This window comes from Mobula hypostoma, chromosome X1, assembly GCF_963921235.1.
Source record: "Mobula hypostoma chromosome X1, sMobHyp1.1, whole genome shotgun sequence".
NCBI classification, from domain to species: Eukaryota; Metazoa; Chordata; class Chondrichthyes; order Myliobatiformes; family Myliobatidae; genus Mobula; species Mobula hypostoma.
The window spans coordinates 18,653,838-18,867,991 of NC_086128.1; the positions used below are offsets into that span (position 1 = coordinate 18,653,838).

At 43.1% G+C, this 214,154-nt stretch overlaps 1 protein-coding gene across 3 annotated transcripts; it reads right to left on the reverse strand.

Annotated features, from left to right (window-relative positions):
- Nucleotides 1–43,343: 43,343 nt before the first annotated feature.
- On the reverse strand, nucleotides 43,344–212,812 carry LOC134340478 (aryl hydrocarbon receptor-like). 3 transcript variants are annotated; one of them, XM_063037788.1, is made up of 12 exons: nucleotides 212,612–212,812; nucleotides 169,633–169,820; nucleotides 126,226–126,344; nucleotides 123,525–123,614; nucleotides 122,258–122,381; nucleotides 114,053–114,180; nucleotides 112,321–112,523; nucleotides 110,945–111,054; nucleotides 104,830–104,971; nucleotides 101,039–102,476; nucleotides 47,346–47,440; nucleotides 43,344–43,427 (listed from the first exon to the last, which is right to left on the reverse strand). In XM_063037788.1, the coding sequence occupies exons 1-12, from the start codon at nucleotides 212,746–212,748 to the stop codon at nucleotides 43,418–43,420; spliced, it is 2,784 nt and encodes a 927-aa protein (XP_062893858.1). In that variant the 5' UTR covers nucleotides 212,749–212,812; the 3' UTR covers nucleotides 43,344–43,417. The 3 variants fall into 3 exon arrangements, with proteins under 3 accessions (XP_062893858.1, XP_062893857.1, XP_062893859.1); XM_063037787.1 differs by lacking the exons at nucleotides 43,344–43,427; nucleotides 47,346–47,440 and adding an exon at nucleotides 70,977–71,757; XM_063037789.1 differs by lacking the exons at nucleotides 43,344–43,427; nucleotides 47,346–47,440 and adding an exon at nucleotides 75,505–87,108.
- Nucleotides 212,813–214,154: the final 1,342 nt, after the last annotated feature.

Below are 214,154 nucleotides of genomic sequence, written 5' to 3' on the forward strand. Positions count from 1 at the left end.
AAGAAAATTAAATCACCTAGAAACATTTAAGTCATTAAACATATAATACCAAATAATTTTAAAAATCTAATTTTACCTTATTCTTAACTTAGACCCTATTGTATCCACCGCTACCACTGTCACTGGCAGTGCATTCCACACACCCACCACTCTCTGTGTGAAAAACTTACCACTGACATCCTCTTTATACTTACTTCCAAGCACCTTAAACAATGCCCCCTTGTGTCAGCCATTTCAGCCCTGGGAAAAAGTCTCTGGCTATCCACACGATCAATGCCTCTCATCGTCTTATATACCTCTATCAGGTCAACTCTCATCCTCCGTTGCTCCAAGGAGAAAAGGCCAAGTTCACTCAACTCAGGTCCAGGATCACAGCGCAGTGTCAAGCAAGAACCTATTGCAGGTTTGGAAGATCCAAATTCAGATAGAAGTAAGGTTGAGAGCTTCAAGTTCCTAAGAATAAGCATCACCAATAGCCTACCTGGCCCAACAATGGCCAAGAAAACTCACCAGTACATTTACTTCCTCAGGAAATTCATCATGCTTCCTTTGACCCTCACCAATTTTTATAGATGCACCATACATAGCATCTTATCTGAATGTTCCACCAGCTTGTCATGGCAACCGCTCTGCCCATGACCATAAGAAACTGTAAACAGTTGTGGATACAGCTCAGCACATCATTGAATGTAGCCTCCCCTCCACGGACTGTGTCTACACTTCTCACTGCCTCAGTAGAGCAGCCAGCAAAATCAAAGACTGCACCCATCCTGGACGTTCTCTTCAACCCCTCCCATCAGGCAGAAGATACAAAAGCTTGAAAGCACGTACCACCAGGCACAATCCTACTGTTATAAAACTATTGATGGTTGGTCCCCTCATACAATAAGAAGGACTCTTGACTTCACAATCATGGCCTTGCACCTTCTGTTATCAGCCTGCGCTGCACTTTCTGTGTAACTGCAACACTTTATTCTGCATTCTGTTATTGCTTTTCCTTGTATTACCTGAATGATGTAATGAAATGATCTGTATGGATGGCATGCAAGACAAAGTTTTCACTGTATCTCATTACAGCTGAAAATCATAAACCAATTTCCATGCAAAATGCCTGTACTTGTTGACAATTTCTGGCCAAATGTGACAATCATTGTTTGAATTAGGAAGGCACTGTTCAGATGAAATTGCTGCAGTTTCAATTTGCCGAGTTGAAATTTCAAAGAGCACTCTTTCTTTCATATAATTCATTATAGTGCAGGTTTACTCCAAGTTCCAGCATTGCTGAACTTCAGGGACCTTTCAAAGAGCTAATGGCTTCTATTGTTAAATGCTAAACCTTTGCCCTGGGATAAAATACAACATCTGGTGAGGATAAACACAAAAAGGTTTACCAGTTTTGACCAGGAAGATGAGGAACAGAAGTGGTAATTATTCTCAACATCCACCAGATACGTTGATGATGCTGGAGGAAGAGTACTCTTTGACCCTGTGCAGATGACCATTAAGCGAGTCACTGTAACTTGTTTGAACAACAGTACCTCCGGACCATCATGCAAGCAATTTTCCAGTCTCAATGTAAAGACCTGTCTTTTTCTTTGAAGTTGACAGCAAATGGAGCAAAAGAAGGGAATCCTGAGTAAGAGACACAATTTTGTACACAGCCAACAATTTATATAGCACCTTCAATCTTGCATTGTCAGTCTCTCACTTGACACCAAGCCATATGAAGTAGGAATTTGAACTATATGGGGGCACTAGAAGCAATAACACAAGACATTAACCCATGCAGATAAAGTGACAACAGCAGTATATATTGGCTGCCTCCAGTTAGTCAATGGGGAATACTATTTAGTCGTTCAACATTTTGCAGTAACACTTCTACAAGCTTGTCAACAGACTTCCTGGTAAAGGACAATGAAAGGGGCACATAGGTTCCACATTATGACTTTGAGTGGTATCAGCACATCCATAGATTGGTCCTTGCTAGAAGTGCTCCCATGGCTACAGAAACATGCCAAACTAAACAGCTTCTGTGCTAGTGTATATGTAGATAATGGGGCTTGCTCCAGGGACCCAAAGGAGAAAGCCTCCGTGGGTAATGGCAAAGTAATCCAAGGCCTAGAAAGGTCAGATACCTCATTGAGAGATGAGGCTTGACCAAGAGGTGAAAGTGTGGGATCTTTACAGACACTGATCACACAGGGTTAATGATATTAGAAATGTTTGATCAGGAGCTCACGAGCTCAATACCAATAAACATACCTCTACACTGGATGAAATGCTGTAACTTGATCGCCATTTCTTTTATACAATTGTGGAGAGTGTGTGGACTACATTGGTGAGGTGAACTGGCCCCTCTCCCACTTTCAAGTGGAAGACTGATCAAGATTTTATAGTCATACAGCACAGAAATGGGCCCTTTGGCCTAAGTGTCCACACAGATCAAGATTCCCATCAAAGTCTCCCTCTCCCTCTTATACCCTCTCTCTAAACTAGTCCTATTTGCCCACATTCACTTCTACTTGACCTAAAGAGTGGAAAGTACAGGTGATGTGATCACCTACCTATAGTAATGATATCAATAATCTTGAAAGAGTGAAACAAAAACCTATAAGGATCTTGTCGAGACTTGAGGACATAAATTATCGGGAAAATTTGATTAGGCTAGGACTTTATTTATTCCCTGGAGCACAAGAGAATGAGGGGAGATTTTAGACATATACAGAATTATGAGGGGTATAAATGGGTTGAATGCATGCAAGCTTTTTCCCCTCAGGTTGGTTGAAACTATGTTTAGGGTGAAAAGTGAAATATTCAAGGTGAATCTGAGGGGGGAGATTCATCACCCAAAGAACGGTGTGTGAGTGGAATGAGCTGCCAGCAGAAGTGATAGATGCTGGTTCAATTGTAACATTTAAGAGAAGCTTGGATAGGTACATCGATAGGAGGATATGGTCTGGGTGGAGGTAGACAGGACTGGGCAGAAGATAAGTTCAGCATGAACTGGATGGGCTGGTGAGCCTGTTTCCATGACTATGACTCCAACTGAATCCACCAAACCGTCTCCTGACAGCAAGCACCCTAACTCCTGACTTCAGCAGAGCAAACTAACAGGAGAATTACAGATAAGAGTGGTTGAATGTCCAGTGTTAATGCATTAATGCAGGAGTGTCCAGAGGGTGCTCATATTGATGTATTCTTTCAAATAAGCCAGGTATTTCAGTTTTTATTTATGTACTTATTGAGATACAGCACAGAATAGGCCCCTTTTGGCCCACCAAGGCACGCCACCCAGCAATCCCCTGATTCAATCCTAGCCCAATCACAGGACAATTTATAATGACCAATTAACCTACCAACCGGGATGTTTTTGGACTATGGGAGGAAACCCACGCAGTCAAGGGAAGAACATACAAGCTCCTTACATGTAGTGGTAGGAATTCGATCTAGGTTGCCTGCACTGCCAAGTGTTGGAGGGATATGATCCAGGTTCAGGTAGATGGAACTAGATAGATCATCAGCATGGAGTAGATGGACCAAACAGCCTGCTTCTGTACTGTGGTACCCTATGACTCTATGACTCCATGGTCCATCATGTAACATGAATAAGGGAACTGGGGCAGATAACCAAATTTTGGTTAAAGGGGTAGGGAGAGAATTTCAATTTGGTCTTAAGTGGGACAAAAGTGAGGTAGGGAGAGTATTCCAGAACTTATACAACTATATTATTGAAATTTCCATTCATATTTCTGCAAATTTTTAAAATTACTTTTGAGATTTTTTTTTCATTTCAACTGCTTCAAAGGTTCAAAGGTTCATTTATTATCAAAGTATGTATCCATATATAAGTCTGAGATTTGTCTTCTCCAGATAGCCACAAAACAAGGAAAGAACATGAAAGTCATTCAGAGAGAAACATCAGACCCACCCCCCGCTCAGAAGAGAACGGCATCCCAATCATCAACCCCCAAAACCCCTTCCCCCACACAACACGGAACAAGGCCATCAGAGCCCCTCCCCTCGCACAACAAAACAGAAAGGAACAGGCTATTGTGGACCGATGAATTAAAATTTGCTAGACTAACTGGAAGTCAAATATTGGCATAACTGGAGGAGCACGGCGAGTTAAATCACACATTTCCAATAACGACTCTGTGCAAAATCTGGGAGAACCAGATGGCATCTCCATTTAAACTGCCAAGTCCTGCGATCAGCACTAAAATGAAGGTAGAGCATCTGATGAGAGTGCTTTTGGATATACCCATGTAGATCAGAATCAGAATCTGGTTTAATACCTCTGGCACATGTTGAGAAATTTGTTGTTTTGTGGCAGCAGTATAGTGCAATACATAAAAGATTATTATAGGCTACAAAAAGCAATACAAAAATCAATACATAGTGCAAAATCCTCCCGGGAGGGGGGAGAAGATGGTGGCGCAACGACAACACGTGCAGCCACTTCGGTGATGAATATCTGTCATTTGTCAAGTAGGGGACCGTGCACAATCCTAATTTGATGGAGACAGACGTGAGAGCACAGCAGACATCTGGAAAACTTCTGAAATGTCTGCTTTGCTGCTGCTGCTACTGTGTGGTAACCGGAATCTCTGGAGCTGAAGGCCTCGAAATCCTCGGCTTTGCGTGTTTCAGCGGCCAGGGAGAGGTCGAAGGCGCTCGGCAGAGGATGGCGCTTGGGAGGCTGTAACAGAGAGGCTGGTCGGAAGCTCGCAGTTTTCGGACGGATAGACTCAGGGTCGGCTGCTTCCAAGGTATCGGCAAGTTGACGGTGCCTGGAGGTTTATGGCAGGGAGTTTCTCCCTTTTGCCGCCGCTATTGGGGACTTGGGAGTTGATCGACTCGGGGACTTTGAGACTTTATTTACCGTGCCCAAGGTTTGTCCTTCATCAAATCATGGTATTGCTTTGCACTGCTGTAACTATATGTTATAATTATGTGGTTCTGTCAGTGTTAGTCTTTGGTCTGTCCTGTTTTTCTGTGATATCACTCTGGAGAAACATTGTATCATTTCTCAATGCATGTATGCGTTTCTAAAAGACAATAAAAAGAGGACTGAGTGTTCTGATAATCTAAAAAAAAGAAAGCAAAATATGTGGTAATGTTGATGTTCACAGACTGTTCAGAAATCCGATGGTGGAGGGGAAGAAGCTGTCCCTAAGAGGTTGAGTGTGTATCTTCAGGCTCCTGTACCTGCTCCTTGATGACAAAAATGAGAGGGGGCATGTGCTGTTTGGTGAGGGTCCTAAATGGTGGATACCACCTTCTTGAGGCATCGCATTTTGAAGGTGTTCTCGATGGTGGGGAGGGAAGTGCCCATGGTGGAGCTGGACGAGTCCGTGAAGCTCTGTAGCTTTTTATGATCCTGTGCATTGGCGCCTCCAAACCAGAGGACAATGCAACCAGTTAGAATGCCTTCCACAGTATATCTTATAAATTTGCTAAAGTCTTTGGTGACATACTAAATGGCCTTACATTTTTTTAAGAAGTATAACCGCTGGTGTGCCTTCTTTGTGATTGCATCAATATGTTGGGCCCAGGATAGAACCTCTGAGGTGCTGATGCCCAGGAACTTGAAGTTGTTCACCCTTTCCACTGCTAACCCCTCGATGAGAACTGATGTGTGTTTTTCTGATCTCCCCCTTCTGCAGTCCACAATCAATTCCTTGATCTTACTGATGCTGAGTGCAAGGTTTCTGCTGTGACACCACTCAGCCAGCCGATCTATCTCACTACCGTACAGCTCCCTGTCACTATCTGAGACTCAACCAACAACAGTGGTGTCACCAGCAAATTTATAGCTGGCGTTTGAACTGTCGCTAACTACACTGTTATGAGTGTAGAGAGAATAGAGCAAAGGGAGATAGAAAAGGCATGTCAAAAGAGCAATGTTATGATAATCATGGAGGACTTCAATATGCAGATAGACTGGGAAAATCAGGCGAGGGTGTCAGGGGGCAGAAGTGAGTGTAGCTATTATTACTAAGGAGGAGGTTCTTGGGAAACTGAAAGATCTGAAGGTCGATAAGTCACCTGGACCAGATAGTCTACACCCCAGAGTTCTGAAAGATGTGGCTCAAGAGATTGTGGAGACATTAGTAGTGATCTTTCAAGAATCACTAGATTCTGGAATGGTTCCACAGGACTGGAAAATTACAAATGTCACTCCACTCTTTAAGGAGGGGGGAGGCAAAAGACAAGAAATTATAGGCCAGTAGCTTGAATTCAATGGTTGGGAAGATGTTGGAGTCTATTATCAAGGATGAGGTTTCAGGGTACTTGGAGGCACATGATAAAATAGGCCAACATCAGCACGGTTTTCTAAAGGAGAAATCTTGCCTGACAAATCCGTTGGAATTATTTAAGGAAGTACAGTAACTGGCAGGATAGACAAAGGAGACTCAGTGTATGTTGTTTACATCGATTTTTAGAAGGCCTTTGACAAGGTGCCACATGTGGGGCTGCTAAACAAGATAAGAGCCCATGGTATTGCAGGAAAGATACTTGCATGGGTAGAAGATAGGCTGACTGACAGGAGGCAAAGAGTGAGAATAAAGGGAGCCTTTTCTGGTTGGTTGTCAGTGACAACTGGTATTCTGCAGGGTTTGGTATTGGGACTGCTTCTTCTCACATCATATGTCAATGATTTGGATGACAGAATTGATTGCTTTGTGGTCAAGTCTGTGGATGATACAAAAATAGGTGGAGGGGCAGGTAGTGTTGAGGAAGTGGAGAGTTTGCAGATGAAGTTAGACAGATTAGGAGAATGGCCAAAGAAGTGTAAGATATAGTGCAGGGAAGTGTAGGTCATGCACTTTGGTAGAAGGAATAAAGGTGTAGAATATTTTCTAAATGGGGAGAAAATTCAAAAATCAGAGGTGAAAGGGACTGTGAGTCCTCGTGCAGGATTCCTTGAAGTTTAATTTGCAGGTTGAGTCAGTGGCAAGGAAGGCAAATGCAAAGTTAGCATTCATTTCGAAAGGACTATAATATAAAAGCAAGAATGTAATGTTGACGCTTTATAAGGTATAGGTCAGATCACATTTGGAGATTGCGAGTCGTTTTGGGCCTCTTATCTAAGAAAGAATGTATTGACTTTGAAGAGAGTCCCGAAGAGGATCATGAGAATGATCCCAGGAATGAAAGGGTTAATATGTGAGGAGCGTTTGATGACTTGAACTTGTTCTCGCTGGAGTTTAGAAGAGTGAGTGAGGATCTCTTTGAAACCTATTGAATATTGAAAGGCGTAGAGGGAGTGTATATGGAGAGAATGTTTCTTATAGTGGGGGAGTCTAGCCCCAGAATAGAAGGACACCCCTTTAGAACAGAGATGAGGAGGAATTCCTTTAGCCAAAGGGTGGTGAGTCTGGGGAATGCAATGCCACGGATGACTATGGCAGCCAAGTCAGTGGAAGTTTATAGGTTCTTAATTAACATGGGCATCAAAGGTTATGGAGAGAGGGCAGGAGAGTGGGGTTGAGAGGGGTGATAAGTCAACCATGGTGGAATGGTCGAGCCTACTCAATGGGTCAAATGGCATAATTCTGCTCCTATGTCTCGTGGTCTTATGATCTCTTTAAGGTTGAGTACAATCTCTGAACATCTGTACATTAGGGAACCTGCATAGGAGGCAAATCCCTAGGATAAGTGAATGATGTCTACTCTCCTTGAGCAGAGAGTCTGTGTGACCTCCCTAACGTAGCAGTGAGCAGTGAACTGTGGGACGTGGCAGGTATCAGTAGCAGCAGCAGCCTGCAAAAGTCTTGGGGTTAGGAAGCTCAGAGTAACCATGACCCTGACCTTTGTAGACCACACAGTCAGGGCAGAGTGAGGGGTTGTATATGGGGTCACAGCAGGTCAGAGATCTCAGCAAGGAGACTGACTACAGACTGAGTGTCAGCCCTTTAAATGGGTGGTGTATGAGTAAATCTACACTGCCACTTGATAAATAGTTTTATTATTGTCACATACCGAATGACAGTGAAAAACTTGTCTTGCTTACCATTCATACGGCTCAATTCATTTGGTTGAAGGTAAAACAATAACAGAAAGAAGAATAAAGTGTAACAGCTACAGAGAAAGTGCAGTGTGGGTGGACAATAAGGTGCAAGACCATAACGAGGTAGTTAGTGAGGTCAAAAGTCCACCTTAGCATTCTAGGGAACCATTCAATAGTATTATAACAGTGGATTAATAAGACATTGATGATTTAACAGTCTGCCTTTTATTTTTCATCCTTCTTCTCTTCAAATTTCAACTCCTTCTGCCTCTCTCTTTTCCTTAGCCAAGGATTGTTCAAGGACTGTTAGGAAAACATTCAATACTCTTATAACTGTGGGATAGACGATCTCCTTGAGTGTGGTGGTACATGGTTTCAGATTTCTGTACCTCTGCCCAGTGGGAGGGAGAGAAAAGAGAATATCTGGGTGAGCAGAGTCTTGGATGATGCTGGCTGCTTTACTGAGGCAGTGAGAAGTATAGTGTTACATACCTCAAGGAGATCTTGTGACTTTCTTGTGAGAATGATGTAATGGTCTTTTGGAGGTCACCTGATGTAATTTTCCTGCCGATGTGAGGTCATGTGATGACATGTTCACCACGGATATAAAAGCGAAGACCCTTGGTGACGCAGTTAGCTTTCCAGCTAGAACGTTAGTCCGAGACTCCATTCCGTTGCGTATTTGCTTTATGATGCAGTTTCATTTTTAAAACGGAGTTTTATGTTCTATTGTAAGGTACAATAGTGCTGGACTGGCAGTTTACCCATCTCTGCCAGATTTATTGATGTACCTTTTCAGTAGTATTGGAGAGTGAAGACTTCATCGAAGTACAGGATATGAAGGATTAAGAGAAGTTGGTATCGTTTGGCAGTTTAAGAAAGGATCGCGCTTATTGAGTCTTCGTTGAAGAAGTAGCGACCTGCATCGAAGATAACTCTTGCCAAAAGAGCAAGGAAGTTCATGCAAGGTGCTCTCTAGAAATAAAGGCCAGTTGTTTTAAGCCGTTTATTTCCTTCATCGTGAATCCTTTGGACAGAACTAGCAGGAAAATTGCGTCTATGAAGAAATCCTTCTCCAGAGGAGTCTCTCCCAATTGAATGTATAAATCTGTTGGACTTTTGAATTTACCATTTTAAGAACTGTATTTGACTTTATCGCTTTAAGAACCAGTACCGGGTGGCGATTTGTTGAACGGCCGCATAGCAGTTAACTTCTGGTTAAGGTTTTCGGTTGTTTTATTGTTTATCTGTGTTTAATAAATGTTTGGTTGTTTTTATATAACCTGACTCGGTTGATATTCATTGTTGCCAGTTACGTAACAATAGTCAGAGTCCATGGAGGGGAGGCTCATTTCCATAACGTATCCACAACTCTCTGCAGTGCTGGTTGGTAGGTGGGTTGCTGTAAATTGGCTCAGTGTGTTGCGGAGTGGTAGAATCGGGAGAGTATTGATGGAAACATGAGGAGAATAAGTTACCAGGGAATAAAATGAGGCAGCGAGAAATGTAGACAGAGTCTATGGATGGGAAGCTGGTTTCTGTGATGTGCTGAGCTGTGTCCACAATTCTGCAGTTTCTTGCAGTCATGGGCAGAACAGTTGTCATACCGAGCTGTGATGCAGCAATAAAAATTGGTGAGGGTCAACAGGGACGTGCCAAATTTCTTGAGCTTCCTGAGGAAATAGAGGTACTGGTGAACTTCCTGTGACAGCAACAATGAATTTAATGAGTTGCACTACTTGCTGTTGGCATCGCTTGGGAGAGTTTTATGCCAGGAAAAGAAAGACACAAAAATGGCAAATAAAAATCCTGCCGTAAATTCTGGAGTCGGATTGCTCAATGAACTCATTTTGCCCAAATCAGAATATACAAAATTGATTTATATCAAATTTAACTGATTTCCAACTGCACAATATGTTCTGGGACGCCCAAGTCCATACCTCCCTGAAAATGGCCACACAAGTAGATACAGTGGAAAAGAAGGCATATGGCTCATTTGCCTTTATCGGCCAGGACGATGAGTATAAAAGTCAGGAAGTCATATTGCACCTTTATAAGACTTTGATTAGGTCACACTAGGACTGTTATGTGCAGTTCCGGTCACGTCATTACAGTGAGGAATTTGGAGAGGGTGCAGGAGAGGTTTACCAGAATGTCTCCTGGATTAGAGGGAACGAGCCACAAGGAGAAATTGGACAAACCTCGGATATTTCCTCTGGAGCATCGGAGGCTGAGAGGAGACCTAATAGAAGCTTATAAGATTTTGAGGGTCAGTATCTTTTCCCAGGGTAGAAATGTCAAATACTAGAGAACATATATTTAAAGTGAGAGGGGTAAAGTTTAAAGGAGCTGTGCAGAACAAGCTTCTTTTACACTGAAAGTGGTGGGCGCCTAGGATGCACTGCAAGAGCACTGGTAGAAGCAGATAGGATAGTGGCAATAAATAGACTTTTAGACAGACACGTGAGCATGCAGGAATTAAATGGATGCCCTTACACTTCCTCCCTTACCACCATTCAGGGCCCCAAACAATCCTTCCAGGTGAGGCGACACTTCACCTGTGAGTCGGCTGGGGTGATATACTGCGTCCGGTGCTCCCGATGTGGCCTTTTATATATTGGCGAGACCCGACGCAGACTGGGAGATTGTTTTGCTGAACACCTACGCTCTGTCCGCCAGAGAAAGCAGGATCTCCCAGTGGCCACGCATTTTAATTCCACATCCCATTCCCATTCCGACATGTCTATCCACGGCCTCCTCTACTGTAAAGATGAAGCCACACTCAGGTTGGAGGAACAACACCTTATATTCCGTCTGGGTAGCCTCCAACCTGATGGCATGAACATTGACTTCTCTAACTTCCGCTAATGCCCCGCCTCCCCCTCATACCCCATCTGTTACTTATTTTTATACACACATTCTTTCTCTCACTCTCCTTTTTCTCCCTCTGTCCCTCTGAATATACCCCTTGCCCATCCTCTGGGTCACCCCCCCCCCGTCTTTCTTCCCGGACCTCCTGTCCCATGATCCTCTTGTATCCCTTTTGCCAATCACCTGTCCAGCTCTTGGCTCCATCCCTCCCCCTCCTGTCTTCTCCTATCATTTTGGATCTCCCCCTCCCCCTCCAACTTTCAAATCCCTTACTCACTCTTCCTTCAGTTAGTCCTGACGAAGGGTCTCGGCCTGAAATGTCGACTGCACCTCTTCCTACAGATGCTGCCTGGCCTGCTGCGTTCACCAGCAACTTTGATGTGTGTTGCAGGAATTAAATGGATATGGATCACATACAGGCAGAAGAGATGTAACTCAGCAATATGTTTGGCACGGATATTGTGGGCTGAAGGGCTACTGTGCTATTTCTGTTTCTTTCTTGCTGTGAATACAGTATCTTCATCAGTTGTTGTTCGTCCATCGTTGACGTCGATGAGGACCTCAACACCATTATGATGGTGTTGAGACTAGCGCGTGATTTGGATTTAAGTGAGGGAGAGTTGCGCAGCGTCAGCCTCACTCTCTCTTCCCAATTCCCATCTGGATCCAGTGGCAAGACAGAGTCTAGATGGCTGGAGATGGGACTAGGCGCAGTGGATGACCAGGACGTCTTCTGTGTCTTGTCCTGCTCTACACGTTCCACGACGCTTGCAGAGACCGCCTTCTTGACCGTTGGACCTTCCATTGGTCTCGTCCGCTCAGTCCGCTGGAGTCTGTCTTCACATGCTGGAATAGACCACTCCCTATCTCACCGAGGGTTTGAGACCCGTCGGCTACCCTCACCTGGTTTAGCCGGCTTGTCGAAGCCGTTGCCCGGGGTGTGGCCGCTGTTGCATGCAAACAGCTACGGGGAGCCACAGGTGAGAGCTGAGTGCCAGGTGGGGACCAAAGGTGGACTAACCGCCTTGAAAAGGATGCGACATGTTCCCCCACCAAAGGTGCTACCCCTCCCTGACACCCCATACACCCCACAGTAACTTCATACTTACTACCCCTAATGACACTGGGTTGTTACCTCTGAGCTGAACCCCCAAACCTGGAGGACTGGCGGGCCACTACTAAACTGGTCTCTACCCTTTGACCTGTTTGGCATGGGTGACCCCATCAAGAGCCAAAGCATAAAGCCCTGACTCCAGCCAGCATTGCTCTCCGGGTCATTGAGGCACACAAGCCTCCAAACCCTACCACAAGGTTGTGGGCCTCTTGGAGGGACATCTTCATGAAATGACATAAAGGATTTGTAATTTTAAAACTATTAGATATGAGTACTGCATGCTGACCCTGCCAGTGTGTGTGTTCCATGAACAAATGAAGCAAAACTCTTGGCATCTACTGGTTTTGTAGAACTTATGTAACAGCTATTTTACTGTGAAAGTGGTTTAGCTGTGCTCTGCAAACTCCCGTCTCTGTGAGCAAGAGGTTCAGGAGAAAAGCCTCCCTCAAACCTCCAACATGCTGTTGCCACCCCACCAGCTGCTCAAATCAGCCCCCCTTTTTTTTCCAATCATAACCATATGGACCATATAACAATTACAGCACGGAAACAGGCCATCTCGGCCCTTCTAGTCCGTGCCGAACTCTTACTCTCACCTAGTCCCACCGACCTGCACTCAACCCATAACCCTCCATTCCTTTCCTGTCCATATAGCTATCGAATTTAACTTTAAACGGCAACATCAAACCTGCCTCAACTACTTCTGCTGGAAGCTCGTTCCACACAGCTACCATTCTCTGAGTAAAGAAATTCCCCCTCGTGTTACCCCTAAACTTTTGCCCTTTAACTCTCAACTCATGTCCTCTTGTTTGAATCTCCCCCACTCTCAATGGAAAAAGCCTATCCACGTCAACTCTATCAATCCCCCTCATAATTTTAAATACCTCTATCAAGTCCCCCCTCAATCTTCTATGCTCCAAAGAATAAAGACGTAAGTCTTTATCATAAGAAATAGAAGCAAGAGTGGGCCAGACGTTGGTCCAACTTTCTGCTTGGCAAAGCAAAAGCCAGCAGAAAATGGGGTACGTGAGGGGAGTGATGATTAAATTTGATTACCCCCCCCCCGCCACTTGTTGACACCTAAATAAAGTCAGTGTCACATGGAAAATATTTCACCAAGTATCATTTATGAAGGGTACTGCTCCTCCAACATGTTCTACAGTCAAAATTGAATGAGTACTAGTGCCATAATGCAGTACAAATCAAATGCACACTCTGAAAGCTCTGAAGAAAATTCATTACTTCGTGAATGAGTGCCCTCTAATGCATTGACTCCATGGCATTTAGAAAATTATAATCTTTTACAAATTTTAGCTGTTTAACAACTTCACAGCCAGACAGCGCCATGAAAACAGTGTGTGTCTGCACGCCATCAATAGTAATTTAATTCTGACATCAAATAAGATAATAATTTTGGAGTCATAACTGTAGCACACATATACTTTTGTGTGTTCCTAGTTTAGTTCAGTCCCAGTTCTATTTGCTTTATCTGACGTAGTGTGAAATACAGAGGTCATTCAGCCCATTAAGTCACACTAGTTCCCAATAGAGCAATCTTGTCAGTCTCATTCCCTGTCTCCTTATTTTCCCTGCAGTGCTTCAGCTTATTCCCTCTCACATGCTTCCCCTATCCACCACATTCCACTACCTACCACACACTAGGGGCACTTACAGCTACCAATTAACCAACTGACCCGCGCTGCAGAGAGTTGAGGACGCAGCTCAGCACATCACAGAAACCAGCCTCGCCTGCATTTCTTTGGGATGGGGGAGGAAATCGGAACACACAGACCGGCATAGGGAGAGAGTGTAAGCTCCAAACAGTCAGCACTGGAGGTTGCTAACAGGAGCTCTACCTGCTACACGGAACCACCCTTTCCATCAAAAGCGAGGATGGACTGTTCCATTTGATGCTCTCCAGATGGCGAAGCACCCTGTTTTCTCTCTCCTTGCATGCAGCTCTTCTCAAATGCTTGATGTATACCAGTTTAAAACCAGGTCTGTTGTTGCATTCAGTGTCAGTAGAGACTGGAGAGAGTTCATTCCAAAATGATGGGTAGAAATCAGCTTCAACTCATTTCACGCACTTGGCTGTCACTGTGTTTGGAACACTCACTCACCAAAAGGCAAAGGGCCAAAGTCCAACCTGGGGCTTCAAGGACATGATTCCACTAAATATTCTAATGAAATGGTGCCAGGAAAATAGATCATGTGGGACCACTAAGGCCTCTTAATATCCTGATTAATAATACTGACACTGGGAGAGTAGAAGCATATAGTACAAATCCCACTCCCTTCTTCTTCTTCTTGTTTTACGGCAGTTGGCACCCAGCTTAATGGTGCATTACCACCACCTTCTGCTCTGGACTGTGCAATAGACTTACATTCCAAATTCCTTCACCCAATCATACACACACACACACACACACACACATACACACATACCCCAACCTACATTTTATCCTCCCATCTTTGGCCATCCGAGTACCCTATTCCTGCTTATTCATCATATCCTATAAAAAACCCTTGTACCCCTTAAGAAAGCTAAAAATACCCTGACCTGTGCTCTCTCACCCATGCCCAGCTACCCTTTTAATGTGAATTCCTGCACCCCCAATTCCCTTAGATTGATTATCATCATCTCTCTCTGTATACCATACTTCCTGCAACTCAGAACTACATGTTCTACTGACTCCTCTTCCTGACATTCCTCACACAATCCTGTCTGGTGTTTCCCTATCATTTTCAATGTCTTGTTTAATGTACAGTGCCCCAGCCTTAACCTAGTTCACACAGTCTCCTCTCTTCTGTATCCACCCTAGTACCTGCAACACTCTTTTGTATTTGATATAAGTGCCTCCCTTTCCCCTATCTGTCCCATCTGTCTCTTCTAGTCCTGACTGTGATTTCCGTCCACCCTAATCCCATTCATTCACATTTGCCCCATATCCCTCTAAATCTTTCCTACTTATGTACCTGTCCAAACACCTTTTAAATGTCATGACTGTACCTGTCTCTTCCACGTCCTTTGGCAGCTCGTTCCAGATATTCACTACCCTCTATGTGAAACACTTGCCTCTCGTCCCTTTCAAATCGTTTCCCTCTCCCCTTAAAGTAAACAGTTACAATAATAAGTCATACTTATGAATTGGACTTTTCTTAATATGGTTATTTTTTGGAAATTGTGGAGAAATGAACAAATGTTAACAATTAGGTGATTTTTGAAATGAAATCATGTGGTTTCCATGGTAACGTCAAACAGCCCTCAACAAACATGTCCAATGACCTGGTCTTTGACCTTTCCTTTCAAGTACCTCATTCGTTTTAGGATTTTTTGCCACTAAAGTTTCAATGTTGACCGTACTGTAGATGCTTAGTCCTTGAAAACCTGAGGGAAATCTGAGGTTTTCAGAATCACAAAATTGGTTAGCAGCTTTTGAGAATGTAGAAATAAACATGCCATCACAAGTTTTAAACTGAATACACAACACAGAACATTTATTTTAAATTCTGCTCCCTCCTCATTGCAACAGCTAGAAGAGGCACAGTGATACAATTGCTATAGAGACCCAGGTTTAACAATGACTTCCAATGCTGTTTGTGTAGAGCTCACACCTTCCCCCTGTGACTATGGATTTCCCCCCAGTGCTCTGGTTTCCTCCCACATCCCAAACACTTAGAGTAGCTTGGCAAATTGGTTTATTATTGTCACATGTAATGAGGAACAGGGGATCAATTGTGTTGTCATAGTAATAACAGTATTTTTATTTTATTTTTACTTATTGAGATACAGCGTGGAATAGGCTCTTCAATCCACACTGCCCGGCAACCCTTGATTTAACCCGAGCCTAATCATGGGACAATTTACAATGACCAATGAACCTACTAACTGGTACGTCTTTGGACTGTGAGAGAAAACTGGAGCACCCGGAGGAAACCCATGCGGTCACGGGGAGAACGTACAAACTCCTTACAGGCATTGGTGGGAATTGAACCCGGGTCACTGGTGCAATAAAGTGTTGTGCTAACCACTATGCTACCATGCCGTGAAACTGTAGTGTGTTTTATGTGGTCTTGATAACAATACATTGAGGCAGTACAGGGTAAAACAATAACAGAATGCAGAATAAAGTACTACAGTCACAGAGAAAATGCAGTGTGGGTAGACAATAAAGTGCAAAGGCCACAATGAGGTAGATTTTGGGGCCAAGTGTCCATTGGTAAATTTAACAAATTTGACAACATATGCTGGTGATATTAAATCTGATTCTGATCTTATCATATTAAAGGGCCTGTACCATATGAAGAAAGAAGAAAGCCCTTAACTCCAGGTGGAGTCATCGGGACGCCGTCCTGACGGCGTTTTTTTTAGCAGGCTTTCTTATTTTTACAAGGCCGAGTTGCCAGCTCGACGCTCAACCCAGCACTGATGGAAAGAGTGCAAGGGAGCCAGCTGGATTCAAACTCGGGAGCCACCAGCCGGCTATTATTATTATTATTATTATTATTATGTTACTTTGTTATAATTTGATATTATTAAGTTACTAAGTAAACAATTGGTAGGTGTTTGTATGTTAAGGGTACACACATTTGTTTAGTGTAGTGCCCACGGTTAAAAAAAAACAGTTGATTCACTATTAAAATAAAAGGGGAGGAGTGTACCATATAGCCTACTGTATAATATGGGACTAGTTTATGTTGTAGCAACACGTCGTTGCATGCGCTATTAGGCGTGGATTGATTGGTACGTGTATGTTCAGTTCGGTTTCAGTCAGTAAAGAACCCTGTTAGCTTAGCTCCCATCTTCAGCGTTTTTATGTATAGCTTTGTTATAGTGTGGGCACGTGGCCAAGTGATTAAGGCATTGGACTAGCTACCTGAAGGTTGTGAGTTCGAGCCCCAGCCGAGGTAGCGTGTTGTGTCCTTGAGCAAGGCACTTAATCACACATTGCTCTGCAACGACACTGGTACCAAGCTGTATGGGTCCTAGTGCCCTTCCCTTGGACAACATTGGTGTCGTGGAGAGGGGAGACTTGCAGCATGGGCAACTGCTGATCTTCCATACAACCTTGCCCAGGCCTGCGCCCTGGAGAGTGAAGACTTCCCAGGCGCAGATCCATGGTCTCGCAAGACTAACGGATGCCTTTAAATTTTAATTTGTTATGTAACCCGGCATACACAACAGGGCCGTTCAATAGTCTTATAACAGCGGGATAGAAGCTGTCCTTGAGCCCAGTGGTGCGTGCTTTAGACTTTTGTATCTTCTGCCCAAAGGGAGGGTGAGAAGAAGGAATGTCTGGGGTGGGTGGGATCTTTGATTTTGCTGGCTGCTTTACTGAGGCAGTGAGAAGTGTAGAAGAGTCCACTTAGGGGAGGTTGGTTTCCACAATGTCCACAACTCTCTGCAGTGAGGGTCGGCAGACTAATTGGTCGAATCTGGGGGATGTTGATGGGAGCATGAGAAGAATAGGTTACTAGGGAATAAAATAAGTTAGGGTAACATTAATATAAATAGATGGTTGATGGTCAGTGAGGAACCAGTTATCAGAAGAGCCAATTTCTAAATATTATTCTGAGGAAGTAAACCGAGAGGTTGTGGAATTGAAATTAATGATTTTCCTTTGAAATTTGACTTTGGTGTCAATATGAAACAAACAATATCAGATGGCTGGTTCTGAGCTCATCTCACATTGGAGACTACAAAACTATAAGTATCAGCTGCATCTCTGAAGGACAGCTAGTTCTCTATACCTCTCGATTTTATGTCCAATGTGCATATTCAGCTTTTGTTCTTTTCTTGGAAATCAGTGCTCCCCTCCCTCAGATTTCCACCACATCCTGTATGAGGAAGTGCTTTCAGACTTGGGATTTCTTATACACAGGAGTAAAAATATCCAAAAATGTGAAACCTTATTCAAAGAATGGTCTGATATGTCTGTATGTAGACAAAGCCCTACAACAGGGGTTCCCAGCCTTTTTTGTACCATTAACTGAGGGATCTATGGACCCCCGATTAGTAAGTCTTGTTCTACAGGAAACCCATCAATAAAGCCAGTTACAGAACTTACTGGGTGCAGTATAACAGTCCATGAAGTACCCTGAGGTGCTTTGACATGCTCAAGATGCTATATAAATGTAGATTACTGTTGTTTTGCTCCTGAAGAAGCTATCTGTTCATGAACCTTAACATATAACTGTTGTCAACACACTAGTGAGTGGAGTTCTATCCTGCCAGAGGAACTGGACGCTGTCTGTGTTCAACATTCAGTCCCTGACCTGAAACACCCCCCTGTCAAGTCTCTGGCCCCTGGGTTGGAGAAGCTGCCCCATTTTGTCTGCTCTAATATTTGTCTCAAGCTTTAGTTTTCAGCCATGCCTGACCAATACCACTGTTCCTGCACTGACACCACTCAGCATTTCAAAAGCCCACCCAAAACCACTTATAAACTAAAACATAAGGAAATTTATCGGGGAATTGTTTCAAGACAGTGATCTAATCTGAGGGTTCAAAACAGTCGTAAAACCACTCCCAGTTTATGGCGGTGTCTGATCGATGACATCGCAGTTTGGAACTCATCCTGAGAGAGCTATTATTCAGCCTTCCTTTATATGTACCGTCCTCCCCCTTGCAATCCCACTAACTCTCAGAGAACGACTATACCACACATACTGCAGTTCTGCAGAGACTCAACCAACGGGCGCTCAGCATGTTGTGATATCAATCATTTATTCCTGAAGTAAATTACAACGAAGTGCACAAATTTGCAAATCCATTTATATACAGGTATGCACACGCAAACACATGCTCACACACACTCGTGCAGCTCATACACAGTGCCCACTCTATCCAGCAGAAAGCCACTGGAAGTCCATCAGGACCAGATTGTAACTTAAAGTAATTTTTTTATGTATTGGAGTGTACTGCTGCCGCAAAACAACAAATTTCATGGCATATGATAATAAACCTGATTTGGACTTGACTGTTGATGTTTGCCCTGCCTCTGAAGGCAAGGGGGTATACGGGAGCCAAAAGACCCACACTCAACACCTTAGAAACAGTTTCTTCCCCTTCACCATCCGATTTCTGAACATTACTTTGCTCTTCCTCTATTTATGCATTTTTATTGTAACATAGTAGTTATCACACGTCAGTGAGAGTAAACCTGACTCTGATTATGATTCTGATTTTGTTGTAGTTGTCCGCTCCCGAAACTCCCTTCCCGCCCTGAGGGTTTCAGACTAGAGTGGGCAGGAGAGTCTGGGGCCAGCTCTGGACAGGAGCTGCGGCTTTTTTGATGAGCTGTGGTCAGCTCTCTGGGACTGCCTGGGCCCCGACCTGTCAGAAGCACACAGCACTGTGCTTCTGACTGGCTGCAGGCTCAAATTCATGAGGAAGGGCATCATCACTCTCACGTACAAGCAGATGGGGTAAAGGAATTGGACACCAGCCTCACTATGGAATGTAGATTACAAAATACTGTCAGAATCAGCTTTATTATCACCAACATATATCATGATATTTGTTTTTTTTTTGTCAGCTGTACAGTACAAGACATTAAAAAAATTACTGCAAGTTACAAAATATAAGTAGATAAACAGTGCAATGAGGAATGGCAAGATAGTGTTCATGGATTAATGGACTGTGCAGAAATCTGATAGCGGAGGAGAAGAAACTGTTCCTAAAACGTTGATGTGTGTCTTCAGGCTCCTGTATCTCATCCCTGATGGTAGTAATGAGAAGAGAGCACGTCCCGGATGGAGAGGGTCCTTTGTGATGGGTGTCACCTTTTTGAGGCGTCGCATTGTGAAGATGCCCTCGATGGTAGAGAGGGTTGTGCCCTCGATGAAGTGGCTGAGTCCACAACTCTCTGAAGCCTTTTTTGATCCCGTGCATTGGAGCCTCTGTAGCAAGCAGTGATGTAACCAGTCAGAATGCTCTCCACTGTACATCTGTAGAAACTTGCTTGAGTCTTTCTTGGCATAGCCTATCTTCTCAAACTCCTAATTAAGCATAGCCGTTGGCGTGTCTTCTGATGATTGCATCAATGTGTTCCCACCAACTGGGGTGACACGGTAGTATCACAAGTACAAGAGAATCTGCAGATGCTGGAAATCCAAAGCAACACACACGAAACGCTGGAGGAACTCAGCAGGCCGGGCAGCATCTATGGAAAAGAGTACAGTCAACGTTTCGGGCCGAGACCCTTCAGCCGGACTGGAAAGGAAGATGAGAAGTCAGGGTTAGAAAGTGAGGGGAGGGAGGAAGAAGTACTAGGTGATAGGTGAAACTGGGAGGGAGGAGGGGTGAAGTAAAGAGCTGGGAAGTTGATTGGTGAAAGAGATAAAGGGCTGTGGAAGGGGGAATCTGACAGGAGAGGGCAGAAGATCATGGAAGAAAGGGAAGAGAGAGGAGCACCAGAGGGAGGTAATAGGCATAAGGAGATAAGCTGAGAGAGGGAAACAGGAATGGAGATTGGTGAAGGAGAGGAGGGGTGGTAGTAGTGGGACTCGACCCTCCCTACTGATCGCCCTCCTGGTTCTTATCCTTGCAAGCGGAATAAGTGCCCCACCTGCCCCTACACCTTTTCAGAGGTGAAACATAGATTAGGAATGAGGGAGAGGCGCTCCATCTCCATGCTGGGCAAGAACCTGGTCACCGGGTGTGAGGTGCTATACGTGGTGAAGGTGTGGCCCACACCTTCCTCCTCTATCATGGCAGCCACCCAAGCTAAGTTCTAATTCATCTAGAAATCCAAAATAGGTTGTGTCGACAGGGCTGTACGTGTCTCCAGAGAAAGTAGGGGGGGGGGAGGAAGAAACATACCCAACATCATCCTCATCCCGACGGCCCCCTCTGCGTGTGGCCGCATCAAGCTGTGTGTCGACCTGACTGTGCAAACACCAGGTGACATGTTGAGGTTCTATCTGTCCTCAGTTTTGCAAAGGACAGACTAGAACACCCCATTCATTTAGACCTTTCCGAACCATCTATCCCTCATAGAGAAGTTTCTGTAGAAAAATTCATTTGAACTCATGTCCATTAGGGAGAAGGGTATGGTGGATCCTATAGGATGGTTCCAAAATCAGACTGTCAACATCACTTTGTAGTACGTCACCTCACCGGTTCCCTCCAAGACCTCATTTGGCTGGCGGTGATGGAAACCCTCCACATCAGACCCTTCCCGCACAGTCCATCAGAATGAGATATTCCACAGCATCAAGGCCAGGAGGTCAGAATTGAAAGCATTAACCTGCACTGAATATTAATGCAAAGTAAATAAAACAAGCAGTGTTAGCAGTGTCTATTCCCTCGAACAGGAATACTCTCTTTAAGTGTACAATTGACTGGTTGGAGATGGCCCTTGTCTAAGAATGCCAGATGCAAGGACCCCAGGAGATTTCAGAGCCACATCACAATCCATGAGCCCTTGAACACCATCTCACTATTCCTCTTTTGCACTATTATTTACTTAGTTATATTGGAATTTAGAGTAATTTGTTCTGCCTGCCCTGTACTGCTGCCACAAAACAACAAATTTCACGACATACAGTAAGTCAGCGTCAGTAAACCTGATTTCGATTCTGAAGTAACTGCATTAAAACACCAAAAATTTTCAAAATGTTCCAAGTATGATAACTAACTTTTTGAGGGACCCACAGAGAATCCTTGATCAAGTTTATTTGGAAAGGCAAGCAAGATTAACCGAAAATGTAACTCGCCTCCGTAAAGAAGTCAAGGAGATCAAGAGCTGTGAGGTTTTGCATCAAGAGGCAAAATTAAAGAGGTGGTGTCAAATGGGAACTTAGCTTGGTCACAGATGAAGCCCAGCTCTGGATTGTATTATAGAAATGATTTACCAGTCACTGTGGAGGAGCATAAGTTCAGTCAGATCTTAACGGAGGTGAAAGGTTACAGATGTAAGGAATGATTTAAGAAGCTAGGAGTTATTCCATTGAGGCAAGTAAGGTCCAAGAGAGACCTGATAGTGATCTTCAAGATTATGATGGGTTATAAAAGGGTAAATAGTGATAGATTATATGCACTGGTTAGGGATGCAGTAACAGGAGACCCCTATCACCAGCTGCTTCACAGAGGAAAGATAATCTAGATTAAGTTACTCTTCTTGTGTCTCTTCTGATATCCAGCTTGAAGCACTGAACTGGGAGTGATTCATGTCTGGCCCCCTATTAATCATTCCAGCTACAATTAGTGTCAAATAAAAGAACGAAGTCAGAGAGCATCAAAGGAAAAGCACATCACATCAGCAGCCAAGCCTGCCGCTAATTTCCAAGTCTGGTCTGAAACTGACAAGTCTCAGCAGTGTCTAACAAATCAGAATTTGCACCAATGATTTATTTTTGACACAAGCTGGCAGCAAGCAAGTTGCGTTATCCTGGAGTTTCCAAATCTTAACAGGCAGTCTCTTGGCCAGTGATACTCCACTAGGGTGAGTTGGTCTTTGGTCAACACATTTGACCAGAATTTGACCAGTTAATGTCAGAGTCACTCATGCAATCTCCATTTCTCCTCAGTGGTTTTGTTTCTATGTCTGCCTCTTTCTCCTTGACTAACTACTCCACACTTGCTTTGAATACTTCAGTTATTAAGACCTTGGTGATGAAGGAAACCTGGTTGTTTCCCAAATGGTCAAGGTAGACATAGCTGGGTAACAGGCAGTTGGCTTGCTTGCCCATTGGCTGAGGGAAGATGGCTTGCCTGAAGGCTGAACTTATGGCGGGAGATTGGAGGGAGGGCGGATGGAGGAATCGTCAAGGGGTGAACCCAGAACACACAAACCATGAGGTGTCTCTCTGTCAGGTGAGAGGAGGTTGTTGCCTAGCAATAATAGCAAAATAGTTTCTTAATACACAGTTTGGCCTGGATCTTGATCCCAGTCCATCCTGATATCTTGTCACTTGTTAAATTAACATATCCCATCTGTAAAATCTTCTTAGCATTTTTTTTGATAACAGTGCAGTATACAAAAGTTTATTCAAATGACTGTAATATCACAGCAACACACCATTATACAATATACAGGATTTCATAAGATACACTATTTACAATTTCAAATTGAAATATGCGTACCACTATCCACAACACACTCACGTCCCTGAGTGTCCCAGCATTCCCGGAAATCCACCATTGTATCCATGGATACAATGTGCTCCATCTCCAAGGACACACAAGCAGTGCCGGATTAACCTAGTAACAAAAGTAGAATATGCTACGGGCCCTGCATTTTTGAGGGCTCCGCACTAAATGCTTGCAAGCTGCAGTCTAGTGAAATCGGCATCTCGGCAACACTTCTGTTTTCATGTCGGGGGAGCTGCATGCTGCATGGTACGTGTGTGCAGGCGTGTGTTGGCTCCTTGCTGCGTCGTGGTGACCTTTGTGCGATCTCCCATGCTCCCAAGCTGCTGTAGCGTGCGCTGTTACGCTGCTGGGGGTTCGCCGCCGCGGAGAGCCTGCGACAAGGGATATGAGACTCAACAGTTTTATGTGACCCAGTTCATGATTCCTCATTCTTTTCCTGATTTTAGGTAGTCCGAACCAGCTCAGGAACATACAAGATCGGATTAGACTGTGAGTTTCAACCTGTATTTCCCAATTGAAATGAGTTTCAGTAAGCAACTGAACAGATAATTTTCAGAACACCATTCCTAGTTGGTTGTTGTGCATGTGATCCACATGTGCTCATAGCCACAACAGTCACATAAATTTGTTATTGTTCACTAGTCTTTGTTGATACCGCTACTTAGCTTTTGTAACATAAACTATTTGTCTTTAAATGCATATTTCATTATTTTTTTTTTCCATTGCAGATAGCAATGAGCAATAGAGCAGAGATATTGGACGTCATTATGCTTCTGGAAGTGCAAAACGTAAAGCGAAGGAAGAAAAAGACAGAAGAGACCAACTTGTGATATCAAAAACAGATAAGTTGACAGAATATTTTGATGTTCGTGGAGATGGTGATGGTGCTATAACAGCTGAAGCTGGAAATATAGGAACAACTAGTACTAGGGCGGCAGAAGGCATGACACAGCAACAGCCAGCATCCATGGAATGCGAAAGAACAAGTGAAAAGAACAAGTACTCTAATGATATTGGTGAACGGCCAAACAATCTAGATGATTGTGATTATGAATATTGGATAGCCAAGGGAAGTGATGAATGTCAACATGCTGAGAGTGACTTCTCTTCATCCATGCAATTGTATGACAATGAAAAGAAACCTTGGCACTGTCAGAAGTCTTATTTTACAACCTACAAACAAGCAACATGTAAGAAATTGTTTATGCTATTCAGAAAGCAAAGGAAGCCTATTCTGTTTCCCATGCAAGGTTATGACTTCAGGATGTTCATCAAAGTTTAGTGAAGAGGCGTTTAATGACTGGAAAAATGCAAGCAATCTATTCCGTTGACATGAAGAAAGTTCCTCATATAGACAAGCTTTAATTTCACTGCCAATGCGCAAAAACAAAGCTAAACGTGTCGATTCCCACCTTGTGAAAGAAATGGAGACTGAACAAAAGTTCGCATACTTCTAGAGCGAATAATTGCCAAGTTGTAAAGTTTTTAGCAGAACAAGGCCTTTCATTTCGTGGTAGTGATGAAACTGTTGGCTCTCCTCATAATGGAAATTACTTGGGGTTGTTAAAATTACTGGCCAAGTTTGACCCTTTTCTGGCAGAGCATATAAATGCTCATGCGAACCAAGGAAGGGGACATAAATCATACCTATCTAAAACAACATGTGAGGAATTCATCAATCTGATTGGATCCAGCATACTGGATCACATTAGCAGTGAAGTGAAGAAATACAAGCATTATTCTGTTTCATTGGATTCTACTCCAGATATATCTAACGTGGACCAGCTAACTTTGACTGTGCGCTATGTTTTGCTGTCTGGACCAGCTGAAAGATTTGTGAACTTTTTGGATATGGAAGGTGCTGAACAGCTCGCTCAAAGTTTACTTGACTTAGAGGAAAATGACATTGATATAAAAGACTGCCGTGGTCAAAGTTATGACAATGCCAGCAATGTGAGTAGCAAGTATAGTGGCTTACAAGCACGAATTAAAGAGCTGAATGAGTTTGCGGATTACGTTCCATGTTTTGCACATTCACTAAATTTGGTTGGAAAATGTGCTGCTGAATGTTGTCAAGGAGCATTAGTTTTCTTTCAATTCGTAGAAAGCCTGTACACATTTTTTTCTGCTTCTGCTTATCGGTGGGATCTCCTTTCTGCTGCATTATCTGATGGTGGTGCTCATTTGCCCATTGTGAAAAGAATGTCAGGTACCAGGTGGTCAGCTCGTGCAGATGCAACAAAATCACTTTCACACAGCTTTTCTGCAATAAAACATGTCTTGGATGACATTTCAAATAACAATGATCAGAAGGCAGAGTGTCGACAAGTCTCGTGGACTACATTCAACCATGTAGCTAAGATAGACTGGCAAATGACACTTCAAGGATTGACGGTGGATATGCAATGGCAGGCATTTAAAGGTTGCATGGATGAACTACAACAATTGTTCATCCCAGTTTGGCAAAAGAATAAATCAAGGAAGGTAGTGCACCCGTGGCTGACAAGAGAAATTAGGGATAGTATCAATTCCAAAGAAGTAGCATACAAATTAGCCAGAGAAAGTGGCTCACCTGAGGACTGGGAGAAATTCAGAGTTCAGCAGAGGAGGACAAAGGGCTTAATTAGGAAGGGGAAAAAAGATTATGAGAGAAAACTGGCAGAGAACATAAAAACGGACTGTAAAAGCTTTTATAGATATGTAAAAAGGAAAAGACTGATAAAGACAAATGTAGGTCCCCTGCAAACAGAAACAGGTGAATTGATTATGGGGAGCAAGGACATGGCAGACCAATTGAATAATTACTTTGGTTCTGTCTTCACTAAGGAGGACATAAATAATCTTCCAGAAATAGTAAGGGACAGAGGGTCCAGTGAGATGGAGGAACTGAGCGAAATACATGTTAGTAGGGAAGTGGTGTTAGGTAAATTGAAGGGATTGAAGGCAGATAAATCCCCAGGGCCAGATGGTCTGCATCCCAGAGTGCTTAAGGAAGTGGCCCAAGAAATAGTGGATGCATTAGTGATAATTTTTCAAAACTCGTTAGATTCTGGACTAGTTCCTGAGGATTGGAGGGTGGCTAATGTAACCCCACTTTTTAAAAAAGGAGGGAGAGAGAAACCGGGGAATTATAGGCCGGTTAGCCTAACGTCGGTGGTGGGGAAACTGCTGGAGTCAGTTATCAAGGATGTGATAACAGCACATTTGGAAAGCGGTGAAATGATCGGACAAAGTCAGCATGGATTTGTGAAAGGAAAATCATGTCTGACGAATCTCATAGAATTTTTTGAGGATGTAACTAGTAGAGTGGATAGGGGAGAACCAGTGGATGTGGTATATTTGGATTTTCAAAAGGCTTTTGACAAGGTCCCACATAGGAGATTAGTGTGCAAACTTAAAGCACACGGTATTGGGGGTAAGGTATTGGTGTGGGTGGAGAATTGGTTAGCAGACAGGAAGCAAAGAGTGGGAATAAACGGGACCTTTTCAGAATGGCAGGCGGTGACTAGTGGGGTACCGCAAGGCTCAGTGCTGGGACCCCAGTTGTTTACAATATATATTAATGACTTGGATGAGGGAATTAAATGCAGCATCTCCAAGTTTGCGGATGACACGAAGCTGGGTGGCAGTGTTAGCAGTGAGGAGGATGCTAAGAGGATGCAGGGTGACTTGGATAGGTTGGGTGAGTGGGCAAACTCATGGCAGATGCAATTTAATGTGGATAAATGTGAAGTTATCCACTTTGGTGGCAAAAATAGGAAAACAGATTATTATCTGAATGGTGGCCGATTAGGAAAAGGGGAGGTGCAACGAGACCTGGGTGTCATTATACACCAGTCATTGAAAGTGGGCATGCAGGTACAGCAGGCGGTGAAAAAGGCGAACGGTATGCTGGCATTTATAGCGAGAGGATTCGAGTACAGGAGCAGGGAGGTACTACTGCAGTTGTACAAGGCCTTGGTGAGACCACACCTGGAGTATTGTGTGCAGTTTTGGTCCCCTAATCTGAGGAAAGACATCTTTGCCATAGAGGGAGTACAAAGAAGGTTCACCAGATTGATTCCTGGGATGGCAGGTCTTTCATATGAAGAAAGACTGGATGAACTGGGCTTGTACTCGTTGGAATTTAGAAGATTGAGGGGGGATCTGATTGAAACGTATAAGATCCTAAAGGGATTGGACAGGCTAGATGCAGGAAGATTGTTCCCGATGTTGGGGAGGTCTAGAACGAGGGGTCACAGTTTGAGGATAGAGGGGAAGCCTTTTAGGACCGAGGTTAGGAAAAACTTCTTCACACAGAGAGTGGTGAATCTGTGGAATTCTCTGCCACAGCAAACTGTTGAGGCCAGTTCATTAGCTATGTTTAAAAGGAAGTTAGATATGGCCCTTGTGGCTACAGGGGTCAGGGGGTATGGAGGGAAGGCTGGGTTCTGAGTTGGATGATCAGCCATGATCATAATAAATGGCGGTGCAGGCTCGAAGGGCCGAATGGCCTACTCCTGCACCTATTTTCTATGTTTCTATGTTTCTATGATGAAGTTGGAAACAGGAATAATGGTCATATTGTGGGATCAAGTATTACAACGTTCTCAAATGACCAGTGTTCCTTTGCAATCTTCTGGCCAAGACTTGAACACAGCTTGTGCATTCTATGAATCCTTGCATGGATATATTCAAGATATGTGGTCTACTTTTTCAGACAATGAGCAAAAAGCCAAGGATCTGACTAAGTGTGAAGATTATCAACAGCAAACTCGAAGAAAACACAAGCAAAATTGCGCATATGATGATTTCAGTGCTTCCAGCACTCTTGATCCACTTGTTTAATCTCAAACGCCTGCTCAGAAGTTTAAAAGCCGAACATTTCTTGCCATTATTGACAGCTGGCTTTCTGCCCTGTCAAAAAGGCAGAAAGCTTATCTAAAGGTCAATGGTGTTTTTGAATTCCTTCATCAGTTACAGTCGTTTACACCTGAAGAGATCGTAAAGAGGTCATCAAATCTTATTAAATCATACCCGGAAGATCTGGAAGAAAGTCTTAATGAAGAATTTGTGCAGTTTACTGAACTGTTGAAGACTGATCTTGCTTCTCATATTGGCGTCAAACAAGACCTTGTAGAGTTACAGTTGTACCGTTTGATAACTGACAATTCTTTGGAGTCATGTTCTCCAAATGTAGAAAGTGCCTTGCGCATCTATTTGTCACTCATTGTTACCAACTGCTGTGGAGAAAGCTCATTTTCAAAACTGAAAAGGATTAAAAATGAACTAAGGAGCACCATGGGTCAGAACAGATTGAACAATCTCACTCTAATGAGCTTTGAACATGAACTTCTGCGTGAAATAGACATTTCCAGTATCATCAACAAATTTCCTCATGCTAAATCTAGAAAATCTAACTTTTAAATTGTATTTTTGTTACTTTTGACATTTGAAATTGATACCTACATCTAAGTAATACTATTACTGAAGTGTCAGACATTTGTCGCATTATCTGGCTGTATAGAAAATGAAAAAACTGAATTATTTTACTGTGCAAGTAAATAATTTATGTTTTAATACTTATGTGCATTTTTTAAATTTTGGGCCCCTTTATAACATATGCTACAGGCCCCGCACTAGCTTAATCCGGCCTTGCACACAAGCACGGACATGATTCCGGAAGAGGGCAGGTAATCAGCCAGGAGAGAACCCTAGATTGCTCTCTGCCTGGACCTGTGAATGGCTGGCTTGACCAGGACCAGGAGCAAACAGGCCAAACAATCCCCCAACCAACCCGTACCAGGTGACTGAAGACCAGGAGTGTGGGACTGGAGTGCACCTCCGACTAAACCAAGGTGTAACAATATTCTGCAAGTTAATTTTAGCAAGTTAAAGGAATGGCTGCATAAAAATAATACTCCAGAGAGAGGCAAGCATTACAAATGACCAAAGCTGGTTCTGAATAGAAACTCTGGCCTAGAATTTCTGTGTGTAAGTTATATCGGTAATGTGTGGGGTGGGTCTCCTGCAGTTCTATCGTACTTGAGACCCAAGGCGTTGTACGCAACTAGACAGTACCTGCACAAGCCCACACAAAAGCAAGGTCAGTTGTGCATTCAGGGGCAAAGTGTGCCAGTGAATGGGGTGGGGTAGACTGAAGGCATATGGGGGCATGTGTTGGAGGGCAGGAGGTCAAAGCCTGGGCAAAAGCAGCAACAAGGTGGAAGTGGGATGAAGTGAACGTCGAGAAAGAATTCTTAGTAAGCAACTACCTGCAAGAAGGTTCATGCTTCCTTTAAGGCTGGCCCCTTATAGCGAACACAGAGGCAGGCCTCCGCTGTCTTGTTGAGAACCCTTTTCTGTGTGAATGGCTCTCTCTGTGTTCAGGCCTTGGATATACAGATTAGTATGGCACGGATCTATCTAAAAGGGCCGAGATGGCCTGTTTCCGTGCTATAATTGTTATATGGGTCGCAGGAAAACAGACGCTGCACACCATTTAACTTCACTGTCTGCACCTTTACTTGTCATAGGTATAATGTCTTAAATGCAGAGCAAACTTCCTGCTTACTCCAGATACACATGAACAACACAGAATAAGCGTGCCCTGCTTCTAATCTACATACATGCATAGAGACACACAAATATGCACATATATGCACACACTCGGGGTTGTATATGGTGACATAAAGTTGAATTTACTTTGAGCTTTGAACTTTAAACACACACATTCACCACACAAGCAGACACACACGCACACATCATATCAACAAGCCCCTCATAGACACATCTAAAATCATACACAATAACATCACTATGACATACACACAGTTATGAAGAGTCACATGCATTTATATAATCTCTCTCACACACCTTACCCAAACACACAGAGTGTGTCACTAATACACATTACACGGGACAGGAATACACGGTTATTGTTGTTGACAGATCGTCTCACACACATAATCTTGCATAGGTGTATAGCGTATGCAGACACAGTCATACACTCTACAGATATTTACTTCAAAGCTAACTGGACAACCACCCTCCGCAACTTCCCCATCTCCAAAGAGGTCCTACCACTAAGCATGTCATTACCTCCCCCTCCTCTCTGCTTTCCATAGGGATCGCTCCCTTTATACTTCCTTTGTCTATTTGGCACTTCCCACTAATCTCCCTCTCTGCAAGCAGCCAAAGTACTACACCTGCCCATTCACCTCCCCCTTCACCTCCACTCAGGGCCCCAAACAGTCCTTCCAGGTGAGGCAACACTTCACCTGTGAATCTGCTGGGATTGCCTATTGTGTCCGGTGCTCCCGATGCAGCCTCCTCTACATTGGCGAGACCCGTTGTACATTGGGGGACCGTTTTGATGAACACCTCCACTCCATCCACCAAAAGCAGAACTTCCTGGTGGCCAAACATTTTAATTTCAGTTCCCGTTCGTGTTCCGACATCATGGTCCATGGCCTCCTCTTGTGCCAAGATGAGGCCACCTTCAGGGTGGAGAAGCCACACCTTATATTCCCTCTGGGTAGCCTCCAACCTGATAACATGAGTATTGATTTCTCCTTCCAGTAATTTTTTCTCCTCCCCCCTCTCCTCTTCCTCTATTCCCCACTCTGGCCATTTACCTCTTCTCATCTGCCTAATAATTTCCTCCCGAGTACCCCCCCCTTTCCTTTCTCCTATCCGATCAAATTTCTTCTTCTTCAGCCCTTTACCTATCCCACCCACCTGGCCTCACCTATCACCTGCTCTCTATTCTCCTTCCTCTCCCCCCACCTTTTTATTCTGTCATCTTCCCCCTTCCCTTCCAGTCCTGAAGAAGATTATTGGCCTGAAACATTGACTGTTTATTCATTTCCACTGATGTTGCCTGACCTGTTGAGTTCCCCCAGCATTTTGTGTGCGTTGGTTTGGATTTCCAGCATTCGCAGACTTTCTCGTGGTTATGAATTAATATTGCAAGTAGTTTACAACTAAGAGACTGTTTACAAGGTGGCAGTTACTAAGAGTTAACAGTATGCAGCACAGTTAAACTATCTGTCAACACCACGCAAAGTTAATTGTTCCCCAAGCAACTTCTGCAATGGCAAAAGTTTAAGGAGATGAGACCATGGATTGAACTTCACCGATGATCAGTCAATGTGAACAATATTTCAACAAATCTGCATGACCCCAAAGGGTCAGGAGGCTGGAAATGTCGAAGTGCGACCTGCAGCACAGACAATCGTCACTTAGGCCACATATGCTGCAAATCGAAGCTGTAGCATCCTTCTCCAAAAGTGACCGTCAGTTGCGGGTCAACTTCAGGCAGTGGTGATCATTACCAAGAGATGGCCTCTGATCTGACGTTGAAACGGACTCTGCAGCAAACTAGTGTCACAACACAAGCAAATTAAGCAGCAGTCCTCATCGGAATAAAGCATCACTGATCCACCTCATATTATGAACCTGAATAAATCCAAATCTTGAATTTCTCTTAGAAACCAAACATAGATCATAGAACAGTACAACACAGGGACAGACCTTTCAGCCCACAATGTTGTGCCAAACTAATTAAATGGCAACTAAATTAATCCCTTCTGCCTGCACAATATCCATACCCCTCCATTCTCTGCTTATTTCTCTGCCTATCCAACTACTCGACAGTATCTGCCTCCACTACAAACCCCGGCAACACATTCTAGGCACCCACCACTCTCTGTGTAAAAACATGCCCTGCATATCTCTCCTGAACTTACCCCTCTCACCTTAAATGCATGCCCACTAGTATTAGACATTTTGACCCTGAGAGAAAAGTACTAGCTGTCTACCCTCTCTATGCCTCTCATAAACTTATAAACTCCTATCAGGTCTCTGCTCAGCCTTTGCTGCTCCGGAGAAAACAGCCCAGATTTGTCCAACCTCTCCTTATAGCACATGCCCTCCAATCCAGGCAGCACCCTGGTAAACCTCTTCTGCACCCTCTCCAAAGCCTCCACATCCTTGTAACAGGGTGGCCAGAACTGAATGCAATACTCCAATGTGGCCTCATAAGTTTTACAAAGATACAACAGAATGTCCCAACTCTTGAACTCAATGAAAGCAACAATGCCATATGCTTTTTTAACCACCCTGTGCATCCACTTTTAGGGAGCTGTGCACATAGACCCCCAAGATCCCTTTCTATGTCAACACTGTTAAGAGCCCCAACCGGGCAGTTGAGTGGCGCAGAGAGAGAAGGCCCTGAGCTTCCCACTCATCAGATCACCCGCTGTCTTCAGCCCCCTCTCTCATTAATTACACTAGGCGCTAATAGGCTATCAGAAGATTCGAGGTATTGGAAGGAGGCAGTGAATAGAAACCACACACTTCTGGAAATAAGGTTTTGTTTATAAGAAAAAAACAATATGTACAGAATATTTACATGAGCAAGAACAATTCAAAATTCAAACATCCTGTTTAGATTCCAAATCTTAGATTGTAAACATTGTGCAGGTCTAGCTTAGAGAATATGGTTGCTCCCTGAAGATGTACCAATGTAGAGACGAGCAGGGGAAGAGGGCAGCATTCTTCACTATGTTACTGTTGAGAAGCTGATAATCAACGCAGGAATGGAGCTTGCCATCCTTCTTTCTCTCACTAAAAAAAGAAGCCCAGCCCTGCTGGAGAAGTTGATGGGTGGATAAACCCCAAGGCCAATGCCTCCCTCATGTATTCTTCCATGGCCACCATTTCAGAATGAGAGAGGGGAAAAAGCTGGCACTGAGGAGGTCTACAAGTAAGAGATCAATGGCACAGTCGTATGACTGGTGTGGAGGCAGGGAGGTGGACCTCTTCTTACTGAAGACCTCAAGAAGGTCAGCTGGAACACTGGACAGGTCTATACTAGCAGTTGGCTCTGGAGGGGATAAGCTGACAGGAGCTTGAGCTGGACCCAAACAGGTATGCAGGCCTGTCAGTCTCCACAATTGGAGCGCACCAGCGACAGGTCATGTAAATCAATAAGCTAGGAGAGATGTTTCTATGGTTGCTCTCTAACACAAGTTGGAGGGGTACTGTGGAAGGTAGATCTTGCCAATGCCCAGAGGTTAACCACCTTGATAGCAATATTCTCTCTCAACTGGTGAGTCGGAACTCTCCATCTTTGAGCCACAGAGATACCCATGAGGTTTCTGTCTATCCTGGAGTTAGTAAACGCCTGAAGCTCATGTGTCTGAGATCCCCACGACAAGGAAGCTGGGAGCAATACTCGATTAGAGGGAAATACTTGCAGGGAGACTCGACCCATCAGAACTCCACTTCCTGCTGATGGGTCTCCTCTTTCACTGGGTGCTTGCGATGATGCCCAGAAGTGTACTGGAGAACTGTTGTGGAGGCAGCAACCTTTTCTACTGCACCAATCTCACTCCCCTTGAAATACATGCAGACCACCCCCCACAACCTGCATGGGCTCCTCTGCAGATTGTGTACTGGGTGATGAGAGAGGGGGCAGAAGACAGCTGGTGATCTGATGAGTGGGCTCAGGGTCTTCTCTCTCTGCGCCACTCAGCTGCCCAGTTGTCTTTTCGAATGGCCAGATTTATCAGATCATCTGGGCTCACACTGCGATTTCATGATGGACCTCTGTGCTCAGCCCACACTGGAAGTCAGTGGTGAGAGATCTCTCATTGCACCCTGTCTGAACTGGAAGAATGCAGAACTTTACTGCATAGTCTGTCACTGACCCGGTCCCTCGGTGCAGGCTCAGATGTCTGTGTGCAGCCTCTTAACAACACTGGAAGGTCAAGCACTCTCTTGAACTCGACTGCAAATTGCCGGAAAGACTGGCTCGCGGGTGAACCTTGTTGTCATCGGAGTTGAAGAGGTTGAGTGGGGCTCCATCTAAGAAATTCACCAGGTAAGCCAGTTTACGTGCACCATCACTCGACTGACCTGGCTGGGACTGGAATGTCAGCTCACACTGGGTAATACCGTTTCTGCAGCCAGTGGGGCCACTGGAGTATCTACCTGGTGGGTAGTTACTCACTCAGGTGTGCAAGCAGCCAAGGAAATCAGACGTTAGAGGCTGAGGCTGGTGAGACTGTAATAAAGGAGGATGAGATGCTGGAAGTGGACCTGTCCTGGCAGAGAGCTGCTAAGTAGCAGTAATGGCTGCCACCTGATTCTGGCTGTCTGTTGTGATTCGCTGAACCATTGCTGCAAGTGCTGACACCTCTTCTTCCAGTTTGGACTGGGTCCGCCGCTCTGAGAGTAGTTGTCACACTGCGAGAGCCACTTCTGCCAACCCAGCCTCCACTGACCTTAACTTGTCCCCAACCTGACCAATTTATTAATTTACATTGAGTGCTCAAGCTACAGTGTAGGACCATGTTCACAAAATAACAGAGAAATAAGAGTGTTTATTGTGCACCATTGCACATGAGGGATCATTTTTGTTTGCCAGTTTGTACTCTTTCCCCTCCCCCCATCTTCTTAATCTGGCTTCTTTCCCCCTTCCTTTACTGTCCTGGTGAAAGGTCTTGGCTTGAAACGTCAACTGTTGATTTCCCTCTTGAGATCCTGCTTGACCTCCATTATTTTGTGTGTTGCTCCAGATTTCCAGCAAAATCTCTTGTGTCGCTGACTGAAAAACATTTAACAGTACAAACTTTAAATTTTAATAAATTTACTTGATTATTTGGTTATTTCTCTGACCAGCAGAAGTGGATAGGGAGGAAGCTTGGAGAAGAGACACAATTTCAAGCTGGAGCACAGGGTCCTGAAACACACAAACTGCCCTTAATACGAGTTTTAAATGACTTTTCTAAATTGCAATCTATTCTGCATGGTTTCTATAAGTTACCCTCAACAATTTCTCCATCGGCACCTCCCACTTCCTTCAAACCAAAGGTGTAACCATGGGTACTCGCATGGGTCCCAGCTATGACTGCCTTTTTGTCGGCTACGTGGAACAGTTCATGCTCCAAGCCTACACTGGTGTCACTCCACAACTTTTCCTACACTACATCGACGACTGCATTGGTCCTGCTTCCTGCACCCATGCTGAGCTCATCGACTTCATCAACTTTGCCTCCAACTTCCACCCTGCCCTCAAATTTACTTGGTCCATTTCTGACATCTCCCTCCTCTTTCTCATTCTCTCTGTCTTTTTCTGTGGAGACAGTCTATCTAATGATATTTTTTATCAACCCACTGACACTCACAGCTATCTGGACTATACTTCTTCCCACCCTGTCACTTGTAAAAGTGCCATTCCCTGTTCTCAGTTCCTCCTTCACCCTTGCATCTGCTCTCAGAATGAGGTTTTTCATCCCGGAGATGTCCTCCTTCTCCAAAAAAAAGGGCCTTCCTTTCCTCCGCCATCAATGTTGCCCTTACTTGCATCTCTTCCATCACCCCATCCTGTCACTGCCACACCAGGTCCTCTTGTCCTCACCTACCACCTCACTCGCCTCCACATCCAGCACATAATTTTCCATGACTTCCACCATCTCCAATGGGATCTCACCCCAAGCACATCTTTCCCTCCCCCCACTTTCTGCAGGGATTGCTCCCTATGTGACTTCCTTCTCCATTCATCCCTCCCCACTGATCTCCCTCCTGGCATTTATCCTTGAAAGTGGAACAAGTGCCATACCAGTTCTTACACCTCCTCCCTCACTGCCATTCAGGGCCCCAAACAGTCCTTCCAGACGAGGCAGCACTTCACCTGCAAGTCTGTTGGGGTCATCTACTGTATCCGGTGCTCCCAGTGTGGCCGCCTGTATATCGGTGAGACCTGGTGTAGTTTGAGAGACCACTTTGCCAAGCACCTTTGCTCCATCCACCAGGAAAAAGTGGGATTTCCCAGTGACCACCCACTTCAATTCTATTTCCCATTCCCATTTCAACATATCAATAATGGCCCCCTCTACTGTGGCGATGAGGTCACACTCAGGTTCGAGGAGCAACACCTTATATTCCGTCTAGGTAGCCTCCAACCTGATGGCATGAACGATTTCTCGAATTTCTGTTAATTGCTCCCCTCCTCTCTTTCACCATTCCCATTCCTGTTTTCTTCTCACATCGTCTCCTCTTACCTGCCCATCACGTCCCTCTGGTGCTCCTCCCCCTTCCCTTTCTTCCCTAGCCTTCTGTCCTCACCTATCGGATTCTCCTTTTCCAGCCTTTTATCTTTTCACCAATCAACTTCCCAGCTCTTTACTTCACCCCCACCCCCTCGGTTTCACCTATCACCTGCCACATTGTACTTCCTCCCTCCCTCCACCAATCTTGGTATCATCTGCAAAATTTACTAATCAATCTCTCTGTATTTGCATTCAGATAAGCAACCTGTAAGTAATTTTGACCTCAAGATCCTTTCATAAACCATGTTTCATTCAGTTCTGTAAATAAATTTTGTGTGGCTAAGGTAAGTACATAAATGAAGGTGGAAATAGCTGTTCTTTCACTAGCTTAGCCCTTATCGAACATTGCCCAATAGATGTTAAATAAACCCAAAGTTGAAAGCTAAATCATTGCCATTTAAAATTTTCTATTTCATGATGTGTTAAGTGCTAATTGCTGCCAAATAACCTCTCTGATGCTGGAAATTTAATATTACATCTGAGTAGTCAGATTCCTTCAGAATCTCTTTCTTTTTATCCATGGGTCTCCAAGACAGAGAGTTCAAAGGACTTATGATTCTCTGACTGAAGGAATTTCTCCTCACTCAGTCCTAAATGGACAAACCCTTTGTCCTGACGTTGTGGTAATTGGTATTGGTTTATTCTGTCACATGGATGTGACGGGTACGGACGGATATGGTCCAGGTGCAGGTCGATGGGATTAGGCAAGTTAATGGTCTGCCGCAGAATGATGGGCCAAAGGGCCTGTTTCTGTGCTGTAGAGTTCTGTGACTCTGTGTGCTAAGAATCAGTGAAAAGCTTTTGTTTTGCATGCTATCCATACAGATTGCTGCAAAACATAAGTATCTCGAGGTAATACAAGAGAAAAAGAAATAAGAGAATGTAGAATGGAGTGTTACAGAGAAAGGGCAGTGCAAGTAGCCAGTACTGTACAAGGGCTATAAGTCGGTAGATTGTGAGATCCTCACTAATTTTTATAGATGCACCGTAGAAAGCATTCTTCTAGGGTGCATCACAACCTGGTGTGGAAGTTCTCCTGTCCAAGACCGGAAGAAGCTGCAGAAGATGGTGAACACGGCGCAGCACATCACACAAACCAATCTTCTGTCCTTGGACTCACTTTACACCGCACGCTGTTGGAGCAGTGCTGCCAGGATAATCAAGGACACGACCCACCCAGCCAACAGACTTTTCGTCCCTCTTCCCTCCGGGAGAAGACTCAGGAGCTTGAAGACTCGTACGGCCAGATTTGGGAACAGCTTCTTTCCAACTGTGATAAGACTGCTGAACGGATCCTGACCCGGATCTGGGCCGTACCCTCCAAACATCCGGACCTGCCTCTCAGTTTTTTTGTACTACCTTACTTTCCCTTTTCTATTTTCTATTTATGATTTATAATTTAAATTTTTAATATTTACTATCGAGTTGTAATCCAGGGAGTGCGATGCGCAGAATCAAATATCGCTGTGATGATTGTACGTTCTAGTATCAAACAATAAAGTAAAGATCAAGAGTTCAGCTTTATCACACGAAGTGTCCATGCAATAGTCTTATAACAGAGGAACAGAATCTATCCTTGACCCTGTTAGTATGCATGTTCAGGCTTTTGTATCTTCTGCCTGATGGGAGGGGAAAGAAGGGAGAATTCCGGGAGGGAGGCATTTTGGTTATATAGGTCATTTTCCCAAGACAGTGGGAAGTGTAGACATAGTCCATGCAGGCTGCCTTCCATAATGTACTGAGCTGTGTCCACAACTCCGCAATTTCTTGTGATCTCAGGCAGAACAGCTGCCATTACTAAGCCACGATGCATCTGGATAGGATGCCTACTATGTAAAACTGTGCCCCTAGTTCTAGATTCCCCAGCCAAATGAGTTGCCTCTCAGGATCATACTCAGCACCTTGTATGTCCTACGTCATTGTTGTTCATTCTTTCAAACTCCATAAAAAGGCCTATTTTTTCTGCCAATTTTCCACCCTACACCTCGCTCTACCTCCACCAAATGCTGGTGTCTCAGTCCTTTGGGTATTGTCCACATACATATCCAGAGGGTATGAGCTATTTGACCATAGACGGCATCACAGGTAGGTTGAATGCACTGGCTGACATGCACTTCTGGGCACTCAATGAAAAGTGGATGGTGAATCCACAACGAGCAGTCAGAATTGGGAATCCTGGCTGCTTATTCTCCTCTCGAGCCGCATAAGGAGAATTTTACCATCACAAGCTCTGTCTCTTGCACATTATCCAGTGAGATTTCCTGTCAAGAGCACACATCAGCAATCTTTGAAATAGTCCTTTGCATGGCGGATATATAAATGTTAATGAGGCAAGTGCACACACATTTGGGTCTGTCTGAAGTTGATTAAAACTTTACCACTTAAGTCTGCAAAGTGCCTAGAAATGAAGCAGTGACAAGATTAAACACCGCAGTTGCCCGGGCCAAGAGCTGGACACAACACAGACCTCCTTTGGCATATATATTACCCTACTGGTTGGCTTCAAATACATCAAAATCATATTTATATTGACCTACATGTGTCTTATCATTATAGGCATCTCCAAGTGAGATTGTTAAATTGAAGAACAGCTTTTTAAACTACATTAAACTGCAGACAAGATTCAGACTGAACTTTGTCTTGCGAGGAAGCCTCGACAGTCATTAGGCAGAAAAATTCAGCATCTGGCATGGATTTGTCTGGATAACATTTCCTCTTTTACACTTTAACATCTGACGGTTAACACGTATGCTTTGTGTTTATCTAATCTTCAGTAAAAACATTTTACTTTATGAGATGCAACTTGCTCATCCTCCTTGAGTACAGGTCACTCATATGTCAGCTGTAACAATATATCTATTTTAGCGCATATTACATGCGAGACATTCCCTTGATTCCAGTCAGTGCCTGAATCAAGGCTGTAATTTATGTCTTTAATACAATTCAGATTTTAACCTTGGGATCTTTCATATTGTCTCCTCCCTTACACTGACTGCAACCAAGACACAGCTCTGTCAATCTCTGCTTTGCTGACCTAAACCTGTCTGCCTGCATTGCACTTTCTCTCTAACTGTGACACCATATTCTGCACACTTAATGTTTTCGCGTGTACAGCTTCGATGTACGATGTGATAAAACTATCTGTATGGATGATAGGTGTGAAAATAATAGTAAGCCAATGACCAAACTCAACTACATAGTATTGCAGTGCCAGTGTTTAAAAGTCCATCCCCAACTCCCACCAAACTGAGGAGGGGGCTAGGATTTAATCATTAGTGGGTCTGGAGTCACACATAGGCTAGACTAGATAAGGACAATGGATTCCCTTCCCTGAAGGACATGAGTGAGGTAGATGCGTTTTTCAAAACAAATATTTCCAGTCATTTTATAGTTGCCATTAAGGAAACTAAACTTTTTTTTTGTTTGAGATGTACAGTGTTTAATTATCTGAATGTAAACTTCTCAACTGCAACAGTGGAATTCCATGTCTGTAATTCCTGGGCACTGCTGGATGGTGAACACAGCTCAGCGCATCGGAGGAACCAGTCTCCCTTCCATGGACTCTGTCTACACCTCCCACTGCCTCAGTAAAGCAGCCTGCATAATCAAAGACTCTACCCACTCCTCACATTCTCTCTTACCACCACCCCCCGCTTCAGTGGGCTGTAGATACAAAAGCCTGGAAGCACCGACCACCAGGATGAAGGAAGCTTCTACCCTGTTCTTATAAGACCATTGCTTAGACCTCTTGTACGAGAAGATGGACCCTTGACCTCATTATGACCTTGTACCTTATTGTCTCCCTGCACTGCACTTTCAGTAACTGTAACACTCTATTCTGCATTCTGTTATTGTTTTACCTTGATGTCCTGATGTGATGAAATTATCTCTATGGATGGCATGCAAAACCAAGTTTTTCACTGTACAGTACATGTGACAATAATAAATCAATTTATCAAACCTGAATTTCCTGTATGTTCACTTCCATGTACAGCTGGCTAGTCCAGACATGTGGACAAAAGTTAACATCTCTCTGCTGCTTCTCTCCAGTATCCACACAAATCACATTGGCTTCTATTCCCCACTCTTGAATTCTTTGCTGCACTACCCCTAACACCAATCTGAAAATTCATTACACGTCCTTTCTGACTACCCTACCAAAAATGCTTGATCTCTATGCCTAACAGTACCCTCACCAGAGGAACTGTAGAGGGTCAAGAAGACAAGTCACCAGCATCTTCTCAAAGGCAAATAGGGATGGGTAATGAATGCTTCTTGACCAATGTGCTGAACCCACCACATCCTTCCTGCCCTCTCACGTCAACTACCACTGATCATGCTAAGATACCATCATTTGTTACCCCTTTCCACATTTTCCTTTGGAACATCCATTCATTTTTACCCAGTTCTGGCCTTCCAATAACTGTACAGTAATGTGCCCTTGCCTGTAACCTGGCTGATGGAAGACACCACTCTGCTCACCACAAGCTCCCCACCTGCAACATCTTTCAATATTCCATGTTCTGTGGGTAAGGCACTAGGCTAGCATTCATTGATCCAAATGTGGAATTTAAAGTCAAGTAGTTCTATAAATCTAGAACAGAATCTAGTCTTGATAATGGTGACAGTAAAGCTATCAGATTGTCATAAATGTCCATCTGGCTCACATGGTCTGGTGTACATGTGACACCAGCTCCACCAATGGGATTGACTCTTGGCTAGCAATAAACAATGGACAATAACGTGGCAGCACTGTATGGATTCTGTGAATGGAAAAAAAAAATCTGTGGTCCCAAAATTTCCAGTGATATAATGGCCTTATCTTGAAGTCACACTTGGGACTACCCCTTGAATCAGCTGACATCTTTTCTCTTCCATTAACCAGATCCCCTCAGCCCTCCATTTTGGGCCCCGTTTCTAAGGAAGGATGTGATGGCAGTGGAGAGGATCCAGAGGAGATTCACAAAAATGATCACAGGAATGAAAGGCTTAATGTATAAGGAGCGTTTGATGACAGTGGGCCTGTACCCGATGGAGTTCACAAGGATGAAGGAGGAACTTACTGAAACCTATCAAATACTGAAAGGCCTGGATAGAGTGGACATGCAAAGGATGTCTCCATTAGCAGCAGAATGTAGGATTTGAGAATGCAGCATCAGAATAGAGTTATGTTCCTTTATGACTGAGATGAGGAGGAATTTCTTCAGCTGAAGGTAGTACATCTGTGGAATTCATTGCCATGGAGGGCTGTGGAGGCTAGCTCATTGGGTGCACTGAAGGCATAATTCATTGGTTTTTGATGGGTTAGGGTGTTAATGTTTACGGGGAGAAGGTGGGAGGATGGGGTTGAGAGAAAAAAAATGAAGATTGAATGGTGGAGCAGACTTGATTGTCCAAATGGCTTAATTCTGTTCCTACACATGTCGTCTTATGATGTGATGATCTCTCCTTATACTTTGGTGCAAACCTGTGCCTCACACCACATTTCCCATTGAACAATTTCACTAATCTCCATCAACTCTGTACTAATTGACCTTTGGAAGATTCTAATTTCCATTTGGAATCACCTTACCCTCTCCTAGATGGCAGTGTGTTCAATTGCAGTGGCTTCTATGGGGTCAACCAAAGGTGTCATTGTCCTTTTTAAATGTAGTTTTTTTTTACAATTGCAGGGCCCCGCTGGGCATTAAGGGCTGAAACTACTGCAGGTCTACTCCATCAGCGAGTTGCTCACTGGCAGAGAAACTAACGGAGCTGGACTTGGTGCAGATCGTGCTGCGGCCTGTCTGTGCTTCCTAAATTTCACTTCACCCAAGTCAGTAACATTCAATGCTTCCTCTGGAGCAACAGAGGCTGAGATTGGAGACTCAATGTGAGGCATAGACAGTCAGAATCTTTTCCCCAGGGTGGAAATATCAAATACTGGAGTCTAATAGCTTTCAGCTGACGGGCTGATAGTTTAAAGGAGATGTGTGAGGCAAGTTTTTTTTAAAAACAACGGAGTGGTGGGTGACTTCAGTGACATCAGTCACTGAAAGCAAGCATGCAAGTACAGCAGGCAGTGAAGAAAGCTAATGGCATGCTGGCCTTCATAACAAGGGGAATTGAGTATCAGAGCAAAGGGGTCCTTCTGAAGCTGTACAGGGCCCTGGTGAGACCACACCTGGAGTACTGTGTGCAGTTTTGGTCTCCGAATTTGAGGAAGGACATTCTTGCTATTGAGGGAGTGCAGCGTAGGTTCACAAGGTTAATTCCCGGGATGGCGGGACTGTCATATGTCGAAAGATTGGAGCGACTGGGCTTGTATACTCTGGAATTTAGAAGGTTGAGAGGGGATCTTATTGAAACATATAAGATTATTAAGGGATTGGACACGCTGTAGGTAGGAAGCATGTTCCCACTGATGGGTGAGTCCAGAACCAGAGGCCACAGTTTAAAAATTAGGGGTAGACCATTTAGAACGGAGTCGAGGAAAAACTTTTTCACCCAGAGAGTGGTGGGTATATGGAATGCTCTGCCCCAGAAGGCTGTAGAGGCCAAGTCTCTGGATGCTTTCAAAAAAGAGATGGATAGAGCTCTTAAAGATAGCGGAATCAAAGGTTATGGGGATAAGGCAGGAACTGGATACTGATTGTGGATGATCAGCCATGATCACAGTGAATGGTGGTGCTGGCTCGAAGGGCCGAATGGCCTACTCCTGCACCTATTGTTTATTGACTGGAACGGACTGCCAGGGGAAGGTGGTGGAAGAAGGTATGATAGTGGAGTTTGAGAGGCATTTAGACGGGCACATGAGCAGACAGGGAATGGAGGTGTACACACAATGTGCAAACATAAGGGATTAGTTTAATTTGGCATCATGTTTAGCACAGATGGTATAGGCTGAAGGGCCTGTTCCTGTGCTGTACTGCTCTATGTTGTACGTGCTACTCTCAAAGCTAATTTAGAATTACCCACAATCAGCACTCAGAACACTGAGAAGCTGCCCAAACATCAAGATGTATACAAGAGATGACAGTGCAAGTCAGCAAAGCTTCCATTTTCTTAGTCTGACACTCAATTTTCCAGAAGCAATTTAAGTTCCCAGATACATAATACATCCATTCTTCCATTCCAGTAATGACCATTAGCTAACTCATCATGACGACTGCTGTGAAAAATGCACTCTTTGTAACGAACACTCACTTGGCCTTTCGAAGTCAGTGTACGCCCAGTAAGTCCACTCAGCACCATCTAAACAAAAAGATCCCCAGTATTACTTGAAACAAGTAAAACAATGAGTTCTGAATTAGTGTTCAACAGCTAAAAAGGCAACAATACTTTTTCAATCAATAGAGTAAATCTGCTAAAAATAGCAAGATTGCTCTCCCCAATGTTTGATCCTGCTGCTTCATAGACATTTCACTGACACCGTTACTTTCAAAGGAGTAGGGGGACTAGATATGAGAGCAAGTCTAGTAAGAAGGATGCACATGCATTCACAATTCTCCTACTCCTTGGCAATTGTCTGAATGACATATCATAGAATGTCCTAGGGGCTTTGCAGGAGAAGGAGATGGCAGGTGCTTGTCTCATGGCTCCCTGAGCAGTCATTTGGCAGAATTGCTCATCACCAGAACTCAAACAAGCAGTAAGACCTTGCTTGGCTGGCAGTGGGAGAGTTCCTCCCCATCAGATCCTTCTTGTGCAGTTGGAGCTATACTCTGAAAATGTCACCTAATCAGATTTTAACAAAGCAATTGCGGATTACGTAATCGGTAACCAATAGAAATGGCACATATACCCACACACACACGCACACATGCAAACGTACTAACCACAGGACACATAAAAGATGAACAATGTAGATCACCAACATTTCATTCGGAGTTGCACTGATGATGTTGCCTAGCTGGGTAACGAAACGTCTGCAAACTAACAAGCCAGCTCGGCGAGCTACTCAACAACAATTATACTCTCACCGTGGTTGAGTGCAGATGAGACGATCGTCTCTCTACTTTTGTTTCCCAAGCTTCCCACTTCCAGAAGATACAAAAGCTTGTAAACAAGCTCAAGGGCAATTTTTCCTCCTGTTGTTATACTATTGAATAGACCATAGAAAGAATCCTTTCTGGATGCATCATGGCTCAGTATTGCAATTGCTCTAACTGTACACAGTTCATAGCAGGACCTTTTAAAAGTGTTGATGTACAGACGGATCTTAGGGTCCAAGTCCAAAGCTCCCTGAAAGTGACCACAAAAGTCAATAAGGAGATAAAGAAGGCGCACAGTATGCTTGAAATTATTAGTTGAGGCGCTGAGTTCAAGAGCCGGGAAGTTATTTGCAACTTTATAAAACTCTTTAGGCTGCATCTGGATACCACAAGTCCATAAGACAAAGGAGTAGAAGTAGGCTATTCGGCCCATCAAGTCTACTTTGCCATTAGATCATGGCTGATTCAGAACATAGAACAGTACAGCACAGAAGTCATCATACATATTGGTACCAATGACATAGGTAGGAAAAGGGAAGAGGTCCTGAGAGAGAATATAATGAGTTATGTAGAAAGCTGATAAGCAGTACCTCCAGGGTAATAATCTCTGGATTGCCGCCTGTGCTACATGCCAGTGAGGGTAAGAATAGGATGATTTGGCAGATGAATGTGTGACTGAGGAATTGGTGCAGGGGGCTGGGTTTCAGATTTCTGGATCATTGGGATCTCAATCATTCCCGAGAAAACAATGTAAGTTTGTACAAACTCTCATTATAGCACATGTCCTCTGATACTGGAAGCATCCTGATAAACCCCCTTCTGCACCCTCTCCAAAGCCTCGATGCCCTTCCTATAATGAGACAACCAGAACCGTAGGCAATACTCCAGATGCAGCCGAACTAGACTTTTATAAAGCTGCAACATACAGTAACTTTTGAATTCAGTGCCTCGATTAATAAAGGCAAGCATGCCATATGCCTTCTTAAACACCCTATCAATCTGCGTAGCCACTTTCAGAGCGCTGTGAACTTGGACCTCAAGATCCCTCTGCTCGTCAACACTGTTAAGAGTCTTGCCCTAAACAGTGTACTGTCTCTCTGCATTTGACCTACCAAGATGCAACACTTCACATTTCACCGGGTTAAACTCTATCTGCCATTTCTCCAGCCACATCTGCCATTGATCTACACCCAGTGGTATTCTTTGCCAGTCTTCTACGCAATCCACAACACCACCAATCTTCAATGGAACAACATTAGCTACTTACCGGACCTTCAGGACCTTGCCTTTGGCTAGAGAGGATGAGAAGATATTGGTCAAGACCCCAACAATCTCATCTCTTACCTCCCTCAAAAACCTGGAGTATATCCCATCAAACTCTGGAATAGATCCTGAGGACTGGAAAATTGTAAATGTCACTCAACTCTTTAAGAAGGGAGGAAGGCAGAAGAAAGGAAAGTATAGGCCAGTTAGCCTGACTTCAGTGGTTGGAAAAATGTTGAGGTCTATCATCAAGGATAAGATTTTGGGGTACTTGGAGGCACATGATAAAATAGGCCAAAGTCAGCATGGTTTTCTAAAGGGGAAATCTTGCCTGACAACTCTGTTAGAAATCTTTGAGGAAGTAACAGGTAGTATAGATAAAGGAGAGTCAGTGGTTATTGTTTATTTGGATTTTCTGAAGGCCTTTGACAAGATGCCGCACATGAGGCTGCCTAACAAGATAAGAGTCCATGGTATTACGGGAAAGGTACTAGCATGGATAGAAGATTGGCTGACTGGCAGGAGCCAAAGAGTGGGAATAAAAGGGGCCTTTTCTGGTTGGCTACTGGTAACTAGTGGTGTTCTGTAGGGTTCGGTGTTGGGATCACTTCTTTTTGATTGTCAAATATCAATGATTTGGATGAAGGAATTGATGACTTTGTGGCCAGGTTTTGCGGATGATACAAAGGTACGTGAAGGGGCAGGTAGTGCAGAGGAAGCAGGGTGTCTGAAGAAGGACTTAGACAGATTGGGGGAATGGGCAATGAAGTGGCAGATGGAATATAATGTAGGGAAATGTATGGTCATGCACTTTGGCAGAAGGAATAAAGATGTGGACTATTATCTAAATGGGGAGAAAAATCAAAATCAGAGGTGCAGAGGGACCTGGGAGTCCCCGTGCAGGATTCCCTAAAGATTAACTTGCAGATTGAGTTAGCAGTAAGGAATGCAAATGCAATGTTAGAATTCATTTCAAGAGGACTAGAATATAAAAGCAAAGATATGATGCTGAGACTTGAAAAGGAACGGTTAGACCACACTTGTAGTATTGTGCGCCCCTTATCTGAGAAAAGATGTGCTGGCATTGGAGAGGGTCTAAAGAAGGTTCATGAGAAAGATCACAGGAGTTAAAGGGTTAACATATGAGGAGCGTTTGATAGCTCTGGGCCTGTACTCACTGGAGTTTAGAAGAATGAAGGGGGATTTCATTGAAATCCATCAAATATTGAAAGCCCTAGATAGAGTGGATGCGGAGAGGATGTTTCCTATAGCGGAGAGTCTAGGACCAGAGGGCACAGATTCAGAATTGAGGGGTGTCCAATAGAACAGAGATGAGGAAAAATTTATTTAGCCAGGTGGTGGTGAATCTGTGGAATTCTTTTCTTTTCAAATCTTTTTATTATTATTATCCAAAATTAACAAGAGTACATCGAAGTAGGCAACACTTACAATGTTCAGGCCAGGTCATTGGGTATATTTATGGCGGAGGTTGACAGGTCCTTGATGAATCAGGGTATTCAAGGTTATGTGGAGAAGGCAGCAGAATGAGGTTGAGAGGGATAATAAATCAGCCATGATGGAATGACAGAGACTTGATGGGCTGAATGGACTAATTCTGCTCCTATGCATTTTGGACTTATTCCTCTTAATGCTCTTTAAAAGACCCAACATTACCTCCTTTACCTTGAAATGCCCTAGCATATTAATACTCTGAGCAGTGATCTCCCTATCCTCCATCTTCTTCTCCTTAGTAAATACTGATGTAAGATAGTCATTTAGAACCTCACCTACATCCTCCACATCTAAACAAATGTTCCCCGCTTTATCCCTGAATGGTCCTACCCTCTCCCAAGTTGTCCTTATGCACTTGATGTACCATACGGATCAAATGCCTTGAGATTATCGCTAAACCTACTTGCCAAGGATTTTCATGGCCCCTCCTGGCTGTCCTAATTCTCTTCTCGAGTTCTTTTCTGCTTTCTTTATAATCCTCCAGGGTTCTGTTTGATTCTAGCGTGACAAAAGAACCAGTTATCAGAAGATTGATGCCGATAAGAAGACAATGGGGGAACATGCAAGGTGCTAATAAGAGAGAGACGAGAGAGATTACCGAAAGGAGACACGGTTCTGAGTACTGTCAGAGACCGGTGGCTTTGAACCCTGAACTGTTTGAAGTTTGATGGACAGGCGATACCCCAGCAGGGGGATAAAAAGGGACAGGTTCACTAAGGCAACAGACACACGACTCCACGAGGTAACGAGACCCTGGAAGTGGTGTGCCCCCCCCACCCACAAGTTGGTGGGAGTTTTGGAGGTCTGGTCGCGGGACCAACCATAGACGCACAGGGTAGAAAGGTACGGGTCAGCGGGAACCTGGTGTGTGTGTCCGCCCTTGCCTGGGTGCCGGGTTCACCGCAGAAGAACGATCGTATCTGGAATGGAGGGGTCACAGTTGGTGACCTCAGAAGTCATTACAAAGGGTTCGCCCGAAAGCTAACTGCGAGGAATATCGAAGGTCTGTTTGGAATCCGATTTGCATATTCATTCGTTCTCTCTCTCTCTTCTCCCCGCCCAATGGCACAACAGTGATTACTGTGAACTGAACTGAACTCAATTGAACTGAACTTTGCGTCACTGGAAACTGATCATTTACCCCTAGACTGCGATAGAGCTTGATTGATCCTATTATCCTAGTTCTGTGTACACGTATGTTTTATCATTGCTAAACTGTTGCATTTATATCCTTTTGATTAGAGTACTGTGTTGCCTATTTCTTTAATAGAACTTTCTTAGTTCCAATAATCCAGACTCCAACTAAGTGGTCCATTTCTGCTGGTTTGGCAACCCAGTTACGGGGTACGTAACACTAGCTTCCTAAGCTTTACATATTTTTCCTTTTTCTTCTCTCAACCCCATTCTCCTGCCTTTTCTCCGTAACCATTGATGCCCTTACTAATCATGAACATATCAAATTCCACTTTAAATATACCCAGTGACTTGCCCTCCATAGCCATCTGTGGTGGTGAATTCAACAGATTCACCACCCTCTGGCTAAAGAAATTCCTTCTCACCATCTCTGTTCTAAAGGGAAATCTTTGTGTCTGATGATGTGTTCACTGGTCCTAGACTCCCCCACTATAGGAAACCTCCTCTCCACATCCACTCTTTCCAGGACTTTCAATAAGATCCCCCCTCCCCTCTCATTCTTCTAAACTCCAGTGAGTACAGGCCCAGAGCCATCGAATGCTCCTCATATGTTAACCCTTTGGTTCCCACAATCATTCTCGTAAACGTCCTCTGGACCATTTATAATGCTAGCACATCCTTTCTTAGGTACAGAGACCAAAACTGCTAACAAGATTCCAAATACAATCTGACCATTCCCTTTCAAGCCTCAGCATTACATCCTTGTGTTTATATTTTAGTCCTCACAAAATGAATGCTAATATTGTGTTTGCCTTCCTCACCACCGACTCAACCTGCAAATTAACCTTTAAGGAATCCTGCATGAGGACTCCCATGTCCCTTTACACCTCTGGCTTCTGAACTTGCTCCCTGTTTAGAAAGTAGTTGACACTTTTATTCCTTCCTCACTTCCCTATATTGTATTCCATCTGCCATCTCTTTGCCTATTCTCCTTATCTGTCCAAGTTCTTCTGCAGACTCCCTGCTTCCTCAACACTACCTGTCCCTACACCTATCTTTGTATTGTCTGTAAATATGGACCACAAAACCATCCAGATCATTAACATATAATGTGATAAGGGTGGACCCAACACCAACCCCTGTGGAACACCACTAACCACCAGCAGCCAATGAGAAAAGGCCCCCTTTATTCCCATTCTTTGCCTACTGCCAGTCAGCCAATCTTCTGCCCATGCTAATATCATTAGGTAATACCATGGGCTCTTGTCTTGTTTAGCAGCTTCATGTGCAGCACCCTGTCAAAGGCCTTCTGAAAATCCAAGTAAACAACAGCCACTGACTTTCCTTTGTCTATCCTGACTGTTATTTCCTTAAAGAATTCCAAAAGATTTGTCAGGCAAAATTTCCCCTTCAGAAAACCATGCTGAACTTCAGCCCATTTTATAATGTGCCTCCAAATATTCCAAAACCTTATCCTTAATAATGGACTCTTACATCTTGTCAACTATTAAATTCAGGCTAACCGGCCTATAATTTTCTGTCTTTTGCCTCCCTCCCTTCTTGAGGAGTGGAGTAACATTTGCAATTTTCCGGTCCTCCAGAACCATTCTAGAATTCAATGATTCAAGAAGGATCACTACTAATACCTCCACAACCTCTTCAGCTACCTCTTTCAGAAATCTGGGGTGTTGTCCATCTAGTCCAAGTGACTTATCTACCTTCAGACCTCCTAGTAATAGCAATTACATTCACTTCTGCCCACTGACACATTCACATTTCCGATATACTGCTAGTGTCTTCCACAGTGAAGACTGACATAAAATACTTATTCAGATCATCTGCATTTCTTTGTTTCCCATTACTACCCCTCCAGCATTATTTCCAGTGGTCCAATGTCCACTCTTGCCCCTCTTTTATGCTTCATATATCTGAAAAATCTTTTGGTATCCTTTTTAATATTGTCTAACTTACCTTCATGTTTCATCTTTTCTTTCTATTACTTTTTTAGTTGCTCTCTGTTGGCTTTTAAAAAGCTTCCCAATCCTCTAGCTTCCCACAAATTTTTACTATATTATATGCCTTCCCTGTTGCTTTTATGCTGTCTTTGACTTCCCTTGTTAGCCAATCCTCTCTTTAGAATGCTTCTTCTATAGAATAACCCGATCCTATATCTTCTGAATTACTCCCAGCAACTCCAAGCCATTGCTATTTTACTGTCATCCTTGCTAGTGACCCCTTCCAATCAACTTTGACTTGCTCCTACCTCATGCCTTTGTAGTTCACTTTACTCCACTGTAACACTGATACATCTGATTTTAGCTTCTTCCTCTCAAATTCCGGGGTAAATTCTATCATTTATGATCACTGTCCCCTAAGGATTCCTCTACCTTAAGCTCCCTAATGAAATCTGGTTCATTACATAATATCCAGTCTAGAATTGCCCTTTCCCTTGTGGGCACATCCACAAGTTGCTCTAAAAAGCCATCTTGTAGGTGTTCTATAAATTCCTTCTCTTGGGATCCAACCTGATTTCCCCATCTACTTGCATATTGAAATCCCCCATGACTATCACAACATTGCCCTTTTTACATGCCTTTTCTCCCATTGTAATTTGTACCCGACATTGTGGCTACTATTCAGAGGCTTGAATATAACCCCCATCAGGATATTTTTCCCTTGCAGTCCCTTAACTCCCCTGAGTACGCTGCACCTTCTGATCCTATGTCACTTCTTTGTTGGTAAAAAAATGAAATTAAATTCTTAGCTCCACCCCCCACTACACCAGGGGTGGAGCTTAAGAGAAGATGGCGCTAAACGGCGACCCCTTTGCTTGCATCTTCGGAAACAGCTCTATTTCTATCTTTGATATCTCTATTTTTCCCTTTCCGGTTTCTTTTGAAGACCCTGATCTGGAGTTACACACTGACTTCAGTTCTTTGTGGGAATGGGATCTGCTCTCAGAGGTTTCACAACTGGCCATTCTTCGATATGCCAAGGATGTGGCCTAAGAGCTCAGTTTGTCTTCGGGGTTTTGGGATTCCGTGGCTCTGGAGGCGGGCAGACTCGAGGTTGATGTGTCGTGGGAGCACATGGAAGATCAAAAGCAGTGAGCTGGCTGCTGGCTGTGTGCCCAGGGACCTAAGATCTTTGGGCACAGAGCTCGGAAAAAGCAACACAACAGACTTTTAACACCATAGATCAGTGAGTTGTTTGTTATGTCTCCCCTCTCGCTGTGAAATGGGGACATCTCTTTTTCCCTTATTAGGGAGAGAGGGGGGAGTCTGTAGTATGTCGAATTATCGGGTAGATTTTGGGGTACTATAAGTCTGTGTTTTTATTGATGCTTTGCTGCACGTTTGAATGCTCAGTGGGGGGCACCAATGTTCTTTTGCTGGTGGGGGGGGGTCGTTGCTTTGCTGCTGCTTACTCGTGGGAGGGGGAGCTGGGGGGGGTTTTGGGGTTCTAACATTTAACTGTCATTCATTCTTTGGGGCACTCCTCTGTTTTCATGGATGGTTGCAAAGAAAAAGAATTTCAGGATGTATATTGCATACATTTCTCTGACATTAAATGTACCTTTGAAATTTTTGAATCCATCTCTGCCTACCTGTCCATCCTTTCGATACAATGTCTACTGCTCTACCTTTATCAATTTGTTTTATCATTTGCTCATACATCTAGTTTCTAAAAATCCTTTCCAATAGTTTGTTTTTACCTTGTACTACTTCTAAATTCTTACATTGAGAAATGATCTTTATGGATGACATGCAAAACAAAGTTTTTCACCGTACCTTGGTGCACATGACAATAATAAACCAATTTACCAACTTACCAAACGTATCGAACTAGGGAACTGTTCAATAGCCTTATAACAGAGGGACATAACCTGTCCTTGAGCCTGGTGGCATGTATTTTCAGGTTTTTATACCTTCTGCATGATTGAAAGGGGCCTATTTAGATGAGCACTCCACCAGTATGTCATCTAAATAAGCACCACCCAAAATCAATGAAACAAAAGGGTCATTTGTCTAATTTTCTTTTTGAGGTCTTGGCAGTCCATAAAATCATTTTTCTTAGGTAGATCATCACACTGAGTATAACTTATAACTTATTATAAAGCCAGATTAACACTGTGATATAGGTTTCATAGCAGCATCTTTGTTCCAAATATAAATCACAATATGACTGCAATACCATTTATTCTTTTGCACTCCAGTAATGGGTGTGCTGAGATCATTAATCATTTCAACAATCCAGTGCTCAAGAGAATGATGGCAACTCATCTCAACAATCATGAAGTGCTTTAAGTGGCTGTTAATGGATCACATAAAATCCCACCTTCCAACTACATTGAACCCTTTCCAGTTCACCAACTGCTCAAACCGGCTCACTGATGATTCCATTAGCCTCAGCCCTCCGCTCTATCTGGTCCCACCTAGAAAACAATGCCTCATACGCCAGGATGTTGTTCATCAACTTGGCATTTAGCACGATCATCCCTCAGAGGCTGTTGGGTAAACTGTCCTCGATGGGATTCAACACTCCTCTCTGTAATTGGATCTTGGACTTCCTGATGGAAAGACCCAGTTAGTCTGAATTGGCAGCACTGGTGCCCCACAGGGTGTTTGCTCAGTCCACTGCTATTCACGTTGATGACTCACGACAGCCCAGATCCAGCTTAAACTACCTCATCAAGTTCACTGATGAATCAACAGTGGTTGGCCTCATCAGCAACAATGATGAGTCAGTCTGGAGAGAGGAGATAGAGAGGCTTGTCAAACGGTGTGAGAACAACAACCTGAGTCTCAACATGGACAAGACAAAAGAGATGATTGTAGACTTCAGGTCAACCACTCTCCATTGCTCATCAATGGCTCTGCCATGGTGAGAGTAAAAAGCACAAAGTTCCTTGGTGTGCACATAACGGATGATCTAACCTGGACTCACAACATCTCCTCATTAGTCAAGAAGGCACAGCGTTGTCCACGCTTTCTGAGGAGAATGAGGCATGCAAACCTCCCCATCCCCATTCTAACAACTTTGTATAGGAGCACCATCAAGAGGGTCCTGTCTGGCTGCATCATCGTGTGGTACAGAAGCTGCAAAACATTGGACCGCAAGGCCCTACAGAGGACAATACAATCTGCCGAGGGGAACACCGGAGTTTCCCCCACCCCTATTTGTGACACTTACCAGGAGCATTGTACATGAAGATCCTGATGTATTGTTGAGGATCCCGATCACCCATCCCACAATCTCTTTGACCCTCTACCATCAGGAAGGAGGTACAGGAGCATCAGGACTGGGGCTGCCAGACTGGGTAACAGATTCTTCCCTCAGGCTGTGAGACTGATGAATACCCTGCTATCACCACCAAGGTCTGATCACTAGGACAGCGAGCTGTTTACTGTACTGTCTACTGTTTACCTGTGCTGCACACTACATGCATTTTGAATTGCATTTTATTAATTTAGTTGTTAATATTTTGTTTTATGTACAGTACATGATGTATGTCTTGTGGGTGCGCCGTGAACTGGAGGAAAATTGTTTCATTTGATTTTATATATGTACCGTCAGTTGACAATACACTTGAACTTGATGAAAAACCCATACAAGAATGAATCTTTCTTTTTAAATCTTTTTATTAATTTTTCAAAGTTATAAACAAAATAACAATGTTGATACAGAGAGATTGGAATAATCTTATTGTTAATAAGCATATACAGAAAAGATCTCAGATAACACAGGTATAATAGACTTCCAAACTCATGATGTAATTAATCATAGAGAAAAAAGAAATAGAAAGAAAAAAATACAAAGAAAACCCCCAAAAAGAAACAAAAGAAAAAGAACTAAATACTAAACCCAAAAAAGCAAACGGAACAAAACAAGGCTAGACCATTATCTTAAATCGAACACGTTCAATAATATCATCAACTCCGCTCCTCTATTCATATATTTTAAGTTAATAAGAAGGATTCGGAAAGGTCAAATTACATCATATGAAAATGTTGAATAAATGGTTTCCAAGTCTCTTCAAATTTAACCGAAGGATCAAAAATATCACTTCTAATTTTTTCTAAATTTAAACATAATATAATTTGGGAAAACCATTGGAATGTAGTAGGAGGATTGGTCTCCTTAAGAATGAATCTTTAAGCTACTAGTCAATCGGTACCATGTGTCTGCTCACCTGGAGAAATTTGCCTCAATGTACTGCACTGATTGCAGACAAATTTAGGCAATTGGTAAAATGAACGATTAATCCTTATCTGAATCAGACTCTACTTCTACAGTCAAGAGCTTCAACTTGTAAATAGTCTGAATTTTAAATGAGACACATTAAGAATAAGAAGGAGGTAATATATATAAGATGCAGTTAGATAGGTTTTTACATAGTAGGGGAATTAAGGCTTATGGGGAAAAGGCAGGTAGATGGAGCTGAGTTTACGGACAGATCAGCCATGATCTTATTGAATGGCAGGGCAGGCTCAATGGGCCGGATGGCCTACTCCTGCTTCTTATGTTCTTATTTTAAATCTGACCATCATGTCAGAACGTAGGGCATGTTAGAGTTCGGTGATTACACTCTGTACTCTTTGTAAATATTTAAAACTGGAATATGCAGCATGTGGAAATTATTGAGGGATTCAGGGACTATTCTTATTCCTACTTTTCAAGCATAAATTCATTCCCCTGCAACCAACATTGTTCAGAATACTGCATTGAACATACACTCAGTGGCCATCTCCTATACCTAATAACATGGCCACTGAGTGTACATTCATGGCTTTCTGCTTCTGCAGCACATCCAACTGAGTTCTTTTTTCCAACAGTTGCTTTCTCTTTGCCACTCTCCCATAAAGCTGTGACGGGTGAAGCACCCAGGCAACAGTTGTTGTATACACAGCTTCTCCCATCTCAGCCACTGAAGCTTGTAACTCCTCCAGAGTTGTCATAGGTCTCTTGGTGGCCTCCCTCACTAGCCTCTTCTTGCACGGTCACTTAGTTTTTGAGGATGGCCTGCTCTAGGCTTTTAAATATCTGTGCCATATTCTTTCCATTTCTTGATGATTGACTTAACTGTACTCCAAAGGATATTCAGTGACTTGTAAATTTTCTTGTATCCATCTCTTGACTTGTGCTTTTCAATAACCTTTCTGTGGAGTTGCTTGGAGTGTTCTTTTGCCTTCATGGTGTAGTTTTTGCCAGGATACTGACTCACCAGCAGTTGGACCTTCCAGATACAGGTGTATCAATTGAAACACCTTGACTGCACACAGTACTCTCCATTTAACTCCTTATGTGATTTCTAAAACCAATTGGCTGCACCAGTGATGATTTGGTGTGTCATATTAAAGGAGGTGAATACTTGCTATCAATTAATTTTGTGTGTTATATTTGTAATTAATTTAGATCACTTTTTAGAGATCAGTTATTTTGTGTTTAATAATTGTAATAAATTTAGACCAATTTGTAGAAATTTGTTTTCACTTCGACACAAAAGAGTCATTTTCTATTGATCAATGTCAAAAAAGCCAAATTAAATCCATTGTGATTCAATGTTGTAAAATAATAAAACATGAAAACTTCCAAGGAGGGGATGGTGAATTTTTTTTTTACAGGCACTGTATATACTTACTATAATTAATGAATTAATTTTTTTCTATATTTATTGCATTGTACCACAACACTGAATCACAGTGGATGTAATTTAGCATTTTTGACACTGATCAACAGAAAAGACTCTTTCATGTCAGAGTGAAAACAAGTTTCTAGAAATTGGTCTAAATTAATTACAAATATAAAACTCAAAATAATTGATTGCATTAGTATTCAACCCCTTCAAGTCAGTATTTAGTAATGCACCTTTGGCAGCAATTACAGCCTCGAGTCTGTGTAGATAGGTCTTGATCAGCTTTGCACATCTGAACACTGTAATTATTCCCCATTCCCCTTTACAAAACTGCTTAAGCTCTGTCAGCTTGCATGGCAATCGTGAGTGAATCTTGAGGTTTTTGGTTTTCAGGCTCCTGTACATCTTGCCTGATGGCAGCATCTAGAAGTGAAAAAAGCTTGGATGTTGTGGTGGGGTGGGAAATCAAAGTACACATACATAGGCACAAGTCTAGAAACATTGACAGTTCTTCAAACTTCTTTATAAACTAGTTAAATGTTTAATTCCTTATCTCAGGTACATTTCATAGCAATAAATTCAAATAAAATATATTTACTTTTGTAAACAATCAAATTTTTTCAATTTACACTGTTTCCCTTCACTTATGTGAATGAGATGAGTTCACAATTTTTAAAGTTTTTTTTGTCTAATGTCAACTTGTAGAAATTGAAGAATTATCTCTATGTATCATTGTTGTGGACGGCTTAAGCATGTGTGTTTACTAACTCAATGGTATTCTATCGATGCTGTATAAATATCACTAACTTCAAAAAAGCGTGATGGCTTCCAGCTCCACTGATGCTGATATTGGGGTGATTGCCTGCTAGGTGGCGCTATTACCCCATGCGACGTGTTTTCCATCTGCACCACACTGAGAATTACAGCACAAGAAAACCTGCAAGTGCAGGAAATCCAAGCAACACACATACAAAATGCTGGAGGAACTCAGCAAGTCAGGCAGCATCAATGAAAACAAGAAAACAACCGACGTTTTGGGCTGAACCTCTTTGTCAGGACTGAAAAAAATGATGAGAAGGTGGTTGGGGGTGAGGGGAGGGGAGGGGAGGAAGAAATACAAGGTCGGAGGTGACATGTGAGGGGTGAAGTAAAGATCTGGGAAGTCGATTGGCGAAAGAGATAAAGGGTTGGAAAAGGGGGAATCTGAAAGGAGAGGGTAAAAGAACATGGAAGAAAGAAAAGAGGGAGCAGCACCAGAGGGAGGTGATGGGGAGGTAAGGAGATAAGGTGAGAGATGGAAATGGGAATGGGGAATGGGGAATGGGGAATGGGGGGTGGTGGTGGTGGGGGGGGGGGGTGGGTGGAAATTACCAGAAGTTCAAGAAATTGATATTCATGCCATCAGGTTGGAGACTACCCAGATGGAATATAAGGTGTTATTCCTCCAACCTGGGTGTGGCCTCGTCGTGGCACAAGAGGAGGCCATGGACTGACATGTTGGAATAGGAATGGGAAATCGAATTTAAATGGGTGGCCATCAGGAGATTTCACTTTTTCTGGCAGACAGAGCATAGGTCCCACTTCTTCAGCGAAGTGGTCTCCCAATCTACGTCAGGTCTCACTTATATACAGGAGGCTACACCAGGAGCACTGAACACAGTATATCACCCCAAAAGACTCATAGGTGAAGTGTCACCTCACCTGGAAGGACTCTTTGGAGCCCTGAATGGTAGTGAGGGTGGAGGTCTAGTGGCAGATGTAGCACTTATTCTGCTTGCAAGGATGGGTACCAGGAGGGAGATCAGTGGGGAGGGACAAATGGAGAAGGGAGTTGGGTAGGGAGTGATGCCTGCGGAAAGTGGCAGGGAGGGGGGAAAAGAGGTGCTTGCTGGTGGGATCCCATAGGAAATGGCGGACGTTCCGAAGAATTATGTGCTGCACGTGGAGGCTGGTAGGGTGATAGGTGAGGACAAGGAACCCCATCCCTGGTGGGGTGGCGGGAGGATGGGGTGAGGGCAGATGTGCGTCTAACGGAAGAGATACGGATAGTGCAGTGTTGATGGTGGAGGAAGGAAAGCCTCTTTCTTTGAAGAGGGAGGACATCTTATTAGCTCTGGAAATTCTACTTCCCATTCCTATTCCAACATGTCAGTCCATGGCCTCTTCTACTGCCATGATAAGGCCACACTCAGGTTGGAGTAGCAATACCTTATATTCCGTTTGGGTAGCCTCCAACATGATAACATGGACTTTGATTACTTGAACTTCTGGTTATTGCCCCCCCCCCCCATCCCACTTCACCATTACCCATTCACATTTCCCTTTCTCACCTTATCTCCTTACCTGCCCATCACCTCCCTCTTCCCTTTCTTCCATGTTCTTCTACCCTTCCGTATCATATTCCCCTTCTCCAGCACTTTATCTCTTTCACCAATCAACCTCCCAGATCTTTACTTCACCCCTTCCCCCTCTCCCAGTTTCATCTATCATGTACTTCTTCATTCCACACCCCCCCCAACTCCTTCCTACTCTGACTTCTCATCTTTTTTTTCTCTAGTCCTGTAGAAGTGTCTCGACGCGAAACGTTGACTGTACTCTTTTCCATTGATGCTGCTCAGACTGCTGAGTTCCTCCAGCATTTTGTGTGTGTTGCTAAGTATTACGGGCAGATTGTCTGAAAAGTGTTTGTACAGGGACAATATGACAAATGTTGCTCTTGTGACCAGTGAGAGCCTTTTTTAAATGCTCTAAAACTCACAGCAGGACGTAAGCCTGCCTTTCAAAAACACAAGATTCCTGCATGTATATCTGCAAATGATTATACCCCTCCATAGATGCTACCCGACTTGCTGAGTTCCTCCAGCATTTTGTATGTATCCTGCATTTTCATTTTGGTTGGAGAGGAAGCACCAGCAGCATCAGAGAGTTGGGAGAAGCCTCTACTAAGATTGAAGCAACCCCTCTTTTTTTCTGGTTGAAAGATGTACAGAAATGGCCACACATGGCACTAGAGCAAACTGTGCTATAAAAGGAAAAAATGTAAATGTTTAAAATATGAATTTAACAAACTTGTCTTTGAATTAATCCCATATTTCACATCCTGGGCCTGTTATATTTTAACAGGAGAGCTATTTCTATTGGAGCTTTTCTCCCACTATTGGAACTGCAGGACTGGATGTGGATGAAGCATAGTGGAAGGTGACAATTACTAACTTCAGATACGCAGCTTCCCCTCTGCCTCATTTCTCTCTCATCCTGGCCTATGGAGCTGCTCCTACACCCACCCCTGCCCTCATCACCCTGTACTTTGCTCCTCCCCCATGCACTCCTCCCACTGGGTCCTCTCCCCCACCCACTCCATCTGTCCATCACCCACACACTCCTCCCACTGGGTCCCCTCCCCCACCCCCACCCACTCCATCTGTCCATCACCCACATACCCCACACACTGGGTCCCCTCCCCCACCCACTCCATCTGTCCATCACCCACACATCCCTCCCACTGGGTCCCTTCTCCCACCCACTCCATCCCTCCGTCACCCACACATCCCTCCCACTGGGTCCCCTCCCCCCCCTCCCCCACCCCCACCCACTCCATCCGTCCGTCACCCACACACCCCTCCCACTGGGTCCCCTCCCCTCCCCTCCCCCACCCACTCCATCTGTCCGTCACCCACACACCCCTCCCACTAGGTCCCCTCCCCTCCCCTCCCCTCCCCCACCCACTCCATCCGTCCGTCACCCACACACCCCTCCCACTGGGTCCCCTCCCCTCCCCCACCCACTCCATCCGTCCGTCACCCACACTCCCCTCCCCCACCCACTCCATCCATCACCCACACCCCCCTCCCACTGGGTCCCCTCCCCTCCCCTCCCCTCCCCTCCCCTCCCACCCACTCCATCCGCCCGTCACCCACACACCCCTCCCACTGGGTCCCCTCCCCTCCCCTCCCCTCCCCTCCCCCACCCACTCCATCCATCCGTCACCCACACACCCCTCCCACTGGGTCCCCTCCCCTCCCCTCCCCTCCCCTCCCCTCCCCCACCCACTCCATCCGTCCGTCACCCACACACCCCTCCCACTGGGTCCCCTCCCCTCCCCCACCCACTCCATCCGTCACCCACACCCCCCTCCCACTGGGTCCCCTCCCCTCCCCTCCCCCCCCACACACTCCATCCGTCCGTCACCCACACACCCCTCCCACTCGGTCCCCTCCCCCACCCACTCCATCCGTCCGTCACCCACACACTCCTCCCACTGGGTCCCCTCCCCCACCCCCTCCATCTGTCCGTCACCCACACACTCCTCCCACTGGGTCCCCTCCCCCACCCCCACCCCCTCCATCTGTCTGTCACCCACACACCCCTCCCACTCGGTCCCCTCCCCCACGCACTCCATCTGTCCATCACCCACACACCCCTCCCACTGGGTCCCCTCCCCCACCCACTCCATCTGTCCGTCACCTACACATCCCTCCCACTGGGTCCCCTCCCCCACGCACTCCATCTGTCCATCACCCACACACCCCTCCCACTGGGTCCCCTCCCCCACCCACTCCATCTGTCCGTCACCTACACATCCCTCCCACTGGGTCCCTTCCCCCACCCACTCCATCTGTCCGTCACCCACACACTCCTCCCACTGGGTCCCTTCCTCCCTACTGTTCCCATCTGCCCTGCTCACCTCCACTATTTGATTCGATGTTCCACCTTCCTCTCTTAACAGATCCCAGTATTTGCAGCCTATTGTCACCTCCACCTCTCACCTCTCAGCCTTGGTCACTATCTCCACTCTCCCCTCTGCCGATCGCCCCTCCTCATCTGGATCCACCTGTCACTTGCCAGCTTTTATCCCACCCATTCGCCTTATCTCATCTCCCCTCTACTCTTTCAGTCCTGATGAATGGACTCAACCTGAAATGTCGATTGTCCATTTCCCTCCACAGATGCTTCTGATCTTTTGAGGACCTCCAGCTTCTTGTCAGTTGCACCAGATTCTGGCATCTATAGCTCCTTGTACCTCACACAAGAACTCCACTTTTCTAACCAAAATCTGATGAAGCTTCCAGATGTGGTTCCTGCCTTTTGGAAGTTGGCAGGATACAAATTGCCAAGCACTACAAACATTGAAACAACTGTCTAAGGCTGAGTGGTACAACTAAACCCACCAGCTACTGGTAAACCAGGACACAGCAACAATGCCAGTCTACTGCCCAAAGTTGTTGTCGAACAACCACTCAGGAAAGCTTACTCACACACCACCATCACATACTCTGCACTCCAAAACAGCCAGAAGACACTACAGCACAGAAACAGGCCCTTCAGCCCATTTAGTCCATGCCAACCTGTTTGTTCTGCACCATCCCATCCACCTGAACCTTGACCATATTACCCTCTGTGTGAAGAAACTTCTCCCCATCTCAACCCTGGTTGGCCTACCGTGTATCTTCAGGCTGTGACACCTGGTTCTGGACTTGCCCACCATTGGGCCAGCCCACTCCTGTCAGGGTTTTAAAGGTTTCAACGTGATCCCCTCTCATTTTATCAAACTCTAGTACATACAAGCAGTGGTTCCAAACTCTCTTTGTAGATCGGCCCTGCCATCCCGGGAATTAATCTGGTGAATCTTCACTTGACCTCTGGGATCAAGAGACCAAAACTCGGCACACTGCTCAGGGTGTTGTCCCACCAGTGCATATGACAACAACCCGCTTCCCACCCTGGCTTGCTGCTGTACTCAAATCCTCTCACAGAATGTCACCATACCATTAGCTGCCTTAACCACCTGCTATACCTTCATTGGCCAGTGTACAAGGACACCCAGGCCTCACTGCACCTTCCCTTTACCCACTCCCTTGCCATCTGCATTCCTGTTTTCAGTAAAAAGTAGGTAACCTCACATTTATCCACATCAGTCTATACTTACCATGTCCTCTCCAACCCATCCCAATCACCCTGGAACCTTTCTGCATCCTCCCCACAACTCACACTCCCACCCAGCTTTGTGTCATCCACATGTTACATTTAAATCCCTATCCAACTCACTAATATATATTGTGAGTAGCTGGGGTTTGAGTGCAGAAGCCTCCGTTACCCCTCTGGTCAGCGCCTGCCACTGGGAAGAGAACCATTTATTCTGATTCTTTGTTCTCTGTCTGCTCAGTGGTCTGTCTAAGACCATAAGAGCTGAGCTAGGCCATTCGGTCCATCAGTCTGCATCAGTAGTTTCCCTCGCAACCCCATTTTCCTGCCTTCTCCCCAAAATCTTTGACACCCTTACTAATCAAGAACCTATCCACCTCCCAATGACTCACCCCGCACAGCTGTCTATGGCAATGAATTCAACAGATTCACCACCCTCTGACTGCAGAAATTCCTCCTCATCTCTGTTCTAAAGGGATGTCCTATTCTGACGCTGTGTCCTCTGGTCCTAGACACTCTTACTATTAGAAATCTCCTCTCCATAACCACTCTATCAGTATTCGATAAGTTTCAATAAGATTCTCCCCTCATTGTTCGAATTCCAGTGAGAACAGGCCAGAGTCATCAAACCCTTAGATGTTAACCTTTTCATTCCCAGGATCATTGTAGTAAACCTCCTCTAGACCCCTTCCAATGCTTGCACATCTTTTCTTAGACAAACAAGAGAAAATCTGCAGATGCTGGAAATCCAAGCAACACATAAAATGCTGGAGGAACTCAGCAGGCCAGGCAGCATCTATGGAAAAAAGTACAATCGACATTTTGGGCTGAGACCCTTTTGCAGGACTGGAGAAAAAAAAAAGATGAGAAGTAGATTTAAAAAGGTGGGTGGGGGGAGGGGAGAGAAAACCACTAGGTGATAGGTAAAACCTGGGAGGGGTGGAAGGAGGGATGAGGTAAAGAAATGGTGAAGTTGATTGGTGAGATGAGGTGAGAGAGGAAAAAGGGGATGGGAAATGGAGAAGTGAGGGTGGAGTGGGGGAGTATTACCAGAAGTTTGAGAAGTCAATGTTCATGCCATCAGGTTGGAGGCTACCCAAACGGAATATAAGGTGTTGTTCCTCCAAATTAAGCGTGGCTTCATCGCGACAGTGGAGGAGGCCATAGATGGATATATCGGAATGGGAATGGGAAGTGGAATTACAATGGATGGTCACTGGGAGATCCCGCTTGTTCTGGCAGACAGAAGATGGATGCTCGGCAAAGTGGTCTTCCAATCTACGTCAGGTCTCACCGCTATACAGGAGGCCACACCAGGAGCACCAAACACAGTAGATGACCCTAACAGACTGGAAGGTGAAGTGTCGCCTCACCTGGAAGAACTGTTTGAGGCCCTGAAAGGTAGTGAGGGAGGAGGTGTAGGGGCAGGAGTGGCAGTTGTTCTGCTTGCAAGGATGAGTGCCAGGAGACAGATCAGTGGGGAGGGATGAATAAACAAGGGAGTCATGTAGGGAGCGATCCCTGCGGAAAGCAGAAAGTCAGGGGGAGGGAAAGATGTGCTTGGTGGTGGAAGTTTCGGAGAATTATGCGCTGGACATGGAGGCTGGCGGGGTGGGAGGTGAGGACAAGAGGAACCCAATCCCTGGTAGGGTGGCAGGAGGATGGGGTAAGAGTAGACATGCGTGAAATGGAAAAGATCCTTTCTTAGATATGGGTCTTAGTCCAGTTACCCCCATCCCACCTACATTAATTTTGCACACTATTCTCATATGTGGGACCTTGTTGAGAGCATTCTGAAATTCCAATTGCCCCACATCAACTGGTTCGCTCTCTCTCATTCCCTCCACTTGATACATTTTCAGAAGATTCCAGTGAATTTGACAAGTATGGCTTCTCTTTCATAATTCCACACTGGCTTTGTTCAATCTTGTTACTGTTTTCCAAGTGCTTTGCTATTCTGTCCTTAAATAATGGACTCCTGCATTTTCTCACTACCCAGGAAGCGAACTGGTCTCTGATTCTCCCAAGGAGGTTCTGGTGAGCCACGTTCCTGGACACCAGTTCCTTTTGTTTCAATCTCGGTTTATGCTAGTTCGACCAACTGGATAGCTGTGCACTCTCCAGGACTACCCTTCACCATGCTTTTTGATATTCAGTACACAGTGAACTCGGTGCATGTGGAAACAGTCGAGTCTCACTTCCTTTTGTCGAGTCAATAAAAGCCAGGTTTGGGGCCTTTATTTCTGCCTCTTGCAGCTGCCATGCTGACAATAAGTGGCCTACTGTTGACCCTTCTGTATCACGATCACATTGAGACTCAGGATATACTTGCTCAGCCGGTATCTAGACTATTCAGTAAAACCATGAGAAGTTTATTTTGTAATACTCTGTCACTTTGGTCTCTTTTAATCTTGCAATGTGTCACAATGCTGAAACCTCATGTCCTGCAGCACAAAAGTTTTCCTTCAGCATAGGCAACCATGCCTCTCCCTTATTTTATATCTTTCTATATTGCCACTTGACATAGAAAGAGGTCATTCTGCCCATAAAGTCAATGGTGGCTTACAGTACAATTCCACTCCCCCACACACTGATTCTCCCTGTAATGTATTCCCATCAACTACCCCCAGATTCTACCACTCACTTACACACTAGGGGCAATTTCCAGTGCCCAATCAACGCACACATCTTTGCGATATGGGAGAGAATCAGAGCACCCAGGGGGAAACGTTATGGGAGGGAACATGCAAATATTTCCAAATCTTTATCCCATTTTAAAATTTCTCATTTACTCTACAGCGTGCCTCACCCTTGTAATTCTGAACATTTGGCACCTGATGGGCCAAGTGGCTTCCTTTTGCACTGTCAGTGACTTTATTAAGATCTCTTAAGCAAAATAATCCTGGGATTAGGAGGAAATAATCATATAAAGCAAGTACTGTTAATCCCACACATTAGCTGCACTGATATCACCTCACAAAGATGCTCTTTTAGCTTCACCGATCCATTGGTCATTCACTTTATAAAATTAAGAACAAAAAGCCACATTGCAGAGCATAGAAAGGACTGGTACCAAAGAGAGTTGGTAAAAAGTATCAAGTGACAATTTGGGGGCACTAAGTTTAGACTTAGAAGTAATTAGTTATATTTACCAGAGAAGAATGTTCATTTGAGCTGGTCATCCACAGATTACAGCAGGAGTCATTATTAGAGTCATAGAGAAGACAGCACAGAAACAGGCCCATCAGCTCATCTAGTCCATGCCGAAACACTTAAACATTTACCCCAATGACCTGCACTGGGACCATAGCCTTCCATATCCCTACTATCCATGTACCTATCCAAACTTGTCTTAAACATTGAAATCGAGCTCGCATGCACCGCTTTTGCTGGCAGCTCATTCCACACTCTCATGACTCTCTGAGTGAAGATTCCCCTCATGTTCCTCCTAAACCTCGTCTTTCACCCTTAACCCATGATCTCTGGTTGTAGTCCCACCCAACCTCAGTGGAAAAAGCCTGCTTGCATTTACTCCTATCTATACCCCTCAAAATTTTGTAACCTCTATCAAATCTCCTCTCAATCTTCTACGTTCTAAAGAATACAGTCCTAAACTATTCAATCTTTCCTTATAACTCAGGTCTTCCAGACCCGGCAACATCCTTGTAAATTTTCTCTGCACTCTTTCAACCTTGTTTCCATCTTTCCTGTGGGTAGGTGGCCAAAACTGGACACAATATTCAAATTAAGCCTCACCAATGTCTTATAAAACATATCATCTTCTATGTGGCTTTTTGTTCTTAATTTTATGAAGTGACTGACCAATGGATCAGTGAAGCTAACAGAGCATCTCTGTGATATGTTTATGAAGGCCAATGTGCCAAAAGCTTTCTTTACGACCCTATTTACCTGCGACGCCACTTTCAATGAATCATGTACCTGTATCCCTAGCTCCCTTTGTTCTACTAGACTCCTCAGTGCCCTACCATTCTCTGTGTAAGACCGACCCTGGTTGGTCCTACTGAAGTGCAAAACCTCACTTGTCTGCATTAATTTCCACCTGCCAGTTTTTAGCCCATTTTTCCAGCAGATGCAGATCCCTCTGCAAGCCATGATAGTCGCCTTCACTGTCCATTACACCCCCAAACTTGGTGTCATCCACAAATTTGCTGATCCGGTTAACCACATTATCATCTAGATCATTGAAGAAGGTGACAATCAACAGAGGACCCAGCACTGATCCCTGTGAAATTCCACCAGTCACAGGTCTTCAGTCAGAGAGGCAACCATCTACTCCCATTCTCTGGCTTCTCCCACAAAGCCAATGTCTAATCCAATTTACCATCTCATCTTGAATGCCGAACAACAGAACCTTGTTGACCAGCCTCCTACGTGGGAGCTTGTCAAATGTATTACTAAATTCCATATAGACAACATCCACTGTCTTGCCTTCATCCACTTTCCCAGTATCGTCTTAGAAAAACTCTATAAGTTTGGTTAGACATGATCAACCGCACACAAAGCTATGCTGACTATCCTCAATCAGCCCATGTCTATCCAAATAGTTATATATCCAGTCCCTTAGAATACTTTCCAATAACTGATACAAACTCATTGGCCCATAATTACCCGGTTTCTGTTTAGAGACTTTCTTAAACAGCTGAACAACATTTACTATCCTCCAATCCTCTGGTACCTCTCCTGTCGCTAAAGATGTTTTATACTCTGGAATTTAGAAGGCTGAGAGGGGATCTTATTGAAACATATAAGCTTATTAAGGGATTGGACATGCTGGAGGCATGAAGCATATTCCCGCTGATGGGTGAGTCCAGAACCAGAGGCCACAGTTGAAGAATAAGGGGTAGGCCATTTAGAGCGGAGTTGAGGAAAAACTTTTTCACCCAGAGAGTGGTGGATGTATGGAATGCTCTGCCCCAGAAGGCTGTGGAGGCCAAGTCTCTGGATGCTTTCAAGAAAGAGATGGATAGAGCTCTTAAAGATAGTGGAATCAAAGGTTATGGGGATAAGGCAGGAACTGGATACTGATTGTGGATGATCAGCCATGATCACAGTGAATGGCAGTGCTGGCTCAAAGGGCCGAATGGCCTACTCATGCACCTATTGTCTATAAATATCTCAGTAAGAGCCCCGGAAATTTCTGCACTTGCCTCCCCTAGGGTCTGAAGGAACATCATTGAAACCCAAAATGTTCACAAGTAGAAAATACAGTCCCAAATGCAGTTCCCACCTGATAGAAATTCCTGCAGTCTCCCCAGTGCTTGTCTGGCTCTTCCTGACTCAGAAGTTTGCCAGCTGAGGAGGACCTGTGTGGAGATCCATCTCGTGCAAATTCTTCTTGAACCTATCGGTAAACTAATCCCCAACCCTCCCACCTCCATATCGTTGCACCCCAACACAATAACATACATAGTCCCCACTCTCTATCAACATTCCCCCTTCTCCCTTCTCCACCAAATGTTGAGTTTTGATGCCCCCACCCTACCCCACTGCCACTCCCTCAATCAGAAGAATGGAAAAGCAAGAAGGACATTTTTATCCAGTCTATTGCAAACAAGGGAAGTCAAAGCTAATATAAAAACAAAAGAGGCATACAACAAAGCAAAAACTAGCAGGAAGATAGAGGATTGGGAAGCATTTAAAAACCAACAGAGAGCAAATAAAAGAAACATTAGAAGGGAAAAGATGTAAGCAAGCTTGCAAACAATAGCAAAGTATATAGTAAAACTTTTTCAAGTACGTAGAAAATAAAACAGAGACGAGAATGGATATAGCACTGCTGGAAAATGAGGCCGGAGAAATAATAACGGAGAACAAAGAGATGGCAGATGAACTAAATGGGTATTTTGCATCAATCTTCACTGTGAAAGACACCAGCAGTGTGCCAGATGTTGTGGTGTGTGAAGGAAGAGAACTGAGTGCAGCTACTATTATGACTATCGCCCGGTAGCACTCACATCTACAGTGATAAAATGCTTTGAGAGGTTGGTCATGACTAGACTGAACACCAGTCTCAGCAAGGACCTGGACCCATTGCAGTTTGCTTATCGCCACAATAGGCCAACAGCAGATGCAATCTCAATGGTTCTTCACACGGCTTTAGACCACCTGGACAACACAAACACCCATGTCAGGATGCTGTTCATCGACTATAGCTCAGCATCTAATACCATCATTCCCACAATCCTGATTGTGAAGTTGCAGAACCTGGGCCTCTGTACCTCCCTCTGCAACTGGATTCTCGACATATCCTCCTTGCTGACAATCAACACTGGCACACCCCAGGAGTGTGTGTTTAGTCCACTGCTCTACTCTCTATATACACATGACTGTGTGGCTAGGCATAGCTCAAATACCATCTATAAATTTGCTGACAGTACAACCATTGTTGGTAGAATCTCAGGGTGGTGACGAGAGCGCGTACAGGAGCGAGATATGCCAACTAGTGGAATGGTGTCACAGCAACAACCTGGCACTTAACATCAGTAAGACGAAAGAGCTGATTGCGGACTTCAGGAAGGGTAAGACGAAGGAACACATACCAATCCTCATAGAGGGATCAGAAGTGGAGAGAGTGAGCAGTTTCAAGTTCCTGTCTGTCAGGATCTCTGAGGATCTAACCTTGTCCCAACATATTGATACAGTTATAAAGGCGGCAAGACAGTGGCTATACTTCATTAGGAGTCTGAAGAGATTTGGTATGTCAACAAATACACTCAAAAACTTCTATAGTTGTACCGTGGAGAGCATTCTGACAGGATGCATCACTGTCTGGTATGGAGGGGGTGGGCTACTGCACAGGACTGAAAGAAGCTGCAGAGGATTGTAAATTTAGTCGGCTCTATTTTGGGTACTAGCCTACAAAAAGTACCCAGGACACCTTCAAGGAGCGGTGTCTCAGAAAGGCAGTGTCCATTATTAGGGGCATCCAGCACACAGGGCATGCCCTTTTCTCACTGTTACCATCAGGTAGGAGGTACAGAAGCCTAAAGGCACACACTCAGCAATTCAGGAACAGCTTCTTTCCGTCTGCCATCAGATTCCTAAATGGATATTGAACCCTTGGACACTACCTCACTTTTTAAATATATATTATTTGTTTCTGCACGATTTTTAATCTATTCAATATACGTATAGTGTAATTGATTTACTTATTTATTATCATTTAATTTTTTTTCTTCTATATTATGTATTGCATTGAACTGCTGCTGCTAAGTTAACAAATTTCACAACACATGCCGGTGATAATAAACCTGATTCTGATTCTGTCACAGGGGAGAAGCTGAAAGGCCTACAGGTACATAAGTCACCCGGACCAGATGAACTGCACGCTAGGGTTCTGAAAGAGGTAGCAGTAGAGATTGTGGTGGCATTAGAAATGATCTTTCAAAAATCATTGGACTCTGGCATGATGCCAGAGGACTGGAAAATTGCAAACATTACTCCACCCTTTAAGGAGGAAGGCAGCAGAAAGGAAATTATAGACCAGTTAGCCTGACCTCAGTGGTTGGGAAGATGTTGGAGTCAATTGTTAATGATGAGGTTATGGAGTGACACAGGACAAGATAGGACAAAGTCAGCATGGTTTCCTTAAGAGAATCTTGCCTGACGAACCTGTTGGAATTCCTTGAGGAGACTGGGGATTCTTTGAGGTTTCTTTGGGGATGCGGTGGATGTTGTATATTTGGACTTTCAGAAGGCGTTTGACAAGGTGCCACATATGAAGCTGCTTATCATGTTAAGAGCCCGTGGTATTACAGGAAAGTTACTGGCATGGTTAGAGCATTGGCTGATTGGTAGGAGGCAGCAAGTGGGAATAAAAGCATCCTTTTCTGGTTGGCTGCCAGTGACTAGTGGTGTTCCGCAGGGGTCAGTGATGGGACCACTTCTTTTTATGCTGTATATCAATTATTTAGATGATACAGATGACATGAAGATTGGTGGAGGAGTAGGTAGTGTTGTGGAAACAGATTGGCTGCAGAAGGGCTTATACAGATTAGGAGAATGGGCAAGAAAGTGGCAAATGAAATACGATGTTGGAAAATGCATGGTCATGCACTTTGGTAGTAGAAATAAATGTGCTGACTATTTTCTAAATGGGGAGAAAATCCAGGAATCTGAGATGCAGAGGAACTTGGGAGTGCTTGTGCAGAACACCCTAAAGGTTACCTTGCAGGTCGAGTCAGTGGTGAGGAAGACAAATACAATATTAGCATTTATTTCAAGAGGTCTAGAATACAAGAGCAGGGATGTGATGCTGAGGCTTTATAAGGCACTGGTGAGCCTTCACCTTGAGTATTGTGAACAGTTTTGGGCTCCTCATCTATGAAAATATGTGCTGGCATTGGAAAGTGTCCAGAGGTGGTTCACAAGGATGATTCCGGGATTGAACTAGTTATCATATGATGAACTTTTGATGAATCTGGGTCTGTACTCGTCGGAATTTAGAAGGATGAGGGGGGGGATCTCATTGAAACCTATTGAATGTTGAAATGCCAAGACAGAGAAACGTAAAAAGGATGTTTCCCATGGTGGGGGAGTTTAGGACAAGAGAGCACAGCCTCAAGATAGAGGGGAGTCCATTTAAAACAGAGATGCGGAGAATTTCTTTAGCCAGAGGGTGGTGAATTTGTGGAATTTGTTACCCCAGGCAGCTGTGGAGGTCAGATCGTTGAGTGTATTTAAGGCAGAGATTGATATGTTCTTGATTGGACCCTGCATCAAATGTTACAGGGAGAAGGCCAGGAACTGGGGTTGAGGAGGGGAAAAAAGGATCAGCCATGATTGAATGGCAGCGCCATCTCGATGGGCCAAATGGCCTAATTCTGATCCTACAGCTATGGTCTTATGGTCTAATAAATTTGGGCCGCAGTCACAACTAAAGCTTCACACCGCTAATGAGTGCAGTAGGTTTTCTGGGCAGATGTACCTCAATTCGAGACTGGCATAGGACTTGTAGGATTTAATGGGAAAAAGGACATTCAGTGTGAGCTGATCTTAAATTGAAACAGAATTTATTTTCAATACAAAAATACACTCATAAATCAGAGGAGTTTTATATAAATTATTTGAAAATACATTTTTTTCTTAAGCACTCTGCTCTCACTTCTTTGGCCTTTACATTGCCTTATTTGAATTATTATTTAATTCAATTGTTTCTTGTATTAAGTGAACAGACTTGAATTACTGGAAGCAGCTATATTTGCTAAATCTGCAGACTTTCCTAGCATACTCCAAGTTTACTGCAAATATTCATTTTAAGTATTCATCCACAATGCAATGAGGTGAGACGTTCATTCCTTGCTAATTAACATCTATCGTAACTGGAAACTCATTTTGGCATGGAATATTTCACTAAAACTATAATAAAGATACTCTGCTAAAACTGGTGTGTGTTTTTACTATACATAACATATTATTACAAGTTTAGGCCATACCTCTCTCTTGGGTACAGTGATGCACTCCACTCCCATAAATAATCTGAACATCTTTAACTCAAGGGTGTGCCAGTGTTGGCAAATATCCCCTATGTATAACTGGAAGCTCTAATGATAAAATTCCACTGAGATTTAAGCTAGATATTCATGTCTTTTCTCACTTGCCTTTTTAAAAATTTAGAATAACCCTAATACCACTATCCTTGATACAAATCAGAAGCTTTTCTTCAAACCAAATACCTACAGAGAGCAAAATTATAATTACTCATTCAATTATTGTGTGTTTATGCATAATAATAAAAAAACACCCTCACAATTAATGAAAAATTGTCCTTAGCTTATAAAAGTCAATTCTAATTATAGTCCTCTATGTTAATTTTCCGGGCTGTGCAAAATCTTGGTTTTGGAGCTTTCTGTCTCTTCATTTTTGGCCACTGAATTATAGGAAAGATGTCAACAAAATTGAGAGAGTACAGAGAAGATTTACTAGAATGTTACCTGGGTTTCATCTCCTAAGTTACAGAGAAAGGTTGAACAAGTTGGGTCTTTATTCTTTGGAGCGTAGAAGGTTGAGGGGGGACTTGATAGAGGTGTTTAAAATTATGGGGATTGATAGAGTTGACGTGGATAGGCTTTTTCCATTGAGAATCATTTCCGATTCCTAGCATCTGCAGTAAAAGAATGAGATTACACATACATAGTTCATATTTAGTGCCAGATGTTAACTGGACATCATTAATGACTGTTAAAAAGAGTACTTGTACTACTGAATAGCCGAGGCAGATGCAGAGCCGTCCGCAATGCAAAAGCAGTGTCCCAAGATGTGCCAACGATGAGGCTGTCAGTGATATATAATTTCAACAAACTCAGAAGGCAACATCTGCCCTTCACCTAAAGCTATAGCGCATTTGCAACTAAATGACATTTCTCACAATTAGTCTTAGCTTTATTCTGGCCCATGATCACTGAAATACAGTATATTCTGTTTAATGTCATATATCACAGTGATTACAAATACAGTGGATTCCAGTTAATTGGGCCAACAGTTAATCGGAGCAGCCACTTATTTGGGACAACTCAAAGAACAAAAACGAATCAAGAAAATAGCTGGGATTTCTTTCATTTATATAGGACACTGTGCCAGTTAATTGGGGCAGGAGATTGTTGGCGAACATTTTCTAAACTGCGACAGTCTCATGCATGTTTGGTGGGCGTTAGACACTGCACCATGCTCAGAGCGAACAGTTTTTAAAATAGCGGCACTTGCATGTTTGTGTTCAAAAAGCAGTGATTTTTTTTGTCATTGATAGCTGGTGAGAAATAAGCAGTACAACAATTCAGAACTGTTTTTGCTCACTGTGGTTTCGAGCATTCAGGCTTGGAAATGCAGAAACAGCCGAGAGTGAAAATGAAATGATTTTGTGACTTCAACAAGTTAGGTACTACGAAGAATGTGAATGTATCAACAATCATCTTGAATGTTACAATTAAAATGAAGATTTGGAGGATGGAATCATCAAAAGCATTGTTTGAAGGCAGTCTGCTATTTGCACTAGGTGTCTACGCTGATTTTGTTCAGTCAACCAAAAGAACGCGGCTGCATACACTGGATTAATTCCTCAGTAATAATAACACAAACTAACACACAGCTTTATAGTATTGTAGTAGCACTGGTAGTGTTTTTTTCTGTATTTTTTAAAAATATGTAATTTGTTTCTCAGTTAAACGGTAGTTTATCTCTTTTTATACCTTATTAACTATTTCCATGAAACTTTGGCTAATTGGACCAAGGTGCACTGATCCTATTGTGTTCCAATGAACTGAATCCAGTGTATAAATGCTGGAAGTAAAAACCATGGACAAATGTGATTACACTTGCATGAGCCAAGGAGTGCCATCTTCGTAATAAAATTGATTCCCTATCCACAAATACTGCCTGACCAGCTGAGTGTTTACAGGAAGTTGTTTTATTTCAGGTTTTCATAAACTTCTGCTTCCACTAGATCTTGCTTTTATAGTTTCCTATTGAATAATCTCTGTGGTGTCCTTTGCAAAGAGAACAAGGAACTTCATGCGTTGCAAGCTAACCCCTGCTTTGTTCAAGTTGAAATTTGGCAAAATACAAGTTATATATTTCTATCCATATTAAATTAAAATGCAAAACGGTTTTCTTATTAAAATAGAAAAATCAATGTTGGTATTTTTGCTCTGTCAGTTAAATCAATTTATGGCATCAACGTGGTCCATTTCCACTGGCTAAAATTTAGAACACAAAATGTTACTACGTAGCTATTGAGTAGTCACAACTGCCACTTGCAACCTTGTTAGATAGCTTTTCTGTTCAATGTCAGAGGGATATAGAGGGATGTAAAGCAATAGTCAGTTGGACCTATGTTCAAAGAGTAATAATACTATTCAATACAAAGAAATTTAATTCATTTGGCAGCTTCAAAGAATTATATTTGAAAGGGTCACACATCTCAGTGAACTGACACACTAGGTATTATTTATTGGGTTTTTATGTCTGTTCGTACTCTTATTGTCATAGTAATCTAGCCGCATTCTGGCTTGCTGCTCAGTTGTGTGCAAGCTGCAAAGTGACTGTCTGTCACCAAAGCTCCCTGAGAAAAGTCATTCATCATGAATGTACTCCAAATTCTGTATATAAATGCAGCATCTAATTTGTGCGGAGGAAGTTCTTGCAAATAATGATAGGATAGATGGTGAGTTAACCTGCATTGGCAGCATGGGTTGCAGGAAAAAAAATCTAGTGCATTAAGAACTTATCTCAGTTCTCCTTTGATTTTACATTAACATATGGGTAGAGGGGGTTTGGTTTACTACCCTATGGAAAGATGACATATTTGACAGTGCAAAGTTCCCCGAGTATAGCTCTGGAATGTCAGTCAGTTACGAGCTGAAATCTCTAAAGTAAGGCTGTGCGGGCAACATTACAACTTAGATAACTTCTATATCTACAGCACATGCAACAATGCAGCACAATTGAGTGATGCTCCCTGGTCACTTCTACAACGTTCTTCTGAGTATTTCCCTCCAAGCAGTAGATACTTTGCCAAATATTATTCACTCACATAACCAACAGTATCCTATCGCACTTTACGAGGTAGAACCAAAGCAAAAATCTGCAGATAATGGAAATTTTCATTAAAAACAACAAATGCTACAAATCCTTAGCAGAACAGACAGCACATCATGGCCTTCAAACATTTATTGCTTTTCTCCCCCTGGATGCTGCCTGACTGAGTATTGCAAGCACTTTCTGTGGTTATTTCAGGTTTTTTGGAATAAGTTGCTCCCTTCAGGGGAAATTCAGTTTGTTCACACCACAGTAGATTGAAATACTGAGCCTTACTTATAGTGTTCATCTGTTTGTTGGATGCTGAATAGGCCATCAGCAGCATTACTGCTGCTGCATTCTGGGTAGGTGCTCAATTGCACATCAGCTACAAAGGAAGTCCTTCAAGAAGGTTCATGTAGTCAGATATCATAGGTGCGCCAAATGCAACAAATGCTTGTGTCATGTAACCCATGTTTAGTGTATCAGGAATAAGTCAGCCTCCAGTCTTTGCTTTCCCTAATGCAGAAAGGTAGAAACATTTGTTTGGCACTGAACATTCTGAGTACTTTGCAGTTTTTGGAATCCTTTTGCAACATACTGCGGTTTATTCCTAGAGCCTTGTTCAGTTCTTCATCTGTATCACAGGACATAATTAATTTACTGAGCACTTAAACATTCTGTTAATCAAGATACAAAGGAGGAAGGATTGGTAGCACATGGAATCTGGGTCAGGGTACTGACAGTGGAAAACAGATAAATGGCCCAGATGCACATATGAATAGGATGCATGTTGGGACAGGCATGATTATGGAATCTCCAAGACCAAGAAGATCGCTATTATCATAATATCTTTCAGCATCTTAGCTGCAACCTATGAAATCCATTAGCTCATACTGCTAAAAGAATTCCATTGAAATATTAAACTATCTTTTATCTTTTCAGATGCAGCAAGACTAGATATATCTTTCCAATATTCTTTGCATATAATGAAGAATTGGAGTTAATACAAACAAAGAACCTCAGTTACAACAAAACTGTTGAGCCTGAAGCCTTTACTTCTCTACCATTTACATAAGAACATAGGAAATAGAAGCAGGAGTAGGCCATCCGGCCCACCAAGCCTGCCCTGCCATTCAATAAGATCATGGCTGATCTGTCCGTAAACTCAGCTCCATCTACCTGTCTTTTCCCCATAACCCTTAATTCCCTTACTATGTAAAAACCTATCTAACTGTATCTTAAATATATTTAGTGAAGAAGCCTCAACTGCTTCCCTGGGCAGAGTGTTCCACAGATTCACCACTCTCTGGGAAAGACAGTTTCTCCTCATCTCCGCCCTAAATCTTCTCCCCTGAACCTTGAGGCAATGTCCCCTAGTTCTAGTCTCACCTACCAATGGAAACAACTTTCCTACTTTTATCTTATCTATCCCTTTCAAAATTTTGTATGTTTCTATAAGATCCCCTCATTCTTCTGAACTCCAGAGAGTATAGTCCCAGGCGACTCAATCTCACCTCATAGGTTAACCCCTTCATCCCTGGAATCAACCTGGTGAACCTCCTCTGCACTGCCTCCAGAGCCAGTACATCCTTCCTCAAGTATAGAGACCAGAACTGCACACAGTACTCCAGGTGCAGCCTCACCAGTACCCTGTATAGTTGCAGCATGACCTCCCTGCGCTTGAATTCAATCCCTCTAGCAATGAAGGCCAACATTCCCTTTGACTTCTTAATAACCTGTTGTACCTGCAAGTCAACTTTTTGCGATTCATGAACAAGCACTCCCAAGTCCCTCTGCATAACAGCATGCTGCAATCTTTCACCATTTAAATAATAATCTGCTCTTCTATTATTCCTTCCAAAGTGGATGATCTCGCATTTACCAACGTTGTATTCCATCTGCCAGACCTCGGCCCATTCACTTAACCTATCTATATAACCATATAACAATTGCTGCACGGAAACAGGCCAACTCAGCCCTTCTAGTCCGTGCCGAACTCTTACTCTCACCTAGTCCCACCGACCTGCACTCGGTCCATAACCCTCCATTCCCTTCCTGTCCATATATCTATCCAACTTAACTTTAAACGACAACATCGAACCTGCCTCAACCACTTCTGCTGGAAGCTCGTTCCACACAGCTACCACTCTCAGTATAAAAGTTCCCCCTCATGTTACCCGTAAACTTTTGCCCTTTAACTCTCAACTCATGTCCTCGTTTGAATCTCCCCCACTCTCAATGGAAAAAGCCTATCCACGTCAACTCTATCAATCCCCCTCATAATTTTAAACACCTCTATCAAGTCCCCTCTCAACCTATCTATATCCCTCTGCAGACTCTCCACATCCTCCGTACAATTTGCTTTTCCACTCAGTTTAGTGTCATCAGCAAACTTTGCTATGCTACACTCAGTCCCCTCTTCCAAATCATCAATGTAAATGGTAAATTGCAAGAGGCATCACCTGGTCCCACAACATTCCAGAACAATACGACTGAAATTGGCAAGTTGACCTCCCATACCTGTAACCTGTACCATAAGGGTAGCAAAGGGGGTGATGTCCTATGTAGCCACCTCCCTTGGTAGTAACTGCATGGGAACTTCACCCCCTTAAGTATAATTGCTATCCTTGAATCAAAATCCACAGGAGACACACAAATTCTGCTTGGAGATGGTCACTGCCCAGCATTTGTGCTGTATATATGTTACTCACCACATTTATCAGCAGAGGCTTGAAGGATGTCCAAGTCTTACTTCATGCAGGCATGGGTTGTTTCATTTTCTAAAGACTTGTGAATAGAATTGTGCATTATACAATCACTAGCAAACATTCCTACTTCTGACTTGACAAAGAGAAGCTCCCTTTAGGGAATGAATTTTTGTCACTGAACAACCTCCATAATTAGCACAGACAAATGAAATAACTCTTTTCAGTTGCTCATTTTGCTATCTGTAAGGCAGTCAAAAATAATTCTTACAGTGAAGCGGCCTACTAGCGACACAAGGTAAATTCCGGCCTCTGCCACTTCAAGTGTATATGCCATCATGTGAAAGATGATCAAAGAGCAAGACGAATGCAGGGTGCTATGATCAAAGTACTCTCATCAACAAAGGCCATTCCTCTTCCTTGAGACTTAATTTGGATGACAGAATCAATGGCTTTGTGGCCAAGTTTGCAGATGATACAAAGATAGGTGGAAGGGCAGGTAGTTTTAAGGAAGCAGGGAGTCTGCAGAAGGACCTGGACAGTTTGGGAGAATGGGCGAAGTGGCAGATGGAATATAGTGCAGAAAAGTGTATGGTCATGCATTTTGCTAGAAGGAATAAAGACACAGACTATTTTCTAAATGGGGAAATAATTCAAAAATCAGAGTAGCAAAGGGACTTCAAGTTCAAGTTTAATTGTCATTCAACCATATATGAATAGCCATAAATACAGCCAAATAAAACAAAATTACTCCAGGGCCTACGTGCAAAACACAGTACCAACAGTCACACATAGCACAAGGCATATACAGTACTTTGAAAAAGAATTTAGCTCCCCAACTATTTTCACATTTTTGTGGTCCCATTTTCTAAATTTAAAATATATTGAAGTAGGATCTTGAGCTAATCTACAAAACATTGTGATCATGTCGAATCAAAATAAAAATTCCAAAACCCGCGGACAATTTACTGAAAATTAAAAACCAAAAAATTGTGAGGCTGAAAAAGTATTTATCCCCTTTGTAATTACTATGCTAACTTTCCTCAAGTGCAGTACTATGTATTATTTTACCAACTCACACAATTTGTTGATGTAGAAAATCAGAGAATCACCTGTATTTACATAATTCATAAGAATAAATGCCTCCTCTCTCTGTAAAGTCCAACAGTATGGTAGATTTTCAACAGACCAAACCAAAATGAAGACAAAAGAGCATTCAAGACAAGTCAGAGAAATGATAATAGAGAAGCACAAACATAGGAAGCATCTCAAAGACATTGAACATACTTCAGAGCTTAAAATGGTCCATTGTGAAAAAGTGGAAAAAAACTATGAAACCACAGCCACATTACCTAGATCAAGCCATTCCTCTAAACTTGGTCGCTGGAAAAGAATGGCACTTGTAAGAGAGGCTACTGTGGTGCTAACAGTCACTCTGAGTGAGCTGAAGAAGCCAGTGGCTGTAACTGGAGATGAAATTTATGGCTCCACAATCGCTAAGACTTTGCACAAAAAGGATATTTATGGAGGTGTGGCAAGGAAGAAACCCCAAGCTAAAAAAAAAAGCACACAGTATCCTTGCAAAGCGTCACTTGGAAGATACTGTAAAGATGTGGAAGAAGGTCTTGTGGTTAGATGAGACTAAAGTGGAACTTTTTGGCCTAATTACTGAGCAAAATGTGTTATAAATCTAATTCTGCGCATCAGCCAGGTAACACCATGTCTACTGTAAAGGATGGTGGAGGTAGCATCATGCTATGGGGATGCTTTTCAGGAGCAGGGACTGGAAATCTGGTCAGGATTGATGGGAAGATGAATGCTGCTAAATACAGAGAGATCCTAGATAAAAACTTGATAGCATCTGCCAGAAAGCTTAAACTTTCAGCAGGACAACGAGCCAAAGCACACTGCCAGAGTGGCTTCAAATGAAGAAAACTGATGTCCTTGAGTGGTCCAGTCAGAGTCCTGACCTCAACCCAATCAAACATCTCTGACAAAGCCTCAAGATTGCTGCCAAATAACCTGGCACAACGTGAGCAAGTTTTGCAAAGAGGAATGGGCAAATCTTACTCCATCATGTGCAAAGCTAATAGAGACTTATCCAAAAAGACTACTGGCTGTAACAGCTGTGAGAGATGGTTCAACCAAGTACTGAGCAAAGGGGGATGAATACTTTTGAACTGCTGACATTTGTTTTTGAACTTTTAGTTTTCCATGCTTTACAGTTTTCCCTTTTTATGGACTCCACTGTGGGGGAAAAAGGAGCATGCGACGCACAGATAAAAATTCTCAGTTACATTGATCAAATTTCCTGGTTTATGTGAACAAAGGATTAGGGTCTGAATACTTTTACAAAGCATTGTACAAGATAGCAAGCACCTATGATAGCAGTAAAATACAGTCACACAATATGTCTTGTCTTCCGCTGAGCAAACACTGCAGGGCAGCATGGACGCCTCACCACACTACCACTGAGACTCCAGTGGAACGCTCGATTTTGATGCCTCCCCCGGGTGGCTACAAACATGTGACACTATGGCTTGAGGCGTAGTCCTTGCTATGACTGAGGCCATGCAGCTTCCTCACCATCCACCCCCACTGTTCGCCAATAACCAATGAACCCAACTTGCAGCATTCCACGCCACCAATGGCCAACAAAGTCTTGCGACTACAAGAAAAGCAACTAAGACAGTCATTCGCTGCTATAGACTGCAGACCTCCTTTGTGCACTGACACCTCTCTGTCACAGGCAGCATCACCATCAGCACCAGGTCGAGCTCCTTAAGTTTCTTCGCCAACAAGGAACTTGCTTATGGGATACACCTGGAGTACTCCAAGTTCTTAATATCCAGCAGCGCCTTGCGATTGTGAAAAATACACTTACAAAAGACAATAACACCTTTGGTTGACCCAGTAGAAGCCGCTGAGTCCAAACATGTCGTCATCTTACCAGCTGCCCTTGTACAGGATTCCCTAAAGATTAACCTGAAGGTCAGGGCGTCAAATGCTATAGAGAGAGGGCAGGAGAATGGGGTTGAGAGGGATAATAAATCAGTCATGATGGAATAGTGAAGCAGGCTGGATGGGCCGAATAGCCTAATTCTACTCCTATGTCTTATAGTCTTAATGCGTGCTACAGAAATAAAATAGGACACAAAAGCTCATAAACATTGTTAAAGAGCAGTTAAATCTTTTTTATTGTTGTGAAAGTAAACTATTTGCATGCATATATATAAAATGAACAATACACAATCAGTCAACATGGTCATCTTTTATTTCTTGAGTGATAGTCTTTGATAAGCCTGTATTAAAAAATTGCCATCCCTTTGTCATCTTTTTCAGAAACAGAGAGGAATGAGGCTATTCACTGCATTGTATTCTTTGCTGGAGCAATCCAAAACTAACCCAATGTCCTGCACTTCCACCAAAGTCCTGGAACTTCCTTTAGCTACCTTTTTCCTTAAAAGGTGCAATAATCTCCCCACCAAGACCACAGACAACTTCAGCACTATGCTCATGCTGTTTAGATACAAGTTAGTTCTCTTCCGAAATCCCCATCAAACACCACCTGGTCAACTCCAGTAAACTTATGGAAGATTTTGAATTCATACCCAATCAAATGGTTGGAACCAAAAATCCAATACTTTGATTGGACAGTTGAACTTCAGGTGGAAATACAAGGCCATTCAGCCCCTTGAGATTGCTCCATGTGCCATAACCCACTATCCCAATTCCACCTTGCTGCACTGCCCCAATTTCCTCTCATCCCTCCTGCTTTCAATATAATTTTCAATATAAATGGTTGAGTATTCACAGCCTTTTAGGGTAAAGAGTTCAAAAAATTCATAACCATTTAAGTTAAACAATCTTTACCCGATTTCAGTCTTAAAAGACTTGCTCATTATCCTGAGCTGGCAAGCCGGAGATCTGGACTTCCCAACAAGCCCCTGCACCTACCCTATTACACCTTAAAGAATGTTACCATGTTTCAATTTTATTCTAGATTCTAAGAAATATACATGATATACTCTATCTCAGTAGTCAGTCTGGTGATTCATTGCTGAACTCACTACTGAAGTGAATACAAAGGAGGAGACAAAAACCTGTGTCCATTACTCCAGGTTTATAAATGGGATGCCCTCTGCTCCTTGCTTAATCTGCAATTTAATAAAGTGAGCCCAAGTGAACACAAGTAAAGCTCAGGGGAGTCTGTATGATTCAAATGTCTTGATGATTAGGCAGAAACTTTGCTCTCAAGTTGTCTGCTGTGTATTATCCTTTGCACAATAAATAACTATCACATTGTGGAATCATTAATCAAAGACAGAAAGATTAAACACCAATTAAAGTGACTTGTCATTATACATGCATTTAATATCTTTCTATTAAAATTTCCATCTCCTACCTTCATGAGAATTAATCCATTTATTTCACATGTACTAATATCTCCACTATAACAACAAGTAGGAGGAACGCAGTAAGGTGAAGCAATTGTGTGGAGTTGTCACGTAGCAGTTTCCAGGTTGACAAAGAAGATGCCTGGATTTCTGCCCTCAAAATATTTTTTAAAAGAATCACAATATTTAGGCATAACTACATTGAAATTGGCAGAGTGAAGAACAATATAGCCAATATACATCTGCTGCACTGGGTATCCATAATCAGACATTAATCCATCATTTTCAAAAAAAGTAACAGTTTGAACAAGCAGCAACAATTGATAATCTCACATTCTCTATATGAAAAAAATCATAGAAGCACAAAATTGTACTGTGCAATCTCACTGCATTTGAGATTTACTATTTGAGTGCCATGCTTATCAGCACTGCTAGTCAGTTCCATTTGATTAATTCTTTTCCCTGCTCTTTCTCTTAAATTAATATTTTGAAATCTCATTATCATTACATTGACTGGCATAATCACTGTTGTGTTTAATATGGATTTATGGAAAAGTTACTGATACAAACATGGAAATTGGTAAATTTTACTAAGTTTTGACAGATGTACTAAGACCAGAAGAAGTCTGATTACCTTCAGATGCTGTACAGAATCAGATGATTATTATGATAATGCCTGGTCTCAGTACTGGGAACAGGAGTGGATGGGTTGACTCAGGTGAAAGATTAGTGAAACCAGCGAGATAGTAAGCAAACATTACACAGAAAAAGTGAGTGATTTGAAGAAGATTGACAGCATTGTAAAAAAGTAAATAAATCAGGGTGTTCACGGCTGGTATGTATTTATTCCTAGCATTTACAGGGTGGCTGTTCTGGTTGCACACATCTGCACTTCAAGCCAATGGAGAGTATAAGAAACTAGATGACAGACTGGATATTGGTAATAATACTTAATTTTAGAAGTTTACTTTGTTTACTAAGCCTGTCACTAAAGAACCAGCTCTTTTTCTTGGTTTAGGTTAGGTGACACTTGCACGATACGCTTTTGTGGATCAAGCTCACCACCATGTTGACAGGCCTTTCTCATCTTCCCCATCTTCCCCGACACAGCCACCTCTTCCTCAAAGGTTTCCCACAATTCCTCATGCTCTTTTGATTCTGCAGTTGTTTGCAGCAGCTGGAAGCTTGGTACCAAAACAGTGAGAACTAAAGGACGTGCGGGGCTGGTAACCTCTGCTCTGTGGCTCAAGAAAATCTGGTAAGGGGGAGAAAGACTGCGCTGCATACATTTTCCTTTCTGCTGCTTTGCTTTGCTTTTTTGCCTTTGCTGCACTGCGCCAAAGAAAATGCAATCCTATACAATGCCGCTGACCAGCGCAAATCTGATTGTCAACTGCCATTTTCCTTTGCGCTTCTGCACTGCTATCACTTTGGGAATATTGCTTTAACATGGCAATTGTTCCTTTTTTTGAGCTGAAAGATGTCATCAGGTCTTGGAATCAGGTCAAGAGAATTAAGGCTGAAATGACCTAAAAGACCTTGTGCTACAAGGGATGAAGTGCTGTAACAAAAGTCAGGAGCTGATGATGGACAAGAGTTGACATTGGAGATGATCATGAAATTAACTCCAGCTACTCAGCGTCATCAATGGGAATGGCAAGCATCAAGAAAATTCACTTCATGGTGACGTCTGCCACTGAACACTGCCAGATGAAAAGACAAAGGCCAGTACTACTTTCTAAGCTATCACCTGTGGAGCAAAGTTGTATTGTGAAATCCCTGGGGGATGAATGAACCATTTAAGGGAAAATTACTTTTATCATTAGGGACTCCAAATGAAGTGGTAAATCTCAGCCATACCAAGACTTTTTCTTCTTTCAAGTATTTTTACTATTAGCCCCCTGACATATATTCTTTGGCTGCCTTAGGAAGGAAACCTACCAGTTTAAGATTTTAACTCTCAATTTGCTTAACAAAGACATGTGCTAACCTTTCAGTGTGGAACACAAAACAGAAATAGATGAAGACGAAGTACCAGTGATCTCAAAGACCAATGAGCAGCAGTCATAGATGGCTGCTTGAGCTGATGGCTTTCATTTCTTTCTGAAGCTTTTGTTTTATGCTTTGACTGTTATTTAGTGTTGATATAAAAAAAACCTTATCTTTCTGCTTGTCTGCTCCTTGTGTAGGTTTGTGCTGGGGCTACCGTCTTCTACCACCATGCCCATCTAGTCATTCTTCACATCTGAGTCCATGCAGTAAGTACCAATGGACTGTACATCCATAGATGCATCAAAGTCAAGAGCATTCCAAGTCAATTTTAGACTCTGAGGCAAATTTAGGCCTCTTATCAACAACCAAATCTGTCTCCATTCCACATTGGGAGAAAGTTTACAACGAGAAAAGTGGCCATCTTTTGCAAGGATCTTTGTCTTGGGAAAAAAATATTAGTTCAGTCCATTCTAATCAGATGGACACCTCTGCGTAACTTTTCAGAAAACAACAATTTCATAGAACATAGAATAGTACAGCACAGTACAGGCCCTTCGGCCTACAATGTTGTGCCGACCCTCAAACCCTGCCTCCCATATAACCCCCCCACCTTAAATTCCTCCATATACCTGTCTAGTAGTCTCTTAAACTTCACCAGTGTATCTGCCTCTACCACTGACTCAGGCAGTGCATTCCACACACCAACCACTCTCTGAGTTAAAAACCTTCCTCTAATATCCCCCTTGAACTTCCCACCCCTTACCTTAAAGCCATGTCCTCTTGTATTGAGCAGTAGTGCCCTGGGGAAGAGGCGCTGGCTATCCACTCTATCTATTCCTCTTATTATCTTGTACACCTCTATCAAGCTGATGCTTCATCTCATCTGTACTTAAAGACTAGTTTAACTAGCTAAAGTTCCAATCTGCATTCTGCACTCTCCAAAGTGATAGGTCTGCAGTGCAAAGGTCAACCTTCAGAAGATTTACAACAGGACTAGCAAACAACTAAACCTACAATTGAATTTTTAAGGCGAAGGTGAGATTTTGCTTCAGTTAAAGCTCACATTTAATCCCCGTGTGAAGAATGGAACAGACCTGTCATCAAAGACAATTCATTATAATTGGGGCAAAATGCCAACCAGAGAAAGAAATGAAAGCAGTGCTATTAATGGGAATTAATTCCTTTTGGTGCTTACTCCCAATGATTTGCTGCACCAACATACAAGATTTTCAATCCAACCACAGACCTTGTTGAACATGGATTAATGCTTGACACATATTAAGATAACAAAAGTTGCATAACAAAGGTTGATAATCAAGACAATAAATACATGCTAAACTTGTTTTTATGTTCATTTTATGGATTGGTTTGGGTTTAATATACGAAAGCGTAAAATCTCCAATCGGCCCATGCAAGACCAGTCACCCAAACCTAGGCAAAAAATGTTACTTTTCCCAATGGGAATGGAAGTCATAGTCAACAAGACCCTCAATGATCCAGACAGTTGCTAGCGAGCATTTAATGAACAGCATTCTCCTGAGGCCTGAGAGTGAGGCATGTTTTTGGTGGCGAGAGTGGGTGGGTGTGGGTCCTCCTTTTCTGTTTAAGAACGCAGGAGTCAAGTGAGGAGAAAATAGGTTTAATATGTAGTTGGGAGAGGTAGGGACTGTAATTATTTTTCTGTAGGAATGTTATTCAGTTAAGAGAAATAGACTGCCAAATATTAATTAGCCAATAATTTAAGATCAGTAGCTCTTTATTTACCTAATTTTGTACCAGTTAAATTATCCAAATGTGGCCGCAATATTCCAGCACAAATTCTTAGACTTAGTATGAGATTAGTCACAGGTTCATATTATGGTTAACAACAGAAGTTTTTCTTTGTGCCAGAATACAGATTACAACAGGTCAAGTTATTCGCAAGGGCCTTGAATGTCAAAGCCCATTTCACATCTCCATTTAGAAATGTTTCAGAATCATTTTCATGGACAAGATTTGGAGAATCAAATCCTATCAGAAGCTGAATAATTACACAGATTGGAAAAACACTGGAAAATGGCAGGATAACAAAATGAGTGTAAAAGGACTCCTACCACATCTACTTTAAAAGTGTTCTTGGACAAATGCTTTTGTTAGGTTCTTTTGACACTCAGAAGTTTTTTCTCCCCACACTTATTGTCTTCAACTCAGCAACCATCCATAGCTACTGTATTTTGGCTGCTTGGATCGAGTTCAAAGACAATAAACCCAGTCATAATCAGAAGATTAATTACTGGTGAGGCTTGTGGCCATTCAATTCCCTTTCTCTATGCCTGATTTTCATTTTATCCTAGCTATTTCTCCCTTGCTCCTCCACCTTACTTATCACTCTCTGTGTTTTCTCAATTCCACCCTTCATCTAAAAAAAAATTCACAATTTTTTTGGAGCTACAGGACAAAAATATTACTTTAACTGAATCCAATTTATTAATATACTGCACCTTCATGTTTAATCCCTTATTAATTTATGTTTAAATACTTTCAACCTCACTGCATTTTATACTCTTTTAAAAGGTTTTTGGCAGTATTTACTTGAGGTCAATCAGGGCCAGCGTGGTTCCCAGGAATAGATTCAGTTATCCAACTGAGTGGATCCCTCCAAAGAGGGATAGGGAGGAAGGGATTAAGCAGCACACTCTCAAGTGGGGTGATATATATGATGTACAAGGCACTTGAAGTTGTATGACCCTTCTTTGTCATTGTTCATAAGGCAACAGTGGTCTGTGTGCTTGCTTAAAAGTTGGGAAGTTCACTGGCCCACCTGGTTTTCCAAAGGAACTTCTTTGTACTATTAAACTTACAGAGCAAGTAAGGCAAGGATAGCCTCACACAGTGCATGTGCCTTGCTTTCTGCTCCCACACACTTCTCTATGTATGTTAACAGGCATCCATTTGAAAGTCTTTTCAAAACTGGTTGAGCAATGTTCTTCTAACTCAGAAAAGAGTTTAAGATACAAGCCGGCATTGCTTTGAAATAGAGGATCAGAGTTTCTTTTCAAAGCTGTGCTTTTTGTTTTCAAAAGAAAATAGTGCTTATTATGTAAGGAACCCTCTTGTAGGTATTTCAACAGACTGCACTATTGTTATAAGGCCTATTACAGTTCGATTCCCCAATACACAACGCATTTCAAAAAATAAAGCAACAACTTAAGTCTCAAAGACCAGAACATCTTAAAAACACCTCCAACTTGAAGTTGCTTTTAAAGATTGGTCCAGAATGATTTGTTTCTACTGCCCTGAACCCAATGCTTGTACTTTTAAAAATAAAACATCTGCCGGTCACAAGGTGTAACTTACTTTTCTGTATGCAAAAGTTAAAAACAGCAAGATGTACTCAAGAGTTGAATTTCTCAATTAAAGAAAGGCTGTCCTCTAAAACATCATCCACTAAAACAAACATTTCATGACAATCTTTCTTAAAGCTGCAATAATAAATTCACTTTCAGTCATGTTGTGTTACTATGGTTACCTCCAAAGCCCTGTCACTTCCTGTTGCTCTTGTTCCAATAGCCACCCAAGTTGAGGACTATTCATAGTGCTCATTTTAACTAAATTGAGCCTCCACTTGAGAAAATCTTCTGAAGGAAAATCTAAGAAGCCACCCTTATGATAAGAATCAGATATGTCCAGAGGAGTCTTCACTGCTTGCCAAGACGTTGGGATCACAAGTTTATATCTGGAACAAAAAGTGTCAGATCCTTTCACGGAAAGCATGATGGTCCATTACTGTACAGAGCCATTCCCAAAAATAGGAGTACTGTTCACAGTGGGGTGAAAGCCTAGAATACCATTGGAATCTTCTGTCATCTATGAAAGAAAATTGGACAGATGTTATCACAGGCACTTCTATACACCTGCCTCCTACCTTGCCCCACTCTCTTTGGAAGATTACTCAGTGGCAAGCAGGGAAATGAATATCAGATACACATAAATGCTTGCAATGCTTCCTTCTTTCTCCATACAGCAGGAAGCTGGCCAATTAGGGATGGTCAATAGATCAGTGAACTGTAGGCTTGTATATTCTGGATGATTTGTATTCTGTATCTGTGAGAAATAGGGAGTCCTACCCATTATCATTGGTCAGAAGTGTTATCAGTCATCTGGAGAGCAGTCAATGCAAACCTGGGAGAGGCATCCTGTCTCCTTCATTAGCTCCACCTCAGCAATCTGTTTTCCTGACCCTTTGCTTTGAGGTATCAGGCAGGATTTTACAGCAGGATAGGAACTGAAAACAATGATAAGGGCTTTAAAACAGAGATATCATCAAACTGGGGGCCAAAGGAAGCCAGCAGTCACAATGGTCAAGGGCCAAGGATGAACAAGATTGTGTTGGTATCAGGGACCTGGATGAGTTCTTAAAGAGTTCAGAAAATGGGTTCCAAATAGAAGAGCTGTATCTAGGGAGAACAAAAGCATGTATGAGGGTTTCAGTGACAAATGAAACCATAGGCAGATTAGTTGGAAGAAATTTATATTCATCCAGTGCTGGACGTCTGACAAGCAGACTGACAGTTTGGTGGCAATAGAAGGTTGGAGAGAAATGATGGTGAGACAGACTGGATGTCACCAGCTTACACATGGAAACCCAAAGACATGTTTTCAAGGTGACATTGCTGAAAGGAGGTGGTGAAGAACAGATACTCGGGGACACCAGGGTAATAGTGGAGACACAGAAAGAGAAGCCATTGGAGGCCATAACTTGCAAGAGGTGGTGTGGTCAATCAAGTGAAAGGCTGAAGCATTTATGTGATAATGATCACATTTCCTCATTACTATTACATTACTTTTTGTGGCAAATGGCCGTATTTAAATACACTACTGTGTTTCTTATATTACATAAGTGGCTTCACTTGAAAAATCCTTTATTGTTTTGGACACTGAAAGGGAAATGAAAGGCACCACAGAAATGCAAGTATTTCTTTCTTTTCCAAACTGCAATCATATTTGCAAAACACCCAGTTGTGCTTGCATTTTGATTTCAATATTTATTTCAATTAAAATCAGATACAGTCAGCCCTCCTTATCCACGAGGGATTGGTTTCGGAACCCCTTGCGGATACCAAAAACCGCGGATGCTCAAGTCCCTTATTCAACCTGTCTAAAAGCGGTGGATCTCAGGACCCAGCGGAACCCCGGACCTTATTTAACCTGTCTCAGTGCGGTGGACATTAGGACCGGCGGCGCAGTTCTGAATCCGCAGTGTTTCTGTTCACAAAAATAATCACAATCGCGATTTAAAATAAAGTGGAAATAATAAAGCGATCGGAAGGAGGTGAAACGCCATCAGTCATTGGAAAAGCGTTATGCTACAGTCAGTCAACGATTGGAACAATTTTAAAGGATAAAGTGAGAAAGGCCCTGCCCCGATGAAAGCTACAGTTATTACTAAGCAATGCAGTGGTTTAATTATTGTGTTTTGAGGTTTTGGGTTTTTGATCCTTCACATCAACCCAGCACCGATAGAGAGCGCGCTCGGGAGCGGTCTGTCACTGGATCGAACTCGGGAATTTCCATTCCCGAGCCCGGCGCTGAAACATACGTTTCTTAAGTGTTTTATATGCATAGAAAGGTAAAATATATACTATATACTAAGATAAACGTTTGACTAACTGACGCTAAATAATACCGGATGTACCTGTTCCGACTTACTTAGTAAGAGAACTTGCGTTTTTTTCCCGATCCCGATCCATGATAACCTACACACATCCTCCCGTATACTTTAAATCATCTCTAGATTACTTATACCTAATACAATGTAAATGCTATGTAAAATAGTTGTTATATTGTATTGCTTGGGGAATAATGACAAGAAAAAAAAAATCTGTACATGTTCAAACAACAAGTGCTGGAAGAGCACTTCCAGGTTTTCTCGATTCGCGGTTGGTTGAATTTGCGCATGCGGAACTCGTGGATAAGGAGGGCTGACTGTACTGGCTGGCAATGCAGTGGCAAGCAGATAATTGTGTCAGAGTACTGGACAAGTCCCTACAAGCGCTGAGAGGTATTAAGGTCAGTGTTTCTCTTCTCTCAAGCCCATGACGGAAAACACAAAGAGATCCTCAGCACGGTGAATTAAAAGAACTTAATATTACGCATTTGCAGAAATGTCTGCAAGCTCTTCACGTACAATTGGCTGCTAGGAAGTTTAGTGCTTCATTATGTAAACAAACTTGACAGCCACTTCATGCAGAGTAAAATCAAACAAACAGCAACAAGGTAAATGAACAGTGTATCTGTTTTTGGCAAAGTAGAGTTTTCTCCAAAAAAGGCAAGAAAGACATTAGCTCCAACAATGCAGCACTCTCTCAGTAACAGGCAGAAGCTCGATACTTAATGTTTTCAGACTGGGACTCAAAACTTACAACCTTCTGACTCAGGGGATGAGAGAAGTCCCAGCTGGAACTCAGATTGAAATAACTCTTATTTTAAAGGAACCATTAACCCATTTACAACTGACCTTTATTAAATCAAGTTCTATGGAAATGACAATGTGTTCTGCCCGAACAATCTCTTTTCCATGTGTGACTTATCTCCCTCACAGCCCTAGACCCTAGTGGTGTACTTTTCCTGTCATAGGCAGTTCGATGGATTTGAAGAATGAGCAAGATGCAGGCCATTCAGCCCCTTGAGCTTGTTCTGCCATTCAAATAAATCGTGACAGATCTTTGACCTCAGCATCACTTTCCAGCTTTATTCACAGATTTCATTCGGGAGCTCAAGATAAAGGAACCCTTAGGAGACAATGATCATAATGTGATAGAATTCACCCTGCAGTTTGAGAAAGAATCAGAATCAGGTTTATTATCACCGGCATGTGATGTGAAATTTGTTAACTTAGCAGCAGCAGCAGCAGTTCAATGCAATACATAATCTAGAAGAGAGAAAAAATAAAATAAAAACAATTATCAGTAAATCAATTACAGTATATGTGTATTGAATAGGTTTAAATAAAAACATGCAAAAAACAGAAACACTGTATATTAAAAAAAGTGAGGTGGTGTCCAAGTGTTCAATGTCCATTCAGGAATCAGATGGCAGAGGGGAAGAAGCTGTTCCTGAATCACTGAGTGTGTGCCTTCAGGCTTCTGTATCTCCTACCTGATGGTAACAGTGAGAAAAGGGCATGCCCTGGGTGCTGGAGGTCCTTAATAATGGACGCTGCCTTTCTGAGACACCACTCCCTAAAGATGTCCTGGGTACATTTGTAGGCTATTGCCCAAGATGGAGCTGACTAGATTTACAACCTTCTGCAGCTTCTTTCGGTCCTGTGCAGTAGCCCCTCCATACCAGACAGTGATGCTGCCTGTCAGAATGCTCTCCATGGTACATCTATAGAAGTTTTTGAGTGTATTTGTTGACATGCCAAATCTCTTCAAACTCCTAATAAAGTATAGCTGCTGTCTTGCCTTCTTTATAACTACATCGATATGTTGGGGCCAGGTTAGATCCTCAGAGATCTTGACACCCAGGAACTTGAAACTGCTCACTCTCTCCACTTCTGATCCCTCTATGAGGATTGGTATGTGTTCCTTCGTCTTACCCTGCCTGAAGTCCACAGTCAGCTCTTTCGTCTTACTGACATTGAGTGCCAGGTTGTTACTGCAGCACCATTCCACTAGTTGGCATATCTCACTCCTGTACGCCCTCTCGTCACCACCTGTATCGTCAGCAAGTATATAGATGATATTTGAGCTATGCTTAGCCATACAGTCATGTGTAGATACAGAGTAGAGCAGTGGACTAAGCACACACCCCTGGGGTGCACCAGTGTTGAACGTCTGTGAGGAGGATATGTTATCACCAATCCGCACAGACTGTGGTCTTCCGGTTCGGAAGTCGAGGATCCAATTGCAGAGGGAGGTACAGATGCCCAGGTTCTGAAAGTTCTCAATCAGGATTGTGGGAATGATGGTATTAAATGCTGAGCTATAGACAATGAACAGCATCCTGACATAGGTGTTTGTGTTGTCAGGGTGGTCTAAAGCCGTGTGGAGAGCCATTGAGATTGAGAAAGAGAAGCTATAGTTTAGATATATCATTATTACAGTGGAGTAAAGGGAATTACAGAGGCATGAGATAGGAGATGGCCAAAGATGACAGGAAGGGAACACGAGCAGGGATGATGGCAGAACGGCAATGGCTGGAGTTTCTGGAAGCAATTCAGAAAGCACAGGATAGATACATGTAAAAGAAGTATTCTGAAGGCATGAAGACGCAACTGTGGCCAACAAGGGAAGTAAGAAACAATATAAAAGGAAAGATAGAGGGAATAGAATACATCAAAAATTAGTGGGAAGTTAGTGGACTGGGAAGCTTTTAAAAACCAACAGAAGGCAAGTAAAACAAGTCATTAAGAGAAAAAAAATGAAATATGAAGGTAAGTTAGCCAAAAATATTAAAGAGGATACAACATGCTTTTTCAGATATATAAAGAGTCAAAAAGAGGCGAGAGTGGATATCAGACTACTGTAAAGTAATGTTGGAAAAGTAGTAATGAGGGATAAAGAAATGGAGGGCGAACTTAATAAGTACTTTGCTTCAGTATTCACTGTGGCAGACACCAGCAGTATGCCAGAGTGTCAGGTGGCAGAAGTGAGTGTCATTGCTATTAATAAGGAGAAGGTGCTTAGGAAGCTGAAAGGTCTGAAGGTAGTTGAAGAAATCGTGAAGGCATTAGTGATGATCTTTCAAGAATCACTTAATTCTGGAATGGTCTGGAGGACTGGAAAATTGCAAATGTCAATCCAGTCTTTAAGAAGAGAGGAAGGCAGAAGAAAGGAAATAATAATCCAGTTAGCCTGACTTCAGTGGTTGGGAAATTGTTGGAATCCTTTGTTAAGGATGAGGTTTCAGCGTAATTGGAGGCAGATGATAAGACAGACAAATGTCAGCATGGTTTCCTTAGGGAAAATCTTGCCTGACAAATCTGTTGGAATTCTTTGAGGAATAGGCAGGATGGATAAAGAAGAGTTGCTAACTTGGATTTTCAAAAGGCCTTTGACAAGGTGCCACACGTGAGGCTGCAAGCAAGATAAGAGTCCATGGTATTACAGGAAAGATACTAGCATGGATAGAAGATTGACTGACTGGCAGAAGGCAGAGTGGGAGTGAGTGGGAATAAGGGAGCCTTTTCTGATTGGCTGCTGGTGACTAGTGGTGTTCTGCAGGGGTCAGTGTTGGGACCACTTCTTTTTACGTTATACAGCAATGATTTGGATGATGGTATTGCTGGTTTTGTGACCAAGTTTGCGGATGATACAAAGGTAGGTGGAGGGGCAGCTAGTACTAAGGAAGCAGGGAGTCTGCAGGAGGATTTAGACAGATTAGGAAAATGGACAATGAAGTGGCAGATGGAATATAGTGTCGGTAAGTGTATGGTCATGCACTTTGGTAGGAGGATCAAAAGCATAGACTATTTTCTAAATGGGGAAAAAATTCAAAAATCAGAGGTACAAAGGGACTTGGAAGTGCTTGTTTAGGATTCCCTAGAGGTTAACTTGCAGGTTGTGTCAGTGGTAAGGAAGCAAATACAATGTTAGCATTCAATTCTCGAGAACTAGAATATAAGAACTAGAATATAAAAACAAGGATGTAATGCTGAGGCTTCATAAGGCATTGGTCAAACCACACTTGGAGTATTGTGAGCAGTTTGGGCACCTTTTCTGTGAAAAGATGTGCTGACATTGGAGAGGGTCCAGAGAAGGTTCACGAGAATGATTTTAGGAATGAAAGGGTTAACATATGATGGCTTTGAGCCTGTACTCACTGGAGTTTAATAGAATGGGAGGGGATCTCATTGAAACCTATTGTATGTTGAAATGCTACGAAAGAGTGGATATGCACAGAATGTTTCCTATAGTGGGGGAAGTCTAGGATCAGAGGGCAGAGGGACATCTATTTAGAACAGAGATGAGGAGGAATTTCTATAGCCAAAGGGTAGTGAATCTGTTAAATTCATTTTTACATACAGCTGTGGATGCCTAGTTATTGGGTCTATTTAAAGAGGAGGTTGATAAGCTCTTGACTAGTCAAGACGTCAAAGGTTACAGGGAGAAGGCAGGAGAATGGAGATGAGAGAGATAGGAAATCAGGCATGATTGAATGACAGAGCAGATTCGATAGGCTGAATGGCCTAATGCTGCTCCTACAGCATGTCTTATGGTCAAAGTCTCGATTTCTGTTTTATGCAGAAATCTACAATACAACATAGAAGCTCATTCATGGGATCACCATGTCCATGCCAACCATCAAATACCCAATCATGCTACTGCCATTACTAACACTTAGCCCATAGGCTTCTATGCCTTGGTGACTTATGTACTCACCTTGAAACCCTGTGACGGCAATTTTGAATGAACACAATGACAAAGCCCCTATAGCCATCTGGGGTACAGAATTCCAAAGATTCACCACCCTCTGATTAAAAAATCCCCTCTTTCTCTTGGACCAAAGCTCTACCCATTATAGTCAAACTGTGACGTAGTCCTAGTCACTTCAGTCAGGGGAGCCATCTTCCCTGAATCCAGACTGCCAGGTCTTTCAAGAATCTTGTAAGTTTTAATGAAATCTCCTCCCATTCCTCCAAATGTTAAAGAATACAGTCCAGTTTGCTCTCTCATTCCTCGTACTGTAAACCCACCATTTCTGAAATCAATCCAGTAGCTATTTGTTGTACTTCTCTCTAAACCAATACATTCTTCCTTATGTAAGCAGACCAAAATCGTGCAGAATGTCCCAGTTGTGATCTCACCACAGCCTAGACAATTGTAGTAAGACTTCCTTATTCCTATATTCAAACCGTCTTGTAATAAAGGGTTACAAGCCATTTATTTCACCTGTTGTTAGCTTTCTGTATTTTGAGTACAAGCACACCAAGGCCTTCCTGAACATCAATATTACTTATTTTCTCACCATTTAACAAATGCTTTGCTTTTCTATTATGTGCCCCAAAGTGCTTGATTTAACATATTTCCACATTGTCTCCCATCTGCCATCTTCTCACTCACTCAGCTTGCCCACATCCTTAAAGCCCTTTACATCCTCCTCTATACTGACAACTCTGTCTAGTTTATTATCAAAGTTACAAATATGACACTGGGTCCCCTTAGTAAAATTGTTGGTATGGCCTGTGAACTAGTAGGGCCCAAGCACCTATCCTTGCAGACCCCACAGGTCACAATCTAACAACCTGAGAATAATTTGCTTATTCTCACTTTGTTTTCTGACCACTAATTAGTTTTCAACTAACATGAGTACAGTACTGGAATGAGTACAGACCCCACTAGAGTACCTAGGAAGGCTCTGAAAACTTATCCCAACCAACAGGTGGGTGTATTCAAAGACATTTTCAACCACTCACTGTTATGGTTGGAAGTTCCCACCTGTTTCAAAAGGGCAACAATTATATCAGTGCCCAACAAGAGTAGTGCAAACTGCCTTAACGACTGTCATCCAGTAGCACTCACACCATGATGATGAAATGCTTTGAGAGGTCGGTCATGGCTAGAATGAACTCCTGCCTCAGTAAGGACCTGGACCCACTACAATTTGCCTATCACCACAATAGGTCTACAGCAGACACAATCTCAATGGCTCTTCACATGGCCTTAGATCTCCTGGATAATACAAACACCCATGTCAGGATACTGTTTGTTGACTATAGCTCAGCATTTAATACCATCAGTCTGACAGGGCTGATCAAAAAGCTACAGAACCAGGGCTTCTGTACGTCAAGGTAATAATAACTCCTCCTCGCTGACTATCAACACTGGCGCACCTCAGGGGTGTGTGCTTAGCCCACTGCTCTACTCTGTCTACACCCATGACTCTGTCGCTAGGCACAGCTCAAATGCCATCTATAAATATTCAGAGGATACAACCTTTGTTGGCAGAATCTCAGATGGACATGAGAGGATGTCCAGGAGCGAGATATACCAGGTAGTTGAGCAGTATCACAGCAACAACCTGGCACTCAATGTCAGTAAGACCAAAGAGTTGATTATGGACTTCAGGAAGGGTAAGACGGGGGAACATGAACCAATCCTCACAGATGGATTAGAGGTGAAGAGAGGGAGCAACTTCAAGTTCCTGGGTGTCAAGATCTCTGAGGATCTAACCTGGTCCCAGCATATCAGTGCAGTTACAGAGAAAGCAAGATAGTAGCTATATTTCATTAGGAGTCTGAGGAGATTTAAGTTGTTATCAAAAACACTGGAAAACCTCTAGTTGTACCGCAGAGAGTATTCTGACAGGCTGCATCACTGTCTGGTATGTGGGGAGGGGGAGGGGGGCTACTGCATAGGATTCTAAGAAACTACAGAGAGTTGTAGAATTAGTCAGCTCCATCATGGGTACTAACCTCTGTAATATCCGGGACATCTTCAAGGAACAGAAAGGTTCTTTAGAAAGGTGGCATCCATTATTAAGGACCCTCATCACCCAGGACATGCCCTCTTCTCACTGTTACCATCAGGAAGGAGGCACAGAGGCCTGAAGGCACACATTCAGCGATTCAGGAACAGCTTCTTCCCCTGTCATCTGATTTCTAAATGGACATTGAACCCATAAACACTGCTCACTTTTTTCCCCTCTGATTTTGCACTATTTTAAATTGAACTATTTGATATACATATACAGTGCCTATAAAAACAACTCACCACCCCCCCATTGGAAGTTTTCATATGTTATTGTATTACAATATTGAATCACAGGGGATTTAATTTGGCTATTTTTTGACACTGATCAACAGATAAAGACTCTTTTGTGTCAAAGTTAAAACAGATCTCTACAAAGTGATCTAAATTAATTACACATACAAAACACAAAATAATTGACTGCATTAGTATTCAGCCCCTTCAGTCAGTACTTAGCAGCAATTACAGCCTTGAGTCTGTGCAGATAGGTCTCTATCAGCTTTGCACATCTGGACACTGCAATTTTCCCCCATTCTTCTTTACAAAACTGCTCAAGCTCTGTCAGATTGCAAGGGGCTCATGAGTGAACAGTCCTTTTCAAGTCCAGCCACAAATTCTCAATTGGATTGAGGTCTGGACTGAGTTGGCCACTCGAAGACATTAACTTTGTCGTTTTTTAAGCCATTCGTGTGTAGCTTTGGCTTTATGCTTGGGGTCACTGTCTTGCTGGGAAACAAATCTTCTCCCAAGTCACAGTTCTCTTGCAGATTGCATGAGGTTTTTCTCCAGGATTAACCTGTATTTTGCTGCATTCATTTTACCCTCTACATTCATAAGCCTTCCAGGGCCTGCTACAGTGAAGCATCCCCACAGCATGATGCAGCCACCACTATGCTTCACGGTAGGGATGGTATGTTTTTGATGATGTTGGTGTTTGGCTTATGCCAAACAAACATAGCATTTAGTCTCGCAACACACATCAAAGTTGCTGGTGAACGCAGCAGGCCAGGCAGCATCTGTAGGAAGAGGTGCAGTCGACGTTTCAGGCCGAGACCCTTCGTCAGGGTTTAGTCTGATGGCCAAAAGGCCTAATTTTGGTTTCATCAGACCATAGAACCTTCTTCCAGCTGACTTCAGAGTCTCTCACATGCTTCTGGCAAACTCTAACTGAGATTTCATGTTAGTTTTTTTTCCCAACAATGGCTTTCTCTTTGCCACTCTCCCATAATGCTGCAACTGATGAAGCACCCGGGCAACAGTTGTTGTATGTGCAGTCTCTCCCATCTCAACCACTGAAGCTTGTAACTCCTCCAGAGTTCATAGGTCTCTTGGTGGCCTCCCTCACTAGCCTCTTCTTGGTCACTCAGTTTTTGAGGATGGCCTGCTCTAGGCTTTTAAATATCTGTGCCATATTCTTTCCATTTCTTGATGATTAACTTAACTGTACTCCAAAGGATATTCAGTGACTTGGAAATTTTCTTGTATCCATCTCCTGACTTGTGCTTTTCAATAACCTTTACACAGATTTGCTTAGTGTTGTTTTGCCTTCATCATATAGTTTTTGCCAGGATACTGATTCACCAGCAGTTGGACCTTCCAGATACAGGTGTATGTTTACTTCAATCATTTGAAACACCTTGACTGCACATGGTAATCTCCATTTAACTCATTATGTGACTTCTCAAACCAATTGGCTGCACCAGTGATTACTTGGTGTGTCATGTTAAAGGGGTGAATACTTATGCAATCAATTATTTTGTGTTTTATATTTGTAATTAATTTAGATCACTTTGTACAGATCTGTTTCACTTTGACACAAAAGAGTCCTTATCTGTTGATCAGTGTCAAAAAAAAAGCCAAATTAAATCCACTGATTCAATGTAGTAAAACAATAAAACATGAAAACTTCCAGGGGAGGGGGGGTGGGGGGTGCATAATTTTTATAGACACTGTATATACTTACTGTAATCAATTTATTTTTTTCTATATTTATCACGTATTTCATTGTATTGCTGCTGCTAAGTTAACAAATTTCATGACATACACCATTGATATTAAATCTGGTTCTGATTCTGAATTCCATCTGTTCTAACCTTGCTAGCCAAACAAATGTCTTGAACCTTGCTGAAGATCATCCAAAAATCTGAATATTTCATATACCCTGGTTCCTCCATATCTACCATACCCATTTACACCATCAAAGAACTCCATCAAATGAGTCTTTCATAAATCCATATCAACTCTCACCAGCATGTTCACTTGTGACAGGTCCACCAAGGACTCCCAACCAGAATTAAAATTATCCAAACACCAGTTACAGCAGCATATTGTCTAAGATGCCTTCTTTATGGGGGGAAAAAAGTTTTGTGGGAATATCACGAGTTTCAACATCTCAATGACAATTCTTCCTTACCTCAATTAAAATACCCAAAGCAGACATCTAGGTTGCAAGATTTGTCCAATAAAAATCTGTCCATCTCTGTGCAGCCTTCATGTATTCGTTGCTGTTGTTATCCAAACATCTACCACCAAGCAGCAGAGTGAATTCTACATTTTATACACCAGTGCACTAAAAGCTATTCCCTAATTTCACTTCCAAGAGGACTTCCACTAATTTTAAGCGAGCATCTCCTTGCACTGCAGTTCTGGATTACTGATCATTTTGAAATCCTTTAATTATTTCAAAGAGTTTGATTTGGTCCACCACCTCCAACTGTATGAGATCAAGGGAATACAAACCATATTTACACAACTTGTCATCGTGCATTTAACCTTTTGAGCCCCAACACCTTTCTGATTGTTCTTCATGTGTACCCTCATATATGTCTTTGAGAATTCTTATTATTCATTCACGAGGTGTGGATATCACTGTAAAGGCCAGGAAATATTGACTATTCCCAGCAATGCTGCAATTGGACCGTAACTTTTGATTCACTGTACAGTACAGGAGGATCTTTTCCAAGGGCTAAGTTGAAAGGCCCTGTGTTTCAAAATGTGTGACAGACAATCAGTCTACACAGTTGCATCTCATTGCTTTGTCTCCCACCAAATCGGGCCATAATGTTTTACAAGAGGAAGTTACGTTGTTCTAGGTGAAAGCTACTGACAGACTGCATATTGAAAGGGGAAATGCAGTATATCTTACAGAACAAGAATGAGGAAGTAAAAAATTATTTCTTCAGAATAGGCACCACAATTGGTTACCACAATCTTCAGCATAATAATAAATTCCTAGTTCATTGTCTTTTTTTTTACAAAATCAACAAGCAGATTTTGCAAAAGTTTCCATTTTGAGATGAAGTGGATTGGGTTAATAGGCCAACACTTATTAGCAATTCTCTTTAGCACTAATTTATTTCATCACTATACTCAGTGAAGAGTTCATGCTTGCCTCTGATGTGTTAACTCTTTCCTTAAGAATTGCCTCATTTAGTGTTCCTCACCCAAGCATCACTCTTCCACCACCTAAAACATCAGCAAGGGACTCCTACCTCTCTGAGCAATTGAGGTCTCCTAACTCCTTCCTGGCACAAAGGATTCATGATCATTCAAGGTAGCTTACCACAACATAACCACTGTCCAAACAAACCCATGGAGACTGAGAGGTAGTAGCTGGATGAAGTTGATAGGCGCTGGTCAATCTCAAAAATCTTAAAGTGTTGGAAAAATGTTTCATCAGGACAAGAGTGGACCATTTACCCTTCCATTCTGCCAATCAACTCAGGGCTGACCCAATATTAACTCCATTTATTTGGCAATATCTTTGATATCCTTGCCCAATATAAATCTATCAGTCACAATCCTAAACGTTTCAGTTACCTGAACATCCAGTGAATTGTATATTTTCAAAAGAATGTGGAACTGCTTTGAATATACAAATATAAATACATGCCAACAAACTAGCAATCTCAATGGCTCTCCACACGGCTTTAGACCACCTAGACAACACAAACACCTACGTCAGGATGCTGTTCATTGACTATAGCTCAGCTTTTAGTACCATCATTCCCACAATCCTGATTGAAAAGTTGCAGAACCTGGGCCTCTGTACCTCCCTCTGCAATTGGATCCTCGACTTCCTAACCAGAAGACCACAATCTATGCGGATTGGTGATAACATCTCCTCCTCGCTGATGATCAACACTGGTGCACCTCAGGGGTGTGTGCTTAGCCCACAGCTCTACTCTCTCTATACCCATGACTCTGTGGCTAGGCATAGCTCAAATACCATCTATAAATTTGCTGACGATACAACCATTGTTGGTAGAATCTCAGGTGGTGACAAGAGGACGTACAGGAGTGAGATATGCCAACTAGTGGAGTGGTGCCACAGCAACAACCTGGCACTCAACATCAGTAAGACGAAAGAGCTGATTGTGGACTTCAGGAAGGGTAAGATGAAGGAACACATACCAATCCTCATAGAGGGATCAGAAGTGGAGAGAGTGAGCAGCTTCAAGTTCCTTGGTGTCGACATTTCTGAGGATCTAATCAGGTCCCAACATATCGGTGTGGTTATGAAGGCGGCAAGGCAGCGGCTATATTTTATTAGGAGTTTGAAGAGATTTGGCATGTCAACAAATACACTCAAAAACTTCTATAGTTGTACCATGGAGAGCATTCTGACAGGCTGCATCACTGTCTGGTATGGAGGGGCTACTGCACAGGACCAAAAGAAGCTGCAGAAGGTTGTAAATCTAGTCAGCTCCACCTTGGGCACTAGCCTACAAAGTACCCAGGACATCTTTAGGGAGCGGTGTCTCAGAAAGGCAACGTCCATTATTAAGGACCTCCAGCACCCAGAGTATGCCCTTTTCTCACTGTTACCATCAGGTAGGAGGTACAAAAGCCTGAAGGCACACACTCAGCGATTCAGGAACAGCTTCTTCCCCTCTGCCATCCGATTCCTAAATGGACATTGAAGCTTTGGACACTACCTCACTTTTTAAAATACAGTATTTCTGTTTTTTGCACATTTTTAAAAATCTATTCAACATACATAATTGATTTACTTGTTTATTTTTGTTTTATTTAATTTATTATTTTTTTCTCTCTCTGCTAGATTACGTATTGCATTGAACTGCTACTGCTAAGTTAACAAATTTCACGTCACATGCCGGTGATAATAAACCTGATTCTGATTAATGAGTATAAAATGCTCTGTCTCTGTAGGGTTCTCAGGGCACAGAATTAGCCTTATTACCTCATCTTTCTCCAGTGTGGACTGCATCTGGACCTGCTCCAGATCTGACAATGAAAAGCAAAGAAGAAACATCGGATAAGAACATTAGTGCGAGGTAACCAAGTTAAAATCTCAGGCCTACCTTGTACAAATCAACGGCACACCAGCTATTTTGTTCCTCGGGGTGTAAGTGAGAGTATTTGTTCACATTAGACAATGGGACTGTCGGTGTCGGGTGAAATGCAGGAAGGTTCGTACTCTTCCCACTCACATGAGATGCTGTGGAGCTGAAATGTGGAAATGCCATCCCATTTGGTTGGTTTGCTCCCAGGAACCAGCCTGCTTGATTGTAACTCTCATATCCATGACTAGCTACTGCAGTGCTTGGATGACTGAAATCAAATCTGCTCTGTTGAGAAGAGGCAACACAGGGAGGTGCACTGGATGGTGAATGAAATAGGGATGTGTTTTGCTGCAGGTTAACTCTACAGCTCTGTGCAGCTCTCAAGTATCCGTTGCTGTTGCTGCAGTTCATTGTGGCAGCTGGGTTTAGTCCAGTGACTGAGGACGGACTTGAATTGTTGGACTGCTGTGGATAATGGTATGACTGCTGGTTGTTATACTGCATTGACAGTTGCTGACCGGGTGGCTGCAAGTGCTGCTGCAAATGAGGGTCCTGTCTCACAGCCGGCTGCTTATGAAGGCCGTACTGCTGGATGCATTGTTGCTGCATGGGACCAGAGGTCTGTGCATACTGCTGCTGCAGAGAATGAGGCCAATGCTGTTGAAGCAAGTCCTGCTGTGGCATGCTGTGTGTTCGGCTACAAGGTTGCATTGCTTCTTGGGGCAAGTAACTTGCCTTGCAAGACTGTTGAGGAATTGATGGCACGTTCTGTTGCAAGTGCAATGGTGCCATCGGAGGCGGTCTGTTGGCTTGTCTCTGTGACATCCCCAAGCATTCAGGCAGTTGATCCCCTGTACCTAAATTCTCTTGCAATCCAGATTGTTGGTGTGAACTCTCCTTCTTCTTTAGTGATTCATGGACATAAGACAAAACCTGGTCATTTGTCAGCACGTCACTGAGGGGGCATTCCATGTCCATGCTCAATGTGCTCTCTACCCAGTGCATGAGCTCCAAGTCTTCTGGTGCCAAGCTCTCCAGTACATCAGGGAGGCCATTGTCGCTTTGGAGCATGTCATCCAATGTGGACAATAGGTCATCTTCTTGCTTGATGCTGGGGTCCTCCTCTTTTACATTCTTCTCTCCATTTGGGAGACATGGTGCATTGACTGTTGATCCACTGGCAACTGCTCTGCCAATTCGACTTAAGGAGTACTTGGGCTCCACTGCTGGGTGCCTGATGTACACTGCTTTGTCTTGGCTCATCATGGCTCCAAGGATTGAGTTCGGATCCATGCATCCATTCTTTACCACACTGGAATTACCATTCTCAGACGGATATGGGTTGGTGACCTCAAATAGAGGAGAAACGCTATCATACAAGACAGCCTCCCCAACTGAGAATGGAAATTGGAATGGCATTGTGCGTTTCTTAAAGTGATCAATCCCTTCTTTATCCCTGTGGAAAAATAATTAAATTCTTTAATGGAGACTTTGACAAGCTGTTTAATAAGAAGCACATATAAGCAAGAGTTACTGTGGGAGAAGCACACAGGCAAGACACATGTGAGATCAACATGACAGAAAAGTTCACAATCAACTAACTCAGAGTCATAAAACAGGGAAACAGGGCTTTTGGCCCACTGAGTCCATGCTAGCCATTAGCTATTGATTTACATTGATCCCATTTTATTTTCCCCACATTCCTTTCAGCTCCACCCAGACTCTATCCCTCACCTACACATCAAGGTCAATTGATGGTTGCCAGTTAATCTACTGGCCTGCATGTCTTTTGATGTTACAGGAAACTACAGCCACCTGTAGAAAACCCATGCGATCATAGGAAAAACATGCAAGCTCCATTAAGACTCAAGGTCAGGATCGAATCAGGTTGCTGTCACCATGAGCCCAGGTTACACCATTGTGCTGTTAGTATTACAGTAGTTCTTTTCATTTTTCTGCCCCCCTCAGAGTGCAACTAATCCTGATCCCTAATTTTTTTAAATCCAAAATAAACTTTATCCATAATAAAAAAAATTTACAAGAATCAACTGTGCAACGTCTTTTCATCCGTATATTTGTTAACAATGTGTAGTCCTAAATTGCATTTTAAGAACACTAGCACTGTTGCCACTCATGTTGCTTCCTGGGGTGGTACACTACTACAACGACTGAGGGGCTTTCGCAGCGACCAGGCCCCACCCTGTCCAGGAGTGGAAGAACTCTACGATGTGGTCCACTGCGAGCCCTTGTGGTGGTTTCACTGAGCTTCAGTCCATCCCTCAGTACACACTCTCGCAGCTTGGAATGCGTCAGTTGGCAACATTCCTCGACAGACTGATCCTTAATTGCCTTGGGACTAAATAGCTTGCTGGCATTTCGGAGGGTGGTTCATTGCCTGCCACTTTGCTGTCGGTCAGCAGTCTCATTTCAGCCAGACTGGGTACTGATTAAAATCTCTTTCCTTGAAGGACATAGTGAACCGGAGCTTTTCCAAACAGAATGTAACTATCATAACTACTACTAGCTTTTCACTTCAGATTATCTCAGTAACTAAATTTAAGTTACCCATCTGCCAGGGTGAGATTTGGACTCATGACTCTAGAAAATGGGACTGGTAACTCGATTTGTTGCCATACACCAACCAGTAATGTTGAATACAGATAGTTCTATTACATGGACAAAATAATAAAATAGAGACCAGTTGAAATAGGAAGAAAAGATTTTTTTAAAAAAATGTTATCTCTCTTCACCCTGAAATAAATGTTTGCATTATTTCACAGCTAATTTTTCTAATCAGTTCAAAATTTTAACTGAACAGTATATTTATACTGTTTGTGATTTTTATAAATGGCTTTGATCAGGAAGTGGAAGGGCAACAGATTACTAAGTTTGCACGTGACATGAAAGCTGATGGCGTGGATAGCGTAGAAGGTTAGTGTAGGTTACAAGAGACCATTTACAGGATACAGAGATTGGCTGAGAAGAGGGAGACAGAGTTCAATCTGGAAAGATATAAAATATACACTTTGGAAGGTCAAACTTGAAGGTGGAATACAGGGTTATTAGCAAGATTCTTAGCAGTGTGGAGGAAAAGTGGGACCGTGGGTCCACAACCATAGATTCCTGAAAGTTGCCATGCACATTCATAGGCTTGTTAAGAAGACGCATGGTGTGTTGGCCTTCAGTAGTCAGGGGACTGAGTTCAAGAACTGTGAGATAGTGCTACAGCTCTATAAAACTCCGGCTAGACCACACTTGGAATATTTTGTTCAGTTCTGGTTGCCTCATAATCAGAAGGGTGTGTAAGCTTTGGAGAGCATGAAGAGGAGATTTACCAAGATGATGCCTGGATTAGAGAGCATGTCTTATGATGAAAGGTTGAGTGAGACAATACTTCTCTCTTTGGTGTGAAGGAGGATGAGAGGTGACTTGATAGAGGTGTACAAGATGATAAGAGGCACAGGTAGAGTGGACAGCCAGTGCCTTTTTCCCCAGGGTGACAATGGTTAATACAAAAGGGCAAAATTTTAAGGTGATTGACGGAAAGTAAAGGGATGTTAGAGATAGGTTTTTTTTTAATAAACACAGAGACTGTTAAGGGTGTGGTATGCACTGCCAGGGGTGGCGATGGAGGTGGGAAATTTAAGAGACTTAGATGGGCACATGGATGTCTAAAGAATAGCGGGTTCTGTAGGAGGGAAGAGTTAGGTTGATCTTGGAGTAGGTTAAAAGGATGGCACAACATCGTGGGTCGAAGGACCTGTATTGTGCTGTAATGTTCTGTGTAGTATATACAAGTAAATACATACGTTAAGAGTCTCTGCTTTGCTATGATGCAATCGGGCTGCCCATTTTTATAGACCAGTCGGGCATTTGCCTGAACCCAGATCCAGATGTTCTGTTTTGTCAGTAGCCTGAAGATGGTCAATCCACTCTCTCCTGTCTTCATCACTGGGGAAGAATAGAAGTGAATGGTCAGAAACAGCAAAGCCCAGGCACTGCAGTTTGGTATGGAGTGTGGAAACAGAAAGAAAATTAAGAAACAAATCACAGGGGAATAAAGATGTACATTTCTATACAGGTGTCCCCCGCTTTTCGAACGTTCACTTTATGAAACCTCACTGTTACGAAAGACCTACATTAGTACCCTGTTTTCGCTTTCAGAAGGTGTTTTCACTGTTACGAAGAAAGGCAGCGCGCGCCCCGAGCAGCCGCTCTCCCTCGGATTCGGAACGGCATTGCTTAAACACAAGCCTGTGAGCAGCCGTTAGCAAGATGAGTTCTAAGGTGTCGGAAAAGCCTGGAAGAGTAAGGGTGTTACACTTAGCGTAAAACTAGACATAATTAAGCATTTCCATCATGGTGAACGAAGTAAGGACAAAGTAAGTTTGGCTTGTGGAAGCTGACGAAGATGATGTTGAAGAGGTTTTGGCATCCCATGACCAAGAACTGATAGATGAAGAGCTGATGCAATTGGAAGAGGAAAGGATAACAATCAAAACAATTAAAAGGAATAGAGAGGGCGGAAAAAGGGGAGGAGGGGTGGCATTACTGGTCAGGGATACTATTACAGCTACAGAAAGGGTGGGTAATGTAGCAGGATCCTCTTTTGAGTCAATATGGGTGGAAGTCAGGAACAGGAAGAGAGTAGTTACTCTACTGGGGGTATTCTATAGGCCCCCTGGTAGCAGCAGAGATACAGAGGAGCAGATTGGGAGGCAGATTTTGGAAAGGTGCAAAAATAACAGGGTTGTTATCATAGGTGACTTTAACTTCCCTAATATTGATTGACACCTGATTAGTTCCAAGGGTTTAGATGGTGCAGAGTTTGTTAAGTGTGTCCAGGATGGATTCCTATCACAGTATGTGGACAGGCTGACCAGGGGGAATGCCATTCTAGATCTAGTACTAGGTAACGAACCGGGTCAGGTCACAGATCTCTCAGTGGGTGAGCATCTGGGGGACAGTGACCACCGCTCCCTGGCCTTTAGCATTATCATGGAAAAGGATAGAATCAGACAGGACAGGACAATTTTTAATTGGGAAAAGGCAAATTATGAGGCTATAAGGCTAGAACTTGTGGGTGTGAATTGGGATGATGTTTTTTGCAGGGAAATGTACTATGGACATGTGGTCGATGTTTATTGATCTCTTGCGGGATGTTAGGGATAAATTTGTCCCATTGAGGAAGATAAAGAATGGTAGGGTGAAGGAACAATGGGTGACAAGTGAGGTGGAAAATCTAGTCAGGTGGAAGGCGGCAGCATACATGAGGTTTAGGAAGCAAGGATCAGATGAGTCTATTGAGGAATATAGGGAAGCAAGAAAGGAGCTTAAGAAGGGGCTGAGAAGAGCAAGAAGGAGGCATGAGAAGGCCTTGGTGAGTAGGGTAAAGGAAAACCCCAAGGCATTCTTCAATTATGTGAAGAAAAAAAGGATGCCAGGAGTGAAGGTAGGACCGATTAGAAATAAAGGTGGGAAGATGTACCTGGAGGCTGTGGAAGTGAGTGAGGTCCTCAATGAATACTTCTCTTCGGTATTCACCAATGAGAGGGAACTTGATGATGGTGAGGACAATATGAGTGAGATTGATGTTCTGGAGTAAGTTGATATTAAGGGAGAGGAGGTGTTGAAGTTGTTAAAGTACATTAGGATGGATCAGTCCCCGGAACCTGATGGAATATTCCCCAGGCTGCTCCATGAGGTGAGGGAAGAGATTGCTGAGCCTCTAGCTAGGATCTTTATGTCATCGTTGTCCACGGGAATGGTACCAGAGGATTGGAGGGAGGCGAATGTTGTCCCCTTGTTCAAAAAAGGTAGTAGGGATAGTCTGGGTAATTATAGACCAGTGAGCCTTACGTCTGTGGTGGGAAAGCTGTTGGAAAAGTTTCTTAGAGATAGGATCTATGGGCATTTAGGGAATCATGGTCTGATCAGGGACAGTCAGCATGGCTTTGTGAAGGGCAGATTGTGTCTAACAAGCCTGATAGAGTTCTTTGAGGAGGTGACCAAGCATATAGATGAGGGTAGTGCAGTGGATGTGATCTATATGGATTTTAGTAAGGCATTTGACAAGGTTCCACACGGTAGTCTTATTCAGAAAGTCAGAAGGCATGGGAGCCAGGGAAGTTTGGCCAGGTGGATTCAGAATTGGCTTGCCTGCAGAAGGCAGAGGGTTGTGGTGGAGGGAGTACATTCAGATTGGAGAGTTGTGACTAGTGGTGTCCCACAAGGATCTGTTCTGGGACCTCTACTTTTCGTGATTTTTATTAACGACCTGGATCTGGGGGTAGAAGGGTGGGTTGGCAAGTTTGCAGATGACACAAAGGTTGGTGGTGTTGTAGATAGTGTAGAGGATTGTTGAAGATTGCAGAGAGACATTGATAGGATGCAGAAGTGGGCTGAGAAGTGGCAGATGGAGTTCAACCCAGAGAAGTGTGAGGTGGTACACTTTGGAAGGACAAACTCCAAGGCAGAGTACAAAGTAAATGGCAGGATACTTGGTAGTGTGGAGGAGCAGAGGGATCTGGGGGTACATGTCCACAGATCCCTATAAGTTGCCTCACAGGTAGATAGGGTAGTTAAGAAAGCTTATGGGGTGTTAGCTTTCATAAGCTGTAACGATGCAGCTCTATAAAACTCTGGTTAGGCCACACTTGGAGTATTGTGTCCAGTTCTGGTCACCTCACTATAGGAAGGACGTGGAAGCATTGGAAAGGGTACAGAGGAGATTTACCAGGATGCTGCCTAGTTCAGAAAGTATGCATTATGATCAGAGATTAAGGGAGCTAGGACTTTACTCTTTGGAGAGAAGGAGGATGAGAGGAGACATGATAGAGGTGTACAAGATAATAAGAGGAATAGATAGAGTGGATAGCCAATGCCTCTTCCCCAGGGCACCACTGCTCAATACAAGAGGACATGGCCTTAAGGTAAGGGGTGGGAAGTTCAAGGGGGATATTAGAGGAAGGTTTTTTACTCAGAGAGTGGTTGGTGTGTGGAATGCACTGCCTGGGTCAATGGTGGAGGCAGATACACTCGTGAAGTTTAAGAGACTACTAGACAGGTACATGGAGGAATTTAAGGTGGGGCTTTATATGGGAGGCAGGGTTTGAGGGTCAGCATAACAATGTGGGCCAAAGGGCCTGTACTGTGCTGTACTATTCTATGTTCTATGTTTTTAAACCGAATGCAGTAGCGAAAGTGAAGCAACTGCGTGAGATTTTCGCTGCACTGATAAAGTACGACTTTCATTTTGAAAGGGTACGTAGGTTTAGGGGATATTTGCAGGATGGTTTGAGTGCTTATAAACAACTGTATGATAGAAAAATGCGCGAGGCTCAGCAGTCAAGCAAGCCTTCCACATCAGCCACAGCAGACGACGAACCTCGACCTTCGACATCGAAGCAGGCAGTCATAGGAGAAGATGAGCTGCCTGCCCTAATGGAAACAGACGATGATGAGATGACACTCCAGTGTCCCACCACCCCAACCCCCAGGCCGTGGACAGATACCGATTTGCGGAGAATGCAGTGGTAGCCGGGAGGCACACAGCATATCTTTAAGAAAAAAGCCGAATTAACATGCTAATTAATTAGGTGCCGCCTAGCACGTAATTGTCCGCCCAGATCAGAGGTGATGCAATCAGCAATCGCCTCTGATCTGGGCCGACAATTACGTGCTGGGCAGCACCTAATTAATTAGCATGTTTATTTCTGCTTTTTTCTTAAAGATGTGCTGTGTGCCTCCCGGCTACTTCTGTGTTCTTCGCGGCAATGTATCGGGTCGGCGGCCCGGAGGGTGGTGGCCACTGCACCACCCAGCCTGCAACGACTCAGTCTAACACACTGAGTGTGCTTGGCGCTGTTTTCCCGATTCCGGTAAGTGATACTACACTGTACATACATTATTTCTACTTTATATAGGCTGTGTATTTTTACGTGTTATTTGGTAGATTTGGCAGCTTCATAGTTTAAAGGTTACTGGAGAGAGTGTTTATGCCAACAGCGCTTGCGTGAGATTTTCTGCTGAGAGCATCTGCGTGAGATTTTCGGTACGGAGATCTGTGCAGGCAATCGTTATAGAGAAGTATTTCTACTTTATATAGGCTGTGTATTTATCGTATCATTCCTGCTTTTACTATATGTTAGTGTTATTTTAGGTTTTATGTGTTATTTGGCATGATTTGGTAGGTTATTTTTGGGTCTGCGAACACTCACAAAATTTTCCCATATAAATAAATGGTAATTGCTTCTTTGCTTTACGACATTTCGGCTTATGAACCATTTCATAGGAACGCTCTACCTTCGGATGGTGGGGGAAACCGTGCTGCTGCTCATGACCTCTGGTTGTGCCCTCCAGCCAAAGCAGCCCTTTGGAACTGTGGTCATAGTGGCAGCGTCAGAAATAACATAGTCATAGTCATACTTTATTGATCCCGGAGGAAACTGGTTTTCGTTACAGTTGCACCATAAATAATAAATAGTAATAGAACCATAAATAGTTAAATAGTAATATGTAAATTATGCCAGTAAATTATGAAATAAGTCCAGGACCAGCCTATTGGCTCAGGGTGTCTGACCCTCCAAGGGAGGAGTTGTAAAGTTTGATGGCCACAGGCAGGAATGACTTCCTATGATGCTTAGTGTTGCATCTCAGTGGAATGAGTCTCTGGCTGAATGTACTCCTGTGCCCACCCAGTACATTATGTAATGGATGGGAGACATTGGCCAAGATGGCATGCAACTTGGACAGCATCCTCTTTTCAGACACCACCGTCAGAGAGTCCAGTTCCATCCCCACAACATCACTGGCCTTACGAATGAGTTTGTTGATTCTGTTGGTGTCTGCTACCCTCAGCCTGCTGCCCCAGCACACAACAGCAAACATGGTAGCACTGGCCACCACAGACTCGTAGAACATCCTCAGCATCATCCGGCAGATGTTAAAGGACCTCAGTCTCCTCAGGAAATAGAGACGGCTCTGACCCTTCTAGCATACAGCCTCAGTGTTCTTTGACCAGTCCAGTTTATTGTCAATTCGTATTCCAAGGTATTTGTAATCCTCCACCATGTCCACACTGACCCCCCTGGATGGAAACAGGGGTCACCAGTACCTTAGCTCTCCTCAGGTCTACCACCAGCTCCTTAGTCTTTTTCACATTAAGCTGCAGATAATTCTGCTCACACCATGTGACAAAGTTTCCTACCGTAGCCCTGTACTCAGCCTCATCTCCCTTGCTGATGCATCCAACTATGGCAGAGTCATCCGAAAACTTCTGAAGATCACAAGACTCCGTGCAGTAGTTGAAGTCCGAGGTGTAAATGAGCAATATGTACGTGGCAAGATCTCACAAACAGCGATGTGACAATGTCTGCTTTTTAAAATCAATTTTGGTAGCCTTGGCTGAGAAATATATATTAGCCAGGATATCAGGTGAACTCCAACTTACCTCCTTGGGGCTGAGGGTGGAGAGGGGGGAGAGGAATAAATAGGTGACGGCGGAACAGGGAGAAGGAGAGAGGGTGAATTAGGAATGAAGGAATTAGTACTGAAGATCTGGTATCAAGAAAAGATCTTCCTAATGTTAAAACTATCTGCTCGTCATCTTTGTTTCTTTTTAAGCTCAAACATGGTTATCTCTCAAGGTTTGATTTATTTCCTCTTCCCTTCATTCCTGTGAGTTTAGATTAAGATCAGAGTTATATAAAATGTGGTCACAACATTTTCGTATTGACATCTGTTGTATCTGACTTATGAGTAAACGGGGCCCCTGCTATTCAAGGCACCATAAATAACATTGTTGTTGCAGTGTTGGTGTGTGGGATGTGGGGGGGGGGGTGAGGTGGTGTTTGCAGGAAGCACAATTCAAGACAAGCAATGCTCAACAATGATTTTGTCTACAGTACCAGAAACGCTACTTACACCGAACATGGCTGTCAGCACAGTAAAGCATGTCGTGTGCGTGGACAAAATGGTACCCAGAACCTCTCATGCACAGCTCCAGCTCTGAATAACCCAGCACAATCCTAGCCCTGCAAAAACATATAAAGAAATCAGAAAGGGTGAATATTCTCAATTAGTTACATGCTGGTCAGTGACATTTTGCAATCAAAAAGAGAGGATAAGTCCGTTACTGAAAACCCACTGAGCATTTCCAGCACCACATCGGATTATTATTAACCCTGGAAAGAGGAAAATACTTCAATTAATGTGATGGACTCTGCCAACAGAAGAGAAAAAGAAGCCAAAAGACAATTTCTTGAGCCAGTAGCTAGCTTGTTACAGCTAAACACTGATTATTCCAAGACATTTTGCTTGTATATTACATGGATATAATATACAAGTGCAACATTCAAGAACAAGGTTGCAAAGGTGAGCTCCATTTCTCTTCAGACATTGCTGCTCTCATGATCACCTGTAAAGTCAATTTTGACCATAAAACATATGGCCTAATTCTGCTCTTTCCCCATCAAGTCTGTTCTGCCATTCGACCATGACTGTTATTTTATCCCTCTCAACCCCATTCTCCTGCCTTCTCTACATAATGTTTGATGCTCTTACCAATCAAGAAACAATCAACCTCCACTTTAAAAAAAAATCCACTGACTTGCCTTCTGCAGCTGTCTGTGGCAATGAATTGCAAAGATTCACCACAATCTGGCTAAAGTTGTTCCTCCTCACCTCTGTTCTAAAGGGACATCCTTCTATTCTGAGGCTGTGCCCTCTGGTCCTAGACTCCTCCACTATAGGAAACATCATCTCCACATCCACTAGGCCTTTCAATATTCAATAGGTTTCTACACCATTAAACGTTCCTCATATGATAACCCATTTTCAGGATCATTTTCATGAACCTGCTCTGGACTCTTTCCAATGCCAGCACATCTTTACTTCAATAAGAGGACCAAAACGGCTCACAATATTCCAAGTGCAGTCTGAGCAGTGCCTTATAAAGCCTCAGTGTTACATCCTTGCTTTTATATTCTAGTCCTCTCAAAATGAATGTTAACACTGCATTTTCCTTCCTCACTACCCACTCAACTTGCAAGTTAACCTTTAGGGAATTGTGCACTAGGACTCCCAAGTCTTTTCGCACATCCCAATTTCTGAATTTGCTCCCCATTTAGAAAATATTCTGCACCTTTATTCTTTCTACCAAAGTGCATGACCATATACTTCTCTACACTGTAATTTGCCTGCAATGTAATCACACAAACTCTACCCATCCCTCATGCCATTAAAAATACTGACAATTTAGGCCAATGAAGTGGCTCTTTAAGATCCACAAAGGTACCTACTTCGCATCACAGGCAAGAGGTGAAAAGTCGAGCTTGTGTTTGGTCTGAAATAGAGCACTCTTGGTCCGGATTTCAAGGATTGAAGGCACTTGGAGAGGGGTTGCAATGGCAAACAGTGCCAGCTGAGGTGGGAGCAGGGAGCCATCTTCTGCCCGCTTGTTCTGTCCATGGAGATACTTCAATCTGCCCTCAATGCTTAGAGCCTAAACATCATTTAGAGGAAGAAACAATGACTTTAATTAAGCCAGTATTACTTCAAAGAGAAAAAGATACAACTCAAGCAGGGAAGCATTGGTTCATTCAATGTTGGTCATTTATTCAATCATTCTGTCAGTTTTCTGCGCAAGTGATTGTAGTCCTTTAAAGATTTAACAATCAAAAATCTCTCCAACCTTTGACAATTGTTTTATGAAAAGCCATGAATCATCCGAACAGAGTTAACTGGGTGATTATCCCACTGTCATTTGCTATGGACCCAGCCTCAGCTTCCTACTTCTGTACACTTACTCCTACAAGCACACTCAACTCACTTCTTCCAAATATCATATCATCCTCATTAGTACTTTTACTGTAGCATTAAAGTGGACAATGTTGGCAGTCCCAGCAATGTCCACATCCTGTGAATGAATAAATAAAAATCATCTGGCAAGCATTTGCTACTGGCACCCGTCATAGTGGCATACAAAGAGTTGCGCATTTACAATCTGACTCAAGATCAAGGATATACTGGAGCAAACAATTTGGGGATTGAAGGTTTTAATGACAATGATCCTGTGTGTATTCTAGCTCAAAAATATCAGTCATTCTAAAATAGGTACACATTCAGCTTTTGACAATGAGCTTGATTCTAAACTCACAGGCACACCCAGTGTCATAACTGGAGCAGGGCACATGCACAGACACAGTTGGGATACAGGTACACATTGAGCAGTGAGTGCAACAGCTGGAGCAGAGACTCATGCTATGTCATGCTGGAACACAGAAAAATAATTGTATCACAGCTAGAACATAGACTCATGTAATGTTATGGCTGCAACACAGACATACACCATATCACAGCTGGAACACAGACATGCACTGCGTCACAGCTGGAACATAGGTGCACTGTGTTACAGCTAGAACACAGACGTGCCATGTCATAGCTGGAGTATAAATACATGCAATCCCACAGCTGGAGCACGGTACAAAGAACACATTGCATACAATTGCAACAGTTTGCAAAGGAAAGTATATGGTGGGCCTCTAACTTGCTATTGTCAAAACAACTTCACATAAACAATTTTTGATAGTCTATGTATATGGTTCAGATATTCTCTTTAAAGCCTTGCCAATGTTTCCCACAAAAATATCAAAATTGCCAGTCACAGCAGGCACAGATGGAGAGAGCATAGTTCCAATAGGAAAGTAAAATGACTAAGATAGAGCAACACACATCAAAGTTGCTGGTGAACGCAGCAGGCCAGGCAGCATCTCTAGGAAAAGGTACAGTCGACGTTTTGGGCCGAGACCCCTCGTCAGGACCAGCAACTTTGATGTGTGTTGCTTGAATTTCCAGCATCTGCAGAATTCCTCGTGTTTGCATGACTAAGATAGAGTTTTGCCTTGGGCCATCTAGAAGCACTAAAGTTGCCCCATGGGTTACAGAAGACGCATGCTTCTTTAAGTCACTTGCATGCACCCCAATTACTGAATAACCCTTCATTTAAGATACACGCCTTGAACTCTTTCTTACCACATAGCCAGAAGAGCTGCTGAGGAGAGATCGCATCTTACACACAAACTTCCTCTCTAGGAAGGTGGAGTTTTCCGGTGGGAGTTGCTGTGGGTCATATCTGGTGACAATTTCACGCCTTGTGCTACCTGGATACACGGAGGAAAAAAGGCATCTTTAATCACTTTGAAAAGGGAGATTACAAAAGCTGGACAGCAAAGGTGGATTCATCAGCACGCAGGTGTTTCTAGTTGGAAAGCTCCAGCAGAAGACCACATTACTGTGACTTAATAATTATGCAAGTCTCCTCCATACTAGTAGCCTCACTGCAACTCCTGTCTCTGTGGAAGAAGTTAGAACTTTTACTGCTCTATCCCCATTTCCCTTAAGCCCGTTAAGGCACAGCAGCCTGAAGATCCACACTGAACATTTTGGGAACAGCTTCTTCTCCTCCACTGTCAGATTTCTGAACAGTCCATGAACCCATGAACACCACCTCAATATTTTGTTTGCTTTTTCAGTGATTTGTTTCTATTATACACATATACACATATATATACATATATACACACACACACAGCAATTTTATGTATTGTACTGCTGCCACAAAACAACAAATTTCGCAACATATATCAGTGATAAACTTGATTCCGATTCTGAAATCTATCCATCTCTGTTTTCACTGAACTTAGTAACTTGACCTTCACAGCTCTCTGAAGTAGAAAATTCCAAATAACTACCATTGCATGCACAGAAATTTTCCTCTGCCTTACAGTCCTAAATAGCCTACCACTTATCATGAGACTGTGCGCCCCTACTTCTGGACTCCTCGGCCAGGGGAAACATCCTCCCTGGATCCATTCTGTTGAACCCAGCAAATACAGTCCATTCTAGTTAACTGGGTTACATCGGGACTAGTACATTTTGGCCCAATTAGACAACTGACCCAATTAGCTGAAGTTTCAAAAAAAAAGATAAAAGGGTATAAAAGAGATAAACTACTGTTTAAATGAGTAACAGATTATGCATTTAAATGAAATAAAGAACAAATTAGAACATAACCAACACCACTCACCATCATTATGTGTCATATGACGTGGGCAATCATGGTCCTTGACCATGACTGTTCTTGGCAAATTTTTCTACAGAAGTGGCTTGCCATTGTCTTCTTCTGGGCCGTGTCTTTACAAGACAGGTGACCCTAGCCATGATCAATACTCTTCAGAGATTGTCTGCCTGGCATCAGTGGTCACATAACCAGGTCTTGTGATATGCACCAGATACTCATACAACCATCCACCACCTCCTGCCATGGCTTTATGTGACTTTGATCAGCGGCTAAGGTGGTGCTACACCTTGGCCAAGGGTGACCTGTTGGTTAGCGAAGGGAAGGAGCTCCTTACACCTCCTTTGGTAGAGACGCATCTTCACCCCACCATCTAAACTAATACTACTACAGTACAATAAAACTGTATACCAGTTCCTAATAGTTATCGACCGAGGAATTCATGTTCTTTTGATCCACTGTAAATGAATAAAATCAGGGCAGATACCTAGTGCAGATAATGGACTGCCTTTATACAATGGTATAGATGATTGCATCCTCCAAATCTTCCTTTTCATTATAGCATTCAAGATAATCGTCAATACCTTCAAATTCTTTGTAGTTCCTAACTTGAAGTAATGAAATAGTTTCATTTTTCACTCCCAGGTGTTTCTAGATCTCCAAGCCTGAATGCTTGAAATCACAGTGAGCAAAACAGTTCTATATTGTCTTATGCTTATTTCTTGCCAACTATCAGTGACAAAAATCACTGCATTTTGAACACAAATACGCAACTAACACTATTTTAAAAACTGTTCCCTCTAAGTCCATCTTACCATCTGCTGGTAAGATGGTGCCGTGCTCAGACGCAGTGGCTTCCACAGGGCCAACCAAAGGTGTCTTCTTTAAACTTACTTTTTACAATTGCAAGACCCCACTGGACATTAAGAACTTAAAATGCTGCGGGTCTAGCCCATCAGCAAGTTGCTTCTTGGTGGAGAAACTGAAGGAGTTGGACAATGCAAATCATGCTGCCTGTATCAGAGAGGTGTCAGTGCATGAAGGAGGTGTGCAGTCTAACAGCGAATGCTGCAAGTCAATTCACTGATTTATTGGCGAATAGCAAGGGCAGACGGCGGATGGCGGAGAACTGCGTGGCCTCAGTCGTAGTGAGGACAAGGCCTCAGCTGTGGTGTCGCCTGTTTACAGCCTCCCAGGGGAAAGAGATATTGCAGTCTTGTGTGCTCCACTGGACCGCCAGGAGCGGTGTGGCACAGCGTCCAGGCTGAACTTGGTACTGCACCCCCCCCAGTGTTCACTCGGCAGAACACAAGCCATATTGGGTTCGACTGCCGACTGCTGCAATATTCATGGACTCAGGGACTATGTATTTTGTGTGACTGTATTTTACTGCTATCTTATATGTGCCCTGTGCTGTCTGTGACCGTTGGTATTGTGCTTTGCATTTTGGCCCTAGAGTAACGCGGTTTCATTTGACTGTATTCATGTCTGGTTGAATGACAATTAAACTTGAACTTGAAGCACAGTGTAGTGTCTAACAGCCACACAAGTGCATACGATTGACGCTAGTCAGAAACTGTTCGGCAACAGGCTCCTGTCCCAATTAAGTGGCATGGTGTCCCAGGTAAACAAAGAGAAACCCAGGTGTTTTCTCAACTAGTTTTTGTTCTTTAAGAGTTGTCCCAAATAAGTGGCTGGCCCGACTAACCAACAGCACAATTAACTGGAATCTACTGTATTTACAAGCTTGAACAAGATATATAACTGATTCTATGATCTCAGTAAAGTATAAAATTCTGAAGGGGATTGACAAAATAGATGCTGATTCAATGCTTCCTCTGACTGGGACGATAAAATCAAAAAAAGGAGCCACCAATCAAGGACTGTTGAGAAGAACATTCCTCACAATCTTTGGGATTCTACAGTACATCTATAAGGGCAGTGGAGGCTCGGTCACTGAGTATATTAAAGATGTAGTTGATTGATTTTTTGAATGTTAAGGGAATCAAGATGCGATTTGTTAATGTGAGTGGGGTGGGGGAAAATTCAGAGGAGCTGTGCAGGGCAAATTTTTACACAGAGTAAGGTAGGAACGCGAAACACACTGCCTGGTGTAGTGGTGGAAGCAGATACAATAGTGGCATTTAAGAGTCATTTATATTGATGTGTGAATATTCAGAGAAAGGAGGGATACGTAGAGGCAGAAGAGATTTAGTTAAATTTGAGGTGATATGGGGTGATATACTGCGTCCGGTGCTCCCGATGTGGCCTTTTATATATTGGTGAGACCCGACGCAGACTGGGAGACCGCTTTGCTGAACATCTACGCTCTGTCCGCCAGAGAAAGCAGGATCTCCCAGTGGCCACACATTTTAATTCCACATCCCATTCCCATTCTGACATGTCTATCCACGGCCTCCTCTACTGTAAAGATGAAGCCACACTCAGGTTGGAGGAACAACACCTTATATTCCGTCTGGGTAGCCTCCAACCTGATGGCATGAACATCGACTTCTCTAACTTCCGCTAGGCCCCACCTCCCCCTCGTACCCCATCTGTTACTCTTTTTAATGCACACATTCTTTCTCTCACTCTCCTTTTTCTCCCTCTGTCCCTCTGAATATACCTCTTGCCCATCCTCTGGGTCCCCCACCCCTCCTTGTCTTTCTTCCCGGACCTCCTGTCCCATGATCCTCTCATATCCCTTTTGCCAATCACCTGTCCAGCTCTCGGCTCCATCCCTCCCCCTCCTGTCTTCTCCTATCATTTTGGATCTCCCCCTTCCCCTCCCCCTTTCAAATCCCTTACTCACTCTTCCTTCAGTTAGTCCTGACGAAGGGTCTCGGCCTGAAACGTCGACTGCACCTCTTCCTAGAGATGCTGCCTGGCCTGCTGCGTTCACCAGCAACTTTGATGTATGTTGTTAGTTAAATTTGACATCATGCTTGGCACAGTCATGGTGGACTAAAAGGCTTCTTCCTGTGCTGTACTGTTCTAGGTTCTAGCAGCTGTGCTACTCACTTGATAGAACTATTTCTGTTGGAATAATGATTGGAGGGAACAATGGAAAAATAGAATACTATTGAAATGGAAAGACAACAGATTACAGTGGTTCAAAAGGACTTGGGAATTCTTAAGGTGGAGGACAAAATTAGGTACATACAGTTGGTAATTAGGGAGACAAATGGAATTCAGGCCTATTTTGCAAAAATAATTCAAAAGTGGAGCTTTGGCACAGCTTTAGTCTCTGTCTGGGTCTCTGGAACTCTATGGCAGTGGCCTCAAATTCTCTCCAAGGATTGAGAGTCTTAGGACTTCTCTACCCCTAGAAAGCTGAAGAGAATGAGTCATGAAGTATATTAAATCTGATATTAAAAGATTTTCAATCCATTAGAGAGACAAGATTTATGGAGAACAGGTAAGAAAGTGGAGCTGAGGCCAATACACGGTCACCTATGGCCTTATTGAATAATGGAATAGTTTCAAGGAGCCAAATCGCCTACTCCTACTCCTTTCTGTTATGTTTAAAAAAAAAATCGCTCAGCCCAAAGGCATAAACAATCTGCTGCAGTGATCTCAGCACCATGCTGTATAACTCTTGCCCCTAAATCCCTTTATCTCATAACCTCCCCCTGATCCTGCAAGAATTTCAAGACTGGAACAAACTATCACACAGAGGCAACCAGCAGGATCATCTTTAAAGAGACAAAAGATATTTTCACAATGGAGAAAGGAGGCAAGGTGTTAAGAGGCTCTCATGAAACAGTTACAGAATTTTATATTCTGTAAGTTCTATAGAGTTCCTCATGAACTTCCCCTTCATATGTGCCCTTAAGGCAACCCTACTGGAAATACCGCAGGTCTGCTTTCCAGCTCTGTGAAGCACTGCTGAACATTCTCTAACTTTTAAAGTCTAAGTGCAATTTGTTCTTGAAGAAAAAAAAAGGCATAAAAATAATATGAAGAATGATCTTTCTGAGTTAATTAATATTTTTGTAACAAGAAAGTTAAATGCAATGTTGCAACAAGTAGCAAAAAGGAGATCAAAGAAATCAGTAGCGTACTGGTAGGGGGACAAAAATTGTACAAAGCAGACAGGTGAGGTTGCAGAATTGGTGCAGAAGAAGACACAACCTGCTAAAAAGTCAGGGTTTGGAAGAGAATAAAGACAGCTTTGATGAAGTTAATCCTCCTGGTGATTCAGCCTTCCAGCACAGTGAAATAACAGGGTAAACAGGGTAGCCCATCAATGGAATAAGATAGTCGCGGCAATGGATGGTATTGATTGCAAAGCTCAGGTTAAAGTTGAAAATGGGGCAGATTGGAACAGAGAAAGAGACAAGTTAAAGAAAATGTTGGACAGGGCAGTATCTGCAACCAGTGAGCTGAATGTACAATTATACAGTCTAAAATGAACATTAGTTAAAGAGGAGAAAGGAACTTCAGACAAATTTATTAGTGATTGCACGGTACAATTGCAATCCATAAAGGTTAAAATTAAAGGGCTTCCTGATGCAAAATGTACGTGGCCTTTTACTCAGGTGAAAGAGTGTCTCCTCCTCTTCCTTTCCTGCTGCTCAACAATCAGAGTTCACTTTTACCCACATCTGATAGCAACAAACCCTCACTTTAAATGGTGCAAAGTCACACAAAGGATGCAGCAGGATGCCAGGTTGTTCTCATACCAAGGTCAGGGATACTAATTTGTAAAGGTAAACTTAAGGGGTTGGACACTAAACTAACTCAATGTGTTGAGGATAATCATTTAGTACTGCAATGGATGCACTGACATACCGTAATATAACAAAATGCCCCAATGTGTCTAATGGGAGCAGCATCAATAAAATCACTTCTGTCAGTGAGGCAAATAAAGAGCTACTAGGATAAGTGACTACGAGGTGGGTCAAAAGGTGAAGGCTCTAAGAAGGCAATCAAAGAGAATTACAGGGCTGAAGAGGATGTTTGAAGGAACTCTTGAGCCTGAGCATCTGAAGACATGGCCATCAATGGTGGAGCAATTAAAATACGCAAGGAGCAGAACTGGAAGAGCGCAGATAATTGGGGGGGTGGGGGAGAGATAGGGTTAGAAGAGGATGCAGAGGCTGGAAGCAGCAAGTCCTAACATAAGTTTGAAAACAAGGTTGAGAATTCAGAATCAGATTTAATATCACTGGCATAGGTCATAAAATATGTTGTTATTATACACACTATATGTTTAATAAATAGTGCAAAAAGAGAACAAGAAAAAAAATGCCAACATGAGTCAGCAGGAAATAGGTTGGTGGGGCAAGAGATGAACAAGACCTGAGGTGAATTGCGATCCTGGTTTTGGATGAGCGTGGATTTGCACAGAGTTGAAGATGGGAAGGGAACCAAATACAAGTATACAAGTTGCAACAGTTAGCTGGCAGCATCAAAGGCATTGAGAAACTCACGCATTTCAACAGTTCAACTGAGACACAAGAACACAAGAAAATAGGAGCAAGAGTTGGCTACCAGGCCCCAGAAGCCTGCCCACCTTTCAATGGGATTATAGCTGATCTATGCTGGCTTCAACTCTTCTCCTGTGCTGGTTTCCCATGCCCCTAAGAGGACCACTCTTTGCAATATTTATCTATCTCTACCTTAGCTATATCTAATGATCCACTTCTACCATCCTCGGGGGTGGAGAATTCGAGAGATTCACTGCCCTCTGAGAGAAGAAATTTCAATGCACTTCAGCTTTAATTGACTGGTCCAATATTTTGTAACCATGTCCCTTGTTTGTAACTCTCCTACAACATGATGACATCCTAACATCTACCCAGTTAAGCAACACGCACAAAATGCTGGTGGAATGCAGAAGGCCAGGCAGCATCTATTGGAAGAGGTACAGTCAACGTTTTGGGCCGAGACCTTTTGTCAGGACTAACGAAGTGTCTCGGCCCGAAACGTCGACTGTACCTCTTCCAATAGACGCTGTCTGGCCGGCTGCGTTCCACCAGCATTTTGTGCGTGTTGCTTGAATTTCCAGTGTCTGCAGATTTCCTCGTATCTATCCAGTTAAGCCCGTTTCGGGTCTTATATGTTTGAATAAGGCCATTCCTCATTCTTCCAACCTGCAAGAAACTGTTTAGCCTCTCTTGATAGGACAACCCCTTCGATCCAGGAATTAGCTTGGTAAATCTTCTTTTAAGTTGCCTCCAATGTGACTATGTCCTTTTGCTTTAGGTAAAGCGGCTAAACCGCACAGTATTCCAGGAGACAGGGTAGGAGTTGCCCAATATCACTGAAGTGAAAGAACATTTTATTGGAATGGACATGGCAGGGGTTGCAAATCTGCAGCATGAACATCGAAGGTGTCACACACAAAAATTCTGCTGGCATGCAGCATCTAGTGCCAACCCTAAATTCTTTAAACCCCAGCCATAATTAAAAGATACATAATGTTTATCTTTACTGCCAAATAAAGCTGTGAATGATTTTTTTACAACCCAACAGCAGTGAGATCTTTTCACAGGAAACAGCTCAGTTTGACTTGACGCTAACTGGACGATTGCAAGAACATGTGGCGTTTGATGATACACTTTGAAATTCTCACAGATCTGGTGTACACATCAGTATTTCGATAGCAAACAGTTTCAATAATAATATTATTTAGAAATTATAAAAAATAATATTTTGCAATTGTCTTCTTAAAGGATTAAGATGACTAATTTTTGACCATGTTTTCTGAAATGCTTCATTTATTTCAATCTCTGTTATACTTTTATAAAACAATAAATACACATATATAAGCAACAGGGCTCATCCTTTTTCTTAAAAAAGTTTATAATTATTGTTACTAATATGCCAATCAATGATAATCTCTGCTCAAAATTACCACGGCACGAGAGAATTTTTAGAAGATTATCGTCAATTTGGGCACACGGTCTCAAAAAGATTTGCCAACCCTGAAGTGGGTCAGACCTCAACCCCAAAGTTCTGCTGCAGATCTCCCAGATGAGGATGTGTTTGCGAGAGGCAAGTACTACATGACCCAACACCACTCAGTTCCCATTGCTCTTTATTAATCTGTTCAGAAACAAGGGGATATAGGGATGTTAAGTAAACCATCCCCCAACCTCTGCAGGTGTCAAGACTAACAAATAAACAGCTTCCTGAGGGATGCATTTTCTTACCTGGTTCTGATTGATCCACAGTGGAAGGCGGTGATGGGTTTAGTGCCCAGTGCAGCTGCCGCCAAAACTCATCCCGATCTTCAGGATGGATCAGTTCAAAGACAGGCTGGTGCATGACAGCAGTCTAAACAGGGAAAAGGCAAAATGATCAGAATTTCTTTTCCATAGTATGACACTCTAAAGGCCCTAGGGTATTCTTGTTTTTGTTTTGTCTCCCCTTGGTTGTGGGAGGATGGGAAAGAATTAAGTTATTACAAAGAACAGCATAACTTTCAGGTTAGTGCAGGAAGTGATGTTACTGTGAAAGATATGCCATGACCTTATTAAATGGTAGAGCAGGTTCAAGGGGCTAATGGTATCCTTCTGTTTTTACTTCTTAGGTTTCCTTGAGACATCATTGTAGAAACACAATATAATAAAAGCCCATAGTGTGGTAAGGGTTACAAAGACAATGAATGAGGGATAAATATTGGTTCCTGCTCTCAGGCCCACAAGATTCACAAAATGAAAGATGCACCAAAACCAACCTCTTGCAGTCAACGATGACTGTAGGGGTAATTACTATCATCACTGTCAGCTGATAAACAATGACACAGAGCAAAATGTAACCTTCTCCATCACACCCCCAATTAACCAATTTTCAATCTGTTCTGTGGGCAACTCCTTCCACTCGAACTTTATTTTGCGATCGCAAGACCCTGTTGAACACCGATTGCTGCAGGGCTATTTCCTTTGTTTGGTGGGGAGATAGAGGGCGAGGTAGCAGTGTTGCCTCTGTTGTGAGGTCGAGGCCTCAAGCTGCAGGCTTGCCTGCTGCTACAGTCCAGGTGAGGAGATGCCAGAGGCAATGTAGTGTGGTATTCGCACTCAGTTGGGGGGGTAACCTCTCGCATAGATGCTGCCCTCCAGTGTTGGACTGGTGGAATTACAGGCTGGACTGCTGGGAACCAACTTGAGGGATTTGTCGCTCAAGGTCTCAGACTAAAAATGTGTTTTCTTGAGTGATTACATTCTTTAATTTTCTTTCTCACTATTTTGAATGCGCATATATGTTTTCACACCTTGGCCCTGGAGGAATGCTGTCCCATTTGGCTATATTCATGTACAGCTTGAATAATAATTAAACTCGATTTGATTTTGATTTGATTTATCATCTAAGGTGAGAACTGTATCCCCCCACCCTTCGCATCCAGTATTGATGCTGTCCAACACCATATCATTGTTCCTGCTCCTTGCCCTCTCTGATGTTACGAGTTCTGCTACTGACCTGATGGAAGCCCAGGTACTCCTGCACAGTGGGAGATGCATAGAAGATGTCACCTTCTGCTGTCACTACCAGGACAAATCCATTCAGAGCCTGGAAGCAAAGAAGATATTGAACACTTGAGACCAACAATTCCACCAAGAGGAGAATTCTCCAAATAATGGCCAATGTAAGCTTGAGGAACAGCACTCCACAACCATCTGGGCACACTATAACCTTCAGGTCTCGATTCGGAATTCAAGAATATCAGACAATATGCTTTCTCTGCTGGTATCAAAATGGCCAGTTCTGCTATTAGATCACCTTCTGCAATCTTAACTGAGTTGTTCACTCCCCACAGATACTGCCTGATCTGCTGAATATTTCCAGCATCCTCCTTTGGGTTTCAAGTTCAACAACAACTATGACCTACGTCTCAGTGTTAATATATCCTTTAGTTTGGCTTTTCTCTCCCTAACCTCCCTCATTAACGATCAAGCAAACAGTCCTGTAAACATTGAAATCAACTGACCTTACTCTATTAGAGATCTTCCATTTGTCCTATCCAACCCTCTCCCACTCTTTGTTGAAACTTAAATCTCACTTGCATGAAGGGTCTCAAATTGAAACATTGACTGCCCATTTCTCTCCATAGATACTGCCTGCCCTGTTGAATTCCTCTGGCTTCTTAGTGTGTTGATCCAGATTCCAGCATCTGCAGTCTTCTTGTGTTCTTCATTCCACTTTCTCACTTTTGCTATTATGCTGAATAGTCTTTCCACCTGATGCTTACACTCTGTTTCACTCTCCACAGATGCCACCTGACCGACTTGAGTATATCCACATTTTCTGTTTTTACTCACAAAAGGTTGCCATATCCAGGAAAAATTCCAAAACATATAAATGTGATAAATGGCCAATTGATATTTCCTTTCATAATGTTAGTCAGAGAGTCAAAGAGCTATATAACACAGACACAAGGCCTTTGGCCCAACTCATCCATGCTGACTGTGATGATATCTGCACTTCTCCCTTTTGGCTGCATTAGACTTGCATACCTCTATCCAAGTACCTGTTCAAACAGTGTAACTTATCTGCCTCTAGCACCTTTAGTGGCAGCTCGTTCCATATAACCACTACCCTCTGTGTGGAAAAACTTGCCCTTCAGGTCCCCTTTAAATTTCTCCCTTCTCACTTTAAACCTCTGCTTTCTAGTTTTAAGACTCCTGGCACTGGGAAAAACACTAAGCATCAACCCAGGCTACACCCTCATCATTTTATAAATCTCTGTAAGGTCATCCCTCAGCCTACTATGTTCTAGTAAGAATAAACCCAGTATACCCAATCTCTTCTTGTAACTGAAGTCCTCCATTACATGTAACATCCTGGTGAATCTCTTCTGCACTCTCTTTATTCTCACCACATCCTTCCTATAGTGTAGCAACTAGAACTGTACACAATACTCCATGTGCAATCCTACCAATGTTTTGTATCGTTACAACAGCGCCTTTATTTCCTGCGGAGCATGAAGAAAGCTCACCTCTGTCCCAGGATACTGACGGACTTTTACCGCTGTACATTGAGAGCATACTCACCAACTGCATCTCAGTGTGGTATGGCAATTGTCCCGTATCGGACCACAAAGCACTCCAGCGTGTGATGAAAACCGCCTAGCAGATTATCGGCACCCAATTGTCCACCATTGAGAACATCTACCATAAACGCTGCCTGGGCAGGGTGAAAAGCATTATCAAGGATGCATCTCACCCTAACCATGGACTTTTTACTCTCCTCCCATCCAGTAGGCACTACATGAGCCTCCGTTCCCACACCAGCAGGCACAGGAAGAGCTTCTTCCCTGAGGCTGTGACCCTGCTCAACCTCACATCACAGCACTAAGCAGTATTGCACCCATATTGTACTGTCTCAGTACTTTTATATTTGTGTGCTGTAGCACTTTTTATTCGCAGTTATTTTGTAAATAACACTATTCTTTGCATTTCTGGTCAGATGCTAACTGCATTTCATTGGCTTTGTATCTGTACTCAGCACAATGAGAATAAAGTTGAATCTAATCTAATCTCAGCCTATGAAGAAGGTAGGTATGCCATTTAGTAAGGCTGGGAAACAGGCACAGAGTTGTTTTCCCTCCTTACCATGTCCATTCTATCAAGTACCCTTCTATATTAACCCATTTACCAACACTTGGTCCACAACCTTCATTACAATGGTGATTCCTGTTTAAAAGTGTGCTACATGATTTTCACTGAGTGAGTTTTGCTTAATTGTATCAACCGAGGAGGAATTTCTTTAGCCGGAGGGTGGTGAATCTGTGGAATTCATTGCCACAGACAGCTGTGGAGCCCAAGTCACTGGGTGTATTTAAAGGAAAGGTTGATAGATTCTTGACTATTCAATGTGTCGAAGGTTGTGGGGAGAAGGCAGCAGAACAAACTTGAGAGGGATAATAAATCAACAATGAAGAAACAGCAGTGCAGGCTCAATAGGCCAAATGCCCCAATATTGCTCCTACATACCATGGCCCAAAGGGCAGTGCTTCTGACAGTACAGCACCCCAGCACTGCCCTGGTATACCAGATACAGTACAGTGTTCCAGCTTGCAAAGCAGAAATTAAACCTGAGATTGCTTTCTCCCCATCTACCCATCCCTTGAAGCAAAAAAGCCGTATGAAGAAGTGAAGAAATATCCTGAAACTTCATTTACCTGTAGTATCAGGTCCCCTTCTGACAGTATTGAGTTGCCAAGGTCTTGGAACAGCTTATCCATTCCATTGATGCCAGGCTGCTCTGTGGGAAGACTCTCCTTCCTTTGTCCCAAAGCAACTGCAAGACAACCACAAGCACACTTGAAAGGCAACCAGGAAAAATTGTTTCTTCACATGCAGGGGAAAGGGGAGATGCTGATTTCGCACGTCTCAATCAAAGTGTAATGTTCATAACAGGTGTCACACATCATGGTAACTATCAGGGTTCTTACACCAGCAATGCAAGACCCACAGCCTCAGTGAGAGAATCTGACCTCAGATCCTGTCTGCATAGAGTGTGCATGTTCTTTATGTGACTACCCGGGATTCCTTCACTACATGTGGGTTGGTAAGTTAACAGGCTGATGTAAAGTGTTCCTGTGTGTACACAAGTTGTAGAATCTGTGGCAATTTGATGGAAAGGTTGGGAGAATGGGATCAAAACAGGATTAATACAAACAGATGGTTGACGGCTGGCCCATATCTCTCAATTCCATGATTCTTGAAGTGACTTGAAAATCTCAGTGCCTTCTTAGAGGCTCCTCGTCCATTTTGAGCAATCAAGGGATTCTCAAAACCAGGGAGGACATTACAATTTCTATGTAGACTTTGAGATAATTCATGAAAGTTTTTTTTTCCCTCTGTCCTCCCAGATAGCTCCTTCTGTGACAGAGCTAGGTCTTGGGTGCTTGTTACAGGATAAGGAACATGTGGCCCACCCACTGGAACTGTTGACCATGAACATCAGCCTCAATGCTGGGGATGTTATCCTGGGGGAGGATACAGACATTGGTCATCCATCCTGTCAGTAGATTTGAAAGATTTTGCAGAGCCAGGATTGGTGGTGTTACCAAGAGTACAAGAGCCATGCTGAATAAGGATAGGTGATTGGCATAAATTAAATCTGACTGAAAAGTTAACTCCGTTTCTTTTCTGCAATGCTGTCTGACCTGAAAAGTGTTTCCGGTATTCTCTTTTTGAATCATGTGTTAACTTTTAATGGTCATAAAACCTTTAATTTGACCCCCCTAATCAATATTATTTTAGCCACTTAAAAAAAATCTGAGGTAACTCTCAATTTGTGTGTTGCTTTAAATATACTGAGTTGTTTTGGTAAGACAAATAGGATTTAGTAAAAAAAAAGAGAATATAACATATCAGCCAGATAAGCCCCAGAAATACCTCATGCAGAAAGTAGTAAGCTATGGTAGAAATCTATATTCTACGTGATCAGTGCCAGATCCGCAGCATTCACTGTATATAGGACTGGGGCAGGACAAAGGCCGGTGATGCAGAGAGAGAGGAGGTAAGAGGGCAAGGGAGAGAATTATAAGTATTTCCAAACACCAATGAATCCCATCAAAACAAAGTTGGGAAAGCACATTGTTCTGTGGTCAGGCAGTGTGAGCTGGGGATTGGTAACTCACCTCAGACTGAGCACACAGAGATAATCAAAGGAAGGGATCAGAAGTCAACTGAAGAAATGTACACATAGAAGTAATGCAGAAAAACCTTGGGAACAATTAATTGATGGCCAAAGGCAATTCTGGGGGTAAGAACATTAGATTTTTCCCCAGTGACTCCACTTCCCCATGCTTTCTATAATGTTAAAATCACAAAAATATGGTGTTGGTTTAAAAGACCAAGGTGAAATCAAGACAGTTTACTACCTTAGTCTTTTCAAAGATGAAGCATAACACTGGCTTTGAGAAGATCGTTAAAGCAGATTGTGAGAGCTACATACCAACCACACCATGGACAGCCATACCAATTCCCTCCCCAGACCAGACTCCTCTTTATCACTGTTGTACTTTGCTTAATATCCATCCCTGATCAAACATTCAACCATAGCTTCTAACACCTCCTTTCACTTGCCATATATTCTCGCCAGGTTACATCTCGGATACTAGAGAGCATTTTGTACACATTAAAGGTACTATTTCAATGCAAGTTGCTTTCATTATTGGAGGGGAGATGTAGTCTGTGATCCCTACGTTTAACCGGCTAAATGCCGGTTAATGCTAAAACCGGCTCTTAACTCTGACTTCTCTGTTCCTGGCCAAATACACTGTTCCAATGAAGATCAATGCATAACATCTCATGTTTGGACTGAGCACAAGTTGTCAGAGAATGAATTACCCAGTGTCTACAATATTTCCCTTTTGACAACTATTCAGCTCCCATTTCTACCTCCTTCAGACCAGTCATGTGTTTCTATATTTTTCCACTTCACTGTCCTATCTTGCACTGTGACCTCCGTGCACCCCCCACCCGCCCCTGTATCATTCAGTCTCTCCTGTCCTCCACATCTTTTAACTTTCCTACAACTTAACATTTTCTGGTTCTAATGAAAGGTTACCAACCTAAAATGTTAATTCTCCTCTCTTCATAGATGGTGCCTGGCCTGCTGTTTTTTTTTTGTGGATTTCCAGCATCTGCAGTCATTTGCTTTGGGATAAATATTAAAAGTTACTCCAGGCTCCATTAAGAGGAGCATGTTTGAGAAAAACGTTGATGAGTTGGCTTCAAGAGCAGGCAGGACACACCAATATCATTGTTAGTGTCAGGCCTTCTTCTAGTAAGTGTTTACTAGAGCGGCGAAGTGAAGTGATGATGGCGCTAAATGGCAACTCCTTTGCTTGCATCTTCGGAAACAGCTATATTTTCATCTTTAATATCTCTATTTTTCCCTTTCAGGGCTCTTTCGAAGACCCTGACCTGGAGTTACATGCTGACTACAGTTCTTTGCGGGAATGAGACACACTCTCGGGGTTTCACAACTGGCTGTTGATCGGCATGCCAAGGGCTCAGGCTAACAGTTCGGCTCGACTTTGGAGGCCTAGGACCTCGGGGCTCTGGAGACAGGCGGATCGAAGGTCGGTGCCATAGCAGGAGGTCTGTGTGTCGTCGGGGGAGTCAGAATACCTACAGCTGTGTGACCAGAGACCCGAGATCTCGAAAAAAGCAATGTAACGGACCTTTAACATCATAAATCAGTGAGTTGTTTGTTACGTCTCCCCTCTCGCTGTGAAACGGAGACATCTTCTCCCTTATTAGGGCAAGAGCGAGCCTGTGGAATGTCGAATATGGGTGAACAAGTAGTCTTTGGAGTACTGCAAGTCTGTGTCTTTGCTGTTGCTTTGCTCACGCTTGAGTGCTCAGTGGTGGGTGCTGATGCTTTTTTTTTGCTGGTGGGGGAGGGGGGATTGTTACTTTGCTGCTCCTTATGGGAGGGAGACAGGGGAACTGAGGGGGTGCTTTGGGGTTCTAACATTTAACTGTCATTCATTCTTTGGGGCACTCCTCTGTTTTCGTAGATGGCTGCGAAAAAAAGGCATTTCAGGATGTATATTGTATACTGTTCTCTGACATTAAATGTACCTTTGAAACTTTTGAACAGCACAAACTAAAAGTAGGGTAGAAGAAAATAAAATTATATTAAAAGCTGCAGAGTAACTTCTAGAGATAAAAGACTTAACTCTCGAAGTTATTAATGATGCTTTGCAAGGAAGGGTAGATAATGATCAGACTTCAAAAGGGGGTTGTAAATGTATTTTTTCTAATTTCACAATGGAATGCTAGAAGCGTATTAGCTAATGGTCAAGAGTTTAAGAAACTTACTGAAGATTTTCCAAATAAATCTGATGTTATATGTATACAGGACACCTAGTTGAAATCTTGTCTACATTTTAAGATACTAGGTTACGTTGATATAATATGCAATCGGAAAATGGACAATGGAGGAGGAGTGACTACATTTGTCAGAATAGGGTAGCACAGAGTTTTGGTGATTGGGGCTGTTTATGAGTCAATTGCAGTTAAAGTTTGGGGAAAGAATAGTTAAGTACAGACAATAATTTTATATAACCCTTGAGAAAGGTCAACACCTGATATATTGGAAAGCCTGGGTTGAAATGGTCATATGGTATGGCAATTTTATGCTCATAGTACTGTGTGGCATTGTAGTGACACAAATATGATGGGATGGTGCTGGAAGACTTTCTGGAAGAAAAGTGCTTGCTGTGCTTAAACGACAGTAGGAGTACAAGGATAAATCTATTTAACAACACTGTTTCTGCTATAGACCTCACACTGGCATCTGAGGATCTAGCAAGTGTGTGTAACTGGGAAGTGTATAGTGATACAACAATGGGGAATAATCATACAATGTACAATGGCAATAGCTGTGTATTAGAAGGAAGTTTCTCATATCCCAGATGGAATTTCGAAAAGGCCAATTGGGCTTCATTTGATGATTTATGTAAAAGCAGATTTCCTGATCATTTGGAGGATATTGAGTTGAGTAATAATACCTTAATAGCTCAGTGACAACTGAACAGCTCAGGAATCAATTCCCAGATTGTTGGGAGATGATAAAAGAAGAGCCATTCCCTGATGGATGGATGAATGTAAATGATGACAATGAAGGAGGGGAATAAAGTTTTTAGAAAAGCTAGGCAGTGTTACTCCTATTCATCTTTCATACAAGCTCAAGCTATAGTTAGAAAAGTAGCGAGAAGGGCAAAGAAAATGTATTGGAGAATGTACTGTGATACCATTGGGAAAGAGATCCGGGTAGGGGAAGTTAGGGTACAATTAAAAAAAAATGGGGGAATTAGAAAACTTGACGCACTATTGGCTTTGTAAGGTGGGGAGAAGGTTGACTCTGAAAAAGCATAATTATCAAAAACCATTTGTCAGTGTACATAGTCTGGCCAATTTAAGTCAAGGTCTTATAGAGAATGTTTTGGCAAGCAATCCTCAGATTTCTGAGAAAAATGTTTCAGTTCCTGTTTGGATGTAAAATTTACTTTGTCTGAACTTAAAAGAGCCATTAATAGTGCTGGTCAGACATTGCCTGGGAAAGATGATATTTGTTTACATGGTTATCGGATTCAAAACCTTTGTTGGTTTTAAGACCATAAGACCATAAAACATAGGAGCAGAATTAGGCCATTCAGCCCATCGAGTCTACCCCGCCATTCCATCATGGCTGATCCCGGATCCCCCTCAACCCCATACACCTGTCTTCTCACCATATCCTTTGATATTTTAAAATTCTGTGGTTAAAGGACAACTTCCTCCTTCCTGGAAATAGGTGGTTGTTATCCCTATGTTGAAACCCCATAATGATCAATGAGATCCTTCCAGTTATAGACCTATTTCACTAACTTCACATGCATGCAAGATAATGGAATGGAAAATTAGCTGTAAACCAATCTGGATTTCATAAAGGGAAAATGACCATGGGCTCTGCGTTAAATTTGGAACCTGATATTCATAAAGCCCAAGTTAATAAAGAATCGGTGGTGGTAGTTTTCTTTGATGCAGAGAAAGCTTTTGATATGTAATGGACACAAGGGCTGCTGCTTAAACTGGAAAAGAGATGGTAGATGTTCAAATGGATTCAAGATTTTTCATGTGACAGAAAGATGAAAGTTAGGAGCACTCTCTAAGGAGCACCAGATAGAGAATGGGACTCCTCAGGGAAACCTATTTGTTTTTATTATTATTAATGATATTGTCTTAAATATTGGCTCAGACATTTCCAAATCACTATATGCTGACAATGGTGCAAGTGGAAGAGAAGCAGGAATATAAATTATATAGTTTGGAAAATGCAGGCCGCTATTAATGAATTAGAGGAATGGAGACATCAGTAGGGTTTAAATTTTCCGTTGCAAAGACTCAAGTTATCTGTTTGTTTCTAAAAGGAACATTACACCCACAATTGATCTCAAGTTATACGGTTACTCTCTTAAACAAGAGTCAGTGGTAGAATTTCTAAGTACGTGGATGGACACAAGGCTAACATGGAAGGTGCATGTGAATAAAATTCTAGAGGCGTAAAAAAAAGTCCTTAATGTGCTCAGGTGCTTAGCTGAGTGTGATGGGGGGCTGTGAGTAAAAGGTCACTTAAGCAAATGTATATTGCTTTAATCAGATCTGTCTTTGATTATGGATATTTTGCTTATGGGTCAGCTTGACCAGCAGTCCGGAGATAAAGTTCAAGCTCAAGCACTAAGATTATGTTGTGGTGTTATTAAATCATCCCCAATTTCAGCATCACTGGTAGAAATGGGTAAAGTACGGCCATTTGTACTCATTCATAAGGCCGGTGATGTTGTGGGGATGGAACTGGACTCTCTCACGGTGGTGTCTGAAAAGAGGATGCTGTCCAAGTTGCATGCCATCTTGGACAATGTGCTCCATCCACTAACATCCTGTAAGAGATCTCTAAACATTGACCACATGTCCATAGTACATTTCCCTGTAAAAACATCATCCCAATTCACACCCCCAAGTTCTAGCCTTATAGCCTCATAATTTGCCCTTCCCCAATTAAAGATGTTCCTGTCCTCTCTGATTCTATCCTTTTCCATGATAATGCTAAAGGCCAGGGAGCAGTGGTCACTGTCCCCCAGATGCTCACCCACTGAGAGATCTGTGACCTGACCCGGTTCATTACCTAGTACTAGATCTAGTATGGCTTTCCCCCTAGTCCACCTGTCCACATGCTGTGACAGGAATCCGTCCTGGATTCCTGTCACAGGCCCGTGATGTTGTGGGGATGGAACTGGACTCTCTGACGGTGGTGTCTGAAAAGTGGATGCTGTCTAAGTTGCATGCCATCTTGCACAATGTCTCCCATCCACTACATAATGTACTGGATGGGCACAGGAGTACATTCAGCCGGAGACTCATTCCACCGAGATGCAGCACAGAGCGTCATAGGAAGTCATTCCTGCCTGTGGCCATCAAACTTTACAGCTCCTCCCTTGGCGGGTCAGACACCCTGAGCCAATAGGCTGGTCCTGGACTTATTTCCTGGCATAATTTACATATTACTATTTAATTATTTATGGTTTTATTACTATTTAATTATTTATGGTGCAACTGTAACGAATACCAATTTCCCCTGGGATCAATAAAGTATGACTATGACTATGTACCTTTACATCTATGCAGGTTACAGTTAGCAATTGTTTATTAGATTGACGCAAGAGGACATAAAATTTGTCATCAATATTGCCAACATTAGTAGAGTGTTGGGAGTATTGTATTTGTCAGGTCTTCAGTTTGGGGTGGATGGGAAATAAATGAGCACAAAATCTTGGGCTGTTTACTATGGGTTATGGTCCCAGTGTACCCCTTTTGTCTCTCCTCCATTGTTTTTTCCCTTGCCTGTGGTTGATTTGGGCCTTCAGGAAAATATTAAGATGAAGAATGATTGTTTTACAGTGACACAGGAAGTTCAGCCATATATAAAAAGGCAGATATTTCGGCGTTTTACATATCTACACAAATGGTTCAAAAGATCCAGTGACAAGTCATTCAGGTGTTTCTGTTTATATTCCAAAGTTTCAGGTGACTATTAAGAAAAGATTATCAACCAAAGCATTGGTATTCATATTTGGGATAGTCATGATCATTTTAGCTTTGGAATAGGTCAAAGAAGTATGGCCTGATTATGTACTTCTGTGCTCTGATTTGTTCTCAGTCTTGATATCTATTAAGCAGGTATTTCAAATTGTAGGCCAGACATTGTTCTTGAACTTGGACAACCTCTGTTGAGGCTGCAGAGTCTAGGCCTGTGTATACATTTCATTCGTGTCCCTGCCCATGTTGGGGTTGAAGGAAACAAGGTGGCAGGCATTCTAGCCAAGCAATCACTTAAAATTAAGGACATAAATATAATGGTGTCTTTGCATAAAGGGGAGATGAAAGCCATAATTAAAAAGGTCCATTTGATCACTGTGGCAACAAATTTGGGATAAGGAAAGGAAAGGATGGCATTTACACAAAATCCAGAGGAAGGTGGGAATCCTTCTGGGAGATGGATATAAAAGGAGGGAAGCAGTTACACTCACATTTATGTATTGGATATACTATGCTGAATAATTCCCTGTTCAGAATTAATATTCATGATGTGGGCATTTGTAAGGAGTTCACTTGTAAAGAAATGGTGCCGCATGTATTTCTAGAGCAGACTCGATGGGCCGAATGGCCTACTTCTGCTCCTTTGTCTTATGGCCTTATGTATTATAGGAATGAAGTTCCTCTGAAGTGCAAAGGAACATCTAATTGCTAAATTGAGATCTCTGGGACAGACAGTTTAACATGGGAAGTTTGTTAGAATGTCACTGCCATTTTAATGCATATAACTGTAAGTGTGTAGATGACTTTCTGAAAAGCATTAGGCTTTTTGATATGATTTGAGTTTATATTTTTGGGGGGAGGGAATTTAGGGGGCATACTTCCTGTCTCTTTGCTCCACTCCAACTCAGTAGGTGGTAGTAATGCACCTTGAGCTGGTCTGACAACCACTATCAAACTTTACAAGATGAAGAACAACAGTCCTTGTTCACCAATTGAACAAGCCAGCCTGAAACAGTTGCCCCAAGCCTTCACAAACAAGAGAAATTATACCAGTGCCTAAGAAGAATACTGTGGGCTGCCTTAATGACTATCGCCCAGTAGCACTCACATCCACAGTGATGAAATGCTTTGAGAGGTTGGTCACGACTAGACTGAACTCCTGCCTCAGCAAGGACCTGGACCAACTGCAATTTGCCTATCGCCACAATAGGTCAACGGCAGATGCAATCTCAATGGCTCTTCACATGGCTTTAGACCACCTGGACAACACAAGCACCCATGTCAGCATGCTGTTCATAGACTATAGCTCAGCATTTAACACCATCATTCCTATAATCCTGATTGAGAAGTTGCAGAACCTGGGCCTCTGTACCTCTCTCTGCAATTGGATCCTCGACTTCCTAACCAGAAGACCACAATCTGTGTGGATTGGTAATATATTCTCCTCCTCGCTGACATTCAACACTGGTGCACCTCAGGGATGTGTGCTTAGCCCACTGCTCTACTCTCTCTATACCCACGACTGTGTGGCTAAGCATAGCTCAAATACCATCTATAAATTTGCTGACGATACAACCATTGTTGGTAGAATCTCAGGTGGTGACAAGGGGACGTACAGGAGTGAGATATGCCAACTAGTAGAGTGGTGCCACAGCAACAAGCTGGCACTCAATGTCAGTAAGACGAAAGAGCTGATTGTGGACTTCAGGAAGGGTAAGACGAAGGAACACATACCAATCCTCATAGAAGGATCAGAAGTGGAGAGAGTGAGCAGCTTCAAGTTCCTGCGTGTCAAGTTCTCTGAGGATCTATCGTGGCCCCAACATATCAATGCAGTTATAAAGAAGGCAAGACAGCGGCTATACTTTATTAGGAGTTTGAAGCGATTTGGCATGTCAACAAATACACTCAAAAACTTCTATAGTTGTACCGTGGAGAGCATTCTGACAGGCTGCATCACTGTCTGGTATGGAGGGGCTACTGCATAGGACCGAAAGAAGCTGCAGAGGGTTGTGAATTTAGTCGGTTCCATCTTGGATACCAGCCTACAAAGTACTCAGGACATCTTTAGGGAGCGGTGTCTCAGAAAGGCAGCGTCCATTGCTAAGGATCTCCAGCACCCAGGGCATGCCCTTTTCTCACTGTTACCATCAGGTAGGAGGTACAGAAGCCTGAAGACACACACTCAGCGATTCAGGAACAGCTTCTTCCCCTCTGCCATCCGATTCCTAAATGGACATTGAAGCTTTGGACACTACCTCACTTTTTAAAATACAGTATTTCTGTTTTTTGCACATTTTTAAAAATCTTCCGCTAAGTTAGCAAACTTCATGACACATGCTGGTGATAATAAACCTGATTCTGATTCTGAAATCTGCAGATGCTGGAAATCCAAGGAATACACACAAAATGCTGGAGGAACCCAGCAGACCAGGCAGCATCTATGGAAAAGAGTACAGTCGATGTTTCGGGCTGAGACCCTTAAGCAAGATGAAGGGTTTCGGCCCGAAACATCGACTGTACTTTTTTCCATAGATGCTGCCTGGTCTGCTGGGTTCCGTCAGCATTTTGTGTGTGTTGCCCCTGGCCCTTCAGTTACATTGTTGCCTTATTGTAAGTACCTGTACTCTCCTGTTATGTGGCCCCTCTTGGCTATTTATTTTGCAGTTTATTTAAGTTATTGCTCACTGCTGAATCATCTCCATTGTTCTGCTTTTGGGTCAAGCCTCTTCTACATTTCCTAACTGGATGAGTGAACCAGAGATTAACCCAGCAGAGTTTGCTCACCTAAAGGAAGTCATCCATCGATAGGAGCACATGATCCAGAAGCAGCAGGAAACCATTGACTATCTGTTCTCCTCTCTCAACCAACTCTCTGTTTCGATACAACAACACCGTGCCCGTCAATTACCTCCCTTGCAGTCCCAGATTCTGGTGCCTGAACTTTTTGACAAACCCCCAACCTGATACTGCAACCTCCTGTTCCAGTGTATCTTACAATTTGAGCTCCAGCTGCCTCTGTATTCTATAGACTGAGCCTAAATTCCCTTTGTCATCTCTCTCTTGACTACACAAGTTCTGGCCTGGGCCGCCACTAACTGGGACAATAAAACAACCATTTGCGATAAATATGAGGAAGTCACTGCTGAGATGCACTGGGTTTTTGACCATCTGGGAAGTGGATGGGGTCAGCAGATCGGATACTTTGCCTGCATCAAGGCTCATGCTTGGTGCTGAGTTACACTATGGAGTTCAGGGTCCTTGTGGCAAAGTGCAGTGGGAATGTGGAAGCACTGCTGGCCCATTACTATTACGGCCTCTCACCAACCTTAAAAGCCTGATCATTCTGGGCCTCTGAATTGACAAGCGTCTTATGGAACGACCCTCATCAGCCTGAACCAGAGTTCTATTCGCAGAACCATTTCAGGCTGCAGGACCCTCATCCGAAATGCCTCCAGAACCTATGCAGGTAGGGAGAGCTCCCTTAAGCCCCCCCCCACCCCCACTCCAAGAGCATGAGCATCGGTGCAGAAATAAATTGTGTTGAAGAACAGCCAAACACCCATGCATCAAATGGCCACTGCATCAAGGGAAACAGCACCACCAGTTGGAGATGAGCCTTCTATCTGGTCAGCTCCCCGGCCGCTTTTCCGTGCCAGACCCACTCTCTCTATCCTCCTCCACACCCTGACGGCTCTGTGCACACAGGAGGCTCCGCTGGATTCCGGTGCAGCAGGCAGCTTTCTGGATCGGACTCTGTGCACAGCTTGGACTCCCTACTGTGAGCCTATCTCTCACCCCTTCTGTATCACAGCCATTGACTGATGTCCCCGGCATCTGGGACGGTCTGAGGCACACACAGCCTATGCATGAGCATTGGCGAGCACCATTCAATTCCTCCTTATTGACTCACCCAACACTCCTCTCGTCTTAGGTAACCCCTGGCTCTCCACGACCCTCACTTTATCTGGTCATCCATTTCGCTACTGAAATGGGGACCTACCTGTCTGCAATCTTAGCAGACTTCACCCCATGAATCTGTGGAGGCAAAGGAAACAGTTGACCTCACCAAACTCCCACAGAAATACCACGACTTAACCATCGTCTTCAGTTAAAGGGAATGCAGCACCCTGCCACCTTATAGACCACAGAACCACTCGATCGACTTCCTCCCGGGCACCACCACTGCCCAAGGCAGTCTGTTCTCCCTCTCCCCTCCTGAGACCCAAGCCGAAGTGCTACAGCATGGCTTCATTCAACTATCCCAATCTTCAAAGAGTGCACGATTCTTCTTTGTGATAAAGAAAGATGGGGGTCTTCAACCCTACATCAACTACTGTGGACTCAACAAAATTACCGTTAAGAACCACTACTCTCTCCCCTTGAAGGATAATGCATTTGAAACACTCCACAGGACCCAGATCTTCACCAAACTGGATCTATGGAGTGCACACACCCTGATACGCATGTGCCAGGGAGATGAGTGGAATATGGCATTCAGAACACCCACAGGCCACTACAAATACTTGGTGGAGCCTTTCAGACTTTCCAACAGTCCAACTGTTTTCCAAGCCTTCATCAACGAAATCCTCCAAGACACATAACATAGGTATGTGCTCATCTACCTCAACGACATCCTCATCTTCTCTAAAGACCCCCAAGCCCAAGTCTGTCATGTCCATTCAGTCCTTCAGCGTCTCCTCAAAAGACAACTGTATTGCAAGTTAGAAAAATGCCAGCTCCCCTCCCCAGTTATTTCCTTCCTAGGTTACACCCTTTTACCCAAAAGCATAACCATGGACCTAGAGGAAGTGCAAACCATCGTTGAATAGCCCCAACAGCTCAAGAGATGCTTCACCACTGCTCCCATTCTCCACCATCTGAACCCCTCAGACATTTCATGGTAAGATGCACACATCTGATGTGAGCACCGGGGTCATCCAGCAAGGATCAGACGGGGAAGACACACCCTTGTGCCTTCTTCTTGCATAGGTACAACTCTACACAGCGCTGTTATGGAGTAGGAGACAGGGAGCTACTGACCATTAAATGGACCTTGGAGGAATGGAGACATTGGTTAATGGGAAAAATTAGCCCTTCCTGATCTGGATTGACCACCAGAACCTCATATCCATACAACAGTCCCGCCAACTCAATCCATGTCGGGCTCACTAGGCCGTCTTCTTCAAACAATTCAACTTTATCTCCTACCAGCCTAGCTCCAAGAACACTAAGGCAGATACCCTCTCATGACAGTTTGACCCAGCTGAAATAGAGATCGACCCTCAGCCCATCATTCCATCCTTGCATATCCTTGCCCCAATTCTCTGGGATCTTGAGACCCACAAGCCCCAAAAGAATGAGCATGCGCTAGCCAACATACCTGACAATCACACATATGTGTTGGCAGCCCTGCACTCTGAGGCACTCCAGTAGACCTGCTCTTCACTCCCTTACAGCTATCCAAGCACATGACAGACTCTGGATTTTCTGCAATACCAGTTCTGGTGGCCCACCATGATCACAGATGTATGTCAGCTAGTCGCTGCCAGCCCTCAAATGTGCCCAGTTCAATTCCTTCAACCAACAGCCCTTTGGGGTCCTGCAGCCCCTATTGGTCCCTCGATGCCTGTGGTCCCACGTTGCCATGGATGTCATCATGGGTTTTCCACCTTCTCACAGGGCCATGCTGATCATCACAGCGGTGGACCAGCTCTCAAAGGTAGCCCACTTCATTGCCCTCCACAAACTTCTCTGAGATGGCAGGCCTGGTACTCTAACGTGTAGTCTGTCTTCACTGTTTCCCTCGGGACATTGTGTCGGACTGGGGCCCACTTCTGGTGAGCCTCCTGCTCCCTCCTCCACACCTGTGCTCAAGAACATCTTCTATCCCTCTTATGAGACTATTGATTCACTCCTTAGTATGATAAAATCAACTCGACCTCACAATCTGCTTCGTTATGATCTTGCAACCTAACAGTCCAACTGCACTGCACTTTCTCTGAGACTTTTACACTTAATTCTGCATTGTTATTGCTTTACCTTGTACGGGTTGTATGCCTAAGTACATCTCCAACGCCATATTTAAATTTGCTGGTGCTATACGAATCAAAGGTGGTGACAAAACAGTGTATAGGAGGGAGATTGAAAATCTGGTTGAATGGTGCCACAACAACCACCTCATTAACCATGAGCAAAATCAAAGAGCTGATTATCAACAGCAGGAGGAAGAAACTGAATGTCCATGAGCCAGTCCTCATTAGGGGATCGGAGATGGAGAAGACCAGTAACTTTAAGTTCCTTGGCGTTATCACAGGATCTGTCCTGGGACCAGCACACAAGCGGCACACAAAGAAAGCACAACAGCACCTCTACTTTCTTAGAAGTTTGTGTAGATTCGTAATGCCAGTTAAAACTTTGACAAAACTCCTGCACAGTGGAGAGTATCCTAACTCTTTGCATCACGGCTCAGTATGGAAACACCAAATGCCCAGAAACAGAAAAGTCTACCAATGGATTCAATGTCCATTTAGAAATCATAAGACAGGGGAAGGAGCTGTTCCTGAATTGCCAAGTATGTGCCTTCAGGCTTCCATCCCTCCTTCCTGACTGTAGCAATGAGAAGGGGGCATATCCTGGGTGATGGAGGTCCTGAATAATGGACGCCACCTTTCTAAGGCACTGCTCCTTGAAAATATATTGGATATTATGAAGGCTAATTCCCATGATGGAGCTGACTAAGTTTAGAACTTTCTGTAGCTTCTTTCAATCTTGTGCAGTAGCACCACCCATTCCCCCCGCCCAATACCAGACAGTGATGCGACCTGTCAGAATTCCCTCCACGGTACATCTGCAGAAGCTGGGAGTGATTTTGGTGACAAACCAAATCTCCTCAAACTCCTAATGAAATATAGCTGCTGTCTTGCCTTCTTTATAGCTGCATCAAAATGTTGGGACCAGGTTAGATCCTCAGAGATCTTGATACTCAGGAATTTGAAGTTGCTCCCTCTCTCCACTTCTGATTCCTCTATGAGGATTGGTTCATGTTCCCTCGTCATACCCTTCCTGAAGTCCCCCACCAAGGTGATCTCAAAGCCCTCTGCTTCTTTCTTGACAAAAGAATCAACCAATCCCCCTCCACCACCACCTTCCTCCGTCTGGCAGAACTGGTCCTCATCCAACAATTTTTCCTTCACCTCCTCCCACTTTCTCCAAACAGGAGGGATAGACATGCACACTCACATGGGCCCAAGCTATGCCTGCTACCTCATTGGCTCTGTAGAACAGAGCATGTTTGAAACACTCCTCAGTTATGCTCCCAATATCAATGAGGGCTTGGTGCTGCTTCATGCACCATGCTTTTATCAACTTTGCCTAACTTCCACCCTGCCCCAAAATTCACCTGGTCCATCTCTGACATCTCCCTCCTCTTTCTTGATCTGTCTCCATCTCGAGAGACAAATTGTCAACTGACATCTTTCATAAGCATACTGATTCCCACGGTTATCTTGACTATACCTTTTCCCACCCTACCTCCTGTAAAAATGCTATTCCCTTTTCTCATTTTTTTTGCCTCCACCACATCTGTTTCCAGGACATGACTTTCCACTCCAGGACATTAGAGATGTCCTCCTCCTTTGAACAGAATTTCCCTCCCTCTACTATTAATGCTGCCCTCAACTGCATCCCCTCCATTTCCCATACATCTGCACTCACCCCATCTTCCTGCTGCCATAATAGTGATAGAGACCCTTTTGCCCTTACCCACCACCCCATCAGACTCCGCATCCAACACATTATCCTCCGCAACTTAGACCATCTCCAAAGGGATCCTACCAATAAACATATATTTACCTTCCCCTCCCCTCTGCTTCCCATAGGGATCACTCCCTCCATGATTCCCTTGTCCATTCATCCCTCACCACTAATCTCTCTCCTTCACCTGCGAATCTGCTGGGATTATCTATCGTGTCTGGTGCTCTCAACGCAGCCTCTTCTACTTTGGTGAGACCCATCGTAAATTGGAGGACCACTTTGTCGAGCATCCACCACAAGCAGAACTGCCTGGTGGCCAAACATTTTAATTCCGATTGCCATTCTGACATGTCAATCCACAGCCTCCTCTTGTGCCAAGATGAGGCTACCCTCAGGATGGAGGAGACACATCTCATCTTCTGTCTGGCATGAACATCGATTTCTCCAACTTGTGGTAATGGCCTCCCCTCTCCTTCACTATTTCCCATTCCCCTCTCTCACCTTATCTCCTTACCTGTCCATCACCTCCCTCTGGTGCTCCTCCCCCTTCCCTTTCTTCCATGGTCTGCTACCTTCTCCAGCCCTTTATCTCGTTCACCAATTGACTTCCCAGCTCTTTACTTCACCATTCCCAGTTTGACCTTCACCCATCATCTATTACCTTGTATTTCTTCCTACCCCCCCCCCACCTTCTTGCTTTGACCTCTCATCTTTTTTCTCCAGTTCTGCTGAAGGGTCTCGGCCCAAACGGTGATGGTTCACTCTTTTCCATAGATGCTGACTGGCCTGCTGAGTTCCTCCAGCATTTTGTGTGTGTTGGTTAATCAGGAGGTGAGACCAGTTATTATCGCCACACTAACATGTTAAAATTATGAGAAGGAAGCAGCTACTCAACCTCCTTGAGCCCGCTCTGGCATTCAGTAAGATCGTGGCTGATCTCTATCGAAAACCCCAACATACTTGCCTAATTTTCACCTCCCTGCCTACCAAAAATTTACCACTCTCTGCCTTCAAAGACATTTGGTTCTACTCCTCCTGAAATGGATTACCAACGACTCGCGACCCCCTGAGAGAAAAACTTATCATCTCCTCTGTCTTAAATGGGAGTTCATTCATTTTTAAACCCAGTTTTATTTGGCATTCAAGGAACAGATTGTTCTGAGTTAATCATTTGGGACAATATAACTGAATAGTCAATCACACGTACAATCAGTAGAATTGCCGCAGTTCCTGGGGTTGATCGTGTGCACTTTTCTGTCTCTCCACGAATTCTAAGGCTCAAAAATAAATGTGTTTCCAATATTCCTTGATGTAAATAGAATCTGCTATACAGTATAAAAAAGGCCCTTCAGCCCATCTCATCCATACAAGGACAAGTCTTGTGGATGCTGAATGGTTAGCAAGAAACTGACATGATGATTATCAACACCAAAATAAAACTAACTAACATGATGGTTATCAACACCAAAATAAGACTGTTTCCAAAGCATTTGTGTGATCTATCCCCCAGTGTCACGATTCCAACAATTTCACAAGTAACTATTCAGAGGTTCTTCACGCCCTCTGTTGACCTTCGTAAAAAGTGTTTTCCATACAGAATCTGTGGGATCAGCACCAAGAGCCAAAGCCTTGTGATTGCCCAGCACAGTGGGAGTACAATGTACAGCAGAATAATCCAAACTTTCACAGTAATTTTAAAAACGCTTATTCAGTTATCATCTCTGTTGCATGAATCAATGTTAGCACAATAGGAAAAGCCAGTTACAAACAAAAAAAAAACTTCCTTACTCTCCCAACAAGGTCGTGGCATGCAATGCAGCTCCAGGGATCAAATTAGACCCAACTATTTATAGCAAGAGACTCCTGAGCATTGGCAACATGACGGCAATATGTATGCAAATAAAAAGTGGGTGTTTTCACAACATCTTTGCCTGGCCACTCACTAGGGCTCACTTCTTCCCTTCTAAGTTGCAATTGCCAGCACTGGTCAAGTCCATTCATGCCAGCATCAGCCTGGAGGGATGAACGGAAGCTGGAAACTTGTTCCATACTGCGCAGCTGCCCCTGTAATTCACCAATTCCCTCAAAGGGAAAGAGGCTCTCTATTATGATGATTGGATAAAGCACTAACAGACTCTCACTGCACCGTAGAACTTTTATTTGTCAAGCAGTGTCTCAAGCTTCAATGCTTACTTACCCGCTTCCCTGTGTGCCTTGCTGCCAGACTCTACAAGGCCACTCAAGCTGGACCTTAAAACGTGGTACTGTTTTACGCTTCAATGCTGCTTGACATTAATTCAGCCTCAGCTTTAGCTACAAGTCTCTATGTAGAGTAAATGCTGGCAATCTGAAAAACTGCTTCCATACTGGGGAAGCTTTAAGCCTATGTTAATGCTCATTGAATAGAGTCATGTGCCTGTGTAATGTCCAGCTAACACAGCAATGCAGTCCTGCGAGCTGTTTTCTGGAGGGTGGTAATGGCCTCTGGTATACAAGGAAGGCACAAGGATTATCACAGTAGATCACAAGCAGAGTCTATGCTATCTAATCCACAAACACGAGAAAATCTACAGAATCTGGAAATCCAAGCAACACACACAAGATGCTGATGGAACTCAGCAAGCCAGGCAGCATCTATGGAAAAGTGTAAACAGTTGACGTTTTGGGCCGAGACTCTTCATCGGGACTCCTAACGAAGGGTCTCAGCCCAAAACGTTGACTGTTTACTCATTTCCATAGATGCTGCCTGGCCTGCTGAGTTCCTCCAGCATTTTGTGTATGCTGCTATCGAAGCCAGTTGGATTTGGGAAAAGATCTTAGAAAAAGACACGAGTACTCATTTTCAACACAAGAGTCCTGATGATTAAGTCATGAAGGGTCTCAGCCCAAAACATCAACTGTTTATTCCTTTCCATAGATGATGCCTGACCTGCTGAGCTCCTCCAGTATTTTATGTTTGCTATTCGGAATCTCTTGTGTTTATGAACATTCTTCTTCTTTCTCTTTTGGCAGTCCCTTGGGATTAAGGGCAACTTGCTTTCACTCCTGTTCTGTGGATTCTGAGGTAACTGCTGAGGCCTCAGAGTCTGCCACAGGTGGTGCAGCAGGTGACTGACAGTGTGGGAAATGCAGGACTGTGGTTCTAAATGCCACCCTGAATGTTACATAAGAACACAAGAAATAGGAGCATCTGGCCCATCAAGCCTGCTCCGCCATTCAATAAATTCATGGCTAATCTAGCCATGGACTCACCTCCACCTACCTGCCTCTTCCCCACAACCTTTAATTCCCCTACTATGCAAAAATTTATCCAACCTGGTCTTAAATATATTTACTGAGGTAGCCTCCACTGCTTTGTTGGGTACAGAATTCCACAGATTTACCACCCTCTGGGAAAAGCAGTTCCTCCTCATCTCCATCCCAAGTTTACTCCCCTGAATCTTGAGGCTATGTCCCCTAGTTCTAGTCTCACCTACCAGTGGAAACAACTTTCCTGCCTCTATCTTATCCATCCCTTTCATAATTTTATATGTTTCTATAAGATCTTCTCTCATCCTTCTGCATTCCAGCAAGTACAGTCCCAGGTGACTCAATCTCTCCTCATAGTCTAACCCCCCCCCCCTCACTTTTGGAATCAACCTGGTGAATCTCCTCTGCATCACCTCCAAAGCCAGTAAGGAGACTAGAACTGCACGCAGTAATCCAGTTGTGGCCTCACCAGTACCCTGTACAGTTGCAGCATAACCTCCCTGCTCTTAAATTCAGTCCCTCTGGCAATGAAGGCCAACATTCCATTTGCCTTCTTGATAGCCGGCTGCACCTGCAAACCAACCTGTTAGAATGTCCCTTCTAACATTTTGAACAGGCGTGGGCCAGAGAGTTGCAGGAGTCAGTGAGCATGTTGCGTTTTTCCCCCCAGGTGCATGAACAACGTGACTGTCTATTGGAACTGGACGAGTAAAGCATAAGTATTAAAAATCAAGTAGATGGATGAAAATATTTGGCAGGAAGGCCCAAGGCAGATGAGGAGGTTACGGCAAATATTGAAATTAAAGTAAGTTCAGTAGACAGGACAGAGACAAGATAGGGAGCAAGGAAGGTCTGATGGGCTAATCCTAATTTAGTGTCCTTACACAGACTTACACAAGCAACGAAAGATGTACTAATCACATAGAAACTCACACTAAGGAGACCCTGGCTCCAGTTGCTGATGATCAGAGCTAATTGAGGATATAGGGATTGTCTTCAGCATGATGGGTAGTCAGTCTTCCCAGTCTCAATGACTACACAGCTCACTACAGGAAGTGTAAGGCACAAATGCACAGAACTGGGCTACATTGTGATGCTCTCTGCAGTAGAATAGCTCCCTGTATAGACGATAAGTTTGGCCACACATGACTAAGCAGCGATGACATCTGTCAACTGCAGAACCGTCACTTCCTGCATGAACTGTCTTGTACCTAGGGGAAGTAGCCACTGTTTTTAACCGAGGCAGTGGTGGAAAGATGGAATTTGAAGGAATAACTAGCTAGTTGTGAAGGCTGGGCAATAAATACAGAAATATTCGAAGGGGAAAAAAAAAAGTGTAGGACATTGCTGGGGGAAGAACTGGGAAGTGGGTCTAAATGGAAGACACTTTCCAAGAGGTGCCACAGTCACAATGGGTCAAAATGGCTTTTAATCCAAGTGGCTATAAATCATTCCCACTATTAACCAAATGCATACAGAATGCTCAAGAAAAAAATGCACTATATGCACACAATGCACTTTTGGTTTCTTCAAAGCATAGTGATATCTCCAGAGTGAATCATCCTTGCCTCAGCATATACGGGACAGAAAAGCTATTCTCTGGACCTATGGTTGAGTGTTGTAAGAGAACAGGGAAACCATAAAGCTGATGCCCACACTACATTCATAAAGTGAACGGCAGCACCAGCCCAGGCACTGTACAAGATGGCTCACACATGACGTTATGTTCCTTCCGCTTTCCACATGTGCCGAATAGCGTGATAAGTGAGCACGCGGTTAGGCTGAGGTTTTCCTCTAGGCTCAGCAATCACAGCCGCTTGGTATCAGCTTAACTTGAATTTGAATCATCATATTCTTGTGGTTAAACTGGGACGCAGCCCATGACTCACCATAAGATTAAAAAAATTCACTTTTAGCTTTGAAATCTAGTAAAACTTAGAGACATGAGTGCTCTGGAAAAACCTGCATTGCGTGACAGCTTCTGAGTCATGGCTGTGGCAATTATTCCTGAAATGTTGCTTCTTTAACAAAGAAAACTGTTTACAGACTTTGTGGTGCAGTAATACGATAGAGAATTGGTTACGGGGAAATAAACAGGGCAATGGAATTGCCAAATGAGGGCAAATGAGACTGGCTTATGGGCAACTTGGTTGGCACAAATGAGCTGGGCCAAAAGGCACAGTTTCCATGCTGAGTTACTCTATGATAGTTACTTCCTCTGCTTGCCCTCCTAACCCCAGGAGCAGGAGAGTGGGCACAGAGATTAACCTCCATTTGCCCTAATATATAGACATTCAGAGGTTGTACTCGCCCTTACAGAGATCTCTGAGGCAACCTCTCCCCAGGAGCACTGGGCTGTAACCCTGGAGGGTCACCATCACCTCTGTGCACATTGGGTTCTGTCCCTCACTGGCCTCTGATCCCCTGGGAACACTCTTCCATTCCCCTCCAATCACTACAACATCCACCCATTCACTCTCCAACAACTGGACTGTGGCGTGTCCCTTTAACAGCTGGCTGCAGTGATCACACCTGCTGGTCTACATGCTGGCAGATGCAAGAACATCAATAGTGAAGACTGTGCTGAAACGAACAGAGTCAGTGTGGTGTTACACTGGGAAATCCAACAGCGCTGTTCTCTGAACTTCCCAATTAAAAACCTCACTTTTTAATGCAGTCCTCAATATGCTTAGAGGTATCAATTGATCTCAGAACTGAAAATCTCAAGGAATAAGGAATCCTGAGTATTAGCAAAAAGAGTTTTTGATTCCATTACGGTTGTGCAATGACTGCTGCCCGGTTTCCCCCTCAAAGACCTACTTTTGATTTCACCATTCTACCTTAGTTTTTATTACTTTCCACATAAGAAAAAAAAAAGTTTCTCTACACCTGATTTATTGACTCCCTTAATCATCTTATGTTGCTTGTGCAGGTTACCCCTCTGCCTTCAAACCTTCACAAAATAAGAGCTTGCTGCTCATCCTTCACAATTAAACCCTGTAAGCACCAATCTTTTTGTGGTGGGTCTACACCAATTGGAGTCCAGACAACAATTGGATGAGATTAATATTACAGCAAGTTTGCAGCATGTAGGTAAACAGCCTGAGAATGTGATTAAAAATGTACAAATGTTGAAGAATGCAAATCCTGGGTGATGGAATACTTGCTTCAGGTACCTGATGTCAACAGTGTGCAATTGCAGATCAATATTAGCAGAGTGCTTGAATTTTTAAAAGTTTCTGTCAAAATGAGAGGCATTGATCTTGTGGATAGTCAGAGGCTTTTTCCCAGGGCTGAAATGGCTGCCACAAGAGGGCACAGTTTTAAGGTGCTGGGGAGTAAGTACAGAGGAGATGTCAGGGGTAAGTTGTTTTTTTTTTAAAAACACAGAGTGGTGAGTGTGCGGAATGGGCTGCCAGTGGCAGTGGTGGAGGTGGATACGATAGGGTCTTTTAAGAGGCTTTTGGATAGGTACATGGAGCTTAGAAAAATAGAGGACTATGGGTAACCCCAGTAATTTCTAAGGTAAGGACATGCTTGGCACAAGCATGTAAGGACATGCTTTTTCCACTGAGGCAAGGGGAGAAAAAAATCAGAGGACATGGGTTAAGGGTGAGGGGGGAAAAGTTTAAAGGGAATATTAGGGGGGGCTTCTTCACACAGAGAGTGGTGGGAGTATGGAATGAGCTGCCAGATGAGGTGGTAAATGCGGGTTCTTTTTTAACATTTAAGAATAAATTGGACAGATACATGGATGGGAGGTGTATGGAGGGATATGGTCCGTGTGTAGGTCAGTGGGACTAGGCAGAAAATGGTTTGGCACAGCCAAGAAGGGCCAAAAGGCCTGTTTCTGTGCTGTAGTTTCTATGGTTTCTATGGTAACTTTGTCGGCCGAAGAGCCTGTATTGTGCTGTAGGTTTTCTATATTTCTAAATAACTGAGTCAGAAATCAAATCATCCCTACTGCATCTGTGACATCCTCCTTTCTCACACCAGAATCAGAATCGGGTTTATTATCACCGACATGTGACGTGAAATTCGTTAACCACTGTTGGCTCTGTAGAGTGAGATAAATTCTTCTGTGCCAATACAGGCTAGAGTTTGCTGGGAACTAGAAAGAGCATGTCCAATTTATTGCAGTTAACATGCCTCCATCTTCCAGACATCCCCATCAATAGGAGTGTATTTTGATCCATGCCTGCAGGGAAACTGGCACAGAGCTATAGAACAGGCCTCAGTGTGTGTGACAAGTTCTCTTTATGTGTGGGAGAAAGATGTTCTGAGAAGTGGTCTTATTACATGCAGGCAAGCTTGTGTTAAAGATCAAAGTCACAGAATATTGAATCAGGCATATAAGAAGCAAGAAAGCCCGCAGTGCCCACATATGAATATATAATTTAGAAGCAGGAATGGGTCATTCGGTCCCTCAAGCCTGCTTTGCATTTAATATCATAGGAGATCTGTTTATAATCTCAAATCCATCTTCTCATGGTAACCTTTCACCTCTTATCCAGAATCTCTCTATCTCTGCCTTAGAAATATTGAAAGATTCTGTTTCCACTCTGAGGAAGAGACTTCCAAAGACGAGAAAGAAAAATTGAGAGAAAAAAATGCATCATCTTCATCTTTAATAGGTGAGCAATTTGCTTTTAAACAGTGATAACTAGTTCAAGATTCTTTCACAGAAAGAACCATTCATTCCAGAATTGCCCTGTTGAGTCCCCTCTACTAAACTCTAGTAGATACAAGCCCAACCTTTCCTCATAGAACAATCCTCCTCACCACCAGGTATTCTAGTAAAACTTATTTGAACTGCTTCCAATGCATTGATATCCTTCCTTAAATAGGGAGAGCAATACTGTACATAGTACTCAAAGTGAAATCTCACCAAAGCCCTTTACAACTGAAGTTCCTCTTCCCCACTTTTGAATTCAATTCCCCAGCAATAAACAGTAATATTCTGTTAGCTTTCCCAATTACTTTTGTGAATCATGAACTAAAATCTCTGCATTTCAGGGCTCTACAATCTTTTACCTTTTGGACAATATGTTTATTTTTTCCTAACAAACTAGACAATTTCACGTTTTCCCACATTACATTCCATTTACTAGATCTTTGTCCATTCACTTAACCTAGTTCTATGCCTTTGCAATCTCTTTGTCCTCTTTAAAACATGTCTTCCTACCTAACTTTATATCATCAGAAAACTTAACATCCATACTTTTGTTGCCTTCATCCATTGCATTTATACAAATTGTAAAATGATGTGCCAGCACTGATCCTTATGGCCTACTATTTGTCACATCTTGCCAACTGAAAAAAGACCCATTTATATCTGTTCTCCACTTCCCTACTGCCAGACAATCTACTATCCATGCCAATATTACTGCTTAGACCACAAGCTTTTCTTTCTGATGTTGTACCTCACCAAATATGCTCAGAAAATCTAAGAACAATATGGTCACAGGTTCCCCTTCATCCATTGGATGTTACTTCAAGGAACTCCAACAACTTGGTCATATATGACTTTGCTTTCACAAAACAATTTTTGACTTTAACTGATTACTTCAAACCCCCTGCACCACCACCCCCCCCCCGCAAAGAGTCCTGCTATAATGCCTTTAAAATAGCTTCTAACAGTGACAGATTTTAATCCATCTGTTGTGTAGTTTTCAGCTTTCTGTCTCCCATACTTTTTGAATCAAGGAGTTGCATGCCAAGGCCAGGGGTGCTGGTAAATGGGACCAGGATAGATGGGTATGATAGTCAGCATGGGCATGGTGGGCTGAAAGACCCTTTCTCTATGTTCTATGACTCAATGGCAACCGCATTGGCCAGGTATAATATATTAACATACCAGATGGGCTTTCAAAACAATCTAGTAGTTCTCTGCTCACCATTATAAGGCCTAGATATTTTTTTAATTCCATATCGTTACCTTGATTTAATTTCAACAGTTGTGGTCTGACTTGAACTCTGGAACTTAAGTTACTTTGTCACCACACCATTGACTCACTACCTAATTGAGAAGGCAGAGCATTTAGGAATTATCTGGACAAGCACTTGAACTGCCAAAGTATGGAAGGCTGTGTACTAAGTGCTGGTAAATGGGTCCTGAATAGTTGGGTACTTGGTGGCTGGCATGGATACACGGGGTCAGAAGGTCATTTTCTGCCTTCACTGTCCCCCTCCTCCCCAGCAGACAGTGCATTCCAGATTCCAACCACCTTCTAGGGGGAAAAAGATTCTTCTTTAGATCCCCTCTAAATCTTTCATTTCTCACCTTAAACCTATGCTTTCTGACAATGAAGATCTATTAAGTTCAAGGGTCATCGAGGTTGGGCATAGAGTGATTTTCGGTGGCGCAGTGGATTTGCACACTTCATGCACACACTTTTAATTGGTCCATAGTGGATCATGTGACCTGTGCTGGCATTTGCCAAAAAATATCTTCCAAGGGATGGGTTGCAAATACAATAAAGGCTTTTTTAATTCAACACAAGTGCATACCACTGGTCCCTGCTAACTCCTAAATCCAACAACTTCAAACACATCTCCTTGAACAGTAATAAAACAGCAACAGGAACAAAGCAGGATTACAGGTCCTATCAGATGGTCTCCAGACTTGAGAGCTGAGCTGCAGGCTGACTATGTTAATGGCTTATCATGTAGAAACCTAAATTTTAATCTAGAGATTTGAGTTCAAATCTCACCATTGCAACTGGGGGATTTACCATGTATTCAAGTGATCCAGAATTAAAACATTGGCAACCAAAGGCAGTACCTTAAAAATATCCATCCGCTTTACTAATATGCTTCAGGGAAGGAAATCTGCCACTTTTATTTAAGGTGTGACTCCAGACCCGCAACAACCCCCTTTGAAGTAGCAGGCTACATGGCCTAGAAACAGACAATAAATGGTGGTCTTGCAAGTAACATCCATATCTCGTGAATAAAATAAAACTGCAATCTCTTCAGAAGGAATATAGCAAAAATTCCAGATCCCATTTCCAATAGGTCTGGAAGAGCCTGGATGTCAGACAAAGACAGAATTATCCCTGCTTTCTGTACCCTGCAGCTTGGTAGCCTAATGTAGGCCCGATGGAACTCATACAAAGGTCCTGCTGAGATATCAGTAGGTTCCTAGTTCCCAGTTCCCAGCACACTGACAATACAAGCCAGGAGAAACCCACTGCAGAAAATTAGGAAACTGGAAAAGAAAGAAAGATGAAGTACTTTTCCTGTCATAACCATCTCCACTTATATTATTAGAGTCAGAGTCAGAGAGCAATACAGCACGGATACAGGCCCTGCAGCCCAACGAATCCATGCTGACCATGGAGTCCACCCAGCTAGTCCCAATTTCCTGCATGCAGCCTACATCTGTCTAAGTCGCAACTCTCCATGTACCTATGCAAGTGCTTCTTAAATAATATTATTGTACCTGCCTCAACCACTTCCTCCAGCAGTTCGTTCCATATACTCACCACCTTCTACATGAAAATGTTGACCTTTGGATCCCTTCTAAATCTTTCCCTCTCACTGTAAATCTATACCCCCTAGTTTTGGACTCTCCTACCTTGGGGAAGACTGTTGCTATGCATCTTACCTATGCCACTCATAATTTTAAGCTTTTCTATCAGATCACCCCTCATTCTCCTGTGCTCCAATGAATAAATACCTAGCTTTGCCAACCTCTCTCTAACCCAGGTCCTCTAGACCTGCCAACATCCTCGTAAATTTTTTCAGTTTAACCATTTTTCAGAGTGACCAAATCTGTACACATAGTCCCGAGTGCAGCCTCACCAATTACTTGTTACTCCTACATGCACTGCCATGACTGAAGGTCAGCATGCCAACTGGCTTTTTTTAACCACCTTGTCTACCTGTGATACTACTTAATAAATAGTGCAAAAAATCCCTTTATTCCATTATACTCACAAGTGCCCTACCATTCAAAGTCTGACTTTCCAAAAACACCTCACACTTATCTGTATTGAAATCCATTTGCCACTCATTGGCCCACTTCCCTAACTGATCAAGATCCCCTTGTGATCTACAATAACCTTCTTCACTATCAACAATTCTTAATTTTGTTAATCTGCAAACTTACTGATCAAGCATTCTGTATTCATATCCAAATCATTACATAAATAACAAATAACAAGTGTCCCACCACCAACTCTTGTGGCACACCACCAGTCACCAGTCTTCATTTCAAAAAAACAACCTCCTCCAACCCTCTGCTCTTGACCTCTGAGCCAGTTTGGATCCACTCATCTAGCTCTCCCTGGATTTCATGGCATCTAACCTTCCAGACCAGCCTAGCATTTGGGACTTTTTGAAGGCCTTGCTGAAGTCCAAATATACAACATCCACAGAAGTACCCTCATCTACCTTTTTGGTTACTTCTTCAGAAAACACTAAAAGATCTGTTAAGTATGACATCCCACACACAAAGCCATGCTGACTTCTAATCAGACTCTGTCATTCCAAATACAGGTAGATCTTGTCCCTCAAAATCCCCCCAGTAACTTCCCCACTACCGATGTCAGGTTGACTGGGCTGTAGTTTCCTGGCTTTTCCTTGCAAGCCTTGTTAAACAAAACAACATTAGTCACCTTTCAGAGTTTGGAAATTTCATCAGTGGCTAATGTTGAAGCAAATATCTGCACAAGGGTCTCCACAATTTCCTTTCTAGTTCGCACAAGTCCAAGGGTGCACTTGGTCAAGCCCTTGGGATTTATCCACCTTAATGCATGTAAGGCTTCAACTACCTCCTCCCTGGTAATACTGTACAAATGTCCTCTAAATCATCTCCACTTGTTTCCCTTATCTCTTGAGAAACCAATATTTTCTGCTCAGTAAGCACAGAGGAGAAATATTCATTAAAATTCCCATGTAGCTCGAGATATAGGCAAAACTGCTGATCTCTAAAGGGAACTACTCTCTCCCTAACCACCCTTTTAGTGATAGTTCAAGTTCAAGTTTAATTATCATTCAACCATACACAAATGTAACCAAGCAAAGCAGCATTCCTCCAGGGCCAAAGTACAAAACACATTACCAACAGCACAGCACATTGCACAAATAGCACGTACAGTCATGCTAGAAAGTTTGTGAACCTTGTAGGATTTTCTCTATTTTGGGATAAATACAGCCTAAGATGTGATCAGATCTTCACGCAAGTCCTAAAACTAGATAAAAAGAACCCAATTAAATAACACTAAACATTATTTATTGAGAAAAATGATTCAATGTTACATGTATTTTTTTGGAAAAGTATGTGAACCTTTGCTTTCATGAACTGGGTGACCCCCTTGTACAGCAATAACTTCAACCAAGCATTTCTGGTAACAGTTGATCAGTCTTGCACATCGGCTTGGAGGAATTTTAAGCCATTCCTCCTTACAAATCTGCTTCAACTCTGGATGTTGGTGGACTTCCTTGCATGAACTGCTCATTTCAGGTCCTCCCACAACATTCCTATAGGATTAAGGTCAGGACTTTGACAAGGCCGTTCCAAAGGATGAATTTTCTTCTTTTTAAACCATTCTGTTGTTGATTTACTCTTGCCTTTCTACATTGGTTTTGGTGTTGGTGTGCAGTGCCTTTCTCCTCCAAACATATCAATGTGCATTTCCGCCAAAAAGTTCAACTTTTGTCTCATCTGTCCACAGAATATTGTCCCAGAAGCATTGCTGAACATCCAGGTGATCTTTTGCAAACTTGAGATGTGCAGCAATGTTTTTGTTTTGGAGAGCAGCGGTTTCCACCATGGTGTCCTTCCATGAACACCATTCTTGTTCAGTGTTTTACTTACAGTGAACGCATAAGCAGAGACTTAAGCAAGTTCTAAAGATTTTTGCAGGTCTTATGCTGTTACCTTTGGGTTCTTTCTCACCTATTTCAGCATTGCACATTGTGCTCTTGGTGTGATCTTTGCAGGACGCCCACTCCTAGGGAGAGTATCTGCAGATGTGAACTTCCCACTATTCATGACATTTACAGAGACAGGTGCGTAAAAAGGGTCCAAAGGATCATTGGGGACCCGAGCCACCCCAACCACAAACTGTTCCAGCTGCTACCATCCGGAAAATGGTACCACGGCATAAAAGCCAGGACCAACAAGCTCTGGGACGGCTTCTTACACCAGGCCATCAGACTGATAGATTCACACCGATACAATTGTACTTCTATGTTATATTGACTGTTGTGTTGTACATGCTATTCATTACAAATTACTATAAATTGCACATTCAGATGGAGACGTAACGCAAAGACTTTTCTCCTCACGTATGTGAAGGATGTAAGAAATAAAGTCAATTCAATTCAGTTCAACAACATCGTGTTTCCTCCATTTGTAGACACTGTGGACTGATGAACACAGGTCTTTTGAAATGATTTTGTAGCCTTTTACAGCTTCATGCATCTCTACTATTCTTCTTCTAAGGTCCTCTGAAAGTTGTTTTGATCGAGGCATGATGCACCTACACAGATCTTTCTTGAGAAGAGTAGGTTCTGTCAGTAACCTGACTTTATGCATCTTTTTTGTATGGCAGGCACCTCTACAACCCACACCTCCAATCTCATCTCATTGATTGGATCACATGATTCCAAATAGATTTTGTAGAAGGCATTTCCCCAAAGGTTCACATAGTTTTCCCAACAAATACATGTAATATTGGATCATTTTTCTCAATAAATAAATGAAGTATAATGTTTTTTATGTTATTTATTTAATTGGGTTTCCTTTATCTAGCTTTTGGATTAACATGAAGATCTGATCACATTTTAGGTCACATTTATGCAGAAATAGAGAAAATTCTACAGGGATCACAAACTTTCTAGCACCACGGTACCTAATTAAAATTACAGATCCACATTTTAAATGTGGACATCAAATACATTGCATGTAGCTGGCAGAATAATCCCCAGATATTTTAGTGACCAATAATTTTACATTGATTCCATTATCCCTTTGCCACTGTGCTGTCCAAATGTGCACAGAACTTTACTTGATGATATTCTCACTATATGATGGATATTCACTTTGCAGGACCCATCAAGGGGACTTAGTGCTGAGCTCAGCTTTCGTGCCAGCGACATGACCCTTCCAAAGGGTCAGGGTTGTTTTTCACAAAGTTAATCTTCTAACCAATATTCCTTGCTCAGCTTCTTGTTGTAAATAAGTGAACAATCAGGTTCTTGTAGGTCCATGTTTAATCAAGGGAAGCAATGAAGTCCACAGTTATCTAATTAAACATTGCATTTGTCTAGCCTGATAAAGGTATCTGAATAACATCACATACAGATAACGTCAACTGGTAGCACAACACAACAAACTTGCAAAAGCATTGCAGATAGTTATGAATGCCAAAGAGAATGACAGAAAAAAGAACTAGAATTCATTCCAAAGCCTGTGATTACTGCTACAGACGACTCGCTCGTCTGAAACACATTTTTATGTCCTTTGAGTCTGTAAGAATTGTACCTGAGTTAGGAATACCTTTTTAAGGGGAACTAGACAGTTTAAATGATTCCCATTCGCAATTCTTTCATAAATTCAGAAATCCTCTGTGAGTGTTAAATGTGTATTAAGAATTGTGTGTCTAAATTTAAACATGTATCATTAAAAATAAAATAAAATAAACTATGTTGCTCCTTGGGAAGGAGGGGGAGACTCAAGTAGTGGGCATTTGCAGCCAGACACACAAAAAAAAAATGCTGGTGAACGCAGCAGGCCAGGCAGCATCTATAGGAAGAGGTACAGTCGACGTTTCGGGCCGGAACCCTTCGTCAGGACTAACTGAAAGAGCTAGTAAGAGATTTGAAAGAGGGAGGGAGAGGGGGAGATCCAAAATGATAGGAGAAGACAGGAGGGGGAGGGATGGAGCTAAGAGCTGGACAGTTGGTTGGTAAAAGGGATATCAGGCTGGAGAAGGGAGAGGATCATGGGACGGGAGGCCTAGGGAGAAAGAAAGGGGTAGGGGGGAATTCCTTAATTCTGTACCCTCTCTGACTTCTCGTACTGTGGACTGATGAACACTCAGGTCTTTAGAAATGCTCTTGTAGCCTTTTCCAGCTTCATGCGTCTCTACAATTCTTCTTCTTCTTCTTCTTAGGATTGAAAGTTGTTTTGATGAAGGTGAAGCACACATAAAAAATCTTTCTTAAGAAGAGCAGGCTGACTGTGTGTATTTTTTAATAGGACAGGGCACCTCTACAACTCACACCTCCAATCTCATCTCATGGAACACCAGACTCCAAATAGATTTTGTAGAAGGCATTACCCCAGAGGTTCACATACTTTTTCCAACAAATGCATGTAATATTGGATCATTTTTCTCAATAAATAAATGAACAAGTATGATGTTTTTGTGTTACTTATTTAATTGGGTTCTCTTTATCTAGTTTTAAGATTTATGTGAAGATCTGAACACATTTATGCAGAAATTCACAAACTTTCTAGCACCACTGTATGGTTACAATTTCAGAAAAACATATAAGGAAAAATATAATATAGCCCAAGTCCCTGAGTGGCATGACCAGAGAACTGATGGTAAGTTGACCTGGCCCAGCTTGTTCTTCCACCGAGCAAACACTAGAGGGCAGCACTGGGTGAACACCGGGGAAGAGCACCGACAAGAGGGGCCAGTCCAACCCAAGTATAGAGTCCAGTGCACCCAGGAGGGGCTCTCTCACACTGCCTCAGCATCTTCCCTCCTGCTCGCCTGCAACACCCAACTCACATGGGGCAGGTAGTGTTGAGGAAATAGGTAGGCTGCAGAAGGACTTAAGACAGATTAGGAGAATGGGCAAGAATGTGGCAAATGAAATACAATGTTGGAAAATGCATGGTCGTGCACTTTGGTAGTAGAAATAAATGTTTAGAAAATAGTCTGCACAAGGAGAAAATCCAAAAATCTGAGATGCAAAAGGACTTGGGAGTCCTTGTACAGAATAACCTAAAGATTAACTTGCAAGTAGAGTCAGTGGTGAGAAAGGCAAACACAATATTCACATTCATTTCAAGAGGTCTAGAATACAAGAGCAGGGATATGATGCTGAGGCTTTATAAGGCACAGGTGAGGCCTCTCCTTGGGTACTGTGAACAGTTTTGGGTTCCTCATCGAAGAAAAGATGTGCTGGCACCGGAGAGGGTCCAGAGAAGGTTCACAAGGATGATTCCAGGAATGAAAGGGTTATCATACGAGGAACGCGTGATAGCTCTGGACCTGTATTCACTGGAATTTAGAAGGATGGGGGGGGCGGGCAGGGAAATCTCATTGAAGCCTTCTGAATGTTGAATGGCCTAAACATGGTAGATGTGAAAAGGATACTTCCCATGGTGGGGGAGTCTAGGACAAGCGTGCACAGATAGAGCGCCGTCCATTTAAAACAGAGATGCAGAGACATTTCTTTAGCCAGAGGGTGGTGAATTTGTGGAACTTACTACCACAGGCAGCTGTGGAGGCCAGGCCACTGGGTGTATTTAAGGCAGAGTTTGATAGGTTCTTGATTGGGCATGGCATCAAAAGTTACAAGGAGAAGGCCGGGAACAGGGGCTGAGGAAGGGGGACAAAAACAGATCAGCCATGATTGAATAGCGGAGCAGACTCAATGGGCCAAATGGCCTAATTCTGCTCCGATGTCTTATAGTCTAACATGTGATCCTGCGACCTCAGCTTCGTCCTCACCACAAATGAGGCAATGCAGCTGCCCGGCTGTTGATCTTGCCAATCATCCAGTGAACTGGACTAGTGGTATTCTACACTGGTAATGTCCAATAGGGACTTGCAATCACAATAAAAATTTCCAAAACAATCACTCACACTGCATACCATCCACCAGCGCACAAGTCCAGGCAACAACACAACAATGGTATGCAATAAGCCTAGCAGGTCCATCGCTATCAAGAAGTGCTTGCAGTTCTTCATGTTCTTATTCTCCAGCAGTAACTTGTAATCATAAAAAAGACATACAAGATGAACAATTACACGTTGGATTAGACCTGGAGTGGCCGCTACATCCAAGTGTGCCACCATCTTTCAAGAGATTAATATATAGCTATAGAACCTCTTGGAATTTTCCTTAAACTTACCAGCCAGATCCATATCATACCCCCTCTTTGCCCTCCTGATCTCCCCCTTAAGAGTATTCTTAATCATCTTCTTGTCATCAAGGGATTCACTCATCCCAGTCTTACCAAACCCAATGTACACCATCTTCTCCTTCTTGACCACAGACTCAATCTCTTCCCTCAGCCAAGGCTCCCTAAACTTACGAGATTTACTGTTCACTCCAACAGGAATATGCTACTCCTGGACACTTGCTATCACACCATTAAAAGCCTTCCACCTGCCATTCTTTTCAAACAGGCTCACCCAATCAACCTGAGCTGGAACCCCCAAAATTAGCCTACTCCATTTTAGGTCCTATCCTTTTTCATCACTATCTTAAAACTAATAGAATTATGGTCACTAGACCCAAAGTGCTCCCTGGCTGTCACTTGTTACTTGCCCTACCTCATGCCCAAAGAGGATATTCAGTATTGCAACCCCCCGACCACTTCCGAGTTGGGCTCTTTATATATAGACTCCGGAAACTTTCCTAGACACTCCTATTCAGTCCATTAACAGTCAAGATGACTCCATCATTAAGGACCACCATCACTCAGGGCCTGTCCTCTTCTCATTGCTACCAGCAGAAGCCTGAAAACACACACCCAACATTTTAGGAACAGCTTCTTCCTCTCTGCCATCAGGTTTCTAAATGGAGAATGAACCCACCAATGAACACTACCTACAAATTTCATGACATAGGTCAGTGATATTAAACCTGATTCTAATTTGGAAATTAAAATCTGCCACTACTGTAAACCTATTATTGTTAAAACTATAAGCAATTTTTATTCCCATTGCAATATATCAGTCCATGGCCTCCTATACTGTCACGATGAGGTCACACTCAGGTTGGAAGAACAACATCTTATATTCTGTCTGGGTAGCCTCCAACCAGATAGCATGAACATCGATTTCTTGAACTTCCAGTCATGGTCCCCTTTCACCATTCCTCATCCTCTTTTCCCTCTCTCACCTTATTTCCTTGCCTGCCCATCGCCTCCCTCTGGTGCTCCTCCCCCCTATTCTTTCTTCCATGGCCTTTTGTCCTCTCCTATCAGACTCCCCCTTCTCCAGCCCTGTATCTCTTTCACCAAACAACTTCCCAGCTCTCAACTTCATCCCTCCCCCTCCCGGTTTCATCTATCATCTTGTGTTTCTCTCCCCCCTCTCTCACCTTTTAAATCTACTCATCTTTTTTTCTCTCCAGTCCTGCCGAAGTGTCTCAACCCAAAACACTGACTATACTTCCCCCCTCCCCCCTCCAGAGACTGGCTGGCCTGCTGAGTTCCTCCAGCATTTTGTGTGTTGCAAGCAATTCCCCAAATTTCCAGGCTGACTACTACTGGTGGGGGAGGGTTATAATACAGCCCAACTAGCGTGGCCCTCCCCTTGCTTCTAATTTCTACCCATATGGCCTTACTGGATGATGGCGCAAGGATGTCATCTCCAAGTACTGCTGTTTCATCCCCACTTATCAAAAAGGCTACACCTCCTCCTCGTTTACCTGTACCTCTGTCATGCCTGAAGTATCTGTGTCCTGGGACGATGAGCTGCTAGTCCTGCCTTTCTCTCAGCTATACTGCTATGGCTTTAACATCCCAGTCCTCAGAGCCAATCCATGCTTTGAGTTTATCTGCCTTATCTGTTAAACCTCATGCATTGAAATAATCGCAATGTAACTGAATATTCCTTTCCCAGCCTTTCCTGATTATTAGACTTACTCTTGCTAACTACTGATTTATCTGATGACTTGGTTCCTGCTCTGAGTACTAAACCCGTCAGTCTAGCTTAAACCCTCCTGTGTAGCACTAGCAAATCCATCTCTGCACTGTGCCTTCAACTTGCACCAAGCCAGGTAGGATGATACGAAGATTATTGGAGAGCAATAAACAAGATGCTGGGGAAACTTAATGGGGGAGGCAGCATCTGTGGAGGGAAATACACAGTTGATGCTTCAAGTTGAGCCCCTTCATCTAAACCGAGAGATAGAGGAGAGACAGTCAGTATAGAGTTGAGGGGAAGGGGTGGTAGGCAATAGATGGATCCAGGTGAGGAGGGGGATAGGCAGATGGAGGAGGGGAGAGTGGAGATAGTGACAAAGGCTGGGAGGCGAGAGGTGGAGGTGACAAGATGCTGCAGATGGTGGGATCTGATAGGGAAGAAAAGGCAAGGTAGAGTTGACTCACTCTTTAGTCTGTTGGGCAAAACGTCAAGGGGGAAATCAGAAGGGGCCCTCTTTTAGCTCAAGTGTCCACTTCATCACAGCTAACAGGCCCAATTCCAGCCTGGGTTTGATGGAGATAAATTAACTGACCCTGCATTGGAACGGGGGAGAGGAGGGAAACTTAACCAACAATTTCTATCACTCTGACTCCAAAGCAAAGGCTGATTTATACTTCTGCGTCAAATCGACGCGGTAGGTACGGCATAGCCGCGAACCCTACACAGAGCCTACGCAGATCCCTACGCCGTAGCCTGACGTGCACCTCTCCCAAAATGTAACTACGCGTTGCGGCAACGCAGACCGAACAACTGTGATTGGTCCGCTTGGTAGCATCGCATTTCCTCCTACGCTGCAATAGCTTCCCATTGAACGACTGAAGGTCAGGGAAGGAACTCTGGCTGCAATGCTTTCCATAAAGCTTTACAGACCTCCGAAATTATGGAGGACACATTTCGCTTTTACAAAAAAAGACGCTTGCTTTAATCTTGTTTACCCCGAGAAAGACTACCATGACCATGAAGCCTTGCACGGGCAGGTGTGTGCGCATGTGTGACGTGCGTGAATTGCCGAGCGACGCAGACACACCAACGCACAAGTATAAATGCTCACAACACGTGTAGGCCACTTGTGTAGGTTACGGCGTCCATTTGACCCAGAAGTATAAATCAGCCTTAACAGTTCACCAATGATTCTCACTAGTAATGTGCATGGGTAGTTGTTGGGTGATTCAAAGGCAGAAACTAAACCAGCTGAAACAAATATGAAAAAGGCACAATACTCCAGATAATCTGTCACAAGATAACTCTGATGAACTCTATCAGCACGAACAAGTTGGCCCCTACATTCCTCAATCTGCCATTAACAATCACTGGCTCTTATCCAAGCTCGCCTTTGGCACGAAAGGCTTGACTAAACAGTATCAGCTGAAAATGACAAGACAGTGAAGCAGATAAATCTGTAAAATGAACATGAATCTCTGGGGAAAAAAAAATAATAAATAGCAAATGGTCAGTCAATTCCCACCAACACACACACACACAGATTCCCCCCCCCCACCCAGTGGATCTTGCATAGTGGACTGAACTGCTGACTCAGAAAGGCAAAAGGTGGAGGTGTGTGTTACATGATTAAATTCTCTGTGGTGCTCCAATGTGGCGGTTTTGTCGAACTCACGTTCCCCCGACCTTGAACACCTAATGGTCAAATGCTGTCCATTCTATTTACCCAAGGAGTTCTCCTCCATAATCCTGACTGCAGTTTACATACAACCAGCAGCTGACTATAATCAAGCACTTGAGATATTGCTTGATGGCGTCTCCAAACAAGAAGCAGCCCGTCCCATCACATTTCAAATCATAGTCGTGGACTTCAACTAGGCTTGTTTGAAGAAAACCCTGTCTAATTGCCATCAGCATATAACCCCTAGCACCAGAGGTCCCAACACACCAAGCCACTGTTATACTAAGGTTTACCTACCATTCCATGCCCAAACCGCATTTCTGGAAATTTGATCACTTGGTTGTCCTCCTCCTACATGCAGACAGACCAAGGCTCCAGAGATTAGGACAACAAAGAGATGGTGACAGGAAGCAGAGGAGCAGCTACGGGATTGCTTCGAGTTGATGAACTCATCTAGGGATCTGAATACAGCATGGTTGCACGGACTTTATTAAAGCAGTTGTAGATGAGCATGTCCCACAAAATCATTCAGAGTCTTCCCCAATCAGAAGCCCTGGATGAACCAGGAGATCTGCAATCTGCTGAGGACCAGGTCAGAGGCATTCAAGACTGACGACCAAGAAAGTTACATGAGGTCCCAGAGAGTCATCTCACAGGTGAAGTGGCAATTCCAGACTAAAGTTGAAATCAATGAAGGATGCTCAGCAGTTGTGGCAGGGCTTGAATACTATCACCTCTTATTAAGTTAAATCAAGTGACATAGGCGACAACAAGGCTTCGCTTCCAGACGAGCCCAATGTCGTCTCTGTTCGCTTTGACATCATAACATGGAGAAACCATCACAAACTCCCACAGACCCTGATAATCCTGTGATTTCAGTCTCTGAGGCAACATGAGAACAGCCTTCAGGAGGGTGAACCCACAAAAAGCATCCAGCCAGATGGGGCACCCGGCCAAGTGCTAAAGACCCATGCTGATCAACTGGCTGGAGAATTCACGGAGATCTTTAACCTATCGCTTCAGCAATCTGAGGTATCCAGCTAATTCAAGCAAGCTTTAATTGCACTAGTGCCCAAGAAGAACGTTATAACCTGTCTGAATGACGATTGTCCAGTAGCACTTACATCCACAGTGATGAAGTGTTTGAGGTTGGTGATGAAACACATCAACTCCTCCCTGAGAAGCAACTTGGATTCACTCCAATTTACCTACCGGCGCAACAGGTCCACAGCAGATGCCATCTCATTGGCTCTTCACTCAACCCTGGAACATCTGGACAGTAAAGATGCATACATCAGGATGCTCTTTATTGACGACAGCTCAGCAGTCAATATCATCATCCCATCAAAAATAATCGATAAACTTCAAGACCTTGGCCTCAATACCTCTGTGCAATTGGATCCTCAATTTCCTCATGCAGACCCCAGTCTGTTTGGATTGGCAACAACATCCCTTCCACAATCTCCATCAGCACAGGTGCACCGCAAGTCTGTGTGCTTTGCTCCCTGTTCGACTCACTTTGCACCTATGCCTGTGTGGCAAAGCAAAGCTCCAATGCCGTATTCCTCAGTGTTATTGTTTTGGAGGCCCTGTCCTGGACCCAGCACACAAGTTAATTGTGAAGAAAGCACGGCAGCGCCTCTCCTTCCCTAGAAGTTGTGAAAATTCAGCATGACATCTAAAACTTTGACAAACTTCTATAGATGTGTAATGGAGTGTATATTGACTAGTTGCATCACAGCCTGGTATGGAAACACCAATATCTTCGAACGGAAAATCCTACAAAAAGTAGTGGATACGGCCCAGTCTATAATGGGTAAAGCCCTCCCCACCATCGAGCACATCTACATGAAATATTGTCGCAGGAAAGCAGGATCCATCTTCGAGGAACCCCACCACCCGGGCCATGCTCTCTTCTCACTGCTGCCATCAGGAAGAAGGTACAGGAGCCTCAGGACTCACACCACCAGATTCAGGAACAGTTATTACCAGTCAACCATCAGCTCTTGAACAAAAGGGGATAACTTCACTCAACTTCATTTGCCCCACTATTGAAATGTTCCCACAATCTATAGACTCACTTTCAATGACTCTTCGTCTCATGTTCTCAATATTTATTGCTTAATTATTTATTTTTGTGATTGAACTGTTTGTTGTCTTTTGCACGTTGGTGTGGTTTTTCATTGATTCTATTATGGATTTATAAAATGAATCTCAGGGTTGTATATGGTGACACATGTGTACTTTAAATTTACTTTGAACTTTTATAGCATAAAAGGCTATTAGGGCCTTGAATTTTTTGGCTGCTAAATTTAAGGCTCATTCTCTCAGACACTTTATGAATGTCAGCAAATGATTGGAGCTCAGCATTTGAGCATTATCCTGCATAAGCACTGCCTGAATCCTGCAATTCAACAATTAGAGATGGAGTGATCTTGGTTCAGGAGTGGACATAGTACAATTCCCTCTTCTTCTACTGGATGAACCCCACACCAGCAGGAGCTTGGAGATGAGGTGCAGCATTGCAACAAGGAACATTGGAAGAAGCGCTGGATGACACAGACCCCAATCTGCACTGGAACAGGGTCTGAAGTGGACCCAATGATGAGAATCACAACTTGCATGTCACTGCAAAGCAGACAGAGGACAAACATAAAGAGACTGAGGACAGAGGAAATGACTTAAGGTTCTCTTTCAAATGCCATAGAAAAATATATCATCCTCACTGACTCATGGGAATTGCTGGTCCAGTTCAATTCAAAATAGGGCAAAAATATGGATGGCACTGAGCACCTCAAGTCCGTTCTACGAGTGCATATGAAGCCTAGTGAAAATAGTGGAACATTCCGTTCCCTCAGCTAGCTCCTGCCTTATCTGTGGATTAGTCTGTGGCTCCCACACAGCTCTTTTCAATCATCCACGATCCCACAAAATGGGAGTGAAAGCAAGTCATTCTTGATCATGCCCAAGGCCACAGATACAGACTGTCAGACAGGGAGACAGGCACACGTGCAGCAGCATGGACAAAAAAAACCCGCATGCAATCCGGGTCATATTACGATCGAGGAACGTGTTTGTAGACCGGATATTGAACTTTTTACTGTTGGACTTCGGCCATATTCCACCGAGGTACAACACTGGGCGGCACAGGAGGTCGTTCCTGCCTCTGGCCATCGGACTTGCAGCTCCTCCCTTGGAGGGTCAGACACCCTGAGCCAATAGACTGGTCCTGGACTTATTTTCCATCTGGCATAGTTTGCATTTTGTTGTTTGATTGTTTGTGGTTTTTGTATTGCTATATTTATGCTCTATTCTTGGTTGGTGCAGCTGTAACGAAACCCAATTTCCCTCGGGATCAATAAAGTATATCTATCTATCTAAAAAAGGGGGACACAGAAACAGACAATCCGATAAGGGCACAGGCTGTCAGGCATGCTTCAAGGCAATAAATATGAATATTCAGACTGTGACACAGAGATATAGTGAATCAATAATGGAGACAATGGCAGCTGGGTGGAACACACACACTTACACAGATACAGTCTGAAGGGCAACAATACAAATTGCTAGTGTATTAGCAAATTCTCCCAGTGAACGGCACAGGCTATTGAACTTAGTCCTTACCCGGAAATGCAACTGAACAACGTTAGCCTTTACCTACAGAAAGGATGCCATTATTCCGAGATCTTGAAACTTGCTTATCTATGTTACAGATCTCACCCTTGCACAATGAAATCTCAGTCTGAGAACTGCAAAGTCCAACACAAATCAATATTTCGTGACAACTCCTTCCTTGTTACACACCACACACTTTTCGGTTCACAGAACAACAGGTAATCTCTGCCAGATTAACTCTTTCAGGGCTGAAACCTTTTTTTCTAGAGTGTGGATGAAACTGTTAACATACTTTGAGGGAAGGAGGGAGGGAGGGAGAGATGGAAAGAAAATAAAAGAGCACAACGCCCAGACTTTGGGGTCATCGCCTCTGTATGGGAATGTTGTGGACAACAGCTCTGCTGCCTATGCTTTTCACAGTTAAATAGCAGGCTGTCACTCACTGTACAATCTCTTTTGGCGAGATTCCAGTGGTTACCAGGGAACACTGTAAGGGGGCGGGTTCAATTTAGGCTCAAGACAGAATCCTGGAAGCTGCTTGAATTTAGAGAAATGTGACAGAATTCACTTTTGAGTGGAACTCTACACTTTTTGAAAAAAAAAATCTGATATTTTCATGCTGAGAGGGAAAGAGGCAGGGTTTTTTTTTTAAATTGTTCAGTGTTTGGGTGCTCTGAACTATGTCCAAGACACTTCCTCAGTCAGGCTTCCATGGAGCTTGATCCATTGGAGAAGCTCCACGTACTCACTCTACACAATGAAATAATCCTAGCAGAATCCAGTGACTACTGTTGTTCCATAAACTGCAATCCTGCCCCTAACAGTTTAGCATGGGGCTTATATCCTCAATGATTAGCAGCCAGCCATACACTATGTCGATCAACATCAGCGAGTTAGCGCTCTTGCCTCTCAGTCAAGAGGGTCCCGAGTTCAGAGCCTTGCACACAAAATGTAGTTTGAAACTCCATTGCAGTGCTGAGGCGGTATGTCATTGTCACAGGTGCTGTCTTTCCAATGCATTAAAACTAATACCTTCTTGCTTGCTCCGCACGACTTAAAGGACTGCACGGTACTACTTCAAGTTTTCGTCAGTATCCTGGAAAATAATGAATGCAAGCGCATGTGTGTGTAAGTAAAATAATTCTGGATTTAAGCAATGAAACTGGGCTCAGATGAAGAGGCTGATCTCTTTTGAGTCTGCAGTTATAATTCAGTTGCATGCAACATTGTTATGGACAAAAGATACAGGTAGCAGAGGATACATTGGGGCAAGGACAATTTTACTAGATTGAGAAGTAGTGATATCAGAAAAACTGTATTGGAAAAGTTGGTCTCAGAGCAAGAGAGAGATAGAAAGGTCCCAGTGTAAAAATGTTCCCAAAATGAAACAAGTGTAGCTACCAAATTTTGAGGCCTGGGTGACAAGTTGCAGAGAGAGGAACATAAAGCAAAGAAATGAAGCCCATTCAAGGCACCGTGGCTCAATATTAGTGAAGTAAAATAAATTTATTATCAAAGTCCATACAAGTCACCTTGAGATTCATTTTCTTATGGGCATACACAGTAAATCGAAGAAACACAATAGAATCAATGAAAGACTGCGCCCAACAGGACTGACAAACAACCAATGTGCGAAAGACAACAGACTGCAAATACAAAAGAAAAAATAAATAAATAAGCAATAAATAGAGAACATGAGATGTAGAGTCCATAGGTTGTGGGATCCCATGATGGCGTGATTGAAGTTGAGTGGAATTATCCCCCACTGGTTCAGGAGCCTGATGGTTGAGGGTAATAACTGTTCCCTGAACCTGGTGGTGTGGGTATAACATATACAGAAAATATACAAGAGTTTATAAAGTATAGGAGTGAAATTCAAAGGGAAATTAGGAAGGCAAAGAGGCATGAAAAAAAAAGCACTGACAGGTCAAAGAAGATCTGAAGATGCTTTATCTACACAAAGAAGAAGAGGAGCAAGACCTGTAAACAATCTACTGTGTGTAGAGCTTGGGTATTTTGAATGCAACTACCTTCAGAAGAGGAGAAGAGGATGGTGGCAATTTTGTAGTTGAGGATGAGATAAAAAGAGTAAAAGAAGAAATGTTAAGCAGTTTAACATCCTTGAAGTTGGATAAATTGCCAGGCCAGGATGAAATGGGTCCCAGGCTAGTAAGAGAATCAAGTGACAAATTTGTAGAGACTCTGACTAGAGATTCCTCCTGAATTACAGGAATATAGGAACACTCACATTGTTTAAAAGGAGAGTAAGGGATAAAAGATAAATTATAGGAAAGTTAGTATAACTTTAATGGTGGGAAAGTCTATAGGAATCCATTCAAAGTGACAATGTAAACTATATAGAAAGTACAGATTAATCAGGGGCAGTTAACATGAGATTATTATGGGAAAGTCATATCTGATTAATGATTGAATTTTTTTTTAAAAAGAGGTAATATAGAGGGTTGATGAGAGGATTATAACAAGGCTCCTCAAGAAAGTCAGTCTGTGGGATGCAGAATGAGTGACAAATTAGAGTCAAAATTGACTCAATGGCAGGAAACAGAATGTAGGCCTGTTAAAGAGTGTTACCAGTGGGGACATTACAGAGAGCTCAGTATTCAGCCCCTTGATCATTGTTTATATACAAAATATGGGAGGATATTGAGGTGCAGAAGGACTTTGGAATACACATCCACATATTCTTAATGGTAGCACAACAAATCAACAAAGTGGTGAAAAAGGCAGAAGAGGAGTTTTCCTTTATTATCTGAGACACATAATATAAGAGAGAGAGGTTATATTACAACTGTATGCAAGAGCTGTTAAACCACGGCTTAAATACCCTCTACAGTTCTGGTTACCACATTATTGGAAAGGTGAAATCACAATGAAGAGGGTGTAGAGGGGATTTACAAGGATATTGCCGGACCTGAAATATTATAGCAAAAGGTTGGATGGAGAGGGGTAAGAAAAGAGACCAAGGAGAGACTTAATCAAGGTGTTTGAAATTATAAAGGCCCTCGACAGATTAAAGAGAAAGGACTTACGTTGTTTAACAGTGGGGTCAGAAACCAGAAGGCACAGATTTGGTAATTGTTAAAAGAACTGAACGTTTGTACAATTTAAACTGAAACTCCAATGCCCAGGAATGAAAGAGGTTATAGAGAGTGGTCAACTTGGGCAGTTCCATCGTGAGTACAGCTATCCCGACCAAGGGCAGCTACAATATGTCTCAAGAAGGCAACATCCATCATCAGGGACCATCACCATCAAGGTCATGCCCCCTTCTCATTGCTGCCATCAGATAGGAAGTAGAGAAACCTGGAGACACACGTCAAGGTTCCTGAACCAAACTGAAAAACCCAAACACTCCCTCAGAGTACATTTCTTTTTCGCTCTCACACACAATCTTGCACTAATGACATTATATTTATTTTATTTATTTTTGTTCACATTTAAGTTATGTATAATATGTTACTTTAAGTTTATGTAAACCTATGTTTGCCTATGTTTTGTAATGTACTGTGGTGCTGCTGCAAAAAGCTAAATTTCATGGGATTTATAGTCTGTGCTTGTACGTCCATGAGAATAAACTTGAACTTGAACTAGACTTAATACAATACTTGATGAGTACATGAAGAGGTATGACCTGTAGACTTAGGGACATGGTGCTCAAGGTGGGGTCAGTCTGGGCAGTTCATTTTTGACTGGTACTGGAACAATTGGCTGAATGGCCTTCTGCATGGCAAGTTTTCTACCACTCAATTAAAAGAGCATTCAGAATTCAGTTCATTAAAAGCATGCAATGAATTAAGATGTCAAAAGTCCACAGCCCTTACCATCAAAGAACCTTTTAAGGCGGAGGCAGCTGACGCTGAGACGCAACACAGACAGTTTGTCCAACCTCCCAGCAACATCCTCAGTGGTTGGAAGCAGACTCAGTAGGTTGTCAAATTCTACGTTGAGCCGGTCGCGATGCCTTTTAGAAGGGTTGGACTTGACGGCATTTCCGGTTCCCTGCTCGGCACTGGGTTAGCAAGAAGGCAACAGAGGAAGAAAATTAAGGATAGATTCACCAACACCACAAACAAAATTATCACTTCTGAGGCAACTAACTGAAATTGGTATCCTGCTCAACAAACCCAGTGAGGCCCAAGCAAATCCAGTCAATTGTCAATCTTGTATGATTTAGCTAACTCTTTTGATAGCAGACATCCCACCCTGCAAAAACTCATTTCAGGGAGGTAGCACCATCAACTTGCGGGAGACTTCCGGGAGAGGTGGGATGTCTGCAATAGAGTAGCTCCTTAGCAGATAGCCAGCCTGTTTAAATAACGTTAGCTATGCTAATGAACGAATGACACCTGTTAAACTCACCTCAACATGTCTTTTACAGTCTTAACCCACCATGGGCAATAGAAAAGTCATTGTTGCAAACAGTGCAGTGAGCAACACTGTCATTATTTTGACCCCTATAAGGCAGGGGTACATTTTAGTGTAGTCTGGGGTGACATACGTTTTTAATTTTTTTGGAACACTCTGCAATGGTTCGTGTTCGTTCGTTTTTTTTTCTCTCTCTCTCTCTGTCGCTCGCGCGCTCTTGCTTGCTTTCTCTCTCGCTCTCTCCCTCGCTTTCGCTCTCGCTCGCTCTTGCTTGCTTTCTCTCTCTCGCACGCGTGCACTCTCTCTCGTGGTCACTCTCGCGCTCTCTCTTGCTTTTCTCTCGCTCGCTCTCAAAAAAATTGATTTCCGTGATATTGTATATAATTTGTGAGCATCAGGGAGCCACTATTAATACGCGGGAGACCCCCGGAAGTTCCAGGAGAGGTGGGATGTCTGTGATAGTACTATTGTACATTTTTATAATTGCAAGAGTATGGATTTGACAATTCTGAGCTGCTGTTATCTGGTAATCTGAACTCAGACCTAACCCCTTATATGCATGTTCCAATGTCTTCCTCCCTCAGGAGCTTAACAGCCTTCATAAAATATCACTGGACACCCATACCAGCATATAATAACATAAGAATTAGGAGCAGGAGGAGACCATTCAACTGTTTTAGCCTACTGTGCCGTTCAATAAGATCAGGGCTGATCTTATCTTTCCCTATTACCTGCAATTCTGAAACATATTCAATGACCCCACCTCAACAACACAGAGCAAACTCCAAAGATTCACAATCCAATAAGAACAACTCACTCGTTCTAGCCCCTGATCCCCATGTCCATCACCTGGCAATGTTTTTCCCACCATAGATTAAAAGACTTCAATGAAACTTGCTGTCATCACAGGCAGTGTGTTCCGGATTTCAACTATAACCTATGTAAAGAAAAAAGGTTTTTTCTCATATCACTATTCATTCCTTCATTCCCTTCCCTTTACTTTATACCTGCGACCTCGGTCCTTGTTCCCTCAAAAACATTACAATACCTATTCAATTTCTCAAAGTAAAACAAATTTTAGAAAACACAATATCCTTATACACTCAAATCAATCCAAAAAAAGGCAAATTGCTTCAAATTTACCCCTCTCCTTTGGAGCTGTTCTTCTCCACTGTTATGAATGGAATGACTGAGCTAGTGCCAAATGTAACCAGGGTTCAGCCCCCAGATTTCCCAATGCAAGTATCAGGAAATGACAGAAAGTTGGTTTGCTACTGTTAGATTCCATTGAATATAGTTGGACTGAAGTAACTAAGGTCACCCAGGAAAATTGAGACTGTCACATACACATAAACATCCCTTAGAATTGTTTTAGATTTCCAGTCTGGTCCTCCCTGCGCAAAAAGATGTGACAACTGCTCTGCACATAATTAATTAGTATAAAGTGCTGAGTGTTTCCCCATCTTGCATGACGAAGATTGCAATAGAATTCTAGCAAAGTTATCTTTGTCTATCTGGCTAGAATCTTCTCACTAATCAAGATACTTGTTTTCCAATTAAAAATGCAAGGCAGTTTCCCTACACCAAAGCTTTTTAGATCATTTGATACAGTCCTGGACTGTACCAGAAGCCAACTGCTTCCAATATCAACCAACAACCACTTCTTTCCAGCAACAAGCAATCTGCCAGAGGAACTCAGCAGGCTGAGCAGCATCAGTGAGGTAAAAGGAATTGTTGGCATTTCAAGTCAAAACCCCGCACAAGGACAATTCCTTTTCTCCCACAGATGCTGCTCAACTTGCTGGGTTCTTCCATCAGATTGTTTGTTGCTCCAGATTCCAGCATCTGCAGTCTCTCGTGCTGCCACATCATTCCACCCTTGGCAACCCTGCTGTAACAATGACTCTGCAGAAACGGCACAAACTAAACCAACAATGAAAAGAAAAACAAAAGAAGTGCAAGTGAATGACAAGACTTATACCATCAACATATTCACCAAGTTCCCTTTCCCAACTCAAGTATCCTTTATTAACTCCAGTTACCGTCCTTCACTTGCAAGCTTAGATAGTGAGTGTTACAATAAATTATAGACAAATTACAATCAGGAGTTCAGACCAATCAGCCCTTCCAGTCTGTGTTGTGGTCTAGGTTTCACACTGACAGGAATCTCCCACTGTCCCAGATCTATTTCTTTTTTCCTCCGTCAAGTGCTGATATGAACAACTCTTAAAAGCAAACATGCTGCAACTTCTTCAGAAAAAGGTCTCAGAGGATATATGGCATGGCTCCCTAACAGGAGGAATTTCTTTACCTAGACAGTAGTTACAATGTGGATTTTGCCATTATAGGAAATATCCGAGCGGAGTTGGATAATACCGTATACGAGGGAGAAAGGAACAGATGCATATTGGAATGGAGTGTGATGAAGTGAAGAGGATTTTGTGCAGCAGAAATACTGGTGCAGTGATGGCACAACAATATCCATCATATTGTAAATTCATTACAACACTTTGCACATTGAGTCGTCAGTTGGCATCCAAAAACTCTGATTCAACTCTGTAGTGATGTCAAGCCACCTCCTTAAACATTCTGTCAGACTTGACAGCACTGGGCTTGCTCAGGTGGTTGCAGAAGGCAGAGAAGTGGGTACAGGATTGCTTCGAGTTGGTGGACTAGGCCATGTTCAAGGACTCATCTGAATGAATACACCACAGTTGTCATGAACTTTATAAAAACAGTAATGGACGAGTGTGTCCCCACAAAATCATTCAGAGTCTGCTCCAACCAGAAGCCCTGGATGAACCATGAGATCCACAATCTGCTGAGGGTCAAATCAGAGGCATTCAAGTCCGGTGACCAAAAAAGTTTCAAGAGGCCCAGGTATGATCTCTGGAAAGCCTTCTCACAGGTGAAGTGACAATTCTGGACTAAACACAAAGGATGCTTAACAGTTGTGGCAGGGCTTGAATGCTATCACCTCTTAAAGTTAAATCAAGCGATGTAGGCGACAACAGGGCTTCGCTTCAATGCCTTCTATGCTCGCTTTGACCGTCAAAACATGGAAAAACCATCATGAACTCCACCACCCCAATGACCCTGTGATTTCAGTCTGAGGCCAACGTGTGAGTAGCCTTCAGGAGGGTGAACCCACAAAAAGCATCGGCCCAGATGGGTTAACTAGCCAAGTACTGTGCTGATAAACTGGCTGGAGTGTTCACCTAGATCTTTAACCTCTGAGGTACTATCGACCAGTAGCACTTACATCCACAGTGATGAAGTGATTTAACAGGTTGATAATGAACCGCATCAACTCCTGCCTGGGGAGCAACTTGGATTCGCTCCAATTTGCCCACCAGGGCAACAAATCCACAGCAGACACCATCTCTTTGGCTCAACGTTCAATCCTGGAACATCTGGATAGCAAAAACACATACATCAGGATGCTCTTTATCAACCACAGCGTGGCATTCAATACTATCACCCCTGAAAACTAATGAATAAGCTTCAAGACCTTGGCCTCAATCCCTCCTGTGCAATGGATCCTCAATTTCCTCGCTTGCAGACCCCAGTCAGTTCAGATTGGCAATGACATCTCCACCACAATCTCCATCAGCACAGATGCACCACAAGGCTGTGTGCTTAGCCCCCTGCTCTACTCGCTTTACATATGATTGTGCGGCTAAGCACAGTTCCAGTACCATATTCAACTTTGCTGAAATATCACTGTCGTTGGATGAATCGTAGGTGGTGACGAATCAGCATATTCGAGGGAGATTGAAAACCTGGCTGAGTGGTGCCACAACAACAACCTCATGCAGAATGTCAGCACAACTAAGGAGCTGATTATTGACTTCAGGAGAAGGAAACAAGAGGATCATTAGCCGTCTTCATCAGATGAAGAGAGGTGGAGAGGGTCAGCAACTTTAAATTCCTCAGTGTTATCATTTCAGAGGGACTGTCCTGGCTCCAGTGTGCAAGTGCAATTACAAAGATAACACAGCAGTGTCTGTACTTCCTTTGGAGCGCGCGAAAATTTGGCTCAACATCTAAAACTCTGACAAACTTCTACAGATGCGCAGTATAGAGTGTATGTTGACAGGCTGCATCACAGCCTGGTTATGGAAACACTAATGCCCTTGAACAGAAAATCCCACAAAAAGTTGTGGATACAACTCAGTCAATCACAGGTTAAGCCCTCCACACCATTGAGTACACCAACATGAAGTGTTGTCACAGGAAAGCAGCATCCATCATCGGGGACCCCCACCACCCAGGGCATGCTCTCTTCTCACTGCTGTCATCAGGAAGAAGGTACAGGAGCCTCAGGACTCACACCACCAGGTTCACGAACAGTTATTACCCATCAACCATCAAGGCTCTTGAATCAAAGGGGATAACTTCAGTCAACTTCATTTGCCCCATCACTGAACTGTTTCCACAATCTTCGGACTCACTTTCAAGGACTCTTCATTGCATGTTCTCGATACTTATTGTTTATTTATTTTTATTTTTGTATTTGCACAGTTTGCCGCCTTTTGCACACTGGTTGAATGCCCAAGTTGGTGCGGTGTTTCATTGATTCAATTATGGTTATTATTCTATTATGGATTTATTGGGTGTGCCTGTGAGAAAATGAACCTCAGGGTTATATATGGTGACATATATGTACTTTGACAATAAATTTACTTTGAACTTTTGTCCATACAGGAAGAATCTGATAGAGAGGGCCCCTCTCACTGCTAGCCAAGAAAAGTCTTGGTACTTGTTGGCAAGTTCTGTCGATGAGACATTCCATCAAATATCTGGGACAGTCTGCTCAGGGAAGCATCCCACAGAACTTATTGCATCCTTCTCCCACAGTACTTCCAAGATGGTGTGTGCTGACCACTGCCTGATGGACATGGTTGAAGGTGCTTTTTCACAGAAACTTAAGGACAAAGAACAAGTAGTAATGCCAAGTCCAACTGACTGGAACGCTGCACAGCAAAGAGGTCAGGTGCATCCAAGGACAGGTAGAATTTCAATATAACATTTGGTGTCTGTGGCATTAGGCTTGACACACTGCTTGATGCAACCACATGTAAAAGTAGCCATCAAGATGAAGCTCAGAAACAATGCGTTAATATAAACTCACATTTAGAAAAGCAGCCACCACAAAGGTCTCCTACACCATCTTTCAGGAGGTGAATACACTTAGATGTTTGATGTGGTCTGAACTGTCACACTTTCCAGGAGCTAGAGTCTCCTCCTTCACCGTCAACAGGAAGGCACGCGGTGAGCAAAGAGAGGAAATGAATCTACAATTTGAATGCACATTCACGTAATAGAAATATTTGCATTCTGGGCATTTACCTAAAGCAGAGCTGACTGTCCCACTTGTCCACCAATCAGCAGTTCAAGAGAGCTGTTCAAAACTAAGAAGATCAAGTGGAACAGATAGCAAGAAGCTGTCTACTCTATCGTGGTAGGAGGATCTATCATGAATCAATAGATTCTGGCATTGTACTGGATGACTGGAAAATTGCAAATGTTACTCTGCTATTTAAGAAGGGTGGGAGGCAGCAGAAAGGAAACTATACACCTGTTAGCCTGACATCAGTGGTTGAGAAGTTGTTGGAATCGATTGTCAGGGATGAGATTATGGAGTACCTGGAGGCACATGACAAAATAGGCCAAAGCCAGCTGGTTTCCTGAAGGAAATTCCTGCCTGACAAACCTACTGCAATTCTTTGAGGAAATTACAAGCAGGGTAGACAAAGGAGATGCAGTAGATGTGGTGTACTTAGATTTTCAGAAGGCCTTTGATAAGGTGCCGCACATGAGGCTGCTTAGCAAGATAAGAGCCCATGGAATTACAGGGAAGTTACTAGCATGGGTGGAGTGTTGGCTGATCAGCAGAAAACAGAGTGGGAATAAAGGGATCCTATTCTGGCTGGCTGCCGGTTACCAGTGGAGTTCCACAGGGGTTAGTGTTGGGACCGTTGCTTTTTACGACGTATGTCAATGATTTGAACTACGGGATGAATGGATTTGTGGCTAAATTTGCCAATGATACAAAGATAGGTGGAGGAGCAGGTAGTGTTGAGGAAACAGAGAGCCTGCAGAGAGACTTAGATAGTTCAGGAGAATGGGCAAAGAAGTGGCAAATGAAACACAACGTTGGAAAGTGTACGGTCATACACTTTGCTGGAAGAAATAAACAGGCAGACTATTATTTAGATGGGGAGAGAATTCAAAATGCAGAGATGCAAAGGGACTTGGGAATCCTTGTGCAGAATACCCTAAAGGTTAACCTCCAGGTTGAGTCAGTGGTGAAGAAGGTGAATGCAATGTTGGCATTCACTTCCAAAGGTATAGAATACAAGAGCAGGGATGTGATGTTGAGGCTTTATAAGGCACTCGTGAGACCACACTTGGAGTATTGTGTGCAGCTTTGGGCTCCTTATTTTAGAAAGTATACACTGACACTGGAGAAGGTTCAGAGAAGATTCACAAGATTGATTCCAGGAATGAAAGTGATACCATATGAGGAATGTCTGGCAGCTCCTGGGCTGTACTCCCTAGAGTTTAGGAGATTGAGGGGGGAAATCTCATGTTAAAAGGCCTGAACAGATGAGATATGGGAAAGTTATTTCCCATAGTAGGGGATTCTAGGACAAGAGGGCACGACTTCAGGATTGAAGGACGTCCATTTAGAACAGAGGTGCGGAGAAAATACTTTAGTCAAAGGGTGGTAAATCTGTGGAATTTGTTGCCACGAGCAGCTGTGGAGGCTGTCATTGGGTGCATTTAAGACAGAGATAGATAGGTTCTTGATTAGCCAGGGCATTAAAGGTTAAGGGGAGAAGGCAGGGGAGTGGGGATGACTGAAAGAATTGGATCAGCCCGTGATTGAATGGCAGAGCAGACTCAATGGGCCGATGGTCTACTTCTGCTCCTATATCTTATGGTCTTATTAGATACTAGGGGAATATTTGCTTTAAATATAGTAGGTTGCTATATGCATTATTCCTGGAAGCAGGTTCAACACAAACTTTGAAAAAGGTGCAGATACATACTTGGCTAGGGAAATCTGCAGGACCCCAGGAAAAATGGTTTGTCTCTACCGACATGTGGACACATGGGATGCCTCTAAGGAAAATGGAAATTGTTAAACTGCGGGACGAGGAAGCACTGGTATCTGGCTGGGATAATTATCCTAACTGAGAATGCTTCATATTCTTGGAGCTCCAAGCTGGTTTCCAATCCCACACTGGGCATCGAAGGGATGCAGGAAAAGTGGAGGAAGATGGAACCCAGCAGGAAAATCTTGCTGAACAGTGGAGCAGGCTCAAAAGGTTGAAAGGCCAACTCTTGCACCCAGTGCTTATGTTTTCATGTTCTCCTATTGCATTAAACATTCACCTCTGCCCTCTAACAATCTCCAAAAGGAGGCAACTTCTTCAGCACTCATCAAAATTAGATTTGCTGTGGTTCAAAGTACAAGCTGGGTTCAGGCCTGTCGAGTCAGACATGACTAAACGTGTACATTTTAAAAATGAATCTGATCTTTATTTATGACAGACTTCAAGTACCAGCAAAGCAGCAACATGTTGCCAGCAGTAATAGGAACCACTGCTACATTCCTGTTATGGGACGGTGCTCCTGATGGAGTACTGCGATTCTGGGAAAAATGCCAACCAAGGTTCTGCTCTTCCACAGAGGTCCCTCTGCAGCCTCTGCCTAAGTGTAGACCTTTGACACTTTACAGCTTCTCATATCACTGACAACTGGTGTCCACCGTTCAAATGAACTGACCTGCACTTGGTTGAACACACAGCTGTTCACTATGGACGCCTTTGTGAATCGCCACTGGCACGCAATAACGCCTTATTTCTTCCTTTTTATGAAAGCTATTCAACTCTAGGATCTTTTCCTCTTCCACATCCCTTATGTTCCAATCAGTCGGCTTTTGGGTTTATTCCTATACACATCATCTCAAATGTTCTAACTGCTTCTTTGAAATACTGTGGTCAAAAATAAACACAGAGTTACAACTGAGAACAAAGCTTAGCAATATTACACCAACACGACTCCACAGAGAATCAATCAGGCCTGGAGCATTATTTTTGATGGAGCATCTGGCCCCTACAGCCAGCTCCACCACATCATCAGGCTGATCTTTGATCCCACGATCACCACACCTATTAATTAATGTAGTGTCTGGGAATCCAGCAACCTCGGTCACTTTCTAATATGTTCCTTTTACTCAGCTTCCACAGCACTGCCACGGTTTCAAAATAAAGGGTTTATTGTATCAGATTGAGAAGAAATAGCCAACCCCTTTAATTTGAAACAATGGCAATTGGTTTCAGTCTGGGACAAACATGCTCCCAGCATTTAACTGCCAAGGTCCTTCAGCATTTTATACCTTTCATCTCTCCTCAAAGACCCATTCATCAATCCCAGGAATTAGTTTATTGAACCACTCCCTCTGCCCTAAGTATTTCTTTTCATTGGTATAGAGACCTACTATAATTTCTCAGTTCTCTCACTATTTAAGAAAAAATTGTGCCTTTATTTTTGTTCTTCGAATTGCATAACTCCACATTTGCCCTCATCATGTCTCTTCACGTAACCTGATCTTTGCAGCATCATTGAATCCTCCTCTCCAAGTTCACTTTCCCACTAGCCATGTAATGTCAGAAGCTCAGATACATTACAATCTATCCATTTATCCATGTAATTGATGTTGGCTGTAAATAGCCGAGGCCCCAGCACTGAGGCAATCACCAGTTACAGTCTGCCTACCTGAAAATGACCCCTGTTCCTGTATGTTACTCAGTATCCATGCCAACTAATTAACTACAGTCTTGTGAACCCCGTTTGTTTAATCTTCTTATGAAGGACCGGACCAAATAGCTCTGATTTAGTGCCTTTTAACATCCTACATCTCTGTTGCTAACATTGACCAAAGGCGTTATCCAACAGACTAAATTTTAATTCTATTGTTTAGAACTGATTCCCATCAAGTATAGTAAGCAATGTTTGCTCTGCTTACATCCCAAGAAGAGCTACAGATAAATGCAATGCATGTGGTTGTGTTGATATGAGAGGTTGATTAGTCTCCTCCCATCTTTTAAGATTCTACAGGACATCCAAGTGCATAGGAATGTCTCAGGAAGCACTGAATGAACTAATTGCAGTCCAGTGGTTGTATCCAGACAATGTAAATCCCATGCAACACACAAAAAAGTTGCTGGTGGACGCAGCAGGCCAGGCAGCATCTCTAGGAAGAGATACAGTTGACGTTTCAGGCCGAGACCCTTCGTCAGGACTAACTGAAAGAAGAGCTAGCAAGAGATTTGGGAGGGGGAGGGGGAGGGGGAGGGCCAAGAGCTGGACAGGTGATTGGCAAAAGTGATATGAGAGGATCATGGAACAGGAGGCCTAGGGAGAAAGAAAAGGGGGAGGGGAGAAGCCCAGAGGATGGGCAAGGGGTATAGCGAGGGGAACAGAGGGAGAAAAAGGAGAGAGAGAAAAAGAATGTTGTGCATGTAAATAAATAAATAAATAAATAACAGATGGGGTACAAGGGGGAGGTGGGGCATTAGCGGAAGTTAGAGAAGTCAATGTTCATGCCATCAGGTTGGAGGCTACCCAGACGGAATACAAGGTGTTGTTCCTCCAACCTGAGTGTGGCTTCATCTTTACAGTAGAGGAGGCCGTGGATAGACATATCAGAATGGGAATGGGACGTGGAATTAAAATGTGTAGCCACTGGGAGATCCTGCTTTCTCTGGCGGACAGAGCGTAGGTGTTCAGCGAAACGATCTCCCAGTCTGCGTCGGGTCTCGCCAATATATAGAAGGCTGCATCGAGAGCACCAGACGCAGTATATCATCCCAGCCGACTCACAGGTGAAGTGTCGCCTCACCTGGAAGGACTGTCTGGGGCCCTGAATGGTGGTGACAGAGGAAGTGTAAGGGCATGTGTAGCACTTGTTCCGCTGACAAGGATAAGTGCCAGGAGGGAGATCAGTGGGGAGGGATGGGAGGGACGAATGGACAAGGGAGTCGCGTAGGGAGCGATCCCTGCGGAAAGCGGGGGGGAGATGTTCTTAGTGGTGGGATCCCATTGGAGGTGGCGGAAGTTACGGAGAATATGTTGGACCCGGAGGCTGGTGGGGTGGTAGGTGAGGACAAGGCAGAATGGGAATGGGACTTGGAATTATTTCCCCCATTTCACGCACATCTGCTCTCACTCCATCCTCCCGCCACCCCACTAGGAACAGGGTTCCCCTTGTCCTCAGCCTTCTATATATTGGCGAGACCCGACGCAGACTGGGAGACCGTTTCGCTGAACACCTACGCTCTGTCCACCAGAGAAAGCAGGATCTCCCAGTGGCTACACATTTTAATTCCACGTCCCATTCCCATTCTGATATGTCTATTCACGGCCTCCTCTACTGTAAAGATGAAGCCACACTCAGGTTGGAGGAACAACACCTTATATTCCGTCTGGGTAGCCTCCAACCTGATGGCATGAACATTGACTTCTCAAACTTCCGCTAATGCCCCACCTCCCCCTCATACCCCATCCGTTATTTATTTATATACACACGCATTCTTTTTCTCTCTCTTTTTCTCCCTCTGTCCCTCTCACTGTACTCCTTGCCCATCGTCTGGGCTTCCCCTCTCCCCTTTTCCTTCTCCCCGGGCCTCCTGTCCTCTCATACCCCTTTTGCCAATCAACTGTCCAGCTCTTGGCTTCATCCCTCCCCCTCCTGTCTTCTCCTATCATTTTGGATCTCCCCCTCCCACTTTCAAATCTCTTACTAGCTCTTCCTTCAGTTAGTCCTGACAAAGGGTCTCAGCCCGAAACATCAACTGTACCTCTTCCTAGAGATGCTGCCTGGCCTGCTGCGTTCACCAGCAACTTTGATGTGTGTTGCTTGAATTTCCTGCATCTGCAGAATTCCTCGTGTTTGCGAATGCAAATCCCATAAAAGACAACAAGGCAATTAAGCAAACAAACTGTTCTCAGTGGCCAAGTTGACTCTTGGGGAAACTGTGTCCCCTGCAGCCAGTATCGATCCCCTACCGAGCAGGTTGACAGTGGCACATTTTAGTGCCTGTCAAGGGAGGACAACCTTCACAGAGCAGCAATCCCTCAGTCTTGCAATGACATGTCAGACCATACTCATATATTGTGGTGTGACCCATACCGCCCCATCCACACCCAAAATCTTAGGCACAGAATGGTATGAACTGTGACAAAGGTGACATGCCAAATGAAAACAAAGAACTGAGGCAATTTCACAACAGCTTGAATGGTTTCCTTCCCAGTCAAATCAGAGTTCCCCTTCACTCTTGCCAGTCGATCCAATGCAAGAAAGTGATTAAGCACAAGGTACTTCTTCCAGTCTTAAATAAGTCTATACTTGTCCCAACATATCCTCCACTGCATGCCAAACTTTGAACACCCTGTTTTCAATACACATTCCAGGATACTTCCTCCTTTGCCCCTATCTGTTGTTCTCAACCAGCTACAATTGGCCCCTGACATTAAGGCTGATTCACACCAACTAACCAACCTTACACTACAAGACCACAAGACATTGAAGCAGAATTAGGCCATTGGGCCCACTGAGTTTGCTCCACCATTCCATCATGGCTAATTTACTAACCCTCTCAACCTCATTCTCCTGTCCTCTCCCTATAGCCTTTGACGCTGACTATATCAAGAAACCATCAACCTCTGCTTTAAATATACCAAGTAACTTGGCCTCCGCAGCCGTCTGAAGCAATAAATTCCAAAGACTCGCTACCCTCTGCTAATGAAGTTCCTCCTCATCTTCAATCTAAAGGGACATCCCTCTATTCTGAGGCTTTGCCCTCTGTTCCTCGACTCCTCCATTATAGGAAACATCTTCTCCACATTCACTCCGTCTAGGCCTTTCAATATTCAATAAGTTTTAATGAGATTCATGCCTCCTTCTAAACTCCAGTGAGTACAGGCCCATAGCTATCAAATGTACCTCATAAATTAACCCTTTCATTGGCAGAATCATCTCATTAATATCAGCTAAACCTTCTCCAATGCTAACACTTCTTTTCTTAGATAAGGAGCTCAAAACTGCTCACAATACTCCAAGTGCAGTCTGACCAATGCCTTATAAAGCCTCAGCATTACATCTTTGCTTTTATATTCTAGTCCTTTCAAAATGAATGCTAACATTGCATTTGTTTTCCACACCACTGTCTCAACGTGCAAATTAATCTTTTAAGGAATCCTGCAGAAGGATTCCCAAGTCCCTTTGCACCTCCGATTTCTGAATTTGCTCCCTGTTTAGAAAATAGTCTACACCCTTATTCCTTCCACCAAAGGGCATGACCATACACTTCCCGACACTGTATTCCATCTGCCACTTCTTTGCCCATTCTCCTAATCTATCCAAGTCTTTCTGCAGACACCCTGCTTCCTCAGCACTGCCTGCCCCTCCACCTAAATTCGTATCATTTGCATACTTGGCCACAAAACCATCAATTCTATCATCCAAATCATTAACATATAACGTGAAAAGAAGTGTCCCAATGCCAACCTCTGTGGAACACAGGTAGCTAACCAGTTTTGCCAGTCAGGCAATCTTCTATCCATGCTAGCATCTTTCTTGTAATGCTATAGGCTCGTCTTGTTAAGCACTTTGTCAAAGGCCTTTTGAAAATCCAACAACATACACTGACTCTCGTTTGTCCATCCTATTACTTCCTCAAAGAATTCCAACAGATTAGTCAGGTGAGATTTCCCCTTAAAGAAATCATACTGACATTGGCTAATTTTATCATGTGCTTCTAAGTATCCCGAAACCTTAATAATAGACTCCAACATCTTCCCAACCACTAAATTCAGGCTAAATGGCCTATAATTTCCTTTCTTCTGCCTCACTCCTTTCTTGAAGAGTGGAGTGACAATTGCAATTTTCCAGTCCTCTGGAACCATTCCAGAATCTTGCAGACATCCCACCTCTCCCAGGAGTTCCACGCATATCGATAGCGGCTCCCTGATGCCTGCAAATTATATACAATATCCCAGAAATCAATTTTTTTAAGAGAGGGAGAGGGAGGGGGAAAAAAAGAAAGAAAATGAATGAATCCTGCTTGATCTCTCTTTGTACCAAGTAGACCTATCAGTTTTCTCTGTGGGTGGGCTTCACAGTTGACCTCTCTCTCTCTCTTCCATATTCCATCAGTTCAGTTACTGCCGTCTGTAATGACTCTGAAATCATCCGGACAACTGTCGGCGATGAAGTACAAAAGCCTGGCGAAGAAATTCCTAAGCCTGTCAGTGACAACCTGACTACGTGAGGCTGTCCTATACGGGCGGGGCACATTGGCGTCTTAAAGGGGATTAGAGCGGGGTTTAAATTGGAGCGAAATTCCAAAATCGTCCGCTAAGACATCTTTAAAAATGTGCTTGCAGCAAGTAAATTCTTCAGGGTTTTTTCCTGAAACACTTCCACTTACAGGTACATTGAAGCCCGCGATGGGCTTGGTTTAGGCGCAGCCGTTTTCAGAAGAAAAACCGATTTTAATAAATACCCGGCCCCCACCAAGTTCTCGTCATTAGGACAGCGATCTGTTTACCTGTGCTGCGCACTTTACATACATTTTGAATTACACTTTATTAAATAATATGGTAATATATTGTTTTATGTGGTGTGTGTGATATATGTATTGTAGCTACACTGTGGTCCGGACAGAGGTTATTTCGTTTGTGGACAATCAGCCAGATGACAATAAACTTGAACTTGAAGATACAGAACTTCTAAATCACTCATTTAAAATCCCCCATTTCGATGTAAAAATGTAAGGTCTGATCCCGACTATTGCAGGGTGGGTGTGTGTGTGTGTGTGTGTGTGTGTGTGTGTGTGTGAGAGAGAGAGAGAGAGAGAGAGAGAGAGTGAGTGAGTACGGACGTATATGCCATCGGACGTTGTCCGAATGGACGTTAAGCAGCGCACACCTGTAATAAGGATACACTTTATGCTTTTATTTCTTTTAGGGACCACAACATATTAGGGAGGCTGAGCGCAGGGAAGGCTGCTCAAGTATTTCACAGTTCTTTTCAGCAGAAAACTAAAGTCTGACAGAGAAGGTCACTAGAGCTGAGGTGTGCTTTACATCTTTTGTCGTTGAGCATAACCTGCCATTCCAGGTGTGTAAGCACACAGGCAAGCTATTCAGGAAAATGTTTCCTGATTCAGAACTAGCAAAAAACTATGCCTGCTCATCAACCAAGACAGCAGCTATTGTGAACATGGCACATTACGACAGAATTCAGAAGTCAGCTGTCTCACAAAACACTTGTCAATCTGATGTCTTGCAAAATTAACAAATTCATTGACACAGACTGCTATGAGTTGAGACCTCCCTGAAATGAGTTTTTGCAGGATGGGATGTCTGATCTTGTAATGCTTGAAAGATCATTACCAACACCTTCACTATCTTTTTAACTGCCTTTTTCAGTACCCTGGGGTGTAATCCATCTGGTGCAGGTAACTAATCCATCTTCAGATCGCTCAGCTTTCGAAGGTACTCAAACACACCAGCACTGGGTTATTCACCATCTTTTAAATCAGCCTATATTCACTTCTGGTGAGATCTAAACTGAGACTCTGTCTTCTCTCTGCAGTATATTCCAGTCAATATTTATCCCATCTCAATACCATTAAAAGGTTTGCCTGGAAATCCATCCCACTCAGCACTGCTAAACATGTAAATCTAGTCAGCTCCATCTTGGGTACTACCTAGGACATCTTCAGGGAGCGGTGTCTCAGAAAGGCAGTGTCCATTATTAAGGACCTCCAGCACCCAGGGCATGCCCTTTTCTCACTGTTACCATCAAGTAGGAGATACAGAAGCCTTAAGGCACACACTCAGCGATTCAGGAACAGCTTCTTCCCCTCTACCATCCGATTCCTAAATGGACATTGAAGCTTTGGACACTACCTCACTTTTTTTAAATATACAGTATTTCTGTTTTTGCACATTTTAAAAATCTATTCAATATACGTAATTGATTTACTTGTTTATTTAATATGTTTTATTTTATTTATTAGTATTTTTTTCCTCTCTCTGCTAGATTATGTATTGCATTGAACTGCTGCTGTTAAGTTAACAAAATTTTACATCACATGCCGGTGATAATAAACCTGATTCTGGAGTATGAAAGCATCAGCAGATTGCATTCTGTCTCCAAAGCTTATTGCAGGGAATAAGGACCATACGCAGGCAGGTGGGATTATTTAATTTGATGCACAATCATAGTAGGCTGAAGGGCCTGTTCAAGATTTCTATTCTTATAATAGCAGGAGTATGTATGCCCTTATGTCTGCTCTACCCATGATATCTTTCCCCTCAACATGACTTTGCTACACCAACCTCACATACTTTGATTTCATTAATATCTTTAAAAAGTCTATCTTCTATAAATCTATCTTAATTCCTCTCAGTGACTGAGCCTCCACAACCTTCTTAGATAGAATTCCAAACATTCTGTACACTCTATCTGAAGAAACATTTTCTCACCTCTGTACATTACTTTGAAACGGTGACCCTCAATTTTAGGCAGGGAAACCATCTCTGCACTTTGATGAGACCAGATCTGATTCTTCTAAGCTCTCGAGTTTGGATCCAATCTGCTTAAACTTTCCTCAAAGGTCAAAACATTCATCCTGGAATCAACCTCGTGAATATTCACTGCACTCCCTGTATCACAAGTATATCCTCACAGAAGGAGAACAGATGCATACATAAACATATACAGGTGTCCCCTGCTTTTTGACCGTTCACTTTACGAAACCTCACTGTTACGAAAGACCTACATTAGTTCCCTGTTTTCGCTTTCAGAAGGTGTTTTCACTGTTACGAAGAAAGGCAGCGCGCGATAAAAAGCAGCGCGCGCCCCGAGCAGCCGCTCTCCCCCGGAGTCGGAATGGCATTGCTTAAACACATGCCTGTGAGCAGCCGTTAGCAAGATGAGTTCTGAGGTATTGGAAAAGCCTGAAAGAGCTCGTAAGGGTGTTACACTTAGTGTAAAACTAGACATAATTAAGCGTTTCGATCGTGGTGAACGAAGCAAGGACAAAGTGAGTTTGGCTTGTGGAAGCTGACGAAGATGATGTTGAAGAGGTTTTGGCATCCCATGACCGAGATCTGATCGATGAAGAGCTGATGCAATTGGAAGAGGAAAGGATAACAATCAAAACTGAATGCAGTAGCAAAAGTACAGCAACTGCGTGAGATTTTCGCTGCAATGATAAAGTATGACTTTAATTTTGAAAGGGTATGTAGGTTTAGGGGATATTTGCAGGATGGTTTGTGTGCTTACAAAGAACTCTGTGATAGAAAAATGCGCGAGGCTCAGCAGTCAAGCAAGCCTTCGACATCAGCCACAGCAGACGACGAACCTTGACCTGTGACATCGAGGCAAGCAGTCACAGAAGATGAGCTGCCTGCCCTAATGGAAACAAGACGACGAGATGACACCCCAGTGTCCCACCACCCCAACACCCAGGCCGTGGACAGATACTGTACCGATTCGCGGAGAATGCAGCAGTAGCCGGGAGGCACACAGCACATCTTTAAGAAAAAAACCGAAATAAACATGCTAATTAATTAGGTGCCGCCTAGCACGTAATTGTCGGCCCAGATCAGAGGCAATGCAATCGGCACTGATCTGGGCCGACATTTACGTGCCGGGCAGCACCTAATTAATTAGCATGTTTATTTCGGTTTTTTTCTTAAAGATGTGCTGTGTGCCTCCCGGCTACCGCTGCATTCTTCGCGGCAATGTATCGGGTCGGTGGCCTGGAGGGTGGTGGCCACTGCACCACCCCAGCCTGCAACGACTCAGTCTAACACACCATCATCAGTGTGCTCGGCGCTGTCTTCCCAATTCCGGTAAGTGATACTACACTGTAAATACATTATTTCTACTTTATATAGGCTGTGTATTTTTACGTGTTATTTGGTAGATTTGGCAGCTTCATAGTTTAAAGGTTACTGGAAAGCACGTTTATGCCAACAGCGCTTGCGTGAGATTTTCGGTACGGAGATCTGTGCAGGCAATCGTTGCAGAGAAGTATTTCTACTTTATATAGGCCGTGTATTTATCATATCATTCCTGCTTTTACCATATGTTAGTGTTATTTTAGGTTTTGTGTGTTATTTGGCATGATTTGGTAGGTTATTTTTGGGTCTGCGAACGCTCACAAAATTTTCCCATATAAATAAATGGTAATTGCTTCTTCGCTTTACGACATTCCGGCTTACGAACTGTTTCATAGGAACGCTCTACCTTCGGATGGCGGGGGAAACCTGTATAAACCCGTGAAGACATCTTTACAATTGCATTCAAACCCTCTTGCAATAAACACTAATATACTCTTTGGTCTTCCTTAACTGCTTGTTAACTTCCAGTGATTGTGTCCAAGGACACCAGGATCCCTCTAAATGCCAACACTTTTCAATTAAGTTGCAATGGAATGTATTTTGGAGCAAAGTACAATGTATTGATGCTACTTTATGGCAAATTTATTTCTCCTGCCTGGGGACAATATTTTTAAGCAGTTAACTCTTATTCTTCTTCTCAATATCAATGTGCTATTCCTGTGTGCAAAGTGGCTACTGATTCACAGACTCAGTTATACAGCATGGAAACAGACCTCTTGGTCTAACTCAGGATGCCTATCCGAGCTAATCGCACCTGCCTGTGTTTGAGTCACAACTCTCTACGAGGAGTGATTAATAAGATCATGGCCTAAGGTAGAAGGAGTCAATTTTAGAAAACCTAGCACATTTATTTTTCAACATAGTCTCTTCCTACATGTACACACTTAGACCAGTGATCGTGGAGCATACTGATCCCTTCTTTGTAGAAGTGGTCCACAGCAGGGGTGATTGATAAGTTTGTGGCCTAAGGTAGAAGGAGATGAGTTATACAGCTCTCGTTAAATGCACGAGCAGTTCAACTCATTGACTGAAAATGCAGAAAGTTTCAAGCTAATAACTCATCTCCTTCTATCTTAGGCCACGAACTTATCAATCACCCCTGCTGTGGACCACTTTCTGGAGGTCCAAGACGCCGACTTCTACAAAGAAGGGATCCGTATGCTCCACGACCGCTGGACTAAGTGTGTAAATGTAGGAAAAATAAATGTGCTAGGTTTTCTAAAATTGACTCCTTCTACCTTAGGCCACGAACTTATCAATCACCCCTCGTAAATCTTTGCTATGAATCTGTCCAAATGCTTTTTAAATGTTGTAATTATACCTACCTCCACCATCTCCTCTGCCAGCTCATTCCACATACCCACCACTCACTGAGTGAACGGCTTTCCCTCAGGTCCACTCTCACTTTAACCCTTTAAATCTTTCCCTTCTCACCTTAAGCCTATGCCCTCCAGCTTAAGATTTCTCTACCCGAGAAAAGACTGTGACCATTTACCTTATCAACACCCCTCATGATCTTATATACCTCAGCCCTATCCAATGTAGTGTCCAGTATGTCTAATGCTTGCACTCCTAAATGTAATAAGCTGTTTTACAAACTCAAGTGGTGTGCTGGTTTTCACCCTCTCTGTCCTTTGAGTAGCTTTTAGCACGAGGTAATACAACCACACCAAAAATTTCCTTCCACTCCAAAGAATTATGATCTCCCTTTAAGCAACATGCTTTTTCAACTATACAAACTCTCTCCAAGACAACCCTTTTATTTTCCCCCTTCCTTAAATTCCAGTTCACCTTTCTCCCCACCAAAACCGCCCCCACTCTGCTACAAGTCTTTGCATGCCTAAAAGAAAAATTCAAAAAAAAAGCAGCATTTTCAGAGTCATCATCTGGACAGCCCGAATAGATACGTAGAACAGAGGAAAGGGGCTGTTTCAAAGAAATGCCTCCCTCCCTCTACCGCAATCTCTGAACCACTCTTATGTAACCATCCTGTCCCCAATTTTTCTTAATGAAAATTCTCCCCTGCCATTTCCCAAAGCCTCGTTCTAGTTCTTGCTCAGTATGAAGCCTTTATTTCTAGCATAAACTACCAACTGTTCAGGTGGTCAGGCTGTCTGCACCTGCACACAAGATGACCTGGACAGGCATGGCACTGGGCAACAAGCAACTTCAAGGGAAAATTTTAACACCTGCCCATCACATTCAATGCCAATACCACTCCTGATTCTCTGGTGACCAACATCTTGGAGGTCAACACTGGTCAGAAATATTCCAGGGTAAAACACATAACTACTGTGGCAACAAGAGCAGGTCAGACACTCTGTATCTTGCAGTAACTAACCTGTTAACATATCAAAGCATGCTACCATCTACAGGCACAAATCAGGAGAGTGACAGAACACTCTCCACTTGCCTGGGTATCTGCAGCTCCAACAACACTCAAGCTTGACGCAATCCAGGAATAAGCAGCCCACTTGACTTTAGAAGGCATTGGTCAGAGCATATTGAGAGGCTGGTCAAGGACTACATCACACACACACACCCACACCCCCCAGATAAATAGTTCAGTGTGTGTTGTTCTCAGTGCCTTCGCCTCCAGAGACCAACAGGAGCTCAAGGGATGTCACTATGATTTACGTAGAGCCATCAAGGTGGCAAAACGGCAACACAAAGACAAAATCCAGCCACAACTCTGCAACAATGACACACACAGCGTATGGCAAGGACTATACACCAATGTGGACTTCAAGGGGAAATGCAGTAGTACAGCCAACATTGCCACCTCACTCCCGGACGAGCCAAATGAATTATTTTTTTTATTTTTTAAATCAACCTTGAATTGAGTGTGTTAGGACCGAACCCCCTGAGGAGAACTGCCGACAAGACCTGCACCTTGGTTATCCCCAAGGCTGAGGTACATAGCACATTCCAACGTGTCAACAGCCGCAAGGCATTGGGGCCGGACGGCATCCCAGGGCGGGTCCTCAAAGTGCATGCTGAACAGCTGGTTAGTGTGTTTACGGACATTTTTAATCTCTCCCTCTCCCAGTGTGTAGTGACCTCCAGTTTCAAGTCGTCCATCATTGTCCCTGTACCTAAGAAAATCAAGACAGTATGCCTGAACGATTGGCACCCTGTAGCACTCACCTCCATTATAAGCAAATGCTTTGAGAGGCTAGTTGAGGACGACATCTGCAGTATGCTACCACCCACACTGGGCCCCCTACAATTTGCCTACCAATGGAACTGGTCTACTGATGACGCCATAGCCACAGTACAACATACCATCCTCACTCACCTGGAGAAGAGGGATGGATACGTTAGAGTGCTGTTCCTGGACTACAGTTCAGCATTCAACACCATAATTCTCTCCAAACTTGACAGGAAGCTCAAAGACCTCAGCCTGTACCCCACCTTGTGCAGCTGGATCCTAGACTTCCTATCGGATTACTGACAGGAGGCAAGGATGGGCTCCCTCACCTCTGCCCCTCTGACCTTCAACACAGGTGCCCCCCACGGTTGTGTCCTGAGTCCCCTTCTTTATTCCCTTTACACCCAAACTGTACTGCCACACTCAGCTCCAATCTGATCAAATTCGCAGATGACATGACATTGATCGGCCTTATTTCTAGCGGTAATGAGAAAGCCTAGAGGAGAGATTGACACCCTGACACAGTGGTGCCAGGATAACAACCTCTCCCTCAATGTCCAAAAAACCAAAGAGTTGATTGTGGATTACAGGAGGAATGGACACAGGCTCAGACCAACCAACGTCAATGGGTCTGCAGTTGACAGCGTGAGTAGTGTCAAGTTTCTCAGTATACACATCACCGATGATCTCACTGAACTGTACACACCGGCTTTGTGACAAAATAAAAGCACAAGAGCATCTTTTCCACCTCAGGCGACTGCAAAAGTTTGGTATAGGCCCCCAACTCCTCAAGACCTTCTACAGGGGCACCATTGAGAGCATCCTGACTGGTACGGGAACTGCACCAACCTTGATCACTGGGCACTGCAGAGAGTGGTACAGACAGCCCAGTGCATCTGTGGCCGTGAACTTCCCTCTGCTGAGGACATTTACAGCAGCAGGTGCAGAAAGAAGGCCTGGAAAGTCATCGGGGACACCAGTCACCCCAACCACAAACTATTTCAGCTACTTCCGTCTGGCAAACGCTACCACAGCATTAAAGTCAGGACCAACAGGCTATGGGACAGCTTCTTCCTACAAGCTATTTGACTTTTAAATTCACATGTCTGTTCATTGCGACGGAGTCATAACACAAAGATTTTTACTCCCTCACATTGTGAGATGGATGCAAGGTTTGAATAAATTCTGCAAATTCTACACTCCATGTACATTTTGAGCACATTACAAGATGAAAAGCTGCAGTTCAACCAAACAAAACTGTTGATGTTTATTCTGCACAGAGCTGTCCCATGTGTCTGCCCTGTTTCCATATTCTTTTATTCCCATCCCTTCAGCCTCTTACTTAACCAATTCTTGAACATTACTGTCGGAACCTGTCCCCAACTTAGCCAGTGCCTGACAGTGCTGGGTGAAAAGTTTTCCAATATTCCCCATCCCAAATGACTTCCATTTAATCTTAATCCTACCATTCTGGACCTATTCAGTCTCACAACATTCCTTCCTAACTTTGAACATCTCTATCAAATCTCCCAGTAATCTGTGTTCTAATTCCAAATCTGCCAAGTCTTTTGTTCCATTTATATTTATTGGTATCGGGTAACACGTTAATGAATCTGTGTTGTACCCCCTCCTTATGCCTGACTACTGTTCCCATTGCGTGTGGCCCAGAGCTACACATGGAGCTCTGAATGCATTAAATGCCACAATCTTACTGTGGCTTGATATAGCTTCATTTATGAAGTGGAACTGATAAAAGTAGACAGAGGGAAACTATTTCCACTGTTTAGGAAGTCTGGCACCAGGCAGCCAGATCTAAAAAAATGATGACCAAAACTTTCAAGAGTTAGGCAATGCTTCTACATGCAAACAGTGATGATCATTTGAAACTTTCCTGCAAAGGGCAATTAATGAGGGGCCAATCAACCACAGGTCTGATGGATTTTTGTGAACCAGTCATACAAAGGAATATGATGAAAATTAGAGAAGAGTTGGGTCACAGGTCAAACATGAGCCCTGCTGAGGCAGAAGGGTGGCAGTACAGTTAACATCACTGCCTCACAGCTCTATGGACTTGTCTTCAGTCCAGATCTCCGGTGCTATGTGCAGGTAGAGTTTACATGTTTCCTTTGACCATGTGAGTTTCCTCTGGGTACATCCCAAAGATATGCCTCTGTATTTAGGTTCCATCTCTTCTCCCAATGGGTGGTGAATCTTTAGCCTGTCATCAAGGGAGCAATGGAGGAAGAGTTTCAAGACTGAGATTGAGATTTTGAGGTTTTAAGACAATTGAGAATGATGGTAATCAGAAAAAAAAAAGTGAATATGAGGTCAAGATCAGGCCAGCCTTAGCTCAAGCTGCATGGATCCTCAATAGAATGTAATATCCCCTGAAATTCAGAAGGTTAAAGTGGGGTTCCATTTGAAGTTCATAAGAGATGAAGGGGATATTTAGGGTGGGCGAGAGAAACAATCTCTGCAAGTTGAGGCATGGGGCCAGATCTCAAAATTAGAGCCAGTCCTTTCAGGTCTGGTTGGAAAGTATTCCTACACAATGACTGGTTCAGAACTAACTGCAAATACCAATGGACTGAGCATCAATTATAAATCTGAGATATTTGTTAAGCAAGATAATTAATGGATACAAGGAAAAGAATATGGAGTCAGTTCTCAGATCAGGCACTGGAACTAGATATTGGAACAGGTTAGAAAGGGCCTTAGGAACAGACTATAAGTAGGGAACAAAGATTCAAGATCAGGGTTCCAATGTTAAAGACGAGGGTCCTATCCCAGTACTATAACAACTCCATGAAACAGAAAACTATTCCACAATAGTAACCATACAGTTAACACCAAACAGTTCACCTCCCAAATTTATAATTCTTTATTCATTCAGTAGATGTGGACATCACTGACAACTTGCTGCCCAACACTTTAACACCCTCCTCAGCTCAAGGGACAAGCAAGAATGAACCACAAAGGTGGAAACGGCGTCATGTACAGGCAAGGATGGGTAAAGAGGTAACATTTCTTCCCAAAAGCCATTAGCAAATGGTTCTACTAACATTTTGGCAGTTTGTGTTACCACTAACAGTTTTAATTTCACTTTCATTTAATTGCTTGAATATAAACTCCCAGCTGCCATAATGCGTTTCAAACTCAATTACAGTGAATTCTGACTGCCAGCCCAGTAACTTAACTATGCTACTGCAACCAGTTCATCAAGAACACTTTGAAAAAAAATTGCACAATACAACTGACTCACTGATCCTCTTCAATCTATATTGCACATGAAAAATCAATGCCTTCATTGCAACTGTACATCACTTTGACCTTGGGCTCAGAGCTCAATGGAAGGTCACTAGGGTTCTCATCCAACTTTGACACCAAGTAAAAGAGGGGTTTCCCAATTTTTTTCTTTGAACTGAGCCCAGAATCTAACACGAGACAGCTCATCAAGGCGATAGGTCATCTATTGCATCTATCAAGGTCATCTTTTGCATCCGGTGCTCCTCGGTGAAACCCGACGCAGATTGGGGGATCGCTTCGTCGAGCACCTCCACTCCGTCCGCCACAACAGACAGGATCTCCTGGTTGCCACCCACTTCAACTCTGCTTCACATTCCCATTCAGATATGTCCATACATGGCCTCCTCTACTGCCATGATGAGGCTAAACTCAGGTTGGAGGAGCAACACCTCATATACCATCTGGGTAGTCTCCATCCCCTTGGCATGAACACTGAATTCTCCAACTTCCGGTAATTCTCTCCCCCTCCCTTCCCCTATCCCTATTTCACTCTGCCCCCTCCCCCAGCTGCCTGTTTCCGCCTCCTTCTACTACCCATTGTGCTTTCCCCTATTCCTTCATCACCCCTTTATCTTTCCCCTTACTGATTTTTCACCTGGCACCTCCTAGCCTTCTCCTTTCCACCCTCCCCCCACCTTCTTTATAGGGCCTCTGCCCCTTCCCTCTTCAGTCCTGACGAAGAGTTCCAGCCCGAAACATTGACTGATCATTTCCATGGATGCTGCCTGACCTGCTGAGTTACTCCAGCGTGTCGGAAGTGTTGCTCATCAAGGTGATAATCGTACAGCATAAAGTCTGTAGCATACAGGTTAGAGATTTTGTTTTGTATTTAAAAGCTGAACAGTGCTACAGGCTGACCCTCACACAAACAGTGAGCAACAACTTTAATACAATTAGTGACTGGTTAGAGACCTTGGAGCTACATTCAACCAACCTATCAATTGACCATCATCATGAAAACACCCCTGGCCACCACTGCATCACTGCTTCTGGAGGCTTGCCATGTCATATTATAAAAGTGGCTACATTTCAAAAATATCCCATTGACTGCAAACCATTTTGAAAGATCACGAAAGGTGCTTTTGAAATGCAGATAAAGCACTGGACACTGATATAGTACAGGGAAAATGAGACACTGTAGATGCCAGAAATCTGAAATCTGGATCAACACATAAAATGCTGAAGGAACTCAGCAGGTCAGACACATCAATGGAGGGAAATGAACTGTCAACATATTGGGCCAAGCACCCTGATTGAAACTGGAAAGGAAAAAGATAGAAACCAGAATAAAAGGGTAGGAGGAGGAGGAGGAACACAAGCTGGCAGGTAATAAGTGAGACCAGGTGGGAGGAGGAAAAGGAAATAATATAAGAAGCTGGGAAAAAATAGATGAGAAAGACAAAGGACTGAAGAAGGAGGAATCTGATAAGAAAGGACAGTAGACTATTAAATAAGCAGAGTATGGTGGGGGCGGGGGGGGGGGAAAGAGAAGGGGTAACAGGCACAGGGGAGTGGTTACTGGACATTTGAGAAAATGATGTTGAAGCTATCAGATTGGAAATCACCCAGACAGAATATCAGATGTTTTTCCTCCAGCCTGAATCTGGCTTTAACTTGGCAGTGGAAGAGGACGTGGACAGACATGGCAGTATGGGAATGGGAATGGGAATTGGAATTGGAATTAAAATGGGTGGCCACTGTGAGATCCTGACTGTTGAGGCAGATGGAGCGAAGGTGCTCAACGAAGTGATCCACCAACCCACATCAATAATACCCGATGCAGAAGAGGCTGCACTTATGAGCATCAGAAATAATAAATGGCTCAGGACAGGGAAGTGGCTTTGCCATTCCAGCTTTTGCAATTAGTCTCAGATATCTGAAACTTTGAACCGATATACTCCAAAGTTTGTAAAAAAACCCTGTTGTTATATGATGTTAATAATTCATCCTCACAAATTACTCTGAGTATTTTAACTCAAGGTTGTTTTGCTGATATACCTTCCAAACAAAACTTTAACCTGGCACATAGCTGACCTTTGAAAAGTTACTGATGTTGAAAATAGTTTCCCACAAAATACCAACGATCACCATTTCAGTCACATCATCAAAAATGTCCCTGAACTGGCTGCTATCCACTGGAAGATTGTGGGAGAAGAGAGTAAAATTGTAGCCGGGAAATGAAAAGGAGTGGTGGGAGGGTCAATGGAAGTTTGATTTCACCTCTGTTCATATTTCATGGTGTGAAAAGGATAAAAGTTGACACTTATACTTCAACCAGTAGGAACAATATGTCAGATTTTTAATTAAAAAGCATCTTTGACCGAAGGTGGCTTGGAATCCATCCAGTTTTATAAGATCAGAGCCAAGATATTTGCTGATGGAAAGGTGCAAAGCTCGTGAATAAAACAAGGGCATCAGTTTGTTGCCATTGGTCATACAAGCACAGTTTTGGGGTTTACTAGGGCTATGATCTGTGAGAAACAGCAATCTTAATTGAAGATAATGCGCCTGTATATGGAGTATCAGATTGATCACATATCAAGTTCTGATGGGTGATTAAATGTTCAAGAATACACCCACATAGAGTAGGCAAGCCTAACCCATGGAACCTGGGTGCCACACTGTGACGTATGCTCAATACACCCACAACCAGCCAGTTCAGCATCAGTGCAGCTCTTGGTGGCAGAGCAAGATGAAAAAAAAGGCAGGGAAAAGTCTTGCGAGCCAAACTCAAGCAGAAGTGTTCTCAACAAAAGCATTCAAAGTTAACAAGTGGATATTGTACAATAAATTATATTCGCATGGGAATTACAATGAAAGGCTTCATATGGAGGATTCCAGGCCAGAGCACCTATCAACCATGTTCATTGCACAATGGAGCAGAGATAAAGGCTGACATTGTTCGAATGCCAGCAGGTTGTTGCACTGTTCCTGAATGACTACTACACTCACTCCACTTGAGTCATGCTCACCTTCACAAAGACCTGACCTGCTTAAAATGCACCAGCACTATGGACGTACGCTGCCTCCTCAATAAGAGGGGGGGAGAGGGGGAAAAAAAACGAATGGAGAGAGCGAGAGAGGGGACAATAGAGTGGAAGAAAGGAGCGATAAACACAACGACACAGACGCAAATGAAAAAGTAGCAATGTTTCATCTTGCATTTATATTTATTGCATCTTTAATTGAGCAAAATGCTGCTATAGACTTCAAAGAGTGTCGGAGCAGAGTGATGGCCACAATCATAGTCCACGTGCATCACAAGTTTTCTCCACTTGCCCTGCACTACTTCCAGCCTGAAATTATCCTTAGCACTGCAACTTTTTTGAATTCAGATAGTGAAATAGTGGAGTCTACAAGTCTGCTGGTAGTGATAACTGATCTAGAAACACACTAAGCAGCTGAGACTGTGCAAGTGTTTTAAGTTAAAGGAGCACAATGACTATGGGGCTGGGGATCACAGCAACAGGGAGGTGTGAGGTCAAAGGAACTCCAAATTGAGAATTTTAGATCTGGTTGATGCCAATATGAGAGTGGCCAAGACAGATTTAGTATTTTTTTTGCAAGTCACCCTGTTTTGCATTCTTTTGAATGTCATTTCCATCCACTTTAATTTTGACAACATTTCAAAAACATTTGCAAGGGAATTCTATATCCCATGGAGTTAATCACAGCAAATCCATCTTGTTATGTGATGAAATAACTACTTGTCTGTGTGCTATAAAAACAAAGGAAAGTAAGAAACACCCAGGAGATCGGAACAATATACAGTAGTGCAGTCAGGGCAATCAGGCTGGAGGACAGGGCAGGAATTGATGCAGTGAAGAAGGGAGTTGATATGGTCAGCGGGGTAAAAAACGAGTCCTCCCCTACTAATTACCAGGGACATTATCAGAGCATGATCATGGGTTGCTGACCACTGAGTTTTGATTTACCTTCTACTTTCTCCTAAACTACCTGCACCACAGTGTGATGGGTCAAGTGAGCAGCTCATTCTGCAAATGTGAAGTATTAACTCCCCTGGTTCTATAAGCTCAGAAGCTCAGTGCTGCAGTGATGGGTACAGACCAGTGAAATCAGAGGCTGTTCACAACTCCATGTCAGGCTGTGGTGAAAAGGTCAGGCTTTGACCCTTGACCACGCCCATACCTCCCACCTTTGCTACCTGTCTGTTCAGCAGTCGTGGCAAGTCCACTTCCTGTTGGCACTGAATAGGTTTCAATCTTTTCGAAGGAAGAAGGAAACAACTGCACGATGCCCCCTCCAGGACCGCTGAAAGTTGTGGGAAGCCAGGTTACAGAACGTAGGGATCCAGGGCAGTGAAGTCCCAAGTGTTCCCTCCTTAGCATGTACCAGCCTCACCCCACAGCCTGCCCAGAACAGGATTAGAGTAGTAACACTGCACTAGTCGGTGTTGTGAAGATTAAAAAGCTGTCTACTACAGTCACAATGCCGGAAGATGAAAGACAAGATAGAGATACAGAGAAATTCAAGTGGGCCGTCAGAGAGGACCAAAGTTCTGCAGTCTGTACTCAGTAAAAAAAAATGCACTGAAAACAACAAACAGCATTGGATACTCACTCTTTTTTCTACCTTGACATTTAAAGAAATAATTCTAGTTACAAATAGATAGGAAGTTCTAGGGTTTCTTCTTCAAAACCACAATTGCGTGCAAAAATCAGGATGCTGTCGAACTTGGGTCTTTTTCATGTCCCTGACGTCATCATGTTGGCTTTTCCCCACAGCCCCTGCCGCCATCTACAGTTTACTGACGACCAGTTAATGTACATGGGTGACTGTTCACTCCCACCCAGTGAACACAAGTGAAAGCTGGCTCTGAGTCAGCCTGGTTAGAGGCATCGGCAATCCCCTCCCCTGCCAAGGGCAGAGCAGCACTTTCACTTATCATTTCAATCTCATCTACCAAAGAGGTCAGAGCCATCAGGAAAGGGGAGGCAAGCTGGCTTGCTTCTTGGCTGTGAGGGCAGCAGGGGTTTGCAGTGATCACGCTGATTAGAGATACTGTTAGTCACAGGTCCTGAGTTGAAGCTGGTAGGGGACTGTTAAGACATGTCAGCTTCCAGCAGAATTTGCTGCTGACATACATCGCTCACATTCTGTGTACTGGCTCCTGTACACCAAGCCCCGCACACCCACCATGCTCAATTATCTGTATTGGCATTGATCCCATTTAAAAGCACCCACCCTCGTGTTCAAATCCCTTCATGTAGCCGCCTGTCATCCAACCCTATATTTCTACACTCCTTCAATTCAAACACCTTGCACTTGCTTAGTGACCATCGCCCTGCCAATGGTGGGCTACTCTTTCCATTGCTGAGACCCCAGTCTCTGGTGTTCTCTCTCTAAACCTCTCCACCTCCATGACAAAGCTTTTGTCACCACTCCTGATGCCTCCTTAGTGTCAGATTTTAGACAATAATACAGCTTCTTGCACTGTAGCATGTTAAAGGTGCTATATAAATGCAAGTTGATATTTTTGTTGAAGCGTTAAGCATCTTTGCAGAGTGTCCACATCAAAACAAAATCCATGTAACTACACATAGAGTGGCATAGCCTCCCAGTGGTCGATCATGAATAATCAAATAAGTGCCTGGAGCCAAATAAGGCTCACCAAGTAAATGCCTTCAGGAGTAGGGAACCTATCAGAGAGAGAGAGGGGGAAGGGAGGAGGAAACAACTTTAAATGGTGCATCTATTGAGAGACAGGCAACATAGTAGGCAAGCATAAAATACCCTCTGAAGAACACCGAAAAAGAGTTTCTATTAGATGAAAGGATTAATTTCTATTATTTAGAAACATTTCCTGTAGCAGTGCAGTTCTAATGCAATTCACACTCTTAATATGTTAGCACAAAAGCTATTTCCAGCAGGAAATTGGAAAGGTAAACCTGGATAAATTTGAAATGTGTCATTTTCTTTAAAACTAGACTTTTTCCCCCCTAGGGCAGATACCCTACAGCAAGCTGAAGAATGACCAACATGAAGGTAAGAAGGTAACAAAGTCAGAAGTCAGTGAAGAAAGATATGACATGAGAAGAACTAGAAGATTCCTGCAGACAGGTGAAGATTCCTGTAGATTCATCTGTCTACTGGAATCTTCTCATCCATAATTACCTTGGGTGGCAGCAAAGGCTGATGCTATTGTTTATACTGTCAGGTTTTAAGACTATTTAACAACATTATGCCCATTTCCCTCAATTGTAGACATTTCTCCTCTCCCCCAAAGTCACTATACTCCCATCCCAAATATCCATACAAATCACACAGATCTAAGTATTAGGTAAGCTTGATGGCAGATTATTTGTAGTGAACCCTAGCAGTCATTACCATGGCTCCCAGATAAGACTTTATATTGACCCATGAATTAACACAACTTCCTGGATAAATCAAATAGCTGTTTACAACCAAGAAATCACATGCACACAAGATGTCAGATATGCTTCAGCAGTTGAAATTGAGACTTATAGCACAACACTTTATAGTACCAGCAACCCGGGTTCAATTCCGCGCCATCTGCAAAGGAGTTTCTACATTCTACCTGTGACCACGTGGGTTTCCTGCAGGTGCTCTGGTTTCCTCCCACAGCCCAAAGATGTATCGGTTGGTAGGTTAGTTGGTCATTGTAAATTGTCCCATGATTAGGTTCGGGGGTTGCTTGCCAGCACAGCTCGAAGGGCCAAAATGGCCATTTGTGTTGTATCTCAATAAATTTTTTAAAAATCTTCCCCAGGACTTAAGAGTTAAAGAGTGACCACCTTCTCTGTCTTCCTCCAATAGGCTTTTATTACCCTTAGTGCCTTGTGAACACTTCAATTGACCTTCCCTCCCACTTTCATTAAACATGGCATACAGTTACATGGGGAAGAGATGGGCAGAAGACCATCTGGGATTTAGAGCAGGAGGGGAGGACAAAACAGAGGATATATCCCAAACCAAAAATGCCAGGAAGGGTGCCTCCACTCCCAGTGGGGTGCTTATTGATGGAATGCTAACTGAGGACCTTTGGCTTTTTGCGAGATCCCTTTTCTTGTAGATGGCAAAGGCAGTAAAGTTGTCTAACAGTGCTCACTGTACTGAACCAGATGGTGCTGCCCACACCAATAGTTCCACTGGCAACAAAGCCATTGTACAGAACTACCTTCATGGGTCACATTTACTATGCAGTCATTTCTGTTCCCACAACGTCACAGGCAAGATTCCAAAATGCCACCAATGCCTGCTAATGACAACAGCACCTGACCCTCGAGCCACAGCCATACTGGTGCTGCACACAGACAAAACCATTCAGGTGCCACACAAGGCCAAAGCCTCACTGCCAGCAAAGGACTGCAACTGCCAAACTAGAGGTCAGAGAGAATCATTTGTTTCACTCTCTTGGCCTCCCTAAAATGTTACCAGGTACAAAGGCTTCACCCAGCAGTGGGGAAGATCCATGGTCAGAAATGTAAATGTTATGAATGCAAATCAGAAACAAATGCCTGCTTCCAAAATTGCATGTGACTGCCCCTGTTGTTCCAGAAGTACAGAAGCACGGCTGGAAGAGCCATTGCTTTAGAGTTCAAGAGACCCGGGTTCAGTTCTGTCCTCAGCTGCAGTCTGTATGGAGTATGCATGATCTGCCCATGACTGCTTCGCTTTCACACACACACACACAAGAAATTCTGCAGATTTGCAAATTCTGCAAATGCTGGAGGAACTCAACAGGTCAGGCTGTTTCGGGCTGAGACCCTTCTTCAAGACTGGAAAGGAAGGGGGAAGATGCCAGAATAAAATGTAGGGGGGGGGGGAGGCTAGCTAGAAGGTGATAGGTGAAGCAAGGTGATTGGGAAAAGTAAAGGCTAGAGAGGAAGGAATCTGATAAGAAAGGAGAGTGGACCATGGGAGAAAGGGAAGAAGGATGGGCACCAGGAGGAGATGATAGGCAGATGGGAAGAGGTAAGGGGCCAGCGTGGAGAATAGAAAAAGAAAGAAAAGAGGGAGGGTGGGGGGAAACTTTACCAGACCGACAAATCGATGTTCATGCCATCAGGTTGGAGGCTAGCCAGATGGAATGAGGTGTTGCTCCTCCAACCCGAGAGTGGCTTCATTGAGTCAAAAAAAAAAAGGAGGCCATGGACCAACATGTCAGAATGGGAATGGGAATAGGAATTAAAATGGTTGGCCACTTTTGGTGGATGGAAGTAAAAGATGCCTCCTTCTATGTTGTATACAAATCTAAAAACATACCCTCCAACTCTTTTCTTCCTTTGTGTTTATTGAATTTCACCTTGTGTGGACTCACCCCAAACGGGAACAAATTCACATTCTCGCCACTCTCTGAGGAAAAAAAAATCTAGAATTTCTGATCAGACTTACTAGTGACAACATAATATTTATGGCCATTAGTTCAGACCTCCATCATAAATGGAAAAACTTTCTCAATATAAACCCTTCAAAGCATTGTCATATTCTTGAAGATTAATAATATTCTGCAAGATTACCACTCGGCTTCCCAGTTCTAAACAGTCAGCTTGACCATTCCAATAGGTACAAGGTTCCAGTTCTAGAACTATTCTACTAAATATTTTACACACCGACTCAAGTTCCTCTATATCTTTACCAAAGTGGGGAGACCAGACATGTGCACAAGTATGCTGAACGTGGTTTGATTCAAGTTCAGCAGAACCACTCTATTTTGCAACATCATCCCTCAATTGCACCATTTGCTCTTTTTTAAAATACATTAACACATATTCAATGTTCCATTCTAACAGAAAGGCTCTAATTATCTCAGAATTGAGTGTCGAAGCAATCTAATCCTTTTTACATAGAAAAACACAGGATTTAATTTTTCCAACTACAGTGGAACATTGCTATTTTAAAGAAAAGTGCAAGTACTCCCACAGTGGTTACATTAAATCTGCTGTTTGATGGCAAAAGAATTAAGTCAAAACATTGTGGCTTTTACAGGCCTGTAGTAGGCAGGTGTAATGTACTTTTAGCACATGGGCACAAGGGATGAGGATTACCTTCAATAAGTTTCCTGCTCCAACTGCTCAGAATTCAATTCATTGGATGCAGAGATCAACATCAAAAACTCAAAGCACTCTCTGGTTCACTTTGTGGCAATTTTTCCTCCCCATCTCCTGGTATACAGTTCCCCTCCAGTACACTGCTTCAATGACTGGCCCAGCAGCACAGCTAATTGAGCTGCTGCCCCACAGCTCAAATGACCTCGATTCTATCTGAACTCTGGTGCTGTCTATGTGGAGGTTTCACATTCTCCTTCTGTCGATATGGTTTCCAAGTGCTCCAGTTTCCGCCCACATCTGAAAGACGTGTGGGTTAGTAGGTTAATTGGCCTCTAATGTGTAGATAAGTGGTAGAATCTGGAGGGAGTTGATGGGAATGCAGGGAGAATGAAATGAGATTTGTGCAGGATCAGTGTAAATATGTGCTTGATAGTCAGCATAGACTATGTGGGCCAAAGGGCCTGTTACCACACTTCATGACCAAAGCCTTTTTCCCCCACTTCAATTGTTAGAAACCAGGATGCAAGCCCACATAAAAATTGGTCACTGCATTTCCTAAAAGCAGCAGTGATTATATTCAAAGTCACTCCATGCAATGCACTATACAAATCCAAATTCTTTTTGTTTTAACCTATATAGTGGATTCCAGATATTTGGGCCATCAGTTAATCTGGTTAGCTGCTGATTTGGGACAGCTCTTAAAGAACAAAAACTGATCAAGAAAATAGCCAGGATTTCCTTCCTTTATTTGGGACACTATGTACTTAATTAGGACAGGAGACTGTTGCCGAACAGTTTCTAATTAGTGTCCGTCACATGCACTTGTGTGTCCGTTAAGACACTACACTGTACTTAGAGCAAAACGATTTTAAATAGCGTCAGCTACATGTGTTGTGTTAAAAAAAATGATTTTTTTCACTGACAACTGGCGTGAAATAAGCAGCAAAAATTCTGTTTCCTTACTGCAGATTCAAGTACTGTATTCAGGCTTAGAGATGCCAGAAACAGCCAGGAGTGAAAATGAAACTATTTCACTACTTCAGCAAGTTAGGAACCATGAAGAATTAAAGTATTGACAATCATCTTGAATGGTACTGTGAAAAAGATTTGGAAGGTGCAACAGTTTCTAACTAGCTTCAATCACGGGCACTTGTTTGGCCGTTATAGGGTACACTGTGACCAGAGCTAACAGTTTTTAAATACTCTCAGTTGCGCAAGCTTGTGTTACGTTAGAGATTTGGGCTGAATGACACCAAATTAAAAAGCAGTGATGGCTGACACTACTTCTTGCAGGAAGGTAATGAAGGCAGTCTATTATCTACACTTGGTGACTACACTGATTTTGTTAATTTACAATCAATTAAAACACAGCAGCGTGCACTGTATAAATTCCTCCATTGATAGCTATTAGGAACAAACAGTTTTATAAGTACTGTAGTAATATTGATAGTGTTATAATTTATTATGCATTTCATTTAAATATATAACTTGTTACTCATTTAAATGGTAGTTTGTCTTTTTTAAAACTACTTCTGTTGTGTTTTGTAACTCCAGAAACTACTTGAAAGAAAAACACGAGAGGCGGGGATACTTAGTTTTCTTTTCTTCAGTGAGGTGCTCACATATGACGTGGTGGTATAATAACGTATGCCATTCACCTACTTTAATGCTTAATCAAAACTATATATTTACAATATTAGTCAAATGTTATTGAAATATTAAATGCACTACACTCCTCCCTGCTTAGCCATGAACTCCAACTCAACATAGAACGCATCTCAATGATGTACACAGTATACTATACAATACAGCTATTATACAGACATCCACAGCAGAGTAAATTTTAAATTGTCCCATTCAGGTCTAAAGACTTAATTGCTGTAGAGGATTTTTTACACTTCCTGACGGCGGGTGGTTCAATTTTATTGGCAGGTAAAACTTATGCCTGAAACAATCTCAGGTTCTGGAGCCTCCTCCGTGGTAGGCGTAGGAGTTGACTCTGGGACTGCAGGAAATGATAGGTCTGGACATCTTTCTTCTCTAACAATTGACTCTACCACAGGGCAATTCAGGCCAGTCCCAGGAATGGAAAGGTGCTGTCTTGGCATCTTCTGGTCCTGTTGGCATCTCAAACAGTGCATGGCAATCTGCTCAATCTGATCTATCCCAGACCACCAGATAAAGCTTTCATTTTGACCACAACTGGATGACTATTATCTAACTCCTCCAAAACTTTAGCTCTCAGTTTGGATGGTGCAACAACTCCCAATCTCCACATAAGGCAATTCCCATCAACAGCAAGTTCATCCCAGTGCTGGTAAAAATGGGGAAATGGAATTTCTGTTGCAAGTTCCAGCCATTTTGGGTGGCCTTGTAGACCTGAGACAGTGTGGGGTCTTTTCTGGTTTCCCCCTGGATCATCTTGGTGTATTTGTGAGTCCTTTGCTTTGCGTTAGAGAGAATACTTCAAGAGGAGTGTCCGCTTTTGTAAGTTTTCAGGTATTTCCTTTTCCAAGGATAAACAGGACAATTCATCAGTATTCCCATGATTAGTTGTCCTCTTGAATTCAATCATATACTTGTATCTACCAAAAAACCGAGCCCATTTCTGCATTTGTGCTGTTGCTGTTCGTGAAACATCCTTCTGTGGATTGAAAATGGGCACTAGTTGGAGGCTACCCAGACGGAATACAAGGTGTCTATCCACAACCTCCTCTACTGTAAAGATGAAGCCACACTCAGGTTGGAGGAACAACACCTTATATTCCGTCTGGGTAGCCTCCAACCTGATGGCATGAACATTGACTTCTCTAACTTCCGCTAATGCCCCACCTCCCCCTTGTACCCCATCCGTTATTTATTTATTTACACACACATTCTTTTTCTCTCTCTCCTTTTTCTCCCTCTGACCCTCTCACTATACCCCTTGCCCATCCTCTGGGCTTTTCTCCCCCCCTCCCCCTTTTCCTTCTCCCTGGGCCTCCTGTCCCATGATCCTCTCATATCCCTTTTGCCAATCACCTGTCCAGCTCTTGGCTCCATCCCTCCACTTCCCGTCTTCTCCTATCATTTTGGATCTCCCCCTCCCCCTTCCACTTTCAAATCTCTTACTATCTCTTCCTTCAGTTAGTCCTGATGAAGGGTCTCGGCCTGAAACATCAACTGTACCTCTTCCTAGAGATGCTGCCTGGCCTGCTGTGTTCACCAGCAACTTTGATGTGTGTTACAGTAAGTGATGCTTGGTTTAAAGAATACGCACTTGGCATGTTATGCTCTGAGCCCATAATCTTCCTGTCTGTTTTAGCACTGTGTTGAGATTTTGGAGGTGTTCCTTGTCATCCTCACTGGTAACTCTGAGTGCCTGGGTAGCCTTGCAGCACCTGGTCTATAGTTTTCTGCCGGAGTGCAGGTGCAGATACTACTCCAAAAATAAGCTTTTTATAGTAACAAGCCTTTCAGGAGTGTTACTGGTGAGGAAAAACTTCAGACTGTTCTTCCATCTCCATCTATAGGTAGGCCTCAGCCAAGTCCACTTTGCTGATGTATTTCTCTCCAGAAAGGTTTGCAAAGATATCCTGGGCAGAGGCTATTGATCTACCTTCAGTACTGAGTTTATGGTGACCTTAAAATCATATTAGATCCTGACAGACCCATCCTTCTTGGCTACTGGGACCACTGGTGTTGCCCATGGGCTCCACTCAACCTTGGATAGAATTTCTTCAGCCTCCATGTGATCTAGCTCACTGGCTACTTTATCGTGGATGGTATAAAGAACCGGATGGGCTTTGCAAAACTTGGGTGTGGCACTTTCATTAGTACTATTTTACCCTTGATATGTTTGAGTTTTCCAATGCCATCCCTGAACACTGCTGTGGCACCATCCAGTACCTTTCTTAATTCACTTTCAGTTGCCTCTATTACAGGGGATGTGGCATGCAAATAGTGAATGGATCTCCAACCAAGTTGTAGTTGTCTCAGCCAGTCACGGCCCTCTTGTTTCTACCACATACAAACCCAATGAGGCTTATTGTTTGTTGTTTTTCACTGTCATGAATGTCAGTTTCACAGGAGTTATCTTTTCTCCAGTATAAGTTCTTCATTGGATTTCTGCAAGCTTCAGTTCGGCATCTTGGAGATTTCGTGTAATGACTTAAACAGCCAAGCCAGCATCCAATTCCATATTAATTAATTTGTCATTCACTTCTGGTGTAAGCTATGTTACTTATTGTTAGTATCACTCTCAACATTATCAAATTTTTCATCAACAGGATGCAAATCAGTGTTTTTGAAACTGCAATTTGACTTTCCATCTTTTTCTCTTCCCTGTGCAATCCATTTACTTTTGTCTCTTTGTTGCACTTTGATCAATTTTTGCTCCTAAACCTGCATCAGTCTGGTGTATGTGATCCCCTGCCACAACGATAACATAATTTGTTCAGCCATGCAGGTTTCTATTTAAACGTTGCAATTTTATTTACGCTCACTTTCATTCCTGACAGCAATTCAATTGCATCTCTGGCGGCTGCTGTTTCCATTGATACAGCAATTTCAACTGTTCTTTTAAAACTGAGCTCTGCTTCAGTTAGGAGCCATTTTTGAATTCCTTCTTCTAAGATTTCACAAACTAAACAATCTCTCAGTGCATCATTAAGCCCATCTGTGAACCGTCAACACTCAGACAATCTCTTCATTTATCCATGCAAGCTGAAATGGACTCCCCTACCTTTTGATTCCACTTTAGCTGTTATAAGCGTTCTGCAATCAACAAAAGTTTTGGCTCTAAATGTTTCTGCATTACATTCATGATATCAGTGAAGCTCATTTCACTTGGTTTGGTTGGAGCAGTTAAACTCCTAAGCAAACTTTATGTTTTTCCACCCATTGCATTCAGTAACACTAACATCTGCTTTTCATTGGCTATTTACTTCAAAATACTGCTCAATTCGTTCAGTATACGTCATCCAGTTATCTGTTGTGCAATCAAATAAGTTTATCTTTCGGACGTAACCAGCCATTTTTGCTTTTTTTAAAAATATTTATGATTATTATTAACTGATACTGTTTATAAACCTGTGAATTTCATTCATTTTGTCTTTTTTTAAAAAAACTCTACCATCTCTCTCCCCTGCCAAAGACTCACGTGCTGCGCATTTTAAAACAAAACTCAAATCGTTCTCTCCCCCTTCCAAAGAAAAACGTGCTGCACTTCAATAGGTTGGGTGTCATCTTGGGTTCATTTTAAAACTTCCTTGTCGCCACTGTTATGTTTTGGAACTCCAGAAACTACCCAAGTGAAAAACACAAGCAGCCAGGGATACGAGTGTACTTACTTTTCTTTAATGGGGTGCTCACATTTGATGTAGTAGTGTAATGACGCATGCCATTCACATATTTTTACATACAACCCATCATGAATGATGTAAACCAAGAATGCTTAATCAAAGTTCAAAGTACACTTACTATCAAAGTATGTATACTGTATATAATCTTGAGATTCATTACCTTACAGCCAGCACAAAACATAGAAACCCACTAGAACCCATTAAAAATAGACTGTCAAACACCCAATGTGCAGAGGAAAAAAATGTGCAAACAATAAAGGTAAGCAAATGATATTCAGAACCGAAATTCATGAAAGTGAGCTCACAGACACGAAGCCAGTCACAGGCAGTCAAACAATATATTTACAATATTACTGAAATATTAAATACACTACACTTTCCATGAAATTTCAGCTAATTAGGACAGCGGTTTAATTGGGCCAAAATGTACTGGTCCTGATGTATCCCAATGGTAACTGGAATCCACGTATTGATAAAATAAGAATGAACTGGTATCTAGCTGGAGCTTCTGTTCCTCCCCCCCCACCCCCACCACCCCCACAAATGTTTTACAGCAAAAGCAATATCTAGCAGCCTGGTTGCAAATGTTTGATAGGGAAATGTGATGGCCCAATGGCCCACAGCAAAATCCCAATATGGTTAATGACCAGAGAATCTTCTGCTTATTGTGCTGCTGATAGTTGAATATTTGATGTTGGAGACCAGGACCACAGTGCTTTACAAACAGCATGTAATGCAAGATTTCTCCACACCCCACATACCTTGATAGATGCAACAGAGCCACATTAATGTCACAAAAGCACAGCAGGATGCTGGCAACCAAGACGGCCATGTGGCACAGCAGGAGGAATTTATGGGACATAATCTGCTCCAGTGCTGATCAGCAAGGGCTCAAGAGTGAGCTTTCAGTTTTGTCACCAAACAGGTGACTAAAGTTATTATTTCAAAATAAACCTCATTCATTAAAATGCGAACAACAACAGTACAAGGTTATCTTTACGCTCAGTGTCATTCTGTATATACATTCAAAATGTTATTGACTCTATACATTGGTAGTGTTCACACATTCTGCATATGGAGCAACACTGCCACTTATGTGGCCTCCTGGGATGATATGAAGTTCAAATGTTTGGAGGTTTCTACACTGGGCGAGTTAAAAGATTGGGAGTAGGGTGATCACTGTTAAATATCAGAAGGATGAGCCCAAACCATTAGCCAGTCCAGTATCCACCTTACAGTATAAATGAACATTCACCCACACATGCCATTAATGGGAAAACATTTCATGCCCCCAATATTTACCTCAGAACCCCTCTAATAATCATAAAACCTGTCCACAATGTTCATAAAACCAAGGGTCTCCATAGCCTGGCAAAAAATTTTATAAATACTATGGAACTGGATATAATCAGTTATCACCATGTGACTACATTTATGACTTTTAAACTCTACCTTCTCTTCAACTAAAATGCTTAACACGGGACCATACCAAAGCAGACACTGGTGGAGATATTCTACTCCAATGTTTGTCAATCTAAGCTAGTGCACCTCCAGCCAACACAGGAGTGGCCTCTTGAAACCATTCCACCATCTACTTCAATCACAATGACCCTCACCTCTATTTGTGCATTCTGTTCCAAATTACTTGATACATCTTAACCTAACAAATACATACCAACCTGACTCCTGAAACTTTCAATCAACCACCCAAAAGGTTACTGCTGTTGAAGAGGAGAACCAAGACTTCCCATGACCTTGTGGGTGATAAAGTGCTTCTTGTGCTTGCAAACTTCAGCTTCTAATCTGGGTTCTCCCAATAGCTTCGCTACAGCTACTCCATTTTGAATGCAGCCGGGAAAATGAGCACAAGGAAACTTGGTACAACAAAAGACTACAAAATGGCAACTTGTTTAATGTTCCATTGCATGTACTGCATCAAATAATGTCAAAGTTACACAGGAAAAGTGACTAGTCCTTTAAAAGCAAAACACTATTGCCTCTGCTACCTGTTGTGACAATACTGAAAGGTCTCACTGTAGTGACCAGTGCAAAGGTACAAAAAACTCGAGGGCATCCTGGCACTGTTTGAAACATTCCATGTCAGTTCTCCCCTCTTAATTTTAACATGTGGAATGTTGCAAATCCAAATCAATGTGCAGCTAATTGGTCTTCCCCTTTTGCCGATGACATGTTTTCCTTTAACACCTGTCCAAGATGGTATTCAAATACCAACCCCTGGACAGCGGTGCAGCTATTAGAGCCACTGCCCCACAGCTTGAAAGGTCCAAGTTCTAGTGCCATCTATGTGGAGTTTATGTTTTCCTGTAACCACATAGGTTTCCTCCAGTTCCCACATCCCAAAGAAGTGCACGTTTCGAAGGTTAATTGGGGCTGTAAATTGTCCCAAGTGTCTTAATGAGTGGTAGAATCTGGAGCTAGGTGATGGGAAAGTAGAATAAAATGGCATTGGTGTAAATGGGATGGTCGGTACAGACTCTGTGGGCCCAAGGGCCTGTTTCCATGCCCAATGACTTAAGCCTTCCTTTTTCATTTCAATTGTTACTGAGAGCTAGAGGATAGGACTAAAAATTGGCTACTGCACTTCCTAAAAGAAGCAGTGAGTACTTTTGAATTCACTATGCAAATCTAAATTATTTTTCCCAGCATTGATAAAATAAGAATGAACTGACATTTACCTAGCACAAACAAAAGAAAATCTGCTGATGCTGAAAATCCAAGCAGCATCCACAAAATGCTGGGGGAACTCAGCAGGCCAGGCAGCACCCATAGAAAAAGAGTATAGTTGACATTTCAGACCGAGACCCTTCAGCCTGAAACGTTGACTGTGCTCTTTTCCATAGATGCTGCCTGGCCTGCTGAGTTCCTCCAGCATTTTGTGTGCGTTGCTGATGTTTTCCTAGAGCTTGTATTACAGAAAATGTAATACTTTGCAGGCTGGTTGCTGTTGTATAATAGGGAGAAACGATGGACCAAATGGCACACAGCAAGATGCCAAAAAAATTAATGACTAGAGAATTTACTTCTTATTGTGCTGACTGATGGCTGAATATTGGATGTTGGATACCAGGAGAATTCCAGTTCTTTTCAAAAGTTTTAAGACTAAGTTCACCCTGGTGCCCCTGAATTCTCCACTGGTGAGTTATTCCAAAATCCAACCATCCTCAGTGAAATAATGCTACCTAGCATCCTTTTTAGTCATTTCTTTATAGCTTATATCCTTGCTCTACAGTCAATCAAGTATCATTGACGGCCCTGTAGATTCCATATTAATACAAGTCATATTCCCACCCCTCAGTCTTTCCCTCTCCAATGACGAGTTCCTACTCAATGAATTGAATCACGTGTGTTTTCATCATCCAGTCTCATAATTATTCAAATCTGTCTCTCTTGTACTATTTCCAGCTAGGCTACGTTCTTACTGTAGTGAGGGTTAAGAACTTCATCAGATAAGTTATTACCAGATCTAGGAACAAAACTTTATTCCCGGGATGTTTGTCACTGCCAGTCAGAACTTATCCCTTTTGCCCCTGAAGAGGTGGAGATGAGCTTGTCCTCTTGAACTGCTACATACCCAGGGTATAAATATCTTTTCCTTAGTTCTTTAAAGCAACAGCACTATACACTACATACATGGTGAAAGTACTCCAAAAATGCTACTGAGGACAGTCTTCCAGATTTAGACCCAGTGACAATGAAAGATCGGTGATATATTTGCAGGTTGGCACAATGTGTGACTCTGGTGGTATTGTGTTTGACTTATCCTTCTTGGCAATAGAGGTTACTGGCTTGGGAGGCACTGTTCGGAGTAACCTGGCCGAGTAACTGCAGTGGATTTTATCTCAAAAATGTGTTGTGGGTTAAAGGTAAATCACGGGATGTCGACCATGCGGGAAACTTGGTTGCACAACTCGCCCAGTAACACCGCCTCGCATCAAAATTACTGGGAGATGTAAAACACTTCAGCTTCCGAGGTAACTCAAGACTTGCAGCGAAGTACAACACTCAAAGCAAATGCTTTATTTTAAAGAAACAGATGCAGTTGGCTGACGCACGGGTACACGGTAGAAGACAGAAGCAAATAAGCAAAGGGGAGGGGAATTTAATCCTCCACAAACAAATAAAACTAATGGAAATATTTATTTATGACGGTGCACGTCGAAGAACAAGAACCCCCTTGGAACCCATTTGAGCTTGGCTGCCTGCCACTTGATAATTAGACACACACTCTCTGAAAAGGGCTTCGAAAACAATCTGAGAGCGTAGGTTGGCCAATCAATCAGCTCAAGTCGACAATAAACACACACAAAATGCAGACACCTGTGGATCCAATACTGCAAGGAATACAAGGGGCAAACAATCCCCATACGGTCCCTGCTCAACTTTCCTCAGACCTGGTGCCGTCAACCCTCACCCGCCCCCAGATTCACCCTCGAGCCATGCGCGTGGGAACTTTTCCCTCGCGGGTTTTGGAGCGCGAGTCCCCCACCCCGCCCCCTCCTCGGTACCTGTGCGCTGCGTCAGAGTATACGGGAGAAACGGTGCCCAGAAGAAAGGAGAGAAGGCGCTACGCCAACCTAGCAACACTCACCTCTTGGAGCCTTGGTTAGCTCTTTTCCTCTTCCTGCCCATAAAAATATTCCTCGTGGTGGTGATCATAGTGCAGAGGCCGGGGTTTGAAGGCGCTACCTGTGTAGTCCGCTTCGGCCCGAGTGTTTGGCTTGACATCCTCCGAGCGAGTTGCCGCAAACGCTTTAAGTGACGGACCAGGAAGTGTGTGGCTCTCTCTCTCTCTCTTTCTCTCTCTCTCTCTCTCGCTCGCTCGCTCGCTCACTCACTCACTCACTTTTTTTTCTCTCTCCTTACATAACGCGACAGGAATTAGTCATGACCCCGACCTCCTGCTTCGCAATTACATAACTCATTGTGATTTATATAGTTAGTAGACAAAATAAAACCACACTATTATTATGTAAATACTTAAAATAATAATTCTAGTACCTATTGGCGTGCAGGATGCATCGATGTATTATTTTATTTTGAAGCTGCTTTGGGTCGTACCAAAGACTGAGGAGACTCAAGATAGTGGTGGCAGGTCTGTTCTTAAACTGATGCCAACAAGACCCGAGGAGTGCTGTTTTTCAGAGGCGGATAACCCCGGGCACTTGGACGAAGTTCCGTAATCGGCACGGGATCGTTTGCAGGGATTACTTGTAATACGGGATTTTGCTGTGCGCTAAATTGGTGGCTGTCCCAACAATTCAGCGGTGGCAAAAAGTTGTCTACAGTACACTACTACACAGAAAAGGTTCGCAGGAATGTTGCCTGGACTGGAGGGCTTAAGTTATAAGGAAAGATTGGATGCCTGGGACTGTTTTTCTTGGAGTGAAGGAGGGTAAGGGGTACCTTACAGTATCATGCAGCATGGAAGCAGGCCCTTCAGTTTAACTGCTCTATACTGACCACGATGTCCACCTAAGCTAGTCCCGTTTGTACATACTTGATTCATATCCTTCTAAATCACACATGTCCATATATCTGTCTGAATACTTTTTAAATAGTGTTAATGTACCTGCCTCAACCACTTTTGGCAGCTGGTTCAATATACTGATGACCCACAGGGTGGAACAATTACCCCTTGGAGTCTTATTAAATCACTCCCTTCTCTCCTTAAGCTTCTGCCCTCTAATTCTTAATTCCTCAACCCTAGGACAAAGACTGTATGTTCACCCTATCTATGCCCCTCATGATTTTATGCATCTTTATAAGATCACCATTCAGTCTCCTACACTACAACGAATAAAATCCCATCCTGCTCAACCTCTCCATAATCCATGTATCCTGGTTTAATGGCATTTTTTCCTATAGCAGGGTAGCCAAAAACTGAACACAATACTTTACAAATGACCTCACAAGCATCTTGTACAACTGCAACATTGCATCTCAACTTCCATACTCAATGCCCTAACCTTGAAGGTTTATAAAATTATAAGGGGCATAGATAAAGTGGATGTTTACAGTCTTTCCCCCAGGGTAGAGGAGACTAAACTTAGCACAGATTTAAGGTGCGGGAAAAAATTTAAAAGGGACTTTAGGGGCAACATCCTGTCCGGTTGCAGCATGGCCTGATATAG

What these genes read in the sequence shown, in the direction of transcription:
- LOC134340478 (XM_063037787.1), bottom strand. Translation starts at nt 212,748, where the DNA reads ATGTCAAGCCAAACACTCGGGCCGAAGCGGACTACACAGGTAGCGCCT. An exon ending in AAGGGGACCTGATACTACAG is followed by an intron (nt 123,615 to 126,225) that starts GTAAATGAAGTT and finishes CTTTGCTTCCAG; the next exon opens with GCTCTGAATGGATTTGTCCT. An exon ending in CCTCTTGCCTGTGATGCGAA is followed by an intron (nt 111,055 to 112,320) that starts GTAGGTACCTTT and finishes ATGTTTTTGCAG; the next exon opens with GGCTAGGATTGTGCTGGGTT.